Source organism: Dryobates pubescens, chromosome 4 (genome assembly GCF_014839835.1).
Source record: "Dryobates pubescens isolate bDryPub1 chromosome 4, bDryPub1.pri, whole genome shotgun sequence".
In the NCBI taxonomy this organism is placed as follows: Eukaryota; Metazoa; Chordata; class Aves; order Piciformes; family Picidae; genus Dryobates; species Dryobates pubescens.
This window is the reverse complement of record NC_071615.1, coordinates 19,426,238-19,713,644: the sequence shown is the minus strand read 5'-3', so window position 1 is coordinate 19,713,644 and position 287,407 is coordinate 19,426,238. Positions and strand designations below refer to the sequence as shown.

At 49.7% G+C, this 287,407-nt stretch overlaps 2 protein-coding genes across 2 annotated transcripts; both read left to right on the top strand.

Annotated features, from left to right (window-relative positions):
* The first annotated feature begins 176,341 nt into the window (after positions 1-176,341).
* LOC104306826 (interleukin-20 receptor subunit beta-like) lies at positions 176,342-197,822 on the top strand. The gene is made up of 8 exons (XM_054161266.1): positions 176,342-176,576; positions 186,877-186,949; positions 187,415-187,495; positions 188,542-188,730; positions 193,295-193,421; positions 196,505-196,655; positions 196,975-197,117; positions 197,697-197,822. Exons 1-8 carry the CDS (start codon positions 176,342-176,344, stop codon positions 197,820-197,822), a joined length of 1,125 nt encoding a protein of 374 aa, XP_054017241.1.
* A 15,234-nt stretch (positions 197,823-213,056) lies between these two features.
* GSG1L (GSG1 like) lies at positions 213,057-280,447 on the top strand. Its single transcript, XM_054180740.1, has 7 exons — positions 213,057-214,089; positions 231,317-231,364; positions 253,503-253,655; positions 258,688-258,799; positions 263,451-263,618; positions 278,515-279,120; positions 279,612-280,447. The coding sequence occupies exons 1-7, from the start codon at positions 213,789-213,791 to the stop codon at positions 280,096-280,098; spliced, it is 1,875 nt and encodes a 624-aa protein (XP_054036715.1). The 5' UTR covers positions 213,057-213,788; the 3' UTR covers positions 280,099-280,447.
* The last annotated feature ends 6,960 nt before the right edge of the window (positions 280,448-287,407 follow it).

The following is a 287,407-nucleotide window of genomic DNA, read 5'->3' as shown; positions in this document are numbered from 1 at the left end:
GAGAGAAAGAATGGGACGGGCTGGAAGGGACATCATGAGGTCACAGAGTGACAGAATGGAAGGGAATGGAAGGGACCTCCTAAGGTCACAAAGAGAAAGAAAGAGAGAGGCTGGAATGGAGCTCCTGAGGTCACAGAGTCCTAGAATGGGAGGGTCTGGAAGGGACATCCTGAGGTACACAGAGTCCTACAATGGGAGGGGCTGGAAGGGAATTCCTGAGGATACAGAGACAAAGAATGGAAGGGGCTGGAAGGGACCTCCTAAGATCACAGATCATAGAATGGGAGGGGCTGGAAGGGACCTCCTGAGGTCACAGAGTCATAGAATGGGAGGGGGTGGAAGGGACATCCTGAGGTCACAGAGTCATAGAAGGGGAGGGGCTGGAAGGGGCCTCCTGAGGTAACAGAGTCCTACAATGCGAGGGGCTGGAAGGGACCTCCTGAGGTCACAGAGTGACAGAATGGGTGGGGCTGGATTGGACCTCCTGAGTTCACAGAGAGGAAGAATGGGAGGGACTGGAAGTGACCTCCTGAGGTCATAGAGACAAAGAATGGGAGGGGATGGAAGGGACTTCCTGAGATCACAGATCATAGAATGGGAGGGGCTGGAAGGGACCTCCTGAGATTACAGAGAAAAGGAATGGGAAGGGCTGGAATGGACCTCCTGAGGTCACAGGGACAAAGAATGGTAGGGGCTGGAAGAGACCTCCTGAGGTCACAGGGAGAAAGAAAGGGAGGGGCTGGAAGGGACCTCCTGAGGTGACAGAGAGAAAGAATGGGAGGGGCTGGAAGGGACCTCCTGAGGTCACAGTTCATGGAATGGTGGGAGATGGAAGGGACCTCCTAAGGTCACAGAGAGAAAGAATGGGAGGGGCTGGAAGGGAACTCCAGAGGTCACAGGTCATGGAATGTGAGGGGCTGGAAATGACCTCCTGAGGTCACAGAGACAAGCAATGGGAGGGGCTGGAAGGGACCTCCTGAGTACATAGGTCATGGAATGGGAGGGGAAGGAAGGGACTTTCTGAGTTCACAGCGACAAAGAAAGGGACGGGCTGGAAGGGACCTCCTGAGGTCAGAGGTCAGGGAATGGGAGGGGCAGGAAGGGACCTCCTCAGATTACAGAGACAAGGAATGGGAGGGGCTGGAAGGGACCTCCTAGACGTCACAGAGACAAAGAATGGTAGTGGCTGGAAGGAACCTCCTGAGGTCACAGAGAGAAAGAATGGGAGGGGGTGGAAGGGACCTCCTGAGGTCATAGAGACAAAGAATCGGAGGGGCTGGAAGGGACCACCTGAGGTCATAGAGTCTAAGAATGGGAGGGGCTGGAATGGAACTCCTGAGGTCACAGAGTGGTAGAATGCGAGGGGCTGGAAGGGACCTCCGGAGGTCACAGGTCATGGAATGGGAGGGGCTGGAAGGTACCTCCTGACGGTCATAGAGACAAAAACTGGGAGGTGCTGGAAGGGACATCCTGAGGTCACAGATCATAGAATGGGAGGGGCTGGAATGGACCACCTGAGGTCACAGAGAGAAGGAATGGGAGGGGCTGGAAGGGACCTCCTGATGTCACAGGTCATGGAATGAGAGGGGAAGGAAGGGACCTCCTGAGGTCAGAGAGTCACAGAATGGGAAGGTCTGGAAGGGATCTCCTGATGTCACAGAGACAAAGAACGGTAGTGGCTGGAAGGGACCTCCCGAGGTCACAGAGAGAAAGAATGGGAGGGGTTGGAGGGGACGTCCTGAGGTCACAGAGTGACAGAATGGAAAGGTCTGGAAGGGAGATCCTCAGGTCACAGAGTGACAGAATGGGAGGAGCTGGAAGGAACCTCCTGAGGTCAGAGAGTAACAGAATGGGATGGGCTGGAAGGGAACTCCTGAGGCCATAGAGACAAAGAATGGGAGGGGCTGGAAGGGACCTCCTGAGGTCATAGAGACAAAGAATGGGAGGGGCTGGAAGGGAGCTCAGGAGGTCACAAAGTCATAGAGAGTGAGCGGCCGGAAGGGACACCATGAGGTCACAGAGTCATAGAGTGGGAGGGGCTGGAAGGGACCTCCTGAGATCACAGATACAAAGAATGGGAGGGCCTGCAAGAGGCCTCCTGATGTCACAGTGACCTAGAATGTGAGGGGCTGGAATGGACCTCCTGAGGTCATAGAGACAAAGAATGGGAGGGGCAGGAAGGGACCTCCTGAGGTCAATGAGATAAATAATGGGAGGGGATGGAGGGGACCTCCTGAGGTCACAGAGTCCTACAATGGGAGGGGCTGGAAGGGACCTCCTGAGGTCATAAAGACAAAGAATCCGAGGGACTTGAAGGGATCTCCTGATGTCACAGAGACAAAGAATGGGAGGGGCTGGAAGGGGACCTCCTGAGGTCACAGAGTCTAAGAATGAGAGGGGCTGGAAGGGACAACCTGAAGTCACAGAGTCATAGAATGGGAGGGGCTGGAAAGGATCTCCTGAGGTCACAGAAACAAGGAATGCGAGGGGCTGGAAGGGACCTCCTGAGGTCACAGTGACCTAGAATAGGAGGAGCTGGAATGGACCTCCTGAGGTCATAGCGACAAAGTATTGGAGGGGTGGAAGGGACCTCCTAAGGTCACAGAGAGAGAGAATGGGAGGGGCTGGAAGGGACATCATGAGGTCACAGAGTGACAGAATGGGAGGGAATGGAAGGGACCTCCTAAGGTCACAAAGAGAAAGAAAGAGAGGGGCTGGAATGGAGCTCCTGAGGTCACAGAGTCCTAGAATGGGAGGGTCTGGAAGGGACATCCTGAGGATACAGAGACAAAGAACGGAAGGGGCTGGAAGGGACCTCCTAAGATCACAGATCATAGAATGGGAGGGGCGGGAAGGGACCTCCTGACGTCACAGAGTCATAGAATGGGAGGGGGTGGAAGGGACCACCTGAGGTCACAGAGTCCTAAAATTGGAGGGGCTGGAAGGGACCTCCTGAGGTAACAGAGTCATAGAATGGGAGGGGCTGGAATGGACACCATGAGGTCACAGAGTCCTACAATGCGAGGGGCTGGAAGGGACCTCCTGATGTCACAGAGTGACAGAATGGGTGGGGCTGGATTGGACCTCCTGAGTTCACAGAGAGGAAGAATGGGAGGGACTGGAAGCGACCTCCTGAAGTCATAGAGACAAAGAATGGGAGGGGATGGAATGGACACCATGAGGTCAGAGTCCTACAATGCGAGGGGCTGGAAGGGACCTCCTGAGGTCACAGAGTGACAGAATGGGTGGGGCTGGATTGGACCTCCTGAGTTCACAGAGAGGAAGAATGGGAGGGACTGGAAGCGACCTCCTGAAGTCATAGAGACAAAGAATGGGAGGGGATGGAAGGGACTTCCTGAGATCACAGATCATAGAATGGGAGGGGCTGGAAGGGACCTCCTGAGATTACAGAGAAAAGGAATGTGAAGGGCTGGAATGGACCTCCTGAGGTCACAGGGACAAAGAATGGTAGGGGCTGGAAGAGACCTCCTGAGGTCACAGGGAGAAAGAAAGGGAGGGGCTGGAAGGGACCTCCTGAGGTGACAGAGAGAAAGAATGGAAAGGTCTGGAAGGGAGATCCTGAGGTCACAGAGTGACAGAATGGGAGGAGCTGGAAGGAACCTCCTGAGGTCAGAGAGTAACAGAATGGGATGGGCTGGAAGGGAACTCCTGAGGCCATAGAGACAAAGAATGGGAGGGGCTGGAAGGGACCTCCTGAGGTCATAGAGACAAAGAATGGGAGGGGCTGGAAGGGACCTCAGGACGTCACAAAGTCATAGAGAGTGAGCGGCCGGAAGGGACACCATGAGGTCACAGAGTCATAGATTGGGAGGGGCTGGAAGGGACCTCCTGAGATCACAGATACAAAGAATGGGAGGGCCTGGAAGAGGCCTCCTGTTGTCACAGTGACCTAGAATGTGAGGGGCTGGAATGGACCTCCTGAGGTCACAGAGAGAAAGAATGGGAGGGGGTGGAAGGGACCTCCTGAGGTCATAGAGACAAAGAATGGGAGGGGATGGAGGGGACCTCCTGAGGTCACAGAGTCCTAGAATGGGAGGGGCTGGAAGGGACCTCCTGAGGTTATAAAGACAAAGAATCAGAGGGACTTGAAGGGATCTCCTGATGTCACAGAGACAAAGAATGGGTGGGGCTGGAAGGGACCTCCTGAGGTCACAGAGTCTAAGAATGAGAGGGGCTGGAAGGGACAACCTGAAGTCACAGAGTCATAGAATGGGAGGGGCTGGAAAGGATCTCCTGAGGTCACAGAAACAAGGAATGCGAGGGGCTGGAAGGGACCTCCTGAGGTCACAGAGAGAAATAATGGGAGGGGCTGGAAGGGACCTCCTGAGGTCACAGTGACCTAGAATAGGAGGAGCTGGAATGGACCTCCTGAGGTCATAGCGACAAAGAATTGGAGGGGTGGAAGGGACCTCCTAAGGTCACAGAGAGAAAGAATGGGAGGGGCTGGAAGGGACATCATGAGGTCACAGAGTGACAGAATGGGAGGGAATGGAAGGGACCTCCTAAGGTCACAAAGAGAAAGAAAGAGAGGGGCTGGAATGGAGCTCCTGAGGTCACAGAGTCCTAGAATGGGAGGGTCTGGAAGGGACATCCTGAGGATACAGAGACAAAGAATGGAAGGGGCTGGAAGGGACCTCCTAAGATCACAGATCATAGAATGGGAGGGGCTGGAAGGGACCTCCTGAGGTCACAGAGTCATAGAATGGGAGGGGCTGGAAGGGACCACCTGAGGTCACAGAGTCCTAAAATTGGAGGGGCTGGAAGGGACCTCCTGAGGTAACAGAGTCATAGATTGGGAGGGGCTGGAATGGACACCATGAGGTCACAGAATCCTACAATGCGAGGGGCTGGAAGGGACCTCCTGAGGTCACAGAGAGGAAGAATGGGAGGGACTGGAAGCGACCTCCTGAGGTCATAGAGACAAAGAATGGGAGGGGATGGAAGGGACTTCCTGAGATCACAGATCATAGAATGGGAGGGGCTGGAAGGGACCTCCTGAGATTACAGAGAAAAGGAATGGGAAGGGCTGGAATGGACCTCCTGAGGTCACAGGGACAAAGAATGGGAGGGGCTGGAGGAGACCTCCTGAGGTCACACGGAGAAAGAAAGGGAGGGGCTGGAAGAGTCCTCCAGAGGTGACAGAGAGAAAGAATGGGAGGGGCTGGAAGGGACCTCCTGAGGTCACAGTTCATGGAAAGGTGGGAGATGGAAGGGACCTCCTAAGGTCACAGAGAGAAAGAATGGGAGGGGCTGGAAGGGAACTCCAGAGGTCACAGGTCATGGAATGTGAGGGGCTGGAAATGACCTCCTGAGGTCACAGAGACAAGCAATGGGAGGTGCTGGAAGGGACCTCCTGAGTACATAGGTCATGGAATGGGAGGGGAAGGAAGGGATTTTCTGAGTTCACAGAGACAAAGAATGGGACAGGCTGGAATGGACCTCCTGAGGTCATAGAGACAAAGAATGGGAGGGACTGGAAGGGACCTCCTGAGGTCACAGGTCATGAAATGGGAGGACCTGGAAGGGACCACCTGCGGCCACAGAGACAAAGAATGGGAGGGGCTGGAAGGGACCTCCTGAGGTCAGAGGTCAGGGAATGGGAGGGTCAGGAAGGGACCTCCTCAGATTACAGAGACAAGGAATGGGAGGGGCTGGAAGGGACCTCCTAGACGTCACAGAGACAAAGAATGGTAGTGGCTGGAAGGAACCTCCTGAGGTCACAGAGAGAAAGAATGGGAGGGGCTGGAAGGGACCTCCGGAGGTCACAGGTCATGGAATGGGAGAGGCTGGAAGGTACCTCCTGACGGTCATAGAGACAAAAACTGGGAGGGGCTGGAAGGGCCATCCTGAGGTCACAGATCATAGAATGGGAGGGGCTGGACTGGACCACCTGAGGTCACAGAGAGAAGGAATGGGAGGGGCTGGAAGGGACCTCCTGATGTCACAGAGTCCTAGAATGGGAGGGGCTGGAAGGGACCTCCTGACGTCACAGGACATGGAATGAGAGGGGAAGGAAGGGACCTCCTGAGGTCAGAGAGTCACAGAATGGGAAGGGCTGGAAGGGAACTCCTGAGGTCATAGAGACAAAGAATGAGAGGGGCTGGAAGGGACCCCCGCAGGTCACAAAGTCATAGAGTGGGAGGGGCCGGAAGGGATCTCCTGAGGTCACAGATACAAAGAATGGGAGAGGCTGGAAGGGACCTCCTGAGGTCACAGAGTGACAGAATGGGAGGGGCTGGAAGGGACCTCCTGAGTCTTAGAGACAAAGAATAGGAGGGGCTGGAAGGGACTTCCTGAGGTCAAAGTGTCTAAGAATGGCAGGGGCTGGAAGGGAGCTCCTGAGGTCACAGAGAGAAATAATGGGAGGGGCTGGAAGGGGCCTCCAGAGGTCAGAGAGTCATGGAATGGGAGTGGCTGGAAGGGACCTCATGAAGTCACAGAGTCATAGAATGGGAGGGGTTGGAAGGGACCTCCTGAGGTCAAAGGTCATGGAATGGGAGGGGCTGGGAGGTACCTATGGAGGTCATAGAGGGAAAGAATGGGAGGGGCAGGAAGGGATTTCCTGAGATTAAAGAGACAAGAAATGGGAGGGGTTGGAAGGGACCTCATGATGTCACAGAGAGAAAGAATGGGAGGGGCTGGAAGGGACCATGTGACGTTACAGAGAGAAAGAATGGGAGGTGCTGGAAGGGACCTCTTCAGGTCACAGAGAGAAAGAATGGGAGGGGCTGGAAGGGACCTCCCGAGGTCACAGAGATAAAGAATGGGAGGTGCTGGAAGGTACCTCCTGAGGTAAAAGAGAGAAAGAATGGGAGGGGCTGGAAGGGACCTCCTGAGGTCACAGGTCATGGAATGGGAGGGGCGGGAAGGTACATCCTCAGATTACACAGACAAGGAATGGGAGTGGCTGGAAGGGACCTCCTGAAGTCACAGAGAGAAAGAACGGGAGGGGATGGAAGGGACCTCCTGAGGTCACAGATTGACAGAAATGGAGGGGCTGGAAGTGACCTCCTGAGGTCACAGAGGGACAGAATGGGAGGGGCTGGAAGGGACCACCTGAGGTCATAGAGTCTAAGAATGGGAGGGGCTGGAATGGAACTCCTGAGGTCACAGAGTGATAGAATGGGAGCGGCTGGAAGGGACCACCTGAGTTCATAGAGACAAAGAATCGGAGGGGCTGGAAGGGACCACCTGAGGTCATAGAGTCTAAGAATGTGAGGAGCTGGAATGGAACTCCTGAGGTCACATAGTGGTAGAATGCGAGGGGCTGGAAGGGACATCCTGAGGTCACAGATCATAGAATGGGAGGGACTGGAATGGACCACCTGAGGTCACAGAGAGAAGGAATGGGAGGGGCTGGAAGGGACCTCCTGATGTCACAGGTCATGGATTGAGAGGGGAAGGAAGGGACCTCCTTAGGTCACTGAGTGACAGAATGGGAGGGGCTGGAAGGGACATCCTGAGGTCACAGCGTGACAGAATGTGAGGCGCTGGAAGGGACCTCCTGAGGACACATGGAAAAAGAATGGGAGGGGCTGGAATGCACCTCCTGAGGTCATAGAGACAAAGAATGGGAGGGGCAGTGAGGGACTTCCCGAGATTACAGAGACAAGGAAAGGGAGGGGCTGGAAGAGACCTCCAGAGGTCACAGAGACAAAGAATGGGATGGGCTGGAAGGGACCTCCTGAGGTCACTGAGAGAAATAATGTGATGGGCTGGAAGGGACCTCCTGAGGTCACAGAGTCCTAGAATGGGAGGGGCTGGAAGGGATCTCCTGATGTCACAGAGAGAAAGAATGGGAGGGGCTGGAAGGGACCTCCTGAGGTAACAGAGAGAAAGAATGGGAGGGGCTGGAAGGGACCTCCTGAGGTCACAGAGACAAAGTATGGTAGGGGCTGGAAGAGACCTGCTGAGGTCAGAGAGAGAGAGAATGGGAGGGGCTGGAAGGGACCTCCTGTGATTATAGATCAGAGAATTGGAGAGGCTGGAAGGGACATCCTGAGGTCACAGAGAGAAAGAATGAGAGGGGCTGGAAGGGACCTCCTGAGGGCACAGTTCATGGAATGGGGGGGGATGGAAGGGACCTCCTAAGGTCACAGAGAGAAAGAATGGGACGGGCTGGAAGGGACCACCTGACGTTACAGAGAGAAAGAATGGGAGGGGCTGGAAGGGACCTCCTGAGGTAACAGAGAGAAAGAATGGGAGGGGCTGGAAGGGACCTCCTGAGGTAACAGAGAGAAAGAATGGGTGGGGCTGGAAGGGACCTCCTGAGGTCACAGAGTGACAGAATGGGAGGGGCTGGAAGGCACCTCCTGAGGTCACAGAGACAAAGAATGGGAAGGGCTGGAAGGGATCTCCTGTGTACATATGTCATGGAATGGGAGGGGACAGAAGGGAACTCCTGAGGTCAGAGAGTGACAGAATGGGGGGGGCTGGAACGGACCTCTTGAGGTCTCAGAGGGACAAAATGGGAGGTGCTATAAGGGACAGCCTGAGGTCAGAGAGTCACAGAATGGGAAGGGCTGGAAGGGAACTCCTGAGGTCATAGAGACAAAGAATGGGAGGGGATGGAAGGGACCTCCTGAGGTCATAGAGACAAAGAATGGGAGGGGCTGGAAGGGACCTCAGGAGGTCACAAAGTCATAGAGTGGGAGGGGCCGAATGGGACCTCTTGAGGTCACAGAGAGAAATAATGGGAGGGGCTGGAAGGAGCCTCCTGAGGTCAGAGAGTCATGGAATGGGAGTGGCTGGAAGGGACCTCATGAAGTCACAGAGTCATAGAATGGGAGGGGTTGGAAGGGACATCCTGAGGTCACAGGTCATGGAATGGGAGGGGCTGGGAGGTACCTACGGAGGTCATATAGAGAAAGAATGGGAGGGGCAAGAAGGGATTTCCTGAGATTAAAGAGACAAGGAATGGGAGGGGTCGGAAGGGACCTCCTGATGTCACAGAGAGAAAGAATGGGAGGGGATGGAAGGAACCATGTGACGTTACAGAGAGAAAGAATGGGAGGTGCTGGAAGGGACCTCCTGAGGTCACAGAGAGAAAGAATGGGAGGGGCTGGAAGGGACCTCCAGTTGTTACAGAGAGAAAGAATGGGAGGTGCTGGAAGGGACCTCCTGAGGTAAAAGACAGAAAGAATGGGAGGGGCTGGAAGGGACCTCCTAAGGTCACAAAGGGACAGAATGGGAGGGGCTGGAAGGGACCATCTGAGGTCATAGAGTCTAAGAATGGGAGGGGCTGGAATGGAATTCCTGAGGTCACAGAGTGATAGAATGGGAGGGGCTGGAAGGGACCACCTGAGTTCATAGAGAGAAAGAATGGGAGGGGTTGGAAGAGACCTGCTGAAGTAACAGGTCATGGAATGGGAGGGGCTGGAAGGTACCTCCTGAATGTCATAGAGACAAAAAATGGGAGGGGCTGGAAGGGACCTCCTGAGGTCACAGATCATAGAATGGGAGGGGCTGGAAGTGACCTCCTGAGGTCACAGAGACAAGGAATGGGAGGGGCTAGAAGGGACCTCCTGAAGTCACAGAGTCCAAGAATGGGAGGGGCTGGAAGTGATCTCCTGAAGGTCATAGAGACAAGAAATAGGAGGGGCTCGAAAGGACCTTGTGAGGTCACAGGTCATGGAATGAGAGGGGAAGGAAGGGACCTCCTGAGGTCACAGAGTGACAGAATTGGAGGGGCTGGAAGGGACATCCTGAGGTCACAGAGTGACAGAATGGGAGGCGCTGGAAGGGACCTCCTGAGGACAGAGAGTCACAGAATGGGAAGGGCTGGAAGGGAACTCCTGAGGTCATAGAGACGAAGAAAGGAAGGGCCTGCAAGGGACCTCCTGAGGTCACAGAGTGACAGAATGGGAGGGGGTGGAAGGGACATCATGAGGTCACAGAGTCATAGATTGGGAGGGGCTGGAAGGGACCTCCTGAGGTCACAGATACAAAGAATGGGAGAGGCTGGAAGGGACTTCCTGAGGTCACAGATACGAAGAAAGGAAGGGGCTGGAAGGTACCTCCTGAGGTCACAGAGCGACAGAATGGGAGGGGCTGCAAGGGACCTCCTGAGACTTAGAGACAAAGAATGGGAGGGGCTGGAAGGGACCTCCTGAGCTCACAGAGAGAAAAATTGGAAAGGGCTGGAAGGGGCCTCCTGAGGTCAGAGAGTCATGGAATGGGAGGGGCTGAAAGGGACCTCCTGAGGTCACAGGTCATTGAATGGGAGGGGCTGAAAGGGACCTCCTGAGGTCACAGGTCATGAAATGGGAGGGGCTGGGAGGTACCTCCTGAGGTCATTGAGACAAAGAATGGGAGGGGCAGGAACGGACTTCCTGAGATTACAGAGACAAGGAATGGGAGGGGCTGGAAGGGACCTCCTGAGGTCATAGAGACAAAGAATGGGAGGGGTTGGAAGGGACCTCCTGAGGTCGCAGAGAGAAATAATGGGAGGGGCTGGAAGGGACCTCCTGAGGTCACAGTGACCTAGAATAGGAGGAGCTGGAATGGACCTCCTGAGGTCATAGCGACAAAGTATTGGAGGGGTGGAAGGGACCTCCTAAGGTCACAGAGAGAGAGAATGGGAGGGGCTGGAAGGGACATCATGAGGTCACAGAGTGACAGAATGGGAGGGAATGGAAGGGACCTCCTAAGGTCACAAAGAGAAAGAAAGAGAGGGGCTGGAATGGAGCTCCTGAGGTCACAGAGTCCTAGAATGGGAGGGTCTGGAAGGGACATCCTGAGGATACAGAGACAAAGAACGGAAGGGGCTGGAAGGGACCTCCTAAGATCACAGATCATAGAATGGGAGGGGCGGGAAGGGACCTCCTGACGTCACAGAGTCATAGAATGGGAGGGGGTGGAAGGGACCACCTGAGGTCACAGAGTCCTAAAATTGGAGGGGCTGGAAGGGACCTCCTGAGGTAACAGAGTCATAGAATGGGAGGGGCTGGAAGGGACACCATGAGGTCACAGAGTCCTACAATGCGAGGGGCTGGAAGGGACCTCCTGAGGTCACAGAGTGACAGAATGGGTGGGGCTGGATTGGACCTCCTGAGTTCACAGAGAGGAAGAATGGGAGGGACTGGAAGCGACCTCCTGAGGTCATAGAGACAAAGAATGGGAGGGGATGGAAGGGACTTCCTGAGATCACAGATCATAGAATGGGAGGAGCTGGAAGGGACCTCCTGACGTCACAGGACATGGAATGAGAGGGGAAGGAAGGGACCTCCTGAGGTCAGAGTGTCACAGAATGGGAAGGGCTGGAAGGGACCTCCTGAGGTCACAGAGACAAAGAATGGTAGTGGCTGGAAGGGACCTCCCGAGGTCACAGAGAGAAAGAATGGGAGGGGATGGAGGGGACGTCCTGAGGTCACAGAGTGACAGAATGGAAAGGTCTGGAAGGGAGATCCTGAGGTCACAGAGTGACAGAATGGGAGGAGCTGGAAGGAACCTCCTGAGGTCAGAGAGTAACAGAATGGGATGGGCTGGAAGGGAACTCCTGAGGCCATAGAGACAAAGAATGGGAGGGGCTGGAAGGGACCTCCTGAGGTCATAGAGACAAAGAATGGGAGGGGCTGGAAGGGACCTCAGGACGTCACAAAGTCATAGAGAGTGAGCGGCCGGAAGGGACACCATGAGGTCACAGAGTCATAGATTGGGAGGGGCTGGAAGGGACCTCCTGAGATCACAGATACAAAGAATGGGAGGGCCTGGAAGAGGCCTCCTGTTGTCACAGTGACCTAGAATGTGAGGGGCTGGAATGGACCTCCTGAGGTCATAGAGACAAAGAATGGGAGGGGCAGGAAGGGACCTCCTGAGGTCAATGAGATAAATAATGGGAGGGGATGGAGGGGACCTCCTGAGGTCACAGAGTCCTAGAATGGGAGGGGCTGGAAGGGACCTCCTGAGGTCATAAAGACAAAGAATCAGAGGGACTTGAAGGGATCTCCTGATGTCACAGAGACAAAGAATGGGTGGGGCTGGAAGGGACCTCCTGAGGTCACAGAGTCTAAGAATGAGAGGGGCTGGAAGGGACAACCTGAAGTCACAGAGTCATAGAATGGGAGGGGCTGGAAAGGATCTCCTGAGGTCACAGAAACAAGGAATGCGAGGGGCTGGAAGGGACCTCCTGAGGTCACAGAGAGAAATAATGGGAGGGGCTGGAAGGGACCTCCTGAGGTCACAGTGACCTAGAATAGGAGGAGCTGGAATGGACCTCCTGAGGTCATAGCGACAAAGAATTGGAGGGGTGGAAGGGACCTCCAAAGGTCACAGAGAGAGAGAATGGGAGGGGCTGGAAGGGACATCATGAGGTCACAGAGTGACAGAATGGGAGGGAATGGAAGGGACCTCCTAAGGTCACAAAGAGAAAGAAAGAGAGGGGCTGGAATGGAGCTCCTGAGGTCACAGAGTCCTAGAATGGGAGGGTCTGGAAGGGAATTCCGGAGGATACAGAGACAAAGAATGGAAGGGGCTGGAAGGGACCTCCTAAGATCACAGATCATAGAATGGGAGGGGCTGGAAGGGACCTCCTGAGGTCACAGAGTCATAGAATGGGAGGGGGTGGAAGGGACCACCTGAGGTCACAGAGTCCTAAAATTGGAGGGGCTGGAAGGGACCTCCTGAGGTAACAGAGTCATAGATTGGGAGGGGCTGGAATGGACACCATGAGGTCACAGAATCCTACAATGCGAGGGGCTGGAATGGACCTCCTGAGGTCACAGAGAGGAAGAATGGGAGGGACTGGAAGCGACCTCCTGAGGTCATAGAGACAAAGAATGGGAGGGGATGGAAGGGACTTCCTGAGATCACAGATCATAGAATGGGAGGGGCTGGAAGGGACCTCCTGAGATTACAGAGAAAAGGAATGGGAAGGGCTGGAATGGACCTCCTGAGGTCACAGGGACAAAGAATGGGAGGGGCTGGAGGAGACCTCCTGAGGTCACACGGAGAAAGAAAGGGAGGGGCTGGAAGAGTCCTCCAGAGGTGACAGAGAGAAAGAATGGGAGGGGCTGGAAGGGACCTCCTGAGGTCACAGTTCATGGAAAGGTGGGAGATGGAAGGGACCTCCTAAGGTCACAGAGAGAAAGAATGGGAGGGGCTGGAAGGGAACTCCAGAGGTCACAGGTCATGGAATGTGAGGGGCTGGAAATGACCTCCTGAGGTCACAGAGACAAGCAATGGGAGGTGCTGGAAGGGACCTCCTGAGTACATAGGTCATGGAATGGGAGGGGAAGGAAGGGATTTTCTGAGTTCACAGAGACAAAGAATGGGACAGGCTGGAATGGACCTCCTGAGGTCATAGAGACAAAGAATGGGAGGGACTGGAAGTGACCTCCTGAGGTCACAGGTCATGAAATGGGAGGACCTGGAAGGGACCACCTGCGGCCACAGAGACAAAGAATGGGAGGGGCTGGAAGGGACCTCCTGAGGTCAGAGGTCAGGGAATGGGAGGGTCAGGAAGGGACCTCCTCAGATTACAGAGACAAGGAATGGGAGGGGCTGGAAGGGACCTCCTAGACGTCACAGAGACAAAGAATGGTAGTGGCTGGAAGGAACCTCCTGAGGTCACAGAGAGAAAGAATGGGAGGGGCTGGAAGGGACCTCCGGAGGTCACAGGTCATGGAATGGGAGAGGCTGGAAGGTACCTCCTGACGGTCATAGAGACAAAAACTGGGAGGGGCTGGAAGGGCCATCCTGAGGTCACAGATCATAGAATGGGAGGGGCTGGACTGGACCACCTGAGGTCACAGAGAGAAGGAATGGGAGGGGCTGGAAGGGACCTCCTGATGTCACAGAGTCCTAGAATGGGAGGGGCTGGAAGGGACCTCCTGACGTCACAGGACATGGAATGAGAGGGGAAGGAAGGGACCTCCTGAGGTCAGAGTGTCACAGAATGGGAAGGGCTGGAAGGGACCTCCTGAGGTCACAGAGACAAAGAATGGTAGTGGCTGGAAGGGACCTCCCGAGGTCACAGAGAGAAAGAATGGGAGGGGATGGAGGGGACGTCCTGAGGTCACAGAGTGACAGAATGGAAAGGTCTGGAAGGGAGATCCTGAGGTCACAGAGTGACAGAATGGGAGGAGCTGGAAGGAACCTCCTGAGGTCAGAGAGTAACAGAATGGGATGGGCTGGAAGGGAACTCCTGAGGCCATAGAGACAAAGAATGGGAGGGGCTGGAAGGGACCTCCTGAGGTCATAGAGACAAAGAATGGGAGGGGCTGGAAGGGACCTCAGGACGTCACAAAGTCATAGAGAGTGAGCGGCCGGAAGGGACACCATGAGGTCACAGAGTCATAGATTGGGAGGGGCTGGAAGGGACCTCCTGAGATCACAGATACAAAGAATGGGAGGGCCTGGAAGAGGCCTCCTGTTGTCACAGTGACCTAGAATGTGAGGGGCTGGAATGGACCTCCTGAGGTCATAGAGACAAAGAATGGGAGGGGCAGGAAGGGACCTCCTGAGGTCTATGAGATAAATAATGGGAGGGGATGGAGGGGACCTCCTGAGGTCACAGAGTCCTAGAATGGGAGGGGCTGGAAGGGACCTCCTGAGGTCATAAAGACAAAGAATCAGAGGGACTTGAAGGGATCTCCTGATGTCACAGAGACAAAGAATGGGTGGGGCTGGAAGGGACCTCCTGAGGTCACAGAGTCTAAGAATGAGAGGGGCTGGAAGGGACAACCTGAAGTCACAGAGTCATAGAATGGGAGGGGCTGGAAAGGATCTCCTGAGGTCACAGAAACAAGGAATGGGAGGGGCTGGAAGGGACCTCCTGAGGTCACAGAGAGAAATAATGGGAGGGGCTGGAAGGGACCTCCTGAGGTCACAGTGACCTAGAATAGGAGGAGCTGGAATGGACCTCCTGAGGTCATAGCGACAAAGAATTGGAGGGGTGGAAGGGACCTCCAAAGGTCACAGAGAGAGAGAATGGGAGGGGCTGGAAGGGACATCATGAGGTCACAGAGTGACAGAATGGGAGGGAATGGAAGGGACCTCCTAAGGTCACAAAGAGAAAGAAAGAGAGGGGCTGGAATGGAGCTCCTGAGGTCACAGAGTCCTAGAATGGGAGGGTCTGGAAGGGAATTCCGGAGGATACAGAGACAAAGAATGGAAGGGGCTGGAAGGGACCTCCTAAGATCACAGATCATAGAATGGGAGGGGCTGGAAGGGACCTCCTGAGGTCACAGAGTCATAGAATGGGAGGGGGTGGAAGGGACCACCTGAGGTCACAGAGTCCTAAAATTGGAGGGGCTGGAAGGGACCTCCTGAGGTAACAGAGTCATAGATTGGGAGGGGCTGGAATGGACACCATGAGGTCACAGAATCCTACAATGCGAGGGGCTGGAAGGGACCTCCTGAGGTCACAGAGAGGAAGAATGGGAGGGACTGGAAGCGACCTCCTGAGGTCATAGAGACAAAGAATGGGAGGGGATGGAAGGGACTTCCTGAGATCACAGATCATAGAATGGGAGGGGCTGGAAGGGACCTCCTGAGATTACAGAGAAAAGGAATGGGAAGGGCTGGAATGGACCTCCTGAGGTCACAGGGACAAAGAATGGGAGGGGCTGGAGGAGACCTCCTGAGGTCACACGGAGAAAGAAAGGGAGGGGCTGGAAGAGTCCTCCAGAGGTGACAGAGAGAAAGAATGGGAGGGGCTGGAAGGGACCTCCTGAGGTCACAGTTCATGGAAAGGTGGGAGATGGAAGGGACCTCCTAAGGTCACAGAGAGAAAGAATGGGAGGGGCTGGAAGGGAACTCCAGAGGTCACAGGTCATGGAATGTGAGGGGCTGGAAATGACCTCCTGAGGTCACAGAGACAAGCAATGGGAGGTGCTGGAAGGGACCTCCTGAGTACATAGGTCATGGAATGGGAGGGGAAGGAAGGGATTTTCTGAGTTCACAGAGACAAAGAATGGGACAGGCTGGAATGGACCTCCTGAGGTCATAGAGACAAAGAATGGGAGGGACTGGAAGGGACCTCCTGAGGTCACAGGTCATGAAATGGGAGGACCTGGAAGGGACCACCTGCGGCCACAGAGACAAAGAATGGGAGGGGCTGGAAGGGACCTCCTGAGGTCAGAGGTCAGGGAATGGGAGGGTCAGGAAGGGACCTCCTCAGATTACAGAGACAAGGAATGGGAGGGGCTGGAAGGGACCTCCTAGACGTCACAGAGACAAAGAATGGTAGTGGCTGGAAGGAACCTCCTGAGGTCACAGAGAGAAAGAATGGGAGGGGCTGGAAGGGACCTCCGGAGGTCACAGGTCATGGAATGGGAGAGGCTGGAAGGTACCTCCTGACGGTCATAGAGACAAAAACTGGGAGGGGCTGGAAGGGCCATCCTGAGGTCACAGATCATAGAATGGGAGGGGCTGGACTGGACCACCTGAGGTCACAGAGAGAAGGAATGGGAGGGGCTGGAAGGGACCTCCTGATGTCACAGAGTCCTAGAATGGGAGGGGCTGGAAGGGACCTCCTGACGTCACAGGACATGGAATGAGAGGGGAAGGAAGGGACCTCCTGAGGTCAGAGAGTCACAGAATGGGAAGGGCTGGAAGGGAACTCCTGAGGTCATAGAGACAAAGAATGAGAGGGGCTGGAAGGGACCCCCGCAGGTCACAAAGTCATAGAGTGGGAGGGGCCGGAAGGGATCTCCTGAGGTCACAGATACAAAGAATGGGAGAGGCTGGAAGGGACCTCCTGAGGTCACAGAGTGACAGAATGGGAGGGGCTGGAAGGAACCTCCTGAGTCTTAGAGACAAAGAATAGGAGGGGCTGGAAGGGACTTCCTGAGGTCAAAGTGTCTAAGAATGGCAGGGGCTGGAAGGGAGCTCCTGAGGTCACAGAGAGAAATAATGGGAGGGGCTGGAAGGGGCCTCCAGAGGTCAGAGAGTCATGAAATGGGAGTGGCTGGAAGGGACCTCATGAAGTCACAGAGTCATAGAATGGGAGGGGTTGGAAGGGACCTACTGAGGTCAAAGGTCATGGAATGGGAGGGGCTGGGAGGTACCTACGGAGGTCATAGAGGGAAAGAATGGGAGGGGCAGGAAGGGATTTCCTGAGATTAAAGAGACAAGAAATGGGAGGGGTTGGAAGGGACCTCATGATGTCAAAGAGAGAAAGAATGGGAGGGGCTGGAAGGGACCATGTGACGTTACAGAGAGAAAGAATGGGAGGTGCTGGAAGGGACCTCTTCAGGTCACAGAGAGAAAGAATGGGAGGGGCTGGAAGGGACCTCCCGAGGTCACAGAGATAAAGAATGGGAGGTGCTGGAAGGGACCTCCTGAGGTAAAAGAGAGAAAGAATGGGAGGGGCTGGAAGGGACCTCCTGAGGTCACAGGTCATGGAATGGGAGGGGCGGGAAGGTACATCCTCAGATTACACAGACAAGGAATGGGAGTGGCTGGAAGGGACCTCCTGAAGTCACAGAGAGAAAGAACGGGAGGGGATGGAAGGGACCTCCTGAGGTCACAGATTGACAGAAATGGAGGGGCTGGAAGTGACCTCCTGAGGTCACAGAGGGACAGAATGGGAGGGGCTGGAAGGGACCACCTGAGGTCATAGAGTCTAAGAATGGGAGGGGCTGGAATGGAACTCCTGAGGTCACAGAGTGATAGAATGGGAGCGGCTGGAAGGGACCACCTGAGTTCATAGAGACAAAGAATCGGAGGGGCTGGAAGGGACCACCTGAGGTCATAGAGTCTAAGAATGTGAGGAGCTGGAATGGAACTCCTGAGGTCACATAGTGGTAGAATGCGAGGGGCTGGAAGGGACCTCCTGAGGTCACAGGTCATGGAATGGGAGGGCCTGGAAGGTACCTCCTGACGGTCATAGAGACAAAAACTGGGAGGGGCTGGAAGGGACATCCTGAGGTCACAGATCATAGAATGGGAGGGACTGGAATGGACCACCTGAGGTCACAGAGAGAAGGAATGGGAGGGGCTGGAAGGGACCTCCTGATGTCACAGGTCATGGATTGAGAGGGGAAGGAAGGGACCTCCTTAGGTCACTGAGTGACAGAATGGGAGGGGCTGGAAGGGACATCCTGAGGTCACAGCGTGACAGAATGTGAGGCGCTGGAAGGGACCTCCTGAGGACACATGGAAAAAGAATGGGAGGGGCTGGAATGCACCTCCTGAGGTCATAGAGACAAAGAATGGGAGGGGCAGTGAGGGACTTCCCGAGATTACAGAGACAAGGAAAGGGAGGGGCTGGAAGAGACCTCCAGAGGTCACAGAGACAAAGAATGGGATGGGCTGGAAGGGACCTCCTGAGGTCACTGAGAGAAATAATGTGATGGGCTGGAAGGGACCTCCTGAGGTCACAGAGTCCTAGAATGGGAGGGGCTGGAAGGGATCTCCTGATGTCACAGAGAGAAAGAATGGGAGGGGCTGGAAGGGACCTCCTGAGGTAACAGAGAGAAAGAATGGGAGGGGCTGGAAGGGACCTCCTGAGGTCACAGAGACAAAGTATGGTAGGGGCTGGAAGAGACCTCCTGAGGTCAGAGAGAGAGAGAATGGGAGGGGCTGGAAGGGACCTCCTGTGATTATAGATCAGAGAATTGGAGAGGCTGGAAGGGACATCCTGAGGTCACAGAGAGAAAGAATGAGAGGGGCTGGAAGGGACCTCCTGAGGTCACAGTTCATGGAATGGGGGGGGATGGAAGGGACCTCCTAAGGTCACAGAGAGAAAGAATGGGACGGGCTGGAAGGGACCACCTGACGTTACAGAGAGAAAGAATGGGAGGGGCTGGAAGGGACCTCCTGAGGTAACAGAGAGAAAGAATGGGAGGGGCTGGAAGGGACCTCCTGAGGTAACAGAGAGAAAGAATGGGTGGGGCTGGAAGGGACCTCCTGAGGTCACAGAGTGACAGAATGGGAGGGGCTGGAAGGCACCTCCTGAGGTCACAGAGACAAAGAATGGGAAGGGCTGGAAGGGATCTCCTGTGTACATATGTCATGGAATGGGAGGGGACGGAAGGGAACTCCTGAGGTCAGAGAGTGACAGAATGGGAGGGGCTGGAACGGACCTCTTGAGGTCTCAGAGGGACAAAATGGGAGGTGCTATAAGGGACAGCCTGAGGTCAGAGAGTCACAGAATGGGAAGGGCTGGAAGGGAACTCCTGAGGTCATAGAGACAAAGAATGGGAGGGGATGGAAGGGACCTCCTGAGGTCATAGAGACAAAGAATGGGAGGGGCTGGAAGGGACCTCAGGAGGTCACAAAGTCATAGAGTGGGAGGGGCCGGATGGGACCTCTTGAGGTCACAGAGTGACAGAATGGGAGGGGCTGGAAGGGACCTCCTGAGTCTTAGAGACAAAGAATGGGAGGGGCTGGAAGGGACTTCCTGAGGTCAAAGTGTCTAAGAATGGAAGGGGCTGGAAGGGAGCTCTTGAGGTCACAGAGAGAAATAATGGGAGGGGCTGGAAGGAGCCTCCTGAGGTCAGAGAGTCATGGAATGGGAGTGGCTGGAAGGGACCTCATGAAGTCACAGAGTCATAGAATGGGAGGGGTTGGAAGGGACATCCTGAGGTCACAGGTCATGGAATGGGAGGGGCTGGGAGGTACCTACGGAGGTCATATAGAGAAAGAATGGGAGGGGCAAGAAGGGATTTCCTGAGATTAAAGAAACAAGGAATGGGAGGGGTCGGAAGGGACCTCCTGATGTCACAGAGAGAAAGAATGGGAGGGGCTGGAAGGCACCATGTGACGTTACAGAGAGAAAGAATGGGAGGTGCTGGAAGGGACCTCCTGAGGTCACAGAGAGAAAGAATGGGAGGGGCTGGAAGGGACCTCCCGTTGTCACAGAGAGAAAGAATGGGAGGTGCTGGAAGGGACCTCCTGAGGTAAAAGACAGAAAGAATGGGAGGGGCTGGAAGGGACCTCCTAAGGTCACAAAGGGACAGAATGGGAGGGGCTGGAAGGGACCACCTGAGGTCATACAGTCTAAGAATGGGAGGGGCTGGAATGGAATTCCTGAGGTCACAGAGTGATAGAATGGGAGGGGCTGGAAGGGACCACCTGAGTTCATAGAGACAAAGAATGGGAGGGGTTGGAAGAGACCTGCTGAAGTCACAGGTCATGGAATGGGAGGGGCTGGAAGGTACCTCCTGAAGGTCATAGAGACAAAAAATGGGAGGGGCTGGAAGGGACCTCCTGAGGTCACAGATCATAGAATGGGAGGGGCTGGAAGTGACCTCCTGAGACTTAGAGACAAAGAATGGGAGGGGCTGGAAGGGACCTCCTGAGCTCACAGAGAGAAAAATTGGAAAGGGCTGGAAGGGGCCTCCTGAGGTCAGAGAGTCATGGAATGGGAGGGGCTGAAAGGGACCTCCTGAGGTCACAGGTCATTGAATGGGAGGGGCTGAAAGGGACCTCCTGAGGTCACAGGTCATGAAATGGGAGGGGCTGGGAGGTACCTCCTGAGGTCATTGAGACAAAGAATGGGAGGGGCAGGAACGGACTTCCTGAGATTACAGAGACAAGGAATGGGAGGGGATGGAAGGGACCTCCTGAGGTCATAGAGACAAAGAATGGGAGGGGTTGGAAGGGACCTCCTGAGGTCACAGGTCATGGAATGGGAGGGGTTGCAAGGTACCTCCTGAAGGTCATAGAGACAAAAAATAGGAGGGGCTGGAAGGGACTTCCGGAGGTCACTGATCATAGAATGGGAGGGGCTGGAAGGGATATCCTGAGGTCACAGACCATAGAATGGGAGGGGCTGGAAGGGACCTCCTGATGTCACAGAGTCCTAGAATGGTAGGGACTGGAAGGGACCTCGTGAGGTCACAGGTCATGGAATGACAGGGGAAGGAGGGGACCTCCTGAGGTCACAGATCATAGAATGGGGGGGCCTGGAAGGGACATCCTGAGGTCACAGAGTGACAGAATGGGAGGCGCTGGAAGGGACCTCCTGAGGTCAGAGAGTCACAGAATGGGAAGGTCTGGAAGGGAACTCCTGAGGTCATAGAGACAAAGAATGGGAGGGGCTGGAAGGGACCTCCTGAGGTCAAAGATAAAAAGAATGGGAGAGGCTGGAAGGGACTTCCTGAGGTCACAGGTACGAAGAATGGAAGGGGCTGGAAGGGACCTCCTGACGTCACAGTGTGACAGAATAGGAGGGGCTGGAAGGGACCTCCTGAGTCTTAGAGACAAAGAACGGGAGGGGCTGGAATGGACCTCCTGAGGTCAAAGGGTCTAAGAATGGAAGGGGCTGGAAGGGACCTACTGAAATCTCGGAGTCATAGAATGGGAGGGGCTGGAAGGGACCTCCTGAGGTCACAGGTCATGGAATGGGTGGGGCCGGGTGGTACCTCCTGAGGTCATAGAGACAAAGAATGGGAGGGGCTGGAAGGGACTTCCTGAGGTCACAGAGACAAAGAATGGGAGGGGCTGGAAGGGACCTCCTGAGGTCATAGAGACGAAGAATCAAAGTGGCTGGAAGGGATCTCCTGATGTCTCAGAGTCACAGAATGGGAGGGGCGGGAAGGTACCTCCTGAGGTCACAGAGACAAAGAATGGTAGGTGCTGTAAGAGACCTCCTGAGGTCACAGAGGGAGAGAATGGGAGGGGCTAGAAAGGACCTCCTGAGGTTACAGATCATAGAATGGGAGAGGCTGGAAGGGACCTCCTGATGTCACAGAGTCCTAGAATGGGAGGGGCTGGAAGGCACCTCCTGAGGTCACAGGTCATGGAATGAGAGGGGAAGGAAGGGACCTCCTTAGGTCACTGAGTGACACAATGGGAGGGTCTGGAAGGGACATCCTGAGGTCACAGCGTGACAGAATGGGAGGCGCTGGAAGGGACCTCCTGAGGTCAGAGAGACAAAGAATGGTAGGGGCTGGAAGAGACCTCCTGAGGTCACAGAGAGAGAGAATGGGAGGGGCTGGAAGGGACCTCCTGAGGACACAGGGAAAAAGAATGGGAGGGGCTGGAATGCACATCCTGAGGTCATAGAGACAAAGAATGGGAGGGGCAGTGAGGGACTTCCCGAGATTATAGAGACAAGGAATGGGAGGGGCTGGAATGGACCTCCAGAGGTCACAGAGACAAAGAATGGGAGGGGCTGGAAGGGACCTCCTGACGTCACAGTGTGACAGAATAGGAGGGGCTGGAAGGGACCTCCTGAGTCTTAGAGACAAAGAACGGGAGGGGCTGGAATGGACCTCCTGAGGTCAAAGGGTCTAAGAATGGAAGGGGCTGGAAGGGACCTACTGAAATCTCGGAGTCATAGAATGGGAGGGGCTGGAAGGGACCTCCTGAGGTCACAGGTCATGGAATGGGTGGGGCCGGGTGGTACCTCCTGAGGTCATAGAGACAAAGAATGGGAGGGGCTGGAAGGGACTTCCTGAGGTCACAGAGACAAAGAATGGGAGGGGCTGGAAGGGACCTCCTGAGGTCATAGAGACGAAGAATCAAAGTGGCTGGAAGGGATCTCCTGATGTCTCAGAGTCACAGAATGGGAGGGGCGGGAAGGTACCTCCTGAGGTCACAGAGACAAAGAATGGTAGGTGCTGTAAGAGACCTCCTGAGGTCACAGAGGGAGAGAATGGGAGGGGCTAGAAAGGACCTCCTGAGGTTACAGATCATAGAATGGGAGAGGCTGGAAGGGACCTCCTGATGTCACAGAGTCCTAGAATGGGAGGGGCTGGAAGGCACCTCCTGAGGTCACAGGTCATGGAATGAGAGGGGAAGGAAGGGACCTCCTTAGGTCACTGAGTGACACAATGGGAGGGTCTGGAAGGGACATCCTGAGGTCACAGCGTGACAGAATGGGAGGCGCTGGAAGGGACCTCCTGAGGTCAGAGAGACAAAGAATGGTAGGGGCTGGAAGAGACCTCCTGAGGTCACAGAGAGAGAGAATGGGAGGGGCTGGAAGGGACCTCCTGAGGACACAGGGAAAAAGAATGGGAGGGGCTGGAATGCACATCCTGAGGTCATAGAGACAAAGAATGGGAGGGGCAGTGAGGGACTTCCCGAGATTATAGAGACAAGGAATGGGAGGGGCTGGAAGGGACCTCCAGAGGTCACAGAGACAAAGAATGGGAGGGGCTGGAAGGGACCTCCTGAGCTCACAGAGAGAAAAATTGGGATGGGCTGGAAGGGGCCTCCTGAGGTCAGAGAGTCATGGAATGGGAGGGGCTGAAAGGGACCTCTTGAGGTCACAGGTCATTGAATGGGAGGGGCTGAAAGGGACCTCCTGAGGTCACAGGTCATGAAATGGGAGGGGCTGGGAGGTACCTCCTGAGGTCATAGATACAAAGAATGGGACAGGCAGGAACGGACTTCCTGAGATTACAGAGACAAGGAATGGGAGGGGCTGGAAGGGACCTCCTGAGGTCATAGAGACAAAGAATGGGAGGGGTTTGAAGGGACCTCCTGAGGTCACAGGTCATGGAATGGGAGGGGTTGCAAGGTACCTCCTGAAGGTCATAGAGACAAAAAATGGGAAGGGCTGGACGGGACCTCCTGAGGTCACTGATCATAGAATGGGAGGGGCTGGAAGGGACCTCCTGAGGTCACAGAGACAAGGAATGGGAGGGTCTGGAAGGGACCTCCTGATGTCACAGAGTCCTAGAATGGTAGGGACTGGAAGGGACCTCCTGAGGTCACAGGTCATGGAATGACAGGGGAAGGAAGGGACCTCCTGAGGTCACAGAGTGAGAGAATGGGAGGGCCTGGAAGGGACCTCCTGAGGTCAGAGAGTCACAGAATGGGAAGGTCTGGAAGGGACCTCCTGAGGTCAAAAGGTCTAAGAATGGAAGGGGCTGGAAGGGACCTACTGTAATCACAGAGTCATAGAATGGGAGGGGCTGGAAGGGACCTCCTGAGGTCACTGGTCATGGAATGGGTGGGGCTGGGTGGTACCTCCTGAGCTCATAGAGATAAAGAATGGGAGGGGCTGGAAGGGACTTCCTGAGGTCACAGAGGGAGAGAATGGGAGGGGCTAGAAGGGTCCTCCTGTGGTTACAGATCATAGAATGGGAGAGGCTGGAAGGGACCTCCTGATGTCACAGATAAAAAGAATGGGAGAGGCTGGAAGGGACTTCCTGAGGTCACAGGTACGAAGAATGGAAGGGGCTGGAAGGGACCTCCTGACGTCACAGTGTGACAGAATAGGAGGGGCTGGAAGGGACCTCCTGAGTCTTAGAGACAAAGAACGGGAGGGGCTGGAAGGGACTTCCTGAGGTCACAGAGACAAAGAATGGGAGGGGCTGGAAGGGACTTCCTGAGGTCACAGAGACAAAGAATGGGAGGGGCTGGAAGGGACCTCCTGAGGTCATAGAGACGAAGAATCAAAGTGGCTGGAAGGGATCTCCTGATGTCTCAGAGTCACAGAATGGGAGGGGCGGGAAGGTACCTCCTGAGGTCACAGAGACAAAGAATGGTAGGTGCTGTAAGAGACCTCCTGAGGTCACAGAGGGAGAGAATGGGAGGGGCTAGAAGGGACCTCCTGAGGTTACAGATCATAGAATGGGAGAGGCTGGAAGGGACCTCCTGATGTCACAGAGTCCTAGAATGGGAGGGGCTGGAAGGCCTCTAGATCTCCTGATGTCTCAGAGTCACAGAATGGGAGGGGCGGGAAAGTACCTCCTGAGGTCACAGAGACAAAGAATGGTAGGTGCTGTAAGAGACCTCCTGAGGTCACAGAGGGAGAGAATGGGAGGGGCTAGAAGGGACCTCCTGAGGTTACAGATCATAGAATGGGAGAGGCTGGAAGGGACCTCCTGATGTCACAGAGTCCTAGAATGGGAGGGGCTGGAAGGCACCTCCTGAGGTCACAGGTCATGGAATGAGAGGGGAAGGAAGGGACCTCCTTAGGTCACTGAGTGACAGAATGGGAGGGGCTGGAAGGGACATCCTGAGGTCACAGCGTGACAGAATGGGAGGCGCTGGAAGGGACCTCCTGAGGTCAGAGAGACAAAGAACGGTAGGGGCTGGAAGAGACCTCCTGAGGTCACAGAGAGAGAGAATGGGAGGGGCTGGAAGGAACCTCCTGAGGACACAGGGAAAAAGAATGGGAGGGGCTGGAATGCACATCCTGAGGTCATAGAGACAAAGAATGGGAGGGGCAGTGAGGGACTTCCCGAGATTATAGAGACAAGGAATGGGAGGGGCTGGAATGGACCTCCTCAGGTCAAAAGGTCTAAGAATGGAAGGGGCTGGAAGGGACCTACTGAAATCTCAGAGTCATAGAATGGGAGGGGCTGGAAGGGACCTCCTGAGGTCACAGGTCATGGAATGGGAGGGGTTGCAAGGTACCTCCTGAAGGTCATAGAGACAAAAAATGGGAAGGGCTGGACGGGACCTCCTGAGGTCACTGATCATAGAATGGGAGGGGCTGGAAGGGACCTCCTGAGGTCACAGAGACAAGGAATGGGAGGGTCTGGAAGGGACCTCCTGATGTCACAGAGTGCTAGAATGGTAGGGACTGGAAGGGACCTCCTGATGTCACAGGTCATGGAATGACAGGGGAAGGAAGGGACCTCCTGAGGTCACAGAGTGAGAGAATGGGAGGGCCTGGAAGGGACCTCCTGAGGTCAGAGAGTCACAGAATGGGAAGGTCTGGAAGGGACCTCCTGAGGTCAAAAGGTCTAAGAATGGAAGGGGCTGGAAGGGACCTACTGTAATCACAGAGTCATAGAATGGGAGGGGCTGGAAGGGACCTCCTGAGGTCACTGGTCATGGAATGGGTGGGGCCGGGTGGTACCTCCTGAGCTCATAGAGATAAAGAATGGGAGGGGCTGGAAGGGACTTCCTGAAGTCACAGAGGGAGAGAATGGGAGGGGCTAGAAGGGACCTCCTGTGGTTACAGATCATAGAATGGGAGAGGCTGGAAGGGACCTCCTGATGTCACAGAGTCCTAGAATGGGAGGGGCTGGAAGGGACCTCCTGAGGTCACAGGTCATGGAATGAGAGGGGAAGGAAGGGACCTCCTTAGGTCACTGAGTGACAGAATGGGAGGGGCTGGAAGGGACATCCTGAGGTCACAGCGTGACAGAATGGGAGGCGCTGGAAGGGACCTCCTGAGGTCAGAGAGACAAAGAATGGTAGGGGCTGGAAGAGACCTCCTGAGGTCACAGAGAGAGAGAATGGGAGGGGCTGGAAGGGACCTCCTGAGGACACAGGGAAAAAGAATGGGAGGGGCTGGAATGCACCTCCTGAGGTCATAGAGACAAAGAATGGGAGGGGCAGTGAGGGACTACCCGAGATTAAAGAGACAAGGAATGGGAGGGACTGGAAGGGACCTCCAGAGGTCACAGAGACAAAGAATGGGAGGGGCTGGAAGGGACCTCCTGAGGTCACTGAAAGACATAATGGGATGGGCTGTAAGGGACCTCCTGAGTTCACAGATTCCTAGAATGGGAGGGGCTGGAAGGGACCTCCTGAAGTCATACAGACGAAGAATCGGAGGGGCTGGAAGGGATCTCCTGAGGACACAGGGAGAAAGAATGGGAGGGACTGGAATGGACCTCCTGAGCTTATGGAGAAAATGAAGGGAGGGGCTGGAAGGGGCCTCATGAGGTCAAAGTGACCTAGAATGGGAGTGGCTGGAATGGACCTCCTGAGGTCATAGAGACAAAGAATGGGAGGGGCAGGAAGGGACTTCCTGAGAGGACAAAGACAAGGAATGGGAGGGGCTGGAAGGGACCTCCTGAGGTCACAGAGACAAAGAATGGTAGGGGCTGGAAAGGACCTCCTGAGGTCAATGTGATAAATAATGGGAGGGGCTGGAAGGGAGCTCCTGAGATCACAGAGTTCTAGAATGGGAGGGGCTGGAAGGGACCTCCTGAGGTCATAGAGACAAAGAATCGGAGGTACTGGAAGGGATCTCCTGATGTCACAGAGACAAAGAATTGGAGGGGCTGGAAGGGAACTCCTGAGGTCATAGAGTCTAAGAATGAGAGGGGCTGGAATGGACAACCAGAAGTCATAGAGTCATAGAATGGGAGGGGCTGGAAAGGTCCTCCTGAGATCACAGAGAGAAGGAATGGGAGGGGCTGGAAGGGACCTCCTGAGGTCACAAAGAGAAATAATGGGAGGGGCTGGAAGGGGCCTCCTGAGGTCAGAGAGTCATGGAATGGGAGGGGCTGAAAGGGAGCTCCTGAGGTCACAGGTCATTGAATGGGAGGGGCTGAAAGGGACCTCCTGAGGTCACAGGTCATGAAATGGGAGGGGCTGGGAGGTACCTCCTGAGGTCATAGAGACAAAAAATGGCAGGGGCTGGAAGGGACCTCCTGAGGTCACAGAGTCCTAGAATGGGAGGAACTGGAAGGGACCTCCTGAGGTCACAGAGACAAAGAATGGGAGGGGCTGGAAGGTACCTCCTGAGGTCAATGAGATAAATAATGGGAGGGGCTGGAAGGGAGCTCCTGAGGTCACAGAGTCCTAGAATGGGAGGGGCTGGAAGGGACCTCCTGAGGTCATAGAGACGAAGAATCGGAGGTACTGGAAGGGATCTCCTGATGTCACAGAGACAAAGAATTGGAGGGGCTGGAAGGGACCTCCTGAGGTCATCGAGTCTAAGAATGAGAGGGGCTGGAAGGGACAACCAGAAGTCATAGAGTCATAGAATGGGAGGGGCTGGAAAGGACCTCCTGAGGTCACAGAGAGAAGGAATGGGAGGGGCTGGAAGGCACCTCCTGAGGTCACAGACACAAAGAATGGGAGGGGCTGGATGGGACCTCCTGAGGTCACACAGTCTAAGAATGAGAGGGGCTGGAAGGGACCTCCTGATGTCACATAGTATATGAATGAGAGGGGCTGGAAGGAACCTCCTAAGGTCACAGGACATTGAAAGGGAGGGGTTGGAAGGTACGTCCTGCGGTCACAGGTCATGGAATGGGAGGGGCTGGGAGTTACCTCCTGTGGTCATAGAGAGAAAAAATGGGTTGGGCTGAAAGGGACCTCCATAGGTCACAGTGTCCTAGAATGGGAGGGGCTGGAAGGGACCACGTGAAGCCACAGAGTGACAGAATGGTAGAGGCTGCAATAGACCTCCTGAGGTCACAGTGCCCTTGAAATGTAGGGGCTGGAAGGGGCCTCCTAAGGTCACAGAGTCTAAGAATGGAAGGGGCTGAAACGGTCCTCCTGAGGGCACAGAGTGACAGAATGGGAGGGTCTGGAAGGGTCCTCCTGAGTTAGATACAAAGAATGCAGGGGCTGGAAGGGACCTCCTGAGGTCAAAGGGTCTAAGAATGGAAGGGGCTGGAAGGGACATCCAGAAGTCACACAGTCATAGAATGAGAGGGGCTGGAAGGGATCTCCTGAGGTCACTGATTCATAGAATGGGAGGGGTGGAAGGGACCTCTGGAGATCATAGAAACAAAGAATGGGAGGGGCTGGAATGGACCTCCTGAGGTCACACGGACAAAGAATGGGAGGGGCTGGAATGGACCTCCTGAGGTCATAGAGACAAAGAATGGGAGGGGCAGGAAGGGACTTCCTGAGATTACAGAGACAAGGAATGGGAAGGGCTGGAAGGGACAACCTGAGGTCACAGAGACAAAGAATGGGAGGGGCTGGAATGGACCTCCTGAGGACCCAGGTACAAAGAATGGGAGGGGCAGGAATGGACCTCCTGAGGTCATAGAGACAAAGAAAGGGAGGGGTTGGAAGGGACCTCCTGAGGTCACAGGTCATGGAATGGGAGGGGCTGGAAGTGACCTCCTGAGGTCACAGATCATAGAATGGGAGGGGCTGGAAGGTACCTCCTGAGGTCACAGAGACAAGGAATGGGAGGGGCTGGAAGGGACCTCCTGATGTCACAGAGACAAAGAATGGGAGGGGCTGGAAGGGACCTCCTGAGGTCACAGATCATAGAATGGGAGGGGCTGGAAGTGACCTCCTGAGGTCACAGAGACAAGGAATGGGAGGGGCTGGAAGGGACCTCCTGATGTCACAGAGACAAAGAATGGGAGGGGCTGGAAGGGACCTCCTGAGGTGAATGAAATAAATAATGAGAGGGGCTGGAAGGGATCTCCTGAAGGTCATAGAGACAAGAAATGGGAGGGGCTGGAAAGGACCTTGTGAGGTCACAGGTCATGGAATGAGAGGGGCTGGAAGGGACCTCCTGAGGTCACAGGTCATGGAATGTGTGGGGCTGGGTGGTACCTCCTGAGGTCATAGAGACAAAGAATGGGAGGGGCAGGAAGGGACTTCCTGAGATTACAAAGACAAGGAATGGGAGGGGCTGGAAGGGACCTCCTGAGGTCACAGAGACAAAGAATGGGAGGGGCTGGAAGGGACCTCCTGAGGTCAATGAGATAAATAATGGGAGGGGCTGGAAGGGAGCTCCTGAGGTCACAGAGTCCTAGAATGGGAGGGGCTGGAAGGGACCGCCTGAGGTCATAGAGACAAAGAATCGGAGGTACTGGAAGGGACCTCCTGATGTCACAGAGAAAAAGAATTGGAGGGGCTGGAAGGGACCTCCTGAGGTCATAGAGTCTAAGAATGAGAGGGGCTGGAAGGACAACCAGAAGTCATAGAGTCATAGAATGGGAGGGGCTGGAAAGGACCTCCTGAGGTCACAGAGAGAAGGAATGGGACAGGCTGGAAGGGACCTCCTGAGGTCACAGAGAGAAATAATGGGAGGGGCTGGAAGGCACCTCCTCAGGTCACAGACACAAAGAATGGGAGGGGCTGGAAGGGACCTCCTGAGGTCACAGAGAGAAAGAATGGGAGGGGCTGGAAGGGGCCTCCTGAGGTCAGAGAGTCATGGATTGGGAGTGGCTGGAAGGGACCTCCTGAAGTTACAGAGTCATAGAATGGGAGGGGCTGAAAGGGACCTCCTGAGGTCACAGAGAGAAGGAATGGGAGGGGCTGAAAGGGACCTTCTGATGTCACAGAGTCCTAGATTGGGAGGGGCTGGAAGGCACCTCCTGAGGTCACAGAGACAAAGAATGGGAGGGGCTGGATGGGACCTCCTGAGGTCACACAGTCTAAGAATGAGAGGGGCTGGAAGGGACCTCCTGATGTCACACAGTATAAGAATGAGAGGGGCTGGAAGGGACCTCCTGAGGTCACAGAGAGAAAGAATGGGAGGGGCTGGAAGGGACCTCCTAAGGTCACAGGTCATTGAATGGGAGGGGTTGGAAGGCACGTCCTGAGGTCACAGGTCATGGAATCGAGGGGCTGGGAGTTAACTCCTGTGGTCATAGAGAGAAAAAATGGGTTGGGCTGAAAGGGACCTCCAGAGGTCACAGTGTCCTAGAATGGGAGGGGATGGAAGGGACCACCTGAGGTGATAGAGTCTAAGAATGGGACGGGCTGGAATGGAACTCCTGAGGTCACAGAGTGATAGAATGCGAGGGGATGGAAGGGACCATCTGAGTTCATAGAGACAAAGAATGGGAGGGGTTGGAAGGGACCTGCTGAAGTCACAGGTCATGGAATGGGAGGGGCTGGAAGGTACCTCCTGAAGGTCATAGCGACAAAAAATGGGAGGGGCTGGAAGTGACCTCCTGAGGTCACAGAGACAAGGAATGGGAGGGGCTGGAAGGGACCTCCTGATGTCACAGGGTCCAAGAATGGGAGGGGCTGGAAGGGATCTCCTGAATGTCATAGAGACAAGAAATGAGAGAGGCTGGAAAGGACCTTGTGAGGTCACAGGTCATGGAATGAGAGGGGAATGAAGGGACATCCTGATGTCACAGAGTGACAGAATGGGAGGGGCTGGAAGGGACATCCTGAGGTCACAGAGTGACAGAATGGGAGGCGCTGGAAGGGACCTCCTGAGGTCAGAGAGTCACAGAATGGGAAGGGCTGGAAGGGAAATCCTGAGGTCATAGAGACAAAGAAAGGAAGGGCCTGGAAGGGACCTCCTGAGGTCACAGAGTGACAGAATGGGAGGGGCCGGAAGGGACCTCCTGAGTCTTAGAGACAAAGAATGGGAGGGGATGGAAGGGACCTCTTGAGGTCAAAGGGTCTAAGAATGGAAGGGGCTGGAAGGGAGCTCCTGAGGTCACAGAGAGAAAAATTGGAAAGGGCTGGAAGGGGCCTCCTGAGGTCAGAGAGTCACGGAATGTGAGGGGCTGAAAGGGACCTCCTGAGGTCACATGTCATTGAATGGGAGGGGCTGAAAGGGACCACCTGAGGTCACAGGTCATGAAATGGGAGGGTCTGGGAGGTACCCCCTGAGGTCATAGAGACAAAGAATGGGAGGGGCAGGAAGGGACTTCCTGAGATTAAAGAGACAAGGAATGGGAGGGGCTGGAAGGGACCTCCTGAGGTCACACAGTATAAGAATGAGAGGGGCTGGAAGGGACCTCCTGAGGTCACAGAGAGAAAGAATGGGAGGGGCTGGAAGGGACCTCCTAAGGTCACAGGTCATTGAATGGGAGGGGTTGGAAGGCACGTCCTGAGGTCACAGGTCATGCAATGGGAGGGGCTGGGAGTTAACTCCTGTGGTCATAGAGAGAAAAAATGGGTTGGGCTGGAAGGGACCTTCAGAGGTCACAGTGTCCTAGAATTGGAGGGGCTGGAAGGGACCACCTGAGGTCATAGAGACAAAGAATGGGAGGGGTTGGAAGGGACCTGCTGAAGTCACAGGTCATGGAATGGGAGGGGCTGGAAGGTACCTCCTGAAGGTCATAGAGACAAAAAATGGGAGGGGTTGGAAGGGACCTCCTGAGGTCACAGATCATAGAATGGGAGGGGCTGGAAGGGACCTCCTGATGTCACAGGGTCCAAGAATGGGAGGGGCTGGAAGGGATCTCCTGAAGGTCATAGAGACAAGAAATGAGAGAGGCTGGAAAGGACCTTGTGAGGTCACAGGTCATGGAATTAGAGGGGAAGGAAGGGACCTCCTGATGTCACAGAGTGACAGAATGAGAGGGGCTGGAAGGGACCTCCTAAGGTCACAGAGAGAAAGAATGGGAGGGGCTGGAAGGGACCTCCTAAGGTCACAGGTCATTGAATGGGAGGGGTTGGAAGGCACGTCCCGAGGTCACAGGTCATGGAATGGGAGGGGCTGGGAGTTACCTCCTGTGGTCATAGAGAGAAAAAATGGGTTGGACTGAAAGGGACCTCCAGAGGTCACAGTGTCCTAGAATGGGAGGGGCTGGAAGGGACCACGTCAAGCCACAGAGTCTAAGAATGGAAGGGGCTGAAACGGTCCTCCTGAGGTCACAGAGTGACAGAATGGGAGGGGCTGGAAGGGACCTCCTGAGTTAGATACAAAGAATGCAGGGGCTGGAAGGGACCTCCTGAGGACACACGTACAAAGAATGGGAGGGGCAGGAATGGACCTCCTGAGGTCATAGAAACAAAGAATGGGAGGGGTTGGAAGGGACCTCCTGAGGTCACAGGTCATGGAATGGCAGGGGCTGGAAGGTACCTCCTGAAGGTCTTAGAGACAAAAAATGGGAGGGGCTGGACGGGACCTCCTGACGTCAAAGGGTCTAAGAATGGAAGGGGCTGGAAGGGGCATCCAGAAGTCACACAGTCATAGAATGAGAGGGGCTGGAAGGGACCTCCTGTGGTCACAGATCATAGAATGGGAGGGGCTGGAAGGTACCTCCTGAAGGTCATAGAGACAAAAAATGGGAGGGGCTGGAAGGGACCTCCTGATGTCACAGAGTCCAAGAATGGGAGGGGCTGGAAGGGATCTCCTAAAGGTCATAGAGACAAGAAATGGGAGAGGCTGGAAAGGACCTTGTGAGGTCACAGAATCATAGATTGGGAGGGGCTGGAAGGGACCTCCTGAGGTCACAAATACAAAGAATGGAAGGGGCTCGAAGGGACCTCCTGAGGTCACAGAGGGACAGAATGGGAGGGGCTGGAAGGGACCTCCTGAGTCTTAGAGTCAAAGAATGGTAGGGGCTGGAAGAGACCTCCTGAGGTCAAAGCGTCTAAGAATGGAAGGGGCTGGAAGGGAGCTCCTGAGGTCACAGAGAGAAAAAATAGGATGGGCTGGAAGGGGCCTCCTGAGGTCAGAGAGTCATGGAATGGGAGTGGCTGGAAGGGACCTCCTGAAGTCACAGAGTCATAGAATAGGAAGGGCTGGAAGGGACCTCCTGAGGTCACACGTCATTGAATGGGAGGGGCTGAAAGGGACCTCCTGAGGTCACAGGTGATGAAATGGGAGGGGCTGGGAGGTACCTCCCGAGGTCATAGAGACAAAGAATGGGAGGGGCAGGAAGGAACTTCCTGAGATTACAGAGACAAGGAATGGGAGGGGCTGGAATGGACCTCCTGAGGTCAAAGAGAGAAAGAATGGGAGGGGCTGGAAGGGACTTCCTGACGTCACAGATACGAAGATTGGAAGGGGCTGGAAGGGACCTCCTGAGGTCACAGAGTTCTAGAATGGGAGGGGCTGGAAGGGACCTCCTGAGGACTCAGGGAGAAAGAATGGGAGGAGCTGGAATGGACCTCCTGAGGTCATAGAGAAAAAGAAAGGGAGGGGCTGGAAGGGGCCTCATGAGGTCACAGTGACCTAGAATGGGAGGGGCTGGAAGGGACCTCCTGCGGTCAATGAGATAAATAAAGGGAGGGGCTGGAAGGGAGCTCCTGAGGTCACAGAGTCCTAGAATGGGAGGGGTTGGAAGGGACCTCCTTAGGTCATAGAGACAAAGAATCGGAGCTACTGTGAGGGATTTCCTGATGTCACAGAGACAAAGAATGGGAGGGGCTGGAAGGGACCTCCTGTGGTCACAGAGTGGCAGTATGGGAGGGGCTGTAAGGGACCTCCTGAGGTCACAGAGAGAAAGAATGGGAGGGGCTGGAAGGGTCCTCCTAAGGTCACAGGTCATTGAATGGGAGGGGTTGGAAGGCACGTCCTGAGATCACAGGTCATGGAATGGGAGGGGCTGGGAGTTACATCCTGTGGTCATAGAGAGAAAAAATGGGTTGGGCTGGAAGGGACCTCCTGATGTCACAGTGTCCTAGAATGGGAGGGGCTGGAAGGGACCACCAGAAGCCACAGAGTGACAGAATGGTAGAGGCTGGAAGGGACCTCCTGAGGTCACAGTGCCCTAGAATGGTAGGGGCTGGAAGGGGCCTCCTGAGGTCACAGAGTCTAAGAATGGAAGGGGTTGAAACGGTCCTCCTGAGGTCACAGAGTGACAGAATGGGAGGGGCTGTAAGGGACCTCCTGAGGTCACAGAGTCCTAAAATGGGAGGGGCTGGAACGGACCTCCTGAGGTAACAGAGTCATAGAATGGGAGGGGCTGGAAGGGACACCATGAGGTCACAGAGTCCTACAATGGGAGGGGCTGGAAGGGACCTCCTGAGGTCACAGAGTGACAGAATGAGAGGGGCTGAATTGGACCTCCTGACTTCACAGACAGGAAGAATGGGAGGGACTGGAAGAGACCTCCTGAGGTCACAGAGTGACAGAATGGGAGGGGCTGGAAGGGACCTCCTGAGGTCATAGAGACAAAGAATGGGAGGGGATGGAAGGGACTTCCTGAGATCACAGATCATAGAATGGGAGGGGCTGGAAGGGAACTCCTGAGATTACAGAGAAAAGGAATGGGAAGGGCTGGAATGCACCTCCTGAGGTCACAGAGAGAAAGAATGGGAGGGGCTGGAAGGGACCTCCTGAGGTCACAGTTCATGGAATGGTGGGAGATGGAATGGGCCTCCTAAGGTCACAGAGAGAAAGAATGGGAGGGGCTAGAAGGGACCTCCAGAGGTCACAGGTCATGGAATGTGAGGGGCTGGAAATGACCTCCTGAGGTCACACAGACAAAGAATGGGAGGGGCTGGAGTGGACCTCCTGAGGTCACAGAGACAAAGAACGGGAGGGGCTGGAAGGGACCTCCTGAGGTCACAGGTCAGGGAATGGGAGGGGCAGGAAGGGACCTCCTCAGATTACAGAGACAAGGAATGGGAGGGGCTGGAAGGGACCTCCTAGAGGTCACAGAGACAAAGAATGGTAGTGGCTGGAAAGAACCACCTGAGGTCACAGAGAGAAAGAATGGGAGGGGATGGAAGGGACCTCCTGAGGTCATAGAGACAAAGAATGGGAGGGGCTAGAAGGGACCACCTGAGGTCATAGAGTCTAAGAATGGGAGGGGCTGGAAGGGACCTCCTGATGTCAGAGAGTCACAGAATGGGAAGGGCTGGAAGGGAAATCCTGAGGTCATAGAGACAAAGAAAGGAAGGGCCTGGAAGGGACCTCCTGAGGTCACAGAGTGACAGATTGGGAGGGGCGGGAAGGGACATCATGAGGTCACAGATACAAGGAATGGGAGAGGCTGGAAGGGACTTCCTGAGGTAACAGATACGAAGAATGGAAGGGGCTGGAAGGGAACTCCTGAGTCTTAGAGACACAGAATGGGAGGGGCTGGAAGGGAACTCTTGAGGTCAAAGGGTCTAAGAATGGAAGGGGCTGGAACGGAGCTCCTGAGGTCACAGAGAGAAAAATTGGGAAGGGCTGGAAGGGCCCTCCTGAGATCAGAGAGTCATGGAATGTTAGGGGCTGAAAGGGACCTCCTGAGGTCACAGGTCATTGAATGGGAGGGGCTGAAAGGGACCTCCTGAGGTCACAGGTCATGAAATGGGAGGGTCTGGGAGGTACCTCCTGAGGTCATAGTGACAAAGAATGGGAGGGGCAGGAAGGGACTTCCTGAGATTAAAGAGACAAGGAATGGGAGGGGCTGGAAGGGACCTCCTGAGGTCACAGGGACAAAGAATGGGAGGTGCAGGAATGGACCTCCTGAGGTCACTGAGAGAAATAATGGGAGGGGCTGGATGGGACCTCCTGAGGTCACAGAGTCCTAGAATGGGAGGGTCTGGAAGGGACCTCCTGTGGTCATAGAGACAAAGAATCGGAGGGGCTGGAAGGGACATGCAGATGTCACAGAGAGAAAGAATGGGATGGGCTGGAAGGGACCTCGTGATGTCACAGTGTCACAGAATGGGAGGGGCTGGTAGGGACCTCCTGAGGTCACAGAGACAAAGAATGGTAGGGACTGTACGAGACCTCCTGAGGTCACAGAGAGAGAGAATGGGAGGGGCTGGAAGTTACCTCCTGAAGGTCATAGAGACAAAAAATGGGAGGGGCTGGAAGGGACCCCCTGAGGTCACAGATCATAGAATGGGAGGGGCTGGAAGGGAGCTCCTGAGGTCACAGAGACAAGGAATGGGATGGTCTGGAAGGGACCTCCTGATGTCACAGAGTCCTAGAATGGGAGGGGCTGGTAGGGACCTCCTGAGGTCACAGGTCATGGAATGACAGGGGAAGGAAGGGACCTCCTGAGGTCACAGAGTGACAGAATGGGAGGGGCTGGAAGGGACATCCTGAGTTCATAGAGACAAAGAATGGGAGGGGTTGGAAGGGACCTCCTGAGGTCACAGGTCATGGAATGGGAGGGGCTGCAAGGTACCTCCTGAAGGTCATAGAGACAAAAAATGGGAGGGGCTGGAAGGGACCTCCTGAGGTCACAGAGTCCTTGAATGGGAGGGACTGGAAGGGACCTCCTGAGGTCACAGGTCATGGAATGACAGGGGAAGGAAGGGACCTCCTGAGGTCACAGAGTGACAGAATGGGAGGGGCTGGAAGGGACATCCTGAGGTCACAGAGTGACAGAATGGGAGGCGCTGGAAGGGACCTCCTGAGGTCAGAGAGTCACAGAATGGGAAGGGCTGGAAGGGAACTCCTGAGGTCATAGAGACAAAGAATGGGAGGGGCTGGAAGAGACCTCCTGAGGTCACAGATACAAAGAATGGGAGAGGCTGGAAGGGAATTCCTGAGGTCACAGATACGAAGAACGGAAGGGGCTGGAAGGGACCTCCTGACGTCACAGAGTGACAGAATAGGAGGGGCTGGAAGGGACCTCCTGAGTCTTAGAGACAAAGAACGGGAGGGGCTGGAAGGGACCTCCTGAGGTCAAAAGGTCTAATAATGGAAGGGGCTGCAAGGGACCTACTGAAATCTCAGAGTCATAGAATGGGAGGGGCTGGAATGGACCTCCAGAGGTCATAGAGACAAAGAATGGGAGGGGCAGGAAGGGACTTCCTGAGATTACAAAGACAAGGAATGGGAGGGGCTGGAAGGGACCTCCTGAGGTCACAGAGACAAAGAATGGGACGGGCTGGAAGGGACCTCCTGAGGTCAATGAGATAATAATGGGAGGGGCTGGAAGGGAGCTCCTGAGGTCACAGAGTCCTAGAATGGGAGGGGCTGGAAGGGACCTCCTGAGGTCATATAGACAAAGAATAGGATGTACTGGAAGAGATCTCCTGATGTCACAGAGACAAAGAATGGGAGGGGCTGGAAGGGACCTCCTGAGGTCATAGAGTCTAAGAATGAGAGGGGCTGGAAGGGACAACCAGAAGTCATAGAGTCATAGAATGGGAGGGGCTGGAAAGGACCTCCTGAGGTCACAGAGAGAAGGAATGGGAGGGGCTGGAAGGGACCTCCTGAGGTCACAGAGAGAAATAATGGGAGGGGCTGGAAGGGGCCTCCTGAGGTCAGAGAGTCATGGATTGGGAGTGGCTGGAAGGGACCTCCTGAAGTTACAGAGTCATAGAATGGGAGGGGCTGGAAGGGACCTCCTGAGGTCACTGATTCATAGAATGGGAGGGGTGGATGGGACCTCTGGAGGTCATAGAAACAAAGAATGGGAGGGGCTGGAATGGACCTCCTGAGGACTCAGGGACAAAGAATGGGAGGGGCTGGAAGGGACCACCTGAGGTCACAGGTACAAAGAATGGGAGGGGCAGGAATGGACCTCCTGAGGTCATAGAGACAAAGAATGGGAGGGGTTAGAAGGGACCTCCTGAGGTCACAGGTCATGGAATGGGAGGGGCTGGAAGGTACCACCTGAAGGTCCTAGAGACAAAAAATGGGAGGGGCTGGAAGGGACCTCCTGAGGTCACAGAGACAAGGAATGGGAGGGTCTGGAAGGGACCTCCTGATGTCACAGAGTCCTAGAATGGGAGGGGCTGGAAGGGACCTCCTGAGGTCACAGGTCATGGAATGACAGGGGAAGGAAGGGACCTCCTGAGGTCACAGAGACAAAGAATGGGAGGGGCTGGAAGGGACCTCCTGAGGTCACAGAGTCACAGAATGGGAAGGGCTGGAAGGGAACTCCTTGAGGTCATAGAGACAAAGAATGGGAGTGGTTGGAAGGGACCTCCTGAGGTCACAGATGCAAAGAATGGGAGAGGCTGGAAGGGACTTCCTGAGGTCACAGATACGAAGAATGGAAGGGGCTGGAAGGGACCTCCTCAGTCCTAGAGACAAAGAAAGGGAGGGGCTGGAAGGGACCTCCTGAGGTCAAAGGGTCTAAGAATGGAAGGGGCTGGAAGGGACCTACTGAAATCACAGAGTCATAGAATGGGAGGGGCTGGAAGGGACCTCCTGAGGTCACAGGTCATGGAATGGGAGGGGCTGGGTGGTACCTCCTGAGGTCATAGAGACAAAGAATGGGAGGGGCAGGAAGGGACTTCCTGAGATTACAGAGACAAGGAATGGGAGGGGCAGGAAGGGACCTCCTGAGGTCACAGAGTCCTAGAATGGGAGGGGATGGAAGGGACCTCCTGAGGTCACAGGTCATGGAATGACAGGGGAAGGAAGGGATCTCCTGACGTCACAGAGAGACAGAATGGGAGGGGCTGGAAGGGATATCCTGAGTTCATAGAGACAAAGAATGGGAGGGGTTGGAAGGGACCTCCTGAGGTCACAGGTCATGGAATGGGAGGGTCTGGGAGGTACCCCCTGAGGTCATAGAGACAAAGAATGGGAGGGGCAGGAAGGGACTTGCTGAGATTAAAGAGACAAGGAATGGGAGGGGCTGGAAGGTACCTCCTGAGGCCACACAGTATAAGAATGAGAGGGGCTGGAAGGGACCTCCTGAGGTCACAGAGAGAAAGAATGGGAGGGGCTGGAAGGGACCTCCTAAGGTCACAGGTCATTGAATGGGAGGGGTTGGAATGCACGTCCTGAGGTCACAGGTCATGCAATGGGAGGGGCTGGGAGTTAACTCCTGTGGTCATAGAGAGAAAAAATGGGTTGGGCTGAAAGGGACCTCCAGAGGTCACAGTGTCCTAGAATGGGAGGGGCTGGAAGGGACCACCTGAGGTCATAGAGACAAAGAATGGGAGGGGTTGGAAGGGACCTGCTGAAGTCACAGGTCATGGAATGGGAGGGGCTGGAAGGTACCTCCTGAAGGTCATAGAGACAAAAAATGGGAGGGGCTGGAAGGGACCTCCTGAGGTCACAGATCATAGAATGGGAGGGGCTGGAAGGGACCTCCTGAGGTCACAGAGACAAGGAATGGGAGGGGCGGGAAGGGACCTCCTGATGTCACAGGGTCCAAGAATGGGAGGGGCTGGAAGGGATCTCCTGAAGGTCATAGAGACAAGAAATGAGAGAGGCTGGAAAGGACCTTGTGAGGTCACAGGTCATGGAATTAGAGGGGAAGGAAGGGACCTCCTGATGTCACAGAGTGACAGAATGAGAGGGGCTGGAAGGGACCTCCTAAGGTCACAGAGAGAAAGAATGGGAGGGGCTGAAAGGGACCTCCAGAGGTCACAGTGTCCTAGAATGGGAGGGGCTGGAAGGGACCACGTCAAGCCACAGAGTCTAAGAATGGAAGGGGCTGAAACGGTCCTCCTGAGGTCACAGAGTGACAGAATGGGAGGGGCTGGAAGGGACCTCCTGAGTTAGATACAAAGAATGCAGGGGCTGGAAGGGACCTCCTGAGGACACACGTACAAAGAATGGGAGGGGCAGGAATGGACCTCCTGAGGTCATAGAAACAAAGAATGGGAGGGGTTGGAAGGGACATCCTGAGGTCACAGGTCATGGAATGGGAGGGTCTGGAAGGTACCTCCTGAAGGTCTTAGAGACAAAAAATGGGAGGGGCTGGACGGGACCTCCTGACGTCAAAGGGTCTAAGAATGGAAGGGGCTGGAAGGGGCATCCAGAAGTCACACAGTCATAGAATGAGAGGGGCTGGAAGGGACCTCCTGTGGTCACAGATCATAGAATGGGAGGGGCTGGAAGGGACCTCCTGAAGGTCATAGAGACAAAAAATGGGAGGGGCTGGAAGGGACCTCCTGATGTCACAGAGTCCAAGAATGGGAGGGGCTGGAAGGGATCTCCTAAAGGTCATAGAGACAAGAAATGGGAGAGGCTGGAAAGGACCTTGTGAGGTCACAGAATCATAGATTGGGAGGGGCTCGAAGGGACCTCCTGAGGTCACAGAGGGACAGAATGGGAGGGGCTGGAAGGGACCTCCTGAGTCTTAGAGACAAAGAATGGAAGGGGCTGGAAGGGAGCTCCTGAGGTCACAGAGAGAAAAAATAGGATGGGCTGGAAGGGGCCTCCTGAGGTCAGAGAGTCATGGAATGGGAGTGGCTGGAAGGGACCTCCTGAAGTCACAGAGTCATAGAATAGGAAGGGCTGGAAGGGACCTCCTGAGGTCACAGGTCATTGAATGGGAGGGGCTGAAAGGGACCTCCTGAGGTCACAGGTCATGAAATGGGAGGGGCTGGGAGGTACCTCCCGAGGTCATAGAGACAAAGAATGGGAGGGGCTGGAAGGAACTTCCTGAGATTACAGAGACAAGGAATGGGAGGGGCTGGAATGGACCTCCTGAGGTCAAAGAGAGAAAGAATGGGAGGGGCTGGAAGGGACTTCCTGACGTCACAGATACGAAGATTGGAAGGGGCTGGAAGGGACCTCCTGAGGTCACAGAGTTCTAGAATGGGAGGGGCTGGAAGGGACCTCCTGAGGACTCAGGGAGAAAGAATGGGAGGAGCTGGAATGGACCTCCTGAGGTCATAGAGAAAAAGAAAGGGAGGGGATGGAAGGGGCCTCATGAGGTCACAGTGACCTAGAATGGGAGGGGCTGGAAGGGACCACCAGAAGCCACAGATTGACAGAATGTTAGGGGCTGGAAGGGGCCTCCTCAGGTCACAGAGTCTAAGAATGGAAGGGGTTGAAACGGTCCTCCTGAGGTCACAGAGTGACAGAATGGGAGGGGCTGTAAGGGACCTCCTGAGTCTTAGAGACAAAGAACGGCAGGGGCTGGAAGGGACCTCCTGACGTCAAAGGGTCTAAGAATGGAAGGGGCATCCAGAAGTCACACAGTCATAGAATGAGAGGGGCTGGAAGGGACCTCCTGAGGTCACTGATTCATAGAATGGGAGGGGTGGATGGGACCTCTGGAGGTCATAGAAACAAAGAATGGGAGGAGCTGGAATGGACCACCTGAGGACACAGGGACAAAGAATGGGAGGGGCTGGAAGGGACCACCTGAGGTCACAGAGACAAAGAATGGGAGGTGCTGGAATGGACCTCCTGAGGACACAGGTACAAAGAATGGGAGGGGCAGGAATGGACCTCCTGAGGTCATAGAGACAAAGAATGGGAGGGGTTAGAAGGGACCTCCTGAGGTCACAGGTCATGGAATGGGAGGGGCTGGAAGGTACCACCTGAAGGTCCTAGAGACAAAAAATGGGAGGGGCTGGAAGGGACCTCCTGAGGTCACAGAGACAAGGAATGGGAGGGTCTGGAAGGGACCTCCTGATGTCACAGAGTCCTAGAATGGGAGGGGCTGGAAGGGACCTCCTGAGGTCACAGGTCATGGAATGACAGGGGAAGGAAGGGACCTCCTGAGGTCACAGAGACAAAGAATGGGAGGGGCTGGAAGGGAACTCCTTGAGGTCATAGAGACAAAGAATGGGAGTGGTTGGAAGGGACCTCCTGAGGTCACAGATGCAAAGAATGGGAGAGGCTGGAAGGGACTTCCTGAGGTCACAGATACGAAGAATGGAAGGGGCTGGAAGGGACCTCCTCAGTCCTAGAGACAAAGAAAGGGAGGGGCTGGAAGGGACCTCCTGAGGTCAAAGGGTCTAAGAATGGAAGGGGCTGGAAGGGACCTACTGAAATCACAGAGTCATAGAATGGGAGGGGCTGGAAGGGACCTCCTGAGGTCACAGGTCATGGAATGGGAGGGGCTGGGTGGTACCTCCTGAGGTCATAGAGACAAAGAATGGGAGGGGCAGGAAGGGACTTCCTGAGATTACAGAGACAAGGAATGGGAGGGGCGGGAAGGGACCTCCTGAGGTCACAGAGTCCTAGAATGGGAGGGGATGGAAGGGACCTCCTGAGGTCACAGGTCATGGAATGACAGGGGAAGGAAGGGATCTCCTGACGTCACAGAGAGACAGAATTGGAGGGGCTGGAAGGGATATCCTGAGTTCATAGAGACAAAGAATGGGAGGGGTTGGAAGGGACCTCCTGAGGTCACAGGTCATGGAATGGGAGGGGCTGCAAGGTACCTCCTGAAGGTCATAGAGACAAAAAATTGGAGGGGCTGCAAGGGACCTCCTGATGTCACAGAGTCCTACAATGGGAGGGACTGGAAGGGACTTCCTGAGGTCACAGAGTGACAGAATGGGAGGGGCTGGAAGGGACATCCAGAGGTCACAGAGTGACAGAATGGGAGGCGCTGGAAGGGACCTCCTGAGGTCAGAGAGTCACAGAATGGGAAGGGCTGGAAGGGAACTCCTGAGGTCATAGAGACAAAGAATGGGAGGGGCTGGAAGAGACCTCCTGAGGTCACAGATACAAAGACTGGGAGAGGCTGGAAGGGACTTCCTGAGGTCCCAGATACGAAGAATGGAAGGGGCTGGAAGGGACCTCCTGAGGTCATAGAGAGAAAGAATGGGAGGGGCAGGAAGGGACTTCCTGAGATTACAAAGACAAGGAATGGGAGGGGCTGGAAGGGACCTCCTGAGGTCATAGAGACAAAGAATGGGAGGGGCTGGAACGGACCTCCTGAGGTCAATGTGATAAATAATGGGAGGGGCTGGAAGGGAGCTCCTGAGGTCACAGAGCCCTACAATGGGAGGGGCTGGAAGGGACCTCCTGAGGTCATAGAGACAAAGAATCGGAGGTACTGGAAGAGATCTCCTGATGTCACAGAGGCAAAGAATGGGAGGGGCCGGATGGTACCTCCTGAGGTCATAGAAACAAAGAATGGGAGGGGCAGGAAGGGACTTCCTAAGATTACAGAGACAAGGAATGGGAGGGGCTGGAAGGGATCTCCTGAGGTCACAGAGACAAAGAATGGGATGGGTGGAAGGGACCTCCTGTGGTCACTGCGAGAAATAATGGGAGGGGCTGGAAGGGACCTCCTGAGGTCAAAGCGTCTAAGAATGGAAGGGGCTGGAAGGGAGCTCCTGAGGTCACAGAGAGAAAAAATAGGATGGGCTGGAAGGGGCCTCCTGAGGTCAGAGAGTCATGGAATGGGAGTGGCTGGAAGGGACCTCCTGAAGTCACAGAGTCATAGAATAGGAAGGGCTGGTAGGGACCTCCTGAGGTCACAGGTCATTGAATGGGAGGGGCTGAAAGGGACCTCCTGAGGTCACAGGTCATGAAATGGGAGGGGCTGGGAGGTACCTCCCGAGGTCATAGTGACAAAGAATGGGAGGGGCAGGAAGGAACTTCCTGAGATTACAGAGACAAGGAATGGGAGGGGCTGGAATGGACCTCCTGAGGTCATAGAGAAAAAGAAAGGGAGGGGCTGGAAGGGGCCTCATGAGGTCACAGTGACCTAGAATGGGAGGGGCTGGAAGAGACCTCCTGCGGTCAATGAGATAAATAAAGGGAGGGGCTGGAAGGGAGCTCCTGAGGTCACAGAGTCCTAGAATGGGAGGGGTTGGAAGGGACCTCCTTAGGTCATAGAGACAAAGAATCGGAGCTACTGTGAGGGATTTCCTGATGTCACAGAGACAAAGAATGGGAGGGGCTGGAAGGGACCTCCTGTGGTCACAGAGTGGCAGTATGGGAGGGGCTGTAAGGGACCTCCTGAGGTCACAGAGAGAAAGAATGGGAGGGGCTGGAAGGGTCCTCCTAAGGTCACAGGTCATTGAATGGGAGGGGTTGGAAGGCACGTCCTGAGATCACAGGTCATGGAATGGGAGGGGCTGGGAGTTACATCCTGTGGTCATAGAGAGAAAAAATGGGTTGGGCTGGAAGGGACCTCCTGATGTCACAGTGTCCTAGAATGGGAGGGGCTGGAAGGGACCACCAGAAGCCACAGAGTGACAGAATGGTAGAGGCTGGAAGGGACCTCCTGAGGTCACAGTGCCCTAGAATGGTAGGGGCTGGAAGGGGCCTCCTCAGGTCACAGAGTCTAAGAATGGAAGGGGTTGAAACGGTCCTCCTGAGGTCACAGAGTGACAGAATGGGAGGGGCTGTAACGGACCTCCTGAGTCTTAGAGACAAAGAACGGCAGGGGCTAGAAGGGACCTCCTGACGTCAAAGGGTCTAAGAATGGAAGGGGCATCCAGAAGTCACACAGTCATAGAATGAGAGGGGCTGGAAGGGACCTCCTGAGGTCACTGATTCATAGAATGGGAGGGGTGGATGGGACCTCTGGAGGTCATAGAAACAAAGAATGGGAGGAGCTGGAATGGACCTCCTGAGGACACAGGGACAAAGAATGGGAGGGGCTGGAAGGGACCACCTGAGGTCACAGAGACAAAGAATGGGAGGTGCTGGAATGGACCGCCTGAGGACACAGGTACAAAGAATGGGAGGGGCAGGAATGGACCTCCTGAGGTCATAGAGACAAAGAATGGGAGGGGTTAGAAGGGACCTCCTGAGGTCACAGGTCATGGAATGGGAGGGGCTGGAAGGTACCACCTGAAGGTCCTAGAGACAAAAAATGGGAGGGGCTGGAAGGGACCTCCTGAGGTCACAGAGACAAGGAATGGGAGGGTCTGGAAGGGACCTCCTGAGGTCACAGAGTCACAGAATGGGAAGGGCTGGAAGGGAACTACTTGAGGTCATAGAGACAAAGAATGGGAGTGGTTGGAAGGGACCTCCTGAGGTCACAGATGCAAAGAATGGGAGAGGCTGGAAGGGACTTCCTGAGGTCACAGATATGAAGAATGGAAGGGGCTGGAAGGGACCTCCTCAGTCCTAGAGACAAAGAAAGGGAGGGGCTGGAAGGGACCTCCTGAGGTCAAAGGGTCTAAGAATGGAAGGGGCTGGAAGGGACCTACTGAAATCACAGAGTCATAGAATGGGAGGGGCTGGAAGGGACCTCCTGAGGTCACAGGTCATGGAATGGGAGGGGCTGGGTGGTAACTCCTGAGGTCATAGAGACAAAGAATGGGAGGGGCAGGAAGGGACTTCCTGAGATTACAGAGACAAGGAATGGGAGGGGCTGGAAGGGACCTCCTGAGGTCACATAGTCCTAGAATGGGAGGGGATGGAAGGGACCTCCTGAGGTCACAGGTCATGGAATGACAGGGGAAGGAAGGGATCTCCTGACGTCACAGAGAGACAGAATGGGAGGGGCTGGAAGGGATATCCTGAGTTCATAGAGACAAAGAATGGGAGGGGTTGGAAGGGACCTCCTGAGGTCACAGGTCATGGAATGGGAGGGGCTGCAAGGTACCTCCTGAAGGTCATAGAGACAAAAAATTGGAGGGGCTGCAAGGGACCTCCTGATGTCACAGAGTCCTACAATGGGAGGGACTGGAAGGGACTTCCTGAGGTCACAGAGTGACAGAATGGGAGGGGCTGGAAGGGACATCCAGAGGTCACAGAGTGACAGAATGGGAGGGGCTGGAAGGGACATCCAGAGGTCACAGAGTGACAGAATGGGAGGGGCTGGAAGGGACTTCCTGAGGTCACAGAGTGACAGAATGGGAGGGGCTGGAAGGGACATCCAGAGGTCACAGAGTGACAGAATGGGAGGCGCTGGAAGGGACCTCCTGAGGTCAGAGAGTCACAGAATGGGAAGGGCTGGAAGGGAACTCCTGAGGTCATAGAGACAAAGAATGGGAGGGGCTGGAAGAGACCTCCTGAGGTCACAGATACAAAGACTGGGAGAGGCTGGAAGGGACTTCCTGAGGTCCCAGATACGAAGAATGGAAGGGGCTGGAAGGGACCTCCTGAGGTCATAGAGAGAAAGAATGGGAGGGGCAGGAAGGGACTTCCTGAGATTACAAAGACAAGGAATGGGAGGGGCTGGAATGGACCTCCTGAGGTCACAGAGACAAAGAATGGGAGGGGCTGGAACGGACCTCCTGAGGTCAATGTGATAAATAATGGGAGGGGCTGGAAGGGAGCTCCTGAGGTCACAGAGCCCTACAATGGGAGGGGCTGGAAGGGACCTCCTGAGGTCATAGAGAAAAAGAATCGGAGGTACTGGAAGAGATCTCCTGATGTCACAGAGGCAAAGAATGGGAGGGGCTGGATGGTACCTCCTGAGGTCATAGAAACAAAGAATGGGAGGGGCAGGAAGGGACTTCCTAAGATTACAGAGACAAGGAATGGGAGGGGCTGGAAGGGATCTCCTGAGGTCACAGAGACAAAGAATGGGATGGGTGGAAGGGACCTCCTGTGGTCACTGCGAGAAATAATGGGAGGGGCTGGAAGGGACCTCCTGAGGTCACAGAGTCCTAGAATGAGAGGGGCTGGAAGGGACCACCTGAGGTCATAGAGACAAAGAATCAAAGGGGCTGGAAGGGACCTCCTGAGGTCATAGACTCAAAGAATGGGAGGGGCTGGAAGTGTCCTCCTGAGGTCATAGACTCAAAGAATGGGAGGGGCTGGAAGGGACCTCCTGAGGTCATAGAGGCAAAGAATGGGAGGGTCTGGAATGGACCTCCTGAAGTCATAGAGACAAAGAATGGGAGGGGCTGGAAGGGACCTCCTGAGGTTACAGGTCAGGGAATAGGAGAGGCTGGAAGTGACCTCCTGCGTTCACAGGGACAAAGAATGGATAGGTCTGGGATGGACCTCCTGAGGACACAGGTCATGGAATGGGAGGGGCAGGAATGGGTCACCTGAGGTCACAGAGACAAAGAATGGGAGAGGCTGGAATGGACCTTCTGAAGTATCAGGTCATGGAATGGGAGGGGCAGGACGGGACATCCTGAGGTCACAGAGTCATCGAATGGCGGGGCTGGAAGGGACATCCTGATGTCACAGACTGACAGAATGGGAGGGGCCAGATGGGATCTCCTGAGGTCATAGAGACAAAGAATGGGAGGGGCTGGAAGGGACCTCCTGAGGTCACAGTGACCTAGAATTTGTGGGGCTGGAAGGGACCTCCTGAGGTCCCAGAGACAAAAAATGGGATGGGCTGGAAGGGACCTCCTGAGGTCACAGGTCATGCAATAGGTGGGGCTGGAAGGGACATCCTGAGGTCACAGAGACAAAGAATGGGAGGGGCTGGAAGGGTCCTCCTGACGTCACACAGACAGAGAATGGGAGGGACTGGAAGGGACCTCCTGAGGTCATAGGCCATGGAATGGGAGGAGCTGGAAGGGACCTCCTAAAGTCACAGAGTCATAGAATAGGAGGGGATGGAAGGGACCTCCTGAGGTCACAGAGTCATAGAATGGGAGGAGCTGCAAGGTACCTTCTGAAGGTCACACAGTCATAAAATGGGAGGGGCTGGAAAGGACCTCCTGAGGTCACTGGGACCCAGAATGGGAGGGGCTGGAAGGGACCACCTGAGGTCACAGGTCATGGAATGGGAGGGTCTGGAAGGGACCACCTGAGGTCACAGGGTGACAGAATTTGAGGGGCTGGAAGGGACCTCCTGAGGTCATAGAGACAGAGAATGGGAGGGGCTGGAAGGGACCTCCTGAGGTCATAGGCCATGGAATGGGAGGGGCTTGAAGGGACCACCTAAAGTCACAGAGTCATAAAATGGGAGGGGCTGGAAGGGACCTCCTGAGGTCACAGTGTCACAGAATGTGAAAGGGTGCAATGGAACTCCTGAGGTCATAAAGTGACAGAATGGGAGGGGCTGGAGGGACCTCCTGAGGTCACAGGTCAAGGAATGGGAGGGGCAGGAAGGGACCTCCTGAGGTCACAGAGACAAAGAATGGGAGGGGCTGGAAGGGACCTCCTGAGGTCACAGAGTGACAGAAAGGGAGGGTCTGGAAGGGACCTCCTGAGGTCACAGAAAAAAAGAATAGGAGGGGCTGGAAGGGACCTCCTGATGTCACAGAGTCACAGAATGGGAAGGGCTGGAAGGGACGTCCTGGGGTCACAGAGTTACAGAATGGGAGGGGCTGGAAGGGACCTTCTGAGGTGAAAGAGACAAAGAATAGGAGGGGTTGGAAAGGACATCCTGAGCTGATAGAGACAATGAATGGGAGGGGCTGGAAGGGACCTCCTGATGTCATAGAGACAAGGAATGGGAGGGGCGGGAAGGGGCATCCTGAGGTCACAGAGACAAAGAATGGGAGGGGCTGGAAGGGACCTCCTGAGGTCACAGTGTCACAGAATGTGAAAGGGTGCAATGGAACTTCTGAGGTCATAAAGTGACAGAATGGGAGGGGCTGGAATGGACCTCCTGATGTCACAGGTCAAGGAATGGGAGGGGCAGGAAGGGACCTCCTGAGGTCACAGAGACAAAGAATGGGAGGGGCTGGAAGGGACCTCCAGAGGTCACAGAGTGACAGAATGGGAGGGTCTGGAAGGGACCTCCTGATGTCACAGAGTCACAGAATGGGAGGGGCTGGAAGGGACGTCCTGGGGTCACAGAGTGACAGAATGGGAGGGGCTGGAAGGGACCTTCTGAGGTGAAAGAGACAAAGAATAGGAGGGGTTGGAAAGGACATCCTGAGGTGATAGAGACAATGAATGGGAGGGGCTGGAATGGACCTCCAGAGGTCATAGAGACAAGGAATGGGAGGGGCTGGAAGTGACCTCCTGAGGTAAAAGGTCATGGCATGGGAGGAGTGGGAAGGGACCTCCTGATATCATAGAGACAAAAAATGGTAGGGGCTGGAAGGGACCTCCGGTGGTCACAGTGACCTAGAATTGGTGGCACTGGAAGGGACCTCCGGAGGTCCCAGAGACAAAAAATGGGATGGGCTGGAAGGGACCTCCTGCGGTCACAGGTCATGGAATGGGAGGGTCTGGAATGGACCACCTGAGGTTACAGAGTGACAGAATGTGAGGGGCTGGAAGGGACCTTCTGAGGTCACAGGCCATGGAATGGGAGGGGCTGGAAGGGACCTCCTGAGTACATAGAGACAATGAATTTGAGGGGCTCGAAAGGACCTCCTGAGGTCATAGAGACAATGAATGGGAGGGGCTGGAATGGACCTCCTGAGGTCATCGAGACAAGGAATGGGAGGGGCTGGAAGCGACCTCCTGAGGTCACAGTGACCTAGAATGGGAGGGGTTGGAAAGGACCTCATGAGGTCACAGAGTCACAGAATGGGAGGAGCTGGAAGTGACCGCCTGAGGTCACAGAGTCATAGAATGGGAGGGGCTGGAAAAGACCTCCTGAGGTATTAGAGACAAAGAATGGGAGGGGATGGAAGGGACCTCCTGAGGTGACAAGAGAAAGAATGGGAGGGGCTGGATGGGACCTCCTGAGGTCAAAGAGTCTTATAATGTGAGGGGCTGGAAGGGATGTCCTGAGGTCAGAGAGTCCTACAATGGGAGGGGATGGAAGGGACCTCCTGATGTCACAGAGTGACAGCATGGGAGGGGCTGTATGGGACATCCTGAGGTCACAGAGAGAGAGAATGGGAGGGGCTGGAAGGGACCTCCTGAGGTCACAGTGACGTAGAATGGGCGGGGCTGGAATGGACCTCCTGAGATTACACAGAGAAGGAATGGGAGGGGCTGGAAGGGACCTCCTGAGGTCATAGAGACAAAGAATGGGAGGGGCTGTAAGGCTCCTCCTGAGGTCACTGAGGGACAGAATGGGAGGGGCTAGAAGGGACCACCTGAAGTCAGAGTCATAGAATGGGAGGGGCTGGAAGGGACCTCCTGAGGTCACAGTGTCACAGAATGTGAAAGGGTGCAATGGAACTCCTGAGGTCATAAAGTGACAGAATGGGAGGGGCTGGAGGGACCTCCTGAGGTCACAGGTCAAGGAATGGGAGGGGCAGGAAGGGACCTCCTGAGGTCACAGAGACAAAGAATGGGAGGGGCTGGAAGGGACCTCCTGAGGTCACAGAGTGACAGAAAGGGAGGGTCTGGAAGGGACCTCCTGAGGTCACAGAAAAAAAGAATAGGAGGGGCTGGAAGGGACCTCCTGATGTCACAGAGTCACAGAATGGGAGGGGCTGGAAGGGACGTCCTGGGGTCACAGAGTGACAGAATGGGAGGGGCTGGAAGGGACCTTCTGAGGTGAAAGAGACAAAGAATAGGAGGGGTTGGAAAGGACATCCTGAGCTGATAGAGACAATGAATGGGAGGGGCTGGAAGGGACCTCCTGAGGTCATAGAGACAAGGAATGGGAGGGGCGGAAAGGGGCATCCTGAGGTCACAGAGACAAAGAATGGGAGGGGCTGGAAGGGACCTCCTGAGGTCACAGTGTCACAGAATGTGAAAGGGTGCAATGGAACTTCTGAGGTCATAAAGTGACAGAATGGGAGGGGCTGGAATGGACCTCCTGATGTCACAGGTCAAGGAATGGGAGGGGCAGGAAGGGACCTCCTGAGGTCACAGAGACAAAGAATGGGAGGGGCTGGAAGGGACCTCCAGAGGTCACCGAGTGACAGAATGGGAGGGTCTGGAAGGGACCTCCTGATGTCACAGAGTCACAGAGTGGTAGGGGCTGGAAGGGACGTCCTGGGGTCACAGAGTGACAGAATGGGAGGGGCTGGAAGGGACCTTCTGAGGTGAAAGAGACAAAGAATAGGAGGGGTTGGAAAGGACATCCTGAGGTGATAGAGACAATGAATGGGAGGGGCTGGAATGGACCTCCAGAGGTCATAGAGACAAGGAATGGGAGGGGCTGGAAGGGACCTCCTGAGGTAAAAGGTCATGGCATGGGAGGAGTGGGAAGGGACCTCCTGATATCATAGAGACAAAAAATGGTAGGGGCTGGAAGGGACCTCCGGTGGTCACAGTGACCTAGAATTGGTGGCACTGGAAGGGACCTCCGGAGGTCCCAGAGACAAAAAATGGGATGGGCTGGAAGGGACCTCCTGCGGTCACAGGTCATGGAATGGGAGGGTCTGGAATGGACCACCTGAGGTTACAGAGTGACAGAATGTGAGGGGCTGGAAGGGACCTTCTGAGGTCACAGGCCATGGAATGGGAGGGGCTGGAAGGGACCTCCTGAGTACATAGAGACAATGAATTTGAGGGGCTGGAAAGGACCTCCTGAGGTCATAGAGACAATGAATGGGAGGGGCTGGAATGGACCTCCTGAGGTCATCGAGACAAGGAATGGGAGGGGCTGGAAGCGACCTCCTGAGGTCACAGAGTCATAGAATGGGAGGGGCTGGAAAAGACCTCCTGAGGTATTGGAGACAAAGAATGGGAGGGGATGGAAGGGACCTCCTGAGGTGACAAGAGAAAGAATGGGAGGGGCTGGATGGGACCTCCTGAGGTCAAAGAGTCTTATAATGTGAGGGGCTGGAAGGGATGTCCTGAGGTCAGAGAGTCCTACAATGGGAGGGGATGGAAGGGACCTCCTGATGTCACAGAGTGACAGCATGGGAGGGGCTGTATGGGACATCCTGAGGTCACAGAGAGAGAGAATGGGAGGGGCTGGAAGGGACCTCCTGAGGTCACAGTGACAAAGAATGGGAGGGGCTGTAAGGCTCCTCCTGAGGTCACTGAGGGACAGAATGGGAGGGGCTAGAAGGGACCACCTGAAGTCAGAGTCATAGAATGGGAGGGGCTGGAAGGGACCTCCTGAGGTCATAGAGACAAAGAATAGGAGGGGCTGGAAGTGACCTCTTGAGGTCATAGATTCAAAGAATGGGAGGGGCTGGAATGGACCTCCTGAGGTCATAGAGGCAAAGAATGAGAGGGTCTGGAATGGACCTCCTGAAGTCATAGAGACAAAGAATGGGAGGGGCTGGAAGGGACCTCCTGAGGTTACAGGTCATGGAATAGGAGAGGCTGGAAGTGACCTCCTGAGTTCACAGAGACAAAGAATGGATAGGGCTGGGATGGACCTCCTGAGGACACAGGTCATGGAATGGGAGGGGCAGGAATGGGTCACCTGAGGTCACAGAGACAAAGAATGGGAGAGGCTGGAATGGACCTTCTGAAGTATCAGGTCATGGAATGGGAGGGGCAGGACGGGACATCCTGAGGTCACAGAGTCATCGAATGGTGGGGCTGGAAGGGATATCCTGATGTCACAGACTGACAGATTGGGAGGGGCCGGATGGGACCTCCTGAGGTCATAGAGACAAAGAATGGGAGGGGCTGGAAGGGACCTCCCGAGATTACAGAGACAAGGAATGGGAGGGGCTGGAAGGGACCTCCTGAGGTCACAGTGACCTAGAATTTGTGGGGCTGGAAGGGACCTCCTGAGGTCATAGAGACAAAGAATGGGAGGGGCTGGAAGGGTCCTCCTGAGGTCACACAGACAGAGAATGGGAGGGGCTGGAAGGCACCTCCTGAGGTCATAGGCCATGGAATGGGAGGAGCTGGAAGGGACCTCCTAAAGTCACAGAGTCATAGAATGGGAGGGGATGGAAGGGACCTCCTGAGGTCACAGAGTCATAGAATGGGAGGAGCTGCAAGGTACCTTCTGAAGGTCACACAGTCATAGAATGGGAGGGGCTGGAAAGGACCTCCTGACGTCACAGAGAGAAAGAATGGGACTAGCTGGAAGTGACCTCCGGAGGTCACAGAGGGACAGAATGGTAGGGACTGGAAGGGACCCCCTGAAGTCACAGAGTCCTAGAATGGGAGGGGCTGGAAGGGACCTCCTGAGGTCACAGAGACAAAGAAAGGGAGGGGCTGGAAGGGACCACGTGATGTCACAGAGTCCTGGAATGGGAGGGGCTGGAAAGGACCTCCTGAGTTCACAGAGTCTAAGAATGAGAGGAGCTGGAAGGGACCTCCTGAGGTCACAGAGTCATAGAGTGGGAGGGGCTGGAAGGGACCTCCTGAGGTCATAGAGACAAAGAATCGGAGGGGCTGGAATGGACCTCCTTAAGTCATAGAGACAAAGAATGGGAGGGGCTGGAAGGGACCTCCTGAGGTCATAGATACAAAGAATAGGAGGCACTGGAAGGGACCGCATGAGGTCACAGTTCATGGAATGGGGGGGGCTGGAAGGGTCCTCCTGAAGTCACAGAGTCATAGAATGGGAGGGCTTCGAAGGGACCTCCTGAGGTCACAGAGGGACAGAATGGGAGGGGCTGGAAGGGACCTCCTGAACTCACAGAGTCATAGAATGGGAGGGGCTGGAAGGGACCTCCTGAGGTCATAGAGACAAAGAATGGGAGGGGCTGGAATTGACCACCTGAGGCCATAGAGAAAAACAATTTGAGGGGCTGCAAGGGACCTCCTGAGGTCAGAGAGACAAAGAATGGGAGGGGCTGGAAGGGACCTCCTGAGGTCACAGTGTCACAGTATGGGCAGGGATGCAATGGAAATCCTGAGGTCATAAAGTGACAGAATGGGAGGGGCCTGAAGGGACCTCCAGAGGTCACAAGTCATGGAATGGGAGGGGCCGGAAGAGACCTCCTGAGGTAACAGAGTCAAAGAATGGGAGGGGCTGGAAGGGACCTCCAGAGGTCACAGGTCATGGAATGGGAGGGGCCGGAAGAGACCTCCTGAGGTAACAGAGTCATAGAATGGGAGGGGTGGGAACGGACCTCCTGAGGTCACAGTGACCTAGAATGGGAGGGGCTGGAAGGGCCCTCCTGTGGTCACAGAGTCATAGACTGAGAGGGGCTGGAAGGGACCTCCTGAGGTCACAGAGACAAAGAATGGGAGGGGCTGGAAAGGACCTCCTGTAGTCATAGAGACAAAGAATGGTAGGGGCTGGAAGGGACCTCCTGAGGTCATAGAGACAAAGAATGGGAGGGGCTGGAAGGGACGTCCAGAGGTCATAGATACAAAGAATAGTAGGCACTGGAAGGGACCTCTTGAGGTCACAGTGACCTAGAATGGGTGGGGATGGAAGGGACCCCCCCAGGTCACAGAGTCATAAAATGGGAAGGGCTGTCAGGGACCACCTGAGGTCAGAGACTCTAAGAATGGGATTGGCTGGAATGGAACTCCTGGGGTCAAACAGTGACAGAATGGGAGGGGATGGAAGGGACCTCCTGAGGCCATAGAGACAAATAATGTGAGGGGCTGGAAGGGACCTCCAGAGGGCACAGGCCATGGAATGAGAGGGGCTGGAAGGGACCTCCTGAGGTCACAGGTCATGGAATGAGAGGGGCTGGAAGGGACCTCCTGAGGCCACAGTGACCTAATATGGGAGGGGCTGGAATGGACCTCCTGAGGTAAGAGATCATAGAATGGGAGGGGCTGCAACGGACCTACTGAAATTCCGGAGACAAGGAATGGGAGGGGATGGAAGGGACCTCCTGAGGTCACAGTGACCTAGAATTGGTGGGGCTGGAAGGGACCTCCTGAGGTCCCAGAGACTAAAAATGGGATGGGCTGGAAGGGACCTCCTGAGGTCAGAGGTCATAGAATGGGAGGGTCTGCAACGGACCTACTGAGGTCATAGAGACAGAGAATGGGAGGGGCTGGATAGGACCACCTGAGGTCACAGAGTGACAGAATGCGAGGGGCTGGAAGGGACCTCCTAAAGTCACAGAGTCATAGAATGGGAGGGGCTGGAAGGGACCTCCTGAGGTCACAGAGCCACAAAATGGGAGGAGCTGGAAGGGACCTCCTGAGGTCACAGAGTCTAAGAATGTAAGGGGCTGGAAGGGACCACCTGAAGTCACAGAGTCACAGAATGGGAGGAGCTGGAAGGGACCTCCTGAGGTCACTGGGACCCAGAATGGGAGGGCCTGGAAGGGACCTCCTGAGGTTACAGGTCATGGAATAGGAGAGGCTGGTAGTGACCACCTGAGTTCACAGAGACAAAGAATGGAAAGTGCTGGGATGGACCTCCTGAGGACACAGGTCATGGAATGGGAGGGGCAGGAATAGATCACCTGAGGTCACAGAGACAAAGAATGGGAGGGGCTGGAATGGACCTCCTGAGGTCATAGAGACAAAGAATGGGAGAGGCTGGAAGGGACCTCCTGAGGTATCAGGTCATGGAATGGGAGGGGCAGGACGGGACATCCAGAGGTCACAGAGTCATCGAATGTTGGGGCTGGAAGGGACATCCTGATGTCAAAGATTGACAGAATGGGAGGGGCTGGATGGGACCTCCTGAGGTCATAAAGACAAAGAATCGGATGGGCTGGAAGGGACCTCCCGAGATTACAGAGAAAAGGAATGGGAGGGTCTGGAAGGGACCTCCTGAGGTCACAGAGACAAAGAATGGGAGGGGCTGGAAGGGACCTCCCGAGATTACAGAGACAAGGAATGGGAGGGTCTGGAAAGGACCTCCTGAGCTCAGAGAGACAAAGAATGGGAGGGGCTGGAAGGGACCTCCTGACGTCACAGAGAGAAAGAATGGGACTAGCTGGAAGTGACCTCCGGAGGTCACAGAGGGACAGAATGGTAGGGACTGGAAGGGACCCCCTGAGGTCACAGAGACAAGGAAAGGGAGGGGCTGGAAGGGACCACGTGATGTCACAGAGTCCTGGAATGGGAGGGGCTGGAAGGGACCTCCTGAGTTCACAGAGTCTAAGAATGAGAGGGGCTGGAAGGGACCTCCTGAGGTCACAGAGTCATAGAGTGGGAGGGGCTGGAAGGGACCTCCTGAGGTCGCAGTGACCTAGAATGGGAGGGGCTGGAAGGGACCTCCTGAGGTCATAGAGACAAAGAATCGGAGGGGCTGGAATGGACCTGCTGAAGTCATAGAGACAAAGAATGGGAGGGGCTGGAAGGGACCTCCCGAGATTACAGAGACAAGGAATGGGAGGGGCTGGAAGGGACCTCCTGAGGTCACAGTGACCTAGAATTTGTGGGGCTGGAAGGGACCTCCTGAGGTCCCAGAGACAAAAAATGGGATGGGCTGGAAGGGACCTCCTGAGGTCACAGGTCATGGAATAGGTGGGGCTGGAAGGGACATCCTGAGGTCACAGAGACAAAGAATGGGAGGGGCTGGAAGGGTCCTCCTGAGGTCACACAGACAGAGAATGGGAGGGGCTGGAAGGGACCTCCTGAGGTCATAGGCCATGGAATGGGAGGAGCTGGAAGGGACCTCCTAAAGTCACAGAGTCATAGAATGGGAGGGGATGGAAGGGACCTCCTGAGGTCACAGAGTCATAGAATGGGAGGAGCTGCAAGGTACCTTCTGAAGGTCACACAGTCATAGAATGGGAGGGGCTGGAAAGGACCTCCTGAGGTCACTGGGACCCAGAATGGGAGGGGCTGGAAGGGACCACCTGAGGTCACAGGTCATGGAATGGGAGGGTCTGGAAGGGACCACCTGAGGTCACAGGGTGACAGAATTTGAGGGGCTGGAAGGGACCTCCTGAGGTCATAGAGACAGAGAATGGGAGGGGCTGGAAGGAACCTCCTGAGGTCATAGGCCATGGAATGGGAGGGGCTTGAAGGGACCACCTAAAGTCACAGAGTCATAGAATGGGAGGGGCTGGAAGGGACCTCCTGAGGTCACAGTGTCACAGAATGTGAAAGGGTGCAATGGAACTCCTGAGGTCATAAAGTGACAGAATGGGAGGGGCTGGAGGGACCTCCTGAGGTCACAGGTCAAGGAATGGGAGGGGCAGGAAGGGACCTCCTGAGGTCACAGAGACAAAGAATGGGAGGGGCTGGAAGGGACCTCCTGAGGTCACAGAGTGACAGAATGGGAGGGTCTGGAAGGGACCTCCTGAGGTCACAGAAAGAAAGAATGGGAGGGGCTGGAAGGGACCTCCTGATGTCACAGAGTCACAGAATGGGAGGGGCTGGAAGGGACGTCCTGGGGTCACAGAGTGACAGAATGGGAGAGGCTGGAAGGGACCTTCTGAGGTCAAAGAGACAAAGAATAGGAGGGGTTGGAAAGGACCTCCTGAGGTGATAGAGACAATGAATGGGAGGGGCTGGAAGGGACCTCCTGAGGTCATAGAGACAAGGAATGGGAGGGGCTGGAAGGGACCTCCTGAGGTAAAAGGTCTTGGCATGGGAGGAGGGGGAAGGGACTTCCTGATATCATAGAGACAAAGAATGGGAGGGTCTGGAAGGGACCTCCTGAGGTGACAGAGAGAAAGAATGGGAGGGGCTGGATGGGACCTCCTGAGGTCACAGAGTCTTATAATGTGAGGGGCTGGAAGGGATGTCCTGAGGTCAGAGAGTCCTACAATGGGAGGTGATGGAAGGGACCTCCTGAGGTCACAGAGTGACAGCATGGGAGGGGCTGTATGGGACCTCCTGAGGTCACAGAGAGAGAGAATGGGAGGGGCTGGAAGGGACCTCCTGAGGTCACAGTGACTAAGAATGTGCGGGGTTGGAATGGACCTCCTCAGATTACACAGAGAAGGAATGGGAGGGGCTGGAAGGGACCTCCTGAGGTCATAGAGACAAAGAATGGGAGGGGCTGTATGGCTCCTCCTGAGGTCACTGAGGGACAGAATGGGAGGGGCTAGAAGGGACCTCCTGAAGTCAGAGTCATAGAATGGGAGGGGCTGGACGGGACCTCCTGAGGTCATAGAGACAAAGAAGAGGAGGGGCTGGAAGTGACCTCCTGAGGTCATATACTCAAAGAATGGGAGGGGCTGGAAGGGACCTCCTGAGGTCACAGAGGGACAGAATGGGAGGGGCTGGAAGGGACCTCCTGAAGTCATAGAGACAAAGAATGGGAGGGGCTGGAAGGGACCTCCTGAAGTCATAGAGACAAAGAATGGGAGGGGCTGGAAGGGACCTCCTGAGGTTACAGGTCATGGCATAGGAGAGGCTGGAAGTGACCTCCTGAGTTCACAGAGACAAAGAATGGAAAGGGCTGGGATGGACCTCCTGCGGACACAGGTCATGGAATGGGAGGGGCAGGAATGGGTCACATGAGGTCACAGAGACAAAGAATGGGAGGGGCTGGAATGGACCTCCTGAGGTCATAGAGACAAAGAATGGGAGAGGCTGGAAATGACCTCCTGAAGTATCAGGTCATGGAATGGGAGGGGCAGGACGGGACATCCTGAGGTCACAGAGTCATCGAATATTGGGGCTGGAAGGGACATCCTGATGTCACAGACTGACAGAATGGGAGGGGCTGGATGGGAACTCCTGAGGTCATAGAGACAAAGAATGGGAGGGGCTGGAAGGGACCTCCCGAGATTACAGAGACAAGGAATGGGAGGGTCTGGAAGGGACCTCCTGAGGTCACAGTGACCTAGAATTTGTGGGGCTGGAAGGGACCTCCTGAGGTCCCAGAGACAAAAAATGGGATGGGCTGGAAGGGATCTCCTGATGTCACAGGTCATGGAATAGTTGGGGCTGGAAGGGACATCCTGAGGTCACAGAGACAAAGAAAGGGGGTGGCTGGAAGGGACCACTTGATGTCACAGAGTCCTGGAATGGGAGGGGCTGGAAGGGACCTCCTGAGATCACAGATTCTAAGAATGAGAGGAGCTGGAAGGGACCTCCTGAGGTCACAGACTCATAGAGTGGGAGGGGCTGGAAGGGACCTCCTGAGGTCGCAGTGACCTAGAATGGGAGGGGCTGGAAGGGACCTCCTGAGGTCATAGAGACAAAGAATCGGAGGGGCTGGAATGGACCTCCTTAAGTCATAGAGACAAAGAATGGGAGGGGCTGGAAGGGACCTCCTGAGGTCATAGATACAAAGAATAGGAGGCACTGGAAGGGACCTCTTGAGGTCACAGTGACCTAGAATGGGTGGGGCTGGAAGGGACCCCCCCAGGTCACAGAGTCATAAAATGGGAAGGGCTGTAAGGGACCACCTGAGGTCAGAGACTCTAAGAATGGGATTGGCTGGAATGGAACTCCTGGGGTCAAACAGTGACAGAATGGGAGGGGATGGAAGGGACCTCCTGAGATCATAGAGACAAATAATGTGAGGGGCTGGAAGGGACCTCCAGAGGGCACAGACCATGGAATGAGAGGGGCTGGAAGGGACCTCCTGAGGTCACAGGTCATGGAATGAGGGGGGCTGGAAGGGACCTCCTGAGGTCACAGTGACCTAATATGGGAGGGGCTGGAATGGACCTCCTGAGGTCAGAGATCATAGAATGGGAGGGGCTGCAACCGACCTACTGAAATTCCGGAGACAAGGAATGGGAGGGGATGGAAGGGACCTCCTGAGGTCATAGAGATAAAGAATGGGAGGGGCTGGAAGGGACCTCCTGAGGTCACAGGCCATGGAATTGGAGGGGCTTGAAGGGACCTCCTGAGGTCACAGGTCATGAAATGGGAGGGGATGGAAGGGACCTCCTGAGGTCACAGAGGGACAGAATGGGAGGGGCTGGAAGGGACCTCCTGAAGTCACAGAGTCAAAGAATGGGAGGGGTTCGAAGGGACCTCCTGAGGTCACAGAAAAAAAGAATGGAGTGGCTGTATGGCTCCTCCGGAGGTCACAGAGGGACAGAATGGGAGGGGCTGGAAGGGACCTCGTGAGGTCACAGAGGGACAGAATGGGAGGGGCTGGAAGGGACCTCCTGAACTCACAGAGTCATAGAATGGGAGGGGCTGGAAGGGACCTCCTGAGGTCATAGAGACAAAGAATGGGAGGGGCTGGAAGTGACCTCCTGAGGCCATAGAGAAAAACAATTTGAGGGGCTGCAAGGGACCTCCTGAGGTCAGAGAGACAAAGAATGGGAGGGGCTGGAAGGGACCTCCTGAGGTCACAGTGTCACAGAATGGGCAGGGATGCAATGGAAATCCTGAGGTCATAAAGTGACAGAATGGGAGGGGCCTGAAGGGACCTCCCGAGGTCACAGGTCATGGAATGGGAGGGGCCGCAAGAGACCTCCTGAGGTCACAGAGTCAAAGAATGGGAGGGGCTGGAAGGGACCTCCTGAGGTCATAGAGATAAAGAAGGGGAGGAGCTGGAAGGGACAACCAGAGGTCACAGGTGAAGGAATAGGAGGGGCAGGAAGGGACCTCCTGAGGTCACAGAGTCATAGAATGGGAGGGGTGGGAACGGACCTCCTGAGGTCACAGTGACCTAGAATGGGAGGGGCTGGAAGGGCCCTCCTGTGGTCACAGAGTCATAGAATGAGAGGGGCTGGAAGGGACCTCCTGAGGTCACAGAGACAAAGAATGGGAGGGGCTGGAAAGGACCTCCTGTAGTCATAGAGACAAAGAATGGGAGGGGCTGGAAGGGACCTCCTGAGGTCATAGAGACAAAGAATGGGAGGGGCTGGAAGGGACGTCCAGAGGTCATAGAGACAAAGAATGGGTGGGGCTGGAAGGGACGTCCAGAGGTCATAGATACAAAGAATAGTAGGCACTGGAAGGGACCTCTTGAGGTCACAGTGACCTAGAATGGGTGGGGCTGGAAGGGACCCCCCCAGGTCACAGAGTCATAAAATGGGAAGGGCTGTAAGGGACCACCTGAGGTCAGAGACTCTAAGAATGGGATTGGCTGGAATGGAACTCCTGGGGTCAAACAGTGACAGAATGGGAGGGGATGGAAGGGACCTCCTGAGGTCATAGAGACAAATAATGTGAGGGGCTGGAAGGGACCTCCAGAGGGCACAGACCATGGAATGAGAGGGGCTGGAAGGGACCTCCTGAGGTCACAGGTCATGGAATGAGGGGGGCTGGAAGGGACCTCCTGAGGTCACAGTGACCTAATATGGGAGGGCCTGGAATGGACCTCCTGAGGTCAGAGATCATAGAATGGGAGGGGCTGCAACCGACCTACTGAAATTCCGGAGACAAGGAATGGGAGGGGATGGAAGGGACCTCCTGAGGTCATAGAGACAAAGAATGGGAGGGGCTGGAAGGGACCTCCTGAGGTCACAGGCCATGGAATTGGAGGGGCTTGAAGGGACCTCCTGAGGTCACAGGTCATGAAATGGGAGGGGATGGAAGGGACCTCCTGAGGTCACAGAGGGACAGAATGGGAGGGGCTGGAAGGGACCTCCTGAAGTCACAGAGTCAAAGAATGGGAGGGGTTCGAAGGGACCTCCTGAGGTCACAGAAAAAAAGAATGGAGTGGCTGTATGGCTCCTCCGGAGGTCACAGAGGGACAGAATGGGAGGGGCTGGAAGGGACCTCCTGAGGTCACAGAGGGACAGAATGGGAGGGGCTGGAAGGGACCTCCTGAAGTCACAGAGTCATAGAATGGGAGGGGTTCGAAGGGACCTCCTGAGGTCACAGAGGGACAGAATGGGAGGGGCTGGAAGGGACCTCCTGAACTCACAGAGTCATAGAATGGGAGGGGCTGGAAGGGACCTCCTGAGGTCATAGAGACAAAGAATGGGAGGGGCTGGAAGTGACCTCCTGAGGCCATAGAGAAAAACAATTTGAGGGGCTGCAAGGGACCTCCTGAGGTCAGAGAGACAAAGAATGGGAGGGGCTGGAAGGGACCTCCTGAGGTCACAGTGTCACAGAATGGGCAGGGATGCAATGGAAATCCTGAGGTCATAAAGTGACAGAATGGGAGGGGCCTGAAGGGACCTCCAGAGGTCACAAGTCATGGAATGGGAGGGGCCGGAAGAGACCTCCTGAGGTCACAGAGTCAAAGAATGGGAGGGGCTGGAAGGGACCTCCTGAGGTCATAGAGATAAAGAATGGGAGGAGCTGGAAGGGACAACCAGAGGTCACAGGTGAAGGAATAGGAGGGGCAGGAAGGGACCTCCTGAGGTCACAGTGACCTAGAATTGGTGGGGCTGGAAGGGACCTCCTGAGGTCCCAGAGAGAAAAAATGGGATGGGCTGGAAGGGACCTCCTGAGGTCAGAGGTCATAGAACGGGAGGGGCTGCAACGGACCTACTGAGGTCATAGAGACAGAGAATGGGAGGGGCTGGAAGAGACCTCCTGAGGTCACAGGCCATGGAATGGGAGGGTCTGGAAGGGACGACATGAGGTCACAGAGTGACAGAATGTGAGGGGCTGGAAGGGACCTCCTAAAGTCACAGAGTCATAGATTGGGAGGTGCTGGAAGGGACCTCTTGAAGTCACAGATTCATAGAATGGGAGGGGCTGGAAGGGACCTCCTGAGGTCACAGAGCCACAAAATGGGAGGAGCTGGAAGGGACCTCCTGAGGTCACAGAGTCTAAGAATGTAAGGGGCTGGAAGGGACCACCTGAAGTCACAGAGTCACAGAATGGGAGGAGCTGGAAGGGACCTCCTGAGGTCACTGGGACCCAGAATGGGTGGGCCTGGAAGGGACCTCCTGAGGTTACAGGTCATGGAATAGGAGAGGCTGGAAGTGACCTCCTGAGTTCACAGAGACAAAGAATGGAAAGTGCTGGGATGGACCTCCTGAGGACACAGGTCATGGAATGGGAGGGGCAGGAATAGATCACCTGAGGTCACAGAGACAAAGAATGGGAGGGGCTGGAATGGACCTCCTGAGGTCATAGAGACAAAGAATGGGAGAGGCTGGAAGGGACCTCCTGAGGTATCAGGTCATGGAATGGGAGGGGCAGGACGGGACATCCAGAGGTCACAGAGTCATCGAATGTTGGGGCTGGAAGGGACATCCTGATGTCACAGACTGACAGAATGGGAGGGGCTGGATGGGACCTCCTGAGGTCATAAAGACAAAGAATCGGAGGGGCTGGAAGGGACCTCCCGAGATTACAGAGACAAGGAATGGGAGGGTCTGGAAGGGACCTCCTGAGGTCACAGAGACAAAGAATGGGAGGGGCTGGAAGGGACCTCCCGAGATTACAGAGACAAGGAATGGGAGGGTCTGGAAAGGACCTCCTGAGCTCAGAGAGACAAAGAATGGGAGGGGCTGGAAGGGACCTCCTGACGTCACAGAGAGAAAGAATGGGACTAGCTGGAAGTGACCTCCGGAGGTCACAGAGGGACAGAATGGTAGGGACTGGAAGGGACCCCCTGAGGTCACAGAGTCCTAGAATGGGAGGGGCTGGAAGGGACCTCCTGAGGTCACAGAGACAAAGAAAGGGAGGGGCTGGAAGGGACCACGTGATGTCACAGAGTCATAGAGTGGGAGGGGCTGGAAGGGACCTCCTGAGGTCGCAGTGACCTAGAATGGGAGGGGCTGGAAGGGACCTCCTGAGGTCATAGAGACAAAGAATCGGAGGGGCTGGAATGGACCTCCTTAAGTCATAGAGACAAAGAATGGGAGGGGCTGGAATGGACATCCTGAGGTCATAGAGGCAAAGAATGGGAGGGTCTGGAATGGACCTCCTGAAGTCATAGAGTAAAGAATGGGAGGGGCTGGAAGGGACCTCCTGAGGTCATAGAGACAAAGAATGGGAGGGGCTGGAAGGGATCTCCTGAGGTTACAGGTCATGGAATAGGAGAGGTTGGAAGTGACCTCCTGAGTTCACAGAGACAAAGAATGGAAAGGGCTGGGATGGACCTGCTGAGGACACAGGTCATGGAATGGGAGGGGCAGGAATGGATCACCTGAGGTCACAGAGACAAAGAATGGGAGGGGCTGGAATGGACCTCCTGAGGTCATAGAGACAAAGAATGGGAGAGGCTGGAAGGGACCTCCTGAGGTATCAGGTCATGGAATGGGAGGGGCAGGACGGGTCATCCTGAGGTCACAGGTCATGAAATGGGAGGGGCTGGAAGGGACCTCCTGAGGTCACAGAGGGACAGAATAGGAGGGGCTGGAAGGGACCTCCTGAGGTCACAGAGGGACAGAATGGGAGGGGCTGGAAGGGACCTCCTGAAGTCACAGAGTCATAGAATGGGAGGGGTTCGAAGGGACCTCCTGAGGTCACAGAGAAAAAGAATGGAGTGGCTGTATGGCTCCTCCTGGCGTCACAGAGGGACAGAATGGGTGGGGCTGGATGTGACCTCCTGAGGTCACAGAGGGACAGAATGGGAGGGGCTGGAAGGGACCTCCTGAACTCACAGAGTCATAGCATGGGAGGGCTTCGAAGGGACCTCCTGAGGTCACAGAGAAAAAGAATGGAGTGGCTGTATGGCTCCTCCGGAGGTCACAGAGGGACAGAATGGGTGGGGCTGGATGGGACCTCCTGAGGTCTCAGAGAGACAGAATGGGAGGGGCTGGAAGGGACCTCCTGAGGTCAGAGAGACAAAGAATGGGAGGGGCTGGAAGGGACCTCCTGAGGTCACAGTGTCACAGAATGGGCAGGGATGCAATGGAAATCCTGAGGTCATAAAGTGACAGAATGGGAGGGGCCTGAAGGGACCTCCAGAGGTCACAGGTCAAGGATTGGGAGGGGCCCGAAGGGACCTCCTGGGGACACAGAGTCAAAGAATGGGAGGGGCTGGAAGGGACCTCCTGAGGTCATAGAGACAAAGAATGGGAGGAGCTGGAAGGGACCACCAGAGGTCACAGGTGAAGGAACAGGAGGGGCAGGAAGGGACCTCCTGAGGTCACAGTGACGTAGAATTGGTGGGGCTGGAAGGGACCTCCTGAGGTCCCAGAGACAAAAAATGGGATGGGCTGGAAGGGACCTCCTGAGGTCAGAGGTCATGGAATGTGAGGGGCTAGAAGGGACCTCCTGAGGTCATAGAGACAGAGAATGGGAGGGGCTGGAAGAGACCACCTGAGGTCACAGGCCATGGAATGGTGGGGTCTGGAAGGGACCACCTGAGGTCACAGAGTGACAGAATGTGAGGGGCTGGAAGGGACCTCCTAAAGTCACAGAGTCATAGAATGGGAGGTGCTGGAAGGGACCTCTTGAAGTCACAGAGTCATAGAATGGGAGGGGCTGGAAGGGACCTCCTGAGGTCACAGAGCCACAGAATGGGAGGAGCTGGAAGGGACCTCCTGAGGTCACAGAGTCTAAGAATGTAAGGGGCTGGAAGGGACCACTTGAAGTCACAGAGTCATAGAATGGGAGGAGATGGAAGGGACCTCCTGAGGTCAGAGAGTCATAGAATGGGAGGGGCTGGAAGGGACCTCCTGAGGTCACTGGGACCCAGAATGGGAGGGGCAGGAAGGGACTTCCTGAGGTCACAGAGTTCTAGAATGGGAGGGGCTGGAAGGGACCTCCTGGGTCACAGTGACCTAGAATGGGAGGGGCTGGAATGGACCTCCTGAGGTCATAGAGACAAAGAATGGGAGGGTCTAGAATGGACTCCGGAGGTCGCAGATCATAGAATGGGAGGGGCTGGAAGGGATCTCCTGAGATCACAGAGTGACAGAATGGGAGGTGCTGGAAGGGACCTCCTGAGGTCACAGTGACAAAGAATGGGAGGGGCTGGAATGGACTCTTGAGGTCACAGAGTCACTGAATGGGAGGGGCTGGAAGGGACCTTTTGAGGTCACAGAGTCCCACAATGTGAGGGGCTGGAAGGGAACTCCTCAGGTGACAGCGAGAAAGAATGGGAGGGGCTGGAAGTGACCTCCTGATTTCACAGAGTCATAGAATGGGAGCAGCTGGATGGCACCTCCTGAAGTTACAGATCATAGAATGGGAGGGGTGGAAGGCACCTCCTGAAGTCACAGATCATAGAATGGGAGGTGTGGAAGGGACCTCCGGAGGTCACAGAGCCATAGAATGGGAGGGGCTGGAAGGGACTTCCTGAGGTCAGAGGTCATGGAATGGGAGGGGCAGGATGGGACCTCCTGAGGTCACAGATTCATGGAGTGGGAGGGGCTGGAAGGGACCTCCTGACGTCACAGAGTCCTACAATGGGAGGGGCTGGAAGGGACCTCCTGCGGTCACAGAGACAAAGAATGGGAGGGCCTCGAAGGGACATCCTGAGGTCAGAGAGTCTAAGAATGGGAGGGGCTGGAATGGACCACCTGCAGTCACAGAAACAAAGAACGGGTGGGGATGGAAGCGGCCTCCTGAGTTCATAGAGACAAAGAATGGGAGGGGCTGGAAGGGACCTCCTGAGGTCATAGAGGCAAAGAATGGGAGGGGCTGGAAGGGACCTCCTGAGTTCATAGAGACAAAGAATGGGAGGGGCTGGAAGGGACCTCCTGAGGTCACAGAGTCATAGAATGGGAGGGGCTGGAAGGGACCTCCTGAGGTCTCAGAGTCCTTCAATGTGAGGGGCTGGACGGAACTCCTGAGGTCACAGAGAGAAAGAATGCGAGGCGCTGGAAGGGATCTCCTGAGATCACAGAGTCACAGAGTGGGAGGCGCTGGAAGGGACCTTCTGCAGTCACAAAGAATGGAGGGGCTGTAAGGCTCCTCCTGAGGTCACAGAGGGACAGAATGGGTGGTGCTAGATGGGACCTCCTGAGGTCACAGAGTCATAGAATGGGAGGGGATGGAAGGGACCTCCTGAGGTCATAGAGACAGAGAATGGGAGGGGCTGGAAGGGACCTCCTGAGGTCACAGTTCATGGAATGGGGGGGGCTGGAAGGGACCTCCTGAGGCCATATAGACAAAGAATGGGAGGGGCTGGAATGGACCTCCTTAAGTCACAGAGACAAAGAATGGGAGGGGCTGGAAGGGACCTCCTGAGGACATAGAGGGAAATAATAGGAGGGGCTGGAATGGACCTCCTGCAGTCATAGAGACAAAGAATGGGAGGGGATGGAAGGGACCTCCTGAGGTCTCAGGTCATGGAATGGGAGGGGCAGGAAGGGACCTCCTGAGGTCACAGAGTCATAGAATGGGAGGGGCTGGAAGGGACATCCTGTGGTCAGAGATTCCGACAATGGGAGTGGCTGGAAGGGACCTCCTGAGGTCACAGAGTCTAAGAATGGGAGTGGCTGGAAGCGACCTCCTGAGGTCACAGAGTCTAAGAATGGGAGTGGTTGGAAGCGACCTCCTGAGGTCATAGAGACAAATAATAGGAGGGGCTGGAATGGACCTCCTGAGGTCACAGTGACCTAGAATGTGTGGGGCTGGAAGGGACCTCCTATGGTCACAGAGTCACAGAATGGGAGGGGCTGGAAGGGACCTCCTGAGGTCACAGTGACCTAGAATGGGAAGGGCTGGAACGGGCCTCCTGAGGTGATAGAGACAAAGAATGGGAGGGGCTGGAAGGGACCTCCTGAGGTCACAGAGGGACAGAATGGGAGGCGCTGGAAGGGACCTTCTGAGGTCACAGAGGGACAGAATGGGAGGGGCTGGAAGCGATCTCCTGAGGTCACAGTTTTAGCCAGATATTGCGACAACGGAGATTTTTGGAATAAATACTGCTGAGCAATATGATCGGTATTGATCCTTTATTGTTCCAGTATTGCAGGCCTATGGCTTAGGCCTATGGTGAAAGCATGGTGCAGTAAAGCATGGAAGGAGAGGAGACAGGACAGGCAGGAAAAGATGAAGAAGTAGAAGTGTGTTTGAAGGAAACTGTTAAGATCTATATAAGCTTGGTGTGCCTTGTTGGCATGGACTCATTGGTCCCCTATGAGTGACCACACATCATGCCATTGTTGTTGCCTTTTATTTTTACAAGCTGATTGCTTGTGGCAGGCAAAGACGACCTGGTCCGGGGGAGGGGGGGATACAGCGGCCACACCCAGGCTACTGGTCCATCGGCACACTGACACCAATGTGGTGGATGGCAATTGGCGTTTATTACTGGCTGTTATCACCTTTTATAACCTTGGAGTTACAATGTCGCATCCATCTGCTTACATCATGGCCTGAGTACCATAGGCTACAGAAAACCTTATTTACACCTACAGCACGAAATCTTCCGGTCGCTGGTCCCTAGCTGCCACATTTCCCCCCTCCTTATGGTTAACTAAATTAACAAAAAGAAATGTAACAATCCTAAAAACTAAAATCCAATGTTAAATCCTTCCAGTGTTAGTACCTTATTATAGTCTTAAAAAATATGTGTCCTAAATCTACCTAAAAATATAAAACACTCTATACCTAAATAAAAATGGTCTACAAGAAAATATAAAAAGTTGTAAAAATATAGTCTCACACAAGAAATATAAGGCACACCAGGCTAGTAGTGTTTAGTGCATAGCTAAAAATGGCTAAAAGTGCTAACCAGTGCTCTTCTACAACAGTGCATAGCTGAGTATAGCTAAAAAGTGCTAATCAGTTCTTTTCTACAACAACTGGTGGGCTTCTACTAACATAATGTTGACCTTTTCCAAACGGCTCCTGACAAAAGACACGAGCCTCTTCAATATGCAAGGTCCGCAAATCAGTGCCAGCATGATCGTTACAATTGGTCCTGCAAGGGTAGATACCAGGGTGGTTAACCACGAAGGATGATTAAACCATGAGTCAAACCACCCTTGTTGGGCTTCCCTATCTTTCTTCCTCTTTTCTAAACCATCTCTGAGTTTGGACATGGAATCTCTGGCAACTCCAGTGTGATCTGCATACACACAGCACTCCTCTCCTAATGCAGCACACACTCCCCCTCGTTGTAAATACATGAGATCCAGTCCTCTACGGTTCTGTAAAACTACCTCCGACATCGATCTCAAGGACTTTTCAAGGGCACTGTTGTGAATATGCCCTCAGAAAATGAGCGGCAGATACACCAATGAAAATATATGTTAAATTTATTTATAAACTCTGTAACGGGGTATTTACAGTCACCCTTCACAGGTATCAATATCCGGTTAGTGAAACAATGTTTACAGAATGTTTAAATATGGGCAATTGAATCAAACAATTCACAGAACTTAGAATCGAAACTAATTCAGAAAGTGGCGGGGGGAGGGGTTGGTCGGTGACCGGCAATCCTCCACTTGGAGAAATCCAAACGCTACCTTAACTGGAAACTATAAAGAAAGGCTTAACTTACAAGCTGAGGACTTCGTGAGATCTCTCCTTAATAATATTTATAGTCCAGAAACGTGGCACGGATGTGCCGTAAGACGGAGACAGGAAATGGCGCTGGCCGTGTGGCTGCACCGCATGGCTGCTGCTCCTCCCAGGACACAAAGGTCTCCCGCTCGAGGGGAGCTGTGGCAGGTCAGCGACGCTGGCTCACACACGCTGCTGGCGCTCCTCCTCCAGCAATGGATCGCGTCATGGTTGATCCCACGGGATACTGTCCACGGCACCGCACACAGCTTGGTGACGTTGGCAAAGGAGCGTGAGGTCTCTTGGGGCACTGGCTTGAGTCCCGGGCAAGGTGGACTACGGCAGCACTGGCACGCACACACTCACAGGCTCCAATGCGATGTGGGGGGGCTCGTTTACCAAACGATCCCTATTTACCATTTGCCCCAATGAATACTGGCCCAATGAGCATTCTGTTGCTAACGCAAGGTTAACCAATGGACTAACACCTACCAAATATGGTGTAAGTATATGCTATGCCCAGGCTGTTTACCTGGACTCAGTGGCACCAGGATCCCCCCTGTTGCCCCCAGAAAGAAGCGGGAAACAAAAAGGTTTAACACTCAGAAGAGTATGTTCCAGAAATGTTTGGGGCACAATCCTGACCATAAGCATCCTTCACTACAGGCACTTATCGATTGTTGAATTCTAGTCAAATCTTCATCTACTGCCGCCCTAAGAGCATGAAATTCTTTACTTTGCTGTACTAGCGAGGTTACTCCAGTAGCTACTCCTGTTCCCCCTAAAGCCATTAACATTGCTATTGTTAGTGCAGTAAAGGTCTCTCTTTTAGACAGGTGGTGGTACGAAATGACCTGCACATCATAGATAGACTCTTCAGAGTGATAAAAAATTTTGGGGACTGCTGCTACTTGTACACAAAATTCTAAAGTTTCATCAAAATAATCTAAGGTTAAATAAGGTGTAACTCCCACAATGGAACAGACCCATTTAGTGTTTTCAGCTGGTAATAACCATTTCACAGGTCTTCTGAGCTTATCAGAACCCCTTCCATCATTTATACACAGTTTTCTCTTCTCCTCAGGAACCTTACCTACACATACCCCTCTCCCTCTCAGATGCGTTAACATTATTCCTTGCCTCTCTATCTTCCATTTACATTGCGCCGGGCTGATATCGTCCACGTACCGGACTGGTGTTGCTATTCCCACGGCTTCATACAAAGGTGGCCTTATCCCATAGCACAACCAACAATGTTCTGTAAGATTTGGATTTGATCCATTTAACACGAAATAACTAACCTGCATCAATTTCCACAAAGATTCCTCCCCAAAGCTCTCGTCCGAGGCTGAGGCAATCGGATCTCTTACATGGTCTGAGGTGCTTATGGTTAGGCTTTTGGTGTTACTCTTAGATTCTACCTTCAAAACTTGGTTAGGACCTGCTGGCACAGGATCATTTTCAATCGGTTCCTTCTTAATAGTAATCAATCCACCTCTGTCCTTCCCTGTTTCAACATACTGAAATCCCCAACTTCTCCCTACAAGCCAGCTAGGTTTCTGAAATTGGATGACATTCAAGCTCCATGTTTTACGATCCCGCACTATAGTGTGAACTCTTCCCTGTGCATCAAAAGCACGATGCTCTGGTTGTGGTCTGCATCCGACAGAACACTGAGTTACATTTAAGTAAGGGTCGAGGGGCTTTGTAATCCGCGTGGGGGCAATTGTCTCACAACCCCAGTATGCACAAAAATAGTGACCTGGCTGATTGCAATAGGATTTTTCGGGGTTGGAGCTAGGACACATGTAAAACGATGGTGATTTACTGTCACATGCTCCCTTTGCGTTAACTAGCTCACATAGTGTAACCAGAAAGCTAGGACCCCCCACCGTTATTAAGGTTCTCACGACCGATTGATCCCCTCGAGACAGTGTCCATTTGAATGGTTGATGGGCCTGGTGACTGCGGTAATCTGATTCCGCCCGCCCTACAGCAATAGGTGCTAGGATCAAGATCACACAAAGTTATTGCAACCCACTTCTGCAAAGGTTACTCTGCTGTTGTCTGGGTTCTGCAAGTGTTGGTCTCCCAGGCTTGGATGGTGTATCTGGTGGCTCATCGGGCTCTCCTGACAGTGGGATACAGGGGTCACGGGGGTGTCCGGTGATCCAATCCTGTGAACAGAAACTCACAGTTTTCATTAGTTTTATTCTGAAGATCTGGTTTGATCATGTGGGACGTTGTAGAGGGAGCAAGTTCCCCACACTACTGGCGGACTGTCACATTTTACTGCCAGGTCCACTCTGGGGTCTTGCCACCAAGGGGTGGTTCCTGCTGTTCCTGAAATGTAGGCAGGTTCAGCTGGGCTGCCGGTTGGGCCATATAGCTGGCTGCCTCCTTTGGGGGCAACGAGTTCGGGAAACAGGCCATTACATTGGCCATTGCGGCCATTGCCGCCTGGATTGGGGCCAACTGTTCTTCTTTTACAACATGCTTAATCATGTCTGCAAGGGTCGCCCCTGCTGGCAGTGATCGTAAGATTTCTCTGGTCACTGAGTTGCTCTGCTGGCGTATGCATTCCGCTGTGAGCGGGCCCTTGGCCTCTGCAGGCAGGTCTGAGGAATTGATAGCTGCATGGAGGCGATCCACAAACCGTGTAAAGCTCTCACTTTCCCCCTGCTTTATTGAGGACCACGGCGATGGCTTGGCAATGGCCATAGAGACTGTGCGAATAGCCTCTCTAGCTGCACGGGTAGTTGTCATAACTTCAGGGGCTCGCAGGCCTTGAGCCTGTGCCTGAGGGGTAACCATTGTTGGATCTGTACCCATTAGCCGCTGCAGGTTAGAGCCATGGAGCGGGTGGTCTGGCCCAGTTATTCTGGCTAGCTGCCTTGCACAATTATCCTCCCACTCTTGCTTATAAACGATCATCCCTGCCCCATCAAGAATCATTCTGCAGACTTGCTTTATATCAAATGGAAGCATGTCATCTCCCCCAAAAACTCCATCTATGAGAGTGGAGACCATGGCAGAATTAAGCCCTTTGTCTGCAATTGCCTTAACAATCGCCTGCACATCCTTGGGATTTACTGGTGAGTAGGCCCTTTGACCCCCATCTATCACCCGGACTGGGAACACTAGGTTATCAGCAGGAGTCCAGTCAGCACATGCCATTTTTATTTTTCTCCAATTAGTGAGGGGAAATTTTTCTTTGTTATGGATGGGGATGTTTTGCTTTTTCACTCTGCCTATCTCTGTTTCCTCCTCTTCAGACCTGTACTCTGATGAATACCATTTGTACCAGCTAGTATCTGATATGTTCCACGAGCCAGAGCTCGACTGACTAGTTATGCTCCCATTCCGCTCGCTACCGCTGGTATCTGATCCAGAGCTTGACCAGCTGCTTGCTTCCGGGTCTCTGAGCCGTTTGGTTGTGCTGCGGCCCCGCCTACTCCCCTTGTGGGTGGGCTGTTCCCTCCTCCTTGGGCCGTCCCGCCTCCTGCTCAGGCTCTGGTCCCGCCCACGCCCCTTGCGAGCGTGTCGGTCCTTCCCTCTTGGCTCGCCCCACCTCCCGCTTGGTGGAGTGTTGGCTCTCCACCCCTCATTCACGCCCCGGTTGCACCCACTTCTCTCGTGGCCGGGCCGCTCCTCCCATTCTGGCTCGCCCCCACCGCTTTCCCCCTTCTCCTTCTCCTCCCCCTCCTGCTTGTGCGTGCTTGATAGCTGTAACGCTTCTTCTATTTTCTTGCCCCAGGCATCCCCTCCCTGCCCTTCTCTTTGTTACTGCCAGCGCCATCTTTGGGTGCATAGGGCAGTGGCCTCCCCCCAGCTCCCACTCTCCCAACTTCCTCAGCTAGCTCACCCCAGGAAGGCAGGGCGCGCCCCTGATTGTCCTTATAAGGGCTGGCGCTTGGGTGTTTTGGGGACGTAGGGGGTGTGCCACTCTCCCGCGGCTGTTCAAGCTCTGCAAAATCATCGCCATCTGAGAGGCTCTGAGTCTGCATAGCTGCCCCGACTCCAAGCTTTGGAGTATCTCTCAAATACTCCCTTGCTGCTTTCCAAGTTTCCTGGTTTTGCCTGGCTTTCTGTAAAGCCTCCTCAATCCTCCCCCATGACTTAAGATTTTTCCCACATCTGGAAGACTTTGCCTCCTCGGCAAGCGCCTTAGTGCACTTCTCCCACGCTTGTGGGTGGAGGATATCTACCGGCTGATTAATGACCCCAAGTTGTAAAAGTCTCGTCACAGCGAGAGTAAAGTCTTTAGATTTACAATCAATACCCCACTGCCTGTGCAATTCTGATACGACCTGCATGAGAGGCTGCATCGTCATTGGTTCCAGGGAATTCGACTCTTCGCAAGACGACCGTCACAGGGGTTCCCCTCCCTCTATTGGACCTTGAGAACTTGTATTCTCGACTTCTTGCTGGTCCTGGGGGCATCCCCCCCTGCGGCAGTGGACTTCTTCTGTGGAATCCAAGGGTTTTCCCGGGTTTTGGCACCAAATGTTGCCTTTTATTTTTACAAGCTGATTGCTTGTGGCAGGCAAAGACGACCTGGTCCGGGGGGGGCGGGTACAGAGGCCACACCCAGGCTGCTGGTCCATCGGCACACTGACACCAATGTGGTGGATGGCAATTGGCGTTTATTTCTGGCTGTTATCACCTTTAATAACCTTGGAGTTACAATGTCACATCCATCTGCTTACATCATGGCCTGAGTACCATAGGCTACAGAGAAAACCTTATCTACACGTACAGCACGAAATCTTCCGGTCGCTGGTCCCTAGCTACCACACATTGTAGATTATTGGTCCAGCTATGGATGACACACGAGGTTTGTTGATGCAGGTGCATGTCCTGTTGTCCCGAGATAACTCACTATGTTTCTAGCTACCAGCATCTTGTTTGAGTTACAGTGCTGCAGGCACAGCACTGTTTTGGCATACTGGTAGCTGGCTCTGCACTTCTGCTGAGCATGGCCAACCACCATGTCAGGCTCTAGGCCTGCACTGCCAGATTGCTCACACCACTCGTAGTGTTCCCACACCTCAGGAGGTCCCTTCCTGACCCTCCCATTCTATGACTCTGTGACCTCTGGATGTCCCTTCCAGCCCCTCCCATTCTATCATTCTGTGACCTCAGGAAGGCCTTTCAAACCCTTCCATTCTATATCTCTGTGACCCGAGAAGGTCCTTTCCATCCCCTACCATTTTAAGACTCTGTGTACCTCTGGAGGTCCCTTCCAAACCCTCCCATTCTCTGACTCTGTGAACTCACAGTCACACAGTATAACTAAGGTTGGAAGAGACCTCGAGGATCAGCAAGTCCAACCTGTCTCCACAGACCTCACGACTAGACCATGGCACCAAGTGCCACATCCAATCCCCTCTTCAACACCTCCAGGGACGGTGACTCCACCACCTCCCTGGGCAGCACATCCCAATGACGAACGACTCGCTCGGTGAAGAACTTTCTCCTCACCTTGAGTCTAAACCTCCCCTGGCACAGCTTGAGACTGTGTCCTCTTGTTCTGCTGCTGGGTGCCTGGGAGAAGAGACCAACCCCTTCCTGGCCACAACCTCCCTTCAGGCAGCTGGAGATAGCAATGAGGTCACCCATGAGCCTCCTCTTCTCCAGGCTAAGCAATCCCAGCTCCCTCAGCCTCTCCTCACAGGGCTGTGCTCAAGGCCTCTCCCCAGCCTTGTTGCCCTTCTCTGGACACCTTCAAGTCTCTCAATGTCCTTCTTAAACTGAGGGGCCCAGAACTGGACACAGGACTCAAGGTTTGGCCTCAGCAGTGCTGAGCACAGGGCACAATGACTTCCCTGCTCCTGCTGGCCACACTCTTCCTGATGCAGGCCAGGATGCCATTGGCCTTCCTGGCCACCTGGGCACACTGCTGGCTCATGTTCAGGCAGCTGTCAATCAGCACCCCCAGGTCCCTCTCTGTTTGGCAGCTCTCAGCCACTCTGACCCCAGCCTGTAGCTCTGCATGGGGTTGCCGTGGCCAAAGTGCAGCCCCTGGCACTTGGACTTGTTGAATGCCATCCTGTTGGCCTCTGCCCATCTGTCCAGTCGGTCGAGGTCCCTCTGCAGAGCCCTTCTTCCCTCTAACTGACCAACATCTGCTCCCAGCTTGGTGTCATCTGCAAATTTGCTGATGACTGACTCAACCCCCTCATCCAGATCATCAATGAAGATATTGAACAGGATGGGGCCCAGTATTGATCCCTGGGGCACACCACTGTGCCTGGCTGCCAGCTGGCTGTGGCATCATTCACTACCACTCTCTGGGCTCGGCCCTCCAGCCAGTTCCTAACCCAGCACAGAGTGTTGTGGTCCAAGCCACGAGCTGACAGCTTAGCCAGCAGTTTGCTGTGGGGTACAGTGTCAAAGGCCTTGCTGAAGTCCAGGTAGACCACATCCACAGGCCTCCCCACGTCCACCAGACGGGTCACCCTAAAGCCATGCTGGCTGGGCCTGAGCCCTTGGCCATCCTTCAGGTGCAGTTATTGCCTCCAGGATAATCTGCTCCATCGCTTTCCCTGGCACTGAGGTCAGGCTGCCAGGCCTGGAGTTTCCAGGTTCCTCCATCTGACCCTTCTTGTGGATGGGGACCACCTTGGCCAGTTTCAGTCATCTGGGACCTCTCCAGTGAGCCAGGGCTGGAGGAAAATGATGGAAAGCGGCTTGGCCAGCTCATCTGCCAGCTCTCTCAGCACCCTGGGATGGATCCCATCCGGTCCCATGGACTTGTGAGTGGCCAAGTGGCTCAGCAGGTACCCAGCTAATTCCTCATGGATTTCTGGGGCATCACACTGCTCCCAGACACCACTGCCCAGCTCAGGAGGCCACTGGTCCTGAACTGCTGCCTTGCTGTTAAACATTGAGGCAAAGAAGTTGTTCAGGACCTCAGCCTTTGCCTCGTCATCAGTCACCATGTTCCCCTCCAGGTCCAGTAAGGAGTGGAGGTTCTTCTTGCCCTTCTTTTCAGTGTTGATATATTTGTAACAATGCTTTTTGTTGTCTCTCACAGAGGTGTTCAGCTTCAGTTCCAGCTGGGCCTTTGCCTCTCTAATTTTATTCCTACATAAATGTGGTAGGTTGAGAGAGGGCTTAGCTCTCCCTCCTCCACAGAGTAAGAAACCACAGCTAACTCAGTCGAAGAGCAAAAGCTATATATTTACAAGCATATATGGAAAGCAGGTTATATATAACACAATATATACAGGTATTTACAATATATACACAGAAATACACAGCAAAGACAAATAACACAACAAAAATCCCTCCCTCAGGGAGGGATCCCCTCTTTGGAACCCCCTCTCTCCCCCCCTTACCTCCCTTTTTCCCCAAAAAGGGGTTAGAGAGAGAGAAAGGCAAGTTACTAAGGAAAAGAGTTGTTAGCAAGCTTCAAAAGCCCATGCAGGATTAGTGTTTGCTTATCTGAAGGCCAAGTCCAGCAGTTCGCAGAAGAAGCAGGCAGGGAGAACAGGCTGAAACACCAAACTCCCCCAACTCCCAAACCCAACTGAACTGAGGAAAAAAAAAATTTCCAACCGCTTCACAATCTAAAGCTGAATTTTTGTTTATCAACCAATGAAATTCGTTTAGAATATCAGAATGTTTTGGTTCTAGTACCAAAAACATTAGCCAGTGTGTTCCAGCAGTGTTTGTTCTTAAAGGCACAGCCTCAAATGACCACAGTCCACCCCTTTCTAAACAATTTCATTGGCTGTTCGTACTGTCCATCCAATCCAGAACAATATTTACAGTTCGTAAGTTAAGTTCATCGTCCATTCCAGCTATACTCAGATGTAGATGATTCAGAAGTCCAAGAAAATCCAAAATCAAGAAAATGGAAAACAGTTTGTCTCTCCGCAGACGAAGCGAAGAAAAAGGGAAACAGGGACTCAGGGACTCTCAGTTGACTCAGGGCTCTCAGGGTTCTCAGGGTTCGTGCACCGTAGATTCCTCAGGGACTCTTTCCTTTGGACGCGCTGTAGCTGTACAACATTCTGAAATTAAACTCTCTCAGCTAAAGTTAAATCTCTTTGTGGAATACACTGAATTTCACCATTCTCTTGCATTACCCAATAAGTGTGACCCGGACCTTCTGCTGAAACCACCCCTCGGACAGGTTTAGCCTCTCCTGAGGGCGAAAATACCCAAACAGTTTTACCTAACAGATTCTTTTCCCTAACAACAGGAACTCTATCACCTTCTACTTTCTGTAGCAGATCAGAATGTGCAGGTCCAGCTCGGTTCACTGAACCTCTACTGTTCACCAGCCAGGTTGCTTGTGCTAAATGTTTCTCCCAGTTTTTCAAAGATCCACCTCCCATGGCTTTGAGAGTGGTCTTCAACAAACCGTTGTAGCGTTCAATCTTCCCTGCAGCTGGTGCATAGTAAGGAATATGGAAAATCCACTCAATGCCGTGCTCTTTTGCCCAGCTCTTTACAAGGTTGTTCTTGAAGTGAGTTCCGTTGTCTGACTCAATCCTCTCTGGAGTTCCGTGTCTCCACAGGATCTGTCTCTCCAGACCGAGAATGGTGTTGCGTGCAGTTGCATGTGGGACTGCGTAAGTTTCCAGCCATCCGGTGTTCGCCTCTACCATAGTAAGCACGTACTGCTTACCAGAACGAGAACGTGGTAGAGTGATGTAGTCAATCTGCCAAGCTTCACCATACCTGTATTTGGACCATCTGTCACCATACCACAAGGGCTTAATTCTCTTTGCCTGCTTAATAGCAGCACAAATGTCACAGTCATGGATGACTTGTGTGATGGCATCCATGGAAATGTCTATGGATCTGTCACGAGCCCATTGGTATGTTGCATCTCTGCCTTGATGTCCTGACGAATCGTGAGCCCACCGAGCTAAGAATATCTCACCTCGGTGTTTCCAGTCGAGATCAAGTTCAGAGTCCTTGTCTACTTGAGAAACTCTTGCAGCTAGATCTGCCTGATGGTTGTGCTGCTGTTTCCAAGGAATGTGCAGTAGCTCAGTTGGCAGTGCTTTGAACTATGAGTGCTGAGGTCATGGGTTCGAATCCTGCAGTGTGCTAGATGTAACATTTCTGTACTTTTTAACATAAAAGAATTCCAGGCACTGATCATACAGAAGCCGAATCTTGTACTTAAACCACAAATATAATTTTTGCATTATATATTTACCTATCTTATCGATAATCATACCCAGGCAATACTTGTAGATCAATACACCAAAGACCGAGAAGAACAGACGCTCAAAAAGCCAAAACACCTTCATGTTTGCTCGTTCGACTTAAGCAAGCAATAAATCAAACTAATTTGTCAACAAGCCCCACGTTGGGCGCCAATAAATGTGGTAGGTTGAGAGAGGGCTTAGCTCTCCCTCCTCCACAGAGTAAGAAACCACAGCTAACTCAGTCGAAGAGCAAAAGCTATATATTTACAAGCATATATGGAAAGCAGGTTATATATAACACAATATATACAGGTATTTACAATATATACACAGAAATACACAGCAAAGACAAATAACACAACAAAAATCCCTCCCTCAGGGAGGGATCCCCTCTTTGGAACCCCCTCTCTCCCCCCCTTACCTCCCTTTTTCCCCAAAAAGGGGTTAGAGAGAGAGAAAGGCAAGTTACTAAGGAAAAGAGTTGTTAGCAAGCTTCAAAAGCCCATGCAGGATTAGTGTTTGCTTATCTGAAGGCCAAGTCCAGCAGTTCGCAGAAGAAGCAGGCAGGGAGAACAGGCTGAAACACCAAACTCCCCCAACTCCCAAACCCAACTGAACTGAGGAAAAAAAAAATTTCCAACCGCTTCACAATCTAAAGCTGAATTTTTGTTTATCAACCAATGAAATTCGTTTAGAATATCAGAATGTTTTGGTTCTAGTACCAAAAACATTAGCCAGTGTGTTCCAGCAGTGTTTGTTCTTAAAGGCACAGCCTCAAACGACCACAATAATCTAACCACTTCCTTGAACATACCTGGAGAAGCCTTCCCCTCCTTCCAAAGGTGAAACAGCCTCTTTTTCCCCCTTCAATCCTCCAGGAGCTGCTTGCTCATCCAGGCCCAGAGCCTTCCCCTGGGCTCATCTTTCGGCACATGGGCACTGCCAGTTCCTGTGCCTTCAAGAGCTCCTGTTTGAAGCAGCTCCAACCCTCCTGGACCCCTCGGTTCCTGAGGGTTGGTACCCAGGGAACTTTGCAAATAAGTTTCTTAAAGAGGCTGAAGTTTGCCCTCCTGCAGTCCAAGGTGAAGGTCAGGAGGTCCCTTCCAGCCCCTCCCATTCTATGACCCTGAGACCTCAGGAAGTCCCTTCCAGCCCCTTCCCATCTGTGACTTTGTGTCCTCAGGAGGTCCGTTCCAGCCCCTCCCCTTCTATGACTCCAGGACCTCAGGAGGTCCCTTGCAGCCCTTCCCATTCTCTGACTCTGTGACCTCAGGAGGTCCCTTCCAGCCCCTCCCATTCTGAGACTCTGTGACCTCTGGAGTTCCCTTCCAGCCCCTCCCATTCTATGTCTCTGTGACCTCAGGAGGTCCCTTCCAGCCCCTCCCTTTCCATGGCTCTGTGACCTCAGGAGGTGGAACAGTGGTCGCTCAGACAAGAGAGGCTGCAAATTGTTAAGACCCTCCCGCAGAAACAATTGCAACTAGGGCACACCTTGCTAGCCAGCCTCTCCTCCCTGCCCCCTTCCCTGTTCTGGTATGGCTCTGGGCTGCCAAAGCTCTGTTCTGATTTAAAGCAACAGTGCTAATTTCATCATTTCTGATTGTCATGTCTTTCAGAGAGTTGTTATTTAGAGTTTTGCTCAGGTTTCCTAGTAATCATAATGAATGGTAAGCATTTGGTGTTTCCAGGTGCTTGGCAGATAGTCACTGCAGTGAGGTATAGCTGCTTAGTGGTGAGGGCACACTGTAAGATTTGCTTTTGCTTCCAACCTTCTTAGCTGTGGCTGGTGAAAGACTCCATCACTTCCACAGTAAGCTCTGGACAGAAATTGTGGGTAGCAAATTTTGCTGCGAGAAAGGAAGCTGAAACCTTTGAGATATGTTGCTGCCATTGATCCTTGTGTTTCTCTGGCATGGGAAATAAGATGGAAGCTGAAGTTAGAAATACTGCCCCAAAACCCTCACTCTTGTCAGAAATCAACAGGTGCAAACTTCGCTGTTTCCCTCACATCAACCTAGAGCTGGTAATAACCTTTAGAAACTGATTACAGGAAGTGTGATGGTGGGTCATCTCAGCAGGGGATCATGAATGAGGATACGGATAGACCGTGTGCAGCAACTCACTGAGAGATCAACAGCTGAGTGCTCCAAGCAAGCGCTGTCTGCTGTTGTCGAACTGGAAACACCAGCACTTTCTCACAAGCACTTAAACACAAAGGCATTGATTTGGCTTATCAGTTGTGCCACTAAACCACATCCAAATGCCCTGGGATAAAAATATTCTCTCATATATATGTAAAAGCAGAGCAACCTTTGCATTTCGACTGGACTTGCCATTCCTTGAAAGAATGCCTAACTTACCTCCCTGAAGAAATTACCTGCAGGGAATACTACAAGGCTTTACAGCCTCACTTGATGATGGCTGAGGTCAGCATGCTCTCATGGATACATGTGTAAGACTCTCAAGTCACCACATTCTGTCACGAAGCTTTGCCGCTCTAAGGAGGAAATCAGCATCCACAAGAATAAAGCCTACATTAAAAATAATAGTAGAAATAATTTTAAAAATTTGTAATAATTATTATTTATTTTTTAATTTTTTAAAAAATAAAAATAAAATAAAAGATATAAATAAAGAAAACTTAATTTTAAAAATAAAAAGTTGATAAAAATTAACAAAAAAAACCAAAATTGAATGCAATGGAGAAAAAATACATTAAAATGGTATAAAAATAATTTTAAACAAATAAAGAATGAATTAAAAAATGAACAAAATAAAATAAAAACTTGATTAAAAAATTAAAAGTAGAAAATGTAAAAAAACAAAAATAAAAAATAATTAATACATTCAAAAGCAAATAAAAACTCAAACCACTCCAATGAGAATGAAACAAAAATTTATAAAAAATAAAATTAAAAACTATGAAAAAATGAAAAAATGGATGACAAAAAATAACAAAAAGAAAAAATAAAGACATTAGGGAAAAAAATGCAACCATTTAAACAAGAATGAAATTTCAATAAAAAATAAAAATAAGAAAAAAAATTAAGACTGTGTAAAAATAAGGGAAAAAAAATTAAACTTAATAATAATAAAATCAAATCAAAAGTAGGTCAAAAATGATAACAAATGAAACAAAAATAATTACAAAGTTCAACCTAGATTACAAAGAAACAAACAAACAAATTCCAAAGCATCTGGAATCACAGAATCATAGAATCAGTCAGGCCAGGAAGGGACCACAAGGATCATTTAGTTCCAACCCCCTGCCACGGGCAGGGACACCCCACACCAGATCAGCCTGGCCAGAGCCTCAGCCAGCCTGGCCTTAAATATCTTAAACCCCTCCAGGCATGAGGCCTCGGCCACCTCCCTGGACAATCCATTCCAGGGCTTCACCACTCTCACGGGGAAGAACTTCCTCCTCCCCTCCAGCCTGAATCTCCCCATCCCCAGCTTCCTTCCATTCTCCCTAGTCCTGTGTCGTAGTTCGGGCTGGGTGCCCTCTGCTCCGGGGGTGTTTCCTGTGTCCAGCAGCCCAGCCCAGTGGGTGGGCACAGGAAATTAGGCATTTCTGCCATAATCCCTTGCACCACTATAAATTTGGAGCTCAGGAGGTCCCTTCCAGTGCCTCTCATTCTCTGACTCTGTAACCTCAGGAGGTCCCTTCCAGCACCTCCCATTCTATGCTTCTATGACCTCAGGAGGTCCCCTCCATCCCCTCCCAGTCTATCGCTCAGTGACCTCAGGAGCTTGTCCTGAATGGCTCTCGAGTCAGACAATGAGCCAGGTGGGTGTGCCTTTGGCCACCTCTGCAAAGGTGGTTTTCTCTAGGTCGCAATACCAGGGTTTCACCCCTAGATCTGTGTTGCTACTGGCCAGTATTGCCTCGGGAAAATCTGTAAGTGCCAGCCCAAAGAGCCAGAGGGTCGTCTTGCCGTTGTCCACCCTCTGGAAGGAAGCAGGAGCTTCGCCTGGAAGCTGAACTGTGTTTCAGTTTTGCCCAGCCAGGACAACAGAGAGCCCTGGCTGCCTCAGCGCTGTAAAGCCCAGCGGACAAACACGCGTCCTGCCGGGCCGAGAGGCGAACCCCCGGAGGAGCCGAGTCCCCGGGACAGTTTCGTTTGACTGCAGCAAGGAGCGAGCGCTGCTACCAAGGATTCCAGCTGAGAAACCTCCTCTCTACAAAGCTCTCAGCTACAAATCTTTCGGGAATAAAGCCTGCCTCAGCTATAAGCTGCAGACACCAACAGAAAGTGAAGCGGTGCTCCTGCAGCCTCCAGGTGGCCGACGCCATCGTCGTTGGTCTAGATCCTAACGTGTGCCAGGAGGGGTCAGGATCAGTGAGTAATTGATCTGATTGTTATCAGCATCTATTGCAGGTCTGTTGCCCCAGGGAATTCTGGAGTTCCGCCCCCCCCCGCTGTGGGCAGTCGCCGGCTGCATTGCCGAGGTTCCTTTTCTTTCCAGCTTAAAGTGCTGTTTGTGTCTGGATTTTTGTACATATTGTTTGAATTGTGACTTGTTCCTGCTGGGGAGGGATCTGTGCCACACCCGAGCACCTCCGACCTGCAAATAGGTTTGAATTAGTTGTTTCTTCTTTTCTTTGCGGTATTTTTATGATTAATAAATTATTAATATTTTAATTAATCGCCCCACTAATTGACCATTAAAATATCCTTTTATAGACCCTCTCCCCACAGAGGTCCCTTCCAGCCCCTCCCATTCTATGCCTTCCTGACCTCAGGAGGTCCCTTCCAGCCCCTCGTGTGGTGCTGGCAGTGTGAGCAACCCCCTGCAAGGGGGTAGGCTGGGATGGGGTAGGCTAGTAGGCTAGGTTTGTCTAGGCTGGGGGGGCTGGGATAGTGTGGGGAGGCTAGGCTAGGCTGGGGTGGGCTAGGCAAGACTGGGCTATGCTAGGCTAGAGTGGCCTAGGCTAGCCTATGCTAGGCTGGGGTGGGGTAGGCTAGGGTGGGGTAGGCTAGGCTAGGGTGGTGCAGGAAGGGCTTGGCTAGTGTGGGGGAGGCTAGGCTTGGCTGAGGGGGCGGGGCTAGGCTAGAGTGGGTTAGACTAGGCTTGGCTAGGCTGGGGGGGACTAGGACACTGTTGGGTAGGCTAGGCTAGTGTGTGGTGGGCTAGGCCAGGGTGGGGTATGCTAGGGTAGGATAGTCTAGGCTTGGGTGGGCTAGGCTAGAGTGGGTTATGCTAGGCTAGGCTAGGGTAGGCTAGTCTAGGGTGGCTTAGGCTAGGCTAGGCTTGTTTAGGCAAGGGTGGGGTAGGCTAGTCTTGGGTGGGCTTGGCTAGGCTAAGTTTGGCTTGGCTAGGGTGGCCAAGGTTAGGCTAGGCTAGGTTAGGGTGGGCTAGGCAGGGATAGGCTTTGCTAAGGTGGGGCAAGCTAGGCTAGGCTAGGCGGGGTAGGCTAGGCTAGGTTAGGGTGGGCTGGGCTCTGCTAGGCTAGGCTGTGGAGGCCTATGCTAGGATAAGGTATTCTAGGCTTGACTAGGGTCAGCTAGGCTAGGCTAGGGTGGGGTAGGCTAGGCTAGTGTAGGCTAGGCTAACCTAAGCTAGGGTAGTATGGGCTAGGTTAGGCTAAACTAGGCTAGGGTAGAGTGGGCTAGGCTAAGCTAGTCTAGGGTTGGCTAGGCTAGGATACAGTGGCTTAGGCTAGGCTAGTGTAGGCTAGGGTAGCCTATGGTGGGCTGGGCTAGGTTAGGCTAGGTTAGGTTAGGCTATGGGGGGCTAGGCTAGGGTGGGGTGGGGTTGGCTGGGCTAGGGTGGCCTAGGCTAGGCTAAACTGGGGTGGTCTAGGCGAGGCTAAGGTATGCTAGGATAGGCTAGGGTGGGGTACTCTAGGGTAGTGTAGGCTAAGATAGCCTAGGCTAGGTTAGGTTGCAATAGGTTAGGCTAAGCTAGGCTAAGGTATGGTGGGCTAGGCTAGGCTAGGCTGGACAAGTGTATTGTAGGCTAGGCTAGGGTGGGCTATACTAGGCTAGCCTAGCCTAGGTGTGGCTAGACAAGGGTTTAATAGGCTAGACTAAGGTATGCTATGTCGAGCTCAGCTAGGCTAGGGTGGAGTAGGCTGGGGTAGGCTTGGATAGGCTAGGCTAATCTAGGCTAGGCTAGAGTGGGGAGATTAGGCTAGGGTGGGCAAGGCAGAGGTAGGCTTTGCTAGGGTGGGGCAAGCTAGGCTAGGCTAGGATTGGCTAGCCTAGGGTGGGCTAGGCTAGGCAAGGTAGGGTGGGGTAGGACAGGATAGTGTGAGCAAAGCTAGGCAAGGCTAGAGTAGGGTGCACTAGGATAGGCTGGGGTGCTCTAGGCTAGGTTTGAGTAACTTAGTGTAGTCTGGGCCAGGCTAGGCTTGTTCCAGCTAGGCTAGGGCAGGCTATGGATGACAAATCTAGGCGAGCCTAGGGTGGGGTAGGCAAAGCTAGGGTGGGCTGGGCTAGGACAAGCAAGGAGAGACTAAGGTGTGCTAGGTTTGGTTAAGCTAGCATAAGAGAGAGTAGGCTAGGCTAGGCATGGATAGGCTAGGCAAGTGTGGGCTAGGATAGGCTAGGGAGGGAAAGGCTAGGCCAAGGTAAGCTACGGTGGGCTACGATATGTAAGGCTCAGGAGGTCCCTTCCAGCCCCTCCCATTCTGTGACTCTGTGACCTCAGGAGGTCCCTTCCAGCCCCTCCCATTCTGTGACTCTGTGTCCTCAGGAGGTCCCTTCCAGCCCTTTGCTTCCTCGTGCGCTGCTCTGCTTCCTCACACCCTGCTGTGCTTCCTCACACCCTGCTGTGCTTCCTCACACCCTGCTCTGCTTCCTCACACTCTGCTCTGCTGCATGGCAAAGGCAGTCTGGTGTCGGTCACTCATCCTGTGCTGCAGATGCCACCCTGATGATTTAGCTGTGCTCTTCTGTGCCCCCCACCCACTGCCCATGCAGAGTGCAAGGCAGGCAGGCAGGGGGTGGGGGCACCTCAGCAGAGCTGGCAGCTGGGAGCAGCCTCCCTGCTCAGCTGAGTGCAAAGCTCAGGCTCGGAGGTGCCGCAGAAATGCGACCTTCCAGCTGCCGAGTTGGTTAAATTGCTGTGCAGAGGGAAGCTCTGTGAACAGGTCAGTGGCTTTTAGAGAGCTGCAGCTGTGGATGCAAGTGCTCAGCGTGGAGGAAGAGGAGCAAGTCTTGTTTTGTTTGGCACAGGGAGAGCTCTGCATGGGGAAAAGGGGCTATGAACTTAACAGGCCTAAACTGCATGACAGAAACAGAAAGCCTGCAGCTGCTGCCAGAGAGTGCAGGGACCTGCCCCAGGGCCCTGCTGCACCTCCACACTGCTAACCACACAGCAAAGGCTTGAAACAAACAGCAAAGTGCTTTTGCTTGTGGCCAAGCTGCTCTCCAGAGGGTTGCCTTTAGTTTGGATTTACACCTTGCTGCTGCTGCTTATTGTGACATTCAACCCATTAGGATTTAATGATGAACTGCAGGCAGTTCCTTCCAGCTGAGCATTTCCACACTGGCTGTGTTGTGGAGACCATGAAATGGTTCCTGAGCAGACTGTGGGGCAGAGATGAACTTGCTGGGAAGAACAAGGGTAACTCTTCCTGCCATGGACAGGGACACCTCACACTAGAGCTCACAGCCACCTCCAGCCTGGCTGCAAACACCTCCAGGCAGGAGGCTCCCACCACCTCTCTGGGCAACCTGTGCCAGGCTCTCACCACCCTCATGGGCAACAACTTATTCCTCACATCCAATCTCAATCTCCCCACTTCTAGTTTTGCTCCATCCCCCCCAGTCCTATCCCTCCCTGACACCCTAAAAATCCCATCCCCAGCTTTCTTGTAGCCCCCTTCAGATCCTGGAAGGTCACAATAAGGCCCCCTTGGACAAATTAGCCTCTTCCTGTTTCCCTCTGCCTTTCCCAGCTCGGTGCTGCTTGTTTGCTCTTGGTTCTTGCCAGAGAGAGCTGTGTGCTGAATGTTGTCTTTGCTTCTGGGGTTGTTGTGGCTGAGGGGGCTGCATTTTTCTCTTTGGCAGCTGAACTTGGGGAGGAAAGCTCAGGTCTGCTCAGGTAGCCTGTGAAAGAAGATCCTTGGGGTTGTCCTCCCATGGAGATGGATGGAAAGTGCAAATCTGAAGACATCAGACTTGTTATTTGTTCCCCAGACCTGAAGAGGACTGAGTACACATGGGGTCCCAGCTGTGCTTCCTTTGGTTCCAGTCATCTCTTTGGTGGGGGGGGTGTTGTGTAAATGGGATGAAAAGGAAGGGTGGATCTTTAAATTGAGGGCAAAATACAGCCCTGAGCATCCTGGCATTTGGCATCAGTTTGCTTTCAGGTTTTCAGGGTAGTAGGGCTACAGTGAAAGGAGGGGTCTCAGTGGATTCCCTTGGGAAGGAGACTCCAGGCAGAGTCTGTAGGGGTGCAGGAGACATAAAGGGGCTTCTCAGCACTGGGCCATCAGGATTGCAGATGGGAGGTGCCAAGCAGGATTTCATCCTTGGGCTGGCCTGGTACTTCCAGCACTTGTGCATTTCCTAGAACCACAGAATGGTTTGGCTTGGAAGGGACCTCCAAAGGGCATCCAGTCCAAGCCCCTGCACTCAGCAGGGACATCCTCCCCTAGAGCAGGTTGCTCACAGCCTTCTCCAGCCTCATCTTGAACAGCTCCAGGCATGGGGCCTCAACTCCCTCCCTGGGCAACCTGCTGCAGTGTCCCAGCAGCCTCCTGGTGCAGAACTTGTTGCTCACATCCAATCTCAATCTGCTCTGCTCTCATTTCAAACCACTACAAGGCCAGGCCCTGCTCCCCAGCTGTGCTGAGCATTGAAAAGCAGAGATTGAGCTGCGCTGGCTGCCTGCTCCCTGGAGTCCAGCAGAGGCTCCAAGCAGTCTTCCCTTCAGATGGACTCAAGGAGGGAGGTTCTCCTCCCCCTCTGCTCTGCCCTGGGGAGGCCACACCTGTGATACTGCATCCAGTTTTGGGTTCCCCAGTTCAAGAGGGACAGATATCTGCTGGAGGGCTACAAGGATGCTAAAGGGCCTGGAGCACTGCCTGATGAGGAGAGGCTGAGAGCCCTGGGGCTGTTCAGTCTGGAGAGGAGAAGACTGAGAGAAGATCTAATCAGTGTCTATAAATGTCTGAGGGCTGGGGGTCAGGAGGGAGGGGACAGGCTCTGCTCAGCTGCACCCTGGGAGAGGACAAGGGGCAATGGATATCAACTCCAGCACAGGAGGTTCCAGCTCAGCATGAGGATCTTCTTCCCTGTGAGGGTCCCAGAGCCCTGGAGCAGGCTGCCCAGAGGGGTTGTGGAGTCTCCTTCTCTGGAGCCTTCCTTTCCAGCCCTGTCTGGATGCATTCCTATGTGCCCTGTGCTGGATTCCATGCTCCTGCTCTGGCAGGGGGTAGGACTGGAAGATCTCCTGAGGTTCCTTTCCACCCCTAACCTCCTGTGAGCCTGTGTGACAAATTGCCCTCCTATTCATAAACTGGACTGGTCAGGGCAGCTCCTTCATTGTCCCCTGCCCCAGGGGGCCCATGGATTCTGGTGGAGGTTCAGAATCACTCTGGTGACAGCAGCCCACACTGGTCTCACCTTGGCACAAGCCCTCTGTGCAGGGCAGATGATGGCAGCCTGCTCAAAAGGAATTTCTGACAGAATCCCAGAATGGTTTGGGTTGGAAAAATCCTTTCAGAGCACCGAGTCCAATCTTTATCTAGTTCTGCCAAGGCTGGTGCCAAACCATGGCTCTCAGCAACATCTCTCTGCCTCTTTGAAACCAGGCATGGGGATTCAAGCAACTCCCTGGGCAGCCTGTGCCAGTGGTTGAGAACCCTTTTCAGTGCCCCTTTGCAATGACCTAAATCTTTCTCTTGCTCACAGAATCATAGAATCAACCAGGTTGGAAAAGACCTTTGAGATCATCAAGTCCAACCTATTACCTAATACCTAACACCTCCTGACAACTAAACCAAGGCACCAAGTGCCACATCTAAACCTTTTTTGAGCACCTCCAGGGAGGGTGACTCCACCACCTCCCTGGGCAGCATATCCCCATGGCCAATCTCTCTTGCTGGGAACAACTTTCTCCTCACCTCCAGCCTAAACCTCCCCTGGCACAGCTAGAGACTGTGTCCTCTTGTTCTGGTGCTGGGTGCCTGGGAGAAGAGACCAACCCACAGCTGGCTACAACCTCCCTGCAGGGAGTTGGAGAGAGCAAGAAGGTCTCCCCTCAGCCTCCTCTTCTCCAGGTTAAGCAACCCCAGCTCCCTCAGCCTCTCCTCCCAGGGCTGTGCTCCAGACCCCTCCCCAGCTTTCTTGCCCTTCTCTGGACACCTTCCAGCAGCTCAATGTCCTTCTTAAGCTGAGGAGCCCAGAGCTGGACACAAGACTCCAGGTGTGGCCTAAGCAGTGCTGAGCACAGGGCAGAATGAGGCCTCACAGTGGGGCCTGTGGGGAAGTGGCCAACCTGCAGCATTTCAGTTTGCTCCCACCAGTGCTTCTCTTCTTCCTCTTTCTCCTGTAACCCATGTGCCTGCTGCAAACACTCAAACATTGGCTTAGTGAGCAGTGCCCTCATTGTAGGGGAAAAATCAGGATGATTTCTTTATTTCCTGACCTGTTCTTGGATCTTCTCTAGGGCTGTCAGGCATCCAGTGCTGGTTTCAACTCGAATGTCTGCTGTTTCCCACGGCTGCATCATTGGAAGGGTTTGGGGCTTGTGGCTGTGCCTTTGCACAACTTTGCAGCCAGCCCCTCCTGAACCCTGCACTTGCCCAGAGGTTTTGGGTTTGGAGGAGAATTAAAGCTGCTGATTTTACTCTTGTTAACTGAAGGAAACAAAACCTCTTCTGTAAAGCACACACTGAAGGTCTTGCTCATGAGCACCACTGCTACAGGCCTGGGGCGCCACTCCCTGCTACTGCTGTTCTCTGCTTGCCGAGGCTTAGGCCCCTGGCAGGGAAGAGCAAAGCCTCTGTCCCCAGGACAGAGCTGCAGTGGGAGACAAGTTTGGATTTTTGTAGAGTCATGGAACAGTTTTGGCTGGAAAAGTCCTCCAAGGTCATCAAGTGCAAGCATCCACCCAGCACCACCATGGCCATTAAACCCTGTCCCACCGTGCCGTGGCCAAGGGTTTCTTGGACACCTCCGGAGAAGGTGACTCCACCACCTCCCTGGGCAGCCTGTTCCAATCCCTGACCACTCTTGCAGGGGAGATCTCTTTCTTCATCTCCACCTTAACCCTCCCCTGGCACAGTTTCAGGCCATCTCCTCTTGTTCTGTCACCTGATGCTTAGGGAGAAGCTGCCCTGCTTTGGCTTTCTGCAGCTGAGGCAGAGAAGGAGCTTTGCTAACAGAGGTGCCACCCACACTGAGCAGCCCTTCTCTAGGGCACTGGCCAGAGCAAGCCAAGGTGATGGCATCCTTGCTGAGCAGGTCCTTGGCCAAGGGATGAGATGCCTGGGAAGGCTCCTTCCAGGTGCATCTCCAGCAGTGTTGGCCTGTGGTGGCTCAAAAATTACCCCCAGAACCAAACTGCCAGAGCAGCTGAGCTGGAAGCAAATGAAGCCTTACTGGCAAGCAAACTCCAGTCCAGAAAGATGAAATGCAATGGTATGCACAAAACAGACAATGTGTGCATGGAATTACCATTGACAGACAACAGGAGAACCCCACCCTGGGCAAGAGCAGGGGGCTGCCAACAGCTTCCCCTCTCCTTTCCTCCCTTCCCAGCCCCCCCATACAAGGGACAAGAGGAAAGAGTTAGTTTGTACAACTAACTTTCTGTTAGTGCCCAGAGCAGTGGGATTAGCTCGGCCTTGCCATGATTTTTCCCTTCTGCATCCAGTGATAATTTATTTACATTCTACCACTTTCCACTCAAGATGAGTGGAGCACTGCCCCCAGTGCTGGAGCCCCGCCCCCAGTGCTGGAGCCCCTATTGCAAGAGGGATCTGGAGGTGCTGGAAGGGGTCCAGAGCAGGGCCACGAGGATGAGCAGAGGGCTGGAGCTGCTCTGCTGTGAGCACAGACTGAAGGAGTTGGGGCTGTTCAGTCTGGAGAGGAGAAGGCTCCCAGGTGACCTCATTGTGGCCTTCCAGGATCTGAAGGGGGCTACAAGAAGGCTGGGGAGGGACTGCTCAGGATCTCAGGCAGTGATAGGACTGGGGGGAATGGAATGAAGCTGGAGGTGGGGAGATTCAGGCTGGAGGGGAGGAGGAAGTTCTTCCCCATGAGAGTGGTGAAGCCCTGGAATGGGTTGTCCAGGGAGGTGGTTGGGGCCCCGTCCCTGGAGGTGTTTAAGGCCAGGCTGGATGAGGCTCTGGCCAGGCCTGATCTAGTGTGGGGTGTCCCTGCCCATGGCAGGGGGCTGGAACTGGATGATCCTTGTGGTCCCTTCCAACCCTGACTGATCCTATGATTCTATGAATTTCCTAGGCACCAGCCTAGAGCTGCCACACGGCCTCACACCCAGACAGTGCTGATCTGCACAGAGCTCCTGGCTTGAAATGGCACCAGGCTGTCCTGCCTTTCACCCTGTGCTCATCACAAGTGTCCCTAATGGCCTCGGAGCAGAGCCACAGCAGCCAGCACAGCCCTCTAGCTGCAGCAGAAGTTGGCTCTGTTCCCAGCTCCTGCAGCTGCCCCTCAGGTCGTTTTGGCTACCTGTACCTGGTGCTCTGCCCTGCTGTCACCACCTAAAAAGATGATGAAGTTCAACAAGGGCAAGGGTAGAGTCTCCCACCCGGGAAAGAGCAACCCCATGGATGACTTAGAATAGAACAGAATAAAGCAGGTTGGAAGAGACCTTCAAAATCACCGTGTCCAGCCTATCCTCCAACACCACCTAATCAACTAACCCATGGCACCAAGCATCCTGTCAAGCCTCCTCCTGAACACCTCCAGGGATGGGGACTCCACCACCTCTTCGGGCAGCCCATTCCAATGGGCAATCACTCTCTCACTTGCTGGAGAGCAGTGAAGAGGAAAGGGACCTGGGGGTCCTCGTGGATGGAAGGTTGACCATGAGCCAGCAATGTGCTCTGGTGGCCAAGAAGGCCAATGGCATCCTGGATTGTAGTAGAAGGGCTGTGGTTAGTAGGTCAGGAGAGGTTCTCCTCCCTCTCTACTCTGCCCTGCTGGGGCCACATCTGGAGTATTGTGTCCAGTTCTGGGCCCCTCAGTTCAGGAAGGACCTTAGGGAAGTGCCTGAGAGAGTCCAGCACAGAGCCACAAAAATGATGAAGAGAGTGGAGATCTTCCTTAGGAGGACAGCCTGAGGGAGCTGAGGGCTCTGGAGCTTGGGGAGGAGGAGCCTGTGTGTGACCTCCTTGCTGGTGCTAAAGCTGTGCAGGGGCAGTGCCCAGAGGCTGGAGCAGGCTCTGCTGGGGGGATGCCCAATGAGGGGCAATGAAGTTGAGGCAGAGGAAGTTCCATGGAAACAGGAGAAAAAAGTTTTTTCCCTGTGAGGGTGGCAGAGCCCTGGAGCAGGCTGCCCAGGGGGGCTGTGGAGTCTCCTTCTCTGGAGCCTTCCCAGCCCCATCTGGATGTGTTCCTGTGTGACCTGTGCTGGATTCTCTGCTCCTGCTCTGGCAGGGGGTTGGACTCAATGATCTCCAGAGGTCCCTTCCAACCCCTAACCTCCTGTGAGCTGTGATGCTGACCCAGGTGCTGCTGCCATGCTCCTCTGTGTCTGGAGGAGAAACAGGGCCACCAGGCAGGCCCATGCCCAGCCCCAGCAGCTGTCACCAGCACCACACGGACCAGCGCCGCTCCCTGTGTGCTGAGGGCAATCCAAACCAAACCTGGCGCTGCCCTGCACAGCGTCACTGCCCTGCACAGCGTCACTGCCCTGCACAGCGTCACTGCCCCCTATCCGCCCTGCCTGCCCCCTCCCCCGGTTACCTGTGCCTGTGCCACGGGGGGCTTGCTGGAGCCACACGAGTGGCTCTTTGAAGCCTGTCCGGCTGGCAGAACCACACAGCAGATCAAGTGGGCTCTGTATAGAACTCTATAGGGCTCCATAGGGCTTGATAGGCTCAACAGAGCTCCAGAGGGCTCTATATACTCCATAGGGCACTATAGGCTCCATAGGCTCAGTAGGGCGCCATAGGGCTCTATGGGCTCCCTAGGGCTCTGTATGCTCCATAGGGCTCTACAGGCTCCGTATGGCTCCTTAGAGCTCTATTGGCTCCATAAGGCTCCATAGCGCTCCATAGGGTTCCAGCAAGCTCTATAGGCTCCATAGGCCTCAACAAAGCTCAGCAGGACTCTATAGGGCTCTATAGCATCAAAAGGGCTGACAGGGGGACATATAGCTCTATAGGCTCAGTAGGGTGCCATAGGGTTCTAAAGGACTCCATAGGCCTACTTAGAGCTCTATTGGCTCCATAAGGCTCCCTAGGGCTCCATAGGGCTTCACAGAATTCAACAGGGCATAATACACTCCTTAGGACTCCAGAGGACTCTAAAAGGCTCGATGGATACCAAGGGGTTCCAGCAAGCTCTATAGGATCCATAGACATCAACAAAGCTATATAGGTATCAGTAGGGCTGCATAGGGCCCTATAGCATCAATAGGGATGCATAGAGGAACACAGGGCTCTGTAGGGCTGCATTGGATTCAAAGCACACAACAGGGCACCACAGGCATCCCATAGAATGGGAGGGGTTGAAAAGGACCAACAGAGGACACAGAACCCAGAAAGGGAGGGCAGGGAAAGGAAATTCAGAGGTCAACAAATCAGAGAATGGAACAAGTTAGAAGGGACCTCCTGAGGTGATAGAATCATAGAATGAGAGGGGCTGGAAGAGACCTCCAGGGGTCAGAGAGTCATAGAATGGGAGGGGCTGGAAGGGACCTCCTGAGGTCACAGAGTCCAAGAATGGGAGGGCCTGGAATTGGCCTCCTGAGGTCACAGAGTCCTAGAATGGGAGGGGCTGGAAGGGACCTCCTGAGGTCACAAAGTCAGACATTGGGAGGGGCTGGAAGGGACCTCCTGAGGTCACAGAGTCATAGAATGGGAGGGGCTGGAAGGGACCTCCAGAGGTCACAGAGTCATAGAATGGGAGGGGCTGGAAGGGACCTCCAGAGGTCACAGAGCCATAGAATGGGAGGGGCTGGAAGGGACCTCTGTGAGAGACTACTTGTCCCTCCTTGTGTGACTCAACAAAGATAAAATCACTTGCTGGTTGCCCTGACAATGTGTTGTTGGGTAGAGCCACTGGAAAGAAGGTGCAAAGGTCATCTAGGAATCCTGTCTACCAATCCTGGATGCAAATCACCTTGCGATTGCATCCTGATAGCACTGACTGCAGCTGACCTACCACAAGGGCCCAAGGACCCAGCCACCACGCCCTCAGGACAAGATCATTTCCAGCTATCAGATCCCCCCAGGAAGGGAGGATGGTGAGACAATGGACTCACCACCTGTTTCCTGATGTGTAATGAGTGTGTGGGCAGGTTAGATGGAGACGAGGGGGTGGAGGCCCCCTCCCCCTCCATCCTGACCCCTGCCCAGACACACAGAAAGGCACAGAAAGATTTCCTGGGGAATGATACCTGGATCTTTACCTAAGGAGGATTTCCTGGCCCCTGAATTCCTGAGGGACAATGCTTGGACACATAGCTAAGGACTAAAAACTGCATAAAAGGCTTGACCACTACTGGCTTGTTGGAAGAAGAAAAACGCAGAAGGAGGAGCACACCGCTGAGAACCAAGGAGCAGACTGAGCCCCCTCTGCGTCTCCTTAGTCCCGCCTGCTGCAACTCATGGAGCTGGCCCAGGCTGCCCAGAGGACCACATCTCTTCTCCAGCCAAAGCCTCAGCACCCTTTCTCTACAGACCCAGGCTGCCCAGAGGACCACAACTCTTCTCCTGCCAAAGCCTCAGCACCCTTTCTCTACAGACCCAGCATCTCCTGCAGCACCTTTCCTCCACAGACTCAAACTCTCTGGGGGGCGGCGTGTAACACAATTCCTTTCTTCTTTGCTCTCTCTTCTCCCTCTCCATCTCTACTTCCTCCCTCTCCCCTTCTTTTTTCCATTTTATTTCTGTACTCAATAGTCTAGCTGTGGATATTTTGGCCTGGCTTGTGCCTCTCATTTCACAACATGGGAATATTCAAAAGAACTGAGTCTCCTTCCCTCTCCAGACCGAGACAACCTCCTGAGGTCATAGAGTGATACAATGGGAGGCCTTGGAAGGGACCTCCTGAGGTCACAGAGTCCTAGAATGGGAGGGGCTGGAAGGGACCTCCTGAGGTCACAGAGACAAAGAATGGGAGGGGCTGGAAGGGACCTCCTGAGGTCAGAGAGTGACAGAATGGGAGGGGCTGGAAGGGACCTCCTGAGGTATCCTGCCTGGTGGATGTGGGGCAGGCTGTGGATGTAGGGCAGGCTGTGGATGTAGTCTACCTGGACCTCAGCAGGGGGGCCCAGCCTGTTCAATATCTTGATTGATGACCTGGAGGTGGGGATTGAGTCTATCAGCAGTAAATTTGCAGATCACAGCAAGCTGGGGGCAGGAGTTGATCTCTTAGAGCGTAGGAGAGGCTCTGCAGAGGGACCTTGCCAGGCTGGACAGATGGGCAGAGGCCAAGGGCAGGAGATTGAACACATCCAAGTGCCAGGTTCTACACATTGGCCACAGCAACCCCAGGCAGTGCTACAGGCTGGGGGCAGAGTGGCTGAGAGCAGCCAGGCAGAGAGGGACCTTGACAGCAGCTGAACATAAGCCAGCAGTGTGCCCAGGTGGCCAAGAGGGCCAATGGCATCCTGGCCTGCATCAGGAACCATCACTGCCCTGCACACCTTCACTGCCCTGCACGCCCTCACTGCCTACCGTCCGCCCTGCCTGCCCCCTCCCCAGGTTACCTGTGCCCGTGCCACGGGGGGCTTGCCGGAGCCACACGAGTGGCTCTTTGAAGCCTGTCCGGCTGGCAGAACCACACAGCAGATCAAGTGGGCTCTGTATAGAACTCTGTAGGGCTCCATAGGGCTTGATAGGCTCAACAGAGCTCCAGAGGGCTCTGTATACTCCATTGTGCTCCATAGGGCAATATAGGCTTGATAGGGCTCTATAGGCTCCGTAGGGCTCCATAGAGAGCTCTAGGCTCCACTGGGCTCTATAGACTCCATAGGGATCCATAATGCAATATAGGCTCCATAGGGCTCTATAGGCTCAGTAGGGCGCCATAGGGCTCTATGGGCTCCCTAGGGCTCTGTATGCTCCATAGTGCATTACAGGCTCCATAGGGCTCTATGAGCTCCATAGGGCTCCTTAGAACTCTATTGGCTCCATAAGGCTCCATAGGGCTCCTTAGGGTCCCATAGGGCTTAATAAGCTCCTTAGGTCTCCAGAGGACTCTAAAGGGCTCTATAGGTTACACAGGGTCCCAGCAAGCTCTATAGGCTCCATAGGCCTCAACAAAGCTCAGCAGGGCTCCATAGGGCTCTATAGCATCAAAAGGCCTGACAGGGGGGCATATAGCTCTATAGGCTCAGTAGGGTGCCATAGGTCTCTAAAGGGCTCCATAGGCCTACTTAGATCTCTGTTGGCTCCATAAGGCTCCCTAGGGCTCCATAGGGCTTCACAGGGTTCAACAGGGCATAATACCTTCCAGCCCCTCCCATTCTAAGACTCTGTGACCTCAGGAGGTCCCTTCCAGCCCTGCCCATTCTATGACTCTGTGCCCCCTGGAGGTCCCTTCCAGCCCCTTCCGTTCAGCTTAGACTAGAATAGAACAGAATAGAACAGAATAGACCAGGTTGGAAGAGACCTTCAAGATCATCATGTCCAACCTATCATCCAACACCACCTACTCAACTAAACCATGCAACCGAGCATCCTGTCAAGCCTCGCCCTGAACACCCCCAGCGACGGCGACCCCACCACCTCCCCAGACAGCCCATTCCAGTGGGCAATCACTCTCTCTGTGTAAAACTTCCTCCTAACCTCCAGCCTAAACCTCCCCGGCACAGCCTGAGACTGTGCCCTCTTGTTCTGGTACTGGTTGCCTGGGAGAAGAGACCAACCTCTGCCTGACTACACCCCCCCTTCAGGTAGTTGTAGAGAGCAATAAGGTCACCCCTGAGTCTCCTCCTCTCCAGGCTAAGCAACCCCAGCTCCCTCAATCTCTCCTCACAGGGCTGTGCTTCAAACCCCTCACCAACCTTGTTGCCCTTTTCTGGACACACTCCACCAAGTCAACCTCCTTCCTAAACTGAGGGACCCAGAACTGGACACAGTACTCGAGGTGTGGCCTAAGCAGTGCAGTGTACAGGGGCACAATGACCTCCCTGCTCCTGCTGGCCACACTCTTCCTGATGCAGGCCAGGATGCCATTGGCCCTCCTGGCTGCCTGGGCACACTGCAGGCTCATGTTCAGCCTACCATCAACCAGCACCCCCAGGTCCCTTTCCACCTGACTGCTCTCCAGCCACTCTGACCCCAGCCTGTAGCTCTGCCTGGGGTTGTTGTGGCAGAACCCGGCAATTGGATGTGTTCAATCTCCTGCCCTTGGACTCTGCCCATCTGCCCAGCCTGTCCAGGTCCCTCTGCAGAGCCTCTCTACCCTCCAGCAGATCAACTCCTGCCCCCAGCTTGGTGTTGTCAGCAAATTTACTGATGATGGACTCAATGCCCTCATCCAGATCATCAATGAAGATGTTAAAGAGGATGGGCCCAGCACTGATCCCTGGGGGACACCACTGGTGCCTGGCTGCCAGCTGGCTGTGGCACCATTCACCACCACTCTCTGGGCTCAGCCTCCAGCCAGTTCCTAACCCAGCTCAGAGTGCTGCTGTCCAAGCCAGGGGCTGACAGCTTGGCCAGAAGTTTGCTGTGGGCGTCGGTGTCCAAGGCCTTGCTGAGGTCCAGGTAGACCACATCCACAGCCTGCCCCACATCCACCAGGCACTCACCTGGGCATGGAAGGAGATCAGGTTGGTCAGGCAGGACCTGCCCTTCCTAAACCCATGCTGGCTGGGCCTGATCCCTTGGCCATCCTCTAAGTGCTGTGTGACTGCACTCAAGATGCCCTGTTCCATAATCTTGCCTGGCACTGAGGTCAGGCTGACAGGTCTGGAATTCCCTGGCTCATCCATCCGTCCCTTCTTGTGGATGGGCACCACGCTGGCCAGCTTCCAGTCCTCTGGGATGTCTCCAGTGAGCCAGGACTGCTGAAAAATGATGGAGAGTGGCTTGGTGAGCACATCTGCCAGCTCTCTCAGCACCCTGGGATGGATCCCATCTGGTCCCATGGACTTGTGGGGATCCAAGTGGCTAAGCAGATCACCAACTACCCCATTCTGGAACAGAGGAAGACTATGCAGCTCCCTGACTCCTTCTGCCAGCTCTGCAGGCCAGCTGTCTGGAAGACATTCTGTCCTGCTAGTAAAAATTGAGGCAAAGAAGTTGTTAAGTAACCCTGGATTTGTTAAGTAACCCTGGATTTGTTAAGTAACCCTGGATTTGTTAAGTAACCCTGGATTTGTTAAGTAACCCTGGATTTGTTAAGTAACCCTGGATTTGTTAAGTAACCCTGGATTTGTTAAGTAACCCTGGATTTGTTAAGTAACCCTGGATTTGTTAAGTAACCCTGGATTTGTTAAGTAACCCTGGATTTGTTAAGTAACCCTGGATTTGTTAAGTAACCCTGGATTTGTTAAGTAACCCTGGATTTGTTAAGTAACCCTGGATTTGTTAAGTAACCCTGGATTTGTTAAGTAACCCTGGATTTGTTAAGTAACCCTGGATTTGTTAAGTAACCCTGGATTTGTTAAGTAACCCTGGATTTGTTAAGTAACCCTGGATTTGTTAAGTAACCCTGGATTTGTTAAGTAACCCTGGATTTGTTAAGTAACCCTGGATTTGTTAAGTAACCCTGGATTTGTTAAGTAACCCTGGATTTGTTAAGTAACCCTGGATTTGTTAAGTAACCCTGGATTTGTTAAGTAACCCTGGATTTGTTAAGTAACCCTGGATTTGTTAAGTAACCCTGGATTTGGGTCTGATCCGCACGAATGTGGGTCTGTGTCTCTTACCACTGTGCATGGGAAGGAGCTCAGCCAGCCGCTGTTCAGAAGGTTTCCCATTCAAATTAAATAAAAAACAACACAACACCTAAAAAAACCATCCCCCCCTCCCCCAAATCAATGATATTTAAAAACCCTGGAACACACAAAGGAAAAACCATTCTTTGTGTATCAGACATACACACTGTAAGTTTACGTATTTCAGAACCCCATGTAGCTCATTTCAAAGCCTTTTTTCAGTCCGATGAGTACCACACTTCTACACCTAGTTAAACAAGAGAGCTATGGTGTTGGAGGAGAGGGGTCAGGGTTAGCTGGCCTCCTAGCGGGGCTTAATCCTCCCCAAGAACATGCAGGCATTTCAAACGTTCCAGGCTGATACAGAAGAACCCCAGAGAGCAGAAGAGGCTGGCACTTACCTGGAGGGGAGCCCAAGGAAGCCAGAAAAAAGCTGAGCAAAGAGCCAGCCTCAGCAGAGCTGGGCACCGCCGAGCCCGGTCTTGAGTAGCCCGGCTTGATGGAGCCACCGTCCCTTTAGGGAAAGAAAACTCTCTGGCTTTGCGGACCGGTCCTAAACATTCAGTTACTGGCCATGCTCTCATTCACAATTTTCACTTCGTGTGTCTCTGGCCATGCTCGTCACAGAACCACAGATCGGGACTCCGACTCACTCCGTAGATTTTTTTCCTACATCTCAATCGTGCCCACGCTCAGCTGCACGCTCCAAACAAACTACGTTTCTAACGTTTTAAGGTCTTTGAGGAACTTCCCCTGGTTCTACACAGACAACGCTACAATACCTGAAGTTCTTGGGGGATCCCCCTGATCCCATACGCTTGGCCCCAGTTTCCATTTTCTATAATGCAACACCGTACCCCCTTCTCACCGTACAGAATACACCACAAAAAACCCTATTACACACACACAAAGGAAAAGCCACTCTGTGTTACAGAAGCACACTGTATACTCATATATTTCAGCACCCCACGTAGCTCATTTCAAAGCCTCCTTTCATACAAATTAATACTATTCTTCTACATCTACTTGAACAGGAGCGCTATGGAGTTGGATTGAGACTCCCTCTCGCTTCATAGATTTTTTTTTTCCCTGTGTCTCAATTGTGCACACTCAGCCACACACTCTAAACAAACAAGGTTTCTAACATTAAGTTCCTTTGGGGACTATCCCTGGTTCCCCACAGACAATGCCTACAATACCTTAAGTTCTTAGAGGATGCCCCTGACCCCATACACTTCAAACAGAAATAACACCTGCAATACTTCAAGTTCAGCAGTACCTGTAATAAAAGAACAATAAAAGAAACAATGCTTATAATACTTTTGGCTCCTGAAGCCCTGTGTGCCAAACAACTTCACAAACTCAATTTATTTCCATGATACAGGAAGTGGCACTGTTTTAGTGCCAGAAATCTATTGCCTCTTTTCCTGTTTTCTGTGGGTTACTGTGTATGTTTTTCTTTCTTTTTTTTAAAATCAGCCACTTAGCTATCCCTTGTGGTTATTTTGCTCCTTTGACACTCAGTTTAACATTCTTATTTCATATAAAAGGTTAATCTTTTCCCATGTTAATTCTTACTTTATACAAAAAGGTTCATTTTTCCCATATCATGCTCAGCCAGCCTCTGTTCAGAGGGTTTCCATTCAGATAAAAAACAACCAATCAACAAAATCAATACATTTTAAAAAGCCACTTTTTGCATATTATAGGTACACACTGTACGTTTATATGTTTGAGAACCCCATGTACCCCATTTCAAAGCCTCCTTTCATACAAATAACACAGTTGTAGTATAGATGTTTTAATTACTTCGAGCAGCACTTTCTGGGCCAGATGTAAGCAGCTGAAGACATTTATTACATTATACAGCAAAGTTGTATAGTCTATCAGAAGGCACATGTGGCACATCTCAGTTAGCCATTTTCTACTGGCATACAATAGGTTGTAATAACAAAACTATTTTAACACATCCAACCAAATTCTGCCCAGTTTCTCTCCTTCAGTTCCAAAGTGTTTACATTACATAAAAGCATAAAATTGCAATCACAAAAAAGGTAACACCTTAGGCCAATATCCCTGTGACTCACAAACTCTCTCTACAACTACCTGAAGGGAGGTTGTAGACAGGCGGATGTTGGTCTCTTCTCCCAGGCAGCCAGTACCAGAACAAGAGGACACAGTCTCAGGCTGGATGTTAGGAAAAAGTTCTATACAGAGAGAGTGATTGCCCATTGGAATGGGCTGCCTGGGGAGGTGGTGGAGTTGCCATCATTGGAGGTTTTCAGGAGAAGACTTGATGGGGTGCTTGGTGCCGTGGGTTAGTTGTTTAGGTGGTGTTGGATTGGTTGATGGGTTGGACACGATGATCTTGAAGGTCTCTTCCAACCTGGTTGATTCTATGTATTCTATGTAAACCAGCAGCACCTGAGAGAAAAAGGGAGCTGCAGAACACTGCACAACTGCTAGATGACATCAAGCTCTCTATTTGCCCTCCTTCACTGAAAAGCCACCTTGTTACTTCATAGGATAGGGTACCTCTTTATCCCTGCTTGGCGATTTCACTAAGCTGTACTCCTGAGATCACGCTCTCAAAGACAAAACATAGCTTTCTCTAACTCAAGCAAAGGCAAATCTTCCCCATAGTCTAAAGCTATCCAAAAACACCCTCTTCCCACATCTCCCCCTTTCTGCGTACTAATAGAACACCACTTTTGATGGACCTTTCTAAAATTCTTTGCATACATAGAAGCGAGCAAGTTAAAAACTGTATAGCAAAAGCTACAGTTCTATGAACACAGCGCGTCTAACGGACTGATGTAACCCATAAAAGACAATGCTCAGGTTGAGCTAATTAGAACATTCTAACAGAACTGGCATAATATATGGTTAAAGATAACAAAACTCCCAGCTACACCTGAGCAATAAGTTCCCATTCTTTTCCATTTATCTTACAAGGTCAGAACACAAACAGAACAGTTGCTTTTTTCAGACAAAGTTGCATCCTACTTACTCCCTTACTTCAAAGAACTGACTTCTTTGCCACCTGCTTAATCTGTCAAAGACCTTAGATCTTACTAGTTCAAATTCTCACACTTCACTCCTCTTACCAATAGAGACGACTTGATTAGGCCTGAATACATCGTACACATCAAGACACAATGACTTAAAAACACAGCAAACCCTATCCTCACCCCTGCCTTTTACAATATGCTTTAAAGGTATCTTACCTCTTCTCTTATCTAAGACGCTCAAAAATCCTAAGTTGTTTTATGTTAGCAAGATTCTCCTTGATCCATAAAGATAAAGCTGACCAGGCTCCATCTCCATAAGTAAAGAAAAATCTTGCAGGTAAACAGCAAAAGTGAAAAGGCTTCTTTGCCGGGTCAAAGATGACACCCTGAATATTCACGGTACTGCCCGGTATAAAATTGACCGTAGCGTAACAATCCATCCTTACTCATCTCAACAACACTAATCTTCTGATACTTTGTTTTCGCTAAGGCACTGAGCCCTATTGATACTATCTTTGGCCTAATGTTTGTTCTTCTTTCAAATTTCTCCTAGCTAAAACTTCCACAATTCTTATATCCTCCATAAACTTTGTTAAATCACACTTGAAACCGCACATAAAATGGAAGTTTGAAAACATAATATACTTTAGCCTTTTTTTTGTGATGTAACACCTGAATTCTCCCTTTTTTTTAATAACCCAAAATGCAAATGTATTGTGTTACAATGAAACTTTATTTAAAATTATGACACACTGGTGAGTTAACATACAAGTCCATGTCAATATATTCTCTAACCACACAGCAATTAAGCAATCGTGATATTCAGTCCTAATAGACATAGTTTTTGGGTACATTCTTCTGATTGATGCTTTTGATCTCAGATTATCATAACAGACATTGTGATCGGTGTCAGGTAGATCTGCTGATTTTCAGCTTCATGTGAAATGCTCTTTGTCCCATCCTCTTGATTCTTGTGCTGCTGTTTTTTGAGATGATTGCAGTACTACATTGCAGAAGTGATGTTTCCAGGTGTTGACATGGGTTAGCTATTTCTTGCTGGTATTGCTAAAAACCTTAGTTACAAGATATGCATCCTTTTTGGTTTTTAAGTACATATAATCCCTATTTCAAAAGAATTTTGAATACAAAGAAAACACAAAAAAAATCATTCTATAATATCCCTATATCAAACTCTTATGCTAAGACCAAAACTCTCTACAGAACTGAAAGAACTGTGTTAAAATTAAATTATCAAATCAATGTCTAAAAAGAAACAAATAAAAACTTAGAGCTCTTTCAAAATGCCATGGCACCAAAAAAAAAAACAAACACGTTTGAAGCAAAAGAAAAAGTTAAAATTTGAACTCAGAAAAATGAAAGTTTGAACACATTACTAAATGCTTATACCTGACTATAATTACTAAATACTTAATCCTTATAAACACTAAATAATTACTATTCATTATGCTTACTGGTAAAACTTAACTATTGAAAACATGAAAAAACCCAAATCTCTAAAACACATCACAATCAGAAACAATGAAATAATCATTGCTGCTTTAAATCAGAACACAACTTTCATAGACTAGAGAGAGGTTATCAGAAAGGGGGGGGGAATGGAGGGGAGGAAGTGGCTGGCTAGCAAAGGCACCATAGGTACAGGGGTGGGGGGAAAAAGGAGGGAGGGGAGAGGGGGGAAAAAGGAGGGTGGGGAGAATGCCACCGAATTCACAGCAGCTGCCCTTTCAGGCAGCCTCCAGGTCAAATGTAGGATCCCCTGAAGGCACGGAGAGTTCCATGGGAGGTGATAGCAGCAGTTTTGAGCTTAACTGATGTTTTTGAGCCTAAAACTCGAGGTGCCAGATGCCATTGTTTCTTCTCCACTCCGTATCGCTGGATGTTAGTGCATACAACTTACAGCAGCAGTTCCTAAAGTACACAAAAGTGTCTCCCAATCAGTGTTTCTTACAGGCTTCTAGGACAGTCATCCTCTCCCAAGTCATGCTTTTTGCCTGAAGTGTCCCTTCTGTCCACAATTAAAACACATGGAAGAACTTTTAAGAGTTAGTGGGGGGGTGTCCAGCAGCAGGGGGGGGCGGGCTGCTGTTGCTATTGGCCAGGCGCCAGTGACTGCAGCTCCAAGGGTGCAGGTGAGCTTAGTGGCCATGGTAGGGGAGGGGGGCTGGGGGACGTAGAAGTCAAAGAGCAGCTTTGTTCTGGTGAAATGGCATTGATTACTATTGTAACAGCTTTATAATGCTCTGCTAATTGATCTAAAGAATCTTTAATTAGTCCCCGCGCTGTAAGGGAAGATGGAACAATGTTGTTTACTTTTGTTGCCGCCCTGAACGACGCCATCCCTCCCCGCTCCCGTCTTTTCATCCTACGTTGTTGCCCTTTTTTTTCCTCCCAGATGTAAGTAATGACTCCCAGTATCAAGTTATCTTTTGTTACTTGATTACCCATACGTGCTCATCAAAAGGAGGCACCAACCCTCAGTTTCCCCAGTCGCTTACCTCTGGCCGGGGTGACCATTTGTTGTAGTATCGACGTTTTAATTACTTCGAGCAGCGCTTTCTGGGCCAGATGTAAGCAGCTGAAGACATTTATTACATTCTACAGCAAAGTTACATAGTCTATCAGAAGGCACATGTGGCACATCTCAATTGGGCATTTTCTACTGGCATGTGTAATTAAGGCATACAATAGGTCATAATAACTATTTTAACACATCCAACCAAATTCTGCCCAGTTTCTCTCCTTCAGTTCCCAAGTGTTTACACTACTCTCAGAGTCAAAGACAAAACACAGCTTTCTCTAACTCGAGCAAAGGCAAATCTTCCCTATAGTCTTCCAAAGCTATGCCAAAACATCTTCCCACATAGTACTATTCCTCTACATCCAGTTAAACAGGAGAGCTTCTGGAATGTAAAAGCAAATTCTAGGGAGAGCAAAAGAGGGTTTCAAAGCATAAATATAACGTGTATCAAGTAAAAACAGTGGACCTTCCTTTTTGTCTGCCATGGGATGGGGGGTTGCCCTTCTTGGTTTCTTTGTTTTGGTTTTTTTTTTCCTTTTTGTTTCTTTGTTTTCAATACAAATGGAAAAACCTTCAAAGAGGGCCCCACTCAGCTGCTCCCCACACACAGGGGCAAGAGAAGCCCCTAACTGGTCAGTGTTGCCATCCCTCTTAAGGGGATTGGTTGGCACCTAAGGTGCACCTGGGGGTATCAAAGGGGAATTTGGGGGCACATAGAGGGATCAGGAGGGCCCCTGGAGAGTCTCCCAAAGGATCTTTTAGTTGGATATTTAGGGTCATTTGGACACACACACACACCCCCTCCCCCTCCAAAGGCCACTACTGCAAAGCTTACCACCACCACCACTAACCCTTACCATCCAACGAAAATACCCACAGGAGACCCTCCATTGGCCCCCACAAGCCTCTATATGCCTCTAAATTGCCCTTCTCATTCAAATTAAAAAACTAAAACCAAAACCAGTGATGTTTCCTTTGTGTGGGTCTTGGGGTTTTTTTTAATTTATAAAGAAGAGTAATTTCAAAGCCTTTTTGCATCCACATTACTACTGCTCTGCATCTCTCGATTAAGAGCACAGCTTTTTCTCTGCTGGAATACCTCACACTAATACTTTTTTCCATGGGTTTTCATCCCCTCTGAGAGCATTCAGGCCTTCAAGCAGCTTTTTTGGGAGGCTTTCCCCACCCCTCACTCACCTGCTCCTCTCCTGCATCACCACCCACCCCCATGTGGTATCATGGAAGGAAAGAGAGACAGCTGAGGGGCTGCCCTGCTTTTTATCACCCTGACCACGGATGCCTTTCTTGGTAGGATTTGCACCTTCGGCACACAGCTGAGTTTTTGCTGCGCTTCTCTGCGAGTGCTGCTGTGCGGGTCTGCATCTCCAAGTGTGTTACACATTCTGGGATTTACTACCCCAAAAGTCACCTTGCAGTTGGTGCATTTCTTGCTGGCAATCAACCCATCTCTTCCATCTGTTGCTCTCATTGTTTTGTTTCAGCTTTCTGAGCCTGTGTCGGTACAAGTGCTTCTCAGGGCACCACAGACAGAGAGAGACAAAGGCTCCTATTCTCCAGGAAGATTTCCAGCACTCCTAGGCAAGCAGCAACAGAGTCACAGCTGTGAGGTGACAGCCTGGCACTGGTGCTGGGCATTCTGAGCAGATGAGGCACCCTGGGGAACACCTGCAGAGAAATCTTGGTTCCTCTGTGGAGAAGCACTGGCCTTGGAGACAAAGCTGGTTTTGATCTGGGCACTGGCTGCAGCTCTCAGCAGTGCCCAGCTGCAGAGCAACATCCTGCACCTTCGTCCTGATCCAGGTGGAGAGAGAACTGCCAGGAACACAACTTCTCTGCTCTGGTTGCAGCATCCCCAGGTGCCAAGCACAGCCTCGCCGTTAGCCTGTTGGAGTGGAACGCAGCCCCTGTGAGAAGCTCCTGGGGTCAGGGGACAAACAAGAGGTTTTCCACAATGGAAACAAGGGAAGTCTCTGTGCCACCCCCATTATACCCATCAGAGGACCTCTGCTTACCTACCTGCGCGGTTGGAGTCTGCACTGGCAGAAATTTCAGCTCCTTGGTAAAAGCGTGGACTGAACAATTTCCTTTTCAGCCTTTCCCTCCTGACTGACAGATCAAATGCTACCTGGAGCCCACACAAGCCAAGCAGAAGATGCTGCCGGGTGAGGCTGCTGGGCGAGGCTGCCACAGCCCTTGTGCCGACCGTGTCGCTGCTGCACGTCTTGCTTGCTCGGTCAATGAAGGGGAAAAGCAAAGTGTCAATCCGTAAAGAGTAAAGCAAAAAGCAAAGAACAGATCTCAGTTGCTCACATTGTAAAGCTGTGAGGAGGTTGGCGTGCATCCAATAAAAATACTGCAAAATCATTTGTTTTTCATTCAGTGTTCATTTAACTCACAGAGCTGAGAGCTGATGCCATCCCAAAACACACAGTCAGCATCTGGTGGTACTTGGAGCACCAAGAAGGGAGTTTGGCATACTGGGAGGACACTTCCCCACTGGGGGAAAGATCTGGGGCCCCACTGGGAGAAGATCTGGAGGTTACTGGGAGCACTGGGAGACTTAGAAAGGCAGTGGGAGCACTAGAAAAGGATTTTGGAGTTACTGGGAGGAACAGGGAAAACACAGGGGCCATGCTGGGAAAACAGAATAGACTACAGATTTAACCAGGCTGGAAAAGACCTTCAGGATCACCGAGTCCAACCTATCACCCACCACCATCTAATCAACCAAACCATGGTAATAAGTGCCTCAGTCACTCTTAGTTTAAATACTTGCAGTGATGGCGACTCCATGACCTCCCAGGGCAGCCCATTCCTCATGAGTGTAACACAAAGCAGACTTACTTATGGTCTTGTTCTCCAAAGCACAACGTACAGGCTGCCACTGATGGAGACATACACACAAATACAACATGTATAGAACAGCAAGAGTCCTGCAGACAAAAGTCCTAAAAGGAGTGGGGAAACACTGGGTGTACCAGAAAGCAGGCAGAGACCCAACCCCTGAGCCGCCAGCCCCGGCAGCGGTTATAGAGAAACCCCAGAAAGCAGCAGAGGCTAGCACTCACCGGGCACACAGCAGAGAAGCGAAGAGCTGCACCAGCCACAGCCCTGCACTCACGCGTTTTAAAGCATCCGGCGCCACGTTGTTGAGGGCGGTGCCACCCTGGAGAGGGCGGTGCCTGCTTGGGTAGGGCGGTGCCGGCTCGGGAGGGCGGTGCCGGCTCGGGTAGGGCGGTGCCGGCTCGGGAGGGCGGGGGCGATCTTGGGCAGGGCAGCTGGGATAGGAAGGTCGCCGTCGTGCGGAGAGCAGCGCTGTCTTGGTGCCCCCCGACCCGTTTACGTGTCCCCAGACCCCCTCTGTCACCTCACACGCACAGCTTCCCATGGGTTTTATTCCCCTCCAAGACTGTTGAGTTCTGAGCAGCTGAGCCCTGGGGAACACCTGTACAGAAATGTGCCTCCAAGAGCTGTCAGAAAAACGTTCATCCCCCCAGCAGGCAGCTCTGGCTTCAGAGCAAAAGCCTTCTGTGATCATTCTGTTTAGCTCAGCACCAGCTGCAGCTCTCAGCATTACCAAACTACACAGGAATGGCCTCCTCCCAGTGCCCTCCCAGTCCCAACAGTTTCCTCCCACCGAAGGACTGAGAGAGAACTGGAAGCGACTGGGAAGAAACTGGGAGTGACTGGGAGGGCACTAGGTGGAATCTGGGAGGGAAGGAGGAGGAAACTGTCAGAGACTGAAAGAAAACTGGGAGGAAACTGGTAGAGACTAAGAGGTAGTGGAGGCTCAGGTGGGAGGCACTGGGAAGAACTGTGAGAGAGCTCCAAGGGAACTGGGAGGGACTGGGAACAACTGTGAAAAAAGTCCCAAACAGGACCCTAAATTGGCCCAAATGGCCCCACAGTAAACAGAGCCCAAACTGGGGTGATCTGGACCAATGGAGCCAGTGGAAGCACTTCCCACCTAAACTGCACTGATTGATGAGAGCACAGCTCTGCTTTCCCACTCTGGGAAATCTGCCATGCTGCAAGATGAGAAGGAGACTGGGAGGGATTGAGAGGAACTGGGAAAGGACTAGGAGAGATTGGGAGGGGACTGGGAGGAACTGGGAAGGACTAGGAGTGACTGGGATGGGACTGGGAGAGACTGGGAGAGGATTGGGAGGGATGGGGATGGGACTGGGAAGGGACTGGAAGGAGATTAGGAAGGACTGGGAGAGGAATGGGAGGGACTGCAAGGAACTGCAAAGGGAATGGGAGGAACTGGGATGGAAATTAGAGGGACTAGGAGGGACTGGGGGTGACTGAGAAGAACTGGGAAAGAACTGGGAGGGGCTGGGATACCACTGGGACCCTCACAAGTCTATGGGACCAGATGGGATCCATCCCAGGGCAGAGAGCTCTGGCAGATGAGCTTCAAGCCACTGTCCAACAGTTGCTACCAGTCCTGCATGACCACAGAGGTCCCAGGTGGCTGGAAGCTGCCAGTGTGATGCCATTCACAAGAAGGGCTGGAGGGAAGAACCTGGGAAGTCCAGGCCTGTAAGTCTGACCTCAGTGCCTGGCAAGACTATGGAGCAGATCATCCTGAGGGCAATCACAGCAAACCTGCAGGATGGGCAAGGGCTCAGGCCCAGCCAGCAAAGATTTGGGAGGGGCAGGTCCTGCCTCACCAACCTGATCTCCTTCTATGCCCAGGTGACCCCTGGTAGGTGTGGGGAAGGCTGTGGGTGTAGTCTGCCTGGACTTCAGCAAGGTCTTTGTCACTGTCTGCCACAACAAACTCCTGGCCAAGCTGACACATCCTGGACAGGAGCACTCTGTGCTGGGTTAGGAACTGGCTGGAAGCTGAGCCCAGAGAGTGGTGGTGAATGGTGCCACAGCCAGCTGGCAGCCAGGCACCAGTGGTGTCCCCCAGGGATCAGTGCTGGGCCCCATCCTGTTCAATATCTTTATTGATGATCTGGATGAGGGCATTGAGTCCATCATCAATAACTTTACAGATGACAGCAAGCTGGGGGCAGGAGTTGATCTGGTAGAGGGTGGGAGAGCTCAGCAGAGGGACCCTGACAGGCTGGGCAGATGGGCAGATTTTGGAAAGCAGGCACGGACTCCCTGGTTGGTGAAGCAGGAATTGTTTATTGGTACAGAACAAGCAGTTTATGTAGGAAAAATCAAGCAGGCTGAGCAATTCCCTGACATTCTTGCACCACTGCTGCTCATTGAGTTTTCTCCTTTGATATGCAGCTGTCCATTATTATCTTCATCCCATATCAGGTTGAGCTTCTCCAGCATGGAGGCAAGCATCCTTCTGTCTCGCACTTCAGGCTGTTTACTGCAGTCAGCTCTTCTTCGTCATCAGACCATTCTTCTGTTGTCAGCAGCCTGTTGTTCTTTCCTGTCCTGAAACCTTCCATAGACACCTTCTGCTTTCCTACAGGCAGAGTCCAAGGGGATGATATTTAACACATCCAAGTGCCAGGCTCTACACGTTGGCCACAACAACCCCGGGCAGTGCTACAGGCTGGGGTCAGACTGGCTGGAGAGCAACCAGGCAGAAAGGGATCTGAGGGTACTGGTTGATAGTAGGCTGAACATGAGCCAGCAGTGTGCCTAGGTGGCCAAGAAGGCCAAGGGCATCCTGGCCTGCATCAGGAACAGTGTGGCCAGCAGGAGCAGGGAGGTCATTCTGCCCTGTGCTCAGCACTGGTTAGGCCACACCTTGAGTCCTGTGTCCAGTTCTGGGCCCCTCAGTTTAGGAGCGATGTTGAGCTGCTGGAAGGTGTCCAGAGAAGGGCAAGAAAGCTGGGGAGGGGTCTGGAGCACAGCCCTGTGAGGAGAGGCTGAGGGAGCTGGGGTTGCTTAGCCTGGAGAAGAGGAGGCTCAGGGGAGACCTTCTTGCTCTCCACAACTCCCTGAAGGGAGGCTGGAGCCAGGTGGGGGTTGGTCTCTTCTCCCAGGCAGCCAGCACCAGAACAAGAGGACAGTCTCAAGCTGTGCCAGGGGAAGTTTAGGCTGGAGGTGAGGACAAAGTTCATCCCAGAAAGAGTAATTGGCCATTGGGATGTGCTGCCCAGGGAGGTGGTGGAGTCCCCATCCCTGGAGGTGTTCCAAAAAAGAGCTGGATGTGGCACCTGGAGCCATGGTTTAATTGTCAGGAGGGGTCAGGGATGCAGTCATAGGTGGGAATTGATGAGCTCTGAGGTCTCTTCAAACCTGGTTGATTAGGTGATTATGTGAGACTGGGAGGTACTAGGAGGAACTGGGGGCTACTGGGAAGTACTAGAAGGTACTGGGAGGTACTGGGAGGCTGTGGAAGGACTCTGGGGAGGAAGTGGGGGGGATCGGGGGGCACTGGGGGTTACTGGGGGTTACTGGGAGGCTGTGGAAGGACTCTTGGGGGGAGGATTACTTGGGGGGAGTGAGTGGGGCACTGGGGAATACCAAGGGATAACTGGGAGGTACTGGGAAGGGCTCTGAATGGCACTGGGAAGAACTTGGAGACTGTGGAAAGACTTTGGGGCAGTCTGGAGAGGCTCAGGGAGGCACTGGGGGTTATGGGGAGATACTCCCAGTACTCTCCCAGTTCCTCCCAGTGACGTCTAGTGCTCCCAGTTAGGTTCTGACTGCTTTCAGTTGTCTCCCAGGGCTGGAGGACTGACACCAGGTAGTGCAGGTATGGCTCCCAGTCCCTCCCAGTGCCTCTCAGTCCCTACCAACCTCCTCCCAGACTGGGAGAGGAATGGGAAAGGACTGGGAGACACTGGGAGGGGCTCTGGACAGTACTGGGAAGGACTGGGAGGTTGTTAAGGGCTCGGGAGGGAAACTGGGGGGGCACTGGGAGGTACTGGGAGGCTGTGGAAGGATTCTGGGGGGGAAGGGTTACTGGGGGGGAGTGAGTGGGGCACTAGGGAATTCTAAGGGTTAACTGGGAGGTAGTGGGAAGGGCTCTGAATGGCACTGGGAAGAACTTGGAGACTGTGGAAAGACTCTGGGGCGGTCTGGAGGGGCTCAGGGGGGCACTGGGGCTCATGGGGAGATGCTCCCAGGGTTCTCCCAGTTGTCTCCCAGTTCCTCCCAGTGACGTCTAGTGCTCCCAGTTGGGTTCCTACTGCTTCCAGTTGTCTCCCAGGGCTGGAGGACTGATGCCATGTAGTGCAGGTATGGCTCCCAGTCCCTGCCAGTGCCTCTCAGTCCCTACCAGCCTCCTCACAGACTGGGAGAGGATTGGGAGAGGACTGGGAGGCACTGGGAGGGGGCTCTGGACAGTACTGTGAAGGACTGGGAGGCTGTTAAGGGATCTGGGAGGGAAATTGGGGGGGCACTGGCAAGTACTAAGAGGCTGTGGAAGGACTTGGGTGGGGGGAGGGTTACTGGGGGGGAGTGAGTGGGGCACTGGGGAATTCTAAGGGTTAACTGGGAGGTACTGGGAAGAACTGAGAATGAGCTGGGTTCTGGGTTGGGCGGGGGGCAATGATTTGGGGGGCTCTGGGGGATGATTTGGGGCATCCAGGCAGCCTAAAAAGGCTTTGAGGGTGTGCAGAAAGGTCTTCAGAATTCCATAGGGGATCGTCTGGGGGTGTCAGGGTTTTAGGGGGGCAGTGGGGGGTCCTGAAGTGGATCATAGCTGACCTGAAAGGATGAGCTGGGAACTGGGCGGAGGCGGGGGGGAGCATGGATTTTGGGGACCTGGGGGCCTCTGGGGGGGTCCAGGCAGGCTACAAACTGCTTTAGGTTGTGCAGAAGGCTCCCTAGGATTTGGGAGGGCTGCATCAGGGGGTGTCAGGGATTTGGGGGGCGGCATGGGGGGTTGGTGAAGCAAATGGTAGTGTGCCAAAAGAGACGAGCTGGGGAGTGATCCAAGGCGTGGAGCATGGATTTAGGGGGCACTGGGGGGGGATTTGAGGGTCCATGCCGGATCCAAAGCTTTTCAGGGCGTACACAAGGGTCCCTCCAATTCTGTAGGAGTTTGTCTGGGGGTGTCAGGGTTTTGGGGGGGGCTACTGGGGGGGCCTGAATGGGATCAATGCCAGGTAAAAAGGATGAGCTGGGTTCTGGGTTGGGCAGGGGGCAATGATTTGGGGGGCTCTGGGGGATGATTTGGGGGGATCCAGAGAGGCAAAAAAGGGTTTGAGGGTGTGTATAAAGGTCCTGAGAATTCCATAGGGGATTGTCTGGGGGTGTCAGGGTTTTGGGGGGGGCTACTGGAGGGGCCTGAATGGGATCGTTGCAGGGTAAAAAGGAGGAGGTGGAAAGTGGGGAGGAGCAGGGGGCATGGCTTTGGGTGGCACTGGGAGCTCTGGAGGGGTCCAGGCAGGTGGAAAAGGGTTTGTAGGTGTCAGGAAGGGTCCCTACGATTTCAGAGGGGGTCCTATATGGGTGTCAGGGTTTGGGGGGGCATGGGGAGGCCTGAATGTGATGGTGGAGGGGGAAAGAGGCTGGGCTGGGAACTGGGCTATGAGCGAGGGGGGAAGATTTGGGGGGCACTGGAAGGGGATTGTTGAATCTAGGCAGGGTGAAAGGGTTTGAGGGGGTCTGGAAGTGTCCTTAGTAGTCCGTAGGGCTTCATCTGGGGGTGTCAGGGTTTTGGGGGGAGTCTGGGGGGGCCTGAATGGGACTGAAGCAAGGCAAAAAGCCAGAGCTGGGAGCTGGGCAGGAGGGGAAGGTAAGGATATGGGGGGGTTTGGGGGGGGATTTGGAGGTCCACTCTGGGTCCAAAGGGTTGGAGGATGTCTGGAAGGGGCTCTAGCACTTGCGAGGGCTTTGTCTGGGGGTGTCAGCATTTCGGGTGGGCTCTGGAGGGGCCTGAATGGGATCGTTGCAGGGCATAAAGGACGAGCTGGGTTCTGGGTTGGGCGGGGGGGCAATGATTTGGGGGGCTCTGGGGGATAATTTTGGGGGATCCAGGCAGAGTCCAAAGGGTTTGAGGGTGTGCAGAAAAGTCCTGAGAATTCTGTAGGGGTTCATATAGTTGTGTCAGGGTTTTGGGGGGGGTGATGGGGGGTCCTGAAATGGATCACAGCTGGCCTGAAAGGATGAGCGGGGAACTGAGTGGAGTGGGGTGGAGCATGGATTTCGGGTCCTGGAGGTCTCTCGGGGGATCCAGTCAGGCTACAAACGGCTTTAGGTTGTGCAGAAGGGTCCCTAGCATTTGGGAGGGCTTTGTCTGGGGGTGTCAGGGTTTTGGGGGAGCTGCTGGAGGGGCCTGAATGGGATCGTTGCAGGGTAAAAAGGACGAGCTGGGTTCTGGGTTGGGTGGGGGGCAATGATTTGGGGGGCTCTGGGGAATGATTTGGGGGATCCAGGCAGCCTAAAAAGGCTTTGAGGGTGTGCAGAAAGGTCCTGAGAATTCCATAGGGGATCGTCTGGGGGTGTCAGGGTTTTGGGGGGGCAGTGGGGGAGTCCTAAAGTGGATCATAGCTGGCCTGAAAGGATGAGCTGGGAACTTGGTGGAGGGAGGGGGGAGCATGGATTTCGGGGGCTGGGGGCCTCTGGGGGGGTTGCAGGCAGGCTACAAATGGCTTTAGGTTGTGCAGAAGGGTCCCTAGCATTTGGGACGGCTTTGTCTGGGGGTGTCAGTGTTTTGGGGGGGCTACTGGAGGGGCCTGAATGGGATCGTTGCAGGGTAAAAAGGACGAGCTGGGTTCTGGGTGGGGAGGGGGGCAATGATTTGGGGGGCTGTGGGGAGGGATTTGGGGGTCCAGTCTCGGTCCAAAGGGTTTGAGGATGTCTGGAAGGGACTCTAGCATTTGGGAGGGCTTTGTCTGGGGTGTCAGGGTTTGGGGGGGGCTACTGGACTGTGGTGGAAAACTTGGTTTCTGCTTGTGATGTGACGATTTAGGCAAGAAATCTACTTGTTTGAGCTTGAACCTGCTGGTTCCTGATAAAAATCAAGGCGTTGAGCAGGAAATCGACAGATTGGGTCTGGAAATCCTGTGCTTTGATTCTGAATTCTCCTGGAGCGTGGTGGAAAGAGTTTCTGCTGGTTATGTGAGGATTTAGGTCAGAAATCTCCTTGTTAGATTTTGTAAGTGCTTGTTCCCCATGAAAATCAACAATTTTCAGATGAAAACCGACAGATAGGGTCTGGAAATCTTGAGCTTTGATTCTGAACTCTTATGGGTTGTGGTGGAATATTTGGTTTGTGCCGCTTATGTGATGATTTAGGTAAGAAATTTGCTTCTTCAACGTTGAATTTGTTGGTTCCTTATGAAAATCAACAAGTTTCAGATGGAAATTGGCAGATTGAGTCTGGAAATCTTGTGCTTGGTATCTGCTGGTTATGTGAGGATTTAGGGAAGAAATCTCCCTGTTCTAGGTTGAAACTGCTGGTTCCTCACGAAAATCAACAGGTTTCATCTGGAAATCGACAGAATGAGTCTGGAAATCTTGTGCTTGGTATCTGCTGGTTACGTGAGGATTTAGGTAAGTAATCTCCTGGTTTGGTGTTGAAACTACTGATTCCTTATGAAAATCAATAAGTTTTTGATGGGAAACGACAGATTGTGTCTGGAAATCCTGTGCTTTGATTCTGAACTCTACTGGATTGTGGTGGAAAACTTGGTTTCTGCTGATTCTGTGACCATGTAGGCCAGAAATCTGCTTGTTTATTATTGTTACTGGTGGTTTCCCCTGAAAATCACCAAGTTTCAGCTGGAAATTGAGAGATTTGGTCTGGAAATTTTGTGCTTTGATTCTGAACTCTACTGGATTGTGGAGGAAAAGTTGGGTTCTTTTGGTTATGTGTCAATTTAGGTAAGAAATCTGCTTGCTTGATTTTGTAAATGCTGGTTCCTCATGAAAATCAACAGGTTTCAGATGGAAATCAACAGGTTGAGTCTGGAAATTTTGTGCTTTGATTCTGAACTCTACGGGATTGTGGTGGAAAAGTTGGTTTCTGCTGACTATGTGACCATTGAGGCCAGAAATCTGCTTGTTTATTATTGTTACTGGTGGTTTCCCCTGAAAATCATCAAGTTTCAGCTGGAAATGGACAGATTGAGTCTGGAAATCTTGTACTTTGATTCTGAACTCTACTGGCTTGTGGTGGAAACGGATTCTGCTAGTTATGTGAGGACTGAGGAAAGAAATCTCCTTGTTCGATGTTGAAACTGCTGATTCCTCATGAAAATCAACAGGTTTCATCTGGAAATGGACAGATTGAGTCTGGAAATCCTGTGCTTTGATTCTGAACTCTACTGGATTGTGGGGGAAATCTTGGTTTCTGCTCGGTTTTTGGCAATTTAGGCCAGAAATCTCCTTGTTTTATGTTGAAACAGGTGTATTCCTATGATAATCAACAAGTCTCAGCTTGGAATGGACAGAGTGAGTCCGGAAATCCTGTGCTTTGATTCTGAACTCTACTGGATTGTGGTGGAAAACTTGGTTTCTGCTGACTATGTGACCATTGAGGCCAGAAATCTGCTTGTTTATTATTGTTACTGGTGGTTTCCCCTGAAAATCATCAAGTTTCAGCTGCAAAGCAACAGATTTGGTCTGGAAATCTTGTGCTTTGACTCTGAACTCTTATGGGTTTTGGAGGAATATTTGGTTTCTGCTAGTTATGTGACTTTTTAGGCAAGAAATCTGCTTGTTTCTTGTTGAAAATGCTGGTTTCCCCTGAAAATCAACACGTTTCAGCTGGAAATCGGCAGATGGAGTCTGGAAATCTTGTGCTTTAATTGTGAACTCTGCTGGCTTGTGGTGGAAATGGATTCTGCTAGTTATGTGAGGATTTAGGAAAGAAATCTCCTTGTTCGATGTTGAAACTGCTGGTTCCTCATGAAAATCAACAGGTTTCATCTGGAAATCGACAGATTGAGTCTGGAAATCCTGCGCTTTGATTCTGAAATCTACTGGATTGTGGTGGGAAACTTGGATTCTGCTTGTTATTTGTGGATGTAGGTAAGAAATCTCCTTGTTCAATGTTGAAACTGATGGTTCCTTATGAAAATCAACAAGTTTTAGATGGAAATCGGCAGATTGAGTCTGGAAATCTTGTGCTTGGTATCTGCTGGTTATGTGAGGATTTAGGGAAGAAATCTCCCTGTTCTATGTTGAAACTGCTGTTTCCTCATGAAAATCAACAGGTTTCATCTGGAACTCAACAGAATGAGTCAGGAAATCTTGTGCTTTAATTGTGAACTCTTCTGGATTCTGGTGGAAACAGTTTCTGCTGGTTACGTGAGGATTTAGGTAAGAAATCTCCTTGCTTGGTGTTGAAACTACTGATTCCTTATGAAAATCAATAAGTTTCATCTGCAAATCGACAGATTGAGTCTGGAAATCCTGTGCTTTGATACGGAACTCTACTGGATTGTGGTGGAAATGGATTCTTCTGGTTAGGTCAGAATTTGGGAATGAAACCTGCTTGTTTGATGTTGAAACAGCTGTCTTCCCATGACAATCAACACGTTTCAGCTGGAAATCGACAGATTTGCTCTGGAAATCTTGTGCTTTGATTCTGAACTCTTATGGTTTGTGGTGGAATATTTGGTTTCTGCTGGTTATGTGACTATTTAGGCAAGTAATCTGCTTGTTTGTTCTTGAAACTGCTGGTTTCCACTGAAAATCACCAAGTTTCAGCTGGAATTTGGCAGATTGAGTTTGGAAATCGTGTGCTTTGATTCTGAACTCTGCTGGCTTGTGGTGGAAAACTTGGTTTCTGCTGGATCTCTGACAATTTAGGCAAGATATCTGCTTGTCTGAGGTTGAACGCTGATGGTTCCCCATGACAATCAACATGTTTCAGATGGAAATCGTCAGATTGGGTCTGGAAATCTTGTGCTTTGATTCTGAACTCTACTCGATAGAGGTGGAAATGTTGGTTTCTGCAGGTTATGTGACGATTTAGGCAAGAAATCTGCTTGTTTGAGCTTGAACCTGCTGGTTCCTCATGAAAATGTACATGTTTCAGCTGGAAATTGACAGATTGAGTCTGGAAATCCTGTGCTTTGATTCTGAACTCTACTGGTTTGTGGTGGAAGAGTTGGTTTGTGCCGGTTATGTGATGATTTAGGTAAGAAATTTGCTTTTTTCACGTTGAAACCGCTGGTTTCCCATGACAATCATCAAGTTTCAGACGGAGATCGATAGATTTGGTCTGGAGATCTTCTGCTTTGATTCTGAACTCTACTGGATTGTGGGGGAAAACTTGGTTTCTGCTGACTATGTGACCATTGAGGCCCGAAATCTGCTTGTTTATTATTGTTACTGGTGGTTTCCCCTGAAAATCATCAAGTTTCAGCTGGAAATGGACAGATTGAGTCTGGAAATCTTGTGCTTTGATTCTGACCTGTAATGGTTTGTTGTGTAATATTAGGTTTCTGCTGCTTATGTGATGATTTAGGTAAGAAATCTGCTTGTTTCTTGCTCAAACTGCTGGTTTCCCCTGAAAATCAACACGTTTCTGCTGGAAATTGGCAGATGCAGTCTGGAAATCTTGTGCTTTAATTGTGAACTCTGCTGGCTTGTGGTGGAAGCGGATTCTGCTAGTTATGTGAGGATTTAGGCAAGAAATCTACTTGTTTGATGTTGAAACAGCTGGTTCCTTATGAAAATCAACATGTTCCATCTAGGCTTCAACAGATTTGCTCTGGAAATCTTGTGCTTTGATTCTGAACTCTAATGGATTGTGGTGTAAGATTCGGTTTCTGCAGGTCATGTGAGGATTTAGGTAAGAAATCTGCTGGTTTGATGTTGAAACAGTGGGCTTCCCATGAAAATCAACAAGTTACAGCTGGAAATTGGCAGATTTGGTCTGTAGATCTGGCGATTTGATTCTAAACTCTAATGGTTTGTGGTGTAATATTTGGTTTCTGCAGGGTATGTGATGATTTAGGTAAGAAATCTGCTTTTTTGATACTGACACTGCTGGTTCCTCATGAAAATCAAGGCATTTCAGCAGGAAATCGACAGCTTTGGTCTGGAAATCTTGTGCTTGGTATCTGAACTCTTACGGTTTGTGGTGGAATATTTAGGCAAGAAATCTGCTTGTTTCTTGTTGAAAATGCTGGTTTCCCCTGAAAATCAACACGTTTCTGCTGGAAATCGGCAGATGGAGTCTGGAAATCTTGTGCTTTAATTGTGAGCTCTACTGGATCGTGGTGGAATCGGATTCTGCTAGTTATGTGAGGATTTAGGCAAGAAATCTACCTGTTTGATGTTGAAACAGCTGGTTCCTTATGAAAATCAACATGTTCCATCTAGACTTCAACAGATTTGCTCTGGAAATCTTGTGCTTTGATTCTGAACTCTAATGGATTGTGGTGTAAGATTTGGTTTCTGCAGGTCATGTGAGGATTTAGGTAAGAAATCTCCTTGTTAGGTGTTGAAAGTACTGATTCCTTATGAAAATCAATAACTTTTAGATGGAAATCAACAGATTGGGTCTGGAAATCTTGTGCTTTGATTCTGAACTCTACAGGATTGTGGTGGAAAATTTGGTTTCTGCTGGATATGTGACGATTTAGACAAGAAATCTGCATGTCTGGGGTTGAACTCTGCTGGTTTCCCCTGAAAATCAACACATTTCAGCTGGAAATCGGCAGATGGAGTCTGGAAATGTTGTGCTTTAATTGTGATCTCTACTGGATTGTGGTGGAAACAGATTCTGCTAGTTATGTGAGGATTTAGGAAAGAAATCTCCTTGTTCAATGTTGAAACTGCTGGTTCCTCATGAAAATCAACAAGTTTCAGCTGGAAATGGACAGATTGGGTCTGGACATGTTGTGCTTTGATTCTGAACTCTACTGGTTTGTGGAGGAAAAGGTGGGTTCTTCTGGTTATGTGTCGATTTAGGTAAGAAATCTGCTTGTTTCTTGTTGAAACTCCTGGTTTCCCATGAAAATCAACTAGCTTCATGTAGAAATCGACAGATTGAGTCTGGAAATCTTGTGCTTTGATTCTGAACTCTACTGGATTTAGGTGGAAAAGTTTGTTCCTGCTCGTTATGTGACGATTTAGGCAAGAAATCTACTTCTTTGAGAGTGAACCTGCTGCTTCCTCATAAAAATCAAGGTGTTGCTGCAGGAAATCGATAGATTGTGTCTGGAAATCTTGTGCTTTACCTTCTGAGCAGGCTCAGCCCTGCTGAGGAACCACTGGCAGGGCACTGGGAGCTAACTGCAGAACCGGGTGCCCTCTTCCTGGCACTGCCCACTCTGGGCAGCAGAGAGCTCCAGCCTGGCCCTGGAGAGGCTGAGGGACGGCACAGCCACCCTGGCACGGAGGAGGACAGGAAATGTGGGGCCTCCTGCTCCCTAGTGAGGGACAGAGCACCCAGGTGAGAGCCCAGCCTGCCACCTGCCCCAGCAGGCAGTGTGGGCACAGGGAGGGGGGGAGGCACAGGGCACCTGGAGGGGCAGCAGCCGTCCGCCTCACCCAGCAGCAGGGTGGCCCTTGGGGGCTCCAAGCACGCAGGGAAGGTCCTGCTCTGGGAGCAGGGCAGCTGCTTCACCAGCCCCAGGTCCATGCTGAAGCTTCAACAGATGGAAATGAAGCAGCTGAGGCACAGGTGACATGAGATGGGGCACAAGCACCTTAAGGCCTGGCAAGTGTCCTGGCTGGCAGCTCTGGGAAGGATCCTTTGCACCTCCAGAGAAGCTGCTGCTCCTTCTCCCTTGGCACTGCTCAAGGACTAAAGCTGTGCACAGCCAGAGCCCAGCACCCACAGGGGAAAGCAAAACATTGCAGCTGAGGAGCTCCAGCAAGTCCAGGGAAGGATATTCAGACCTCTTCAAAGACCTCCCACGCCATGGTGCTCCCTAAAACCAGCTGGGAGGAGACCTCTGAGCACCCTTCCTGCACAGCAAGGCAGCCTTTGGTGGTGCTGCAGCCTTTGGTGGTGCTGCAGCCTTGCCTCAGGGCTGATTCCAGAAGCTGTTTGGATACCCCCAGGGGAGGCTGAACACAAGGGCCAGGACCTCATGAGCCTCACACCAAGCAGCTCAGCACCACCAAAGCTCCAGCTCCTTGCAACACAAGGCCAGAGAGTGCACAGAGAAACTCAGATGGTGCTGAAGGCAGCCAAGTGCAGAAGGTGCTGAGAGGTGACCAAGGTGCTCAGCCACCCAGCCCCTGCAGGGCAGACTTGGGGCAGCCCCAGGCAGGCCAGGCCTCTGGGCACTGCTGGTCAGGAGAGCTCAGGCTCTAGGGCAGCAGGCAGCAGGTCCCAAGGAGGACAAAGCTTTACAAACAAGTGCTCCAAGAGAACTCCCCATGGCCAGGGGCTCAGGCTGAGCTGTCCCAGGCAGGCCACAGGAAGGGTGCCCAGCACTGCCTCCCTGTGCCATGCAGGACCTGCCCCCGGCCGTGGCAGGACACAGGGAACGGCCCCGGGCGGGAGACCTTCACGGCACGCCTGGGGATGCCACCCAGCGCCACCCAGCCAAAGCCCAGGCTGTGCTCAGGCAGCTCAGCCCTGCAGGGAGGAGGGAGGGCACTCCTCAAACCACAGCCTGGCCACCTTGCCACGGGATGGGAGGTGCAAATCAGCTGGGAAAACTCAGCTCAAGCTGCTGAAACCCAGCCCCTGACCGCCCCGGGGACAAGGCTCTGGCCGCTCCCAGGGAAGGCAGGGCCCAGGTTCTATCAGCTCCCAGGGGCACCTTCAAACACAGCTGGTCTCCAGTGGACACTGCCCACACCTCCTGTGCCACTGCAGAGAAGCCCACTGCAGCTCCACTGCTCTCAGTGCAACTGCTGAGCCTGGCCTACAGCCCAAGCCTGAAACTGCCTCAGGGCCTTGTCAGATTTGAGCCCCAGGAAACCTTCACCCAGCTTTGTCCCCAGAGCCCCAGGGACCACAGCCACCAACACCTGCAAGACCCATGGGAAGGTCCTGTCCAGAGCCACCCCACTGTTCTGCAGAGCATCTGCCTAGGCTGGAGCCTGCTGCACCTGCTCCTCAGCATGAAGCTGCAGAGGGAAGGAGCAAGCAATCTAGGAGAGCCCTGCAGTGCCCCCAGCACCCAAGCCCCCAGCTGAGACTTTGCCAACCTGCTCTGGGGCCAAGTGTGGTCTGGTGGGAAAAAAAGGAGGCCAGCTCTGAGCTGCTTCTTTCAGAGCTGCTCAGCAGGAATGCTGTCTGTGCTGTCTGGAAGGGCCTGATGGTCTGCACTGGCTCCAGGAACAGAGCCCAGCATCTGTGGGGGGCTGAGCACCCCCAAAGCTCAGGGAAGTGAGGACACTCAGCTGCTGACAGGCAGCATGGCCAAGCTCTCAGGAGCAAAGCCTTTCCGCTGCCCACAGCTGCTCCCAGCTCTGCAGACCCCAGCAGCTCTCAGCAGCAGGGCTGCACTGCTGGCTGTCACCCCCAGAGCAGCTGCAGGTGGCTGTGGAGGTCTCTGCTCACTGGAGAAGCCTGCGGCCAGCACGCAGCCTAAGGGCAGCTTCCCCTGGGGCGCTGCAGGCCACAGCTGCCTGCTGCTGCAGGATGTGCTCCTTGAGCAGGATATCCTCCAGCTGCATCTGCAGCCCAGTGTCCAGCTGAGGCAAGGAGAGACAGGGGCTGCTCAGCACAGGTCCTTCCCAGGGCATGGGCTTGTCTCTGACAGAGGATCCCAGCCTGCTCTTGTCCAGGGGGTGATGGAGCCCTCCTGTCTCACTGCTCAGTGCCTGGGACACCTCCAGCTCTCTTGGGCAGCACCTTCTCTCCAGAGCTACCAGCTCCAGCGTCTTCACCTGCCCAGACACTGCTATCAAAGCTGTGCCAGACACAGATGGAGAACCCAGGAACTTCTCAGAGCTCCAGGGATTTGCCTGCCCACAGGCAGTGCCGAAGCAAGGTGGACAAAAGCCCTCTGGAGCAGGAGAGCAGGAGAGAGCTGCTGCCTCTTGCAGATGAGAGCTGAGCACAGTCCCAGGGCCAGCCCAGGCTGCTGCTCTCAAGCTCTGCAAACCTGGCAGGGCTTGGCTTGGGAGGAACAAACAGCCCAGGGATGGGGCCCCATCAATTCACCCCCATGAGCATGGCCTGCAGGATCTAGAGGACACAGTCTCAGGCTGCACCAGGGGAGGTTTAGGCTGGAGGTTAGGAGGAAGTTTTACACAGAGAGAGAGATTGCCCATTGGAATGGGCTGCCCAGGGAGGTGGTGGAGTCACCATCCCTGGAGGTGTTCAGGAGGAGACTTGATGGGGTGCTTGGTGCCATGGGTTAGTTGGTTGGGTGGTGTTGGATGATAGGTTGGACTTGACGATCTTGAAGGTCTCTTCCAACCTGGTCTGGTCTATTCTATTCTATTCTATTCTATTCTATTCTATTCTATTCTATTCTATTCTATTCTATTCTATTCTATTCTCTCTCAGCCAGCTGCCAGGAAGCTCCTCCAGCTCCAGCAGGGACAACTACCAAGGGTGGACAGCCCCTGGGGCAGCACTCAGCTGATGAGAGTCATGGCCGAGTGTGGGCAGGGAGGTCCCACCTGCTAGCAGGGCACAAGAAGCCTGTTGTGGGGTACAAGGGGATGCAGTGACACAAGGGGGAGAGGCTGGCTGGGGCCACAGGGGGCAGCAGCTGTTCTCCCCATGGCATCCAAGTCATCTGGGGGTGGTTCTGTGGCTGCAGCCTCCCCCAGGACAACTTCTCTGTCTCTCTCACTGTCCTTGGCCATCTTTTCTTTCCCCTCCCTGAAGGCCTTCTCAGAATAGAATAGAATAGAATAAACCAGGTTGGAAGAGACCTTCAAGATCATGGTGTCCAACCTATCATCCAACACCACCTACTCAGCTAAGCCATGGCACCAAGCACCCTGTCAAGCCTCGCCCTGAGCACCCCCAGCGACGGCGACCCCAGCGCCTCCCCGGGCAGCCCATCCCAATGGGCAATCACTCTCTGTGTGTAAAGCTTCCTCCTAACCTCCAGCCTAAACCTCCCCTGGTGCAGCCTGAGACTGTGTCCTCTTGCTCTGGTGCTGGCTGCCTGGGAGAAGAGCCCAACCTCTGCTTCTCCTATTTCTCATTCCCTGAAGGCAGAAACCCCCCAGAGTGCAGGGTGGGCATCTGAGCTGGGCAGCCCCCTCCCAGCACCACCTCTCCCAGAAACACTCCTCCAGCAGCTCAGGGCAGTGGGTGCCTCTCCTCCTGCCTGCATGCTGATCTTCACCCCTGCCCATCTTCCCCCCACAGAGGAGCAGCTCAGCCCCTGCCAGCTGGTGCAAGCCCAGCTCTGCAGGGTGGCTCCTGGGACACAGCCCACAGGGACTTCCAGAGCCTGGGGAAGCCACCAGTGCTGCTCTGACAGCCTGGGGTGCAGACCGTGGGGGACACCCCAGGGGAGCATCCTGAGGAGCAGACAGGCAGTGCTCCCCTTGGATGTGCCTGGGCAGGTGCAGGCAGAGCCTGGGAAAGCTTCCCTCTCCTTTCAGGGAGACTTCTTCCTGCTCCAGGTGACCCACTTGGAGCTGGAGAGTCTTGCAGCAGGCCCCAGGCGCCTCTGGCAGGTAAGAGACTCTCAGCAGCTGCTGCTGGCCGGCTCCAAGGCCACCCTGCAGGGAGAAGAGGCAGGGAATGCACCAAAGAGGGGTTGATGGAGGCAGGGCTCAGCCAGGCTCTCCTCTAGAAGACACCAGACAGCAGCACCTTCTAGCTGGCTTGTTTCCAAGAGCTTGTCTCCTGCCCCAGGCTGCCAGCTCCCTTCCAGAGGGCTTGCAGGGATCCCAGAGTGCCAGCGTGGGGAGAGCTGGAAAGGATTGTTAAAAGGGTTAAAAAATGTTTGTTATAGCCTTATTGTATGCAGGAATTTGCTGTGTTGCCAAATGTCAAACCACAGTATTGTGGCCATGCTAGCGAAACTAAGAAGAGCTTGATAAGGATGTTGTGTAACCTTAAGATATCAGCTTTAAGCAAAAAAACTGCCCATAGATGGTAATGTATCGCTAGGGTTGAAGGAGAGGACACAGAGGAAGACTACTTGCTTCAGCCTCACCGACCACCAGAAGGTAGAAGACGACCCCCTAGCAACAGTTGGAACATGCGCATCTCGAACTCTGAAGAAACACGAACGCGGAAGAGCTACCACATAAAAGACTGATGAACTCAAGGGTGGGGTACGGCAGTTGTCGGAGCGGTGACTCCCCTGTCGTCCAGCGCTGCATTTGCTTTATTGTTCATTGCCTTGTGTAATTTGCATTAAATCAAATCAAATTTAAATTGTTTTTTTTTGTAAATTCTTTATAACAATTTGGTGCCGTGACTCGGATAAGGAATAGAGAGTGGGATGAGAATAACGGAGAGGCGCCCCGCTGACCCCAGCGGCTCCGCTGTTCATACTCCTACCTCATCCTTACCGACGATCCGAAATTTTGAACAATAAAGTAAAAGAATAACCGGTTGACCCCATAAATTTTGTGCACAAAAGTCCGGACGAAGACGCAGGACGCGTAAGTATCTGCCTTTTTGTGCAGGGTTCCGTACGGTCGGGGTTGGGTTTCCCAGAGTGGACTGTGTGGTGTATGCATGAGAGGGCGCCGGTAGCTCGGACTAACCCAAGCGAGTGCGGACCCTTAAGTAGTGCGGTTCTCATTGCTATCCCAAGCGTGAGCCACGAACGAGGGGAAGCGAGTGAGCAAAGTTGCGTGTAAATACTCTGGAAGATGGGACAGGGGAAAAGTAAGGTGCCTGTTCCCATTAAGCATCCTTCTATACCGAAGGACTCCCCCTTAGCATTTATGTTAGAAATGTGGAAGTATTATCCTGGTACTGGGAATAAGAGCAAATCTAGAATGATACACTATTGTGTAGATGTTTGGGGTGGACAAAAGATAGGACCCGCCATTTGGTGGCCAAAATATGGGTCCAGTGAAGATTGGGTACGACAAAAACTAAACATTTGGGTAAACGATAAAACCCCTTTTAGCCAAGAGGAAAGTGAATATGCTGCTGTATGGGTAACTAGACCAGGAGGCCCCGGAGTATCCCTCCTCACCTTATCGAAAATAGATACTGAAGATAAAAAGGAAAAATCTCGAAAAGATGAAGAAATACCAGTGGGACCACCCCCATATGTAGTGCAGCCTGAGGCTCCCTCGCCTCTTGAGGGAGATGATGAGGAGGCAAGACCCATGACTAGAAGTAGAGCTCGTCAACAAAATTTATATCCTCTACGGGAAGTTCCCATGGGAGGACCAAACCCTCAAATGGGATTCATTTCAATGCCTTTGAGTTCAGGTGATGTAAGGGAATTTAAGAAGGAAATGGGAAAATTATTAGAAGACCCTTTAGGGGTTGCTGAAAGGGTAGATCAATTTTTAGGTCCTAATATCTATACATGGGATGAGATACAGTCTATTTTAAGTATTCTCTTTACCCCTGAGGAAAGAAACATGGTAAGGACTGCAGGAATGAGAATTTGGGATGCTCAACATGTACAAGGTCCACAAGCTGAAATTAAATGGCCTTTACAAAGACCACAATGGGATCATCAGAATCCCAACCACAGACTACATATGCAAGATCTGAGGAATATAGTAATTCAGGGGATTAGAGAATCAGCTCCTAGAGGCCAAAGTATTAATAAAGCATTTAATGAGAGACAAAAGAAAGATGAATCTCCAAATGATTGGTTAGATACACTACGAAAAAGTTTACAAATGTATTCAGGATTAGACACCGAAACCCCTCTAGGGCAGGCATTGCTTAAAACGCAGTTTGTTGCAAAAGCCTGGGAAGATATCAGAAAGAAGTTAGAGAAGCTAGAAAATTGGCAGGAAAGGGAATTAGACGAGTTATTGCGGGAAGCTCAGAAAGTATATGTAAGGAGGGACGATGAGAATCATAAGAAACAAGTTCGAATGATGGTGGCGGCAGTCAGGGAAAGCCAAGGGGTAGGTAAAAGAGAAAATAGACCCCCACCTCGATCATTAGACAACCGAAGGATGAATATGGAGGACAAAAGGGAAGAAAGAACTTGTTTTTATTGTGGAAAGAAGGGACATTTGAAGCGAAATTGTAGAAGCAGGATTCAGGATGAGAAAATGTTTAAGGAAGATTAGGGGGGTCAGGGGCTCTATTTATTAGGGACCCAGAAACATCGTGAGCCCTTGATAACTTTAAAAATAGGTCCCTTACAGGAGAGGTTTCAATTTTTGGTAGACTCGGGCGCTGAAAGATCCACTATTCAGCGTCTGCCCGTAGGGTGTAAATTATCTTCAGACTCCACAATGATGGTAGGTGCAAAAGGTGAACCTTTTAGGGTAGGAATAGTAAGGAACGTGGAAGTTGAAACAAACTCTAAAATAAGTTTGGGAGATTTCTTGATAGTACCAGAAGCAGAATTTAATTTGTTGGGCCGAGATTTGATTATTGAATTAGGAATTTCCCTAGAAGTGAAAGACAAAGCCATCCAAATTAAGCTTTGTCCCTTACGGACTGAAGATGAAGAGAAAATAAATCCTGAGGTTTGGTATACCCCCGAAAGCGTTGGACGCTTGCAGATACCACCATTTACCGTTACAATTCAGAATCCAGAAAGGCCGATCATAATAAAACAATATCCCATTTCACTCGAGGGTAGAAAAGGATTAAAGCCCGAGATTAATAGACTAATTAAACAGGGGCTCTTGGAACCTTGTATGTCGCCCTTTAATACCCCAATACTGCCAGTAAAAAAGGCGGATGGGACTTATAGATTGGTGCATGATTTAAGGGCAATAAATAAAAGGACAGTGCCTCGCTTTCCCGTGGTAACCAACCCCTATACTTTGCTAAGTAAATTAGGCCCTGAAAACTTGTGGTATAGTGTAATTGATCTGAAGGATGCATTTTGGGCTTGTCCGTTGGATGAATCTTGTAGGGACTATTTTGCTTTTGAATGGGAAGACCCGGATACTGGAAGGAGACGGCAGCTAAGGTGGACAGTTCTACCTCAGGGGTTCACAGAATCCCCCAATTTATTTGGACAGGCTTTAGAGCAAATACTACAAGAATATCAACCAACCCCTGGGATTACTCTCTTGCAATATGTAGATGATCTATTGGTTGCTGGGGAAAAAGAAGAAGAAGTTAGAGCGGAGAGTATCCGGCTTTTGAATTTTTTGGGTTTGAAAGGCCTTAAAGTTTAAAAAAAGAAACTACAGTTTGTAGAAGAAGAAGTGAGGTATTTGGGTCATTATATTAGTAAAGGGGAGAAAAGGATAGATCCCGAGCGTGTTAAAGGAATACTCGCATTACCAACACCCAAGAATAAAAGACAGATACGCCAGATTTTAGGATTGGTAGGATATTGTAGACAATGGATAGAGAATTATAGTAATAAAGTAAAATTTTTGTATCAAAAACTCACCTCAGATGGAGTTATAACATGGAGTGAGGAGGATGAAAGAAAATGGCATGCCTTGCAGGAGGACCTGATTAATGCCCCAGTTCTTAGCCTCCCAGATTTGAAAAGGCAATTTTTTCTTTTTGTTAATATTGAAGATGGTACTGCATATGGGGTCCTAACCCAAGAATGGGCCGGAAAGAAAAAACCAGTAGGGTATTTTTCGAAAATACTAGACCCCGTGAGCCGGGGCTGGCCCACTTGTTTACAAGCAGTAGTAGGGTGTGCTCAGTTGGTTGGAGAGGCACGGAAAATTACCTTTAGCAGCAACATTAGGGTATTGTCCCCACACAATATCCGAAATGTATTACAACAAAAAGCTGAAAAATGGATTTCGGATTCCAGATTGTTAAAATATGAAAGTACCCTGTTAGAATCCCCCGACTTATCCTTAGAGACTACCAATTTACAAAATTTAGCTGAATTTTTGTATGGTCAACCAGGAGAAGAAAGACTTGCACATGATTGCCTTGCAACAATTGAAACACAGACTAAGATACGACCCGATTTAGAAGAAGAAGAGTTAGATGAAGGAGAAAAACTTTTTGTGGATGGCTCATCTCGGGTTATAAATGGAAAGAGAAAGTCGGGATATGCAGTAATTGATGGAAGAACATTGAAGACACTAGAATCAGGACCCTTGAGTCCCACTTGGTCAGCACAAGCCTGTGAGCTTTATGCATTATTACGAGCTCTAAAACGATTGAAAGGGAAGATAGGAACTATATATACAGATTCCCGATATAGCTATGGGGTAACCCACACCTTTGGAAAAATATGGGAAGAAAGGGGTCTCATAAATTCTCAAGGGAAGGATTTGATACATCAGGAGCTAATCATTCAGGTTTTAAGAGCCTTGCGAGGGCCTCATAAATTAGCAGTAGTACATCTTAGGGGTCATCAAAAGGGGATAGACTTTTGAACACGAGGAAATAATGTGGCCGACTCAGAGGCAAAACGGGCAGCAATGGAAGTTGTCCATGAATACACACTGACAGATGAACAAAGAAATCCCTCTCATAAGGAGCCAAACACTTCCCTAGTATTCTCCCCTCGAGAAGAGAAAAAGTTGATTGAATTAGGTATTCAGAAGAAGGACGATGGGTGGTATTTATCAGATGGCAGAAAGGTGTTGCCAAAATCAGTTGCCCTTCAGATACTGACAACCTTGCATAGTCAGACTCATTGGGGAACTCAAGGATTGGTGGACCACTTCAGTACAAAATTTATGACAATTGGTCTGCACGATTTGGCAAAACAAATTGTACAGGGATGTTTAACGTGCCTTAGAATCAATAAGGCATCTGCAAGAAAACTACCTTTGGGAGGACGGCCCATGGCCGTTAGGCCTTTTTCAAACATACAGATTGATTTTACAGAATTTCCAAAAATAGGGAGATATAAATATGTATTGGTCATGGTAGACCACCTTACACATTATGTGGAGGCCTTCCCCACTTCAAGAGCAACTGCACAAACGGTAGCAAAGGTCTTACTGGAACAAATTATTCCGCGTTATGGGGTAACGGAGGTCATAGATTCAGATCAGGGGCCGCATTTTACCTCCAAAATAATTAAAAATCTGACAGAGGCACTGGGAATTAAATGGGAAAACCACACCCCATGGCACCCGCAAAGTTCAGGACGAGTTGAATGTATGAATGGAGAATTGAAGAAGCAACTAGCAAAATTAACCTTGGAGACAAAAATGTCATGGATAAAATGTTTACCATTGGCTCTTTTGAACATCAGAGCCCAACCCAGGGCAGACATAGGAATTTCCCCTTTTGAAATGTTATATGGTATGCCTTATGATGCCGGGGTTCCAGCGGACCATCCCAAGATAGTAGACACACATCTTGCCGCTTATATCAGTGAACTAATGAGGTTTAGGCAGGAACTTTGGGGAAAAGGACAAATAACTCAAAGACCCCCTTTAAATATTGTTTTACATCAGATAAAGCCTGGTGACTGGGTCCTGATACGGTCCTGGAAAGAATCCACTCTGCAGCCTCGTTGGGAGGGCCCTTACTTAGTCCTCCTTACTACGAACACATCTGTCAGAACTGCAGAAAAGGGCTGGACTCACGCCAGCAGGATTAAAGGACCCATAGATCATAAAGAATGGAAGGTCATCAGTTCCGAGGGGGATCTAAAGCTCAAACTGGCTCGAAAAACAAAGGGAATTCTTTAGAAACCGTCCAAGACGATGAAGGTAGTCCCTCGCAGAGACGAATTTGGCGGCTACAACGCAAGATTGCCCCACTGTTGTATAATATAGAACTGGTATTTGGGGTAAAATTCACTGTGGGGCATGAAGAAGATCTTGAATTTATTATTCCATGGATCTGCAGAAACTTTGTGAACTATCCAAGTAGAAATCCTGTTTGTCTGTGTTGTGGGTCAAACTTCCATTTAGCATGGGTTAAAATAACCTGTGGGGGTTGTTGGGATGTTTGTTGGGTGTATCAACATCATTTTGCTTTGGGTCACAAATGTAGAACATGTTCACATGAGTTAGATGTGCCAAGCTATCATGATGCTCTTTCTGAAGAAACAGGAGAAATGGATTATCAGAAAGCAAAAGAGTTAGTAGAAAACCAAGAAGATCTTGAGCTTAGACTATTGTACTGGAGGCTGAATCAAGCTGTAAGACTTGCAATTGCTGATCATGAGACAATAATTTTGCAATCAATTTGTGGTCCACAGGTGCCTTTGCATCACGCACTGCAAGTTTCATCTAAAAATTGGGATGCAATATGTAGAAAGTTTTCAATCAGCCTTAAAATATGATGTTTTCTTGTTCCTTAGATAATAAGAAGACGGACCTGCTTTGGATAAAGCTGGGTTTTTCTACATGAATTGGGTTTGGTTTGAACAACTACCCTTTGTTGTACAGTGCATTATAGGGTTTATTGTAGCAATTATTGGTTCATTAATCATGTATTGGATGTGGAAGATTTTAAAGTGTGGAAAAGGAATCTGTAACGACTAAAGTATTTTGTTTGAAGCAGACCACTATTTAGGAGCCTCTTGGACACTTCCTGTAATGGGTGACCTGCTGCCGAGAAGAAAAATGCACCTCGTAGCTTGCTGCAACCAAGTTGACGAGCGAGGCAGAGGAAACCTTGCGAGGAATGTTCATAAACACCAGTTGAAGTGGTGGCTCATGATTTTTTATTTTACCAACCAAGCACCAGTGGTCTGGACTTTTGAAAGCTATAATCCACACCGACCTGTGATTTGGGAATTGATTAATGTGGAAGAATCAAAGGTGGTAGACAAATATGCAGGAGTAGGGAGTGATTGGAATTTTACCGCAAAATTAGCGTCATTATGCGTTGGACAGGATTGTCATCGCATAATAACCAAACCCTATTATATATGTCCTGCTTCAAACCCAGGGAAGGGGTATTGCCATTCACCGGGGCATTATTATTGTGCTTATTGGGGATGTGAAACAATAGCATCAAGTTGGAAAACAGGGGACGATCCTTTTATAAATGTAACATGGGGGCCTCCTGGATGTAAGGTTCCTAAATATGATTCTGTTGGGGGTCAGCGTCCTAGTTCTATGGGACAAAACCAATGTTGGAGGATAGAAATCACAGTAAAAAGGCCTGGAGACCCTTCTTGGGAAATTGGACATACCTGGGGAATAAGATATTGGGAACCAGGTACCGATAGAGGCAGTATCTTCCAAATACGGCGCAAATATATGCCGTATGATCCTCCCATGGCAATTGGCCCTAACAAAGTATTAACATCCTCAAACGTGAAACAAGAAGCACCATTAACTACCACTCCTAGCCCAACTCTGTCCGCTACTTCTGATCTAGCTATAGACGCCACGGGTACGGACCCAGGTTCCCCTGAAATACAAGAAAATGATCCATTTGAACTGAATGATCCACTATTGGAAGTTATGTATGCAGCCTATGTTACCTTAAATAAGACGCATCCAAATTTAACCACTGAATGCTGGCTATGTTATAACATGAGACCACCCTATTATGAGGCCATTGGACAGCTGGGAAAGGTACAATGGAAAAACGGGACTAATCCACCTGAGTGCCCATGGAATCAAAATGTCACCCAAGGAATTACTATGCAGTATGTTTCGGGTTCTGGGAAATGTATTGGTACTGTTCCAAGAAAGTATAATAGACTCTGTGCAAGTATAATATCCAGAGAAAGGATACAACGAAAACAAAACGAAACAATTCAATGGGTAATACCGACCCAAGGTGCCAAGTGGCTATGTTCAGATGTCGGTATGCCACCGTGTCTATCTCTGAAAGTTTTTAATGCTTCTGAGTTTTGTATACAGGTGGTAATAGTTCCCCGGATAATATATCATCCAATGAAGGAAGTGATACACCAATATGAGCATGGTTGGACTCGGTCCAAACGGGAACCAGTTACGGCAATAACAATAGCAACATTATTAGCTATTGGAGGAGTGGGCGCTGGGACAGGAATAGCATCATTAGTTAAAAATGAGGAAATACGAACTTCACAAAGGGCAGTAGATGAAGACTTAAGTAGAATCGAACAATCAATTGACAACCTGGCCACATCTGTCAAATCTCTGTCTGAGGTAGCCTTACAGAATAGAAGAGGTTTAGACCTGGTATTGTTGAAAGAAGGAGGATTGTGTGTAGCCCTACAGGAAGAGTGTTGTTCCTTTATTGATCATACAGGGATGGTTAAAAATTCAATGGCTGAATTACGAAAAAGATTGGAACAACGCAAGAAAGAAAGGGAATCTGGGAGAACTTGGTATGAAGGATGGTTCAATATATCACCTTGGTTGACTACATTATTATCTGCTGTAGCAGGTCCAGTTATTTTAATATTTTTAGGCTTGATGTTAGGGCCATGTATGATCAGAAGGCTTATACAGTTTGTTGAAAAAAGGTTTGAAACTGCGAAATTGTTGATTTTAACTGTGCCACGAAATGGAGGGCATAAAATCGAACAAAGAGATCATGAGGTGTATCAGGAAGAGGTTTTGTGATTAAATAAAAGAACAAACATTTAAGGGTAACAAGAAGAAGGGGGGAATTGTTAAAAGGGTTAAAAAATGTTTGTTATAGCCTTATTGTATGCAGGAATTTGCTGTGTTGCCAAACGTCAAACCACAGTATTGTGGCCATGCTAGCGAAACTAAGAAGAGCTTGATAAGGATGTTGTGTAACCTTAAGATATCAGCTTTAAGCAAAAAAACTGCCCATAGATGGTAATGTATCGCTAGGGTTGAAGGAGAGGACACAGAGGAAGACTACTTGCTTCAGCCTCACCGACCACCAGAAGGTAGAAGACGACCCCCTAGCAACAGTTGGAACATGCGCATCTCGAACTCCGAAGAAACACGAACGCGGAAGAGCTACCACATAAAAGACTGATGAACTCAAGGGTGGGGTACGGCAGTTGGCGGAGCGGTGACTCCCCTGTCGTCCAGCGCTGCATTGTTCATTGCCTTGTGTAATTTGCATTAAATCAAATCAAATTTAAATTGGTTTTTTTTGTAAATTCTTTATAACAGGACCTCTGGAGCTCATCCCTCCAACCCCCCTGCTAAAGCAGGGCACCCCCAGCCCAGGATCACCATGGCCAGGTGGAGCTGGAATCCCTCCAGAGCAGGAGGAGGCATTCCCTCAGCACAGCCTGGCCTTTGCTCAGCCCAGCACAGCTCTGCTGCTCACAGGCTTTGCCCTCAGCCAGCAGGAGCCAGGCCTGCACCAAGCAAAGCTCTAGGACCAGTGCTGGGCAAGGCAAGGGAAGTGCCCCTGCCCTCTGCAGGGCCAGCAGCTCCTGTCCCAGCACCTCACTGGGGTGCACTAGGGTCCCCAGCTCAAAAGGGACAGGGACCGACTGGAAAGAGTCCCAGGGAGACTACCCAGATGCTGAGGGCCTGGAGCAGCTCTGGGAGGAGCAAAGGCTGAGAGCCCTGGGGCTGAGAGCCTGCAGAAGAGCAGCCCCAAGAGGCTCTCTGAGCAATGCTCAGCAAGAGCTGAAGGGCTTGTGGGGGGCAAGGGGATGGGGCTGGGCTCTTGTCAGTGGTGCCCACTGACAGGACAAGAGGCAAGGGGCATAAACTGGAACCCAGCAAGTTCCATCTGACCAGGAGGAGAGAGTTCTCTGGTGTGAGGGTGCTGGAGCCCTGGGGCAGGCTGCCCAGAGAAGCTGTGGAGTCTCCTATGGAGAGATTCCAACCCCCCTGGCCATGGGATCCTGGGCAAGCTGCTGTGGGTGCCCTGCTGGAGCCAGGAGGTTGGTCTGGATGATCCCCAGAGGCCCCTTGCAGACCCACCCCCCCCCATACTGGGGTCCTGGGATTGCAGGCTGGTGTCCAGGGCTCTGATCCCCACCCAGGACTCCAACCAAGCCTCCTGCCTGTGCAGCTCAGCTCAGGGGGCAGGAGCCTGCCCTGGCTCATGCTGAGCTCCAGAAAAAGGCCTCGAGGAGGAGCAGAGGGCTGGAGCTGCTCTGCTCTGAGCACAGCCTGAGAGAGTTGGGGTTGTGCAGGCTGGAGAGGAGGAGGCTCCCAGGAGAGCTTCTGGTGGCTTTCCAGGATCTGCAGGGGGCTCCAGGAAAGCTGGGGAGGGACTCTTGAGGGTGTCAGGGAGGGATAGGAGTGGGGGGGATGGAGCAGCACTAGAAGTGGGGAGCTGGAGATTGGCTGTGAGGAAGAAGTTGTTGGCCAGGAGGGTGGTGAGAGCCTGGCACAGGCTGCCCAGGGAGGTGGTGGCAGCCTCCTGCCTGGAGGTGTTTGCAGCCAGGCTGGAGGTGGCTGTGAGCAACCTGCTGTGGGGTGAGGTGTCCCTGGCCATGGCAGGGGGCTGGGGCTGGCTGAGCCTTGAGCTCCCTTCCAGCCCTGGCAGCTCTGTGATTCTGTGAGCTGCAAACACATCTCTAGACACACAGCAGCAGAGCCCAGGCCAAGGTCTAGAACAGAAGGTGTCACTGGGGCAGGCCATCTCCTCTCTGGCTTCCAGCAGAGCTGTCCCAGGCCAGAGCTGGGCTCCCACCAGCCAGGTGCAGAGCAAAAGGAAGCAGCTCCAGAGCCCCCTGGCTCTGGGGACAGGACACCTCTGCAGCCTCCCTCAGCTGCCCACTGCACACAGGGCTGCACTTGCAGGTCCCTGCTGCCCTTCCTGCTGCAGGGAGAAGCTGAGCAGTGGGCCAGGCCCTGCCAGCTGAGCCCTCACTCCAGCACAGGACACAGCCAGAGGCAGCCCAGCCCTGCTGCCAGCACCACCCAGCTGCCACAGCAGCACCAAGCAGAGCTGTGCCTGCAGGAGCTGGCAGGAAGAGGGCATGAGCCTGGCACCCCCTGCAGCAGCAGGAGGAACCAGGGAAGCCATTTGGCTGCCTCCTCCCATGGCAGCAAGGGCCTGAGACAGGAGTGCTGCCCCAGCCCAGAGACAGCCACCCAAGGCTCAGGAGCTAAGATCACAGAATCCTGGAAGGGTCTGGGTGTGAAGGGACCTTTCAGGGTCACAGAATCACAGGGCTGGGAAGGGGCCTCTGGAGATCAGCCAGTGGAACCCCCTGCCAGAGCAGGGTCACCTAGAGCAGCTGGCACAGGAATGCAGCCAGGAGGCTTTGGAATGACCCCAGAGGAGACTCCACAGCTGTTGAGGAATGGCTTGTAAAGACATGGTTCTATGGAATTATGGTTTGAACAAGAGCATGTAGGCCGCACTCCATCTTGTTATTTACTGCTCACAGTAAGCTAGTGTGTTGATGCAGCCAGGCCACCGTGGCCTTGTAGCTGTGCTTGCAGCTGCCTGCAAAGGATAACAGGATACCAAAGCAAGGTCACTACGCCCTTACAGGCGATAACAAGTAAAGAAGAATGTAAAACAGAATTCTTGTGATTATCTCATCAGGATGGGAAAGCAGGATGTTTAACCGCAGAAGGTGGGGTTGGAAGCTAGGCTGCTGTATATAAGAAGTGTCTGATGCTCAATAAAGTTGGATTTCGTTGATCATATTGATCGTTTGCTGACGAGAACGGAGACAGGGACGACAGCACTCAATATGAGTGATAATAATCATCCAACTTTATTGTTCCACACTTCATTACTTATAGTCTTATCTTATACATAGTTAATTCTATTCTAATTTAACACATGCTATTGGTTACTATCTAAAAGGTTACATCATTGTTTTCACTACTCTGTGGAATTTCCTGATTGCTCTTTTTCCCAGATCTTCACCTACTCCTTATCTTGTTTGCCTTCCTTCTCAGGGTCAGCTTGACTCAAACATACCAAGCATCAGAACTTTTCCATAACTCCTACTCCATTGCTATAATAATAACAGAAAATCCTTCAAAGCCTGGCTTGCACAGGTGTTCCTGGGACTCATGTCCCCTCTTGCTCAAACCAAACCCCAACAATTCCCCCGTTTTTCTTTTGTGCAAGTAAGGCCTTGGAGGTTATTCTTTGAACACTTTGCATAATAGAAATATAAACAAGCTTAACAATAATCAAAGTTAGTACAATAATACCTAAAAACCTTAAAACTTCTTTCATCAATTGTATAACCCACTGTCTGCAAGCTCAAACAAAATTTGTTACTGCCTGTCATGTTGGCCCGTGTCACCCATACAAGGCACGGTGCTTAAGTTGAACTGGTTAGAATGTTCTAACAGCGTTGGCATAATCCATGGTCAAAGATAACAGACATTGTAAAGAAGAACTTAGATCTCAATAGTTCCAGTCTTTACATTTCACTTATTGACAGAGAAGTCTTGATTATGCCTGAACACATTGCACACTGAGATTAAGACACAAATGCAATCCTTAGCCCCATCTTTTACAATCTGCTTTAGGGGTATTTTGCATTTTTATTTTCGCTAGGATGGTCAAAAATCATCAATTGTTTAATGGCAGCAAGATTTCCTTAATCTGTAAAGGTAGATCTGGCCAGGCTCTAGCTTCACAGACAGAAATCTGCAGGAAAACAGCAAGAGCAAAAAGAGCTTCATTGCTTGCCCAATATAAAATTACACAAAATAATGTGTTTTTGCTCATCCTAGTAATTCTGATCTCTTAACGTTCACACAACAGTTAAGCAGTCACGACACTCGGTTAGAAGTTAGATGCTTTCTGTTGACATCTTGGATCATCGTGACAGTCGAGGTCACTGCTAGGCAGGTTTGCTGGTTGTCATTTTCATGACAGTTGCGCTGTGTGTCTTGTGGTGAGAGGGTTACAGCACTTCTAGGGTAACCATGAGCTAATTTTTAATTTATTTTTTTTTTTCTACTATGGGGGTATTCTCCCTTTTCCCCCCTTTTTTTTGTTTTGGCGAAATGTAAAGATGAAACTTTATCCCTAGTTAACAAGAGAGAAGACAAAGTTATCAAACAACCATAATATTCAGTCCTAATTCACATGATGCCATGGTACATTCTTCTGAATGGCGTTTGTGATCCCAGATGATCGATGTTCAGCTTCATGGGCAATGCTGTGTCCTCATGGTCTTGATTCTTCTGCTGTTGTTTACTGCGATGATCGCAGGTAGCAGGAAAGAAGGCTTGAGGCGACCTACTTGTCAATTTTTTTTTTTCTCTCTTACTTTCCTAATTATTATTTGCATTTTGTTGTTGTAATTTTTAATCTGTATTTTAATTTGTTATTCTAATCACCTTTTATTTTTAACCCCCTTTCTTTTTTTTTTCTAATCCAGTATTTAATCCTTTATTTTGTTTGATCTTATATTCTTCAATTTTTTTTTTTGCATGTTTAGTTCATTTAATCTATTTTCTATTTTTATTTTGTATCTTTGCCTTTTTTATTATATTTTGTAACCTACTTTTCTATTAATTCCTTTTATTATTATTGTGCATTTTAACTTTCTTGACGTCTTCTTTTTACAGTTTTTGTTTTAATCTAGTAGTCTTGATAATCCTTATCTTTTATTTATTACTAGCAATTCTTACGTTTTTGTTAACAGCTATTTTGTCAGCAATCCTTATGATTTTTTTGTTTGTCATATTTTGTTTTTAATATTCTTATTTTATTGTTGCTCTTCTTGTTTATTATTCTGGTATTCAGTACTTTATTATGTTATTTAGTACTCTATTTTTTGTATCCAGAGTTTTTGTACCTGTTATTTTTTGTGTGTTTAAACTTTTTCTTTGCACTTGTCACCGTTTTGTTTACCATTTTAAAAATTTTTTTGTTCTTTGCACTTGTTACCTTTTTTTGTTCACACCCTTTTTTTTTTTTTTTTTTTTTTTTTTTGTAGGCTATGTCTAAGAAAGAAATCTAAAGACGTTACATTAGCTAAAGAATACCTTAGAAAATGAATACCTATTCACTACAAACCTTAACATTATTACAATATTACATGGAGCTCCTTTGAAATGCCAAGGCACACAACTAAGAAGGTTCGAACCGAAAAGAAATCTTATAATTTGAACTCATTACTAAGTAGGTATACCTTGCTACAATTACTATGTACTAAGTACCTGTGAATACCAAATGCTTACTATTCATTATTCTTATTACAAAACTTAGCAAAACTCTAAATAACAAATCTTCATACCTTAGCACAATCGCTATGTATTAACCACCCACAAGTACCAAATGCGTACCGTTCACCATTCTTATTACAAAAGCTTAGCAAAACTCTAAATAGCAAATCTCTGAAAGACATTACAACCAGGAATGAGAAAATTAAGCACTGTCGCTTTAAATCAGAGCAGAGTTGCGGCTAAAGCCACTGGGAAGGGGGGTCGCTGGTGCGAGCCTCTGCGGGGGAAAAGGTGGGGGCCGGGCAAGCGGCCGCCGCTGGGCTGCTGCTGCTGTCAGTGCTGCCGGTATCAGTGGTGCGTCAGTCGGTACTGCCTTGGTCGGAGCCGTCGGTATCCGCGGGGGCCGGCAGGGCTGGCGGGCGGGGTGCGGTGGTAAGAACGCCGTCACCGCGAGCCCCCAAGCGCTCCGCTGTTTCTCAGAGGGGCCGTAAAGCAAAGTCAGTCCTGTTTGAATTCCTCGCTGCCGGTGTTGTGGTCCTCCGAGTCCGAGCCCTCGCTGGCGATATCAGAGAAAGGTGTTCATGAACGAGATCGAACGCACTGAGCTGCCTTTTCTCGGCTTTTTCCCGCTGGGTGCAGACGGCAGTGGTGGTGGCTAGCAAAACACGATGTGGCCGCCGGAAGATGTATCGGAGGCGGCCCCGGTCGATCGGTCGATACTTTTGAAACATGTCGTCCGGCTGTAATTCAGATACAACTGGGGCTGCATCTCGATCTGACAAATTCGCTGTCACTGCAGCAGCCATTCGCTGTTCTAGTTTGTATTTTTTAATACAGTTTATGCATTCTCTCCACGGCTTTTGTAACTTTGTAGCAGTTTCATCACCATCTATCACCAAGTCCCACAAGTTGTTTCCATATTCTCTCCAACAAGTTTCATCAAAATAACTATCTCCGCTAGGGAAAGACCCTAAAGCGGATCCATGGGCCAAAAGCCCAGGAATTACTTTGGGCGATATCTGCGCCTTACGCTTTTCTAAAAAGCATTGAAATAAGGAGAGCGCTACCTCTTTTTCCATGTTCACCGACGTCCGCGAACTTCACTGCCGCGATCTGTTACCCGCCGGTGTCCGCTGCTCCTTTCCTCAGGCCCGCCGATGTCGGCCCGCCCGAGTTAACCGCCTGCCCGCCAAGTCTAGCCCGCCGATCCTTTTCCTCGGGCCCGCCAATACTGGCCCGCCCAAGCTGCCGTCGGCCCGCCGATTCTGCCCGCCGACGCTTCCTGCAGGCCTGCTAATTTCGGCCCGCCAAGACTGGCCCGCCCGAGCCTTCCTCCACGGTCAGCTCGCCCGTAAGTCCCGGGTGCGGTCTCCACTGTCGTCCCCGTCGACACGGCTCAGAGTACCCGCAGAATCAGGTCCCTGTTCGGGCGCCATTTGACGAGAACGGAGACAGGGACGACAGCACTCAATATGAGTGATAATAATCATCCAACTTTATTGTTCCACACTTCATTACTTATAGTCTTATCTTATACATAGTTAATTCTATTCTAATTTAACACATGCTATTGGTTACTATCTAAAAGGTTACATCATTGTTTTCACTACTCTGTGGAATTTCCTGATTGCTCTTTTTCCCAGATCTTCACCTACTCCTTATCTTGTTTGCCTTCCTTCTCAGGGTCAGCTTGACTCAAACATACCAAGCATCAGAACTTTTCCATAACTCCTACTCCATTGCTATAATAATAACAGAAAATCCTTCAAAGCCTGGCTTGCACAGGTGTTCCTGGGACTCATGTCCCCTCTTGCTCAAACCAAACCCCAACAGTTTGCGACCCCTTCTTGCGGCAAGTGGCGCCTTGAACAGGGACCTTCCTTTGGAACGACACTTCCGAAGACAGAGAGCAGCGTTCACCGAAGCCCAAGTCATAAGATTACCGGCACCGGTTCTGGCAGCACCGGCGGCAAGCTCGGGGAGCACGCTCGGGGAGCGGGGCCGATCGATCACCAAAGAAGCTCGGGCAAACGCAGAGCGGGATCGATTGCTGAAGACGCTGCAAAGTCTGGGAGACTGCCATACAGTCGGGGAGACTGCCTGTGCGCACAGGTACCAAAGCAAAATGGGAAGGCAGGCGGCGTATGATTTATTTAAGTGTTTTTTAGAAAAACGCAAAGTATCAGGCATTGATCTGAAAAAGGAATTAGAAGGGTTATTGTGTATAGCGTATCAATGGGGGTTTTTTAAGGATCCTAATGAGGTTTTGAAAGAGAAGAGTGGAGGAAACTTGGGACTACATTATGGAACAAAAAAGCAGGATAGTAATATTACAACGGGAGAGGACAGACAAAATTTGCTAGCGGAGATAGTTATTCTGATGAAACTTGTTTGGAGAGACTATGGAAACAGACTGTGGGACTGGGTCACGATCAAGCTGCAAAAGCCGTGGCGAGAATGCATAAACTGTATTAAGAAATATAAACTAGAACAGCGAATGGCTGCTGCAGTTACAGCAAAGTTCTATCTGAGTTGCAGCCGGACGACGGGTTTCAAAGTATTGACCGATCGACCGGGGCCGCCCCCGATACATCTTACGGCGGCCACATCGCGTTTTGCTAGCCAGCACTACTGTCTGCACCCAGCGGGAAAAAGCCGAGAAAAGGCAGCTCAGTGCGTTCGATCTCGTTCATGAACACCTTTCTCTGATATCGCCAGCAAGGGCTCGGACTCGGAGGACCACAACACCGACCGCGAGGAATTCAAACAGGGCCGACTTTGCTTAACGGCCCCTCTGAGAAACAACGGAGCGCTTGGGGGCTCGCGGTGACGGCGTTCTTACTACCGCACCCCGCCCGCCAGCCCTGCCGGCCCCCGCGGATACCGACGGCTCCGACCAAGGCAGTACCGACTGACGTACCACTGATACCGGCAGCAATGACAGTAGCAGCAGCCCAGCGGCGGCCGCTTGCCCGGCCCCCACCCCTTTCCCCCCACAGAGGCTCGCACCAGCGACCCCCCTTCCCAGCGGCTTCAGCCGCGACTCTGCTCTGATTTAAAGCAACAGTGCTAATTTTCTCATTTCTGGTTGTAATGTCTTTCAGAGGTTTGCTATTTAGAGTTTTGCTAAGTTTTTGTAATAAGAATGATGACTGGTACGCATTTGGCACTTGTGGGTGGTTAATACATAGCCATTGTGCTAAGGTGTGAAGATTTGTTATTTAGAGTTTTGCTGGGTTTTCCTGGTGAGCATAGTGAATGGTACGCATTTAGTACTTGTGGGAAGTTAATGCACGGTGATTGTACTGAGGTGTGAGTACTTGGTGATGAGTTCACCTTGTGAGATTTTCTTTTTGGTTCGAACCTTCTCAGTTGTGTGCCTAAGCATTTCAAAGGAGCTCCATGTAATATTGTAATAATGTTAAGGTTTGTAGTAAATAGGTATTAATCTTCAATGGTATTCTTTAGCTAACGTAACGTCTTTAGATTTCCTTCTTAGACATAGATTACAAAAATTGAAGAATATAAGATCAAACAAAATAAAAGATTAAAAAAAAAAAGGGTTAAAATTGAAAAGGTAATTAGAATAACAAAATACAGATTAAAAATTACAACAACAAAATGCAAATAATAATTAGGAAAGTAAAAGAAAAAAAAAATTGACAAGTAGGTCGCCTCAAGCCTTCTTTCCTGCTACCTGCGATCATCGCAATAAACAACGGCAGAAGAATCAAGACCGTGAGGAAACTGCATTTCCCATGAAGCTGAACATCGATCATCTGGGATCACAAACGCCATTCAGAAGAATGTACCATGGCACCATGTGAATTAGGACCGAATATTATGGTTGTTTGATAACTTTGTCTTCTCTCTTGTTAACTAGGGATAAAGTTTCATCTTTACATTTTGCCAAACAAAAACTGAACCAAAACAAAATCAAAACAAAAAAAAAAAAGGGGGGAAAGAGAGAATACCCCCATAGTAAAAAAAAAAAAAAAAAAAAATTAGCTCATGGTTACCTTAGAAGTGCTGTAACCCTCTCACCACAACACACACAGCACAACTGTCATGAAATGACAACCAGCAAACCTGCTTAGCACTGACCTCAGCGACTGTCACGATGACCCAAGATGTCAACAGAAAGCATCTAACTGAGTGTCGTGACTGCTTAACTGTTGTGTGAATGTGAAGAGATCAGAATTACTAGGATGAGCAAAACCACGTTATTTTGTGTAATTTTATATTGGGCAAAGCAATGAAGCTCTTTTTGCTCTTGCTGTTTGCAAGTTTTCTGCCTGTGAAGCTAGAGCCTGGCCAGATCTACCTTTACAGATTAAAGAAATCTTGCTGCCATTAAGCAGTTGATGATTTTTGACCATCCTAGAGAAAATAAAAATGCAACATACCCCTAAAGCAGATTGTAAAAGAGTGCTAAGGATTGCATTTGTGTCTTAATCTCAGTGTGCAATGTGTTCAGGCATAATCAAATCTTCTCTGTCTATAAGTGAAATGTAAAGACTGGAACTATTAAGATCTAAGTTCTTCTTTACAATGTCTGTTATCTTTGACCATGTGTTATGCCAACGCTGTTAGAATATTCTAACCAGTTCAACTTAAGCACCGTGTCTTGCATGGGTGACATGGGCCAACGTGACAGGCAGTAACAAATTTTGTTTGAGCTTGTAGACAGTGGGTTATACAATTGATAGAAGAAGTTTTAAGGTTTTTAGGTATCATTGTATTAATTTTGATTATTGATAAGCCTGAATGTATTGTGTAGAGTTATATAAGGCCTTATTTGTATTAAAGAAAACGGGGGAATTGTTGAGGAATGGCTTGTAAAGACATGGTTCTATGGAATTATGGTTTGAACAAGAGCATGTAGGCCACACTCCATCTTGTTATTTACTGCTCACAGTAAGCTAATGTGTTGATGCAGCCAGGCCACTGTGGCCTTGTAGCTGTGCTTGCAGCTGCCTGCAAAGGATAACAGGATACCAAAGCAAGGTCACTACGCCCTTACAGGCGATAACAAGTAAAGAAGAATGTAAAACAGAATTCTTGTGATTATCTCATCAGGATGGGAAAGCAGGATGTTTAACCACAGAAGGTGGGGTTGGCAGCTAGGCTGCTGTATATAAGAAGTGTCTGATGCTCAATAAAGTTGGATTTCGTGGATCATATTGATCGTTTGCGACCCCTTCTTGCGGCACACAGCCTCTCTGGGCAGACTGCCCCACTGCCCCACTGCCCTCAGCATACAGAAGTTCCTCCTGGTGTCAGATGGAACTGGGGGGTTGCAGGGTGTGCCCATTGCCCCTTGTCCTCTCCCTGGGCACCACTGAGAAAGCCCTGGCCAGAGCCTCCTGGCTACCCTTGAAGGCTTTAGAAGCACTGAGGAGATCTCCCCTCTGTCTTGTCTTCTCCAGGCTACAAAGCCCCAAGCCCCTCAGCCTTTCTTCACAAGGCAGCTGTTCCAGTCCCCTCAGAGCCCTTTGCTGTACCCTCTCAAGCAGCTCCCTCAGGTCCTGAGCAGGTCCTGACCCCTGGGGACCACCACTTGGTGCAGACCTGCAGCCAGACTGTGCCAGCAGCTCCTTCAGCCCTGCAGTCAGCAGGGACAGCTGCAGCTGGGGCAGGCTGCTGGGATGCTGCCAACTCCTCTCTGCACTGCTCCAGCCCTGCTCAGCCCTGGCCCCCTCACTGACCCCCCAGCTGCTGCAGAGGAGCAGAGCTGGAGGAGTGAAGGGGCAGGGAAGGGCTGCTCCAGCTCCTGGCACAGGAGCTTCATGGCCAGGCAAGAGCCAGGAGGTCTCCTGGGCAGCGCTGGCAGGGGCAGGCAGGGCAGTTCCTGCCTGCTCACACAGGAGGTGACCCAGGACAAGAGCAAATGCTCTCAGGCTGTGCCAGGGGAGGGGGAGCACGGGCAGGAGGCACAATTTCTTCCCCACAAGGGCTGTGAAGGCCTGGCCCAGGCTGCCCAGGGCAGCAGTGAGGCCCCAGCCCCGGAGGGACTGAAAAGCTGTGGAGCTGAGGTGCCAAGGGCCATGGTTTGGGGGTGGCCTGGCAGTGCTGAGCTCACAGTTGGCCTTGAGGATCTGAAAGGGCTCTTCCAACCCAAAGGATCCTGTGATTCCACCCCCCTCAGCAGAGGCAGCTCACAGCCCTGCCTGCTGCTGGGACAGTGCCCTCCTTCTCTTTTCTTCCTCCCCATTTTCCCCTCCAACCCCATCCAGGGCAGCCTGGCACAGGGCCAGGATCAGTCCCTTGTGCTCCCCCTGTCCTCACCCTGCTGGGCACCACCAGGGGCAGGCCGGGCAGGGGGCTGCAGGCAGTGCCCATGCCAGGGCTCAGCACCACGAAGGGGAAGGGCAGCTTCCCACTGCTCTGCAGGGTCACCTCCACCTCTGTGGCCATGTCCCACAGCTGCAGAGAGGACAGAGGAGTGGGCAGTGAGACACAGGCCTGGCACTGGGCATCTCCTGCAGCTGGCACTGGGGAAAGCAAAGGGAGGCAGTGCAGCAGAGCAGCAGAGGAGAGCTGGACACTTGACTCCCAGCTTCACCTGGGCAGCCCCAGCCACAAGGGACCTCTTGGCCCTGCACAGGAGCTGAGCTTTGGGGCACCCTGCAGAGGCACAGCACCAACCACCCAGAGATCAGGCATGAAAGCAGAGAGGAGCTGAGCTCTCTGCACCTTGAGGGGGCCTCAAACCCTTGGCTGGAGCAAAGCAGCTGGCACCAAGACATCACAGAGGCAAAGGCACCTGCAGAGCTGGCAGGGACACAGGGCAGACACAGCAACAAGCACAGGGCCAACAGCTGGAAACAGCTGGGGGGTGAACTGAAGAGGGAAGGGGGGGTGACTCTGGGACATGCCCCCCAGGATGGTGACTGGCAAGCCCAGGAGGGCTTCCTCTGAGCTCTCTGTTGGTGCTGACCCAAGAGCACTGAAGCAGCCCCTCCCTGCAGCTCAGGCTTGAGCAGCAGCTCAGCAGCTGCTGTCTGCAGGCCACAGCCCTCTGGAGGGCAGCGCTGGCCTCCTGCCCCCCCCAGGAGGCACCTCCAGGTGCCTTGAAGAGGAGGACTTCCCAGCTTAGGTGGGGTGGAGCTTGGAAGCAGGATGCATCACTCCAAGGTGGTGCTGCCAAGCCCTGGAGCCAACAGAGCAGCTGGCCCTAGCCCCAGGCAGGCAGCCCCCAGCAGCCAGCAGCCTGCGGGCCCTGCGGCCCCACGGCCAGCTCCCTGTTGTCCAGGAGGGAGCTGCACAGCCAGCACCTGGGGAGGGGAGGAGAGGGGGAGAGGCTGAGCAGGGAGAGGGAGGCAGGAGAGCAGCCATGGCCTGGGGCACAGGGCAGATGTGGCTGGAGGGGCCTCTTCCTCCAGCACAGGCAAAGTCAGCCTGGCCTCCTCCTGCATCCAGCCCAGGCACCAGAGGAGACACCAGGGGCAAAACCTTCTCCCAGCCTCACCACCTCATGCCCACGTGGAAGTCACCTGGGAGGGCTCCTGACAGCAAGAAATTGACTTTCAAGCCTCTCTTCCTGCCTGGAGAATCACAGCAGGTGCTGAGCTGAGAGGCCTTGCAGCCAGGGGGCCTCCAGCCCAGCTCCTCTGCCTCCTGCTGCTCCTCACTCTCTGGTTTGTACTCTGCTGTCTCTCCAGATGCTGCAGCAGCAGCTGCTGGCAAATGTCCTCCCCACCACTTGTTAGTGACAAGAGGAATGACCTGAAGGCTCTGGCCAGCAGGCCAGGGGACATTCTCCTGCCCCTCTGTCCCAGTGAGGCTACAGCTGGAGTCCTGCCTCCAGTGCTGGGCTCCCCAGTTCCAGAGAGACAGAGAACTGCTGGAGAGAGTCCAGGGGAGGCTGCAAAGATGCTGAGGGGCCTGGAGCAGCTCTGGGAGGAGCCCTGGGGCTGTTGAGCCTGGAGAAGAGCAGCCCCAGAGGGGAGCTGAGCAATGCTCAGCAAGAGCTAAAGGCCTGTGGGGGGCAAGTGGATGAGGCCAGACTCTGCTCAGTGGTGTCCAGCCACAGGAGAAGGGAGAAGGGCACAAACTGGAACCCAGGAGGTTCCACCTGAACTAGAGGAGAAAATTCTTTGCTGTGAGGGTGCTGGAGGCCTGGGGCAGGCTGCCCAGAGAGAGTCTCCTCTGCAGAGCTTCCAACCCCCCCTGGCCATTGTGATCCTGGGCTACCTGCTGTGGGTGCCCTGCTGGAGCAGGGGGGTCGGACTGGGTGATCTCCAGAGGTCCCTTCCAACCCCCCCATGCTGGGGTGCTGGGAATGCCCTCCAGAACTGCTGCAGCCCTGTGCCATGTCCTGCATGGCCTCTCCATGCCCAGCTGTGTGGAGGGATGGGAGGCCACTCTGTGAGCAGTGCTGGAGGCCAGCAGTGGCAGTCAAGGCTGTGGAACTGCTTCTCACACTGCAAGGCTGGCAGCCAGGCAGCTTCCCTCTTCCCTCCCCCAGTCCCAAGCTGAGGAGCTCTGTCTCTGTCAGCTCCATCAACTGCTTGATCCCAGCTGGGCTGGGAGCTTCCACAGCACCTCCCAGCTCCACAGCCCTGGACAGCAGCAGCAGCTGCAAAGCAAGCACCAAGGGCTGCTCTGGGTGAGAGCACTGCTGCAGGCTCCAGCACCTCATCAGGCCAGGGGCAGCTGAGCTGGGAGCTGGGAGCAAATCAAGTCTGGCTGTGCCCATGGCATCTGCTGAGTGTGGCTCCAAGCCCAGCCACAGGTGAGGCCTGGGCTCCATCCTCACCTCCTACACACAAGCTTGCAGGAGCAAGCTGAGAGTCCTGGCAGAGACCTTGAGAGGGCATTTTGTACCCTTGTGCCAGTCCAGCTCTGCTCCCTCCTGCCCAAGGAACACCTGAGAGCCTCCTGCCTGGACAGGGTAGGGTCCCCAGGACCAAACCAGGGACAGAGCTGCCAGTCAGACTCCCAGACTGGCAAAGGAGGACTGAGGAAGTGCTTGGCCCAGCTCTCCAGTGGTGCTTTGGTTTCCTCCTGGGCACTCCTGGCTGCTGCAGAGCTGAGGATCTCCACCAGGCCATTATTCTCAAGACACCTTCCTGAAGGAGGCAGCTGAGATGCTTTCCTGCCTGGCAGCAGCTGGCAGCTCATCTGTAACCTCAGAGGTGCCTCCTTGCCAAAGGAGCCTTGGCTCTGGCCTGAGCCCTGTGTATGAGAGAGGCTTCTGGGAAGCAGCAGGCAGGGCTGAGTCTTCTGTGTCAGTGCCCCTCCTGCCCCCTGCCAGCTCCCTGCCAGGCTCTGCAATCCCAGCCCTTGGCTAAGGCTGGGAGGTGCCAACGAGTGGGGCTGAGCAGCTGGCCCCTGGGGATCAGGCCTTGGCTCCACACAGAAGGAAGCTCAAAGCCTTCCCAGCAGCAAGCCTCATTCCACCCTGCAGAACAACCTCAAGGCAAGAGCCCTGTGTCCAGCTGCCAGCTGCTGCCCCTCCTGCTCTCAGGGCCCTGGCAGGGAGGGTGGCAGCAGCATGGCTCTGCTGGCAAGCTGGGAGGCAGGACAAGCAGCAGGTGCCCCAGAGAATGTACCTCTGCCTCCAGGGAGTCCTTGGCATCTGCTGGCTGCTGGGCAGGATCCCCAGCTGCTCCCAGGGCCTGGGCTGGCTGCTCCACACCCCCAGCCCTGGAGCTGCTCCCGGCAGAGGCCCAGCGCCGCCAGCAGGCTCCCTGCGCCTAGGCTGGGAGGCTGCACCTGGAACAGAGCAGCCCTGTGAGCAGGGACTGCAGGGTGTGGTAGGTTGAGAGAAGGCTTAGCTCTCTCTCCTCCACAGAGTAAGAAACCACAGCTAACTCAGTCGAAGAGCAAAAGCTATATATTTACAAGCATATATAGAAAGCAGGTTATATATAACACAATATATACAGGTATTTACAATATATACAAAGAAATACACAGCAAAGACAAATAACACAACAAAAATCCCTCCCCGAGGGAGGGATCCCCTCCTTGGAACCCCCTCTCTCCCCGCCTACCTCCCTTTTTCTCCAAAAAGGGGTTAGAGAGAGAGAAAGGCAAGTTACTAAGGAAAAGAGTTGTTAGTAAGCTTCAAAAGCCCATGCAGGATTAGTTTTTGCTTATCTGAAGGCCAACTCCAGCAGTTCGCAGAAGAAGCAGGCAGGGAGAACAGGCTGAAACCTCCAACTCCCCCAACTCCCAAACAAAACTGAACTGAGGAAAAAAAAATTTCCAACTGCTTCACAATCTAAAGCTGCATTTTTGTTTATCAACCAATGAAATTAGTTTAGAATATCAGAATGTTTTGGTTCTAGTACCGAAAACATTAGCCAGTGTGTTCCAGCAGTGTTTGTTCTTAAAGGCACAGCCTCAAATGACCACAGTCCACCCCTTTCTAAACAATTTCATTGGCTGTTCGTACTGTCCATCCAATCCAGAACAATATTTACAGTTTGTAAGTCAAGTTCATAGTCCGTTCCGGCTATACTCAGATGTAGATGATTCAGAAGTCCAAGAAAATCCAAAATCAAGAAAATGGAAAACAGTTTGTCTCTCTGCCGACGAAGCGAAGAAAAGGGAAACAGGAACACAGGGACTCTCAGTTCACTCAGGGCTTTCAGGGTTCTCAGGGTTCATGCACCGTAGATTTCTCAGGGACTCTTCCTTTGGACGCGATGTAGATGTACAACAGTCTGAAATTAAACTCTCTCAGCTAAAGTTAAATCTTTTTGTGGAATACACTGAATTTCACCATTCTCTTGCATTCCCCAATAAGTGTGACCCGGACCTTCTGCTGAAACCACCCCTCGGACAGGTTTAGCCTCTCCTGAGGGAGAAAATACCCAAACAGTTTTACTTAACAGATTCTTTTCTCTAACAACTGGAACTCTATCACATTCTACTTTCTGTAGCAGATCTGAATGTTCTGGTCCAGCTCGGTTCACTGAACCTCTACTATTCACCAGCCAGGTTGCTTGTGCTAAATGCTTCTCCCAGTTTTTCAAAGATCCACCTCCCATGGCTTTGAGAGTGGTCTTCAACAAACCGTTGTAGCATTCAATCTTCCCTGCAGCTGGTGCATAGTAAGGAATATGGAAAATCCACTCAATACCGTGCTCTTTTGCCCAGCTCTTTACAAGGTTGTTCTTGAAATGAATTCCGTTGTCTGACTCAATCCTCTCTGGAGTTCCGTGTCTCCACAGGATCTGTCTCTCCAGACCGAGAATGGTGTTGCGTGCAGTTGCATGTGGAACTGCATAAGTTTCCAGCCATCCGGTGTTCGCCTCTACCATAGTAAGCACGTACTGCTTACCAGAACGAGAACGTGGTAGAGTGATGTAGTCAATCTGCCAAGCTTCACCATACCTGTACTTGGACCATCTGTCACCATACCACAAGGACTTAATTTGCTTTGCCTGCTTAATAGCAGCACAAATGTCACAGTCATGGATGACTTGTGTGATAGCATCCATGGAAATGTCTATGGATCTGTCACGAGCCCACTGGTAGGTTGCATCTCTGCCTTGATGTCCTGATGAATCGTGAGCCCACCGAGCTAAGAATATCTCCCCTCGGTGTTTCCAGTCGAGATCAAGTTCAGAGTCCTTGTCTACTTGAGAAACTCTTGCAGCTAAATCTGCCTGATGGTTGTGCTGCTGTTCCTCAGTAGCTTTGCTCTTCGGAATGTGAGCATCAATGTGTCTCACCTTCACTGGAATTCTCTCGATTCGATCAGCAATGTCTTGCCACAGGTCGGCTGCCCAGATGGGTTTTCCTTTCCTCTGCCAGCCATTCTTCTTCCAGTTCTTTAGCCAACCCCATAGAGCATTGGCTACCATCCATGAGTCGGTGTAGAGATAAAGCTTTGGCCATCTCTCACGTTCAGCCATGTCGAGAGCTAGCTGGACAGCTTTTACCTCTGCAAACTGACTGGACTCTCCTTCTCCATCCTTCGCCTCTGCAACTCGGCGTGTTGGACTCCACACTGCAGACTTCCACCTTCGCTTGTTCCCGACGAGACGACAGGAACCGTCTGTGAACAAAGCATACTTCTTCTCATCATCTGAAAGGTCATTGTAAGGAGGAGCTTCCTCGGCACGAGTTACTCTCTCCTCTGGAGGTTTAGTACAGTTGGTACCTTCAGGCCAACTTGAGATCACCTCCACCAGACCAGGTCTTTCAAGATTTCCCATTCGAGCTCTCTGTGTTATCAGAGCCATCCACTTAGACCAGGTGGAATCTGTGGCATGATGTGGTGTGGAACCCTTGCCTTTGAACATCCAATTCAAAACTGGCAATCTGGGAGCTAAGAGAAGTTGTGATTCAGTTCCAATCACTTCAGAAGCTGCTTTCACTCCTTCATAGGCAGCTAGAATCTCTTTCTCTGTTGGAGTGTAATTTGCCTCTGAACCTCTGTAACCTCGACTCCAGAAACCAAGAGGTCGTCCACGTGTCTCACCTGGAGCTTTTTGCCACAAGCACCGGGTTGGACCATTGTCACCTGCAGCCGTGTACAAAATGTTCTTAATGTCTGGACCATCTCGCACAGGCCCCAGACCCACTGCTTGAACTACTTCTTGCTTTATCTGGTCAAAGGCTGCTTGTTGTTCAGGTCCCCAGTGGAAACTGTTCCTCTTTCGAGTCACATCATACAGAGGTTTCACAATCTGACTGTATCCAGGAATGTGTAGTCTCCAAAATCCCACTATTCCCAAGAAACGTAGAGTTTCTTGCTTGTTGGTGGGATTTGCCATGGTAGAGACTCTGTTTACCACATCCACTGGAATGTGTCGGCGTCCATCCTGCCACTGCACTCCCAGAAACTGGATCTCTGTGGTAGGACCTTTCACTTTGTCTCTTTTGATGGCAAAACCAGCATTCAGAAGAATGTCCATGATTTTGTTGCCTTTCTCATAGACTTCCTCAGCAGTTTTACCCCAGACGATGATATCATCGATGAACTGGATGTGTTCTGGAGCACCACCTTCCTCCAGAGCATCATGGATCACTGCATGACAGATGCTGGAGCTGTGGATCCAGCCCATCGGCAGTCTGTTGAAAGTGTACTGGATTTCTCTCCAGGTGAAAGCAAACTGAGGCCTGCATTCCTCTGCTATGGGAATAGAGAAGAATGCATTAGCAATGTCTATGGTAGCATACCATTTGGCCTCTTTGGATTCCAGCTCTTACTGGAGTTCCATCATGTCTGGTACTGCTGCACTCATAGGCAGAGTTACTTCATTCAGGGCTCGGTAGTCCACTGTCAGACGCCAGTCTCCATTCGTCTTTCGCACAGGCCACACTGGACTGTTGAAAGGTGAATGAGTTTTGCTGATGACTTTCTGACTCTCCAACTGACGAATCAGATTCTGAATGGGCAACAAAGAGTCACGGTTGGTTCTGTATTGTCTGTGATGCACAGTCCGAGAAGCAACCGGCAACTTAATGTCCTGAATCTTGTCTTGTCCCACAACTGCAGAGTCATCAGAAAGCTCAGGTCTAGCAGACAGCTTCAGCTTTTGTCCATCAAGTTCTACAGAAGCTACTCCGAAAGCCCATTTGTAACCTTTAGGGTCCTTGAAACGCCCTTCTCTCAGAAAATCAATTCCCAAAATGCAAGGTGCATCAGTTCCGGTCACAACTGTATGCTTCTTCCATTGTTTACCAGTTAGACTTATATTAACCTCCACCTTACTTAACTCTTGAGATCCACCAGTGACTGCCAGAATAGTTATGGACTCTGATCCCTGATAATTAGATGGCATTATGGTGCACTGAGCTCCTGTGTCAACCAAGGCCCTGTACTTCCGAAAGTGTGAAGTGCCAGGCCACTGGATGTACACATCCCAATAGATTCTATTATCTCCATTATCCCTCTCCTCCCCCTGGCAGGAGGCAGGGCACCCCTAATTATGGGAAACATTTCCACAGGTGCAACGAGCACACTGTGCAGTGTTAGAACTGGAGCCACTGTTGGAGCTGTCATTGTTGTCCTGGGGAACTGTGGAAGTAACAGCTACCCTTCTGGTATTGCTACCCTGGGTTCTGCCACTTTGCAGTTCCCTCTGTCTCCTGAAAAGATTAGAAGTTGGTTGACCATCCCACCTGTTCATGTTCTCACCAAACTGATCACGTAGAGTTATCCAAATGGTCCTACGTGATTGCCTTGGTGGTCTGTTTTGGTTTGGCCTGTTTTGGAATGACCTCCTTGGAGGATGTCTATTCCTCACAGCTGAAACCTGCACCCACCTGGAGGAAGAATTGGAATTATCTCTTTGTGCCAATTGCATATGGAATCTTTCAGCTCTCTCATGCAATCCTTTATCTCACTAGACAGAGCTTTAATGGCTGAAACCAAAGAAACACGTGTCATGCTATCATCCAATTGTCTTAGTTGATCAGTGAATTGGCCAACCGTAGGAGGATCTCCACCATAATTTCTTGCCACAATTCTACTTGCCAAAATGTTTGCATAATTGGAAGGAGCAAGCTTGATGAGCTTTTTAGCAAGACCAGCTGCCACAGGAATGTCATCAGGATTCAGAGTATCATGGTCACCATAGAGTATCTCTCTAATGGCAAACTCTCTCAGACGCTTAATTCCCTCATCTATGGTAGTCCAGGGCTTAGGATTCCATGGAAGATCATCTCGGGAAGGGTATCTCAGGGAAACCGCCATTAAAAGGCGTATCCACAGATTAACCTTACCGAGAATCCTGGCTAGATGTCTATCTATTCCATTATCCTTTGAGAGAGTTCCTAGCTGAGCTGCTGACTTGTCTCCAACTACTAGAGCTGGAGCACCTGTATCATAACACCTAGCAAGCCAAGATAGGATGGGTTCCTTATCTGCTCTGAGGTAATCTTTGCGGACATTGCGAATCTCCTCCCTCGGTGACGAGCATTCAGTGATGTCATCTTGCTCTCCATCTATCACATCTTCCTCAACCTTTTGTCCCCATAATCCTGCTGTCATTCTCCTAAGGACCTCTTTAAGCTGAAAAGCACCACTGCCAGCTGCTGTCTTAGCTGCATCTCCATCCTGTGATGATATCAATAACTTAGCTATATCTCTAAGACAAATCTTCTCTTCATCTCCAGCAGGCCCTTTCCTAGCAGAGGTTCCCTCACCAGGATCATCCTGTCTAGTAGAGGTTCCCTCACCGGGATCAGTCTCCTGCTCTTCTCCTCCATTAGCTCCTGGATCAGCTTTGGCCTTTCCACCTCTGGTCTTTAAGACTGCTACTTGTTTAACTGGAGCTGTGTTTGAATTTACAGCCATCCTGATAGAAGCTGACAGGTCCTGATCTAAATCAGCCGCCGTGGGGGCCCCTTCCGGTCCTGTCATGGCGGACGGAAATGATCTTGCCTCACTACCGGTCGCCATCTTGGGAATGGGAGCCGCCCCTGGCTGCTTGCCAAAGTCATAGAGTGGAGCATTTAACGCAGATTTTCCAATAGGTTTTGCTATTTTTCTAACTGACACAGCCCCTTCCTCGTCACTCGAGGACTCTGGGGCAGATTTAGAGGAACGCCTACGCTTCCTAGATTTTTGCTTAATCACAAAACATGGTCGAGAAACCTTTTTCTCTATATATAGAGCCCACAGCAGATAGACATTAATTATCAGCAACAGCAGGATTACACCCGTCAAATAAATCACCTTAAGATCCCAGCCAGCACTTAAAGTTACTCTTTGACCTCCTGAAGCGTTAAACTCCCTTATCTCGATCGGCAAAGTGGAAGACGTTCTGTTGCCGTAATTAGTGAGCCGAAAAAAACCCAAACAGTGTTTATACAACAGCTGGATCCTATGCATAAACCACAAATAGATTTTACGCATTAAATATTTACCTATCTGGTCTAACATCAACCCGATGCAGTACCGGTAGACCAATATAGAACACACGGAAAACAGCAACTGCTTAAAAACCCACAACATCTTAATTTCGTTTCTCTGGCTGAGACAAGCAATAAATCTACTTAATTACTTAATTACCCGGCCCCACGTTGGTGATCAAAAAAAAAAAAAAAGAGTGTGGTGGTTTGAAAGGAAAGGCTCTGCTTTCCCTCCCCCACTGAGAAACAGACCACGGCTAAACCCAGTCGGAGAAATGAGATTATATTTTACAAGGAAACAGATTCTATGTAACACAACAAATACAGGTATTTTACAGTATATACAGGAATATACAGCAAATGAACTCAACCAGAAACCAGACCCCTCACAGAGGGGGCTTCCCCCTGTGCCCCCCTTCACCCCCTACCTCCCTTCTCCCCCAAAGAGGTAGAAGAAGAGACGAGGATGGTTATCAGGACAGGGGAAGAAGCGGACAGGCCTGTTACAGGGAGGGAGTTAGTTCTTATCTCTTGGCAAGAAGCCCAGAAGCAGATCCAGCCGAAAGGGACAGCGAAGGAAGGAAGACTGAGAGAAAGTTCCAGCTACGCTGGGACTATCCTCACCTCCCACAATTACTTGGCCAATGAAATTCGTTTAGAATACCAAAATATTTTACAAACATTTAGCCAGTGTGCCCCTTTCTTAAAGGCACAGTGTCAAACGGCCACACCAAGGTGGTCCCCATCCACAAGAAGGGTCAGATGGAGGAACCCGGAAACTACAGGCCAGTCAGCCTGACCTCAGTGCCAGGGAAAGTGATGGAACAGATTATCCTGGAGGCAATAACTGCGCACCTGAAGGATGGCCAAGGGCTCAGGTCCAGCCAACATGGATTTAGGAAGGGCAGGTCCTGCCTAACCAACCAGATCTCCTACTATGATCAGGTGACCCGTCTGGTGGATGGGGGGAGGCCTGTGGATGTAGTCTACCTGGACTTCAGCAAAGCGTCTGACACCGTCCCCCACAGCAAACTGCTGGCTAAGCTGTCAGCTCATGCTTTGGACCGCAACACTCTGTGCTGGTTTAGGAACTGGCTGGAGGGCCGAGCCCAGAGAGTGGTGGTGAATGGTGCCACATCCAGCTGGCGGCCAGGCACCAGTGGCGTCCCCCAGGGATCAGTGCTGAGCCCCATCCTCTTTAACAACTTCACTGATGATATGGATGTGGGGGTTGAGTCAGTCATCAGCAAGTTTGCAGATGACACCAAGTTGGGAACGGATGTTAGTCAGTTAGAGGGTAGAAAGGCTCTGCAGAGGGACCTCGACCGACTGGACAGATGGGCAGAGTCTAATGGCATGGCATTTAACAAGTCCAAGTGCCGGGTGCTGCACTTTGGCCACGGCAACCCCATGCAGAGCTACAGGCTGGGGTCAGAGTGGCTGGAGAGCTGCCAAACAGAGAGGGAGCTGGGGGTGATGATTGACACTTGCCTAAACATGAGCTAGCAGTGTGCCCAGGTGGTCAAGAGGGCCAATGGCATCCTGGCCTGTATTAGGAATAGTGTGGCCAGCAGGAGCAGGGAGGTCATTGTGCCCTTGTACTCTGCATTGGTTAGGCCACACCTTGAGTACTGTGTCCAGTTCTGGGCCCCTCAGTTTAAGAAGGACATCGAGACACTTGAACGTGTCCAGAGAAGGGGAACAAGGCTGGGGAGAGGCCTTGAGCACAAGCCCTATGAGGAGAGGCTGAGGGAGCTGGGATTGTTTAGCCTGGAGAAGAGAAGGATCAGGGGTGACCTCATTGCCCTCTACAACTACCTGAAAGGTGGTTGTAGCCAGGAAGGGGTTGGTCTCTTCTCCCAGGCAACCAGCACCAGAACAAGGGGACACAGGCTCAAGCTGTGCCAGGGGAGGTTTAGACTCGAGGTGAGGAAAAAGTTCTTCACTGAGCGAGTCATTCGTCATTGGAATGGGCTGCCCAGGGAAGTGGTGGAGTCGCCGTCCCTGGAGGTGTTCAAGGGGAGATTGGACGTGGCACTTGGTGCCATGGTCTACTTGTGAGGTCTGTTGGGAAAGGTTGGACTTGATGATCCTTGGGGTCTCTTCCAACCTTGGTTATACTGTGATACTGTGATACTGTGATTATGAGAGGATTTAGATAAGAAATCTGCTTCTTTGATGCTGACACTACAGGTTCCTCATAAAAACCAAGGTGTTGCTGCAGGAAATTGACAGATTGAGTCTGGAAATCCTGTGATTTGATTCTGAACTCTACCGGATTGTGGTGGAAAACTTGGTTTCTGCTAGTTTTTTTGACAGTTTAGGCCAGAAATCTGCTTTTTTTATGTTGAAATACGTGTCTTCCCATGATAATCAACAAGTTTCAGCTGGAATTCGGCAGATGGAGTCTGGAAATGTTGTGCTTTGATTCAGATCTCTTGTGGATTCTGGTGGAAAACTTGGTTTCTGCAGGTTATATGAGGATTTAGATGAGAATTCTGCTTCTTTGATGTTGACACTGCAGGTTCCTCATAAAAACCAAGGTGTTGCTGCAGGAAATCGACAGATTGAATCTGGAAATCCTGCGCTTTGATTCTGAACTTGTGGTGGTTTGAAAGGAAAGGCTCTGCTTTCCCTCCCCCACTGAGAAAGAGACCACGGCTAAACCCAGTCAGAGAAATGAGATTATATTTTACAAGGAAACAGATTAGATGCAACACAACAAATACAGGTATTTTACAGTATATACAGGAATATACAGCCAATGAACTCAACCAGAAACCAGACCCCCCACAGAGGGGGCTTCCCCCTGTGCCCCCTTCACCCCCCTACCTCCCTTCTCCCCCAAAAGAGGTAGAAAAGAGATGTGGACGGTTAACAGGGCAGGAAAGGAAGAAAGGCCTTGCACAGGGAGTTACTATCTTATCTTAGTTGGCCAGAATCCCAGAAGCAGATCCAGCCGAGAGGGACAGCGAAGGAAGGAAGACTGAGAGAAAGTTCCCAACTCCCCTGGGTCCAATCTCTCCTCCCACAATCCTACCAATGAAATTCGTTTAGAATACCAAAATATTTTACAAACATTTAGCCAGTGTGCCCCTTTCTTAAAGGCACAGCGTCAAACGGCCACAATCCACCCCTTCTAAACAATTTCATTGGTCGTTCGCACTGTCCATCCAATCAGAAACAATATTTACAGTTCGTGAGTAAAGTTCATAGTCCGTTCCGGCTATACTCAGATGTAGATGATTCAGAAATCCAAAAAAGTCAGGAAATAAGAAAATGGAAACCAGCTTGTCTCTCCGCAGACGAAGTGAAGAAAAGGCAAACAGGAACACAGGGACTCTCAGTTGACTCAGGGCTCTCAGGGTTCTCAGGGTTGGTGCACTGTAGATTCCTCAGGGATTCTTCCTTTGGGCGCGTTGTAGCTGTACAACAGTCTGAAATTAAGCTCTTTCAGCTAAAGTTAAATTTCTTTGTGGAATACACTGAATTTGACCATTCTCCTGCATTACCCAATAAGTGTGACCCAGACCTTCTGCTGAAACCACCCCTCGGATAGGTTTAGCTTCTCCTGAGGGTGAAAATACCCAAACAGTTTTACCTAACAGATTCTTTTCTCTAACAACAGGAACTCTATCACCTTCTACTCTCCGTAGCAGATCTGAACGTGCTGGTCCAGCTCGGTTCACTGAACCTCTACTATTCACCAGCCAGGTTGCTTGAGCTAAATGTTTCTCCCAGTTTTTCAAAGATCCACCTCCCATGGCTTTGAGAGTGGTCTTCAACAAACCGTTGTAGTGTTCAATCTTCCCTGCAGCTGGTGCATAGTAAGGAATATGGAAAATCCACTCAATGCCGTGCTCTTTTGCCCAGCTCTTCACAAGGTTGTTCTTGAAATGAGTTCCGTTGTCTGACTCAATCCTCTCTGGAGTTCCGTGTCTCCACAGGATCTGTCTCTCCAGACCGAGAATGGTGTTGCGTGCAGTTGCATGTGGAACTGCATAAGTTTCCAGCCATCTGGTGTTTGCCTCTACCATAGTAAGCACGTACTGCTTACCAGAACGAGAACGTGGTAGAGTGATGTAGTCAATCTGCCAGGCTTCACCATACCTGTACTTGGACCATCTGTCACCATACCACAAGGGCTTAATTCGTTTTGCCTGCTTAATAGCAGCACAAATGTCACAGTCATGGATGACTTGCGTGATAGCATCCATGGAAATGTCTATGGATCGGTCACAAGCCCATTGGTATGTTGCATCTCTGCCTTGATGTCCTGATGAATCGTGAGCCCACCGAGCTAAGAATATCTCCCCTCGGTGTTTCCAGTCGAGATCAAGTTCAGAGTCCTTGTCTACTTGAGAAACTCTTGCAGCTAAATCTGCCTGATGGTTGTGCTGCTGTTCCTCAGTAGCTTTGCTCTTAGGAATGTGAGCATCAATGTGTCTCACTTTCACTGGAATTCTCTCGATTCGATCAGCAATGTCTTGCCACAGTTCAGCTGCCCAGATGGGTTTTCCTTTCCTCTGCCAGCCATTCTTCTTCCAGTTCTTTAGCCAACCCCATAGAGCATTGGCTACCATCCACGAGTCGGTGTAGAGATAAAGCTTTGGCCATCTCTCACGTTCAGCTATGTCGAGAGCTAGCTGGACAGCTTTTACCTCTGCAAACTGACTGGATTCTCCTTCTCCATCCTTCGCCTCTGCAACTCGGCGTGTTGGACTCCACACTTCGCTTGTTCCCGACGAGACGACAGGAACCGTCTGTGAACAAAGCATATTTCTTTTCATCATCAGAAAGGTCATTGTAAGGAGGAGCTTCCTCAGCATGAGTTACTCTCTCCTCTGGAGGTTTAGTACAGTTGGCATCTTCAGGCCAGCTTGAGATCACCTCCACCAGACCAGGTGTTTCAAGATTTCCCATTCGAGCTCTCTGTGTAATCAGAGCCATCCACTTAGACCAGGTGGAATCTGCGGCATGATGTGGTGTGGAACCTTTGCCTTTGAACATCCAATTCAAAACGGGCAATCTGGGAGCTAGGAGAAGTTGTGATTCAGTTCCAGTTACTTCAGAAGCTGCTTTCACTCCTTCATAGGCAGCTAGAATCTCTTTCTCTGTTGGAGTGTAATTTGCCTCTGAACCTCTGTAACCTCGACTCCAGAAACCAAGAGGTCGTCCACGTGTCTCACCTGGAGCTTTTTGCCACAAGCACCAGGTTGGACCACTGTCACCTGCAGCCGTGTACAAAATGTTCTTAATGTCTGGACCATCTCGCACAGGCCCCAGACCCACTGCTTGAACTACTTCTTGCTTTATCTGGTCAAAGGCTGCTTGTTGTTCAGGTCCCCAGTGGAAACTGTTCCTCTTTCGAGTCACATCATACAGAGGTTTCACAATCTGACTGTATCCAGGGTGCAGTCTCCAAAATCCCACTATCCCCAAGAAACGTAGAGTTTCTTGCTTGTTGGTGGGATTTGCCATGGTAGAGACTCTATTTACCACATCCACTGGAATGTGTCTGCATCCATCCTGCCACTGCACTCCCAGAAACTGGATCTCTGTGGTAGGACCTTTCACTTTGTCTCTCTTGATGGCAAAACCTGCATTCAGAAGAATGTCCATGATTTTGTTACCTTTCTCGAAGAGTTCCTCAGCAGTTTTACCCCAGACGATGATATCATCGATGAACTGGATGTGTTCTGGAGCACCACCTTCCTCCAGAGCATCATGGATTACTGCATGACAGATGCTGGAGCTGTGGATCCAGCCCATCGGCAGTCTGTTGAAAGTGTACTGGATTTCTCTCCAGGTGAAAGCAAACTGAGGCCTGCATTCCTCTGCTATGGGAATAGAGAAGAATGCCTTAGCAATGTCTATGGTAGCATACCATTTGGCCTCTTTGGATTCCAGCTCATATTGGAGTTCCATCATATCTGGTACTGCTGCACTCATAGGCAGAGTTACTTCATTCAGGGCTCGGTAGTCCACTGTCAGACGCCAGTCTCCATTCGGCTTTAGAATAGAATAGTATAGAATAGAATAGAATAGAATAGAACAGAACAGAATAGAATAGAATAGAATAGAATAGAATAGAATAGAATAGAATAGAATAGAATAGAATAGAATAGAATTAACCAGGTTGGAAGAGACCTTCGAGATCATCATGTCCAACCCATCATCCAACACTACCCAATCAACTAAACCATACAACCAAGCATCCTGTCAAGCCTCGCCCTGAACACCCCCAGCGACAGTGACCCCACCACCTCCTCAGGCAGCCCAGCTTCCAGTCATCTGGGATGTCTCCAGTGAGCCAGGACTGCTGAAAAATGATGGAGAGCGGCTTGGCCAGCACATCTGCCAGCTCTCTCAGCACCCTGGGATGGATCCCATCTGGTCCCATGGACTTGTGGGGATCCAAGTGGCTAAGCAGATCACCAACTACCCCATTCTGGAACAGAGGAAGACTATGCTGCTCCCTAACTCCTTCTGCCAGCTCTGCAGGCCAGCTGTCTGGAAGACATTCTGTCCTGCTAGAAAAAATTGAGGCAAAGAAGTTGTTAAGTAACTCTGCTTTCTCCTCATCCTTTGTTACAACATTCCCCTCCGAGTCCACCAAGGAGTGGGGGTTGTCCCTGCCCTTCTTCTTGCTATTAATGTGTTTATAGAAGGACTTTTTGTTGTCCTTCACAGCAGAGGCCAGTCTAAGCTCCAAATGTGCTTTTGCCTCCCTAATTTTCTTCCTACAAGACCTAGCAACATCCTTAAACTTTTCATGGGTTGCCTCACCTTTCTTCCAAAGATGATACACCCTCTTTTTTTCCCTTAGTTCTTTTAGAAGCTCATCACCCATCCAGGCTGGCCGTCTGCCCCGGCGGCTCCTCTTCCGGCGCATTGGCACAGCCTGATCCTGTGCCTTCAAGAGTTCCGCCTTGAAGTAGTCCCAGCTCTCCTGGACCCCTTTGTTTCTAAGGGCTGTTTCCCAAGGAACCTTCTGAGTTAGTTCCTTGAGCAACCTGAAGTCCGCCCTCCGGCAGTCCAGAGTGGAGGTCTTCTTGCTGCCCCTCTTAACTTGACCAAATACTGAAAATTCCATTATCTCGTGGTCGCTGGCCCCTAAACAGCCTCCGACCACCACATCACCCACCAGCCCTTCCCTGTTGGTGAAGAGGAGGTCTAGCATAGCCTTACCCCTGGTAGGCTCACTCAGCACCTGGGATAAGAAGCTGTCCTCCATGCATTCCAAGAACCTCCTGGACAGTCTCCTCTCTGCTGTGTTGAGTTCCCAGCAGATGTCAGGCAGGTTGAAGTCGCCCATGAGAACAAGGTCAGGCGATCTTGAGACAGCCTTAAGTTGCCTAAAAAATGCTTCATCAACTTTTTCTTCCTGGTTGGGTGGTCTATAACAGACTCCAACCAGGATGTCAGCCCTGTTAGCCTTCCCTCTAATTCTCACCCATAGGCACTCAACCTGATGATCCCTAATCTCCATCTCAATGGCATCTAGTGCCTCCCTGATGTACAGGGCCACTCCTCCACCCCTTCTCCCCTGCCTGTCTTTTCTGAAAAGCCTGTAGCCATCAATTGCAGCGCTCCAGTCATGCGAGTCGTCCCACCACGTCTCTGTGATGGCAACTACATCATAACTTTCCTGCTGCAGCAAGGCTTCCAGCTCCTCTTGTTTGTTACCCAAGCTTCGTGCATTAGTGTACATGCACTTCAGCCGGGCTGCTGGTTTCACCTCTGGCTCAAGCTTATCACCCCCAGACTCCTGCCTGGGGGGACTGACTTCAGCCCCTTCCCCCTTCGAATCTAGTTTAAAGCCCTATCTATGAGACCTGCCAATTGCCTTCCTAGAATCTTTTTCCCTTTGAGGGATAGGCCATTTTCATACACTCTGATCTTTCCCCTCCTCTGGGACAGATGTGCTTCATCTGTTGCCAGCTGACCTGGTGCATTAGACAGTTTTTCAATATCGAAAAACCCAAAATTCTTTTGACTACACCAGCCTCTAATCCACTTGTTGACTATGGCTGCTGTCCTGTTCCTTATGGTATTCCCTCCTGTAACTAAGGGTATAGATGAGAAAATTATTTGAGCACCTGACCCCTCAATGAGATCCCCCAGGGCCCTGAAGTCGTTCTTGATAGCCCTGGAAGTTCTGGTTGCAACATCATCATTCCCTAACTGCATAACTAGTAATGGGTAGTAGTCAGAGGGCTGCACCAAACTGGGCATCCTTCTGGTAACATCCTTGACCATAGCTCCCGGGAGGCAACAGACTTCCCTGTGTGTAGGGTCTGGCCGACATATGGGGCCTTCTGTTCCCCTCAGGAGAGAATCACCAATGACAATTACCCTCCTCTTTTTTTTTAAGGGAGCAGGTCCTGATACCAGGGGAAGTCTGTTTAGCCTTGGGCTGCTTGGCCTTGGGCTGCTTGGCCTCAGGCAAAACCCCAGATGGTGTGTCCTCCATCAGAATCACCTCACCCTCGACCTCCAATGCCCTGTACTTGTTTTCCAAGGGCAGTGGGGAAGGTGATGGGAGACAAGAAGGTTTAACCTTACTTCTTTTGAGAGGAATTTGTGTCCATTCCCCTCTGCTCTTTGAATAACCAGCCTCTGCCTGGGAGGCCTGCAGAGCCTGGTTACTCAGGTCTGTTACCCTTCTACAATCTCTTACATCTCTAAGTCTAGCAACCTCATCCTTCAGGCTGGCCACTAAGTTAAGTAAATAGTCAATCTGCTCACATGTTATGCAGGAGTTGTCCCCAGTACCTTGCATCTCAAGTGCCAGGCTCCGGCACTGTCTGCAGCCAGATGCCTGGACACCTACCTCTTGCTAATGACACTTACCTACCTTCTTATATTCCCTCTCAGTCTGAGTCGAGACTGATTTCTTAAAGGCATTATTGCGGCGAGTTACCACCATGGCCAGCCCTGCCCGCGGCACCTGCTGGGCAAGTTTTAGAAAAAGCACAGCGGCGCGCGCGTCTGAGCAAGAGGGCAGCTGAAATGGACCGGCCTCGCAGTGCCTGTGGCTTTTAAACTGCCGTGGCAACGCAGGGGACTGAGGCGATCCTGAGCACGTGGAGATTCAGCAGGAGCCGGTCTCAGTCGAGTGCTGAGCCAGCCGCGGGTCCTGCCGGATTCAAAAGGGGCAATTAGGGGCTTATCCGGGGGGTCCTGGCAGCAGTGTGCTACCGAGGCGGGTTACCACTGAAATGGACTGGCCACGCGGTGCCTGTGGCTTTTAAACTGCCGTGGCAACGCAGGGGATGGAGGCGATCCCGAGCACGTGGAGATTCAGCAGGAGCCGGTCTCAGTCGAGTGCTGAGCCAGCCGCGGGTCCTGCCGGATTCAAAAGGGGCAGTTAGTGGATTATCCGGGGGGTCCTGGCAGCAGTGTGCTCCCAAGGCGGGTTACCGCTGAAATGGACCGGCCGCGCGGTGCCTGTGGCTTTTAAACTGCCGCGGCAACGCAGGGGACGGAGGCAAACCCAAGCACGTGGAGATTCAGCAGGAGCTGGTCTCAGTCGAGTGCCGAGCCAGCCTCGGGTCCTGCCGGACCCGCACAGGTCACACTGGACTGTTGAAAGGTGAATGAGTTTTGCTGATGACTTTCTGACTCTCCAACTGACGAATCAGATTCTGAACGGGCAACAAAGGGTCACGGTTGGTTCTGTATTGTCTGTGATGCACAGTCCGAGAAGCAACCGGCAATTTAATGTCCTGAATCTTGTGTTGTCCCACAACTGCAGATTCATCAGAGAGTTCAGGTCTAGCAGACAGCTTCAGCTTTTGTCCATCAGTTTCTACAGAAGCTACTCCAAAAGCCCATTTGTAACCCTTAGGGTCCTTGAAACGCCCTTCTCTCAGAAAATCAATTCCCAAAATGCAAGGTGCATCAGGTCCAGTCACAACTGTATGCTTCTTCCACTGTTTACCAGTTAGACTTATATTAACCTCCACCTTACTTAACTCTTGAGATCCACCAGTGACTCCCAGAATAGTTATAGACTCTGATCCCTGATAATTTGATGGCATTATGGTGCACTGAGCTCCTGTGTCAACCAAGGCCCTGTACTTCTGAAAGTGTGAAGTGCCAGGCCACTGGATGTACACATCCCAATAGATTCTGTTATCTCTATTACCCCTCTCCTCCACCTGGCGGGAGGCAGGGCACCCCTAATTATGGGGAACATGTCCACAGGTGCAACGAGCACACTGTGCAGTGTTAGAACTGGAGCCACTGTTGGAGCTACTAGAGTTGTCCTGGGGAACTGTGGAAGTAACAGCTACCCTTCTGGTATTGCTACCCTGGGTTTTGCCACTTTGCAGTTGCCTCAGTCTCCTGAAAAGATTAGAAGTTGGTTGGCCATCCCATCTGTTCATGTGCTCACCAAACTGATCACGCAGGGTAATCCAAATAGTCCTACGTGATTGCCTTGGTGGTCTGTTTTGGTTTGGCCTGTTTTGGAATGGCCTCCTTGGAGGACGCCTATTCCTCACAGCTGAAACCTGCACCCACCTGGAGGAAGAATTGGAATTATCTCTTTGTGCCAGTTGGGATATGGTGTTTTTAAATTCATCCTTCAGCTCTTTCATGCAATTCTCCAGCTTTCCAGACAGAGTTTCAATGGCTGAAACCAAAGAAACACGCGTCATGCTATCATCCAGTTGTCTCAGTTGATCAGTGAAGTGGCCAACCGTAGGAGGAGCTCCACCATAGTTTCTTGCTGCAATTCTGCTTGCCAGAATGTTTGCATAATTAGAAGGAGCAAGCTTGATGAGCTTTTTAGCAAGACCATTTCCTACAGGAACATCATCAGGATTCAGAGATTCATGTTCACCATAGAGTATCTCTCTAACAGCAAATTCTCTCAGACGCTTAATTCCCTCATCTATGGTAGTCCAGGGCTTAGGATTCCATGGAAGATCATCTCGGGAAGGGTACCTCATGAGAACTGCCATTAAAAGGCGTATCCACAGATTAACCTTACCGAGAGCCTTGCCTAGATGTCTATCTATTCCATTATCCTTCGAAAGAGTTCCTAGCTGAGCTGCTGACTTGTCTCCAACCATTAGAGCTGGAGCACCTGTATCATAGCATCTACCAAGCCAAGCGAGAACTGGCTCCTTATCTGCTCTGAGGTAGTCTTTTCTCACATTTCGTAATTCCTCACGTAGTGAAGAGCAGTCGGTTATGTCATCTTCTTCTTGCTCCTTTGCCTCCTCTTCCTCAACTTGTGGTCCCAACAACCTGTCTGTCACTCTCTCAAGGATCCCTTTAAGCTGAGAAGCACCACCACTAGCTGCTGTCCTACCAAGAGATGCATCTCGATCCTCTGATGATCTCAATAACTCAGCTATATTTTTAAGACAAATTTTCTCTTCCTCCCCAGCAGAAGAACCTTGCTGTGCACCCCCATCAGCTCCTGAGTCAGCTTTAGGCTTACCACTCCTTGTTGTTAAAACTGCTACTTGCTTGACTGGAGCTGTGTTTGGGTTTCCAGCTGCCTTATCAGAAGCTGATAGGCTTTGAGACAGATTAGCTGCTTTGGAGGACGCTTCCGCTCCTGCCATGGAAGGAGGAGGAAATGACTTTGCCTCGTTAATGGTGGCTGCCGGGCACACGGGAGCCGCCATGTTTGGGGCTGCTGCAGCCCCTGGCTGCTTGCCAGAATCATTAACAATGCTGTTCAGAGCTGCCTTCCCGGTTGACTTTTTAGCTTTATCCTTAACTGACACAGATTCCCCATTATCATCATCACTGGATGTTCCTGAAACAGAGCCAGGGTGGTGTTTTCATCTCTTAACCCTCCGTTTTATAACAAAACATGCCTTAGAAACTTATCTCTCCCGGTACAGTGTTACTAGCAAATACACATTACTTATCACCAGCAGCAGGATTACACACATCAAGAAAATCAGCTTTGGATCCCAGCCATCACTCAAAATTACCCTTTCACCAACTGGAATCTTAAACTCCTTTATCTCAATAGGGAGAGTAGTAGATGTTACATTTCTGTATCTTCTGACCCAAAAGAATTCCAGGCACCGATCGTATAGGAGCTGCATCTTGTACTTAAACCACAAATACATTTTTTGCATTATATATTTACCTATCTGATCGATAATCATACCCAGGCAATAGTTGTAGATCAATACACCAAAGACTGAGAAGAACAGACGCTCTAAAAGCCAAAACACCTTCATGTTTGCTCGTCCGACTCAAGCTAGCAATAAATCAAACTAATTTATCACCAAGCCCCAAGTTGGGCAGCCAATAATGTGGTAGGTTGAGAGAGGGCTTAGCTCTCCCTCCTCCACAGAGTAAGAAACCACAACTAGCCCAGTCGAAAGAGCAAGCTATATATTTACAAGCATATATGGATAGCAGGTTATATATGACACAATATATACAGGTATTTACAATATATACACAGAAATATACAGCAAAGAGAAATAACACAACAAAATCCCTCCCCGAGGGAGGGATCCCCTCCTTGGAACCCCCTCTCTCCCCCCCTACCTCCGTTTTTCCCCAAAAAGGGGTTAGAGAGAGAGAAAGGCAAGTTACTAAGGAAAAGAGTTGTTAGTAAGCTTCAAAAGCCCATGCAGGATTAGTTTTTGCTTATCTGAAGGCCAGCTCCAGCAGTTCGCAGAGAAGCGGGCAGGGAGAACAGGCTGAAACACCAAAGTCCCCCGACTCCCCAAACCGAACTGAACTGAGGAAAAAAAAAATTCCAACTGCTCTACAATCTAAAGCTGAATTTTTATTTATCCACCAATGAAATTCATTTAGAATATCAGAATGTTTTGGTTCTAGTACCGAAAACATTTAGCCAGTGTCTCAGCACTGCTTGTTCATAAAGGCACAGCGTCAAACGGTCACAATTGTGGTGGAAAACTTGGTTTCTGAGGTTTTTTTGAAAATTTAGGCCAGAAATATGCTGGTTTTATGTTGAAATAGGTGTCTTCCCATGATAATCAGCAAGTTTCAAATGGAAATCGACAGATTGAGTCTGGAAATCCTGTGCTGTGAATCAAAACTCTTCTGGATTCTGGGGGAAAACTTGGTTTGTGATACTTTTTGACAATTTAGGCCAGAAATCTGCTTGTTTTATGTTGAAATAGGTGTCCTCCCATGATAATCAACAACGTGCAGCTGGAAATCGACAGACTGAGTCTGGAAATCCTTTCCTTTGATTCTGAAATCTTCTGGATTATGGTGGAAAACTTGGTTTCTGCTGGTTTTTTGACAATTCAGGCCAGAAATCTGCTGGTTTTATGTTGAAATAGGTGTCATCCCATGATAATCAACAAGTTTCAGCTGGAAATCTGCAGATGGAGTCTGGAAATCCTGTGCTTTGATTCTGAACTCTTCTGGATTCTGGGGGAAAACTTGGTTTCTGCAGGTTATGTGAGGATTTAGATAAGAAATCTCCTTCTTTGATGTTGACACTGCAGGTTCCTCATAAAAATCAAGGTGTGTAATGGGTTGGGGCAGGTCCCCTCACCACCACAGGCAGAAATAACGACTCAGGCAAACGGATTGCAAAAGTGATGAAAGTTTAAATAGAAAGCAGTGAATGTTACAGAAAACCCAAAGCGCAGTGACAAAGAAAGATCCCATCCCCACCTGAGGGTGCATCCAAAACCCCCAGGGCTCCTTCTTCCCCCTCCCTCTGCTGGGCTAGTCTCAGCTGGCCAGGCCTGAGACTGCCCATCCCCCTGTGGCCTTGGGCCTAATCAGGCCCATGGCCGGGAGATCTCTCCCCCAGTTACCAAGTCTCGGAGAGGGAAGGAAAGAGGAAGTGCCAGACCCCGCACTGGATCTTATAGTGGTGCAAAGAATTATGGTAGGAAATACACAATTTCCTGTGTCCATCCCTCTGGGCTGGACTTCTGGACACAGGAAGTGAATGCACCAGGGGGGCACCCAGCTCAAACTACAACATGCCACCCCTGTATTTCATACCATAATCTTTGCACCCAAACACATCATCAGATCAGAAAACTTCTGATGACATGTCCGGCGAAGTCCATATCTTCATCTGGGCGTCCACTCAAACAGTCTCTCATTCAGGCTCAAGCATCAGTCCATTCCAGTTGTTCTTCCTCATGTGATGGAACCTCCCAGCGACGCAGTCCTTCTCCTGCAGCGTGAATTCCTTGTGGACTCCTTGGGACATCCTGGTCACCTGGAAATACCTCACAACTTCTCAGCCAAGCCTTTACTCTCCTATTCAGCGGCAAATTCTCCACCCCTGGGGCAGGCCAGTCGGAACAACCCGGCTCCACGACTGCCTTTTTCAATCCATCCAGGGTGCCGCAGCCAACCGCTTTCACGCGGACCAAAGCTACACGGATGCATGTCAGAGGCACTCCGCACCCCCCGGCTGGGTGCTCGCGTACCGAGGCAGGACAGCATCCGGCTGCACAACCTCCACCCCCGGAAGAGGGAGGAGATGTGCCACAGCCCACTGAAGAAGCAGGGAGGCGGAGCCAGGTGCTTGGCGCCATTTTCGGAGCACGTCCGAAAACGCCAGGGAAAGATTTACAGCTGCTGCCGCCGCCTGAACGCAGCCCGGCTCGGGCGGTGCCGCCGCCGCCGCTTGAACGCGGCCCGGCCCGGCCCCCGCCGTCTCTGTCGCCGCGATGCAGAGTCCAAGTCACCTCCAGCAGTCGCTTGCCCGCTCGCCGCGGGTGTCCACTCCCCGCAGCGGCCGCGGGCCGACCACGCTCTGCTTGCCGCTGCCCCTCCTCCGCTCCCTGCCGCTCTGCAGAGAACGAGGAGAAGGCAGGTCTCGCCTTCTTAGGCTACTCGAGCATTCTTAAGCTACCCTGGGCAGAATGTCACAGAAAGAACCACCCCTCGCTGTTCCCAAACAACAGGAGGGAATTCCATGCCATCAGCCACGCACCAGCTATCCTTCTGCAGTACACAGGAGTTCACACAGTCGCCCCGGTAGCACAAAACCTGAGCCCCAGCTTCTCAAACCCAAACCGACGCCCAGAACTAAATTTAAACTCTCCATCTTTTGCAATCCGAGCTGCAGTTGGCCCCACGTTGGTGCGCCAAAAAAATGTAATGGGTTGGGGCAGGTCCCCTCCCCGCCACAGGCAGAAATAACGACTCAGGCAAACGGATTGCAAAAGTGATGAAAGTTTAAATAGAAAGCAGTGAATGTTACAGAAAACCCAAAGCGCAGTGACAAAGAAAGATCCCATCCCCACCTGAGGGTGCATCCAAAACCCCCAGGGCTCCTTCTTCCCCCTCCCTCTGCTGGGCTAGTCTCAGCTGGCCAGGCCTGAGACTGCCCATCCCCCTGTGGCCTTGGGCCCAGTCAGGCCCATGGCCGGGAGATCTCTCCCCCAGTTACCAAGTCTCGGAGAGGGAAGGAAAGAGGAAGTGCCAGACTCCGCACTGGATCTTATAGTGGTGCAAAGAATTATGGTAGGAAATACACAATTTCCTGTGTCCATCCCTCTGGGCTGGACTTCTGGACACAGGAAGTGAATGCACCAGGGGGGCACCCAGCTCAAACTACAACAAGGTGTTACTGCAGGAAATTGACAGATTGAGTCTGGAAATCCTGTGCTTTGATTCTGAACTCTACTGGATTGTGGTGGAAAACTTGGTTTCTGCTCGTTTTTTGAAAATTTAGACCAGAAATCTGCTTGTTTTATGTTGAAATACGTGTCTTCCCATGATAATCAACAAGTTTCAGCTGGAAATCGATAGATTGAGTGTGGAAATGTTGTGCTTTGATTCTGAACTCTCCTGGATTCTGGGAGAAAACTTGGTTTCTGCAGGTTATGTGAGGATTTAGATAAGAAATCTGCTTGTTTTATTTTGACACTGCAGATTCCTCATAAAAACCAAGGTGTTGCTGCAGAAAATCGCAGATTGAATCTGGAAATCCTGTGCTTTGATTCTGAACTCTACTGGATTGTGGTGGAAAACTTGGTTTCTGCTCGTTATTTGACAATTTAGGCTAGAAATCTGCTTTTTTTACGTTGAAATAGGTGTCATCCCATGATAATCAACAAGTTTCAGCTGGAAATCGACAGATTGAGTCTGGACATCCTGTGCTTTGATTCTGAACTCTTATGGGTTTTGGTGGAATATTGGGTTTCTGCTGGTTATGTGACTTTTTAGGCAAGAAATCTGCTTGTTTCTTGTTGAAAAGGCTGCCTTCCCATGAAAATCAACACGTTTCAGCTGGAAATTGGCAGATGGAGTCAGGAAATCCTGTGCTTTGATTCTGAACTCTACTCGATGGTGGTGGAAAACTCGCTTTCTGCTAGTTATGTGAGGATTTTGGTAAAAAATCTCGTTGTTCAATGTTGAAACTGCTGTTTCCTCATGAAAATCAACAGGTGTCAGATGGAAATTGACAGATTGAGTCTGGAAATCTTGTACTTTGATTCTGAACTCATCTGGATTCTGGGGGAAAACTAGGTTTCTGCAGGTTATGTGAGGGTTTAGATAAGAAATCTACCTGTTTGATGTTGACACTGCAGGTTCGTCATAAAAAATTAAGGTGTTGCTGCAGGTAATCGACAGATTAAGTCTGGAAATCCTGTGCTTTGATTCTGAATTCATCTGGATTCTAGTGGAATATTTGGTTTCTGCTCATTATTTAGACAATTTAGGCTAGAAATCTGATTGTTTTATATTGAAATAGGTGTCATCCCATGATAATCAACATGTTTCATCCTTGGGGTCTCTTCCAACCTTAGTTACTGTGATACTGTGATACTGTGATACTGTGATTTAGGTAGGAAATCTGCTTGTTTGATCTTGAAGTCTGCTGGTTTCCCATGAAAATCAAGGCATTTCAGCAGGAAATCCACAGATTGAGTCTGGAAATCTTGTGATTTGATTCTGAAATCTAATGGTTTGTGGTGGAGTACTTCATCTCTCCTGCTTATGTGATGATTTAGGCAAGAAATCTGCTTGTCTGAGGTTGAAATCTGCTGGTTTGTCATGAAAATCAACAAGTTTCAGCAGGAAATCTACCGACTGTGTATAGAGATCTACTGCTTTGATTCTGAAGTCTTATGGTTTGTGGTGGAATTTTTTTTCTGTGGGATATCCAATGATTTAGGCCAGAAATCTGCTTGTCTGTCACTGAATTCTGATGGTTTCTCATGAAAATCAAGGCGTTTCACCAGGAAATCAACAGATTGAGTCTGAAAATCTTGTGCTTTGACTCTGAACTCTACTGGATTGTGGTGGAAAAGTTGGTTTCTGATGCTTACATGACAATTTAGGCAAGAAATCTGCTTCTCTGAGGTTGAACTCTGCTAAAATCAACAAGTTTCAGCTGAAAATCTGCATATTGAGTCTGGAAATCTTGTGCCTTGATTCTGAACTCTTATGGTTAGTGGAGGAAAATCTGGTTTCTGCTGGTTATCTGATGATTTAGACAAGAAATCTGCTTCTCTGAGGTTAAACTGTGCTGGTTTCTCATGAAGATCAATGTCTTTCAGCTGGAAATCTATCAACTGATATTAGAAATCTCCTGCTTTGATTCTGAACCTAAATGGTTTGTGGTGGAAAACTTGCTTTCTGCTGGTTATGTGATGATTTAGGCAAGAAATCTGATTCTGTAAGGTTGAATTCTGCTGGTTTCTCATGAAAATCAAGGCATTTCAGCCAGAAATCTACTGACTATAGAGGCTCCCACAGGTCTATAGAGTCTCCACAAGGCTCTACAGAGGCTCCATAAGCCTCTATAGAGGCTCCCACTGTCTACATACAGTCTGCATAGGCCTCTAGAAAGCCTCCAATGGTCAATGCAGAGGTTCATTAGGCCTCCATAGAGACGCCCAAGGGCTCTACAGAGACCCCATAGCACTCTACAGAGGCAAGCACCGTCTATCTAGAGGCTCCATCAGACTCTATAGAGGCTGCATAGGCCTCTAGAGAGGCTACCATGGTCTCCATAGAGGCTCCAACGGTCACTATAGAGGTTCCATACGCCTCCATAGAGGTTCCCACCAGCTCTTCAGAGGCTCCATAGGCCTCTAGAGAGGCTCCCATGGGCTCTATAGTTGCTCCCATGGGCTCAATATGGGCTCCATAGGCCACAATAGAGGCTCCCAAGGTCTATATAGAGGCTCCCATGGTTTATATAGAGGCTCCATAGGCCTCTATAGAGGCTCCCACTGTCTATATAGAGGCTGTATAGGCCTCTAGAGAGGTTCCAATGGTCAGTAGAGAGGTTCCTTAGGCCTCCATAGAGAATCCCAACAGCTCTACCAAGCCTCCATAGGCCTCTACAGAGGTAACCATGGTCTATATAGAGGCTTCATCAGCCTCTATAGAGGCTTGCTGTGAAGAGGTTATTGAAGTTATTAATATGAAATATGAATAATGAAAATATTATTTTTATTAATTATAAAATTATTAATAATCGATGAATCACCAACTTACATACATGTTCTAGTGCACTTTTGTGAAATACATTCCATAAGTGGCTTAGTGTTATGATTAGAACTTAATTGAACTACCTATAGACCATTTCTGTATTTATATAATGAAGGGTGCAGTTCTGGCTCTTGGCCACTAGATGGCGACTCGGCTGGCCGTGGGTGGCTCCTGGTGTCTCGGTCCGGAGAGGGAAGGAGACTAAGTTCTTTTGAATATTCCCGTGTTGTGAAATTAGCAGCACAAATGAGGCCAAAATATCAACAGCTAGACTATTTATTACAGAAATAAAATGGAAATAAGAAGGGGAGAGGGAGAAGATAGGGAGAGAGAGAAGAGGAAAGGAATTATATTACCACACCCCTCACCCCCCCAAGGCAGTTTGAGTCTGTGGAGGAAAGGTGCTGCAGGAGATGCTGGGTTTGTAGAGAAAGGGTGCTGAAGCTTTGGCTGGAGAAGAGATGAAGTCCACTGGGCAGCCTGGGTCAGTTCCATGAGTTGCAGTAGACAGGACTTAGGACACGGAGAGAAGGTTCAGTCTGCTTCTCCCAGGCTCCACGGCCTCTTTTCCCCGGAGCAGCATTGTCCCGGACTTTTCCTTCCTCCTCAGCGGCATGGTCCTTCTTCCGCGTTTTTCTTCCTCTTAACCCAATAGTGGTCAAGTCTTTTACACAGTTTTTAGTCCTTAGGTATGTGTCCAAGCATTGTCCCTCAGGAATTCAGGAGCCAGGAAATCCTCCTATAAATATCCAGGTATCGTTCCCCAGGAAATCTTTCTGTGTATTCCTGTGTGTTTAGGCAGGGGTCTAGATGGAGGGGGGGAGGGCCTCCACCTTCCCCTTCTCCATCTAACCTGCCCACACACCCATTACACCCATTGTCTCGCCATCCTCCCTTCCTGGAAATGATCTTGTCCTGAAGGCGTGGTGGCTGGGTCCTTGGGCCATTGTTGTAGGTCAGCTGCAGTCCAGTGTTATCATGATGCAATTGCAAGGTGATTTGCATCCAGGATTGGTCTTTGAACCTTCTTTCCAGTGGCTCTGCCCAACAACATATTGTCTGGGCAAGCAGCAAGTGATTTTATCTTTGTTGACTCACACCAGGAGTTTAGACTCTTACACCTGGCTATACACAGCAATGTTATAATCTTTCTATGCGTCAGCAATTGCTCTGCCAGACACGGATACTTTGAACTGAGTGCTAGTGGATGGAAAGCACGTGGAAGGTACTCTGTAGCTGTTGTTTGTAGCAAGGTGGGGGTCCGGCAGACTACTGTTGCTGGACTGGTTCCTAGTTGAGTTGGATGGCGGTGTTGGGTTACTGTCTCCTCTCTCCACAGCAGTGGAGAGGGAAAGATGGAACCTGGGCTTAGCGCAGAAGCAGGTTCCCTTCAGGACTCGGTCGATTCCCTCCAGACAACAGGGATCGGTCCTGGTCGGGGTCAGCCCGTGGGGTCGGCCCTCGGGAGTCGGCTCGCACGGCAGGGTGGGGCGACAGTTGCCGGTAGGTGGGCTCAGAGGACACAGCAGCAGGCAAAGGCTATGGGGTCAGCCGGCTACAGCGATTCTCGGGGCTGATGTAAACGGCCTCAGGGAGAGAATGCAGCTGTGTTAGGCGGCAGCTTATCGTTTACTGCGCTTAAAGGAACAGCGGGACGCTCAGAGTGGTCCCGGGTTCGGTGCAGTATAGGCACGAACAGTGCTTTAGTCTTCCCTGAGGTTCACAGGGCTCAGAGTGGCACACGTGGCGGCTCCTCTCCCGCTATGGTGGGGCTAGGCATGTGTGGACTCAGTCTTGATCTAGTCCTTTCTCCCCGGCAACTGGGCAGATCTTACCCTCGGGGGTTGGTCCAGTCCTCCGGTGGCACGGTGGGCTTTCCCGGTCGGCACAACTGGCTGTGGCGACACTGGGCTTCTCGGGCTCAGCGAAGGTCCTCTCTCTGTGGAGATGATCCTCACGATTGCTTCTCACGATGCAGAGGCTTTCAGTATGCATGCAGGTATGGCAGAAGCTAACAACAGTGAGCTCAATGGCAGAGGCTATGGCTCGAGAATTGTTCTCTCTAGCAAGCACAGAGACAAAGTGAAAGAGGGGGCAACTTGTTTGCCAACTGGGGTGATACTTTGTGGTGGGTTAACACCCTTTTCTGAAAACAAAAAAAACAAACAACAAAGCAGGGTGGAGAGCTTGCGGGTACTTTACCCTCCCTGCAGGGTGTTTTCCCCTAGGAAGCTGAGTCTGTTCCACTCGCCCCCTCCCTGCCCAGCTCGGGTATAAAAAGCAGGACATCGTAGCTGTTGGGGCTCCTTTTGGCTCCTGCCTCTGCTGGATGAGAGCTGCTGCAGCTGCCCTCCTGCTCATCAGCCACGTGGCCGGACCTGATCCTTCTCCCTGCTGCCTCTGCACCTCCTCAGAGAAAGACTGGTTTTGTATTATTCTTTCTTGTCCCCCTCCCATCCATCCTTGTTCCTTGCCCCTTGTGAACCTTTCCTGTTATTGTTATATATATATATACATATTGTTTAAAGAAAATTCTTCACCTCTCTACTTCCAAGCCGACTCCAGATTATCGTTTAGTGGATTTGCTCCTTACCCTTTTTTTTCCCCCCTCTCTGTTTGGGGGGGGGGGGGGGGGGGGGAGTGGGGGAAAGATTCTCAGCCTTTCCCCCATCTGGGCTTTTAACTCCCAGCTAAGGCTCAAACCACTACATACTTTTATAGATTCCTCGAGGCTGGGTTTGACCAATGGGCACTCTCATAAACAACTGGCTCCAGCCTATAGAAAGCGTGAAGCTAGAATTATGCCATACTTGGTGTTTGCACGAGCACCGCATGCGCTGGGTGCGTGCTGGCCTGGCTAATGCCTTGGCTTTTGTCTTCCTCCTGAAGGAGGGGAACTTGTCCACATGCTGGGACAAGATTCAGTATCTGGGCATAATGTGCCTTCACCACAAGGCTGCACAGGCCTCTATAGAGCCTACCATGGTTTACATAGAGGCTCCAATGGTCTATATAGAGGCTCCAAAGACCCCTATAGAGGCTCCAACAGCCAATATAGAAGTTCCATAGGCCTCCATAGAGGCTCCCATGGGCTCTATGGACGCTCCTATTGGCTCAATATGGGCCCAATAGGCCACTATAGAGGCTCCCAAGGTCTATATAGAGGCTCCCATGCTTTATATAGAGGCTCCATAGGCCTCTATATAGGCTCCCACGGGTCTATAGAGCCTCTATAAGGTTCTATAGAGATTCCATAGGCCTCTACAGAGGCTCCCACGGGCTCTACAGAGGAGCCATAGGCTTCTGTAGAGTCTCCACAGGCCTCTATAGAGGCTCCCACTCTCTACCTAGAGGCTGCATAGGCCTCTAGAGAGGCTCCAACGGTCAATATAGAGGTTCCATAGGCCTCCATAGAGGCTCCTACCAGCTCTTCAGAGGCTCCATAGGCCTCTAGAGAGGCTCCCACGGGCTCTATAGACATTCCCTTTGGCTCAATATGGGCTCCATAGGCCACTATAGAGGTTCCCAAGGCCTATAGAGAGGCTCCCATGGTTTATCGGGAGGCTCCATAGGCTTCTATAGAGGGTCTCATGGGTCTATAGAGTCTCCCTAAGGCTCTATGGAGTCTCCATAGACCTCTATTGAGGCTCCCACGGGATCTGCAGAGGTGCCATAGGCTTCTCTAGAGGCTCCATAGGCCTCTATAGAGGCGCTCACTTTCTATAGAGAGGCTGCATAGGCCTCTAGAGAGCCTCCAATGGTCAATATAGAGGTTCCTTAGGCCTCCATAGAGACACCCAAGGGCTTTACAGAGGCTCCATAGACCTCTACAGAGGCAACCAGGGTCTATCTAGAGGCTCCATCAGCCTCTATAGATGTGTGGTGGGTTGAGAAAGAAAGCCCAGCTTTCCCTCCCCCACTAAGAAGGAAAAAAACCCCCACAGCTAATTCAGCCGGAAAAGCAAAGGAAATGCTCTATTTACAAGCAAAGGGAAAATGCAGGGTATGTGTACACAATATAGACAGTATTTACTATATATATATATAGAGAGAGAGATAGATACAGAAATATACAGCAAAGAAAGATACAGGAACAAGACCCCCTCCTCCAGACAGAGGGGGGTTCCCCCCTGTATACCCTTCTCTCCCCCTACCTCCCTTTTTTCCCAAAGAGGGTTAGAGAGAGAAAATGGCAGTTATAAGGAAGAAAACTTTTAGTAGGTCTCCAGGATTAGTGCAGGATTAGTGCTTTTCTTAGCCAAGGTCATTCTGGCTAGATGCCCAGAAACAGACAGGCTGGAAAGGGAGAGCGAAGAGGAACACACTGAACAAGATTCTAACTGCACTAAAATTTAAAGCTGCATTGTACCAATCTACCAATGAAATTCGTTTAGAATATCGATGTTTACAAAATATTCAGCCAGAGTGTCCCAGCACTGTCCCTTTCTTAGAGGCACAGCCTTAAACAGTCACAAGAGGCTACCATGGTCTACATAGAGGCTCCAATGGTCTATATAGAACCTCCATAGACCTCTGTAGAGGCTCCAGTGGTCAATATAGAGGTTCCATAGGCCTCCACAGAGGCTCCCATGGGCTCTTCAGAGGCTCCATAGGCCTCTACAGAGGCTTCCATGAGCTCTATTGAGGCTACTACAGTCTATATAAAGGCTCCATAGGCCTCTATATAGGATCCATTGGCCTCTATAGATTCCCCAATGGTCAATATAGAGGCTCCATCGGCCTCCATAGAGGCTCTACAGGCCCCTATAGGGGCTCCAAAGGCCTCTATAGAGGCTACCACAGTCCATATAGAGGCTACATCGGGCTCTATAGTGGCTCCCAAGGGATCTATAGAGGCTCCCCTGGCCTCTATACAGGCTCAAAGGGCTCTATATAGGCAACCATGGCCTGTACAGAGGCGCCAACAATCAATATAGAGGCTCCACAGGCCTCTGCACAGGCTGCCACGGGCCTCTATAGAGGCTACCAAGGTTTATATACAGGCTCCATCAACCTCTATAGAGGCAACAACAGTCTACAGAGAGGCTCCAACAGTCAATATAGAGGCTGCATCGGCCTCTATAGAGGCTACTGTGGTCTATATAGAGGCTCCATCGGCCTCTATAGAGGCTCCAACGGTCTATATAGAGGCTCCAACGCTCAATATAGAGACACAATCGGCCTCAGCCTACCCCACCCTAACCTTGCCCTGAGGAGCCTGTAAAGAGCCTCTAGAGAGCCCAATGCAGCCTCTATAATGCCCTATGGCGCTTCTATAGAGCCCCATGGAGCCTCTGTAGCACCCTATGGAGCCTCGACAGAGCCTGTATAGAACCCAGTGCAGTCTCTATAGAACCCTATGGAGCCCTATGGAGCTTCTATAGAACCATATGTAGCCCTGTGGAGCCTCTATAGTGCCCTAAGAAGTCCTAAGAAGCTTCTGTAGAGCCTGTATAGAGCCTCTATAGATGCCTATGTTGCCATATAGAGCCTACCCCACCCTAGCCTGCCCCACCCTAGCCTAGCCCTGAGGAGCCTGTAGAGAGCCTAATGCAGCCCCTATAGAGCCCTATGGAGCCTCTATAGATCCTCTGTAGTGCCCTTTAAAGTCTCAATGGAGCCTCTACAGAGTCCAATGCAGCCTCTATAATATGCTATGGAGCCTCTATAATATGCTATGGAGCCTCTATAGAGCCCCATGCAGCCTCTGCATAGCCCTATGGAGTACTATGGAGCCTCTATAGAGCCACTACAGAGCCCTAATGAGCCTCTATAGAGTCCTATGTATCCTCTGTAATGCCCCATGGTGCCCAATGGAGCCTCTGTAGAGCCCTAAGGATCCTCTATATAGCCCAGTGGAGCCCTATGGAGCCTCTACAGAGCCTCTAGAGAGCCACTAAAGAGCCCTAAGGAGCCACTATAGAGCCCTATAGAGCCCTATGGAGCCTCTACTGTGTCCTAAAGAGCCCTACAGAACCTCTATAGATCCCTATGGAGCCACTTCAGAGCCTCTATAGAGCCCTAAGGAGCCCCTATAGAGCACTATGGAGTCCTATGGACCTTCTATAGAACCCTAAGTAGCCCTGTGGAGCCTCTATAGTGCCCTAAGGAGCCTCTATAGAGCCTGTATAGAGCTCTATGGAGCCTCTATACAGATTCTATAGACCCCCTATGGAGCCTCTGTACAGCCCTATGGAGCAACTATTCCCTAAAGAAATGTGAGATTATTTTTACTGCATTTTTGTTTAAGGTCTGGTTAGTTGTGTGATGTTTCCACACAGAAACCTGTGCATATAGTGACTGCCAGCATTGCTCAGCCACATACTCATCAATGTTGTCTTCTACAGTGATGGACAGTAGGAGAGACACAACTTCCATTGTGTCCCCCCCTTCCATAAGAAAAGGAAGAAAGAAACCTTAGAGTCTGTATAACAGACTTGTGGCTCAGCTGAGGCAATAGAAGAGTCACTGGTTTTGCCAGCAAACCAGGAAAACAGTGCCCTAATGTGGCAGTTTGAGGCTATGCCTTTAAGAAAGGGGCACACTGGCTAAATGTTTGTAAAATATTTTGGTATTCTAAACGAATTTCATTGGCCAAGGATTGTGGGAGGTCAGATTGGACCCGGGGGGAGCTGGGAACTTTCTCTCAGTCTTCCTTCCTTCGCTGTCCCTTTCGGCTGGATCTGCTCCTGGGCTTCTTGCCAAGAGATAAGAACTAACTCCCTCCCTGTAACAGGCCTGTCCGCTTCTTCCCCTGTCCTGATAACCATCCTTGTCTCTTCTTCTACCTCTTTGGGGGAGAAGGGAGGTAGGGGGTGAAGGGGGGCACAAGGGGAAGCCCCCCTCCTTGGGGGTTCTGGTTTCTGGTTGAGTTCTTTGGCTGTATATTCCTGTATATATTGTAAAATACCTGTATTTGTTGTGTTACATAGAATCTGTTTCCTTGTAAAATATACTCTCATTTCTCCGACTGGGTTTAGCCGTGGTCTGTTTCTCAGTGGGGGAGGGAAAGCAGAGCCTTTCCTTTCAAACCACCACACTCTTTTTTTTTGGCGCCCAACGTGGGGCCAGGCAATTAAGTAATTAAGTTGATTTATTGCTTGTCTCAGCCAGAGAAACGAAATTAAGATGTTGTGGGTTTTTAAGCAGTTGCTGCTTTCCGTGTGTTCTATATTGGTCTACCGGTACTGCATCGGGTTGATGTTAGACCAGATAGGTAAATATTTAATGCGTAAAATCTATTTGTGGTTTATGCATAGGATCCAGCTGTTGTATAAACACTGTTTGGGTTTTTTTCGGCTCACTAATTACGGCAATAGAACGTCTTCCACTTTGCCGATCGAGATAAGGGAGTTTAACTCTTCAGGAGGTCAAAGAGTAACTTTAAGTGCTGGCTGGGATCTTAAGGTGATTTATTTGACGGGTGTAATCCTGCTGTTGCTGATAATTAATGTCTATCTGCTGTGGGCTCTATATATAGAGAAAAAGGTTTCTCGACCATGTTTTGTGATTAAACAAAAATCTAGGAAGCGTAGGCGTTCCTCTAAATCTGCCCCAGAGTCCTCGAGTGATGAGGAAGGGGCTGCGTCAGTTAGAAAAATAGCAAAACCTATTGGCAAAGCTGCGTTAAATGCTCCACTCTATGACTTTGGCAAGCAGCCAGGGGCGGCTTCCATTCCCAAGATGGCGACCGGTAGTGAGGGAAGGTCATTTCCGTCCGCCATGACAGGACCGGAAGGGGCCCCCACAGCGGCTGGTTTAGATCAGGACCTATCAGCTTCTATCAGGATGGCTGTAAATTCAAACACAGCTCCAGTTAAACAAGTAGCAGTCTTAAAGACCAGAGGTGGAAAGGCCAAAGCTGATCCAGGAGCTAGTGGAGCTAATGGAGGAGAAGAGCAGGAGACTGATCCCGGTGAGGGAACCTCTGCTAAACAGGCTGATCCTGGTGAGGGAACCTCTGCTAAACAGGATGATCCTGGTGAGGGAACCTCTGCTAGGAAAGGGCCTGCTGCAGATGAAGAGAAGGTTCGTCTTAGAGATATAGCTGAGTTATTGAGATCATCACAGGATGGAGATGCAGCTAAGACAGCAGCTGGCAGTGGTGCTTCTCAGCTTAAAGAGATCCTTAGGAGAGTGACAGCAGGATTATGGGGACAAAACGTTCAGGAAGATGTGATAGATGAAGAGGAGGATGACCTGCAGAGCTGCTCGTCACCGAGGGAGGAGATTCGCAATGTCCGCAAAGATTACCTCAGAGCAGATAAGGAACCCATCCTATCTTGGCTTGCTAGGTGTTATGATACAGGTGCTCCAGCTCTAATAGTTGGAGACAAGTCAGCAGCTCAGCTAGGAACTCTCTCAAAGGATAATGGAATAGATAGACATCTAGCCAAGATTCTCGGTAAGGTTAATCTGTGGATACGCCTTTTAATGGCGGTTTCCCTGAGATACCCTTCCCGAGATGATCTTCCATGGAATCCTAAGCCCTGGACTACCATAGATGAGGGAATTAAGCGTCTGAGAGAGTTTGCCATTAGAGAGATACTCTATGATGACCATGATACTCTGAATCCTGACGATATTCCTGTGGCAGCTGGTCTTGCTAAAAAGCTCATCAAGCTTGCTCCTTCCAATTATGCAAACATTCTGGCAAGTAGAATTGGGGCAAGAAATTATGGTGGAGATCCTCCTACGGTTGGCCAATTCACTGATCAACTAAGACAACTGGATGATAGCATGACACGTGTTTCATTGGTTTCAGCCATTGAAACGCTGTCTGGAAAAATTGAGAATTGCATGAAAGAGCTCAAGGATTCCATATACCAATTGGCACAAAGAGATAATTCCAATTCTTCCTCCAGGTGGGTGCAGGTTTCAGCTGTGAGGAATCGACATCCTCCAAGGAGGTCATTCCAAAACAGGCCAAACCAAAACAGACCACCAAGGCAATCACCATGTGGATAACTCTACGTGATCAGTTTGGTGAGAACATGAACAGGTGGGATGGTCAACCAACTTCCAATCTTTTCAGGAGACAGAGGGAACTGCAAAGTGGCAGAACCCAGGGTAGCAATACCAGAAGGGTAGCTGTTACTTCCACAGTTCCCCAGGACAACAATGACAGCTCCAACAGTGACTCCAGTTCTAACACTGCACAGTGTGCTCGTTGCACCTGTGGACATGTACCCCATAATTAGGGGTGCCCTGCCTCCCGCCAGGGGGAGGAGAGGTATAATGGAGATAACAGAATCTATTGGGATGTGTACATCCAGTGGCCTGGCACTTCACACTTTCAGAAGTACAGGGCCTTGGTTGACACAGGAGCTCAGTGCACCATATTGCCATCAAATTATCAGGGATCAGAGTCCATAACGATTCTGGGAGTCACTGGTGGATCTCAAGAGTTAAGTAAGGTAGAGGTTAATATAAGGTTAACTGGTAAGCAGTGGAAGAAGCATACAGTTGTGACCGGACCTGATGCACCTTGCATTTTGGGAATTGATTTTCTGAGAGAAGGGCGTTTCAAGGACCCTAAGGGTTACAAATGGGCTTTTGGAGTAGCTTCTGTAGAAATTGATGGACAAAAGCTGAAGCTGTCTGCTAGACCTGAACTCTCTGATGAATCTGCAGTTGTGGGACAAGACAAGATTCAGGACATTAAGTTGCCGGTTGCTTCTCAGACTGTGCATCACAGACAATACAGAACCAACCGTGACTCTTTGTTGCCCATTCAGAATCTGATTCGTCAGTTGGAGAGTCAGAAAGTCATCAGCAAAACTCATTCACCTTTCAACAGTCCAGTGTGGCCTGTGCGAAAGCCGAACGGAGACTGGCGTCTGACAGTGGACTACCGAGCCCTGAATGAAGTAACACCGCCTATGAGTGCAGCAGTACCAGACATGATGGAACTCCAGTATGAGCTGGAATCCAAAGAGGCCAAATGGTATGCTACCATAGACATTGCTAATGCATTCTTCTCTATTCCCATAGCAGAGGAATGCAGGCCTCAGTTTGCCTTCACCTGGAGAGGAATCCAGTACACTTTCAACAGACTGCCGATGGGCTGGATCCACAGCTCCAGCATCTGTCATGCAGTAATCCATGATGCTTTGGAGGAAGGTGGTGCTCCAGAACACATCCAGTTCATCGATGATATCATCGTCTGGGGTAAAACTGCTGAGGAAGTCTTCGAGAAAGGTAACAAAATCATGGACATTCTTCTGAATGCAGGTTTTGCCATCAAGAGAGACAAGGTGAAAGGTCCTACCACAGAGATCCAGTTTCTGGGAGTGCAGTGGCAGGATGGACGCTGACACATTCCAGTGGATGTGGTAAACAGAGTCTCTACCATGGCAAATCCCGCCAACAAGCAAGAAACTCTACGTTTCTTGGGGATAGTGGGATTTTGGAGACTACACATTCCTGGATACAGTCAGATTGTGAAACCTCTGTATGATGTGACTCGAAAGAGGAACAGTTTCCACTGGGGACCTGAACAGCAAGCAGCCTTTGACCAGATAAAGCAAGAAGTGGTACAAGCAGTGGGTCTGGGACCTGTCCGAGATGGTCCAGACATTAAGAACATTTTGTACACGGCTGCAGGTGAAAATGGTCCAACCTGGTGCTTGTGGCAAAAAGCTCCAGGTGAGACACGTGGACGACCTCTTGGTTTCTGGAGTCGAGGTTACAGAGGTTCAGAGGCAAATTACACTCCAACAGAGAAAGAGATTCTAGCTGCCTATGAAGGAGTGAAAGCAGCTTCTGAAGTGATTGGAACTGAATCACAACTTCTCTTAGCTCCCAGATTACCAGTTTTGAATTGGATGTTCAAAGGCAAGGGTTCCACACCACATCATGCCACAGATTCCACCTGGTCTAAGTGGATGGCTCTGATAACACAGAGAGCTCTAATGGGTACTCTTGAAAGACCTGGTCTGGTGGAGGTGATCTCAAGTTGGCCTGAAGGTACCAACTGTACTAAACCTCGGGAGGAGAGAGTAACTCGTGCTGAGGAAGCTCCTCCTTACAATGACCTTTCAGATGATGAGAAGAAGTATGCTTTGTTCACAGACGGTTCCTGTCGTCTCGTCGGGAACAAGCGAAGGTGGAAGTCTGTAGTGTGGAGTCCAACACGCCGAGTTGCAGAGGCGAAGGATGGAGAAGGAGAATCCAGTCAGTTTGCAGAGGTCAAAGCTGTCCAGCTAGCTCTCGACATAGCTGAACGTGAGAGATGGCCAAAGCTTTATCTCTACACCGACTCATGGATGGTAGCCAATGCTCTATGGGGTTGACTAAAGAACTGGAAGAAGAATGGCTGGCAGAGGAAAGGAAAACCCATCTGGGCAGCCGACCTGTGGCAAGACATTGCTGATCGAATTGAGAGAATTCCAGTGAAAGTGAGACACATTGATGCTCACATTCCGAAGAGCAAAGCTACTGAGGAACAGCAGCACAACCATCAGGCAGATTTAGCTGCAAGAGTTTCTCAAGTAGACAAGGACTCTGAACTTGATCTCGACTGGAAACACCGAGGGGAGATATTCTTAGCTCGGTGGGCTCATGATTCATCAGGACATCAAGGCAGAGATGCAACATACCAATGGGCTCGTGACCGATCCATAGACATTTCCATGGATGCTATCACGCAAGTCATCCATGACTGTGACATTTGTGCTGCTATTAAGCAGGCAAAGCGAATTAAGCCCTTGTGGTATGGTGACAGATGGTCCAAGTACAGGTATGGTGAAGCCTGGCAGATTGACTACATCACTCTACCACGTTCTCGTTCTGGTAAGCAGTACGTGCTTACTATGGTAGAGGCAAACACCGGATGGCTGGAAACTTACGCAGTCCCACATGCAACTGCACGCAACACCATTCTCGGTCTGGAGAGACAGATCCTGTGGAGACACGGAACTCCAGAGAGGATTGAGTCAGACAACGGAACTCATTTCAAGAACAACCTTATAAAGAGCTGGGCAAAAGAGCACGGCATTGAGTGGATTTTCCATATTCCTTACTATGCACCAGCTGCAGGGAAGATTGAACGCTACAACGGTTTGTTGAAGACCACTCTCAAAGCCATGGGAGGTGGAGCTTTGAAAAACTGGGAAAAGCATTTAGCACAAGCAACCTGGCTGGTGAATAGTAGAGGTTCAGTGAACCGAGCTGGACCGGCACATTCAGATCTGCTACGGAGAGTAGAAGGTGATAGAGTTCCTGTTGTTAGAGGAAAGAACCTGTTAGGTAAAACTGTTTGGGTATTTTCGCCCTCAGGAGAGGCTAAACCTGTCCGAGGGGTGGTTTCAGCAGAAGGTCACACTTATTGGGTAATGCAGGAGAATGGTCAAATTCAGTGTATTCCACAAAGAAATTTAACTTTAGATGAAAGAGTTTAATTTCAGACTGTCATACAGCTACAACGCGCCCAAGGGAAGAATCCCTGAGGAATCTACAGTGCACGAACCCTGAGAACCCTGAGAGCCCTGAGTCAACTGAGAGTCCCTGTGTTCCTGTTTACCTTTTCTTCACTTCGTCTGCAGAGAGTCAAGCCGGTTTCCATTTTCCTATTTCCTGACTTTTTTGGACTTCTGAATCATCTACATCTGAGTATAGCCGGAATGGACTATGAACTTTACTCACGAACTGTAAATATTGTTTCTGATTGGATGGACAGTGCGAACAACCAATGAAATTGTTTAGAAGGGGTGGACTGTGGCAGTTTGAGGCTATGCCTTTAAGAAAGGGGCACACTGGCTAAATGTTTGTAAAATATTTTGGTATTCTAAACGAATTTCATTGGCCAAGGATTGTGGGAGGTCAGATTGGACCCGGGGGGAGCTGGGAACTTTCTCTCAGTCTTCCTTCGCTGTCCCTTTCGGCTGGATCTGCTTCTGGGCTTCTTGCCAAGAGATAAGAACTAACTCCCTGTAACAGGCCTGTCCGCTTCTTCCCCTGTCCTGATAACCATCCTCGTCTCTTCTTCTACCTCTTTGGGGGAGAAGGGAGGTAGGGGGTGAAGGGGGGCACAAGGGGAAGCCCCCCTCCTTGGGGGTTCTGGTTTCTGGTTGAGTTCATTGGCTGTATATTCCTGTATATATTGTAAAATACCTGTATTTGTTGTGTTACATAGAATCTGTTTCCTTGTAAAATATACTCTCATTTCTCCGACTGGGTTTAGCCGTGGTCTCTTTCTCAGTGGGGGAGGGAAAGCAGAGCCTTTCCTTTCAAACCACCACACCTAAGATAAGGATAACCAGGATGTGTTGATTGGTCTCAACCACACAAACACACACAAAATAATCTCTGAGCCTTTAAAGGTAGACAGTCCAATTCAGAACTTTCTTGCTTTAAAACTTGTTTCTAGAGAGGTTAATAAGATGAGGTTCACTAGAGTGAATACAAAAAAAGATGTATCCAAAAAGTTGGGAAGTCGAGGGTTAAAAACATCAGGGAACTTTCCTGCACAGCTCACCTTTGTTCAGACCTGGAACATCATTTTGTGTATGAGTCATGTGGAAAAACCAGTGTCTGGTGATGCCACTGAAGTCTATTACATAACTCACACACTTAGGTATGGCAGCTCCCAAATTGAACATGGGAACCAAGAATACAAACAACCTAACTGGTGAGAAGCATGGAGAATGCAACCATCAAATGAGTGGTTAAGCTGCAGAGTGAAGCTCAATAAGGACTTTCTTTCTAAGATAAAAAGTGCCTTGACACTAGTATGGATCCCCCACCAACCAGAAGTGACAGACGTGGCAGTGACTCTTCTGCTTTCTAAATGGCAAGCAATAAATGTCAAAAGATCCATGTAACTTATGCCAAAGAATCATAAAAAAGTTCTCCATTAGTGATTCCACAAAGGCATGAATACAAGAAATATTCTAAGGACAGACAGAAGTCAGAAATTATCATGCTAACATTGCTCATGGACTTGTCAACCTGGTTTTGATCCTGGGTACAACAACTGACATTTAGCTGCTTCACTTCTTAAATGCAGCTTAAAAGGCACTCTCACTTAATAGCAGTTTAAGACTAGTGGAAGATAAACCTTGTTAAGTGAAAAGGATGATTAGAGGGCTGGAGCAACTCTCCTATGAGGACAGACTGTGGGAGTTGGGGCTGTTCAGTCTGGAGAAGAGAAGGCTCCCAGGAGACCTAATTGTGGCCTTGGGGTATCTTGAGGGGGCCTACAAGAACCTGGGGAGGGACTTTTTAGGGTGTCAGGGAGTGATAGGACGGGGGGGGATGAAGCAAAACTAGAAGTGGGGAGATTCAGATTGGATATGAGGAAGAAGTTCTTCCCCGTGAGGGTGGTGAGACACTGGCACAGGTTGCCCAGGGAGGTGGTGGAAGCCTCATCCCTGGAGGTTTTTAAGGCCAGGCTGATGTGGCTGTGAGCAACCTGCTGCAGTGTGAGTGGTCCCTGCCCATGGCAGGGGGGTTGGAATTGGATGATCCTTGAGGTCCCTTCCAACCCTAACAATTCTATGATTCTGTGACATAGATATAATTAAAAATAATAATTAGAGAATAATCTTTAGATAACAGAGATATCTTATGATAGAACAGTTACCCTTTTCCCTGGGAGAGTGTTCTTATACTGGGTTGGTTGAAACCACTCCATCCATTCCTCCTTTCCAGTGGTTCCTTGGGAACCACTCTCTGCTGTGCAGAGAGAACATAATTTGGGACCAGAGAGCAGAAGAACAGAGATAAGCCTAAAGCCTGTTCGTGTAGTGTAGTGCAGGATGTGTCTGTGGGGAGTCCTGCCTTCTGTGCTCTGGGCCAAACACTGCTAAGGATTTTTTCTTAGGATGAGATGAGATAAAATCAACTATAGGTACCATCCCATGTAAGATTTGATGATCTGAAGAGTAGTGTAATAATTTCATTTATAGTCCATTAAATAAGTTTATTCAGTTAGGAAGCTTTGATTTCAGTCAACAACTACTTACATTATTAGAATCCTGCGCACAACAGAAAAGCTACACCAGAGGTAGGATCTTCCACAGCATCCTGTGCAGTCAAGCCTGGAAAGAAACAGCACATTTCAAACCACGGCATGCATTCCAGCAGTCTACAGAGTGCAATAGACTCTCTGGTACTTGACTTCATTGAACTGAACTGGATGGCTTTATGAAAGCTTGACCTTTTCTCACTTTTTGACTGAAACAATGAAAAACTCCAAAATAAGGCAAAGGCTTTGCTTCACCTTTCCGCGAGCGGTGCCAGCCGAACCGCTCCATTATTTCCCTGTGGTTGTCATTGCTGCTACTCTGCAAAATTCTTTCAAACACTATAGTGACAGCAGCAAGATGAGGAGTGTGTATTTCTGATGCAAAACACAGTTTCACACTGTGCTGCTAAGCTTTTTTTTTTTTTTCCTAGTACATTCATCTATTTTCTTTCTTTTGCTGTGAGTTTTAGGTGAAGATGCTTTGCTGCCAGCACCTCAGAATATCTCAATTCTTTCTACCAACATGAAACACTTCTGTAATGGGTTGGGGCAGGTCCCCTCCCCACCACAGGCAGAAATAACGACTCAGACAAACTGATTGCAAAAGTAGTGGAGAGTTTAAATAGAGAACAGTGAGTGTGCACAAAAGGAAACATGGTGACAAGAAAGAAACCAAAGTAAACCCAGATAGACTCCAAACCCCACCTGAGGGTGCATCCAAAACCCCCAGGGCTCCTTCTTCCCCCTCCCTCTGCTGGGCTAGTCTCAGCTGGCCAGGCCTGAGACTGCCCATCCCCCTGTGGCCTTGGGCCCAATCAGGCCCATGGCCGGGAGATCTCTCCCCCAGTTACCAAGTCTCGGAGAGGGAAGGAAAGAGGAAGTGCCAGACCCCACCGCAAAATTTATAGTGGTGCAAGGGATTATGGTAGAAATACCTAATTTCCTGAGTCCACCCACTGGGATGGACTTCTGGACACAGGAAACACCCCTGTAGCAGAGGGCACCCAGCCCAAACTACGACAACTTCTTAACTTGGAGTCCTGAGGTCATCCAGGGAAAAGCTGTGAGATACAGTGTTGAGTTTCAGGGGTAACTTCTGGGTTTTTTCCTCTTCTTTGCTTTTTAGACACTTTAATTAAACTTTGAATCCTGCACTGTTTGGATATCTTGAGCACTATTCAGCTCACAGACACTAAAAAAATAGAATAAAATAAAGTTGATACTCCAGCACTCTCAATCACAAGCAGAGAGAAATAAAAAAAAATCATTTTTCTCCAGTTCTGAGGCAGTTTACAGGTTAATAGACCCCTGGTTTGGATTGGAAGGGACCTTTAAAGGTCATCTAGTCTCAACTCTTCTGCAGTGAGCAGGGATGTCTTCAATCAGATCAGGTTGTTCAGAGCTCTGTCCAGCCTCACCTGGAATGTTTCCAGAGATGGAGCTTCTACCACCTCTCTGGGCAACCTATTCCATGTGGGAGAAGCTAAGAGCCAAACTCTCACCTAGCTGACCTGTTTTTCAGCTTGGTGAGGACCAGCATGTTTCTCACCCCTTGGCCATGCCAAAACCTTTGATCCTTTGGCATTCATTAGACTCCTCAGGACTGTAATGATGCCCTGGGTTCAAAATAAAACCCAAGGTGAGCATTAAGCCCACACATGAAAACTGCCTCTGCCCAAGGAATTCAAAGGTTTGGAAGATGAGCTACTGTTTACTCAGAAGAAAAAAAGAGAAAACATTTGAAATTTAGTCACTGTTAAGCTTTTAAACATGCAACACACTGCAGGAGGCTTCTTCTACATCTTGAGCTATGGCTCGTGTCACAGAATGGCTTTGTAATTCTGGCTTATCAAGGAAGATCAAGTCAGGTGAGTGGGTAGCATGTGATGCATCGACACTGCGTTGGCTACCCCACCTCCTACAATCTCATGCTGCATTTGGCTCATGAAGAAGTTGGCTCTGGTAGATAAGATCTAGAATGCAGCCATACTGGTTTCATACACTCCTGGCATTCCAGTCCCAGTGTGTCCCAGTACTGGTTTTGCCTGGAAAGATCTAGCAAGCAGCTTTAGCCCTTGCCACAGATCTACCAGCCAGCAGACTGCTGCCTGTCTGCTTTCTTTTCCTTTCCTCAGGGAGTATGAACGAGAGTACGACAACGAGAGATGGATTCCCATCTGTGAGTGCTCCCTCATTGCAGCCACAGAGTGTAACATCACAGAGGACATCTCAGCCACTGTGGCCTATAACCTGCACGTAAGGGCAAATGCTGGTGCCAGAAGATCAGAGTGGGGCACCCTGAAAGGTTTCTTCAATCGCATAACAAGTGAGTCCTGCTGTTTGGCTTACGCTGCACCAGCCATGTTAAAATCTGAGAGTGCAGTGTTGAGGGACTGCCCAGGTGTCTGTTTGGTACTGTGCATGGCACACAAACCCATAAACACACAGAGCACACTCTCCCCCTCAGCTCCTCTCGTGCCAGGTTGGAATGTTTTGCTCTTAGACAGCTTCTTGATGCAGGGCTAAATTTATGAGAGCTTGAATTTCAAGGGCTTCAAATACAGGGAAGAAAACCACAGGCATTACTTTGGGCACTCTTGCCCCTGATTTCAAAGAGTTCTGGTAAGTCAGGGTTGCTGCCAATGCTCCATTTAATCTGTCATTTGTCACTTCTGAGGGTCCAGAACCTCATCCTTGGAGGCATTTACTGTGGAAAAGAGCCATGTCACCCTCTGTCTGCCTCATGCTGTCCTGTAACTTCCTATTATAATGCAGCTCTCATTATGGGGTGTGCAGTCATCATCAGTGTCAGCCAGCCTATCCAAAACCAGAGCTGACCCAATCTTAAACCTTCATGAGTCATTGGAAGTTATCTACTACTTCACAAGTGAGCAGTCCTCACTCATACAGAGCACTTAGTCAAAGCAGCACCATCAGAACTGCCAGCTGAGTTGGTGAGTGTCTCTTGGTGTGAAAGTGTTTTCTAGATAGTACTTTAGATTAAAAGTTCTTCCCTTGTCTAGGGACTACGGTGGCACAGACCTGAACCATAGACCACACTGTCAGGTGGAGGTAGGGAAAGATATTCCTTAGCTGGATGGTCTTCACAAAGAAAATCAGTACAGTGAAGTATTTAACAGGTTAGTCCTGTCTCTTAGAGACCTCGATACAATTATTCGTCTAAACTGTAAAGGTTCAGAAGATAGAGTGTGCAACAAGCTGCAGTGTGAATGTGCATTTACAGACAAATGTTTAAAGGAGAAAGAAATGTCAATGTAAGTTCTTGTCCTTATGCAGTTTTAGTGCTCACATTCCCCTGTCCCTGCATTCCCATCTCTTCAGAGACCTGGCACTGGGTCTGAGAGGAGCTAAGGAATTCAAAGCACAGCCCTCAGGTGCTGTAAGTGGCTCATGGACAGTCAGGACACCAGCACAGCCCACAGTACTTCTAGACTGAATGACCCCAGCATCAAAGCCTGAGATGCAGGGACATGAACTATGATAACACATGGAAAACATTTTGAAAGATCTGCCTAAAACTGACAATTTAGCCAATCTGACTTCTTCATTTATCAAAACCAAGAGAAATATAAATGCTCCTCTTTGGTTAGTAGTTGCATGTTGCAATGACCATTTGTTGGTACAGTAGCCCCAAACTTGTTTTGAACCTCCCAATGTTATAATTTCCTTCTTCTTTTTTCTTGTTTACTGGGGGTTTTTTGGTGCTTTTTTTTTTAACACAGCATATTATGCAAATTCTCAGCTTGTAATGTAAACATCTGTATTAGTTTTCTAGGCTTCCCATTCGTGGCATACTCATCGCAGACATACTTGGATTTGGGTTTTGTATTCACGTGTACATGGTTTTTGGTTTTGTATTCATGGCAATTGACTGGATGCGAAAGCAAATTCTCTTAAGAACCTCTCTCCTGTGTGTGGCTTCATGTTGCTCTGTCTTCAAGGCAAGGAGGATGAAACCAGTTTAAACCTCAAAAAAAGTGCTAAGGAGTGACATAGATAAGTAAATATCTTAAGCATAACAGAGATCATAAATATGATCTCTGTACTGCTTGGATTCCCACCTCACCAATATACAGTGTGCAGTCTCATCCATTCTTGATTGATTCTGTCTTGCTGATACTCTTCACAGGAGAATCCCAGACCAAACCAAACTTTGAATATCAAAGTAAGCACAAAGCCAGTCACCTACATATTTCTTTGCATATGTTTACAACAACCTAAGTCCCAGCTGGTCATCAGCCCAAGTCTGTCTAAAACCAGGTAGATACCAAAAGCAAATCAAGATCCATGTGAACTGCCAGGGTTATCCTGAGGTTGCTTTATCCTTCACCTTTTAATAACTGCCAAAATTCCCACGAAGAAGCAGTTGTTTCACTGCTCCTGTTCTGTATGGCAATGATAAGCTAATTCCCAGGAGCAGGAGAACTGGTCTGATCTGGTGTATCAGTCTCTGGATGCCCATCTGGTTCTGCTTCTGTTGATCACACAGAACCCTCAGGCCAGACACTTCCTCCACTGGAGAAAATTTGAAGGCTTTCAAGTTCTGTGCAACTCACAGAACTCCTGCTTGCCATGCCAGTCATGATCCTCCCCAGCTCAAAGTCTGCTTCAGCACATCTACCACATACTGGGAGGTAGAGCAGTGTAATGGGTTGGGGCAGATCCCCTCCCCACCACAGGCAGAAATAACGACTCAGGCAAACGGATTGCAAAAGTGATGAAAGTTTAAATAGAAAGCAGTGAATGTTACAGAAAACCCAAAGCGCAGTGACAAAGAAAGATCCCATCCCCACCTGAGGGTGCATCCAAAACCCCCAGGGCTCCTTCTTCCCCTTCCCTCTGCTGGGCTAGTCTCAGCTGGCCAGGCCTGAGACTGCCCATCCCCCTGTGGCCTTGGGCCTAATCAGGCCCATGGCCGGGAGATCTCTCCCCCAGTTACCAAGTCTCGGAAAGGGAAGGAAAGAGGAAGTGCCAGACCCCGCACTGGATCTTATAGTGGTGCAAAGAATTATGGTAGGAAATACACAATTTCCTGTGTCCATCCCTCTGGGCTGGACTTCTGGACACAGGAAGTGAATGCACCAGGGGGGCACCCAGCTCAAACTACAACATGCCACCCCTGTATTTCATACCATAATCCTTGCACCCAAACACATCATCAGATCAGAAAACTTCTGATGACATGTCCGGCGAAGTCCATATCTTCATCTGGGCGTCCACTCAAACAGTCTCTCATTCAGGCTCAAGCATCAGTCCATTCCAGTTGTTCTTCCTCATGTGATGGAACCTCCCAGCGACGCAGTCCTTCTCCTGCAGCGTGAATTCCTTGTGGACTCCTTGGGACATCCTGGTCACCTGGAAATACCTCACAACTTCTCAGCCAAGCCTTTACTCTCCTATTCAGCGGCAAATTCTCCACCCCTGGGGCAGGCCAGTCGGAACAACCCGGCTCCACGACTGCCTTTTTCAATCCATCCAGGGTGCCGCAGCCAACCGCTTTCACGCGGACCAAAGCTACACGGATGCATGTCAGAGGCACTCCGCACCCCTCACTGGGCGCTCGCGTACCGAGGCAGGACAGCATCCGGCTGCACAACCTCCACCCCCGGAAGAGGGAGGAGATGCGCCACAGCCCACTGAAGAAGCAGGGAGGCGGAGCCAGGTGCTCGGCGCCATTTTCGGAACACGTCCGAAAACACCAGGGAAAGATTTACAGCTGCCGCCGCCGCCTGAACGCAGCCCGGCTCGGGCGGTGCCGCCGCCGCCGCTTGAACGCGGCCCGGCCCGGCCCCCGCCGTCTCTGTCGCCGCGATGCAGAGTCCAAGTCACCTCCAGCAGTCGCTTGCCCGCTCGCCGCGGGTGTCCACTCCCCACAGCGGCCGCGGGCCGACCACGCTCTGCTTGCCGCTGCCCCTCCTCCGCTCCCCGCCGCTCCGCAGAGAACGAGGAGAAGGCAGGTCTCGCCTTCCTAGGCTACTCGAGCATTCTTAAGCTACCCTGGGCAGAAAGTCACAGAAAGAGCCACCCCTCGCTGTTCCCAAACAACAGGAGGGAATTCCATGCCATCAGCCACGCACCAGCTATCCTTCTGCAGTACACAGGAGTTCACACAGTCGCCCCGGTAACACAAAACCTGAGCCCCAACTTTCCAAACCCAAACCGACGCCCAGAACTAAATTTAAACTCTCCATCTTTTGCAATCCGAGCTGCAGTTGGCCCCACGTTGGTGCGCCAAAAATGTAATGGGTTGGGGCAGATCCCCTCCCCACCACAGGCAGAAATAACGACTCAGGCAAACGGATTGCAAAAGTGATGAAAGTTTAAATAGAAAGCAGTGAATGTTACAGAAAACCCAAAGCGCAGTGACAAAGAAAGATCCCATCCCCACCTGAGGGTGCATCCAAAACCCCCAGGGCTCCTTCTTCCCCCTCCCTCTGCTGGGCTAGTCTCAGCTGGCCAGGCCTGAGACTGCCCATCCCCCTGTGGCCTTGGGCCTAATCAGGCCCATGGCCGGGAGATCTCTCCCCCAGTTACCAAGTCTCGGAAAGGGAAGGAAAGAGGAAGTGCCAGACCCCGCACTGGATCTTATAGTGGTGCAAAGAATTATGGTAGGAAATACACAATTTCCTGTGTCCATCCCTCTGGGCTGGACTTCTGGACACAGGAAGTGAATGCACCAGGGGGGCACCCAGCTCAAACTACAACAAGCAGAGAGAAGTTTCTGCCCTGCTGAAGCAACCAGCTATTATTCCAGACTGATGTCACTGTGCTCATGTTGGCAGCTCCTCTTCACCTCGCTGGGAAAAGGAAGACAGTGTTTTAAGGGTTTCCTCTGATGTGTGATAATGGTGCTCTCTCTGCGTTGGAAACTTCCTTGACCCCATCTCTGATGAAGGTCATAGCTGATGGGTATCATTTACTAGTGGAGCTGGAAGACATGGGGCCTGCTTTTCAGTTCTGTGTTCTCTATTGGAAGAAGGGCCAGGAAAGTAGGGTGAGTTTTCCCCTTGGTTTTTGGGCAGTAGCAAAGAGCTCACACACTTAGAGTGGAAGCAGACAGGCATTGCCCATGGGCTGTTTGCCAGTCCAAGCTCCTGCTCTGGGGCTGGGGGGTCTGCTTGGAGTCAGTGTGTGCAAAGATGAGTGGGTTGCTTTTACCCCCATGCAGAAGCTTGCCTGCTCTTTCTGAATTTCCTTCACTGGGAAGAGGAATCCAACCAGAGACCTCAGCTACTGAAGGAAACCAGAGGTTAGAAACCAAAGATGTCTAAGCTGACTTTCTTCTCTGAACAGCATTTAGTTTACTGAGCCCAAGAGGAAGGTGTCACACTGAGGAGCTGCCAAAGTTCTCAGCAGTTTTTTGTGACTGTGAGCTGCAACTTCCTTAGCTGAGGGCATTGCTCACTAAATACTGAAACAGGTTAGATGGAGCTTTGAGCAATCTGCTCTAGTGGAAGGTTCCCCTGCCCATGCTGGAGCTAGATGACCTTTAAGGTTTCTTCCAATCCAAATCATTCTATTATTCTGTTTGCAATAAACACCTTTTCTTCCTTTTTTGTTTTTTTAATTTCTCCTGGGAACTTGGTGCTTCCATAGGACCTCAGAACATGAAAGTGTGAAAGCAGCCATGTACAGTCAGAGACCATCAAACCCTGCATACTATCTGATAGTGGGCAATGGAGATGACTGAGGAAGATTACAGATAGAGAGCCTGAGATTTTTCTGAGATTTCAGAGATACAGCTCCAGGAAATTCCTGAGACAGAAATTAAGTCATTAATAGCCCCTCATGAATTTTTATTCCATTAATTTATCTGTTCTGGTTTTCAAGCTATGTAAATGCTTAGCATGTACAGTTTCCTGTAGTCAGGAGTTCTGCAGCTTAACTTTTATGCAGTCTCAGTCTTGGTTCAGAGGAGAGAGAACAGTTATTCCCTCTTCACTTTCCCCACCACTCTAGCAGTTCTATATTGTGTACCTTTTCCAGGTCAAACACTCCCAGACTACATAACTGGAAAGGCTTCCATGTGGAATAACTATTTTTGCCTTTCCCAAGGTGGGCAGAGAGCAAGTATACACTAACTTAAGGTCCAGTCCCTGACTGTAAAAATGAAGGGGGAAAATTCCCATGAGCATCATTTCACACTTACCTGTGTTGAATTTAATTTATCATTGTCCTGGTGCCATTATTCAAAGCTGTCTGCCACCTCTGTTATTCTGAAGCAGGGTTTTAGTGTCATTAGCATGTATTAGTTTCCACTTCCTGATCATCCATAGCAATACAGTGGGGAGCACAGACCTGCACAGGTTTCCACAGTGACTTCCTTGTGCTCTGAGAATGGACTTGCAATGTAACCACACAAAAACCTTTCTTCTGTCAGGAAGCAGCAGGAACAGGACTGCTCTCTACTAATGGACAAGCCAGGAGCCAAGGGTGATCCCAGTGCAAGCAATGCTGTTTCCAGTGAAACAGAGACCCACAGGGTATGACCACAGTGAGCAGAACCAGATACTGATAACAAAGTCCATCAGGCCTAGGGTCTGTGCAGGGACCCCAGCCAGGAGCAAAGGAGCTAGCACCAGGGAGAGGGCTGGAGGACACAATGGCCAGTGTCCTCCAGTGTGGGTCCTTAGTGTGTCCTTAGTGAGGGTCAATCCAGGAGACCAAGCTACCTACAACAGGGTCTAACCAGGAGACAGAGCTGAAGACAGGAACAGATCCAGATAGCTCAGACAGGGACCAAAGGTCCTGGGGCCATGGAAAGGAGGGTTAAGACAGGAGCACTAGGCAGAGCTGGTGAGGTCTGGTACAGCCTGGTCAGCACACTCTAAGCTCTGATCTTTTTTGACCAGCTCACAGGGCTATTAGCTCAATAGGCTTTGGAAATAGATCTTCTTGACTACCTTTTTGAAATCCCATTGAGCGAGATCAACCTTGTCCATGAGCTTTCTCACACTTGAGAAAGAATCACACAGGTTTGTATCTGATTGCCTTTTATGGATGGAATGTTAACTGTTCTTCAGTATATGATAGTGATCATCTAAACATTCATTCCAAACTTCTGCACAGTTTCCACCAACTGGACTGCCACAGCATTAGGTTTGCTGGTCAGTACATGTCCAGTTCCCTGCTGGGACCCTTTTCAATGATTTCTAAAAATAATTGTCACATTTGATATGTCTGATCTGAGGTTTTGGCAAAAGGTTGCATGCTCCAGGCAGTCACTGACCCAAGTTTGTCCTTGAAGTCTTTTCAAACTAATGGCCCTCAAGATCACATTTCTATTGAGAAGGATATTTTGGTGACTTGCCCTGTCAGGAGAGCCCTGCTGGGTGCTTGGAGATGTCCATGTGTGTCTGATGCTGGAGGATGTACTTCTGTGAGTACAGGCTTTGCAACACAGCAAGAATTAGGAGCAATTAGCTAATTGTTACCAGTCTGCTCATGACTGGGGAGTCTAGGAATAGCACCTTCCTTTTGCTAGCAGTTAATGGAGTCCTTTTCACTGCAAGAAAACAAGGTTCCAACATTGGTATGCTGTTTAAGAGTTGCTGAAGTATGCTACAGTTGCACACACCACATTCATTTGCTTCTCACTATTCCAGTCCATCTTCAATTCATGCTCTAGAGTCAAGACACAGCTCTCACACCCCTGTCCCAGTATAGTTCTGGCACTCCTATCATACCTTGTGCCAGCACAGGCACAATTTGGTGTGCCATCCCAGCAAAACCTCAGGTCAGTCTACACCTTAGGCATCAAGCCCTTACACCAGGGGATTAGATTGTGGTCTGCTGTTGTGGCCCAACATCATAATTATTGTCATTATGCACCTGGCTCACAGCTGCTGATTTCCAACCCTCCTACCCTTCCAGATGTGTGTGGTCTCATTCTGCACTTCACTGTGCTTCCTTGTTTGCTGCTTTTCTCCCTCTCTTCTCTCATTCACAGAGTTCTCTCTGACACCTCCTGCTGCTCCTTCATTTTTTCCCAGTAAAGTTGGGGCTAGCACCATGTTAGGACTGCTGGTCTCAGTTGGGTCCTTGCCCTTTGTTCTGATGCTCTCTCTATCCTGGCAGATGCAGCAGAAGGTGGTGAAAGAGGTCAACTCTGTGGTTCACCTGGACACCATGGAGGCAGGACTTGATTATTGTGTAAAAGCCCAGGCAAAGGTTGAGGCCATCAACAGAAGCAGCAGCTTCAGCCAGACATGGTGTGTGAGTGCACAAGGTAACAGCCTTCTTTCCTTCTCCCTTGGTGCATCTGTGCCCGAGAAGGACACCCCAGCAGCTCTCCCTTTCATTTTCACCCAGTATCTCCTGTCTTTTTTATATATGTGCTGCCCATTTGCTCCTTGGGGGAGGTAAAAAGGGAAGACTCAGTAGTGAAGTCCCCTACCCTGGCACATATATCCTTTTCTGGAGCATGTCAGCAAAGGGTCTCACTGGGGTGGGTGGGAAGAGCAGCTGGAGAGGGTACAGGCTGACTCTATTGAGTGGTTTGTACTCACAGTCTCTCTGACAAGTTCTGCTGCTTCTGTTATTTCCAGGTGGCACATCTGTGTGGCTGGTTACTGCCCTCATCTCTGCTGGTTTTGCTATGGCTGCTCTGACTCTGCCTTTCCTTACCTGGAAAGCAAGTAAAATCCTCTACTATTCCTTCTGCCCCACTGCTGTCCAGCCAGACACACTGGTAATTCTTTTGCCTGTACTTTGTTAGTTTCTAGGGTGCTGGGTATTCACAGGAGCATGGGGCAGGCAGAGAGAGCAGACAGGTGTAGGATGCCTTGTCTTTCCAGTGGGATGAGCTGAGCTGCCGGGGAAAGCAGCCCACATGACCTGGCTGCACGGCTGTCACTGCCTTCAGCTTAGAGCGCTGGACAGAGATGATGCTCCTGGTGCTCATGGGGAAGCAGCTTGGAAGGCAGACACTGACCCTGTCTGGCCAGCTGCTCCCCAGCACAACAGCTGTGACATTGGCAACACTGCTCTGTGTCCCCTGGTGCCAGCACAGAGCTTCTCAGCTCCTTGGTGAGGAGATACCAAGCATTACAAGCAGCATCTCTTCTGGCTCAATCAAGAGAAACCTGTTTAAGTCAGTAGCTTAAACATGCTGTCCAGTTAGAGTGCAGCAGAAGCTTTTGGGGATGCAGGTTCCTGAGCATTTGACCTGTGGGCAGTTGAGGCAGAAGGGATGAGTTTGTGGGCAGAGGAAGACAAGAAGCTGGCTGACCAGCCGGGGGGGGGTTAAGCAAATGCATTTGTCTTACAGAAAATATCAGATCCCCCCACGCAGCTGATGCTGTGTGGCAGTGAAGAAGCTGAGCAGCGTGATCTGATGGTGCGTGTCATACCCTCAGAAGAAGTTCTCCAACTGTGGATCCAAGAAACACTTTAGAGCACCCCAGGAATAACAAGTGGATCTGGTGAAACATAAGGCATCACTTAAAGAATGTGCCTTTTACAATTTTGTTCCTGCAGCCTAGCATCAGGCCATGAGGTGGCAACAAAGCACAGTGAAAAAAGTAGAGGTGACTCAGGACTTTTGCTGACTCTGTGTTCATGCCCCAGTCCTTGGGCACCACCACACCTTGTGTGCCAGCCCAGTTGCTTGGTTTAGTCCTGTGTCACTAGCTCCTGTCTGGACAACATTAGGATAGAGTGTTTTGGTATTAAAGAGTAAAACTGGTAGTGCTGAATCTGCAAATGATACAGTGAGAAATTCTCTGTGAGGCTCAGGGTGGATTTCCATGGTTGTTGATAGTTAATGAAGAAATGCCTCATTTCCATATGACAAGGGGCTCAAACAAGACTGGGGAGCAAAGTGGAGCAGGGCATGTGCATGGGCTTGTACAGCAGCAGCTCTCATGCATAGCTCCCCATTACAGAGGCCTTGGGGGTTAAGCTGGTTTAGAGAACTCCTGTTTCTCACATTTATTTTATTTATTTTATTCCCCACTGATTTGGATGAGCTCAGGGTCTTGGTTTCTAGTGTTCCTATACAGGACATGTCCATTCCATGGCTGTAGATCTAGGAAGCCTTACCAGTTCCTTCTCACTCTTCCCTTCTGGTATTGCATTATGGCAGTACCAGCAATTGTTTAGGGATACATAAGGAATCAGGGGGTGGGAAAATCTTGTTCATTTGAATGTGAAGAGCTTTATAAATCACTATTTCCCAGCTCCATGCTGAGTATATGTTTCTATCCCACTTACATTAACAGATTTTATGCCTTTCCTCATTGCCAAGACAGTGGTTAAACAGTTGTTCAAAACTGCTCAGGCAACGTTAAAACAAAACAAAACCCTGATAAAAAGTCTTGCAACAGAGAAGTGAAAGGGAATTGTTTAAGTGCTGCTGCCATTTTAGCAACACCATATTCCATGTACGTGAGGAAATTTCAGTTTGTGTCTGGGGAGACTTGAAGCCAAATTGGAGATGCTGATGGAAAAACCTCACTTTGAAGTACCTGCTGCATTTTCTTAAGCCTGAAAATCATGGTGCAGGACAACAGCAATTCCTTTGCCATCCATGTCCGTAGCAGTGGCACTGGCAGAGGCAGCAGCCATCAGTCACTCTGTAGCTCGTTTCTGTGTACTACAAGAGTTAATCCTTCCTTAGCAGTCATGGCAACAGCTGCCTTTGAGAAGGGATTTTGCTCCCACACCATGGTTCTCCATTTCAAAGAAGGACCAGACAAGTAACCACAGTGAAGAGCAATGTGTGCTGCTGAACTTCGCTCTGTTTCTTTCCAGTGATGTGGCAATAAGTGGCTCCATTTCTTTTACACCAGACTTCTTTTTACTCTCCGCAAACAATAAAAATAATGTGGCATGAAAATAAAGCACAACCTTTTGTATGCAACCTTCATGTAGCCTGTAGGATGTGATTCCCAAAATCCAGCTTTTTCCTGAAGACTCTGTAAGAACAGAAGAAATATTGGTAAGATTGGTTCCCAAAGCAAAAATGATTCTATTTAATGCATGCCAGCATACAGTATGGTGATTTTGTGAACATTTAAAAGAGCTGTATGATATTAGTGGGTTGACAAGAAAGCAAGGAACTCAGTTACCTGTTCCATCACACTGACTGCTGGGATATAACCTAATTTCTCCTGCGAAGTATATTTCCTTAGAAGTATTTCACTGCTGGTAATTTTTAAGGGCGGATAATAATAAACAGTTCAACATCTTTATCAATGACATTGATGAGGGGATGGGCAGACAGAGCATCTGCTCAGCAGGTTTGCTGACAATACCAAACTGGGGGGCTTGGCTGAGACACATAAGTTTGTGTGGCCTTTCAGTGAGACTTGGACAGACTGAGAGCTGGGCAAAGTGGAACCTAATGAGGTTCAAAAAGGATAAGTGCAGAGTCCTGCACCTGGGAAGGAAAATAAACTGCACCAGTACAGGTTAGGAGGTGATCTGCTGGAGAGCAGCCCCATGGAGAAGGACCTGGGAGTCCTGGTGGACAACAAGTTCTCCATGGGGCAGCAATGTGCCCTGGTGGCCAAGAGGGCCAATAGGATCCTGGGGTGCATTAAGAAGAGTGTGGCCAGCAGATTGAGGGAGGGTCTCCTCCTCCTCTACTCTGCCCTAGAGAGGCCCCACCCAGAATATTGCATTCAGTTCTGGGCTCCCCAGTTCAGGAAAGACATTGATCTACTTGAAAGAGTCCAATCGAGGGCTATGAGGATGATAAAGGGCCTGGAGCACTGCCCCATGAAGAGAGGCTGAGAGCCCTGGGGCTGTTCAGTCTGGAGAGGAGAAGACTGAGAGGGGATCTAATCAATGTCTATAAATATCTGAAGGCTGGGGGTCAGGAAGGAAGGGACAGGGACAGCCTCTGCTCACTTGTGCCCTGGGAAAAGACGAGAGGCAATGGATGCAAACTGCAGCACAGGAGGTTCCACCTCAACATGAGGAAGAATTTCTTCACTGTAAGGGTCACAGAGCACTGGAATAGGCTGCCCAGAGAGGTTGTGGAGTCTCCTTCTGTGGAGACTTTCCAGCCCTGTCTGGATGTGTTCCTGTGTGATTCTATCCTGTGCTGGATTCTATGATCCTTCTCTGGCAGGGGGGGTTGGACTGGAAGATCTCCAGAGGTCCCTTCCAACCCCTAACATCCTGTGAGCCTGGGATTTGACTCTCCAATCAAACTGAGCTCTTCAATTTGAGAAGTTACCATTTCCTGTATTTTCTGCATGCTTACAATACTTTTTGTCTCTTTAAAAGTTATTTTCTTTTCCCCCAACAAAATTCAAAAGTAATCAAAATCACCACTTTGCCTACAAATCGATTCAGTTTCTTGTGAAAGTGATAGTGTCCCACAAATGAAGTGCTACAAAGATAATAAACATCTAAACCAGTGCAGATAAAGATGTTTATTGTTTCAAGAGTCTATGTCCAGAGGGTTCTGTGGCTATTAAAGTACAAAACTGCAGAAAGAGAAAATTACTCAGTTCTGGTCTCTTGTGGTCTTCTCTGTAAAGGGAACTATGAAAAAAATAAATCAGCAATTACTAAATCAAGGTATAAAAGAAATTAAAAGATGGCAAGGTTAAGTGAAATTGCTCAAATAAATATCGCCCATGGAGCCCTAATTTGGTTTCATTCAGTGTATGGGCAATAATTTAGCTATTACTACAGAAATGGCTACTTCTGAGGAGTTTAATGTTTGTGATTTGCTTCGAATCAAGCTCGAACCTTCCTTAATAGCCAAGGACATGCTCTGGCAATGCAGACCAGCAGGCAGGCATCCTGCCCTAGAGACATCATCTTTGCCCCTCCAGCCTTCAGTCCCAGAGCCAGGTTGGACAGGAGCTTGCACTTGCTTTATGGATCTTCAGCACTGCAATAAAATAGAGAAAAGAGAAAAGTGCCAGCCTGAACCTTCCTGGTGCAGCTGTGTTTAACAATGTTAATGGCCAGCCTTGCCCATTCCAGGGTCTGCTGTGCCACCCCCGAGTCTGTCATTCCTCACCACTGACCCTGAGACAGCTCTGCAAGGCGAGAAGAGCTGGCTCCATGGCCATCCAGAAAGGTGAATTCTCCATCTCTGGAGTCATTCCAAAAACTCCTGCATGCCATCCTGTGCCACCTGCTCTAGGTGAACCTGCTCTGGCAGTGGGGTTGGACTAGGCATTCTCCAGAGGCCTCTTCTAACCCCTACTGTTCTGTGACACGGACACATCACACCAGAGCTGGTCTTTGACACAGGCCCTCCAACTACTGACCCCACAGCGTTTGTTAGCCTCCTCAACAAGAAAGCTGAAGGACCTGTGTCTTGACTGTCCCTTGGGACATCAACAGCTTTTCATTTCTTTTATAATTTTTGCATTAACTAGTTTTCATATCAGCCATCTGAATCAAGACTGTGAGGCCTATTTAAAGACACAGCAGAGGCTGAAAGCAAATGCATTCCACCTGTCAAAAAAGACTAGGAAGAGCAGAGAAGCGTTGGCATGGTGAAACACCAAGGTGAGGGATGATAGCACCAGCAATAAGGCATCCTTCAAAACCTGAAATGATACCCAAAATTGGGGGGGGAGGGGGAGAGGGAGGAGGGGAGGAGAGAAAAGGGATCAAAATTCCTATAGTATATAAATTTAAACACACAATAAATGAGGACAAAAAGAGCCTGAGATACAACTTCCTGCAAACATCTAAACTAATAATAGATCCTAGGAATGGGATGCTTGCCAGGGAGTCTGCAGGGCCAACAGATGGTCACATATCAAGGAGCTCTCTGGGAAGCTGGAGCAAACTAAATTTGTTGCAACTTTGATTACCATGAAGAAGTTTATGAAGGTTCCCATGCTGAATCTTCATGCCTGAAAACATAGAATTACCTTTCACAAGAAGATATGCCTGAAGTGTTTATCCATTAGGAATATCATGAATACATGCTCTGATATTCAGCCTGGAGTTCCTGCAGGAGTTTTGAATACTAACTGTGATGCTCAGCTCCTCATTTGATCCCAGGATAACTCAGGCTGGAAGAGGCTCCAGGAGGTCTCTAGTCCAACTTCCTGCCCGAAGTAGGGCCATGGCAGGGTTTATTAGGTCTGACCTTCTCAGTCTCCAAAACCAGAAACTACACAGCCTCTTTGAGCAACCTGTTCACTTTCTTGGCTGTCCTCATGGTGAAAAAGAACATCTCCATGAGTCTGGACAGAAGCACTCTTGCATTATGCTGGACATACTGCTGAACTTGTAAAGCTCACCAGTAATTTTCATCTAGGTATGTAGAGACTTGGGATGGGGGGGGTTAGGTGAAAAGAACTCCAGACAGCCCTTCCTACCACAAATATTCCACAATTCACATCTGGCAGAACTGTTTTAACTGAGTGCCCTATAACTGTGCAGACTGATCCAGTCCATTGTGGTGGAAACCAAGAGTAACATGCAGAATAACAGATCTGTGTGAAAGCTGACCACTTTGGAGAAGATAGAAAAGGAAGATCTCTTCAAAGATGCACACAACCTGAGAGGTGGAGAGGTGAGGTTTTACCTGAGGCCTTGCAGGAAACAGAGAAAGGAAGGGACTTCTGCCCTTCCAAAAGTCAGTCAAGAAAGGGATTGGAAAGAGTAAATATTCATAATCAGCTGTGAGCAGGCAGTCCTTATGCTGGACTGCTGGACATTTTCCCTCCTGCAGCTTCATTCCTATTTAAGTTCCCAGAAGATTCATTGCCTTTTTCCTTTGAACAATTGCTCTTTCAATTCGCCCCCCTGCTGAGGCCAAGGACTTCACACAGTCCCACGACAGTGGTTTCCGATAGAAACCACCTCCGGCTCTGTGCTTTTTAACATCCTGTGGCCCTCAAACCAACCTCCCACTGTATAATCTCTGTCTGTTCACTGCTGTGCTTTCATTCTGTGTAGCAGTGTCCTGCTCGTCCTCCAGGTTGCTGATATATCTCATGCCTCCTGCTGCTCTCCAGACAGCCTGATGGCTAATGCTTTCCCTCATTGTGCCAAGTCCTGGCCTTGCCTCCCTCTTCTGCCATCTGCTAGAACTTTACTGTTAATTCTGACATTGTTCCCGTCACTCTGCTGAGTTTGGTGCTACCTTAAATGTCCTGCAGTTGAGAGGATGTCTCTCACCATGGCACTGTGTGTCATTCTGGGACAGTCTAACACAGGCCTTCTCAGCTTCTCACATTTTTCTGCATGGTTTGGCATTTTCTTAGTCCCTTCTGCATAATCATTCATTTTTCTTCCAATGCACTGTGAAATATTGTCCCCTGCTAGGCACAAGCATCTTGTCACCAGCCAGTTATCTGCCTGTTGACCTTTTCTCTGCCACTTGGAACAGTTATGCAATTACCTACCTTTGCCATGAAGAGGTGTTTTTTCCTCTCTGCTTTGCTTTTACTATTGATCTCTTGCTTTTTTACTTTTGTTGCTGTGTCTTCCCAGGAGCAAAGACCTCTGCTTAAATTCAGATTTGGTATCCAAATGTTTCAAATCCCCTTGCTGCATGGACAAACTTCCTGTGCTTTCTAGCTTCTGCCTCAGTGTAAACTCAGTGCAGTATTCTGTAAAATTCAGCTTCAGCTTCTAGAGCTAACCTGACTATCCTGCTTTCCTGTGGCTGCCAAACTTCACACTCACCTTCAAGATCTCTACTCAGCTTCCATCTGTCTCCAAGCCAGCAACAGCACTTGAGATCATGAGTACAGCCTAGGGGCTCTTGATCCATTGGCTTGGAATACGCTTTCAGTGACAGAATGCATGCTCATGCTCTGCAATTCATACTGGCCCCATCAAAAGCCATCCCTGGGCATAAGTAGCCTCTCCTGCTCTGCTCTGGTAATGTCTGCTTTCCCAAATCCATTTTGTACAGAGTACAATTTCTGCAGAGAATATACAGAAACATAGACCCCAGGGTACAGACCTGTCTCAGTCCAGAGAGGGAAAGAGACTAGTTCTTTTGAATATTCCCGTGTTGTGAAATTAATAGGCACAAACGAGGCCAAAATAGCAACAGCTAGACTATTTATTACATGGAGAAAATGGAAATAAGAAGGGGAGAGGGAGAAGATAGAGAGAGAGAGAGAAGAGAGAGAGAGAAGAGGAAGGGAATTATATTACCACACCCCTCACCCACCCCAAGACAGTTTGAGTCTGTGGAGGAAAGATGCTGGGTTTGTAGAGAAAGGGTGCTGAGGCTTTGACTGGAGATGCGATGTGATCCCTCTGGGCAGCATGGGTCTGTAGAGAAAGGGTGCTGAGGCTTTGGCTGGAGAATAGATGAGGTCCCTCTGGGCAGCGTGGGTCAGCTCCATGAGTGGCAGCAAGTGGGACTTAGGACACGGAGAGAGGGTTCAGTCTGCTTCCTTCCTTCTCAGCGGCATGGTCCTCCTTCAGCGTTTTTCTCTCTGCGTTTTTCTTCTTTCCATTGCGGTTTTCTTCCTCCTGAGCCAGTAGTGGTCAAGTCTTTCATACAGTTTTTAGTCCTTAGGTATGTGTCCAAGCATTGTCCCTCAGGAATTCAGGAGCCAGGAAATCATAAGTATCCAGATATCGTTCCCCAGGAAGTCTTTTTGTGTAATCCTGTGTGTTTAGGCAGGAGTCTAGATGGAGCGGGGGGAGGGCCTCCGCCTTCCCCTTCTCCATTTAACCTGCCCACACACCCATTACACATCCAGAAACAGGTGGTGAGTCCATTGTCTCGCCACCCTCCCTTCCTGGAAATGATCTTGTCCTGAAGGCATGATGGCTGGGTCCTTGGCCCAGCTGCAGTCCAGTGTTATCACGATGCAATCACAAGGTGATTTGCATCCAGGATTGGTCTTTGCTCTGCCCCACAACATATTGTCTGGGCAAGCAGCAAGTGATTTTATCTTTGTTGAGTCATACAAGGAATTTAGACTCTTACAAGACCCTGGTCAAACAAATTTGCCTGGCTACCCCTTTTTGAACTAAAAGCTCATTGCCAATTCATATTCCACCACTCACAATGTCTGGGCATATGGATGAATCCTCATTATAGGAATAAAATACATGGACATACAAATGTGCAACATCATTCTCGACATAAATGACATCAATTGTGTATAGCTGAGTCCTTTGCCAGGCAGAAACTGGTAACCACTGCCATTTGAATATTCTAGCTTCTGTCCCTAGAATTATAGTGATAATAGAAGGGTAAAACATCATCAAAAAGGAAAAGGAAGAGCAAGGTGCCATCTGAGAGGAGTTAAAATGACATTTTGGAGCCTGTTCTGAGAAAGAAGTCAAATTGTCATCAAATCCATCTTAAATTTGGCTGCTTTGCCACAAGGACTGGGATGTAATTTTTCTAAGAACTGTATGATTACAAGATTGTGATCAGCTGAGAGTGATCAGCTAGTGTCAGGGTAACCTTAGCAATGCTTCAAAAAATGGAAGTGATATAAATTAATTCATCTGGAATTAGAGCATTAAGCTCCTCCAAAAGCACAGTGGGATATGACAATACATAATATATGGGGGAAACTGTAATGTTTCCACAATAATGGAATGTGGAAATCAGATGCCTGGGTTATAAAAGTTCATGTTTGTGTGACAGGCCCTTTGAAATAGAATAGAATAGAATAGAATAGAATAGAATAGAATAGAATAGAATAGAATAGAATAGAATAGAATAGAATAGAATAAACCAGGTTGGAAGAGGCCTTGGAGATCATCGAGTCCAAACTAAATGTCTCAGCATTGCTGTTTAGTGTGGCTACCTTTGCATTCGGACTACTATTTTGCCAGGCCAAGGAGTCTCTGAAAGGCTCACAAGCTGCCATTAAGGCTTTGGTGTGCAAGAATGCTTCTTTAACTGTAGCAACAATGTGAGTTGTGCTGCCAGACTTCTCAAGTGAGCCTATAACTTCTTGTAGTGACTTAAAGATGTCTGATCCAATTTAGACTTAACAAAAGTACTAACTATTAACTCATCCTTCATCTTAATCCAATCCAACAGTATGCAGATTGATAGTGAGGGAATAATTAGAATAGAATAGAATAGACCAGGTTGGAAGAGACCTTCAAGATCATCACATCCAACCCATCAACCAATCCAACCCACCTAAACAACTAACTAATCCATGGCACCAAGCACCCCAGCAAGTCTCCTCCTGAAAACCACCAACGACGGTGGCTCCACCACCTCCCCAGGCAGCCCATTCCAATGGGCAATCACTCTCTCTGTGTAGAACTTCTTCCTCCCATCCAACCTAAACCTCCCCTGGCGCAGCCTGAGACTGCCACTCTGTGGTGGGTTCCCGGCTGTGGTAAGTTGAGAGAGGGCCTAGCTCTCCCTCCCCCACAGAGTAAGAAACCACAGCTAAACTCAGTCAGAGGAGCAGACTCTATTTACAAGCATATATAGAAAGCAGATTATATATAACACAATATATACAGGTATTTACAATATATACACAGAAATATACAACAAAGAAAAATAACACAACAAAATTCCCTTCCTGAGAGGAGGGTTTCCCTCCTTGTAACCCCTCTCTCTCCCCCCCTACCTCCCTTTTTTATCAAAAAGGGGTTAGAGAGATAAAGAAAGGGAATTATTAAGGAAAAGAGATGTTATTAGGCTTCAAAAGCCTATGCAGGATTAGTTTGCTTATCTCAAGGTCAACTCCAGCTAGTTTGCTGAGAAGCAGGCAGGCAGAACAGGCTGAAACCCAAGCTGAGAAAAAATTCTAACTGCCCTACAACTTAAAGTTGCATTCTGCCCATCCACCAATGAAATTCATTTAGAATATCATGTTTTCATTTTGATACAAAAACATTCAGCCAGAGTGTTCCCAACACTGTCTCTCTCTTAAAGGCACAGCTTCAAACGGTCACACCGGCTCAAGCAAGCAATAAATCAAATCAATTACCGGGCCCCATGTTGGGCGCCAAAAAGAAATGTGGTGGATTGAGAGGAAAGGCCCAGCTTCCCCTCCCTCACTAAGAAGAAATAGCCACAGCCAACTCAGCTGGTGAAGCAAAAAGGAAATGCTGTATTTACAAAGCAATGACCGCAGGGAAATTTATGTACACAAACATACAAAATTTACAATATATACACATAAATATACAGCAAAGAAACAAAAACAGGAACAAGACCCCCGGCAGAGGGGATTTCCTCCTGTACCCCCTTCACCCCCCTACCCCCCTTCTTCCCCAAAGAGGGTTACAAAGAGAAAAGGGGAGTTAATGTGGCAGAGGCCTAGGTGCAGCAGGAGGATTAAGCTTATCTGTTATTTGGCCAGAAGCCCAGAAGCAGTCAGCTGGAAAGGGTAAGTGAAAGGAAGCGAACTGACCGAAAGCTCCTGCTGCACCACCAGAGTGCAGAGTCACCATATGTGCAGGCATTCAAAAATGTGCAGACATGGCACGTTTGGACATGGTTAGTGGGCAAGGTGATGGTTGGTCTTGATGGCCTTACAGGGCTTTTGCAATCTTAGTGATTCTATGATTCTATTTTATTTCCTCCCAGAATAGGAGGACATGTGTAAATAGCCTATTGGGAATGATCTTGGGAATATCTTACCTGTTCAGCCTTTCCAGGAAGCTTAACTAGTCAGCTCTCAGCATGACTTCAGGCCTGTCACTTCTTTTCATCTCCCTTCCTCTCCACCACATGCTGGAAGAATTAAATGCAGATGTCAGGTAAGTACAAATGTGTTAGCATCTCAATGCCATTACAAGCCTATGGACTACCCAGTTTTCATGCAGAGCACACTGCTAGATGATTGATCTAACTCTAGGACAGCCTTCACTTCAGAGAGCTGCAGAGATCCTCTGTTCCGAGGAGAAAGTACTGCCCATCCTGGTGGCCAAGCAAGGATGGGCAGTACTAAGTGATTAAGAGATCCAAAGCAGCTACTCTGAAGAAGACAGAAAAGTCTTCTCAACTGGCCAGTGGTACTGGGCCATGGAAATTGTTGTGGGGAAAACACACAGGAGAATCAACAGATTGTTCTACTGCTTTCATTTCTATCTAGACTGCTAAAGGTCTTTGCCACAGTACTGTCAGAAACTATTTTTTGCCTGGTCAGTTTAGGAACAGGAAGAATTTATCTTATGCATGATTCAATGCCCACAAGCAAAGTGCATGAAAGACACGCTTCAAGTCAAAAGTTAAACTGAAGACTAAGATTTCATACAGTGTCCATATGCAGCCCACCTTCAAATACATCCTGGTGGGACTGAAGGCTTGATTTCTGTTAAAATAAAAGTAAAAATCAAAATGTGTCTCAGTAGCATCCTTTAGATGAACAGGAAGGTACAGCTCAGCCTGGGGGACTGAACACAAATTAGAGTTCTTAGAAAACAATAACAAATGAGGGGAAAACAGCAAAAAGTAGCCTATATATGAAATGGAATGAGGGCAAATGATGCATGAGTGACTAACACAAGCTAGTGATCTGGGGGAAGTATGCAGAGCATTTCCATCCTAATCCTTTTCTCCAAATCCAAAAGTCAATTCTGTTAGGTGACTGAGGTAAGGAAAAACTGGATGTTTGAGTGGGGGCAGGGGAAGTATATTGGGAGCACACCAACCATTCATATTTGCCACAGTAAGAAAAGAAGAAAAATACAAGCCATGCAAAACTTTATGTCAAAGGAAGACAATTGTGACTAGAGAAGGAGATTCTGGACCATTTGTAAGACAAATGACTTGAACAAGTGGATTCTGTGGCTCTAGTGCTGAGGAGAAGCAAAGCTGAGCTACCAGGATGGCTCTGATCCAAGGTGGTAGGAAGAGCCAGGAAGTCCAGTCCAGTGACAGATGGAAAAGGCAATAGCTACACATGAGGAAGCCCAGGAGGACCTGTAAGAAATGAGAATTTAAAGTAAAGCTATTAAGGTTTCTAAAATGTTGATTTCAAAACAGCATATAATGCCAAGCAGTTAACACTGCTGGTGTCCAATAACCAACCAGCCTAAGCTCACCATGCCCCCTGCCACCCCCCAAAAAGTGGGGCTTCCTCTCCTTCTACTGAATGTTGCTTCTGTTGTCTACTAGTGGAAAACACAGCCTGAGACTGAAATGGTTCCTTTGCAAATGCTATCATTATTTTAAATCCTCTGGGTCATATTCCTTTTGTCCTCTAGTAAATACTAAGTAATAACAATTTGCAATGATCCTGTAAGAAATAGTGAAGGAAAAGGGATTTAGCTCTAACTCAGGGAGGTAGTTTTTCTCACAACGTCAGAGAAAAGCTATTGCTGCAAAAAGGATTTTAAAGGTTCTTGCAGACACAATATGAAAACTACTTCTCTATAGCATTTAAACCCTCCTGCTTTACTATTAAAGATAATACCACATAAATACAACTTAATCCAGGCATCTGAACTGCCTTCTGTGACAAATGTATGATCTTTCCATTTTTGCACACAGCAAATCTGATAAACAGAGATTATATAAAGAGAAAAATTGTTGGAGCATTACAGCACAAGTGAAGCACAGCCTAGTCCCCTTCTTCTCAAGTAATCCAAACATACACAGCCAGAGGAGTCTAGTAATTAGAAAAAAAAATAAATTACTTCTGTTAGGGAAAGAAAGCAAACAAAAACCAATTCATAGAATCCTAGAACAGCTCGGGTTGGAAGGGACCTCAGAGATAATCTACTCCAACCTCCCTGCCTCCTCTCCATGGGCAGGGAAACCCCTCAACTAGACTCAGCTTCTCAAGGCCTCATGCAGCCTGGCCTTGAACACCCTCAGGGAGGAGGCATCCACAGCCTCCCTGGGCAGCCTATTCCAGAGTCTCACCACCCTCATACTAGGGAACTTATTCCTAAACTCCACTCTAACCCTGCTCTCCCTCAGCTGCAAACCATTCCTCCTTGCCCTGTCTCTAGACACCCTGATGGAAAGTTCCTTTGCAGCCTTCCTGTAGGATCCCTTCACGTACTGGAAGGCAGTTCTAAGGTCCCCCCAGACCTTAAATTCATGTTTGAAAGCTTTAAGCTCTGACTTTGAACATACTATGTTTTGTGTGGAGTATTTTTAAATGCTCAAGATATTAAAACTATCACAAAATAAACCAAATTTCTGAGATACATATATCTATACACACACGTATATATTCCCATAATCTCTGTTCTCAACAACCAGCCCAATAAACAAAAGTAAAGAATATAAGGAGGAACAGAAGGAGAAGTATCTGTTAGCACTGGGTGTAAAAACAAAAGAAAAACTCAAAAAAACCCACCTCAATCTTAAAAGTAATTAGAATAGAAATTATGCCTGATAACCAAACTCTGGGATGCCCACTCCTCAGGAAGATGGGCACAGGGAGAAACAGGGTGTGCAGAAGTCAGTGCTATGATCAGAAAACAGAAAGCACAGAGCAGCAGAGAAGATTTATGAGAAAAGACCTGTAAGACCTGTATTCACACTTGGAAAAGTGATGATTCAGATACTGACAGCCACTTGAAAGATAATCCTGAAGAAGAGTGCTAGCTTTCTTGTGAAGGCATTCTATCAAAGTTTAAAGTGCATTGTTTATTCCTCTAAGGAGGCAGATAAGCCTGAGGAACACAGGAACACACAAATGCAATATCAAGTGGAGTATCTTGCAATATAAAAATAACTGGAGTAATAACCTCCAAATAGCTATCATCTGTATTTCTTGTTTGCAATTAAACCAAGCAAACAATGCTGATTATCTGCCTGCAAGATGTAGAGCACTGGAGTAGGCTTCCAAGAGAGGTGGTGGAGTCTCCATCTCTGGAGTCATTCAAAACCCACCTGGATACTATCCTGTGTGACCTGCTCTGTGGGGGGTTTGGACTAGATGAACTCCAAAGGTCCCTTCCAACCCCTACCATCCTATGATTGTGACTGGAACAGGAAGAGATGTGCTGCAGTTCCAACAGCATGAAGAAGACTGTGTACAGAGGCACGCTGCTGGCCAACACCACTGGAAAAACCTGACACATGGGCAGGCAGAAGTGGGCAAAAGGAAGGCCACTTGGGGAGGGAAAGTGTCTGCAATACAGAGCTATTTCACTAACCTTGCAAAGCTGCCATCAGAACTCTTCTCAGAGAAGCATTTTTCTAGTAAATGACTAAAGCCAAGTGAGTTAGTAGACACAGTGACAAACCTCAGCAACAGCCAGAACCAGACATGCAGGACAGGCACCCACAAGAGGCATAACAGAGTCCAAAGGCTACCTGCGAGGGGGGCATGAGGGAGGCAGGAACAGGTCCCTGAAGTCCTGTGTGGTGTCATGCTAAGGAGAAACTTCACCTGGTCCTTCCCAGCTTTTGTCAAGGAGCTGGAGAAACTACCACCACATTTCATGTCTGCAGGCAGTGAGGCAGAAGATGAGCTTTTTTCATGTTGCTCAGTGCTCTGACTTCATGGAGTACAGGGTGTGAGACAAGAGCATTGACCCATCTGTTAGCATGAGCCTGTGGGTCTGTATGGTTATTCCCAGGGCTTGATGGGAACTCTGCTGGACTGCTCTGAGGGGCCACATGCATCTTCTGGGCTCCTCAGTTTAGGAAAGGTGTTGAGATGCTGGAAGGTGTCCAGAGAAGGGTGACAAAGCTGGGGAGGGGTCTGGAGCACAGCCCTATGAGGAGTGGCTGAGGGAGCTGGGGTTGCTTAGCCTAGAGAAGAGGAGGCTCAGGGGAGACCTTCTTGCTCTCTCCAACTCCCTGAAGGGAGGTTGTAGCCAGCTGGGGGTTGGTCTCTTCTCGCAGGCAACCAGCATCAGAACAAGAGGACACAGTCTCAAGCTGCACCAGGGGAGGTTTAGGCTGGATGTTAGGAAGAAGTTCTTCCCAGCAAGAGAGATTGGCCATAGGGATGTGCTGCCCAGGGAGGTGGTGGAGTCACCATCACTGGAGGTGTTTAAAAAGAGCCCGGATGACCCACTTGGTGCCATGGTTTAGTTGATCAGATGGTGCTGGGGGAGAGGTTGGACTTGATGATCTCGAAGGTCTTTTCCAACCTGGTCTATTCTATTCTATTCTATTCTATTCTATTCTATTCTATTCTATTCTATTCTATTCTATTCTATTCTATTCTATCTTCATGCCCTTGCAGGGCAATCAAAACAAGGTTGAAAGGAAATCTCACTGAGTCCAAAGCCCAGGAGGAATGGGCAAATTCACCACAGAAAACTGAGTTCAGCTACTGAGTGACACTTAACTGTTGTAGGACAAATGTGGCCAACCTCTGACACATGGATAAAAGGTCTTACAGACTGTCCACCACCATCACGAGGTGCCCTGGTCTTACAACACTCAGTATTCACTGTACAGCTCACAGAAATGTGGGAGTGGGTTATAAACTCTGAGTCAGCTAACCAAGAAGACAGGATGATGCCCCTTTCTTTGGCAGAGGGGTATTATGCAGTGCTCCATGCTCTCCCAGCATTGCCACCTGGCAAGTAAAGGCCAGGGCTTGCTCTAATTAGTCCTCTTTCTCTGCACAAACCAAAACCCACAAAATGTCCTACAGACCCACTTCAAACAGATCATCTGCATGGGCTCTGTCTGGAAATGAAATCCCAAGAAAGGGGCTCTTCTTGGCATCGTGAGTAACACAAGCTTTACTCATTAAATTCTTTCAAATCTCAATTCCTCTGGGGCCTTGCTGGCTGCCAGAGCAAGCCCCTGAAAGCAGGGATTTACACCGGGACGCTGACAGCAGAACCAGATCCCCGATTTACTGCTCTCTAGCTCGGAGCAGAAAAGCCAAAGTATCACTCCATCCCTTCTCCTCCTCCTGGACAAACCTCTACTCTTTTGCCACATGAAAAATATATTTCACAGCTCCAAATAGTGATTCTTTCTGGGACTAAGATGTGACGCCTCCCCCCGGTCCACCTCAGCCGTCAGCACGCTGCAGTGGTCCCCGAGGTCTGGTGAGGACGGTGGCGGCAGGCAGTGGCTGTCCCTGCTGCCTGCCTCCCACTGAGTTCCTCCGGCTCCATCCCGGGGGAGCAGAGGCCAGCCAGCACCGCAGCCCGCAGGTGTGTCCCGGCGCAGGAGCCCCTTGGGATGATGTGCGGTGCCCGAGCAGATGTTCAGTGGCTCTGGGCGCCGTGTGCGAGGCAGACCCTCTCCGCTCCCGTCAGCGCGCTGAAGCTCACCGACTACCAGAGCACGGCCGCGCTCCCGCCTGCAGCTGCTCCCCAAACGTACAAAGGCAGGGTTTGAAGTGAGCAGAAGAATGGGAGTCTGGCTGCAGCGCTTCCTTCCCTGCCACGACAACAGACTGGAAGAAGCCGAGAGTTTTGATGCCTGGAAAACTGGATTCTGAATCGTGAGAGGCTTTTGAAGCCCCCTCCCTCCCAAATAAAACAAACCCTTTTGACTTCTTCTCTCAGCAGGAGGGGGAGGGAGGGCGGATTTACCATGAAGACAAATCGAAGATGCAGAGCCCTGCTAGCAGTGAGTCTGAATCTGATGGCTCTCCTCTTCTCTACAACAGCTTTTATCACGACCCACTGGTGCGAGGGCACACAGAGGGTCCCCAAGCCCAGCTGTGGGAAAGAGAAGAAGACAAACTGCCTCAACTACAGCGGGAATGAGACTGCAAATGAGACAAACCAGAACGTGGTTCATTACAGCTGGGAGACGGGAGATGACCGCTTCCTTTTCAGGTATTTCCACACTGGGATCTGGTACTCCTGTGAGGAAAACATCAACGCTGCTGGTAAGTATAAAACAACTTCCTTCCAGCTTGCGTTGCTTTGTGTTTGGCTCGCTGTGATACAGGCACAAGCAAGCTGCTCTGTGCTGTAGCTTAAGGCAGATTCACCCTGCAGGGAGAGGCAGGATTTTAACAGTTCTTTGTTGAAAAGCAACCTGTTTCCAGAGAGAGCAAGGGTTTGCTTGTTTACCTGCTGGCTGGTGCAGGGTCTGTGCTCTAAAGCCAGATGAAGCTCTGAAAAGCAGAGTGTGCCACCCTGACGAGCACTGCAGCCAGGGACTGGTCACCGCTTCCCTTCTGGGAGCTGCTCCATGGAGCGCGCAAACGACAGCGGCTGATAGTTGCTAAGGAGGCTCTGACATCTCATTGGAATTGCCCCTGAAATAACCCCTGGGGCAGTGGTCTGAACAGCAGGGACAGCACAAAGGTGACAGTTTCATTAGGCTGCAGCCTGGGCTGCCTCTTCTCTAGCATCCGTTAAGTAAATGACCACCCACAACCCCTTCCTGCCGGCTGGATCATATGGTTATCGGAGTAGAGAAATGGCAGATAAAGGGCACAACTGGGCACAAGAAAGCTCATTTCTGCTCCCTGCTCAGCCATTTACTTGCTGAGAATCACTCAAGAAGACATCTCCCCAGCTTATCAGTGCATTCATTTCCTCTGCTGTACCCTGGCACTTACCAAGAAATAAAACACTGGGGGGTGGATGGAAGGTAGCAGCCATGGGACTGATTTAAGTCTCAACAGATGCAAAGTGACAGTCCCTACTCCCAGAGCTGTCTGCTAGAGCTAACATCCGAGCTCAGCTTTTGAAAGAGCTTCTTTTCCACATTATGTGACTGGCAAATAAAGTTTACAAATGTGACACAGTATGAGATAATGTCCCATGGATACTGGTTTCTATTCCATCCTCCCATTGCCCAAGGAGTAGAGTGGAGAGCTGGTCCTTCACCACTGCTGGCAGAGGGGAACAATTAATCATCCAAGGTGTTGTGTGTCTGAGGGCACAACCTCCCTGAGAGTGGGAAGTTTATGAGATCTTGGTGAAAAAGCTCTGTAAGGATGAACTATCCAGTGGGGCAAAAATGGGGAGCAGCTCACAGCCTGTTTCACCCCGAGGCGATGTGCATACTCACTGGTATTTTTGAGGATGGTGCTTCAAGATTTAATTGATCATGAAAACCCCATTTAATGTATGAAAAGGAAAGTTCATAAACTCCAGCCTTGGGACTGCCAATAAACAGCTCCATATCAAAATGAGGCCAAAGTAATATTCTTTATATGAGAAGGGGGAAAAAAATGGGGGGGGGGGGGGGGGGGAAGGTTATTTGTCTAGATGATGTGGAAATAAACTCAGGCCACAGCAGCCTGAGTGAGGAGCTTAAGACTGACTTTCTGAGTTGTCTGAGCTGGGATTGGGACAATCAAGCATGCCCACAGTTTTGGCAGATATTGAAAGCTTTCCAAGCCAAGATTTATGTGTGAGGTAAGTTGTAACTGTGTGACTAGCCCACTCAGAAAACTGAGTTATCTGTGGGAGAAAAGAAATGCAGTGATCTATTCTGTACTGGGTAAACAAAGCTGTGCTGCCGTGGGTGATCTCAGGAGATAGCTGGAAGCCAGCTTTAGAAAGTTATGGTGAAAACAGGAGAGAAGGGGTTGGTTCTCCCTCTTCACACCTCCACAGCAGCGCTGTGTGTGTTTCCTCTTCTCTGAAACACTAACTTGGTGAAAAGTACTCTGCAGTGAGTGAAGCAGGAGTGACCAAGCTTTGGAAAGAATCCCCTTAAGTAGATGGGTATGCTGGCTTTGGCAGCTGCCTCAGTCAGGATTTAGCATATTTTTTTTCTGGTAAGGACAGGAACAATGTAATGGGCACAGGTCTAAATTTGTCCCTAAGAGTGTCAGTATAAAATAAGCATGAAAGGAGTTCTTTCAGACTTTGGAGTTTGTAATATCAAACTGTCAGTATGTGGTCATGGCCTTTTGCAGCCTGACTGGTGATAATTTTTTCTGGCCTCCAGGGCAGCGAGGCACCAGCCAGCCCCAATCCAAGAGCGCTATCATCATGCTCATACCTACAACCCACAGTGTGTCTGCGAGTGATCCATCCCTTGGGTTCCTCACACTGTCCACAGCATGCTTACCAACCACAGTCCTGCCGGTATTACCAGTCATGCAGTCACTATGTTGCTAATAAACATCCTGGGATGCAAGGAGAACATCCAGAAGTTATCACTAAGCACACAGCTGGTGCTATTCCTTAGTTTGAATGCACTCCATACTTTCAATAACATCTTTCTTAAAGCCTTAGTGATAGCATACTGAAAATTACTGCAACAGCAGCCTTTCTCCATACACTCCATGGCCTCACACTCTGTCAGCAGAACATATGGTCACATACTGTGGTCAGCACCATTCCTGCAGCTCCAGACCCATCCTTCATTCCTCACTTCCAATGCCTTAAGTTAAGCAACATGAATCCCACCAGGAACACATGAATGCCAGCAACGCCCTGTGGATGTGATGCTGTCAAAACCCTTCAAAGCCTCCTAACACTCCCAGCTGAGAGCCACATTCTCCATCCAGCCACCAAGCTTTGCATTTCCCTCTCTCTGCACTCACAGTACTGCCAAAACTTCCTGCTCGCTGCACTTGTGCAGCTGAAATACAGCAGATCTTGGAGTGCAGGGGCCACAGGTCCAGCTCTCAGAAGGTTGGTACTGCAAGAAACAGGATTACAGGGCTTCCAGTTGGCTGCAGGGGCTGGGACTGAGTCACACTGAAAATGACATTTAGGTTACAATCAAAATTTTTGAGTCTTCTCCTCTCCCTGTTTATCTGAAATGTCCATGTGGATGGCAGAGGTTGAAGTGCAGAGCCTGGGGAGCAGCCCTTCCTCTTGCTGCAGGTTTCTGGCTCTCATTGACATCTCTAACAGTGATTGAATGCTGTGATTAGCTCTGAAATTATTCATGGATCTAAAGGTTATTTTCATCCAGCATGTCTAGGATGGTTAAAGAATCCAAAAAACATTTAGAACCTGAGAAAGAGAATCATGAATCCCCTCTGGGAATAGAGGGAGTGGAGCACATAGATTTCATTGGTGGATGGGTCCTGTCATTATTTAGCACGGTTTCTGACTCCAGAGTATGCTGAATCCCAGTCTACCAAACAGAGGGGGAGGGGTGTCCCTTTCAGAGTGGGTTCAAGGCTTTGGATCCCACACAGGTGGAAGTACCTTCTGTAAGGTCAATGGACCAAACCTCCAGAAGGGCTGAAGTTAGAGCACACCCTGCAAGCTCTGCAGATTGTGCTGGTCATGGGTCCTGCTCTGCACTCACACACTGCACAGGACACTTGGAGCCTCCTCCCAGGCCGTGAATTCCTTGGCTATAGTCAGGTGTCTCAGAGCTGACCTCTCTATCATTTAGTTCCTTTTTGAGCAGAAGTTTGAGTGAATATCTTACCTCACACTAGCAGTCTACACTGTGCTGATGTCAGTGCTGGACACCACACAAGACAGCAGACAAGTGATGTGATAGTAAGAGCAGTGGGAAAGAGCTGGCAGGTTCCCTGACTCCGGAACATAAAAATATCCAGATGTTAAGCAGGTAAGGTGACATAGCTTATCCTAACAGGTAGAGGAGTTGGATTGCTGGGAAGCAATGACAAGTTAGCCAGTTTTTCTTAATAGAAAAAGCTACTAATTCAGATCTTGGTTTAGTTGCTAATAAAAAGACAATCTGCACAATAACATCCACATTCGGAGGGAAAGCAGCTGGCCAGATGTCCTTTAAGAGTACTGTCCCATCAAATAAACAAAAGCTTTCCCATGATACTCCCCATGCTTTACAGAAGACAGGGAGATCAGGAATGGACATGGTTAGTATTCAGTATCACTAAGGTTGGAAGAGACCTCAAAGATCATCGACTCCAACCTGTCACCATAGACCTCATGACTAGAGTAGGGAGGCCACTACTGCCCACTGCAGGCTTGAACTCACAACCTTCCCATTAAGGGTCTTATGTGCTACCAACTGAGCCACACTACGCATCAGGAAAAGATTTTTAAGATCTAGTCCAAACACTAATTCAGCACTGCCAAGTCCACTCCCTCACTCCCTAATGCTGCTCCCACAGCAGCAGCATTACATGGCTTTTAAACACCTCCAGCAATGATCATTCAACCACTTCCCTGGGCAGCCTCTTCATCTTGCAATGTTATTTTTGCAATGCTTATTAGGAAAGGCTGAGGGACCTAGGTCTCTTTAGCCTGGAGAAGAGGTTACTGAGGGGTGCCCTCATTCATCATTATAAAGATGTAAAGGGCAGTGTCAGGAGGACAGAGCCAGGCTCTGCCCAGTGAAGTCCAATGATAGAACAAGGGACAAGGGGTGCAAGCTGGAGCAGAGAAGGTTCTTTTTCACTGTGAGGGTGCTGGAGCCTTGGAGCAAGCTGCCCAGAGAGGTTGCGGAGTCTCCTTCTCTGAAGACATTGAAAACCTGCCTGGATGTGCTCCTGTGTGACCTACTCTAGGTGATCCTGCTCTGGCAGGAGTAGATTCAATGATCTCCAGAGGTCCCTTCCACCCCCTAACATTCTATGACTCTGTGATTTTGAGGGCAAGGGATCTGTAGCTCTCTATATGCTCTGTACCATGCATCCCTTAGCACTCTAAGGAGTAAATGGTAGAGTGGAACTTACACAGTACATAAAGATGCATCAAAATGGGACATAAATATGGCCATTACATGCACATTTGGGAAGGAGCCAGATGTATCCTGCAGAAGTGAATACATCTGTAACACATAAAGGCACGAACCTGCCACACACTTTCACAGATCCGGAGCAGCACGGCACCACCCTTCTCCACCCCACCAACCCCCCACCCCCCCCAGCCCCATGGGATAACAAGTGTACGTGATTCATCGTGGGCAGCTGACCAGAAAGACGGACTGGGGCAAAGCACCTTGTGAATGTATATTTAAAAGTAAGAGGAATTGAGAATTCTTGCTGGCTTATGAGAAATACAACATAATTGGCATGACTGAAACCTGGCAGGGTTTGTTCACATGACTAGAATGTGAAAAATGCTGGTTATAAATTGTTTAGGAAGGCAAGAGTGGTAAAAAGAATTGAGGAGGTAGAGCTCTATATTAAAGACAACATTTCCAATGATTCCAGAACTGAACCCAGGGGGCCTGGATAATCTCCATCTGAGGATGCTGAAATAACTGGCACATGAAAATGCAGGTTTAGTAGTAAGATTCTGCAGGATGGTGGATTCAAAGAAGGCTGGGGGAAAAAAGGCAAGAGGCCACTTGACCCAGCAACCTTAGGGCACTTTTCAGGGAAAGCACTCAGTACATGGCAACAAACAGGGTTTTATCAAAGGTGGGGGGTGAGTACAGGTAAATCTTTTAAGAAGATGAATCACTTCTTAGACAAGGGTAGTGCATTAGTCCCAGTCTCTATGGATTCCCAAAAAAAGCTCTTGATGGACTTTCCCACTGAAAATTCTTTACAGAAGAACTACAGAGAGTGGTAACAACGTGGTGACAGATGTAGGCATGCTTCCACACTGGGGAATGCTAAACAGCCTGAGCCTCTGTAGGCTGGGAGGCAGGCACAGCACACAGAGAGCTATGATATTGGTGGGAATCCACTGGGAATGACAGAGATCAGACAAGAATTAGCGTTAACTGCTTCTGTGATTTAGAGAACAATAAGCCATATGAGAAAAAGAAATACTTCTTCCTACAGAGCTCCCTGCCAGCGAATGCTGTGAAAGCTAAAACTAGGGGTTGTATATATCCAGGGAGGAAACATCCATTTCTTTTACTAACATGATGATTTGAGAGCAACCTCTGACCAGGAAGTCCCCAAACTACTGATGCAGCACTGTTATCAAACAAGCAAAATCACCCTAAATCCATCCCTTTGCTCTGCCCTGAATATCTGTCACTGGATGACAATATCAAGATAGTGAAGCAGGTGGAGCTTTTGCTTGCATCTGTGGTGCAGGGTTTACTTTATTTATTACAATGGGGATAAGCAGAGAGATTGTAAACTGACTAAAGAACAGTCTTGCAAGGAGGCTGTGGCAAGTAACCTAACAAAGGAAATTGTCACAATGAGCATCAAGTGTTTTCAGTTGTCCTCAAATTTGGGTTTAGGGTTGATGCAGTTAATGCTGAGGTTAAAAATCTAGGGAAAAGAGCAAAGGATACAAATCATGTCACCTAGTCTGTAAACAAACAAACAAACTAAACCCCCAGAGCAAAAGGCCCTATGAATCCTAGAGCAAAGTTGTGGACATCAGCAAATGTAGGTGACTGTGCCTAAACTGATCAACAGCTTCACTACAGCCAGGGGAAAGTAGTGAGTACTTTTTGAGGAGATTAAACTCCTCACATGGGACCAACTGAGACCAGGGATTATGTGTTTCCTTCATTGGCCAAAAAGGGATTTCTTTAAGAATTGTCATTTCCAACACAGAAGTCTTAATTTGAAGAGAATAATCCTGCTTGAAGCACACTCCTTAGATATGCTGCGACTCAAAGTCTGGAAATACTGCCATTACAGAAGAGAGATTTTGCTGCACAATTGTGAGCAGGTCTAGTGGAGTTGTAAGAACAGCATTAAAATGTAAAAAAGGTTAAAGCACCAAACACCTAAGGCGTAAAGTTCTGTGAGATTCCAGGTAGCTATCACTCACACAAGAAAGATAAGAAACAAGTCGTAGGCTGGTATTTGAGTTGCAAAACGCTGTGATGTAAAAGAAAGGTCTTACTCTAGGGAAGAATCTGAGCAAGGCACAGAGAACACCAGAACATTTGGCTAATGCCATCTCATATAGTTATGGAAAGAGAAAAGAGAGAGGTGAAATGTACAGAGGGGGATTTCCAAGGTAGTTACAGGAAAAACTCTTCCTCTTCAGTACAACCAATCGACAGGCCAGAGGAGATGTGATGGCAGCTCCTATATGTACACAAATAGCAAGAAATTACTATGAATTCTGTAACGTGTCACTGAGAAATAGAAGTGAGAATCCAAGGAGAAGCTCCCAGAAAGTGTCTCTGGACTTCCCCTCCATGGAGGGCAGTGGGACCAAGGGAAATCCTGGAGGTGGAATGGATACTCCCTTAAAGGCACAGGGAGAGCTGCACCAGGGAAGAGGAATGTTTCTGGCATGAGGAAGTTTGCAGTGAATCCTGCAGAGCTGATTTGTTGGCATCTTAAGGAGGTCTGAAAGGAGCTGCTTGGGTGTGACTGCCTTACACCATATCTATATTCCATCACATCCATCCCTGTTTCAGGGCTGCCACTGGTCACCAGTGGGAGCCAAGATGAAAAACCAAACAGTTGCTGTCTTGATGCACATCACACTTTCTGGAGAGCCTTATACCTTCCCCAAAGCAGCAGAAACTGGCGACAGGTGGACACAGTGTGTGAGGAGGTTGGTTTGCTGCCATTGACGTTATTACAGCTGCTCGGTATCTAATTGGTATGGCTGCTCATGCACTGAACATTAAACTGATGATCTAATTTGGGATCAGAAGGGAAATCTCCCTCAGGCTAGATAACAGGGATATTAACAAATTCTTGCCTTCCTTTTACAATGTGGGGAAGGATCCATCTCAGAAAAGCACTTGTGAGCTTCTCCTAACAAATCCCTGCCATTTGCTCACAGGATAAGATAGGACTAGCCATAGGAAATTAGCTCTATGATAAGAGCTTTTAGATCTGCTCATGTTCCTGGTGATGACTTACTCTCCTCCTGTGGTACATGATAGCTGTGGTTCCTGTGGTGGTGATTGCTTTATTGTACACATTAGGTTTTTATAGGATTTGGGGGATATTTTGTGGCTAGTGTGCACTGGGGATTTGGGATTTTAGGTCCTCCTCATCCTGCTAGACAGACTAGCTGTATGAGCGTACATAAAACATGGTTATGAAGTCCCTGCAGGCTGAGACTCAGAGTAAGGTAAGGGGCCAGGCATTGAGCCACTCTTATTTGATGTTATCCTCTACCTCATATAAGCAAAAACTGTGTTGCTTTCTCTTTGGATGGATCTGCCCTCAACCATTTAACCCAGTAGCCTCAAAACAGGCATCTGAGGGTTTCTGGCAGTTCCTTGTAAACAGAACAAACTTCAAAGTCCTGGAAGACTAACACATAGGTTCCATATTTCAAAGAGAACTGAGATGTTCACCCCAGTGTCAGTTTGTGTAAAATATTAACAATATTAATTCAAGGCCACAGAAGTAACTAGAGGATGAAATATCAATCAGACTGGTATCTCTATGGCTTGTAAAGCACAGCAGCTTCAAACCTGTATTTAAAAATGTCCTTATACAGAGAATTACCAGACCTGGTTTACTGATACATCTCAAAATAGGGACTTACCAAGGAGCAACACTGCTTCAAGCAGGATCCTGAACTGGTGGGGTGTTATCCAGTGTTCCTGGTGGGAAACAAAATGGCAATATAAATCTTTCCTTGTCTAGATTACAAATGAGTACAGAAGACAGTACATAGCAAGAAGCAGATGCTATCACTGTGGAATGACTTGCCTTGTTGAACAGACACAGCCCAACACCTCACATTTGGTGGGGAAAAGAACACAAATCATGCTTAAAATGGGGGGGGAAGTGATAGAGAAGCAGAGACATGCCAGCATGTCTAGACTCACTACATTTGGAGAGATCAAACAACACATCTTACTGTCCTTCAGCCTGATTCCACTGGGCATCACTTGGCCAGACAGAAACAAACAAAAAACAAGCCCCCAAAGAACACTGAATGAGAACTTGTTGCAAAGTCATTAGGTACAAGGCTGGAGATAAGATTCACAAGAGGAAGGGCAAGAGCAGTTCTTTTCACTTGATTTCAAAAGTGGGACATAAATTTGTAGTGTATTTCTCTGGGTGAAAGGTTAAGGCTATCTCAGTTTCCATACTCCAAGCACACCTGCATGGAAAAACAGGATGCCTGAACCCAAAAAGCAATTGAGCATCTCCAAGGAGGGAAGTTAAAAGTTCCTGGAGTCCATTTCGAAGCAGGAAGCCTAAATTGCAATGACTAAGAGAAACAGCAGATAGATGGGCAAAGTAGGGCAGAAATACTGTTACAGTGTTAACTGTGGAGAATAAATACTGTTACAGTGTTAACTGTGAAGAAGAAATACAGGTTGATATAGTACAGGCTCTGGCACTCAAGGTCCCCTCCTCTCCAGCAATCCCTTTGCCTCTTACCTACAGTTACTTGCTCATGTTTCAAGCTGCAGTCTCAGGACTCATGTCCACAGCAATGTGCCATGTAATCAGAGCAATGCTCTGTCCTACATCTGTCTTTCCCTCCATTTTGGCACACATGCTTTTGATGCTTTCATGTCCTGAATTAATCCCATCCATGAAAAGGCGTTTCCATCTTTGCTGTCAGTGACTTTGAGCTCAGCCTGCCCCGCTCAAGTATCTCTGGATCCAGGGCACAGATCCAATGCAAATCCTCCAGCTGGGCATTATCTGGAGAGAAGCACTGGCATGGTTAAAAGAGAATCCACACTGATCCACAGCTAATAATATGAAGGAATAGGAGTTATTGAATCACACTTCTACAACCTGGGGTTTAGTGTGTTGTTCTTTACTTACTCCTCTGACCTTCGCTAATCTCCAGCCAGCCTGGAACTGCTAATGCAGTCACAAATGAGACTGCAGAAGGCATGGCATACTTCATTCAATGAGGTACAGATAGCAGCCATTTCTTCTGTGAGGAACTTCATTTCCAGTCTTCCAGTTTTGTGGGGAGACCTTATAGTCCCACAGGCACCAGGCAGCCAATAACTAGTTTATTTTGGCATGTTTACATTAGCACAGGGTGGCAGATGGTCATCTGTGGATGAACAGGTGAAAATCCTCCTCTTCCCATTTGGTGGCTTGAAATGCTTGCAGCAGATCAGAGCTCTTGGTCTGATTTAATGTTTTCCAGATTATAAAGTCAGGTCTAATTTGACACCAGAGTCATTGAAAGCCTCTCTCAGCACCATCGTTCCCTCGATTCTCTCAATCATTTAGAAATCTGAACTATTTTCCAGCTCTCCAAATGACAGATGTGTGTACACATCCATCAGGTCTTACCAAGATAATCAGATGAGTCTTGTGACTTGGCTGTGTTTCAATTAGACCTGATTTGAGAGCAGCCTGTGGAGATGTTTGCTTTCTGTTACTGTGCAAGATTTTTCACTTCAGGGAGAGTTCCAGCGCAGAAAGCCCAGTTGCCATGGCACATAGTCCCACTTAGCACAGACGTGCTGGGCATCCCTCGCTCTGCCTGTACCCTCTGCCCAGCTGTCTGCTGCTCCAACCAACTGAGGGGGAAACTCCACAGTGTAGATGAGACCTTAACAATAAAATAAGCACTATTTCTTTGTTGGTCTGTGTATTGAGGGAAAACGCATGCCTGAAATGAAACAGTGGAAAGCTTTAAGCTTTTCCACTTAAAAAGGTTAAAAGTTTTATGAGCTTGCATTTGCTTGAAGAGAACAGCAGGATAGGCTGGGAAAGAACCCCACAAGAGAAAAAGATTGAGAGTTCTCTCAGCACAGAGCAAACAAATTCCCACTTATTTGGAAGTAAGGGAAATGCTGATTGGCAGCAGTTCTGAATGACAGCTGCAAGAGCAAGAGAAAACAACTGTTTTCATAGTTGAAGACATATTTTAGTGTCATTCTCTGTGAACTTGTTTATTTTCCAGAAGAAAATATTGCCCCAGCAAAAAAAAAAAATCAGCGTGGTCAGCTGCAAAAGGTTGATTTGTGCAGATTATTTGTTATTAGAGGTGGGGGAAAAATCAATTAAATGCTGGGGCTGGGATCAGTTTAATCACAGTGGAATATTCCACTCATTAATTAACCTGCTAGAACTCAGTTTGAGCCAGCTGATTAACCTGTGTTTTCCCTAATGTAGTGCTTTCTGTCACTGAAGTTGTGCTGAGGTGCCTCAGCCCCGTCTAGGCTGGGATCCCTGGAGGGCTAGGTCTTTTTTTAGGCAAACACAATGATTTTACTCTGAGTAGATGATGTGAGAACTCATCAGGATCACATGACTCCAGATAGAATTGGAGGGATAAGGATTTGGTAGGCCCTGTTGGGGAAAAAAAAAGGGGGGGGGACACTTTGTCTTTCATAGGCTGGGAGCCAGAGTGTTCCTAAAAGGGAATGCTGTTTAAATGAAATTTAATCATTTAAATTTCCAGCAGAACTGTACTGTAGAACTCCTAACATTTTATGCAGAGTAAGTGAATACAGATAGCTTTCCCTTATTTTTTTTTCTCCAAGATAAAAAGCAGAGTTGCAGCAGATCTTTCCTTCAGTCAGCTACCTGATTTCTTGAAGTCAAATTATTTAACTAGAGTATTTTGAAACCGTGCCGTTGGAAGGCGTACAAGAGAGGATTTTTCTGGAGCAGGTTTCATTTTGCTGCCTTGGTTATTAATGAGGTATTTATCACTGGCTCGGAGGGAAAACAACTGGGGAATGTCAGACCCACAAGGACACAGACTTCCAAACCTTGCTGTTGCAACGGCCATGTTACAAAATTGAGATGTTGCCTGAAAGCCTCTGCTCCTTTAGTGTGATTTCTGCCCCCTTCCCAATTTGCTCAAGGGATACACTGGACAAACCCACCTACTGCTGTGCGGTGGGGGGATCCTGAAGTCAGGAGCAGACAAACAGAATCACAGAATCACCGAGGCTGGAAGAGACCTCAAAGCTCATCAAGTCCAACCTGTCACCACAGACCTCATGACTAAACCATGGCACCAAGTGCCACATCCAGTCCCCTCTTGAACACCTCCAGGGATGGGGACTCCACCACCTCCCTGGGCAGCACATTCCAATGCCTAACAGCTCTCTCAGTGAAGAACTTTCTCCTCACCTCCAGCCTAAACTTCCCCTGGTGCAGCTTGAGACTGTGTCCTCTTGTTCTGGTGCTGGTTGCCTGGAAGAAGAGACCAACCCCCTCCTGGCCACAACCACCATTCAGGTAGTTGTAGACAGCAATAAAGTCTTCCTTGAACCTCCTCCTCTCTAGGCTAAACAGTCCCAGCTCCCTCAGCCTCTCCTCACAGGGCTTGAGGCCTCTCCCCAGCCTCGCTGCCCTTCTGTGGACACATTCAAACCATATGCTTCAGACAACTGGTGGAAGAAAGAGCAGGATACATGTAGGTCTCACAAAGGCTTAAACTCAGAGTGGCACCAGTGACACACTGAGATGAGAAGTACATCTTCGTAGTAGAGTTTAGACCTAATCCATGTGCACCTTGACATGTCTTTCCAGCTGCACTGTTACAGCTCCCTAGTCTCTTCTGTAGACCCATGGAAGAATATCACAGAATCACACAATGGTTGGGATTGGAAAGGACTTCTGGAGATCACCTAGTCCAACCCCCCCCTGCTAAAGCAGATTGGCCTAGAGCAGGTTGCACAGGAATGTGCCTATGTGGGGTTGGAATTTCTCCAGAGAAGGAGACTCCCCAACCTCTCTGGGCAGCCTGCTCCGGGGCTCCAGCACTCTCTCACCCAAGAAGCTTCTCCTCGTGGTCAAATGGAACCTGCTGGGTTCCAGTTTGTGCCCATTATCCCTTGTCCTGTCACTGGGCACCACTGACAAGAGTCTGACCCCATCTTCTTGCCCCCCACCTTTTAGCTCTTGCTGAGCATTGACAAGATCCCCTCTCAGGTTGTTCTTCTCCAGGCTCAACAGCCTCAGGGCTCTCAGCCTTTGCTCCTTACAGAGATGCTTCAGGCCCCTCAGCATCTTTGTAGCCTCCACTGGACTCTTTCCAGTAGTTCCCTGTCCCTTTTGTACTAGGAAGTCCATAACTGGATGCAATACTCCAGGTGTAGCCTCACCAGGGCAGGGTAGAAGTGGGGGAAAACCTCCCTCAAAATCAATTAGCCAGCACCCACTTTGGCAGCTGCAGCTGGGCACAGCTAATCTGTGATAATGCAGTTTCACTGTGCCCGTGGCAAGGTGTGCAGAGCACAACAGGGAAGGTAGTCCCCAAGCCCTGGAGCTACTGCACCCTATAGACCTGGCTGTCTTCATTTTCTGGCATGATTGAATTTGGGGGATTTGGAAAAGCCAATTCTCTCTCTCAGTTTTTGCTTTCACATTGTTGCTTAGGCTAGGGAGGTCACTGACCTCTGCCTGAGAAAGGTAAGAGAAAAAAGTCTTTGCCTCCAGCACAGAGTCCCAGCTTTCCAAAGTGTGTGTGACACTCAGAAGTAGAACTCTTCAGTGGAGAAAGTAAGCAAGCAGCCCTCACCACCTCCTCCTAGGAAAATGGAGGTGTCTGGGGGAACACTCTGCCTATCTGAGGTGGCAGGACACACGAATGACCACGCTACCAAATACAACTCTCTGTCAGCACCATCCTGTACACCCTCCTTCCCATCCCTGCAGCAGTCTTATCAGCTCATTTACCTTCTCCAGAATGCAGCTCTGCCAGAGCAGTGCTCCTTTTCACACAGCCTTCTCCTTCCTCCTGAAATACTTTGATTTTTCAAATATGAGAATTTTCCTCACAAGTATTTGCCACAGACTTGGGAGGACTGGAAGCTCAGAACTTCCCACGATGCCATGAGCAGCAGGAGAAGAAAGAGTATGGGCCTCGTGCTGGAAGCAAGACAGGAAGATCATCTTATGCTGCCACAACTTTCCCTGTGTTGCTGGCACAGGCACAGTGATAAACTCCACATCTTCTTGTATGCTGTTTGCTAAGAATATGCAGAAGCCCAAAGCCAAACTTTCTTCAGTAGGAAGAGCTGAACTACTGAAGAGCTAGAAAACATTTGACCTGCAGCTCTGTGGGAGCTTCCTGACCTGCAAAGCCATGAAATGGGCAAAGTCTCAGTAAACCTGTCTGAGGAAATTCTGTGTGCTCCCAGGAAGCTGAGCCCAGGGGACCTGAAGTCCCAGAGAATTTCCCTTCCCTTGCTTGCTTGCCTTGGATTCCTAGTTCAGGCTAGGAACATATTCAAGATGCAGATGCACACAGATGTGCAAGCATGAATGATGCTGTTGTAGCAGGTCACCCAGGCCAGCCCAGAAGCAGTGCCTTTGCCAGCAACTCCAGAACCAACATGATCCCTCCCATCAGCTGGTACCCTCCTCTCTGGCAGAGCAAAGCTTGCAGATCACCACAAAAACATCACCCCCCACCCCCCCTGGAGGTGGACAAGCTCATCACAGTAATGGGCCCTGGGATATTGTCATCCTCTACCATGCACACCAACACCTCAAGACTCTTAGTCTGCCACCAGCTCAGACCTTGGGTCCTTCCCAGTGTGTCTCCTCCCACAATCTGGCTGGTTCAGTTTGAACTTCCCCAGCAAATTACAAAACTGCATGTTTGCAGTATTACATTGATTAACTAGGATTAATTAGAGAAAACCACACAAACTTTGGGCACTTGCTGGCATTAGCCCTAAAGGCCCTGTGACCCCTGCCCCCTTCTTTGCCTTCATGGCAAGCCCAGCTGAGACAAAACTGAGCTCATACAGAGCCAGTCTGGCTATGAAGGGAATACATTTGCAAGGGCTTCTACAGAGATTGTTTCTACCTCACCCCTGGGAAACAACACAAGAAGCCAGCACCAAGAGCAGAGGGTTTGGTGGTCGATCAGCCCTCACTCCTCAGCTCCCCACAGCTCCTCAGTACTCCTAATCTCTTCACATGCACTGTACGTGGCCACGGCTCGTCATGGAAGTGGAGAGCACTCAAGCCAGGTCACACCTCTGCTTTCTGTGAGAGTTATGTGCAGAAGACATCACTCCTGGTCTTTCTTTTGTCAGAAAAAGTGTCAGAACTAGGTGAAGACAGAACTATCAAGGGGATGAATCCTAGACTCTTTTCTTGTTGCATTTCTAAACAGCCTTTTCTGTACTCTCCAAAGACTCTCCAGGAGCCTGGTTATGAGGAGAAGATGCATCTGGAAAAGGGCAGCACAGCAGGATAAACTCTGCCAAGTCTAAAATTAAACTTAAGAGGGCTTAAGAGATCAGTTATACAAGATACCCCAAAATAACTTAGAATAAATCCTGAGAGGAACACTGAAAGCAGTGCTGACATCTTCAGTTCTCAGTGAGATACATGTCTGCATGTGGAAGTGTGGATGTGATCTATAAATACCACCAGTGGTTACCATTGACAATGAAGGAGAGGTTTCCAGTGCTCCAGCAACAGGAGCAACGAAGGGAAGTGTTCTTCATCAGGAACTGCTTCCTACCACAACCTTCAGCAGAAAGCCAGGCACAATCCAGGTATCAGCCATTGAAAGTGAAGTGACTTCTTCCAGGCTTTGCTCTGCACTCCAATCTACAGTCATTCTTTGTGCTAGAGCTCCCAAACGACCTTTTTTAGACACTCAAAGTTTAAGAGGGTTTTCTACCCACTCTGAGGGGGAATGAGGATGCACATTCCTCCAAGAGCCTCTGATCACACTCTTCAGCTCTGTCCTGCAGGCAGGTGCAGCCAGACACTGTGGTACCATCAGCTTCCTCAGTACCCATACATGCCAGAAATGCTCTGCAACTTGCCCTGCATCTGAAAGGCACCACATATCTCCAGGTCTCAGAGCAGCCTATGCAGGTTCTGTAGCAGTAAAGGCCATTCCCCTTTGGCTGTCTTAGGATAACATGCAAAAGAGGCAGGTATCTGTTAGAGGTTTCCAGTAATATGGCTTCAGATTCACTGCAGCTATAGGTAAGAGATGACTCAGTGCTAGGCAGTTAGCCTGAAGTCAGGTTAAAATAAATCTGTGGCAAAAGTAATAACACACATCTGAAAAAAAACAACCCACCCTAAACCATAAGACCGAATCCAAACCACAGATCTATAAGGTTAGAGTGAAAATTCCTTCTTAATCTGTTCAGATAGAGTGCAAAGCTAAAGGTCACTCTCCCTGTATTCCTTTGATACAGGGAGAGTGCAATGCACTCCTGAGACACCTCATGCCCCAAGACTTGGAGTCTCTGGGTGAGAATGATTCCTACCTATACTACAGCATCTTTTATAGTCCACCTATTTCTCTGCAATTCTTGATCAGGTACAGCACGTGTGAAAAGCTGAGGGAGCTGGGCTTGGTCGTGTCTCTACAAAGAGAGAAAGGAAGGCTGCAAAGATGACAGAGCAGCTAGAGAAGCTGAGGTTGGGTTTTAAGGAAACACTCCTCCAGAGGGGTGGTAGAGCCCTGGGAGCAGAGCTGGGGAGAAATCAGCATCCTTGGTGTCACTAAATAGTGGACAGCACTTTGCCTGAAGCACTTGAAGGTTTGGCTGGTCACCTTGGAACATGTCATATTGAAGGAAATACTCACACCTGGTGCATAGATGCTCCTACAGCAGAGGAATTATTTAATAATCTCTGATTGCCTGAAGAAGTAAAAAGAAAGGTCAAAACACCTACCCTTGAGACAGATTTTCTGCTCAGAGGCAATAGGCTTCTCAAGGACACCTGCAAAACCAGAGGTGGAGCCCTAAACAGAAAATTGAATTGTCAATAATAATGCAGCAGGCACAAAGCAGAGGGAGTGGCCCAGGGGGTGATGGTCCAGCCAGGCATTTGCCTGCTTTCTTACCCTTTGTTTTTAAACGCTATGCAACTGCTGAACTTCCTTTGTGCTTCAGGATTTGTCTGTCCTAGTCATGTGTCAGATTTGTCTACCAAGACACCTGTGCCCATGCCAATGCTTCCTGGAACCAGCAGGTCTGGTCACACCCTGGTAGAGCACAGGCAGTGTCCTGACCTTGAGAAGGAGGAGGGCAGAATTGTTGGTGGAGGAAGCTCATGCCCTCCTTCTGTGGTGATGTGCACTGAGGCACTCCATATAGAGTGCAACACAATTTCTGACCTTGGGAAAGAGAACCAACCCCCCCCCCCCCCCATCAAGGACCTAAGCATCAGGAAGAACACTGTTCTTCACTAGCTGTGTTTCATACTCCCAGTGAGGGGAGAGTAACCCCAAGGGAGAGCCCAGCCCTGTGACTATGGTGGTTTTCGTCCAGGATGGAGGCACCAGTAAAGGCTGCTGTCTGGGAAAAACAACCCAGTGGTCCTGTAGAGACTGAAGTGGGAGTGGTGGCAGAAACTAAGTCAGAAAGAGGAGGCACAGCAAACCCAGTCAACTTCTGTCTCCTAAAATAATCCTTTTCTTTTAAAGGTGAAAAATGTCGAAGTTTTATTGACCTTGCCCCGGCTTCTGAAAAAGGTAAGAAAATACAGCCAAGGCTTCTTCCCCTGTTACAAAGGTCATCACTATTGTTTCTTGTCTCACTTGAGCTCCAGGGGATGCATTCCTTCCAAAGCATACAAGGACCTACATGTCACCCAGATTACACACAACCAGGTGAAACAAATGCCAAGGGTTTAAGGCAGCTACTTCCTCAGTTTATGCAGATCTGTCATTTCCCTGATGCATTTTCTCCTCACTCAGATGATTATTTTTTTCCAAGAAAATCAAGATTTGCACTGTAACACAGACATTTCTCTCCCTCCTCTAGTGAAGAGGGACACTCTACATGGTTTCCTTGGGCTATAAAGATATTTATGGTCAGAAAGCTGCAGTCACAGTAACAAATGTCTCCTTGTGAGGGAATAATCTAAATGCTTGTTTATTTGATTTACTCTCCCCCCCCAAATAAATTATTTACATATTCAACTGCACAGAAGTGGGCTGCAAAGGTTCACTCTACCCTGGTGTTACAGTTGTACATTCTCAAGAGCAGCCTAACCTGTATTTCAAACCAGTATTTCTTAGGGGAAGAAAAAAAAAAATAAAAAGATTAGAGTTCAATTAACAACCTGGGCAGCTGAGCCCATCCTGCTCTCTTCCCAAGACCGAGCACTGTCCACAGCTAAAGAGGTGTCCAGGCCTCAGTGCCCTTCACACTGACAAGTGGCCTTCTGGAAAACCCAAAGCACAGATGAAAATTCACATCTGGACAAAGAAGCAATAGATTTTGTTAGATCACTTGAGACAATCACAGAACCTCTTGGGCATACAAGACCTTCATCAGGTCTGATGGAGGCAGTAAGTGGTGTGAGGAACAAATTGTTCTTTGTCTGAATCACTGGTCAGCTGGACAAATTTGGAAGACAAGGCCAGTTACCACCAATAAAGCAGAGGGGCATTGCACTGAAACAGTGATACACACAGTCCCTGGGAGTTCATTGTAAATAAACCTAAACAAATGATGCAGGTAAAGGAAGAACAGTCCTAGGATTGCTGCCATAATTGGCTCCGAGCTGAGGCTTACACACAGAATGGGACCTTGGGGCATAACCATGCTTAGGAAGCCACCAGCTCAATGCTCAGCAGCAGCCACAAAACAATCTGTTAGAAATCATTAGTAAAGGACTTAAGAACAGAGCAGAGAGTATTCTCTTACCTGAGGACTGTATGCATCTGAAAGCTTCACCTTGAGATAAAAATACAGTGTGTCATTTTGTCCTTTTTAGTCCAACTCACAGAAAAGCAGCAGGGGTAATCAGAGTTCTGGAAGGTTCTGAGCAAGGATGAAACAGAATGGTTGGAAGGACTTTTGGAGTCATCTAGTCATCCCCACCCCTCCCACCCAGAGATTGATTTTGAGTGACTCCAGAGGTGACAACTCTACCACCTCTCTGGCCAACCTGCTCCAAGGCTCCACCATCCTCAATGTATAGAAGTTCCTCCTCATGTTTAGATGGAACTTCCTATGTCCAAGTCTGTGCCCATTACCCCTTGTCCTGTTGCTGGTTATGACTGAAAAAGAGACTGGTCCCATCTTCCAGACACCCACTCTTTATTTATAAGCATGGATAAGATGCCCACTCAGTCTTCATGATAAAAGAGATGCTCTAGCCCCCTAATTATCTTTCTCGCCTTTGCTGTATCCTCTCAAGCAGTTCCCTGCCCTTCTTGAACTGGGCACTCCAGAACTGGACATGTGCTCCAGATGAGGCCTCATGAGGGCAGAGCAGAGGGGGAGAAGAAATTCTTTCAACCTGCTGGCCACATTCTTCGTGACACACCCCAGGATGCTATTGTCCTTCTTGGCCACAAGGGCACACTGCTTGCTCATGGCCTTCCTGCTGTCCACCAACTCCCCCAGGTCTTTTTCCGCAGAGCTGCTTCCCAGCAGATCACCCCTCGCCTGTACTGGTGCAGGAGGTTATTCTTTCTCAGGTGCAGGACCCTACACTTACCCTTGTTGAATTTCAAGAGTTTGCTAAGAGTCTTCAGCCCAAAGGAGAGCCACATGAGAGGAGCTATGATGGACATTGATATGCGTGGAAGAGGAACCAAGCTGGCTGAACATGAGCCAGCAGTGTGTCCAGGTGGCCAAGAAGGCCAATGGCATCCTGGCCTGCATCAGGAATAGTGTGGCCAGCAGGATCAGGGAAGTCATTGTGCCCCTGTACTCTGCACTGGTTAGGCCATACCTTGAGTACTGTGTCCAGTTCTGGGCCCCTCAATGTAAGAAGAACATTGAGACTCCTGAACGTGTCCAGAGAAGGGCAACAAGGCTGGGGAGAGGCCTTGAGCACAGCCCTGTGAGGAGAGGCTGAGGGAGCTGGGGTTGCTTAGCCTGGAGAAGAGGAGGCTCAGGGGAGACCTCATTGCTGTCGGGTAGTTGTAGCCAGGAGGGGGTTGGTCTCTTCTCCCAGGCAACCAGCACCAGAACAAGAGGACACAGTCTCAAGCTGCACCAGGGGAAGTTTAGACTCAAGGTGAGGAGAAAGTTCTTCACAGAGGGAGTTGTTAGGCATTGGAATGTGCTGCCCAGGGAGGTGGTGGATTCCCCATCCCTGGAGTTGTTCAACAGGGGATTGGACGTGGCACTTGATGCCATGGTCTAGTAGTCCTGAGGTCTTGGGTGAAAGGTTGGACTTGATGATCTTTGAGGTCTTTTCCAGCCTTATTGATTCTATGATTCTATTCTATGATTCCAAGAAGGCAGCCTAACGAATGATTGACTGATTTTACCAGTAGCAGGACTAGTGGGCAGTGTGTGATGCGTTCAGGAGATAGCAGGAGGTTTCTGTGCTTTCTCCTTTTTCTGGAGAAGTTCATGATGGTGCATAACACTTGGTTGCATCACCCACACACTTTCCAAACCAGCATTTATTGCTTTGCTGTAAGGATTTCTTTTGGTTGTGTGAAATGCTGTCAGCAATTTATTTTTCAGCAAAATTGTCGAGTTGCTGCATGGTGTCAGGGTGTATTTCCAGACTATTCTATTTTTTTCTTTTGGAGGAAGGAAGGCTCTTTTGCTGTAGTGGTATAAAGAAATGTATGGCTATTTCTGAAGCCTTTCCATGGAGTTGTAAGGCATACTGGCAGAACGAGAGGGGAACGCTCTGTCAGAGACAGAAAGTGCTGACCATCTGACTCATCAACAAAACCAGAAGTTCCACAGCTGTGGATCGAGTTGGACACTGCAACATAGTTAATCTGAGGTCTTCACCACCAGTTTGGTACTGTCCAGAGATACTTTCACCAGGTGTAAAGAGAAAATTGGGTATCAATGATGCTCAACTTACTTTCTCTGCAGAGCTCTCTATCTTCTTGACTTAATCTGGTCTTTTCCACTAATAAAAAAATCTTTCCTACTCCCATTTCTTCAAGCCCTCACTCATCGTTGTCTTTCTTGTTCAGAGGCTTGCCAACTATGCTGTTACACCCAGTGCTGGGACAGATTCTTGCTTCTTCTTCTAAGCAAATAAGATATGAAAAGGTGCCATGAATATCATAATCTGAATTCAGTTATACAAATGTTGTGGGTTTCACAGTCCATTGTGTAACTGGGAAATTTTGGACTAAATTTACCTTCACAATGAGGCTTCAGATCATTCAGTTTCTGCATACATTCTTAGCATGACTTACCACTAAAAAGTGGGGTTTCAGAGTTTCAGTTATCTGAAATATCTTAAGGAGTACACACCCCATCACTGCAGCCTTGCACTCAGGCTTTCCAAAGTTTTCTTCTCAGTTGGCTTTCCCTGATTCAAAGAAGCTTTTCATCCCAACCAGCTTTGAAGCTAAATACAGGCTGCTGAAGGTTGTGCTCTGAGCACATCACCTTCCACTTTTCAGACATGCTAAACAGAAGCCTAAGAACACACTTAGTCTAGTTGCACAGCCAGTCTCTTCTAGAGTCTCTCAGCCATTAACATCAAGACATTCCAGAACATCAAGACTTCTCCAGAACATTTAAGACCTTCTTAGCTAGGCACTGAAACTCACATTAAGAAGAAACCATCTCTGGTGAGGTCTAGCTGCATCCTTAGCACAAATCCTGCATTCATAACCGAAAAGGTTTCAAATTCTTACTGTAAAAATTTACTAGCTGCTGCCTGAGCTCCCTGCCTTGAATCCATTTGTGCTGATCTCTGGGGCACTGGGTGTTGCCGCTCTGATCGGTTATTACACCCTTTGCATATACTGCACCAATGACATCTACTAAAAGGAGGCAGCAAATTTGGGGGCAAACAGACCCACAGTGTGGTATAAATAAGCATTTCCAACCTACACTAGGAGAGCTCTTTCCTGCAGTTAAGGCAGCCGCCAACAATCTGTCAGAACCTTCTAAGCCTCACATTGACTTTATTAGCTATAGCTGCTGGTTAGTGCCAAATCTGCTTAAAAAAATCATCTTGGTGATGGTAGATAATAATTAGCTAGGGAAAAAATATTTTCTGTCCACAAGTATTTTTTTATTACAGTTTTCATCTGCTGTCACTAATGAGGGATAGGGCAGTAGCTAGTTAGACTAGCCAGGACTTTTGAAGGGCTCTCACAGAGCAGATGTCACTGGGTCCTACAAAGAGTGCTAGTTTGTTACAGATGTGAATAGTAAGATAGCTCCAAAAGGAACTGGAAGGAAACTGCCACAGTAGACTGGATCTGCTCTTTCAGCTCTGAATTGCTCCTGGGACCTTCATAAAACTTGATCAAAGTTTTGTTCCCGCTGAGTATTTTGATGTCTGCAGAAGAATAAGATAACCTATGTAATGAGGGACACTTCTGAGTGACACTGAAAAGTACATTCAGTTTTCACTCTTGGTCCATTTTTGAATGCAGCTTGCAGACTTTCCCTCTAGGCTGTTACAACAGCCTTGATAAAACACCTTTCTGTCAAGCTGCTGTTGCTATATCCAACCAGAACACTGAATCTGAGACATATTCCATTACTCCATTCCCATCACAGATGTGTGGGCATCTTCTAGCTCCCCTTTCCTGTCACTTAAATCTGTACCCAAGAGAACTTGCAAGAGGCCATGGAGGATACATTCAAAGGAAGAAATCAAGGCCATATAATGTGCCTAGAAACTGTGGCACCACAATGGAAGTCAAATTGTAGCAGTATATCCCACCAAATGATGTGATAATTGACTTCGTTGACTAGCATAACCCCACAGCTCTAAATGTGTGCAGGGCTGTTCCTCCTCCTGCCTGCAGCTGTGTGGGGATTTGACCTCCATCCTTCTATAAACGTATAAAGATCAGCTGTCAACCACAGCAACACAGTGAGAGCTGGAGGGTGAGGAGTCATGACCAGCCAAATTGGCTGGGATCTGCACAGTGCAACTCAGAGGGAAGCAGTATTTGTGCTGGAAGAACTTTGCTGGGGAAGAGCGAGGGTGTGCAGGAGATGTAGTGCCCCCAAGACTCTTTCACCTAGGCTGTGACTCAGGTGCTTTGCAAGCATCAGGAGTGCCTGCAGCAAGTACTGAAACAAAGAGCTCTGGTGTGGGGAGTCTTCTTGGGAAGCTGCTTCAGGAATTGGCTCAAAATTTCGAGATGGCAACACTGACATAGGGCAGGATACCCGGGACAGACTTCTTACAGGTGTGACACAACCTGATCTAAGCTGCTGCTCTGCAGGACCTCACTTGCTTCACCTCTGATATCTATGGAATAATATCCCCAGGGAAGGGCAAAGCAGCAAGGCAGCAGCAGCTGCCTGTGTCAGTGTTGGCTACTGATCTACAAAGAGATTTGCATGCAGAAAATAAACAAGAAGTTTTAGAAACCGTGGAGGTTGAGGCAAGGCAAAGCCTTGCAGAAGAAAAATGGTCCTTGCTAGCAAGCATTTAATAGTCAAAAATGTTACAGGGGACTTTTAAAATGAGAGAATGTACTGGCAGAGGTAGGAGATGTCTTCTCCATGTACTCTGCACAGCTCATGATGATGCATCCTGTGGAGATGAAGCAATAAAAGTGCGGTATTGCCTAAAAAGTAGCTGGCAAAACTAAGACAGCACATGGCAAAGAGCAAATGAACAAATAAAGCCTCACCTAAACACAGCACAGAAAAAGAGAAAGCAGAGCCAAATCTATACAGGCTTCTAAGCCAGCACTATAACAGCAATTAATGAGAAGAGATACTAGATACCTGACTTTAATGGGTAGTGACATAATAGGTGTACCAGAAACTTGATGGAAGAAAGCTAATTAGTGGGACAGTAATGTCTTGGTACTGATTACACTGAAAGACAAAGCAGCTGTCATGTACTAAAGCTGAATCAGAATAACAAGGTAATGTCATTAATGAGCAACACAATCTCTGTGGATGGATTCTGTGCTCAGATAAAAATGGCAGAATTCGATTAGTGATCACCGCCTAGGATGGCTTTACAATAGCAGGGTTAAACTGGTATCAGAGAAGGTGCAAGGACTGAAAACAAAAGAGTGGAGGAGGACTTCAAATCCCCTTGCACAAACAGAAAATGTCATGTTCAGTATGATGCAGAGACTACACTTTGGGCAAACTTTATGAGCATGGAGAAATTAGTTGGGAAATTTCTAACTCTTGACTTACTCCTGTGTGGTGTGGGGAGCTCAGTTCCAAACATTAGTAGGAGAAACCTTGAACCTGTGACTAAGAGGGATTCAGCAGCCTTGTAGAAGCAATAACAGTTAAAAAAAAACCACCAACCAAACAAAAATCCAACCAAAGAAAAGCCAAACAAACCAACCAAAAACCAAGCAAAAAGTTGTGAAGAAGGGAACTCAAGAAAAACAAGAGCTGATGGGAAGAAACAAAAGGGTTCAGCTACAAGGACAAATGGAGCTTGAAAGCTTTAAAGATACTGGGATCATTACAGGCATCTGAACTATCCACAAATCTTTCTCAGTCCCTGAGTGACTAAGAGAAAACAGTAGGTAATATTGTTTAGCCTGGAGAAGAGGAGACTTAGGGGAGACCTTATTGCTCTCTACAACTACCTGAAGGGAGGTTGTAGCCAGGTGGGGGTTGGTCTCTTCTCCCAGGCACCCAGCAGCAGAACAAGAGGACACAGTCTCAAGCTGTGCCAGGGGAAGTTTAGACTCGAGGTGAGGAGAAAGTTCTTCACAGAGGGAGTTGTTTGGCATTGGAATGGGCTGCCCAAGGAGGTGGTGGAGTCACCGTCCCTGGAGGTGTTCAAGAGGGGATTGGACGTGGCACTTGGTGCCATGGTCTAGTAGTCATGAGGTCTTGGGTGACAGGTTGGACTCGATGATCTTTGAGGTCTTTTCCAGCCTTGTTGATTCTATGATTCAGTGTTGATAAATGCCAAGTGGTGAACAAGAAGAGTAAACCTACCTTTACCTATCTAGTGATGGGTTCAGAATTAGCTTCTACCCCTCAGGATGGAGCTCTTGGGGCGATGACAGACACTTCCATGAAAACATTAATTCACTGCTCTACAGAGACTCTGAAAAGATGAAAAGAAATATTAGGATCATTGTAGGAAACAGAGAACAAAACAAAAAAAAAGTCACCATGCCACCACACATATTCATCATGTACCCACCCACAGCACTCTGAGCTCCTCTCATCCCTCCCCTACCAGCCCCAGCAAAAAAGAGTTATGATAAAATGTAAAAAGGTAGAGAGAAGAGTTTGACAGCTATGGCCAAAGGTTGGGAACATTTTCTTATGTGAAAGGACAACACAGAACAAATTTCAGGCTGGGGAAGAAACAAATGGAACTTGTTTGAGCCAAGTTAAAACATGAACCTCCTTGTTTTGTGTACTGGGTGCTAGCTGCTTCTGAGAAGGAAGAAGAAAAAGAGGACCGATTTCCTCAAAGGATCACTTATAGAGTCCTGAATCCAGTAAAAAGAAGTGGAACTGGATCTCTGGCATGGTTTCAGAGCAGACAGAAGCTCTCTTACCCCTCCCCAAAGGAGTAAAAGAAGGATTGGAAAGACTTGGTAGTTTAAATGGAAGGTACTAGTCACAGCTATATGCAAAACACACAAATCCATGTGCACCCTCAGCTCATCCTGGGCTTACCAAAATCTCACCAGGCCAACATTGGCCAAAACCCTCCCCCACCATTACCAGGCCACAATGCCAGGCCTGATGCTGCCCCTCCCTACCTCCCAAGGCTCTGATGCCACCCCTCCACCCCTCCCCAGGCTCTGATGCTGCCCCCTCCCTAACTCCCCAGGCCTGATGCTGCCCCTCCACCCCTCCCCAGCCCAGCCTGATTGATGCAGAAAAAATGAGCCAGGCTGCTCAAGGCTGAAAGCCTCACATCCCCCATAAACACCAAAGAGAAACCAGCTCAGTGTGCTGGGAGAAGAGAGGGGAAAGGGGCTGTCTGCTTATATAGGGAAGATGCAGGCATGTTGGGATAGAATAAAAGAAGAGTTCACTTTCCAGTGTCCATCCCTGGACTGTCTAGTCCCTCCAGAGGACTGTACTCTCTGGTTAAGACATCCAGGCTTAGAATCATAGAATCACAGAATGGTCAGGGTTGGAAGGGACCCTAAGCATCATCCAGTTCCAACACCCCTGCCATGGGCAGGGACACCTCACTGCAGCAGGTTGCTCACAGACACCTCCAGCCTGGCTGCAAACACCTCCAGGCAGGAGGCTTCCACCACCTCCCTGGGCAGCCTGTGCCAGGCTCTCACCACCCTCATGGGGAAGAACTTCTTCCTCACATCTAATCTGAATCTCTCCACTTCTTTGGCTACATCCCCCCCAGTCCTATCACTCCCTCACACCCTAAAAGGTCCCTCCCCAGCTTTCTTGGAGTCCCCTTCAGATACTGGAAGGCCACAAGAAGGTCTCCTCAGAGCCTTCTCTTCTCCAGGCTGAACAACCCCAACTCTCTCAGGCTGTGCTCACAGCAGAGCAGCTCCAGCCCTCTGCTCATCCTCGTGGCCCTTCTCTGGACACCTTCCAGTACCTCCAGATCCTTCCTGTAATAAAGGCTACAGGACTGGACCCAGAGCTCCAGCTGTGGTCTCAGCAAAGTGGAGCAGAGGGGGAGAATTGCCTCCCTTAACCTGCCGGCCACACTTCTCCTGCTTCAGCCCAGGCTCTGCTCGGCTCTCTGGGCTGCAAGTGCTCACTGCTGGCTCCTGCTGAGCTCCTCATCCACCAGTAACCCCAAGTCCCTTCCTTCAGGGCTGCTCTCAAGCCAGTCCCTGCCCAGCCTGTTATCAGTGCCTGGGATTGCCCTGACCCAGATGCAGGACCTTGCATTTGGTCTTGTTGAACCTCCTGAGGTTGTCATGGGCCCAGCTCTGCTGCTTATCAAGGTCCCTCTGGATGGATCCTTCCCTCCGGATGGATCCTTCCCTCCAGCTGTCAGCTGCACCACACAGCTTGGTGCCATCAGCAAACTTGCTGAGGGTGCACTCAGTGCCACCGTCCATGTCATCAACAAAGATGTTAAACAAGCCTGGTCCCAGTACTGATCCCTGAGGGACTCCACTTGTCACTGGCCTCCACTTGGACATGGACCTTTGGCAGCCACCCTTTGGGTGCGGCCCTCAAACCAATTTTTTATCCACTTAAACCCACAATAGTCTCCCGCAAGAATTGTGCGCTTTCCAAAACAGTCTCTACTGACTATTTCATGTCCTGCCTCCATCACTCTTAATATATCACACACATAGCCGCAGAGACAAGTACCTGTGCCCTCGTGTGAGGAGAGTTATGATTAACTATGCAGGAAAAAAATGCATGTTAGCTGTGTTTTCTTATACATCTGGCATGAATCACTGAAGTTATTTTTAAAAGCTGAAACAAAGATGAAAACATTCTTAACAGCACAACTCAAGCCCAACTCCTAAAAGGAAGCAATCCTCTTGCTTTTCATGCTGGTGATGCCAAAGACCTGGAGGACACTGGTTCTCTGCTGTGGTAAATGCAAGACACAAGGTCTGAAGAGCCCAGTGTTACACTTCAGGTTTTCAAAGGGAAATATTTAACCCAAATTTATTTCTAAAGGCATATGGGAAGGTCCTGACTTAGAGTATTTTTCAGGGGCTTTTCTCTTAGATTGCTCCACTCACTGTATTACTTCACCAAAAAAAAAGAGAGCACAGGCACAAAGACTCAGTCTGCTCAGCACCATTGGGATTAAAACCAAACCAGCCAGCACCATAAAAACACAGAAAACACAGCACCACATACAAGAGAATCATTTTCTGATTCACAGCTCCACCTCACCTTTCAAAGTAAGGAAGTTAATGAAGCACTAAAGCTAAACAATCCTAAATCATCTCCTCTTATCTCAGCAGGTTCAGGTACTCATCACACAGTCTCTTGTGGTTTGCAAACTGCAGTCTCCCATCCCTTTACCCATCCTGTCTTGTTTTACACTAACAGGTAGCTTCAAGTATCTCTGACAGCTTTTAGGATCATGAAGCTCACTTTGCTTTGGAGGAACATCTCTCCTAGCTCTGTGGTCTGCTTCTCTCCCTGTTTTTCACACTGCAGCACCAGAGGAGCAGGCAGATGGTCTGATATTATGAGGCTGTGTAACCAACAGACGGGCTGACTGCTCAGAGCTGAGTCCCTACGCCAGCCACAACAGCATACTCAGTCTTTGTTCCTTTCACCATTTTTTATTGATCACTCCAATATTTCCAGCTGGTAATTCCCTGTATTGGAGCAGCAGAGATGAGTAAGTGACTAAACCCACCAAAACACAACCAGAGGAGAAAGCATGAGATTTACATGGCCCTCTCAAGCTCACATTCATGCTTTTCCCAAAGGGGACACACAGCATTGCTCAATGCATGCCTGTTTGTATATTTCCCCCCTCTCTTCACTCTTGCACTGAAGACGAGGAGGCAAGATTAAGGTGAGATCCAGGTGTCAGTTCCAACAAGAAACACAGGAACAACAAATAGACATCAGGAGGAACAAGGGAGAAGGACCAAAACTGTAGAGGAAATGGTATTGTACAGGTAAAGAGCAAGAAAGCCAAAGACCCATTAGGTCTCTGGAGCACTCGCCATAAAAATCAGCACCAACTCCATGTTTTGCAGCTGTCAGTGTGCTCATGGCATCAGCTCTGGAACTGAGTGTTTAATCCATAATTAGATTTTCCCTGATGTGGCAGAGTACCATGTGGGTGCCACAGGCTATGGATGCTCAGCTCTCGATGAGGAATAAGAAAGTGCAAGACGATTGGTGTCACTTTCCACAGCAACCTCTGTTCCCTTTTGCTTCCTTTCCCAGGCAGGGTGACAGAAGCCTGTCCCCTTTTGCAATTACTAGGAAGTTCTGGGTCCCTCCCACATCGTTTAGGTCAACTGCCATACCTTACAAAGAGGACTTTGTCTTTAGAATTTCATCATCAGAAAACAAAACAAGGAGAAGGGACCATTCCCATCCAGCACACAGGTGCTCTTCCCCATCTCCAGACCAAGTTCACAAAGGAGGACACACAGACCTGAGGCTGTCAAAGTGAGCATAACTTTTTGTTGCTGGTAACATGAACAAGAGTAACAACTCAGCATCTCCCTGGGTGCTGCAGCATGCACGGAGACCCAGAAGAAGGATGAAATGGTTTTGCACAAAGAAGGAACAACACCTGCACTATGGCTCCCTCTATGCAAAATCACACCACCCTCACCCAAGTTCTGCCCTCAAGTTCTTTTGTCTCCCACTTTGGATGACATCTATCAAGATGACTAGTCCAGCCTCTCCTGGTTTCCTTGTGGTGGTCAACAATTCAGGGATCTTGAGAACAATGACTGGGAATCATGGGCTAACAGCAGCACTTTCTTCCTCAAATAACAGCATCAGTGTCTGGGACTAGTAGCAATGCCAATGAGAAGATAAGAAGGATGCACACTCTCCAGAACAATGCTGCTTGGACACTGATGTCTCTCCAGCTGCTCATCAATGCAGCACCTGGCTTGGCCTTCAAGTGCAGTGCTTTGGATTTCACCTCAGCTGGGTGCAATAATCTCAACAGTTGCTCAGGAGCACAGATTGCTCATCTCCACTGTTTGTTGCACAGGGATGTGGGGAGTTTTGTCAGATGATGAACTGTGATGCAGAAAAAACCCCAAAACCTTTACTTGCTTGTGCCAGAGTTCTTCAAACAGACCAAGGCTGAACTGACAGAGGAGTGACTTGAGATGATGTCTCACTGTAGCTCAGACTCTGACTACCAGAGCAGATGTGTAACACTGAATTGTGAGGAGCTTGTCCAGTATAAACCCTTTCAAGATCTCTTTGGCTGCCTGCACTATTGTCTGCTCTGATTACTTGCTCAGAGGGAGCATAGCACTGTCATGGTTCAGATGACGCCCCTTTGATCAGATCCTTGAGTTCTTCATCCAGGAAGCCAGTGAGAAGGGCTGGTAAGCAGCAACCACAGCTCATCTTCAGCAGGGAGCAGTGGCTGAGCCAGCGGGTGTTTCTAAGGAGGAGGAAATCCCTCTGAAGCATTCTGAATATGTTTACCCCAATTAGAAAGCTAATTTTCTAGCTGAAAGGGCCTCAAATATCAATAGAGATGTGGGACTACTGCTTGGTGGTCATTGCTAAGGGAACGCTGGTGCTTCAGCAGGCAGTGTCACAAAGCTTGGCAGGCCATAGATTAATTTACAGGGCTTTTATGCTGGCATGATTTGACAGCCAGTAGCCAAAACTCATGACTAACATTTTCATGCACACGATTCCTGCCCATGCTGCACATAACATAGTTAACATGACTCAGCAATCTCCTTCAGGAATAGCAGTATGATTTTCCCAGAAGAGCTCCTTTACGAGCAAACAGCTCATGTTTATGGATTAAAAACGCTTTGAACTCTAACAGCAATTTCTCTGTTGGCCACCTCTTCACTGTTGCCTTGAGGACATGTACTAACGTTGGAGCTTTGACAGGCATTTTTATGACCTGGCCAGTCTGGTGAAGCAGCCAGGAGGAGATTTCAATATCCTTATTTCATCTGGAGATAGGACCTCATGATCTGGCATCAGAAACTGTTGGCATAGTGAGCTGGCACCAAAAATCAGCTTTCCCCATTTGCTGACAAGTGTGCATAGAGCTCCATGGCTGCATGTGACTGTAGGTGGTAGGAGGCATAGCTATGCATTTAGACTCTCTAGAACTGGCTTGTCAGCTGCATTGATCTCAAAAGTGCAACACTAATTGAAATTAAAGAACTTTGTGGTTCCAGAAACAGCAGCAAAAGATTCTTTATTATCTTGCACATAATCCCATTCAGACGGTGTCCAAGTTCTTGGTATTTCAGTCCAAATCACTAGCAAGTCTGAGAACAGCTTGAATAATGCAACACCAGGCAACTAAGAATCACCTTTGCATGTTGTGGGGAAAGAGCACAGAAGAGCACAGTCAGTAATCTCTTGACATTCTTGAGGTTTACTCACAGCTCTCTCACCACAAGTTGGAGTCAGCAACTATTGCTTTTCTGTGTGTGTGTGGCAGGAAATGGCAGTGGATTTGAACAAAGAATACTTGGTGGTTTGATATCTGTTTTCACTGGGATACTGTGAATGGTCCCCAGTGTTTCTCACTCCAAAGGAAAAAGGCCAGATGCATACCAACAGAACATCCTGTAAAAAACAGCATCTACCTCAGTTTAACAACCATATGTGGCAGGGAGGTTGGAGTAGGTGATCTCTGTGGTCCCTTCCAACCTAAGCCATTCTATGACTCCACAATTCTGTATGCCTTAACTTAGATGCCAAACCATCAAAATTAGCTCAAAATTCCTGGAAGTCATTAACCACACTGCTCTTACTCCAGAATTCACTGAAATGTGGTAAAATGCCTCAAGTTCTAAGCAGGATTTCTATTGACTTTTGTCAGAATTGCTGTTTCAGAGAAAATTCAGCGCTGGAAACTCTTGGAACAGTGCTCCTTAGTGAGAAGCAATGATGTGTTCATTTACAGTGCCTTCCCTGGAGATCAGGGCTGATTTGAACCAAGGTCAGGTTTTGTGAAGAATTTTGGAGCCCTGGGAGTCATTGCAGGCTGAGTTAAAGCTTCTTTAACTCAACTGTCAGAAAACTTTTCAGCTTGTTTCATTCACTCAGACCTGTCTGCACCAGCCTTTTCATCACCAGCTTTGCAGAAATGCACTCAGTAGCCATGAATCTTCTTTCACAATGTTGATGCTGCCCTCCGCTGTCTGACAGAAATGCAAAGGACTGATCTTGTCAGATGTGCCATGAGGTACTGGAGTTCCTTAGATTCCAGTGATCATGTCAGCAGCAGTTACCTTTTTTCAGACACAAGGAATGGCACATTTGCTTCACTCAGCAGGAACAATCCTGATGCAGGGGCTAAGTCCATGATGAGGTATTGCTGATGCTTCTCACCATGAACTCCACAGAGAAGATAATCTCTTGGGACATTGGTGAAGAAATAATAGCTCAGAGACACAAAGAAACTCAGTAGTGTCCCAGGTAGCTTACTGATTTTCTTATCAAATAAGAATCTCTGGGCAATGACGGAAGCACAGATGAAAAAACAGCTTGCAGCAGGGGTATGTTTTGATTGCAGGCAAAGATGGTGGTCAGAGTGCAACATGTCTTGAGATCAGATGATATGAAGGTGATATGATCACTTCTGAGTCCCAGGCTGTAGGCTGCCGTTTTGCCAGTGAGTCCCAGCCTTGCTATCTCAAGTTCTAAGTGAGCAGCACGCCCACATCCTGCACTACCAGTGCTTTCACGTTGCAAGGAGTTTGTCATGAAGATGATGACCACTTTACCTCCTGGAACAGCTTCACAGTCTGTGGTGCTCAGCTTCAGAACAGTGCCACCTGTGACACACAGCATAATATCCTGTGTGGCAGGAGCAGAAATCCAAAATGGCCCAGAATGAACAAAAGTAACTCTGTCCCTGTCAGAAACACTGCTGTGAGTGTGACAGACTAGGTGGTGTAGAAGCAGCAGAGTCAAAAATGGCAGGATAAGGTGTGTTACAGTGGCAGATGTTAATGGTACTGAGATGGGTCATCAGGATAGAATCATAGAATTGTTAGGGTTGGAAGGGACCCCAAGCATCATCCAGTTCCAACTCCCCTGCCATGGGCAGGGACACCTCACACTACATCGGGTTGCTCATAGCCACATCCAGCCTGGCCCTTTTCACAAGGGATGAGTTGGGCCAGACAAGTCCCTGGGGCAGAGGACACTTCCACCACCTCCCTGGGCAACCTGTGCCAGTGTCTCATCACCCTCATGGGGAAGAACTTTTTCCTAACATCCAATCTGAATCTACCCACTTCTAGTTTGGCTACATTCCCTCACACCCTAAAAAGTCCCTCCTCAGCTTTCTTGTAGCCACCTTCAGATACTGGAAGGCCACAATAAGGTCTCCTCAGAGCCTTCTCCTGTCTGGGCTGAACAATCCCAACTCTCTCACCCTATCCTCATATGGGAGCAGCTCCAGCCCTCTGCTCATCCTTGTGACCATTCTCTGGTCACGTTCCAACACATCCAGATCTTTCCTGTAATAGAGGCTCCAGAACTGGATGCAGTACTCAAGGTGAGGTCTCACCAGAGTGGAGCAGAAGGGAAGAATCACTTCCCTCAACCTGCTGGCTATGCAGGATCCTGGTGCCCATCCATCTGCAGCTTGTCAGACACCTGTTTGGGACATAGAGGACAAATAAACCATGATGTGTGACAGAGACATGATAGAACAGGTCACTGTCAGCTGCTAGCCTGAACAAAAAGGCACATTTTTGCTAACTTACAAAAAGCTCAGAAGACACAAGGAGGACTCAACAGCTGACATCCTCTGTATTATCTCAGGGGATCATGGACAGATTGATTGAATACAGGATTCTTGGTGCTTGTTTGCTGGATAGATTCCTTGCACATATTCCTGAGAATGTGTGCTCAGGAGCATAAGTGAAATGGGGTTTGGCCTGAAAAGAAAAGCCTCTCCCTTCCTGCCACAATGTCACAGTGTGATTCTCTGCCAGCTGAGCAGGGATGACACACTGTTAAATGCTGCACATGGTGAGCAGGAGGCAGGTCAGAACCTGAAATATTTCTGCATTAACAAGGAAGGTCCTTGGCAGGACAGGCACATCCCAGCTGAGCTCAGTGCACAAACCTTCAGCAACTTCTGTGCCACCTAACAGCGTGGGGATCAGGCAAGGAGATAGCATAAGGCCAGAACAGAAGAGGAAGTTACTGACTGATAAGAAACAGGTTGTTCAAGTAGGAGTCTCCAAAGGAATTAAGTGCTGACTCTTCTGGGTAAAACACTTTTCACAAGAGATGAGTTGGGCCAGACAAGTCCCTAGGGCAGAGGACACAGGCTGGTGTCCCTGGAGGTGTTCAAAAAATGTGCAGACATGACACTTCTGGACATGGTTTAATTGCCAAGATGGTGTTGGGTTGACAGTTGGACTTGATTTTAGAGGTCTTTTCTAGGTAAAACATTTCTGTAATTCTCTGATTTGATGGTTGGAAACAAGATAGAAAAGGTTACAGCAGAAAGCTTGCAGAAAGAGAAAAATCCTTTGGAGAGCTTCTTCCCTATCACCTGGAATGACTGAGGCCTCCTCAAGAGAAGGAGCTCTCTACTTGGCAGGAAGGAAGTTGTAAGAGATTGGAAGTGGAAGTAAAGTGATGCCAGGTGACTGTCTCACAAATCTCATGTGGAGAGAAGAGCAGTGGGAGGTCACTTCACCATCAGCACAGAACAGAAATACATTGTCTCCTGAATTAATCACCTGAATCAACCATTCTGCTTTTGGCAGCTGTAGGAACTTGCACACTCCAGATACAGACTGCATTTTCTGGAGGTTATTGTTTCAGATGGAACTCAGAATCAAAGCAGGCCAGACAGGACATACCCAGAACTGTGCAAACGTTGCATGTGAGACTCACCTTCTGTGTTATTAAAGGCATTTTAAAATGGCACAGAGCAGATCTTGAGTACACACCATGAAAAAAGACATGGGAGTTAGGAACAGGGCCCCAAAAAAGAAAAATTGCCTATGGGAACCTACCACAATCTTTGTATCCCACTGGAAAAAGGTTTCATGAGACAGCAAAACTTGTCTCATTGAGGTGCTCATCAGAGCCAAAATTCAGCTCTGTTTCTACTTCGGTTACTACTACCCCAGCTATCTGCCTCCCTCCAGTTGCTCCCTCAGCACATTAGACTTGACAACTGTGCAACTAAGAAACCATGGGATGGTTTGGCTGGGAAATGGCCTCTAGAGCTGCTGCTGAAAGCATATCCATTAGACACAGCTGCTTAGGGCTATGTCCAGTGGAAATCTGAACATCTTCAAGGGCAGAGATCTTACAGCCTCACTGTGCCCCTTCCAGTGCTTCAGCATCTTTTAGCTTATCTCAGTCTGGAATCTCTGATGTTGCAGACTGTGGCAATGCCAGCGATGAGCAGTGTGAGCAATCTGGCAGTGCAGGCCTAGAGCCTGACATGGTGGTAGGCCATGCTCAGCATAAGTGCAGAGCCAGCTAGCAGTGTACCAAACAGTGCTGTGCCTGCAGCATGTAACTAAAACAAGGCACTGGTAGCTATAAACATAGAAAGTTATCTTGGGACAACAGGACATGCACCTGCATCAACAACCTCACGTGTCAGCAGTAGTTGGACCAATAATCTATAACAGTGTGATGTGTGGTCACTCATAGGGAACCAATGAGTCCATGCCAACAAGGCACTCTGAGTTTATGTAAATTGTAGAAGTTCCCTTGCTACGCACTTCTGCCTTTCCTATCCCTTCTTCTTCTATGCTTTACTTTACTGTGCTATACTCTTACCATAGGCCTGTGCCATAGGCCTGCAATACTGGAACAATAAAGGAACGATACTCGATCATACTGATCAGCTGTATTGATTCCAATCTCCGTCGTCTGATAGCAGACTGTGTCTTATCCTACTCCTCAGCTCTAAGAGTCTGGCTCTTTTATCTATATTCTTCAATTGAGTGACTGTAAACAGCAAGAGCTTCATCTTCACTTCTACAGGATGGGAGGGTAAAGCTCTTCCTGCCTTACCTTGTACTTCATGTGCTTCAGCCCCCTGGCACCTCCTTACTGTCCCCCATGTCCTTGCAGCTCTTCAAATTGTAGCAAGCCCCTAGCTTTTCAGGTTTGAAGATCTCCTTGTAAGGTTATGCTGTTGGAGAAATCACTGCAGTTCCATTTGGCCAGGTGGATCCCATTTCTCTCAGTGACCCTTCTTGCTCAAAGACACCCCTATAGTTAGAGAAGCCAAAGCACTCTCTATGAAATCAGCCACACAGTCAAGTGTGCCTCCTTCACCAGCAGAATAAAGAGCACCAACAGGGCCCCCACGCCCTCCACCCCCACCTCCCACAGCCCTCCTGTCACTCTGTGCACAAGGCTCTAGCAGTATCCCCTCTCTTGCTTTCTGAACATGTCAAGTTGGAACCTTCCCTAGGGACGTGTTCATCCTCAGATTCCTGCCCTCTCTCAAGCACACTACACTTGCCTACAGCATCCAGCTTCAAGCACTGATTCATAGGTGGGCAATAGATAAAACTTGTATACAGCTAATGAACATCAGCTGGTCCCCCAAGCAATCAACTAAATCCCCACAGATCCCTTTCTTCAGGACTGCGCTCCAGCCCCTGGGATGCACACATCCAGAACTGCAGTGTTCCACAGACAGAATCCAGCATTTGTCATTGTGACATCTCACAGAGTTGGTGAGTTCCCAGCACTCAAATTAACCAGGATCTCCCTCTCAGGCCTCTCTATTCTGAAGGGACTCAGGGTCTCCTGATTTAGAACAGAACAGAACAGAACAGAACAGAACAGAACAGAATAGAATAGAATAGAATAGAATAGACCAGGCTGGAAGAGACCTTCAAGATCATCGTGTCCAACCTATCATCCAACACCACCCAATCAACTAAACCATGCACCCAAGCACCCTATCAAGTCTCCTCCTGAACACCTCCAGGGATGGTGACTCCACCACCTCCTCAGGCAGCCCATTCCAATGGCCAATCTCTCTCTCTGTGTAGAACTCCTAACCTCCAGCCTAAACCTCCCCTGGTGCAGCCTGAGACTGTGTCCTCTTGTTCTGGTGCTGGCTGCCTGGGAGAAGAGACCAACATCCGTCTGTCTACAACCTCCCTTCAGGTAGTTGTAGACAGCAATAAGGTCACCCCTGAGTCTCCTCTTCTCCAGGTTTAGCAACCCCAGCTCCCTCAGCCTCTCCTCGTAGGGCTTATGTTCCAAACCCCTCACCAACTTCGTTGCCCTTCTCTGGACTCGTTCCAGCAAGTCAACCTCCTTCCTAAACTGAGGAGCCCAGAACTGGACACAGTACTCGAGGTGCAGCCTAACCAGTGCAGTGTACAGGGGCACAATGACCTCCCTGCTCCTGCTGGCCACACTGTTCCTGATGCAGGCCAGGATGCCATTGGCCCTCCTGGCTGCCTGGGCACACTGCAGGCTCATGTTCAGCCTACCATCAACCAGCACCCCCAGGTCCCCCTCTGCCTGGCTGCTCTCAGCCACTCTGCCCCCAGCCTGTAGCACTGCCTGGGGTTGTTGTGGCCAATATGCAGCACTTGGCACTTGGATGTGTTCAATCTCCTGCCCTGGGACTCTGCCCATCTGTCCAGCCTGTCCAGGTCCCTCTGCAGAGCCTCTCTACCCTCCAGCAGATCAACTCCTGCCCCCACTTGGTGTCAACTGCAAATTTACTGATGATGGACTCAATGTCCTCATCCAGATCATCAATGAAGATGTTAAAGAGCACAGGGCCCAGTACTGATCCCTGGGGCACGCCACTGGTGCCTGGCTGCCAGCTGGATGTGGCACCATTCACCACCACTCTCTGGGCTCAGCCTCCAGCCAGTTCCTAACCCAATGCAGTGTGCCCCCATCCAAGCCAGGGGCTGACAGCTTGGCCAGGAGTTTGCTGTGAGGGATGGTGTCAAAGGCCTTGCTGAAGTCCAGGCAGACCACATCCACAGCCTGCCCCACATCCACCAGGCAGTCACCTGATCATAGAAGGAGATCAGGTTGCTCAGGCACAATGATCCACAAACTTTCTTAGCATGAGGCTCACTCTTATGACTAGATAAATGATTGATAAAAACATTCAAGAGAACTGGTCCAGCAACCAAGCCCTAGCAGCTAGCCACCAGCCTTATGACCACTGACTACAGCTCTTGGAGTCCAACCCTTCAGCCAGGTGTTGATCCAAGGAAGCAGCGATTTGAGCCACACCACAGTCCTAAGCTGCAGTCACTGCTACAGCACTGCCCTTGTGGGCACATACCAGCAGTGAGCATCCTCCAGAGTGGAAACAGGGCACTAATCCTCTGGGCAGATCTATTGTGTGTTTGGGCTGAAACATTTTGGAATTAGAACTCTAACAGGATTGTTAGTTAGCTGCCCTAGGTTCACAAACTAATTCCAACTCAAACCATTTCATCATTCCCTTGTCATAGAAACTTCTGATGGTAAGAAAATGAGGCAAAATCCCTTCTTAATCCTGCTGCATAGCAGAACAACGCCCTTGTTGTCCCTCACTCCTATTTCCTTTTGGAAGAGTGTGCCAGTTGCCCTGATACCAGGTTGATGAATAGAAGTGAGACAAACAGCTGACTGCTGGTGATAGATGCAGTACTGCACATGCAGGCACTGTCAGAAATTAAAAGGTTTATTTATTAGTCTCTCTGTAGTATTGTTGAAGAACTCCAAAGGTCAGATCCTGTGGCAACAATGAAGAGCAGACGCTAATTAGATGTAATCACAAGAACAAGTTCCCAGACAAAATGTGAGCTGAGATCAACCTGGTCACTGGGAACACTCCAATCCTTGATATAAGGGAGAGTGCTTATTGGGTTTGATCAGCTCAAACCAGGCATGTTCTTACAGGGAGGAGAGGATGTATTAATACAAGTGAAGCCTGGAGCAGTCTCTATGGTTACAGCTAGCACTGCCTAATATAAGCCATTGTCTTCAGATGCCTAACTTTCCACGTTTGAAGTGCTTAGACTGAAATTTTCCATCACTGCTCATTGTTTCCAGGTGAATTCTCCAGCAATCAGGTTAGCAAATGTACTGAGGAATAGTAGCAGATCCTCACAGAAGCCTGGCAGGGACTCAGTAGTATCATCTGTTACTGTCCTCTCAAAACTACCCCATGGCTTGGTGACTTTAAAAGACTCAGCAGATCCTGCTAGAGGTTTTGGGCTGAAGTTTCCAAATGTGACACCTGCAATGGATGAAGCAGTCTCATCCAGGCACTACCAGATGCTGCCAGACCCACTTGCCAGGGCACAGCCCCAAAGTCCTGCAGCACAGGACATGTCAGCTCTGCCCTTCCTCTGAGAGACTGATTATACCTTGAGGTTGAGGAAACAGAGGGCAGTCCAAATATAGTGTCTGCAGCTCTTCAGCTGCATGTGTTATCAACTGCTGGCTCCACCCCACCACTATTTTGGAAGTTTTCCCATCAGTCCCAGCAGCATAGACCTGTGCAGTGGATCCAAACACCCCAGGTTAGAACAATGACTCTGCAGGACACCAGTTCTTAATAACAGGCTCTTAACATTGTGCTGGGATAGGCACTTTAAAACCTGAACTGAAAACCTCTTCTTTGAACAGTCTTATGAAAAAGAGATGCCCAAGCCTGGACATCTCCCACCAGCCCACATACTGATGGGCTATCACCATAGTGTACACCAGATACTGCTCCTCTAAACCATGACACAGGCAGGGGAAATAGACACTGTGTGCTACCTTTTGGGTCAAAGGAACCAAGAGATTCTGGATACACCTAAAAAGGTTCTTTAGCCAAGCTGGGATCTTGGCAAGGTGACAGCTCGTTCTGTCTGTAGCATCTTTACCACCCTACCACTCATCACATCTTCATTCACCACTTCTGTTTTTCAGAGCTGGGGTAGTGGTAGGGTTAATGGCTGGACCTGATGGTCCTTTCCAGCTTGAGTGATCCTATGATTCTCTGCTTCCCTATACTTAAACTTCCTGACTATATAATTACTCCTAGATGGTCCTGGTTCCCTAATTATTTTTTGTCAGACTTTAACCTCTTGAAAGCATTTAGCAAATGAAGTGACTGGTTGTTGCTTTTGTGCATTGCAGGTGTCCTGTGGCTATCAGTAGTATCTGAGGTGTTGTACATCATGCTGTTAGTCGTCGGATTCAGCCTTATGTGCCTCGAGCTCTTTCATTCAAGCAGTGTGATAGATGGGCTCAAGTTAAATGCCTTTGCTGCTGTCTTCACTGTGCTTTCAGGTATGAACCTTTCCTTTCCCTTCTGCCCAAGGAGCCACCACAAAACAAAATTCTAGAACTCTGAAAATAATCAAGGCCAGGGGCTACAAGGCTCTTCCATCCCCAATTACCTTTTGCTTTTTTACACCAGGGTGTTTTTTTTGGTCCTTTAGAACAAGGACTGCACAATGGATTTGCCTCTTGCCATGGGGAAATGAAAATACATATCCCTGATTTCACAACAGCAGTGCAGTAATTAGCCTTCCCCCAGCCCACACAGCCATTACCAGAGCCACAGCCTGAGCCTCCATTTCCAGCATCATCATACTGACTATCCAAGAGAAAATGAAAAACACAGTGTTGAAAATTCTTTTCTCCATGCTAATCCTAAAAGTAGGTGAAAGCTTGATGCTGCAAACTAAAGAAAGCAGCCCATCTTATTCATTAGCAATGAAGAGAATGAAAAGGGTTCTTAACCATCACACTTAGGAGCAACCCCAAGAGTAATGCGGGGACAAGTACACCTCCCAGAGCAACTCTTTCAGGCTATTTTCATGCTCGGTCTGTACTTGGAGCTCTTCAGCATTTGAGCTTGCAGAATTCACTTCTTTAGAAGAAGTTAGCTCATCTAATCAGGTTACCAAGCACATGGTTAGGTGTGCTGACTAACTTCTGTGCTGGCTAAAACCTCTACTTGCCAGAATTTATATGAGCAACCAACCAGGGCTGGCTTTTGTGAGCATGGAACTCTCAGGCAGAAAGAGCTTCTGCATTGAAAGCACGTTTTATTCTGCTGTATCTCAAGCTGAAAGAGATTATAGCGAGCAGTGTACACTCAGGGAAGGAGTCTGCATCTTCAGGGCTGGCATCAAATTGTGAAATACACTTAGTGCTATGAAACTCAGAGCAGAAGTAGAGATGAAAAGAGAGGGGAAGGGGGGAATCTAATAATATGGTTTTTCAGCTTTAGATGTAATTTGGACTTTAAGAAAAAAAAGTCAGTTCAATTTTCAGAATCCAACTATGCAGAATTCTTCAGCATTTAAACAATTCTTTCCATGCTGCTTCTCTTTCCCTTCACCATTAGCAGCAGTTTGGAAGTTTTGTAGGAATTACAAAGTTTCCTTTCCTACACATCTCTCTATTTTTATTTTGTTCTTCCCTCTTTATAAGTACAGTGCCATGATGTTCCAAAAATAAACTTTAACATTTTACAGGGGGAAAAGGAGAGAAAAATAGAAACAAGGAGGAAAAAAAACCCAACAACCCAAAACAACCCAACCTCAGAACGCTGCTAGGTGTTATTTTCAGTGACAGAGATATCAGAGGAAAGAAGAAAAGCATATTTATTTAAGGTCAGCATATTAATAATGACACAGCTTAGCAGAAATTAGGTGACAAAGACGACTTTGCCTTGGAACAACAAATATCTCATTAAATCCACACTACTATGAGTGCAAGAGGATCTTCATATTCTCATAGATCAATGGCTAGAGGTTGGGAAAAATTATCCTGACAGCCTGGCTACTCACTGCCCTTTCCTAACCTCTTACGAATCATAAAAAATACCCCCCAGCACACTACAGTTTTGGTAACCCTCTTAGCCTCATACAAACTAAAAAGCTCACCCGTGTCTCTCGTGGAGTATTTATAATAAAATGTTTTCATTCATGTGATATATTCCATAAATCCTATTTTTAGTAAAAAACTCTCTGAAAATGCTTTAAAATAGATTGCCTTTTCCAGATTTAGTTCCTTGAGCTCTCCCATTAATGATGCCTAGAAACATCTCTGCTCTGGCGAGGCTAATGATTTCAAACCAACTCGAACTGCTCACCATTTCTGCACTTCCATACACTCCAGTCCACCATATCTGCAAGCATCAGTTGTCCTGGACCTGACCTGGGGGGTCATGAACCTATTTTGTCCTCTTTGTCCAGCCTTAAACTGCCAGTTGGAGAAAAGCTGGTCTTGCAAATACAGCACTTATTGAGTTGTGTTACAAGAAGTCCATCTTACAACAAAAGGTACCACAGGAAGGCCCCAAGGGAAACTTGGCAAGACATATCTAACATAGACCAAACCAATGGGTAACATCAGGAACAAACCAAACCAATAGTTTATGAAGGAACACAGTGAAAGAAAGCTTGGTACTGTTATGCTACAGCTCATGCATGGTGTGCTGCCACTCACTGCACAGCCAGGTACACATCCACTCCATGCCCTCATCACCATGAGGCAGACAAAGCAATAAATGCCACGTTGTCACTGTGGTCCCTGTATTACAGCAGGCTTTGCTGATGACCTCCTACTCACCTCTATCAGCAGGCTGTCATCCGGGCCTCCCACACAATGAAAGGGCTGAACATTGCTGAAACCCCATTAAGGGTTTGCACGACAGAGCAGAGCAGATCAGCCTTGCCGAAGCTAGTCCTGGCTGTGTCAAACCTCCTGATGTCTCTGAGTGACTGTGACATGTCTCAGGGCAGTCTGTAATATTTTATTAAGGTTGCAAAATTACTGACAGTTGCTAGAAGAACAGCAAACCCCAAACTTGAAGATCAATGCCATAAGTGTCAGCTGGAGAAAAATTCCCTGGCTTAAAAAGTACAGCAAGCTCCCAGAGAATCATGGAAATTAAATATAGCCAGAAAGAAGCAAGGTGTGTACCAGTTTGCTGAGCTCCCATTTGGCCACCCACCCTGCCAAAATATCATTCCCTTCAATGTGAATTGCTCCTTCCACCTCCTAACTTTGCAGTGTGTCACACCAACACGAAGCAGCTGAGCAAATCACCACAGCTTCTTGTAATCAAATGTCTTCTTTCAGCCTCTGCACTTGTTTGTATCAAATATGACATTTGTCTTGCTGAAGGTCCTGCTTAACATACCCACAACACAAACATGACATTCTTCAACTGCCCTCCCCCACAATTGCCCTGAATCATCCACATGGTTGGTGAGACTAATAAAGTGCTTTAGACTGAAAGTAAGCAGGAAGGAAGAACTAAAATGCAGGTCTGAGAAGGGATCTTCCACATAGAGGAAGAGCAGTTGTGGAGAAAAGTAGATGGTGAGAGAGAACAGTAAATGGTGAGTTGAGTTGAGGTGCAAAGTGTGTGGACCACATTGTACCCCACCATGGCAGAACATCAGTATTTGTGCCTTGAAATGCTGTCACAGCACAAGGGGCTTTTAAACATCAGTAGGTCCAAGATCCATTTGGGATGTGATGATCCTGCCCCACTCTCTAGCTAGCTGCCTGAACCCGTGCATTTGGTGAGCTCAGCTGGGAGCTCCATTCCAAACTGCCTAGGCCCTAAAGCAGACACATCCCAAACTACTGTGCTAGGACATTTTCCAAGCATCAGAGCTGCTGCTGGCCACCACTTCCTGAAAAAGTGGGAGGTTGTTTTTTCCTCAGAGAGTGTAAAGGGCAGGAGGCAGGTGAGAATGCCTGAATGCCAAGGGCAGGAGGCAGGTGAAAATGCTTGAAAGTAAAAGTCAGGAGGCAGGTGAGAATGCCTGAATGCCAAGGGCAGGAGGCAGGTGAAAATGCTTGAAAGTAAAGGTCAGGAGGCAGGTGAGAATGCCTGAATGCCAAGGGCAGGAGGCAGGTGATAATGCCTGAAAGTAAAGGTCAGGAGGCAGGTGAGAATGCCTGAATGCCAAGGGCAGGAGGCAGGTGAGAATGCCTGAAAGTAAAGGTCAGGAGGCAGGTGAGAATGCCTGAATGCCAAGGGCAGGAGGCAGGTGAGAATGCCTGAAAGCAAAGGGCAGGAGGCAGGTGATAATGCCTGAAAGTAAAGGTCAGGAGGCAGGTGAGAATGCCTGAATGCCAAGGGCAGGAGGCAGGTGAGAATGCCTGAAAGTAAAGGTCAGGAGGCAGGTGAGAATGCCTGAATGCCAAGGGCAGGAGGCAGGTGAGAATGCCTGAAAGCAAAGGGCAGGAGGCAGGTGATAATGCCTGAAAGTAAAGGTCAGGAGGCAGGTGAGAATGCCTGAATGCCAAGGGCAGGAGGCAGGTGAGAATGCCTGAAAGTAAAGGTCAGGAGGCAGGTGAGAATGCCTGAATGCCAAGGGCAGGAGGCAGGTGAGAATGCCTGAAAGCAAAGGGCAGGAGGCAGGTGATAATGCCTGAAAGTAAAGGTCAGGAGGCAGGTGAGAATGCCTGAAAGCAAAGGGCAGGAGGCAGGTGAGAATGCCTGAAAGTAAAGGTCAGGAGGCAGGTGAGAATGCCTGAATGCCAAGGGCAGGAGGCAGGTCAGAATGCCTGAAAGCCAATGTCAGGAGTTTTTTCTGTGTAAGCTGAAGAACCATGCTGGCCAACTCAAGGAGCAAACTGGCTGCTCCATGGTTCAACTGCAACCCTGTTCTCTAACACCACAGTGAGTACAGAGTGTCTGACACATTGCCTCGTCTTCACCCAGCTGTAGTCCTCTCAGCAATATACAGTGGTATCACGAAAGCAAGCCTCATCAACATTCTACCATCCGGTGGAGTCCTCTCACCACACCTCATCTGAGGTCACTTAATTTCCTTGTGTGACTTCCAACTGTTTTATAAGTGTTCAAACATTTAAGTCATAGCAAGAGTTCAGACAAAACCTCACTGTGTGGTGTTAACACAGTCACTCCTGCACTGCCCACGGAAGCCTCTCCCCTGACTCTCTTACCTGGAGCCCATCAGTGATGGGCTGAGTGAGATAACTTGTGGGTGGCCTACTCCTGTTTGGCAGCAGTAAGGTTGGTGGTGATGCTAATTGTGCCACATTTTCTCCAAGGATTTTCTTTCTTTATCTCTTTTCTTAATTGAGAATTCAGTATGATGTAAAACGATGAGCTCTCAGTCACACCTTTCCTCTGCCCATGCAGCTCCCTCCTCCGCAGAAACAGGAGGCATAAAAGTACAACAAAGGGGGGTTTGGAGCTTCCAAAGCACTTCCAGCAATAGCTATCTCATGAATTAGAAAAGAAAGAAAAAAAACAACCCTGACACATAAAACCACGAAAAGCATTAGCACAAAAATTCCTGTTATGATCCCTGCTTCTCAGGTCTCTTGGGGATGGTGGCACACATGATGTACACTCAAGTTTTCCAAGTGACAGTCAGCCTTGGGCCAGAGGACTGGCGACCACATTCATGGGACTATGGATGGTCCTTCTGGTAAGTGGCACCACCAGTTAATATCTTTTTCATTTCTGAGTTGTTCTGTCAGTCTGGGGGGAGAGTGTACAAAGCAGCTCAAATTTTCAGGAACGTGCCTAGGAATTTCCAGCTGCCCAAACACTAGGAGCAAAAACCCACCGTGGCCATGTGCTTGTTGGGGTGTAGAGGACAGTTATCAATGAGCCTGCAGCAGCAGCTGTGCACATCAGCAGGTACACAGCATTTGTAAGTAAACAGCAGCCACAATCACCGACACAGACTGAGCACTCTCATTAAACTTCAATTTAGCTACATAATTGCCATGGCATTTCAGAGACTTTCAGCTTGCCTTTTTTTTCCCCCCTGCTTTGTAATTAATGTCTCCGTTGAACCTTGCAGTGCAACTTTTCACCCAGCCACAGAGGAAGGCAGTAGTGCTCCTGGCACTGCCACGCATCCCTGTGGATCGCAGAGAGGCTTGGGGGAAAGCAACGTGAGAGATTTGCTTTCATTTTTGGGTTTTACCTTCCCCTTTTATCTTTGCAAAGCCACATAAAGCCAATTTGATCAAAATGCATCAACTATGGTATATTTCTTGCAAATTTATGAGAAGCTTAACAAGAATAGGAGGCTGTGGAGAACAGAAATACCTGCGAACAACAATCCTGTCCCTCTAGAGACATCAGCCTCCTTGGATAGCTAGGGAAAAGACTTTCTGTTTTTCATTTCTAAATATAGGGTATTATTTTTGTTCCCACCTCAAAGCACAGACAGCAACCTTTGCTAACACAAAAAAAAAATTAAATAGAAATACTTCTTATGCACAGGACTGCAGGGAATTATTTGTCTTTTCTTCTCCCCTCACCATCCTGCTTTTCAGGGAAGAAGTTACTAACATTTTAGTAACATGTTACAAAATCTGAATGGCATTATATTTAAAATGCAGCTTATTTGGTGGAACAGTGATGAATATTTATTGCACGTGATGATGAATGTCTAAAGATACTGCATTCATATATTGATAATATTTATATAAATATTTATAACAGCTCTGGAATAATAATTGTATCATTATTAATATATTTAAATACTAAGGCTCGTTCTCTGTGAGTTTGTCTTCAGTATTCTACTTTCCATTTTGCTGCAATACTCAAAATTCAGAAGGTTGTTAAATGTCTAGCATGATAAAAAACATTTAACTCATTAGATCATTCTCTTTCATCTTGGGCAAGACAAGAAACCCCATGTGTCAGAATGAGCTCCAGAGGCTGGCAGGTCCCATAGGACATTAGGAGCCCTCCCTCATCCTACTCCTCCTACTCCTGCTTAGATTGAGGTGCCCAGCACCCACCCTGCAATGGCAGGTGTCAACAGGTCCTGCTGTCCTAGCCACTGCTACAGCCCCTGCACGTAGCTCTCTCAGACACCCAGTGCCAAGACACAGCAGCTTTGGTTTAAAGAGCAGGACTGGCTCTGGGAGAGGTCATGCTGTGGAGAATGCTGGAGATAGCCACAAGCAGGAAAAGATACCTGAGCAGCCTCAGCTCTTCCCATATTCCTGAAGTGGGACCTCAGTGTCAGTCTGTACAGTGTCTGTTGGTTCACCCCAGCTAAAGCTGAGCCCTGCTCAAGCTACTGTTGTGGCTAAGAAGCTTCTCAGATTTGGTAACCTCTCCTCTCCCTCCCCAACACCTTCCAAGGCAATGTATTTGCCTCTGCAGGGTGCTGGGCAAGGTGCAAACTTCAGCTCAGTTACAGTTTCCCTGGGACAGCTGTGAACAGCAGCAGCATTTTCAACCCACAGTGGTGCTAAGCAGCCTGAGGAAGACCATGGAGCTCCCTGTGCCATGCCAGTGATTGGTAGCAGACCAAAGGTCCAAAAGTCAAATACAGCCAAAACAAGGCTTTTTCCTTCCAGCTAACACTAAATCACCACTGCCATATGAATGAGAGCACTACAACCTTCCCAGACACTGCCCAGGCATGAACACCTTCCTTAAGAACGGTTAAAAACAAAGACCCACCTAGCCTGGTGGAGTTTGGAACTACATGTCAGAATTTCTTTCTCCTCCCTCTGGGCTCAGATGATGGCCCAAAGCATGAGCTTTAAATGCCCTGAAGCAGTAGTGCAAACATCAGCATTTTTTACAGCCTTCTGTAACAAGCATCACTGCAGCATCCTACCAGACCACCTATCAGAGCAGAGAACTGCCACAGCACCAAAAGGTGGGGCCGGGGAACAGCCTCCCCAGGGCCAAGAGCCAAAGGGCATGGGTAGAGATCTAGACTGCCACTCCTTTCCCAAGTGCCAGTGGCACTCTGACACTTTGTTTCCCCTGTGTTGAAAGAATAATAAAAACAACTCTCCTCAAAATGAGAAATTGCTGCTTGCCTGCCATCTGCTCAGATGTCCCAGGGGTGAAAACACACCACTTGGTCTCTGTTATCCTGCCTGATTCACAGGCTGCTGGCCAAGCCTGAGGTTGGTCTGTGCTCTGGCACAAGCCAGGAGAGGGCCAGGCAGCTGTCCAGACAGGGGGGTTCAGTTGCTCTAAGGGTCAGTGGATAATCAAGCTTGGCTATAAAACCTGGGCTGAGCCACAGAGCACAGCCCTGAGCTCAGCTACCAGAGAGAGACACTGCAGGTACAGCCCCACCACAGCAGGGCACAACTGGCATGGAGGGGCTAGAAAGGTCTTCAGCTAAGATAGGATGGAACTCTTACAGATAGGAGAGCAGCTCTTCACACTTAAATAACATTAAACCAAGGTCCATAAAAACTAAAACTTATCAATCATAATTGTCCCATTATTATGATTTACCAAATGCCAGGCCCAAGGTCACACAGAGAGTCTTCATTCTGTATTTCCTTCTCTGAACCTTTCAGCATTTCTGAGTCAATTACTGGAAATTATCAGAAACTTTAGAATGCCATTTTCCTCCATATGCCATTCCCAGGCACCATCCAGGCACAGTGAAGCATGTGGGTTCAGCTGGCTTCAGTCTTAATATTGTTTAGGAGCCCAGCTGGAAACTTCTGGGGCCATTGGAGCTTTTCCATGAAGGAGGAAGACACTTGCCAGGCTTCCCTGTGCCTGGACACTCACACATAGCATGACTTTCCTTCCACTTCTCCACCCAGCCATGGGAAACCTAAGGGAACCTCATCACCCCAGGCTTCACCACATTTCCTTCTAGTTTGGTTGCATCTGGCAAGGAGGTTAAGAAGCGAGTAGGGAAGGGCTGCCCCCACACACTGCAGTGCCAGGGGAGGCCCCGAAGGCTTTGCTGTGCACTGAGCTCTCCAGCACTCAAATGAGCCCTCCCCGTTTACTCGAACCAAGGTTTCTCCCTGATTCTTCTCTTTATGAATATGTGTTCTTGTTCAAGTTTTGCCTCATTTGAAATGAGAAACTGTTTCCTCGTCTGCAGCTCCTCTGCAGGATGGGAAAACAGCTCCCGCTGCGGGCTCTGCTGATAATGTCTATTTATAAGATAAACTGCTGGGGCTGTTTTCTTTCTGCTCTGCATAATTGGCATCAGTGTTCAATCTGGGTATAGAAAAGGGGACAGAAAGGAGCAGGTAAAGTGTGTAGCTGCCACAGATGATTAAGTTAAAATTCCAAGTTAGTTAGAAAGCCACTGTGAACTCTGGAGCTGGAGCTGATGGGCTGAATGTGAAGTCAGGGAGGCTGTGTGCAGATAAGCTCTGCACACAAAAGGAGGAATCCAGAGCCTTTTTGTAGCCCTATTTCATGCTCTAAAAGCATCTAAACTCCTTGGGGCCAGGAGTTTTCCCCAGCCACATCTGAACTTGGTATCAATGAAGCCAAGGCTGGGAGGGTAGAAGGCACCCAGAGGGCAAACGCAGTCCAGAAGCAGGGAACAGAGCAGCTCCCAGCTGATGTCTCCTTGCCAGGGGACCCAGGACAGCACTTCCTGCTGTTCCAGCCTAGCTTTGGGCCAGTGACTTAGTTCTTCCACTTTCCTTCACCCTTTGTCTCCCCATGCCCCTGGTTGGTACCTGAAGGTGTCCTGTCACTGGCTGACCAGCACTGCCTGCATACTTTGGGCACTGCCCTCAGGATGGATCTCTCCACAGAATGGAAGTGCTGTCTTCTGTTCTGGTTAGGCTTTCAAAGACCAGATATAAGCCAGGAATACTTGAAATGTCCATGAACTAGGAAAGAAGGAAATACAGTACTGTGATGAAGGCATAAAAAACATCATAGAAACCATCTCTGCAGTAGCATTGTGCACAGTCAGTCTCCCATGGAAGCTGGACACCTTCCCCTGGTCCAAGAGATGTGCTGCCCACAGCATTACTCCTTCCAGGGGTTCATTGCTGCTCTGTAGATTTTAGCACTTGCCTGCAAGGCTGTGAAGCATTTAAAAGGGGAATCAAGAGGTGTTTGGTTCTTCTGTCAGAGCGCACCAAGTGTTCATGTTCACACTCTGTCACACAGCTCTCTGTGGGATGAAAGCTGTGTCCAGCCCCTAGCCCAGCATACTGCCCACAGGTTGTATGAGGTAACAAGAGGCAAAGGCATTTGTCACTGCTGACTTACCTGCCTAGTCACACCCTGTGTATGTGTGTCTCTTGGTGTCAGAAGCATAACATGAGCTGCTGTCTTAACCCGGCTATGTCTGCTGGTTTCTCTCTCCACAGCCTGGCGTGGGGCTCTTTCACCTGCTGCATGGCTGCCTCCGTTACTACCTTGAACTCTTACACTAAGACTGTCATTGAGTTCAGGCACAAGCGCAAAATCTTTGAGCAGGGCTTTCGAGAAGAACAGAACTTCCTAGACCAGGAAGCCATCAAGTACTTCAGAGAAAGGTCAGTGCAGTCAGTCCCTCAATCAGGGGAGGTTTCCATGGGCTCTGCTAGTCTCAGCAAATCCCATCTCTCACCCATTTCAACACGTGGCAGTGAAGCTTCTGAGGTACTTGGACAAGATGTGTGTTGAAGACAACACAAAAGATCTTCTCTGATTTGTTTTTTCCCTTAAGTTTTGTGATGTCCTAGCGCCTGTCTTTTCTTACATACTTGTAAAACACAAGACTGACAAGCCTGTACCGGATGCATCTGGTGGTAGGAATTCATAAGATGCTCTGCAAGCTGGTATTTCCCCTTGAGAAAGGTAAAACTGTGGGGATACAACAAATACTACAGCCACCCTCTCTCCTCTCTCAGCAGGTGTAATAGGCTCCTCCAATAATCCTAACAGCTGCTGAGACATTTTTCAGCCACCACTGGCCACTTGAAGTTGCCATCTTCCATAGCCACATGCCTACAACCCATCCTAGGCTTCTCCACACTAATAGAGCACATACCTCATATTGCATTGCAGATTAGTCATGAATAGAATAGAATAGAATAGAATAGAATAGAATAGAATAGAATAGAATAGAATAGAATAGAATAGGTTGGAAGAGACCTTCAAGATCATCGTGTCCAACCTATCATCCAACACCACCCAATCAACTAAACCATGCAACCAAGCACCCTATTAAGTCTCCTCCTGAACACCTCCAGGGATGGTGACTCCACCACCTCCTCAGGCAGCCCATTCCAATAGGCAATCTCTCTCTGCGCAGAACTTCCTCCTAACCTCCAGCCTAAACCTCCCCTGGTGCAGCCTGAGACTGTGTCCTCTTGTTCTGGTGCTGGCTGCCTGGGAGAAGAGACAAACCTCTGCCTGTCTACAACCTCCCTTCAGGTAGTTGTAGACAGCAATAACATCACCCCTGAGTCTCCTCTTCTCCAGGCTAAGCAACCCCAGCTCCCTCAGCCTCTCCTCACAGGGCAGTGTTCCAAGCCCCTCCCCAGCTTTGTTGCCCTTCTCTGGACTCGTTCCAGCAAGTCAACCTCCTTCCTAAACTGAGGGGCCCAGAGCTGGACACAGTACTCGAGGTGCAGCCTAACCAATGCAGAGTACAGGGCACAATGACCTCCCTGCTCCTGCTGGCCACACTGTTCCTGATGCAGGCCAGGATGCCATTGGCCCTCCTGGCTGCCTGGGCACACTGCAGGCTCATGTTCAGCCTACCATCAACCAGCACCCCCAGGTCCCTCTCTGCCTGGCTGCTCTCAGCCACTCTGCCCCCAGCCTGTAGCACTGCCTGGGGTTGTTGTGGCCAATGTGCAGCACTTGGCACTTGGATGTGTTTAATCTCCTGCCCTGGGACTCTGCCCATCTGTCCAGCCTGTCCAGGTCCCTCTGCAGAGCCTCTCTACCCTCCAGCAGATCAACTCCTGCCCCCACTTGGTGTCAACTGCAAATTTACTGATGATGGACTCAATGCCCTCATCCAGATCATCAATGAAGATGTTAAAGAGCACAGGGCCCAGCACTGATCCCTGGGGCACAGCACTGGTGCCTGGCTGCCAGCTGGCTGTGGCACCATTCACCACCACTCTCTGGGCTCAGCCTCCAGCCAGTTCCTAACCCAATGCAGTGTGCTCCCATCTGAGCCAGGGGCTGACAGCTTGGCCAGGAGTTTGCTGTGGGGGACAGTGTCAAAGGCCTTGCTGAAGTCCAGGTAGACCACATCCACAGCCTCCCCACATCCACCAGGTGGGTCACCTGATCATAGAAGGAGATCAGAGTGATCAGAGAGATCAGAGAAGGAGATCAGAGAGTGGCACTGACACTGCTACACCCACCACACAGGGTCTTAGATGGACTCTTAAGTCCTGGCTGAGCCCTGAAGGCCAAGAGATGCTCCCTCACTCTGCCCATCACCACACACTGCCCACTAGCTGCACAGCTGACTCTGTGCTCTCTTAGTTGGCCCACATGGCTGCACTGGGTACTTGCTGCCCTAGTTCTTCCAGAAGGTTAAGGCTTCGTGAAGAGCACACAAATACTGGACTCACACTACAGGGAAGGTGTCATGAATTCCACAGAGATATCTTCATGGAATGAAGAGCTGATAAGTACAGAGAATCCTCACCAAAAGCTAATCATTGGAAGTATTGCTAAGATGTTTGGGGAGACAAAACATGAGGAAGATTCATTCTTCTCCTTCTGACCTGCGTGGCACTTTCTCAGGGGAAGAGGAGGGTACTTGGGAAGTTCTGAGGAGACAGAAGATTTAAAGTGATCAGACATCGCAGTGGTGAGGTGAGGAGCTCTCCTGAGCAGGAGGAACTAAGAACTTCATGCTTTGCTTTGGTTACCCAGCCTTAACAGTCTCTACTGTTACAGTCATTTCTCTGCCAGCTCTCAAGTTTTCACTCTACCTCTCAGGCATTCTAGAAAGCTAAGAGAAATTAGTCAAACAAGCACAGTTTTCCTAATTTTGCACTTAGAGATGACAGTGAATTTTAAATAATTCTCTGGGTGAGAAATAAATCCCAGCCACAGTGAAGGGGACGTGGTCAGCCACTTCTCCTGAGCAGAAATCAACCCTTGGCCAGGGAAAATGTTCAGCCAAGGGCAAACAGTCAGTCGAGGAAAAAGAAACAACCAGGTGAGTTATTGAAGTGAGAATTGCAGATGAGAGGCCAGCAGAACTGTAAGCAAGAGAATATGGTGAGTTACACTGGGAACTGCTGAGGAAACTTGATCAAGTACCACTACTGCCCTTTCTGAAGCAGTAAACACCCAAACTCTTGAACGGCAAGGAGGACAGTAAACCCTCTTAACTCACACAGGTATTTGTGTGTGGTTTGATTTTGATTCCTCCTGCACTCACCCTATTACACAGCCAGCTTTTTAGATAGATGTAAATCAATACCCCATACACCTTACATTCAAACCCATGTTGTAAGCCAAGAGACCTCCACCCCAACATGCTAGATAAACAGGTGAAGGGCCCCAGGGAGCAACAAGAAACCAACTGCAGCTTCAAGGTTTTTTCAGGCCTCATGGAAGGAAGATCTGAACTTACCTGCTCAGCCAGCAAGGGATTTACAAACAGATGCCCAAGACAAGTGACAAGTCCCATTATAGACAGTACAAACCAATGTGGTTTTAAGCTCTTGTTTACTCCATGTCATTCAGAACTCTCCACACTAGGTAACACACACAGAGAACAGCCTGCTCCTGGTGATTGCCCTGCATGCTGGCCACAGCCATTCTGACCAGTATGCAGTGACAATGTGCTGTCCCTACCACTTGCTTTATGCCTGGGATGTATATTTCATTCTGCCCTTCCAGCTTCCTTGCTCATTCTGAACTCATCTGAACAATTCACTTGTTGGTTGCATCCCCCAGGCCCCTCCACAAACATTTGGCAAACACAGCTCAAGCAGGTGATGTTCCCAAACTTCATGACTGAGAGTTTCTTTTTTTAATGTCACATTGTTTTAATTGTTGTATCTCCATACGTAACAAGAAGCCCAGAGACAGTGTTACCATGGGATCATTTCAAGCTCCACAGCATCAGATCCACTTATTTTTAAGTTGACATATTCGTGATCAGCTCCAGGACCGTGGTCTGGAGATCCTCTGAGAGCCCAGGGGGTCCAATGCAGCCACATGTGTTGGGTGCCAGCACCCTTACAGTTTCCCCTCGCTCCCATCTCCCATCTCCCTTTGCACAATTCTCTTCCCTTCCTGTGCATAAACCCAGGGATACTTCACATTCCCTCCTACTCCTACACCCCCATGTTCCTTTTCATATCTCATAAATAAAACCCTCCAGCCTTTCTTCCTTCCAGTTACTTTATGCATCTCATGACCCTCTTGGTACGTTCCTGTGCCTCAGTACAGACCCAGCAACCACTGTGCCCTCACAGCCAGCCTCCCTCTGTATTGTGCAATAGGCAGTTTTCTAAGAGCAATAAATTTCTAGTGGATGTTACAGCTTTATCATTAGTCCCAGCAGCTGCAGTTTATCTTTTGGCAGACAGGGAAGAAAAGTGTTAGCCCCATTCTGTCTGATAAAAGTTTTTTGTTGGAATATTCTTCTACAAGCCTCTGCTCCCAGAGAATAAATTTGTTTGATGAGAGATCCTGACAGTAAAATACTGCTGTTAATCTTGCAAGTACTTTGTCAAACATAATCCTGTTGTATTTCACTTAATTTTAACTGCATGTAGCTGCATACAACAACAGAAGATTTACTAGAGACAGATGAAAGAGGTGAAATGCCCCAAAGAGCTCCCTGTTCACCAAGGGTGCACCACGTTCATCACCCAGTGCAGGAGATACAGAGGATGAACCACATCAATGCATGGCTTACTGTCCTGATCCCCTCCTTCTCCATCAGGCCACCCCATCCCCTCCCCTAGCACAGCCTGCATCTTAAGAACAGCCTCAGCTGTAAGGAACACAGGAAGGACCTTTAGAATCACATCAATAGGTGTACAGTTCAAATGCTGCTCCAGAGCCTGTGTGGGCTCCACCTTGGACAGCACATAGTTATCCAGCCTCAGTCCTGAAGTCACAGGATGGTTTAGGCTGGCAGGGGCCTTTACAGAACATCCAGTTCCAACTTTTAAAGATCATCTAATTCCAACCCCCCTGCCATGGGCAAGGACACCTTCCAGCAGACCAGGTTGCTCAAAAGCCCCAACCAACCTAGCCTTGAACACTTCCAGGGATGGGGCATATTCAGCTTCTCTAGGGAACCTGCACCAGTGTCTTTCCAGCCTCGCAGTAAATAACTCCTTCCTCACAGCTAATTTAAATCTCCCCTCTTTCACATAAGTACAACCAGGTGGCAAACAGAGGTAGCTCACACAGAGACAGCCAAATCCTCTGGCTACCTGCAACCACAAAGACACAGAATTTGTCACTCACCAGCTAGGCATCTGTTTGTACCACTGGGAAAGCATTTAAACAGCTGCTGAAAAATTAAAGATTCATAGTGTTGTATTCAACAATTCTCTCCTTCCCAGGCCTGGGATACTTTGGAAAGTCCAGACAAAAGAGACTCTACAGTTAATACCATGAAATTAAAAGATATTATGGCTCTTTGGATCTAAAAGATACCAGAGCCCTCAGAGTAAGCCTAAGCAGATACAGGCTTGAAGGTACTGCTCATGTCTTAACTGTTCTATAAAGTTATGGGTAGCATTATCTGTGACATGTCAGCTTTCAGTCTTGGGCCTCTTACTGGCTTTCCTCCCTTTTCTATGGTGTTCCTTTTATCTGAGAAGTTGTCCATAACCTTTGCTCATCTTTTTCAATGTTTTGGTTTACTGTTAGTTTGTAAGAGCTACCTCTCTTCCTTCTCTCTCAATTTCTTTCCACTCTGTTTCATATGAATACTCTTGACCCATGTGATCTTGAGCATGATCCACACTCAGGCTAGCAGAGGAGGAACCCTTCAGATACTTTTCTGCTTCCTTTGGTCTGGGGGTATTTCCAGATAAGCCATAAAGGGACAGGGATTCCCTTCTCTCCAATATAGTCTGATAAGCTATGTGGGACAGTCAAGTGAAGGAATGTCAATGTGCCAGGACCTTCTCCTCTGCCACTGCCCAGCTATTTGGCTTCTGTAACGCCCTGCAGCACACAGACAGTGGTCCCAGAATCACTGTCCCTTTGCCACTGCCTGCTGCCACAGAGGTGTAGCTGCTCCATGGTGGGGTCATGCCATAACATCCATCACTTTCCTCCCTGCCCTGCACAAGCCCGCCTGTGAGGCTAGGAGAGCATCAAGCCCAGAAGCAGGGGACTGGGCTGACCCTCCCAGGGCAGTACTAACTTCAGGGCAATCAGACTGTCACATCTTCATCTTTCTTAGTGTCATGTCTAATAAATGTTCTACACCTACTTTGTGGATTCTAAAAATGCAGTGAGAGGAAGGCAAGATGGCAATCAGTAATGGATGTAGCAGTTTCAGCAGCTTTGCCCATATGGCTGTGTAATAATTAGGAGACATTCACAAGAACTGCACTCATTTAGACCAACTGGCTGAACATCCTCACATCCATTAGGGAAGGGACAGTGCAGCTAAGTTATGCACAGTGTCCTTCTCAAGCTTCTCTCCAGTTTCTTGACTCCCTTTATTCAAGTATTAAAAATTCCCCTTTCAGCCACTCCCTGTCCCTGCTCCCAGAACTCTGTGGATTCTTGCTTTCAGGTAAAGAAGGAAAACTTTCCTCTCTTCTGCTTTGGTATGCTGGGGAAAAGGCTGGAAGTGTTTACATGACAGGTGGAGACTTCGGGACAATAGCCACAGCTGTTGGAACAAGGAGGGTGTAGCTATAGGGAGGGAAATCTGGGACAAGGGAACACTGAGGCTTGGGGTGAGAGCACATGAGGATTGAAGTCTGGTTGCAGGGACATGGGGCCTGAAAGGGTGGAAATAAAATCCAAGTAAGATCTTTGTCACTGCCTTGGGCAAGGAATAAAAGTTAGTGTAATGACAGAAGGAAACTTGAATTACTCATAGCCCTCTTTCACCACTGACAAGAGAAGGAGCAGCAGCTTTTGGCAGTTCATCCAGACCTGGTCAGGCTGCAGGAGGCCAAGGTGTTGAGTTCTATTAGAACTGGAGCCACTGCTGATAGCAGAAAGGAGATTAGCCCACCCTGGCACCAGTGGGAGAGGGCACCCTAGAGATCAGCCCTGTCTCCTGTCTGCTTTTCCTCCAGCCTTTCCTCCCTGTGAAGCAAATCTGCCTCATTAGGTGCAGTTAAACCAACATACAAATTTAGCAAGTAAATCTGGAAGACTCAGCCTTCTGCTGTTCACTCATCCATAGCACAGCATTTGCCAACTTGCAGCTGTCCATCAACAGCCATTATAGCTCTGCAGCTGATTCTACATTTTTCCTGCTGACTGAGCCCTTACTCTGATCTGCAAAACCCACCCAACCTCAGGCAGATGCTACTGGTGAAATCCAAGAGTGAGGTGAGTTCAAACTGCCATTGATGCCAGTGCAGATGAAATGTCTCTGCAGGGAGAGAAAATGTAGTTTTGAAGTGCTAGGAGTCATTTGAAACAGGCAGCAGGACCAAAGCTGTTGCAGAGATAATAAATCAGAGCTGTTCCCAACGCTATGAGAATGAGAACTTTCCAAACCATTGTTCACACATGCTGTGTTTTCCCTCCTTTTTTTGGTACAATAATGCACTTTACTCGCAGCTTGCTCTCCCTCTGACTCCATTGCACTCAACTGAGATGTTGTGCAGATCATATCAGTGCTTCCCAAAGGAATGCCAAGCTTTTGTTTTGCTTTGCTCCTTGATCACCTAGACATCTGAGCGGCTACCAGCCTCCCACACCTCCCATTTACAGAGCAGGTTCCCTTTCATGTGGACATCAGTAAGGATTTCCAGCCTGACCCTCCACCTTCCATTGGCACACAGGCGTGAGTGTAACGTTCTGCCTTGGATTTATTCTGTACTTTATTCTGCAACACAGGAAGGTTTACCCGCAGAGCTGTTCCTTCTGGGAAATTGCATGGACTGGCCCTTAAATGGTGTAGCACTAGCAGCACCCCCACTGCCACCACTCCCCTCCTGTACAATGCTGTTAGTCCCCGACGCTTAGATTCATCCAGAAGAGTGAAAGAGTGGGAGAGACGCAGCCCTGAGCCCCTCATTTCTATTCCCCATGGCCTCTTTACATAAGCTTTCCCCCGAGAGGGGCAAAGCCAAAGGAACCAAGTCCTTCCCGAGACCATTACGATCTCCATAATGGGCCTGGCTGGCTATAGATGGAGGAGCCCAGGTATGTTGTACTCTTATTGCTTTTGACCCTTCCGTCCTGTACATTTGGGAGCAGCCTTTGTTTCTGTTAAAGGTGCTACTTCTATATTCTCTTTTCCAGGACTGAGGAGGAGAGGGCTGAGGCTGGGGACCTGAGGTTACAGTGCCTCCATAGCTGCTCCCCAAATAGTAAGTGACCATGGCTCGAGTATGTCCGATACGCAGTGGCTTGTTCCATCCCCACGCTGGCTCCACGGGGTTAAGAATAAGGTCTGGAGTAGGAAGCTGTGGAAACAGAGGTTTGTAACTTCCCCAGACAGCGATGCCCAAGCCATAATCAAGTAGCACATGAACAGTACAAAATCCTCCAGGATTCCATTTAGGATGTGCACATATCCTATAATTTTCTGTTATCTGCAGGAGCTGTGACTTCATAGTAGTTTAAAAATACGCTCTCATTTACACCTGTATAACTTTCATTATCACTATCTTTTTTTATCTATATTTATCACCAATTCACGATGATGCATGCCATTGAATATAAAAATGATTGAAAGCAGCTTGGGTAGACAATACCATTGGGATAATTAATGCCATTCCTTGCTCTTACTCAGAAAATTGCTATGCTTTTATTCAGCGCTTGCAAAAGAAAAACCTCTGACTTGAAGCTATGGGAAGCAGAGGTTCAATGCACAGAGCCATACTGGAGCATGGCTCCTGCCCTGCTCTGAATACTCTACTTTTCCTTTACTCTCCAGGAAAGATGTGTGCAGTTTCATGCATCTATTTCCTTGCAAAGAGGCCAAGTGATTCTTCATTCAGCAGGAGGGAGACTTGGGAAAGTGACTTGCTGACTCGGCGCTATTAACATTTGGGAACCTCATTGCATTTGGCTGCCTCTGTCTTGCTGAGATGCACATCTCAGCTGCATACTCATGGAAGCTTGATGCCCATAACCCTCCCTCATAACTGAGGGTCCTGTTCCTTCCTCAGAACTGCTGGAACAGCTCCTCAGTCCCACGTCACTGCAGGTGGCCTCCCCACAGGCATGATAGTGTTAGCACTGCTCTCCAGCTTGGGTTGCCATCAGGTCACTTGGCAACTCCTGCTCCCTGAAAATGTCAGTTATGGACCACTCCATAGGCAGATTCGCATCCTTCATTTTCAGAGGCCTGAAAGTGTCTGTTGGTACCAAACTGATCTGGGTCATACTTCCCAAGAAAGCTCCCTGCCTGCCAAGCTCCTGGCTGCTGCTCAAAACTGCTGATTTCATTATGAAGACTGTCCAAGGGTCTTTCTTTCAAAGAACAAATAACAGTTCTTGATATTAGGTGTGCCAAGGAATAGAAGCAAGGTTCTGTTGGTCCTACACCCAGTCCTGCCCCAGGACTGGAGTTGAAAGGACATGTAGCTTACCTCCATAGGTGTGCTGCCAGCGCTGTCAGAGCAAACTGGGAACCAGAAGCCTGTTATCAGGTTAAAGAACAGTGGTCATTCTTCAGTACATCCATTTCAGCTTCACATCAGTTACTTACTGTAATGCAATGAGATCAATATTAATAAAGTGACATGAGTGAACTTCTGCTCTCAGTTCACAGTTTATTTATGAATCCAACTTAAACTTCAGAATCTTCATTATTTGTGCTTATTAGGGAGGAAAAAATAATAGCTATTGCTGCTCAGGGTAGCAAACCTCACTACAGACAAAAGTCTGCTTCCTGGAACAAACCCCAACAAGCCATAACTGGCCTGTATCTAATCAAAAGATACTCCTTAACATTGTTTCTAGCTTCATACACTCCCAAAGTTCTTGGTCACATCACCTGTGTAAAGAGCTCATGGCCAGCAGGAAAATATTAATGGCAAGAGAAGAAGATGAGAAGTGCTTTGCTAACATCAGAGCAACCACAAGAAGGTTACACTGCCCCTTTGGCTGTCCATGGGGCTGCCTGTATGAAAGAAGAAGGCACCTAGCCTAGGTCCTCACCATTGCTTGGTCAACTCACCACCTGCAGATCACTTTGAGTTCTTTTTGAACTCTTCACACAGAGGTGGTCCTGTACCAGGAGAATGCAGAGCAGAGCATCACAAGTTATTCCTGCTGCTCACTTCGACCAGCATTTTGTTCTCTGGAGAACTTGTCAGCTGTCTTCACTTAGAAAAGCTCTGAGGCTGTTCTAATTTGAACCAACCAGCATACAAGGAATACTCACTCATCCTCAGACATCATGGATTTTTCTGTCCTTCAGCCACAAAGACAGAGCAGGGCTTCTGCTCTTTGTTGAGAAGCCAGGATTTGTGGGGAGTGCTGTCACAAAGTGAAACAGTGAAAACTTGAAATTAAAGAACAAGACTGAGCAATGGTGGAAGAAAAACACCAGCTGGCCAGGTGATTCCAGAAAAGACAATACTGAAGGTTTGTGAGCAGCCCAGGAGCACTGTGAGAGCACAGGTAGCATGAAGAAACTTATGCCAGGCCAGCACCTGGGAAGGACCCCTGGCCAGGACTTTTGCCAGGGGAGGTCTAGGTTTGACACTAAGAAAAACTTCTATACCAAAAGAGTTCTCAAGGACTGGAACAAGCTGCCCAGGGAAGTGTTTGAATCCCCATCCCTGGATGTATTTAAAAGCTGTCTAGATGTGGTGCTCAAGGATATAGCGTAGCAGTGGCCCTGGCAGAGTTAGACAGTGATTGGAATTGGTGATCTGAAAAGTCTTTTCCAGACATAGTGATTCTGTGTTTCTGTGATCAGGGCAGAAGCTCAGGTTCCTCTGTTGCTGAAACTGGACTGTCTGCTTTGAGAAGTGTCCTTAAAGTATAAATTTCATCAGAAACGTAACTCCAGATGAGTCTTAATCTTAAAATTGCCTAAGCTGGGCTAAGAACAGCATCAGGGAGCTCTACTAGCTATAAATTGGCATCCTCTCCTCTCAGCAAGCTGCCTTCCTGTGCAGACATATGGTGCTGGCCCTATACACCAAATATCCTCAGTCAGGTTTTGTTCATACCAAAATTAGCACTGCCATTGCAAAGCTCTAAAGGCTCTTAATAGGCTGTTTGCTCTCATTTTTGACCTTGGAGGTCTCAACTTTTTGTTCAGATGTGCAGGGCTGGGCACAGTTGCTGCACAATGAAACAAGAGAAGGAGAAGTTTCACGTCAGGGGTTTGTTTGGTGGTTGCACAGATATTTATTACTAAGAAATGCTCACTGCTGTTAGCCTTCAGACAGCAAGTGCAGCTGATCTGAGACATCTGACATGTCCATGCCACTTCCACCCTCCTCTCCAGGCTTCTCCCCCCACTAGGCATTCAGATGACAAGCCAGCTGCATAGATCAATGAGCCTGGGAGCCACAGGGCAGGGGAGTGATAGACGGAGAACAAGGGGTAAGAGATGTGGCAGAAATGTCACAAAGAGGGACACGTATGGTAACAGAGACAAGAGGTGAGCAGGAAATGGCACATTCTTACTGTCTGTGGCTGGAAGTGTGGCTCAGTTGGTAGCACATAAGACCCTTAATGGGAAGCTTGTGAGTTCAAGCCTGCAGTGGGCACTATTGTCCTCCCTACTCTAGTCATGGGGTCTGTGGTGACAGGTTGGACTTGATGATCTTTGAGGTCTCTTCCAACCTTGGTGATACTGAATACTGAAGCCTTGGTTGATAGGTGAGGCAGATAAACCCAGGGTCCAGGACACCAGTTTCTCTTGTAGAAAACTGAAAGACTATTCAAAATTATGTCAGAATTCAAAACCAAAACACAGTCACTGTTTTGGCAGTGTGGGTATTTTAGGAGGGTTACCTGCCATAGAGAAGGCCTTGAAAATTTTGGTTTCCTCCCATATCATCACCCAGCAGACATTTCCCCTGGGCCCATCCCACTGCTCTTCTCCCATCCTCCCACCACTGGCTGTCTACAGTAAGATTTATGCAACTTGCCCCTCCGTGCTTCACCATGAAGCACCTTGCCACTTTTTTCCCCTATCCAAACAAGTCATCAGAAGAACTCTAGCTTTAAAACACAGTGAAAATGATTCCCAAAACCCCCAATATCTGGTATCATTTTCTTGGTCACAGGCACCACAAACTGGAAGGGTGCTGGGTTTGCAGGCAACTTCCACATGTCTCCAAATTCAGTGCTACAAAAAGTCTGTTGCAGAAGCTCAGCTGGAGAGGGCAAGGCACAGACGGCAGACAAGGTCACTCTGACAACAGGGAACATGCTTTATATGCTGAGCAGCACAGAGCTGGAAGAGGGCAGACAACAAGGGCTTGACGCATTTGAAGTGTCACTCAAAGTTGTGTCAAGGTTTCTCCTTGTGGAGGTACCTGACAGCTGTGATCACCTTCCCATTTCATGTCAGCATTGATTTTAACTCCAGGTCTTGCAGTTTCTTCCTGTAATTTATTCACTTCATAGTGATTCACAACATAAAAACAGGTGGGGACAAAAAAAGTCCCTCTGATAAAGCACCATGGTTACAGATGTAAGATCCAGCCTGGTTGTATTGAAAGCGATGGGAATTTCATTCCTGGCTTCAGGCAAACCCTTGCCCACCAGGAAACTCCAAAGTATAGAGGTCTCAGTTTTTCCTCATTCACCTCTGCTAAAATCCAAACTGACATTTTGCTTTAACAAGCTTCATATTGCTTCTTAAGCAACCAGCTCCTCTGCTTCTGAGAGAAATATGATGATAAAAGAAAACTCAGCCAGGGAGAATTAAAGGGTGGAAGAAGAAAAGCAAAACAAAGTGAGAGTTTATTAAGCCTTTTTGCTTCCTCTGCTGCACAGGTGGACTGGAAAAGTTTCTTCTCTCGATTTCAGTGAGGTTAGTTATGAAACCTGCTTTCTGTCACTCTTAAACTGCATCTTTCAATACACATTCCATCTCCTACAGCTCATCCTGGATTTATGCAAATAAACCCCCAAAACCTCAACCACCAAACAACCCAATCCCCATCACACAAAAGCCAACTCTGCTAAAGATGTGAAATGCAGCAGCTCAGGTTGTGTCTGTACCCAAACAGCCTCTCCTTTACTCTGCACATCCTATTTTCCCCCAGAATGCAGGCAGGGATTGTTGTTCCCTTGCTGTTAGTTTCAGACTCTAAGATATTGGAGGCCAAACGCAGATATTTTAAACAAAAAATGTTACATTTCATTTTGATTTTAGTCACCTTAAAGTGGGCTTGCTCTTGGCACAAGAGGCATCCTACATTTTGCCACAGCAAAAGTTATTTCCTGAGTGGTGAGGTTTGTTGTGAGGATTAAGGAATTCCTGGGAAGTAGCTCTGATGGAAATAAGCAGGAGTTTTGTGTTCCTTGAGCTGACCCTTTTCCACTCCTGCTCTGGCTCTCAGAGCAGACCATGAGCCCACAGACAGCGCTCTCTGGGGGAAACAAGTTCTTCTCACTCATGTAGAATGGCTGAATCACAGGAAAACAGAGGGTGGACAGGGCCTCTGGTGGTCTCTTGTCCAGGCCCTTGCTCATAGCAAGGCCAGGCTGGATTAAGCCACTTAGTTCCTCACCCAGCTGAGCTCTAAATACCTCCAAGGATGGAGATCCCAATGTGTATCTCAGCTTTTGACCCAGTGTTTGAACACCCTCAGGGTGAAAAAGCTTTTGCTTATATCTAGCTGGCAATTCCACCCCTGCTCAGCTAGTTCCTGGCAGGAAGCATTGCTGGGGCAGGGTGCTCCCCCAGCCATGCCTGCTCTTGCCTTCTCACTGCCTTTTATAGACCTCACCTTATGCTTCTTTTTAGGCTCTGTTTTTATGCATAGCTCTGGTACTCTCTGCTTTCTCCAATTACAAAACCTCTAAATTTGATTTAAAGCTTATTATTGTGCTGTAATCTAGCAAAGGGCTCAATTAAGCCTACAGAAGCCAATAGGTGTGAGGCATACCCCTTGAAACCTTAGCAATTTGGCATTTAACTGCATCCCACACCGAGAAAGGTGCAGGGAGGTGCACAAGTTAATGTTTAGCAGATTCAAGCCACCAGTACCAAGAGGACACGACTTCGTGCACCAGATCTCCTATAAGCAATCCAGACCAGGATTTTCTGTTGTGTTCCACCACAAGAGCAATATGGGTGAAAGAGAAGTTGGGCACTGCAGTTGCTACAAAAGTTTGTCATGTCCTTTGGCTGTTAGAAATCCTGAACCATGATCTGCACAGACTGTTTGTGTTCCCCTTCAAGGGCAAGGCTACAGCCAGTACCTGTCAGGACAACTTCAGTCGGCATGGGCACATCTTCCTCTCTTGCTATCAGCCTTGCCAAACCAAGTAAAATTTAGCCATAACAATAAAAACCAAATGAAAACCAAACACCAGGATCTCTCCTGCCTGGCAACAGCCAGAAGAAAAGCACAGGAAAAAAATATTCAGGAGTGACAGTTTGGCATCCCACACAGGTGGCATTTCCAGCCAACTAAAATAACTGGGCAGCCCTGTAGAAAATCTACAGCTTAGGAGAGGGAAGAAAAGGCCTTAACACATTGAGCTGTATAAAAGAAATGTCCTACAATGTCACAAGGAGAGCACTGATGTCACTCTGTGCTGCCCTTCTGTTTTTCTCTTGCCCGTTTGTTCATCCCCTAAATCACTGGGTCACTGTTCAGAGCTACCAGGAAACTACAGCGTGTGCCTCCAAGGTGAGGGCAGGTCTTCATGCTTTGCAAGGATGATCAAGGGCAAGTGCTGTGCAAAACTGCAAGGCAGGCTTTATCCTTTTGCATTCTTAGTGAGATTTATCACCACACTCAATATGGCAGGAGCTTGCTTCCCTTCCTGTTCTCCAGCATCAAATTCTTGGTTCTCACAGAGCTGTATGACTTTTGAGAAGGAGAACATTGATATGCCAGTGATTGTCACACTGATGAGAGCTGATGAAGGGCTAGTTGGCACCAGGAAGGAACTGGTAGCTTTTTCTTGAACACTTTGTTCTTGGCCATGAGAAGCAGAGGGTTTTATGCAGGCATGAGAAGCCAATCAGCCCACGGGGAAATGCAGTTATGGGAAACAAGCTTAAAGTTGTTCCAGAATAGGCCAAATACTGTTTTAGAAGCCTTTAGACCAGTCCAGAGGAAAAAGCCTATGTTTGTCTTTCTTTAGGGCTTCACAACACCCAGCTCTAAGTGTCAGTAGCACACAGAGGAACAGGAGTGACCATAATGCTCAGAACATGCCCCCATTCGCTACGTCAAGCTCTTCCAGTGACACATCAAGCAGCTCTTCACTTTCATCAGAACCAACCAGCCAGATCTCCACAGTTCAGGATCAAACCCTGCTGGACATTGCCTCCATCACTAGATTGGCCCCCGGAGAATCACCAAACCCACAACCATTTGAGCAAAGAGACAGAAATTTAGTACTATCGTGTTCCAGCCCGTTTGGAGCAAGGACTATTTCAGCATCTTGCCCGGCCAGCCCCAGGCTCAGTCTAACACCCAGCTCAGCCAAGCCACAGCAATACTCTGACTGCTCTCCAGTCAGCCCAGGGATCAATGCGGCTTCCTTCTACACCTTTTGTCCTCACACAGCAGAAGACGTACAAGCCTCAGCATTAGACCACACGCTGACCCCAGCCAGGAAAAGCACCGGGCCTCCAGCAACAATGACTCCTGAAGACAGCTCCCAGTCTCCTGGCTATTCTAGAACTGGATTAGGGAATACAGGAAAGGGGTTTGAATCAGATCCAGAAGATCCTGATTATGAAAGGTATGTATCCACACCATACACAACTTTAAGTCCTCAAAGGACTCAAGGTGGTGTAGGGTCATTAAGAGGCTCCCATATCTTTTATGATTTGGATATTCGCAGGGTTTGGCTCCCAGAAACAACCCTGTGCCCCAACCCCAAACTCTGTTATCAGAGGAACAAAACACCCTATTTTCCATGCAGTCATTTAGCTCTCCAAGCTTGATTGCAGACAACCCCTGAGCCAGCTTGTCAACCTCAGCTCCTCCAACAGGGCAGTTTTAAGCTGCCTTATTTCCTCCTAAAAAAATGCACAGCTTCGCCGGTGCTAGCAGAGAGGAACTCTGCTGATGCTCTAAAGCCTGCCAGATCAGAGCTAGGCATGGTGCTCACTAGCATGACCAGTATCCCCCTTGCCATACTTTGGGCTCTCTGGTCAGGCAAGCTGGCTTGATTTCACGCCTCTGAGCCTCTCAACTCCACACTGTATCTGCCACTTCTTTCCTTGGCAGGAGATTTGTAACCACGAAGGAATTCCAAGCCATGGAGAAAGAACTAGAGGATGTGAAAGGAGAACTGAAATGCCTGAAGTGGAAAGTGAGGCACATAGGTGAGACCGTGCAGCCCCTGGCCGAGGACAGCAAGCGTTACAATGGCTACACCCTCATGGAGCTGAAGGCCATGGTGCAGTCTGAAGATGACCCCTACAAGGCTGCACACAAGATCCTCACTGCGCTCTTCAGTGATGTCTACCTGCTGCAGCACTCAGTCACTGAGCAGGCCTGCAACTCCCAGTCTCTGCCCAAGCCCAAAATAGACCCAGAGCTGTACATGGTGTACTGTGACATTCTGAAAAGCATATTCCCTGGAATCAGCAGCCAGACCTTGAGGGAAGAGACACAGCACATGCAGAAAAGCATCCAGAAGGACGTGCGACGACAGCAGAGCCCGCAAGGTGTTGTGTACAGTGAGGTGTCTCCAGTGGTGGTAGAGGACTGAGCCGTGGTACGTACCACCACTCGACTCTACCCCTTTTAGGTATGAATCGGCTGTAAAGATCTTGGTGAGCTCTGAGCCCTTCACACCACTTGTCCAATGAGACAGGGTGGGAAGGCATTCTGCACCCTTCCCACATTTTAGAGAAAAATTGCCCCCTTAGTGTCTCTCTCAGTACACAGATGGTTCCTTGTTCCCAGCAACTGAAAACGCTGAGAAAAGAAGCCAGAGAAGACTTTGTATGTCCAGGCAAGGGCCTTCTCCCAGTCCCAAACAGCCCAACCAACCAGCATCTGGGTAGTTTCTATTTTCTAGAGTAAAGCATTCATTAAATGACATTACTTGTTAGAAACTCTGCTCTTCTTACTCATTTATTTCTAAATGCTTTGCACCTGACATGGCTCAGCAGCACAGCTTGGATGCACACTGAGATGAGATCTGGGCATGCAGCAAATCACCCTCCTCTGCCTAGCTGCATGCTGCAAACAAAACCAAGACACAGAGGTCAGCAGCTGCAGTGCACCCAAGCAGGTCTCTGTCCTAAAGGGCTGGGGGTCAGTGTAGAACAGGCTGTGCCAATGTGCTGGAAGATGAGCCGCCAGGGCAGACAGCCAGCCTGGATGGGCAATGAACTTCTAAAAGAACTAAGGGAAAAAAGAGGGTGTGTCATCTTTGGAAGAAAGGGGAGGCAACCCATGGAATGTTTAAGGATGTTGCTAGGTCTTGTAGGAAGAAAATTAGGGAGGCAAAAGCACATTTGGAGCTTAGCCTGGCCTCTGCTGTGAAGGACAACAAAAAGTCCTTCTATAAATGCATGAATAGCAGGAGGAAGGGCAAGGAAAACCTCCACTCCTTGGTGGACACGGAGGGGAACGTTGTAACAAAGGATGAGGAGAAGGCAGAGTTACTTAACACCTTCTTTGCCTCAATTTTTACCACCAGGACAGAATGTCTTCTGGACAGCTGGCCTGCAGAGCTAGCAGAAGGAGCCAGGGAGCAGCATAGTTTCCCTGTGTTCCATGAGCAGGTGATTGGAGCTCTCCTCAGCCGCTTGGATCCCCACAAGTCCATGGGACCAGATGGGATCCATCCCAGGGTGCTGAGAGAGCTGGCAGATGAGCTGGCCAAGCCACTCTCCATCATTTTTCAGCAGTCCTGGCTCAGTGGAGAGGTCCCAGAGGACTGGAAGCTGCCAACGTGGTGCCCATCCACAAGAAGGGCCAGTTGGATGAGCCAGGGAATTACAGGCCTGTCAGCCTGACCTCAGTGCCAGGCAAGGTTATGGAACAGGTCATCCTGAGTGCAATCACACAGCACTTACAGGATGGCCAAGGGATCAGGCCCAGCCAGCATGGATTTAGGAAGGGCAGGTCTTGCCTAACCAACCTGATCTCCTTCTATGATCAGGTGACTGCCTGGTGGATGTGGGGAGGCTGTGGATGTGGTCTGCCTGGACTTCAGCAAGGCCTTTGACACTGTCCCCCACAGCAAACTCCTGGCCAAGCTGTCAGCCCCTGGCTTGGATGGGGGCACACTGCATTGGGTTAGGAACTGGCTGGAGGCTGAGCCCAGAGAGTGGTGGTGAATGGTGCCACAGCCAGCTGGCAGCCAGGCACCAGTGGTGTGCCCCAGGGAGCAGTGCTGGGCCCTGTGCTCTTTAACATCTTCATTGATGATCTGGATGAGGACATTGAGTCCATCATCAGTAAATTTGTGGATGACACCAAGTGGGGGCAGGAGTTGATCTGCTGGAGGGCAGAGAGGCTCTGCAGAGGGACCTGGACAGGCTGGACAGATAGGCAGAGTCCCAGGGCAGGAGATTGAACACATCCAAGTGCCAGGTGCTGCACATTGGCCACAACAACCCCAGGCAGTGCTACAGGCTGGGGGCAGAGTGGCTGAGAGCAGCCAGGCAGAGAGGGACCTGGGGGCGCTGGTTGATGGTAGGCTGAACATGAGCCTGCAGTGTGCCCAGGCAGCCAGGAGGGCCAATGGCATCCTGGCCTGCATCAGGAACAGTGTGGCCAGCAGGAGCAGGGAGGTCATTGTGCCCCTGTACACTGCACTGGTTAGGCTGCACCTCGAGTACTGTGTCCAGTTCTGGGCCCCTCAGTTTAGGAAGGAGGTTGACTTGCTGGAACGTGTCCAGAGAAGGGCAACAAAGCTGGGGAGGGGTTTGGAGCACAGCCCTGTGAGGAGAGGCTGAGGGAGCTGGGGTTGCTTAGCCTGGAGGAGACTCAGGGGTGACCTTATTGCTGTCTACAACTACCTTAAGGGAGGTTGTAGACAGGCAGAGGTTGGTCTCTTCTCCCAGGCACCCAGCACCAGAACAAGAGGACACAGTCTCAGGCTGCACCAGGGGAGGTTTAGGCTGGAGGTTAGGAGTTCTACACAGAGAAAGAGATTGGCCATTGGAATGGGCTGCCTGAGGAGGTGGTGGAGTCACCATCCCTGGAGGTGTTCAGGAGGAGACTTGACAGGGTGCTTGGTTGCATGGTTTAGTTGATTGGGTGGTGTTGGATGATAGGTTGGACACGATGATCTTGAAGGTCTCTTCTACCCTGGTCTATTCCATTCCATCCCATCCCATTCCATTCCATTCCATTCTAAATCAGGAAGCCACCAGTGAAACAGATAAGGGGGGTGACCTCCATCTCACCCAGCCTCAAGGCACTTAGGTGACAGAGCAGCTCCACGAGTTGACTGCTGCTATACAGCTTGCCTCAAGCGCTGCTGGGCATAGAGGACACCGAGGAAAATGGCTCTGGAGCTCCTTACTCCCCATCTTAGACCCAGCCAAGTGCAATGGATGAACAAGAGTTTGTCCATCAGGTTCTGCTCCCAGGTTTTGCCTTGTAGACTGTCTTGTAAAGATCTGGTGAAGGTGGAGGTGCAGAAAGATGCCTTTGTGTCATTTTGCTCACTACCAATGAAGATGATGCTTCACCACTCTTCTGGTTCAGCCACCCTCTTCCAGACAGTCATTGACACTTCTTGGAAACCATTGCTTCCCTGGGCTCTCTGTGACAAGCTCATCAAAACCCAAAACAGGTCCTTCCTACATGTTGCTGCTGCTCCCTGCTAAGGCACTGGGGAAGGCAAGATGACCAAAAGGTAACCTGTGAGTTCAGCTTACCTTGCTCTCTGCTGGGATGGGATTCACTGCTTAAGATGATCAAAACCAAATAAAAATGGGGAGAAAGTGATACATCCCCATAATTAGAAAAATAAAATGAAGTAGAGCAAAAAGCAGATCACTCCTCCTGTCACCAAAGCTCCAGACACCCTCAGAGAAGGGAGGACACAGTCCCTACCTTCTGGGCTTTTCTGCATAAAGATGTGCTGACATTTGGGTAGGAGATCCTACCTGTCCCTCAGCATGATCTCTCTGTGCTGTTCTCTGCTGGGCTCACAAACACATCTTTTTCAGCTCCTGCTTATTAGCAATTGATTCTCCTTACCAGCTGCTGTGCAGGCACAGACAGGGCGCATCCCCACCTAGCCTCTGCACCATGCCTCAGCCAAGATCTGCAGCCACAGCTGGCAAATTGCTGGCAGCCACAGGAAGGACCAGGGCTGTGCAGGGCACACAGGGCAGTCACTGCACCAAAACCAGGCACTGGGGGAAGGGTTTCCACCCCCACAACTGGCTTCCTTTGCAGCTGAGCCCAGAGGTGAGTGTAAGCTGGATAGAGCCACTGGAGATGCAGTATCATAGAACTGTTTGAGATGGAAAAGACCTCTAGAGCCCAACTGTCAGCCAACATCACCATGTCAACTAAACCATGTCCCAAAGTGCCATGTCCATATTTCTTGAACACCTCCAGGGATGGGGACTCCACCACCTCTCCGGGCAGACTGTTCCAGTCCCTGACCACTCTTGCAGCAAAAACATTTTCCCTAATGTCCAACCTAAGCCTCCCCTGATGCAGCTTGAGGCCACTTCCTCTTATCCTACCAGTTGATACTAGGGAGAAGAGATGGATCCCCATCTCACTCCAACCTCCTTTCAGACACTTGCAAAGAGTGAGGAGGTCTCCCCTGAGCCTCCTTTTTCTTCAGATTGAACTACCCCAGCTCCCTCAGCTGCTCCTCACCAGACCCTTCCCCAGCTTTGTTGCTCTTCTCTGAACCTGCCCCAGCCCCTCAACGTTCTTCTTGGAGTGTGGGCCCCAAAACTGATCCCAGTACTCCAGGTACAGCCCCACCAGTGCTCAGTACAGGGACACAATCACTGCTCTGCTCCTGCTGGTCACAGGCTGTGTCCTCTCAGAGCAGACCTCACACCCCACTGAGCACCGCAGCAGATTAGGACAAATTGTCTGGAAGGCTCCATACATCATGGAGGGGATGTTTGTGTCTCACATGAGCAGCTCCTCCTGCAAGCATTTATGTTCTGCTCTCATGGCTCTCTTTTTTCTGTAGGAAAATATGTCCCTGTGGTTCAGCTGGGTAGGACTGGGCTGGCCCTCCTTTCACAGAGCTCATGTAGTTACTGTTCCAGACCTGCTTTTCTATGACAGACTAGACCCCTACTCTCTCAGAGGTGTCTCTCCAGAGCTTTCCACAATCTCCAGTGGACATAGAACTGAGGAAAAGGCAGTGTAGGTATAAGAACATCACTCTTCATACATTGCATTGCCTGCCCTCTCTGCCTCAACACAGTTGCTTCTATATGAAACCCTTTGGCTTCTCACGTTCACAGGGCCAGACTCATGCTCAGATTCTCTTTTAGCTTTCTTCTCCTCATGCCTGCTAGTAACAAGGTCTAGCACAGGTCCATGAATTATTTTTATTAGCCTTGCATCATCAAGGCAGGTTTTGTCAGCTCCTGTCAGTTCTGGGCACCTTTCAGGTTTCAGTGTTTTCCTTCTTCCGGATCAGTTGTGCCATGAATCACTTCTGCCCATTTTAGAGCAATGCATTAGTTCCTTTCACCCTCATGATCTGTAGCTATTCCAGTGGAGCTTCAGGTCAGTCGCATCCATACACAGCTGGACAGTCTTGTCAGACCTTCTATCTGTTACAATCAGGTATCTGCATCTGTCCCCAGCCCCTTACCTGCCACAGCAGCCCAAGCGCAAGTGGAAGGGACCTGTGAAAAAAGCACCAAGGTGTACCCCCCTCTTTGCTTTCTTCTTTTCCTTTGCTGTGTTCTTCCCTTGAAGGCAGCTCTGTGCAGGTGGTTTGTTCTTCAATTACTGCATTATCTGGATGTCCCTGCTGACTACAGAGGGGCTTGGACTGGATGGCCTTCAAAGGTCCTTTCCAACCCAGACCATTCTATGATTCTATGAATGCTTTCTGCAGAACAAGTCCACCAGCCTTTCTGGTTCATGACCAGTGTTAGGCAGCTGTCAATATCTTTCTATTAAGCATCAGCATCATCTGTACTGAAATGAGCCACAAGAGTTTGGGTGGAACCATTAATTGTCATGAATCCCTTCTGCCTTCTTCCCACACAAATGCCTGCTCCTCATCATGTGTTCTCTCTACACTGACACACTCAGCCCCTCTTGCACACTCCACTCCAACCTGCTCTCAGTAATTTTCATATTAAACCTACAAACTTGTTTCCCAAGGTGGTTTGTTCTCCAATCACTGCATTATTTGCACCATTGTGACCATCTCCAATACCTGAGCCACCTTCTCTGATAAGTTTGTTTTATGGGGAGAAAAAAAAATCCACTAACCATGTACTCATTTTCCCAAGCACTCCCTGTTGCTTGTACCTCAATCTGTTAGCAATTCCTTCCATCCTTTTACAAGCCTTAGCTGTCCTTGCTCACTTTGCTTATCTAGGTTTGCTGGGGAGAGAAACACAGCCTGACATCCCACCTGCAACTCTGAAGAGCTTTTCTGTGTCCAGTCTACTTTTTTCCCTAAAGCCACCCACTCCTAATGCAACAAGAAGGTGAGGGTTGAATGCCCACAGCTGCAGAAAGAGCCCTTCTCCCTGCAGGATAACAAAGCTGAGTCAGCATCACGGAAGTAAGACAGCAGGATCTCAAATACAGGGGCCTGAAAACAATCTTTTTGCCTTCACTTTCAGCACCCTGCACTTGCCAGAGATGTGTCCTGTTACAAGTGTGCTTGGTCTCGAGACTTGCTGCCTAGATTTCAGACAGAAAAGCAATGACACCATTCCATTATTCTGACAGTTAAGAAGATTCAGCCATTGTTCTTCTTGGACAATTCACACTGATTTGCACCGTGCCTGCATTGCCCCTTAGCCTAAATAAGCCTCCTCTCCAAAATGTTATCCTCTTCCCTCATACAAAGCCAGAGAAGGCAATCAGACACAGAGTGCAAATTAGTCTATAAAGCCCTATTGCATTCCATCTACTCTCCATTAGAGAACTCTATTTTTTCCCTTGAATATGTACTTTTAAGTCTAAATTCCCAATAGCAAATGAGGTCTTTTTCTTTCCTCTCTCAACTACAGGCATCACATTTGCTGTTCCCCAGTTCTACCCAGATCCAGAGGGTCATTAGCATTACCCTCATTCAGGTGACATGCAATAGCTGTTATGTATTCATCCCTGCATATAACCTCAGGACCCAGGAGCCAGGGCACAGGTTGCCTTCCCTTGTGCCATCCCTGGGAGCAGCTGTCTAGTCAGAAGAGTGAGGACATGAATACTTCTCCCAGCCTCAGGCAACCTGCAGCTTGCACTGATGGATTGCAATAAATAAGCAACCCATTAATATTCACCATGCTGAGGCTCAGTAAGCTTCAGCTGGCAGAGATGATTATACAGCAGGTAAGTTATGTTAAACAGAGGGTCCTGAGCCATACTGGTCATAAAAGCACAGAATAATTTAGGCTGGAAGGAGCTTCTGGAGGTCAGCAAGTCCAACCCCTCTGATCAGAGAGTATTTTAGTAAAGGAAACCAAATAGCAAAAGCTGTGTTGCAAAAGCCAAACCACTGCAAGAGAACAAGCATTTGACAACAGACACAAGAAAGGAAAAAAAAAAAAAGGGGGAAAAGAGAGAGACACAGAGAGAGACCACTCTACTGGCACTGGAATCCCTTGCAGATCAGCTCCACCATAGGAAAATCTGAGCTTTCCTCTCACTGGGAGAGGATCATCCAGACAGAAGCTTTCCATAGGCTAATCAGCCTGAGAAAACTTCATTTACATCTCCACCAGTGGATAAAGAAAATGAATGGCAAAGTTTCTGTGGCAGTGCTTTGGAGGGCCCTTTCCTATGGTTTGATCTACATGGATTGTAAATTCATCCTTCAGATTTCTCATTAATGTCACTACTGCATCAAAAGCAGCATTGCCAGCAGATCCAGAGAGGTG

Coding starts and splice junctions, on each gene's coding strand:
- LOC104306826 (XM_054161266.1), top strand. CDS start 176,342: ATGGCCTGTACAGAGGCGCCAACAATCAATATAGAGGCTCCACAGGCC. Junction 186,950..187,414: donor ATGAAACACTTCTGTAATGG/GTTGGGGCAGGT, acceptor GAGGGCACCCAG/CCCAAACTACGACAACTTCT. Junction 196,656..196,974: donor ATGGTGTGTGAGTGCACAAG/GTAACAGCCTTC, acceptor TGTTATTTCCAG/GTGGCACATCTGTGTGGCTG.
- GSG1L (XM_054180740.1), top strand. CDS start 213,789: ATGAAGACAAATCGAAGATGCAGAGCCCTGCTAGCAGTGAGTCTGAAT. Junction 263,619..278,514: donor ATCAAGTACTTCAGAGAAAG/GTCAGTGCAGTC, acceptor GTCTTTCTTTAG/GGCTTCACAACACCCAGCTC. Junction 279,121..279,611: donor GAAGATCCTGATTATGAAAG/GTATGTATCCAC, acceptor TTTCCTTGGCAG/GAGATTTGTAACCACGAAGG.